Source organism: Lepisma saccharinum, chromosome 2 (assembly GCF_977018435.1).
Source record: "Lepisma saccharinum chromosome 2, izLepSacc3.1, whole genome shotgun sequence".
NCBI classification, from domain to species: domain Eukaryota; kingdom Metazoa; phylum Arthropoda; class Insecta; order Zygentoma; family Lepismatidae; genus Lepisma; species Lepisma saccharinum.
The window spans coordinates 42,626,813-42,915,170 of record NC_139230.1 but is presented as its reverse complement, the minus strand read 5'-3'; the positions used below and the strand labels follow the sequence as shown (position 1 = coordinate 42,915,170).

Below are 288,358 nucleotides of genomic sequence, written 5' to 3'. Positions count from 1 at the left end.
GCGTCTTCGATCCTTGCAGGCTTGGGCTCCAGCTGGTTTTCCTGGTCATCCGTGAACATGGGTTCGAACGCCTGCTGCGACTCAAGCCCGGTAGCGGCGAAAATAATCTTTCCTTATCTCCGTGTTGGTGCAAATATGTCATGTTCTAAGCGGCGGCTGTCACTCAAGAAAAACCCGTCCCCAACTCCCGACGTCTGGCTCGGATACAAGTTTTATTCACAAAATAAAATCAAACCTCACACTTTCATGTTTGTGCATCAAATGAATCAATAAACGAAAAATAATTTACATCGAACTGCGTTTCACATGTCACTAGATACCGTGACAAGGAATTTTCATTTCGAACACTGCAGATCACAAAATCGTAACACATTGGAAAAGAAATCGTGGTTCGACAGAAATGTCCACATAATTTCAATATGTAAGAGAAATGAACTTCACAAAATTACACAAAATAATGGACACATATAACTCATATGCTGTGTACCCTGAGTGGCAGAGGAAAGGATAATGGCCCTCAGGTCAGGGCAAGGTGGTAATTGCCCCTGGGCCCTACCTCCTAGTTGGTTTTTGGGCTCCTTTGAAGTAAAACATAACAAGTGTAGAAAATGTGGGGAAAATAATTCAACTAGTATTTCAATATGAAAAGGCTTGGGGCCCCCTTCAAAATATTTAATGTGAAGTTAAATTTTAAATATCACGTGTATCACTAATATTAGCGGTAAAAGATCATGAATTACCAAGTTTCACGTTTATTGTGTAGCAATAAGGAATCGACTGGTTGAGCAACTGAATATTTCTAGAGGATCCATAACTGTAGACAATTGACACACTATACTACATTTACGACAAAAACTGCGTAGCTATAAAGGTGTGAGATGAGGGATGTTGTCCTATCGATGGCCATCTGCGAGCAAGTACGTTATTTCTGCATTTCGGAGGGGTTCCATACGACAAGTTGCCCGGGCCCCTCTGGCTGAGACAATACTCCAATGCTTATTATGGCAGACGTCATTCATTACATGATGTTATTGGGAAACAGATTACTGTTTCGCAAATAGTTTTTTTTTTTTAAAGCGACACTAACTTTGAAATTTCTGTAATTATATAAATTTTCAGGAGCACATTGCGGCGAGCCTATACCTCGGCGCCCCACCGCATTGCGAGGGTGGCAGCTACGCCACAGATTACATTTTTGCTTACCATGTCATTTGTGTTTTCAATTTATGTTCACTAATCAAGTGGCTTCATTGTGTGAGAACATTCATATACATTTTTTCCAAAGAGAGTGAGAGAGATAATTGTGTGTGTGGTATGTATTTGGAGTGATATTGAACAAATTTCAATATGTGCTCTTTCATATATCAAAATACTGTTAGAAGTCTGGTATTATACTGGTATAGTGGAACCAAATGCAAAGAAACCTGCACAGACCCGCGAGGGGAGGGGGAGAGTGGGCCATGCTTCTTTATGGCCCGAACTGAATGGAAGAAGGGAAAGCTGCACGGGGACTTTTCGTCCAAGGTTATATAGTACATTTCGCATTTGTGTTGAATATTGTACTACAAAGATTTTTAATAACTGCTGCTTTAAAACTTAGTGAAAATTATTTCATTGTATCCTGGCATTATAATATATTGTTCCTGTTATAAACTGGATATGTTTGTTCTGTCCTGTTTGAATTTTACATTTGTCAACGCACCAATAAGGGCAATACATTATTAACAGATTACTTATTGTAGTTTTCCTCTTGTGGTTCCCAATTCCTGTAATGGTCTGTCAATGTTTGAAACTTATTTTTGCAGTTTCAGTGACATAGCTAGCTGTGAGAATTTCTAGCTCAAGTAAAGTGTTAGCTCAGTACCAGTTAGGAGATATCACAACATGATACACTACCTCCATATGGTAATACATCTCTATCCCTTTTAAAAAGATGTGAACAAAATATAAGGGTTATTCAGAAATCAACTTCCAATTGGCTCGTAAAAAGCAATATATCACCGCTGTGCACGGTAGCAAGCTGTAATGTGTAATGGCATTCCACACAACCACAGTTAGTTTCAACAGTGCATGAGTAGGAATCAACAAACACGAATGCTCATATTACTGCTCCCTCCAGTTGGAGGCGTGTGGTGCAATATTTAGTTCCTTCAAGCAGGAATCAACGCAGCCGAAATTCACCACCGATTGTGTTGTGTGTATGGCAATGACTTTGTGAGTGATAGTGCTGTGAGAGACTGGTGCAGGAAATTTAAGCCTGGGCATGCATATGTGCATAATGAGGTAGGTCAAGGTAAACCTTCAATTGTGACAATTAACTTGTCCAACAAATTGAAGAAATTGTGCGACCATTAGCTTCAACAGTGCATGAGTAGGAATCAACGAACATGAATGCTCATATTACTGCTCCCTCCAGTTGTGAGGCGTGTGGTGCGATATTTGATTCCTTCAAGCAGGAATCAACGAAGCCGAAATGCACCACCGATTGTGTTGTGTTTACGGCAATGACGTTATAAGTGATTAGTGCTGTGAGAAACTGGTGCAGGAAAATTAAGCCTGGGCATGCATATGTACATAATGAGGTAGGTCAAGGAAAGCCTTCAATTGTGACCAATTAACTTGTCCAACAAATTGAAGAAATTGTGCGACTAATATGCTGTTTCACAATTTCACAGCTCTTTGAGGAATTTCCTCAAATTTCCAGGATGACTCTCTATGGAATTGTTACAGAGATTAGGTTTCCACATGTTCTGTGTCTGTGCATGGTGGATACCAAAACATGTGAGTGACAATCACATAGCTGAGAGAATGGCTTCGGCCTTGTTCCTTCAGCATTACCAGGAAGATGGAGACGAATTTCTGGCAGATTCATGACTGGAGATGAGACATGGGTTAAGTTCATGAATGCAGAGTTACATGGGTTAAGTTCATGAATACAGAGTTCAAGGAACAGTCAAAACAGTAGATGCACACCCATTTTCCCAACAAGCCCAAAATATTCAACACTGTTGAACCGAAAAATGATGGCAACTGTTTTTTGGGATCGTAAAGGAATGTTGATGAGGGAGTTCACAGAACCTGGGACAACAATCACATTAGATGTGTATTGTCGAATGCTGCAGAAGCTTCGAAGGTTGATCCTAAACAAACACCATGTAGATGCTCAGCAAAGGTGTCATTCTCCTGCACGATAATGCAAAGCACCACACTGCTGCCTGCACACAGACTATTTCAATGGGAAATTTTTTATCATCATCCCTATATCCCAGAATTGTCACCAGGTGATTTCCATCTCTTTCCCAAGATGAAGGTCTGGTTGGCTGCTCAGTGCTTTGAAGACAATAAGGAGCTCATGGATTCCGTGAATACCTGATTGAGGACCGAGGCAGCATCATTCAATGATGATGGACTGCAAAAGCTCATACCACTGTACAACAAGTACTCAAATGCGGGTGGGGACTCTGCAGAAAAAATAGTGTCACTATTCATGTATCTTTTGCATTCAATACATAAATTCTCTCTCATTTTGTGTTTTATTTATAGCCATTCGGAAATTGATTTCTGAATAGCCCTCATAATACTCGTACTGTTTTCATTAGTGGAATTAAATGATTCATGTGTGTTTGGTGGAAATCTTAAAAAGATACAGATGTGAGGTACAGGCTGAAAACAAACACTTGATCAATGTATAAACAAAAAGGCATCACTGAAAGAGATCCATGAAGACATAAACTAGGTTGAAGATGAACCCGTGCTGGGTTACATTGCATCTCAGCATCCAATGAGATGGTGAATATGTTCACGACACAGCGGTAGAAGTTGGTATCAAACTACCAAGCTAATTGCTGAAGCTTTGAAGAAATGATAAGCATGTGTTCAACACATCCTCAGTAGGGTTCTCAGCATGCATAAGATCCCATTATGCTGGGTTCCAAGATTGTTATCAGTTGATCAAAAGTGACAAATTGTGCAACTGCCCAAACCAGGCTGAACCAGGTGGTTTTCTATCATCATTCATCAAATTTGTCACGCGTTTACTGATATTCCTCATCTTTCCTGGGGTTGCCAGTTTTAAAGCCTCGCATTGTTTTATTTATTTATTTCTACCACATTATATTTTTTTCCCCTATGGTAACAACAGTGTTCTTAGACACGCTGACAGCAGCAGCAGTCCTGTTCAGAAATTTATTTACAGAAATGATTGGATCCCCATTGTTTTTCTCTTGCTCAAATTATTTGCCCTCCGAACAAACCATCTACCGTGTTTGGCCTTTGAGAGGAATTCCTTTTTCTTTTAGTATATGGCCTCTTTGGTACATTGTCATCTCGAGTATTGCCTCCTGTGCTTGACATTCTTCACACAAGCACACGACATACTCAAGCAGAACACAGAAAACTATGTACAAAAAATAACACACTAAAACAACACGTTATATACAACAAAGAATACTCTAAATTCAATAAACAATAAACAAACAGACCGGTTAAAATATCACAGCAACGCAATGCAACAAACAAACAACACGTTCTCTCCCAAGAACATGAAAACTGATCTCAGGAAGAATCGCCCGATAAGCGGCAACACCGAGATAAACGTTTTCTGTTGCTAGGTAACCAGGGCTTGAGTGAAGCACTGGGAAGATTTTGATTGGTTCGCATGCCACCAACCCACCCTCCCGCAGTGACGTACACCCAATTTCTCCACGTACTTCACCTACGTCAATACCAAACTAATTTTGCGGCAGGTATAGTAACAAAAGTCACTTTCAGTAATTAATTTTAAATTTATTTGTTGAATTAATGACTACACTTAAGTTGTCATTTTCGGCAAAACGGTAAACATGAATGAAGGGAAATACATTAATTATATTATTAAAGCTCAACAGTTCATTTTAATATCACATAGGCTAATCTCCAGTGTTTATACATTAAAATTGGAATAAAACATTATGTGATTTGGCTGGAAATCGAAAAAGTGGCACACTGATTACCAGGGGTCAATATCTAATCCAACCACATTCCTTCGGGCAGGATATCAAACTTCATGGGAGGAATGTCGTAGGCATAGAATACTAATAAAACAATACTAATGTTTATAAATTGGCTCTTACCTCTAATTTCTGATTAAATTAAGTGTAATTAGGTATAATTAACTGTCATTTTTAGAATGAGATTATGACAACCAATAAAATAATACAGAATGCAATAGCTTACAGCAAACTAACGTGTCAAGGCACTTTTACAGCATATTTGTGCATGACATCATCAATGAAACTTTCTGTGAGTTTATCGATGAGAAGCTAGCGACAGCTTTAGCAACTTTAAGATATATATGCTAACAAAACCTGACCTCTTCTCAAATTTATTTGTGTTATTAGTAGGGCTGAGCCGATACCAGTGGTATCGGTATCAGAAAGTATCAGTTGGAATTTATTTATCGATACCGATCAATACTTTTCGGGCATTTTGGTCTTTCACGTGCTCCGCAAAAATGCCATAGGAGTCTAATTATCCTGGAAATTATTCAAAATTTGAAGTTGCTCTTTACTTCGCACCAGTTTTGCATGAAAAAATAATTTTGTGATAACATAACATGTAATTTGATGTTTGAATGTAATTTTTGTGCATTTTAAAGCAAAAACCTTGGTCAATTGATGCATATAATGAGAATGGAATAATCATACTACTACTAATGAAAATTTTGAATAATTTTTAATAATTACAATTTTCAAGTATCGATATCGGTGGGGATATCGACATTGGTATCGGTTCAAAGTGGTATCAGCTCAGCCCTAGTTATTAGATGCCTATGTGAGTAGGTTAGGCAGGTCAGGTTTGGGGCTGTTAGCATATATCTTCAAGTAGCTGCTTGTTCCTCTCAGTGGGGCTGGTCAATAGAAGCTATTGTAGGAGGCAGCACAATAGTTATGTTCTCATGCTTTAGATGGGCAATTGTTCTGCCATTTAAATACATGAGAAATTTGATGCTGCTATTATATTAAATTGCAAGTTTAAATTCATCTCAATCTCAGAAATCATTTCAGAACACAGGTCAACACGGATTTACCTTTTTTGATGGTGACACTTGTTTTAGACGTAAATTGTGTACCTGAATCCAAAAATGACCCCAGTTTTGTCCTATCACATACCAATTTTTCAAAATTTACATATATATGTCTATTAAATAATAAGATTTAAAAAATACACAATTCCCCAATGAAACAGCAATACAAATATTGATGTGAAAGTCAACAATCACTCATAGCTACTTTTTTATGTGCAAATAAAAGGCTTCAATACAAGAAACAAAAAGGAAATGTATTATTCGGACTTGGATTCTGCCAGAAGGCCTGTACCACATGGCTCTGATGTTCCTGTACCGAACCCTCCGAAATACCTTGAGATTACGCAATCTGTATCAAGTTCTATGCCAGTCAAGTCATCTAAAGATTGCAGACACAAAGGCACACCCCAACCTTTCAGACAAAATGAACTCAATGATTTGGTCAGAGATTTAAATCTCCCAAAGGATGCTTCGGAACTTCTGGCTTCAGGGCTGAAAGAAAAAAAAATCTGCTAGTTCCAGGAACATACAGGGTGTGTATTTTACGTAATGAGAATATTTTTTTCTGCCGCGACTAGACGTCAGAGCGAGTTGGGACCATTTTGATTCGGTAGTGAATGTGTGTGTGTGTGTGGGGAGGGGGGGTGACCATGAAAGCGCTCCAAGCGGCAGTTGCTTGCTGGCGTCCGTTGAGGCATGATCACGCGTGGCGTGGATGTCTGTAAAGTAGTGTGTGCAAGAGCAAAATACAGCAAAGCATGGAACAGCGGTAGGCGATCAATTTTTGTGTGCGCCTTGGAAAATCTGGTGCAGCAACGCTGGAAATGATTCGGCAAGCGTACGACAGTGACAGTTTATCACAAGCGCAAGTGTTTCGGTGGCACAAAATGTTCAAAGATGGCCGGGAGAGCGTGGAGGACGAACCCCTAGCAGGGCGCCCGTCAACCTCAAGAACCAGAGACAACGAACAACGTGTGCGAGATTTGCTGAACGCGGACAAGCGTATCAGTGTGCGGTTTATCGCGGATACGCTAGGACTCGATAGAATGGTTGTTCACAAAATCATCAGCAAGGATCTTGGGATAAAAAATTTGCGCCAAGCACGTCCCAAAAGGTTTGACAAACGAGCAATTGCACAACCACGCGGTCGTGTTGCAAGATCTTTTGGAACGCATTGAAGACAGTCCGCAGTTTTTTTGATAATGTCATTACCGAAGATGAAAGTTGGATCTTCGAGTACGATCCCGAAACAAAAAGGCAGAGCACCGCATGGCACACTCCGCAAGTCGCCTCGACCAAAAAAGGCAAGCATGTCCAAATCCAGAATCAAAGCATTGCTGATTGTGTTTTTCGACAAGAAAGGTGTGGTCCATGCGGAATTTGTGCCTGCAGGACAGACGGTCAATGGCTCCTTCTACATGGGGGTGTTAAAAAGGTTGAAGAGACGGGTCAACAGACTGCGACCAGAAATTGCCGCCGATTGGAAGATCCATCATGACAATGCGCCATGTCATGCGTGCTTCGTGGTTAGCGATTTCCTGACGAAATTTGGCATCGCAACGATTCCTCAGCCTCCCTACAGCCCCGACCTTGCCCCTGCAGATTTTTTCCTCTTTCCCAGAGTGAAAACAGCCCTCAAAGGACACCACCACGGAACCCTGGATGCGGTCAAAGCGGCTTACACGCGTGCTCTGAAGGCTGTCCCAGTTGCTGACTTTCAGGGAGCGTACGACGCGTTAAAAACTCGCCTGCAGAAGTGTGTTGACGCTCAAGGGGCATACTTTGAAGACTACAAAAGTTTGTAGCGATATCTGTAATAAATTTTGTTTTCTGGATATATTCTCATTACTTAAAATACAGTCCCTGTACGTAACAGTTGACAGATATCGTGAGAAAGAAACTAGAATAGTATTTTACTCGTGAAAGTTCTTTAGTATATTGCAAACCTCAAAAATAAGGTAGGAGAAGAGAATAACATAGATCAATGGAGGCTCATCATTGATTCAAGCAAGAGAAGGTTAGAAGGTGTGTTGCTACATAATGGTAACATTCTAGCATCAGTCAAAGTTGCTCATTCTGTCGATCTATATCATGTGAACAGTGTTACAGCTAAGGCCAAGTCAGCTTTACACAATATCTTAAACATGGGTAATACTGCATTTAAGATACCATTCAAGATCGCAATGCTGTATTATAAAGCGATATTTGTTACAACTATATGTTATGCAGCGTCTACTTGGGCTTTCCTTTCTAGGAAGAAAGTTGTCCGGGACCGTCTGAGATCGGCACAGCGCAACGTCTTGTTGAGAATTCTTGAGGCCTTTCGCACAACGTCAACTATGTCAACTATAGTGCTAGCTGGTGTCTTGCCTCTTGATTTTGAGGTTCAAAGACACGCTTCTAGATATTGGTTTCGGAAGGGAGACCAAGCTAAGATATTCATGCTCTTGGGAATTAATGTGAATACCATGCAGGACATTGACCAGGTTCTACAAAGCAAATGGCAACAGGAGTGGAGACAATACTCGGGATCAGTACACACGAAGCTATATATGCCTGACGTTAAATTCTGGACAATGAACTCACTCTTTAAACCAACTAAAGGGTTGATACACCTCATTACAGGGCATGGCCCTTATAAGGCATATTTGAAACGCTTTCGCCTCAGTCTAGATGACCAGTGCCAAGTATGTAAGACTACTGATACTCCAGAACACGCTGTGTTTTATTGCAATAAATTTCAAGACCCCAAAATAAGGGAACTTAGAGCTAAGCTAGAACTAGACCTTGTAAGACAACAACTTACTTGTCAACGAACCTTTCCTACAATTAATGCTTTGGCTGAGCTGATATCTATGCTTGAGGAAATGGAATTCAAACACCATCAACAGCCACGAGCCCGACAATTGGTTCCAATATCATCATTTATTGAAAACATGGAACCCACTGGAACTAAGACTAGATCGAGCATGAGACTTGCTGCCCAATTAATGGGAGAAAGCAGCTCTGCACAAAATAATTGCTTAAATGAAATAAGATACTATGAAGAAGGACCGGCTTCCCTGAATAGAAGAAAACACTACATTACATCCCTCAGAAGAGAACCTGACATACTAGAATTGGATGACTGAAACCACTATATATATTTCCAGTATCCAGATGCTGTCTACCAGTTGAGGACTGCGAGTAGAAGATTGAAGACAGAAGAGGAGGCTTGAGAACTCCCTATTCTTCGGGGATGTCTCTTCAATATAACTCTTATGAATATCTACTTGTCTTCTGATCTAAGGATTCCTCATCTAGTGCCATTATTATTCTCTTATTTATGGGATCTAAGGGTTCCTCTAATATCTTATTCTATATTCTCTTTCTTATATTGTATTCTTATATATTCATTATTTTATTTCTATGTTATATGTATCTTTATATTTCATATCTTGCTTATTGTTTGGAGCTACTCAATTTCACAATATTAATTTTTCAAAAACGTCTTGGTTTAAATCTTAGGTACCAAGACTCAGAGCACTTGCCTCTTCTCTCTTACGTACCTTCTGACCTCTCCACTTACCAAGTTAATCCTTATATCCTATTCCTGGATACGGATACCACACTCAGATAAGATCAAGAAAGAAGATCTGAGTGAGAGGGTACCAAACGTGAGAGTGGCGAGTGGAGGCGGAGGATCGCCGCTCCGTATCCCATCCTTGTCGATCTATAACAATTTTGAGTAGCTACTAGAAAAAGTAAAGTACAACGAAAATGAAAAGGCGGTACGGGGATGCTGGAATACATCAATGGTGGCTGACTGTTCGTTTCCAAAACGTGATGATCCTGTTACAGTACAAAAGAGAACATGCCATACAAGAAGTGTTTCATCCAAGCGACAACGGTTCTATTGACAGATCATGTACGTGACCATTAGTGGTTTTCTTGCTTCTTTTCCTTTTGGACTCTATATGATCCAATAGGCATGTGACATGTGTTTATAAATTCTATGCATTGATCTATACCTGTACTAAAGACACAATATAATGCAATGTGTATTTAATTACTGTTTAGTACATTATGTTGGTTGTATGGTTCACATGTAGGCTATTACAGAATTGTAAGTTCAAGCATGTACCTATTACATGTAATATTTAAGAAACCTGATGTGATGCAACAAAATGGCAGTCTTTTCTGTAATCCATACATCTTGAAGATGCAAAATCAGTTATTGGGTGCAAAAAAGGTCTCAACAATTTTTCTTGGTTAACAGTTTCGTATATCGGAAACACATTTCTTCATTTTTACAGAAGAAACTACTTAGGGAAATGAGTTTGTCTAAGGTTTCAAACATTTGTCGAGGTATTTTCTTTCATCGTGGAATCTATTTGACCGGGAAATCATGTATTTTTCAAGAGAAATATCTCACCGATGCACAATTGCCATTGTTTTCATTTGCCTCCAGTACCTAAACCGGATGCAACGTACGTTTCATGACGTAACCCCCTGTCAGTGTTTCAAACATCTTTTTTTTTCACTATGCTTGCTTAACCTAAACAAACCTAACCTTATCGAAAATGGTTCGCGGGGCTATCCGTCAGCTACCATGCCTAATGGTTCGTGGGGCTATCTGTCAGCTACCCGTGCATAATGTACAATTTCCACCTGTGACGAACATGATAGTAGGTATTTTTCGGTGAAGAAGGTTGGAAACACTGCATACCTACAACGCGAGTCAAGATGTGGCCACAATATTGTGTGTTACGGAAGCGAGGAAGGAATCAAAGAAATCACTCTGTATGTGAAGAAATGTGTTTGTTTTCATGTAAAAAGCATAATGGCACCTTGAACTATGTTCCACAATACACAATTGGTAAGTACGAACAATGCAAAACACAAAATATCTGATTTTAATGTGTTTCTGATATACTAAACTGTTACTTTTTTCTTTTGTTGACATGTGTAATCAATCAGTGCTGCAAAACTAGGATTTTAAAAAAGATGACTGTCAACAACAGAAAAAATGTCGGAACTCAAAAACCTTAAAATTTCCACAGTATTTGTTTACGTTACTTGCAATGTTAATAATTTAAGTGCTTTATTATTGTGAGTACATTAAATACTGGTAATACATAATAATTCTACGCTACTGTACTTTTATTTTTGTAGTTGTTATTAAGAATCGACCATTATAACATATCACTCATCTTGACATGGCTAGAAAAAATGATCAATCCTTTTTTATACATATACACATTTATCGAGAAGTAGAGCTATAACAAAAAAATTATGTCTTGTCTTTAATGTTTAGAATGTTCTTATTTACAGGAATGTAATAGTGTTGTAACCAAAAGAAATAGAACACGAAAGTACAAGAGGGAAAATGTCTGCTAATACAAGGAAAACAAACATTTACATTAAATTACAGGCTAGGGCATAGTGTGTAATAATATATAGTACGTGCATACGTACTTAATATATTTTTTTCTCGACAATTTGGAGAGTTTAACCAATTCCTGCCCCCAACTCCCTCCACAGTGAATAACACATACTTGCAACCAGAAAAATACACAAAGCATAGTGTAGAATATAAATTTTGGTATTATTGACCTATGGACGACCAAAATGACAATGTCAAGTTTAGTGCTCCTTGTGCGTAAACATACTATACTCAGCCTCTTCGAACCGTTGCGCTTACATATAGACGGTGTTAAAGGCGGAGCTACTGCGGAGCATGCGCACTCGTCTGGCTCCTCTGGAACATCCGTTTACGCTTACGGTGCTATGGACGATAATATGAAAGGGCAAAGTGGAGATTCTTTTACAAGGAAATAGCGTGTCAGCTGCATAGCATATGGTTGCACAGTTCGATCGGGAACAAATTTATTGAGTCAAGTATCACTTCGTAGGTTTCCGAAGGACGTAGAGAGACAAAACCTGTTGATACAAGCAGAACGAAAAAAGGATTGGTACCCGGAAGGATTTGTACGACTTGCATTTTATTTCAAGCATGTTGATCGTTTATCTGCGTATTGTGTTAAGGTGAAAAGCACGTCTCTTAGTGAGGTTTCAAACCGAAGCGATACGCAACAGCAGTGGTTCGTACCGAAGTGACAAGCCACACAGGCCCATTTAGTCTATAGGGGCTATCCACCGGAAGGAAGTGCCTTCGCGCGGATGCCATACTTGTAGCACAACAACTTCCGGTTCGTAGGCTCACAACATATCGCTGAAGGGAGCTGAGATTGTGTCATTTATGAAAGGAACGAATGGGTGTGTACGAGGAGGATGTAAACTACGATCAGGGCTAAATAATCTTTCACGGATCTCTCTTCATTCATTTCCTCGAGATCTAGGCGCCAAAATTATTGCATTCAAGCTGTCAGGCGTGAAAATTGGAAGCCCAGGAGTAGACTCCGCAGTAATGTCAACGGAAGTCCCAAGTAGTCGGGATCTGAAAAAAAAGGCCGTCCCGTTCCGATCCAGACTTCGGAAAAAATAATAGAGTTTAAAAGTAGTTTATTCCCTACATCTTTTTTTTGGTACTAAATGTCCGAAATTTATTGAAATTAGCAGTTTTTATTCCAGAAATACAAAATAAATCATCACGCGAGGGTGAAATTGTGTGTATAATTAACATTTTTTTTAGTATCGGGTAATGTTGAATATTTTCAGCTCCTATAATCTCCCAATTTAGTCGGGAAATAACATTATTTTTCCCGTTTTGAACATCAGGACTTTAAAAATGCCCCGTCCTGTTTCCTTCTGAACCAAAAATTTTGCGTCCCGCACACCTTGCACTTCATTAAAGGTAGAAGGGAAATCATTCAAATCTCAATTTTCTCTCTGTTTTAGTGATATGAGCAAAAATATTACTTTTCCTTTCAAAAGATGCTCGGTCATAGTCAGATAGGTTACACGTTACGTTCTTGAAGTACACACGAACTGTATTAAATTTTTGTGTAACCAGATTTTCTTTGTGTGTGTGTGTAACCAGGGGATTTTTTTTTGTGTAGCCAGAAAATTAAGTGCGGGTACTATTTTAATGTTCGTCTTTTGCAATGGAAATCTTTTGAACATTGATAGATAGTGTGCCTCCCCGATGGCGCATGTTGCGTCGTCGCCTTGTAATCAAGGGGTCCCGGGTTCGATTCCCGGTGGAGGCATATAGTGGTTCGGATCCCACTTTAAACTGTAGGTCCAGTCCCGATTAGCCTTATTGTGCACAAAGTGGACTTAAAACACCAACTCAATCATTCAAATCAACATTGATAGAGAAGAGGTCCTAGGTTTGAACACCATGGTCAGGCAATGGTGTGTCATTGTGTTTGTCCCATCATTAATTTTTCCAGTTTATTATTCATCTTCATCCTCATGTTTAACACAAATAGCAGAAAATTGACTTAAAATAATATTGAGCGTTTTGTATTTCTGTGTTCAAACGGGAACGAAACCAGCAAGTGTGCATTACCGCATTACTCTGACTCGCCCTGACTGAAGAAAGAAAAGAAGCTCCTTTTTCAGTTTTTTATATGTCCATACATCTCGCACTTTTTTCACTTAAAACATAAATGTATGCATTTAAGCGCTCTCGCTCTGTAGGAAAAATTGCTTTCTATTAAGTAGGTAGGCTACAAATATCGCCAATGAAACGACGATCAGCAAATGGATCTCATCTTGGAATAATGCCGTATTACTTCTTAGTTGCTCATCCAATTGATATGCAAATGCCTCTACTTTACCCTGATATCTCTTATTCTCCTCGTCGTCAAGTGCTTTTATGTGATCCATTTCATCCGGTATACAAAACGAGAAGAAATGCCACAAGTACGCGCTTGAATTACCCGGCCGCCGTGAACCGGAAGTTGTTGTGTTGCAGTTCCACAATCGATTCTGCCGTTCGATATGTTTTTGTTTACTCGTGGATAGCCCCTATAAATAAGCATTTTCCGCTCATGGGAAATCAGTCTCAGGCGGCACAATACACGCCATTGGGAATCTGAGCGACGCGTGCAGCTTGTCGTGTCGCTTCGGTTAAAAAATGTCATTGATCACTGAGGATTCACTTTTAAGTGGCACGGAGATTACACCCCGAAGCGACAATCAACAGCCCCTTTACTCTAAAGGAAACAATTCAGCTTGCATACGAGTACAACAGACTTAGGCGACACGATGCATGGTACTGAGAAAACAACATTCCAGTCCAAGCGACTGGTTTCCAAGAGACACGTATCGCTATAGTCTGAAAACTTCCTTTTGAACCAATTCACCACGAGAAAATGCCCGTGTCGCTTGGACTGGATCAGTCACGTCGGAACTTATTTCGGAGTGGGTTAGGGGGCGGGGGCAAGTTCTTAAATCCACCAACATTTTTCTAAATCTATTTTCACAAACATATATATATATATAAAATTAATTAATGTAAACTATATTAATAATTATATATTTTATTTTTTATATATTCATGTAATTTATACAACTTTATGAGTTTTCTTGTCACATGTTGAAAACTGTTTGTCATTATCTACGAGGGTGGATCATTAAGTATCGCACAACATTTTTTTAAAAAAGAAGTTTAATAGGTAGGACAACATAAATTATACACATTGAATCCACATATTTTAGCTACATTTCGACATAGAAGGCAAGTCCTTCAACACACTTTTCCCATCGTGGCATTAGTTTCAATATACCCTGTTCATAGAACTCCTTCAATTGAGAATACAGCCATCTGCGCACAACCGATTGCACTTCTTTATCGGAATTGAAGCGTTGGCCACCTAGGAATTTCTTCATTGGGCCAAACAGATGGAAGTCTGAAATGTTGAACCGCACTGGCAAGGTTCTGAGATGGATCCGCCGGTCGTTGAGAATTGCCTGCTCAATGGCTGTAACGTTCCGTTCCGTTGCAGCTGTTACTGGTCTCCCGGAACGTGACGAGTCAACAAGGTTCACAAGGCCTCCTTGATAGAATGTGTACCAAGTGGAGATGTTGCTACGGTCCAAAGAGTCTTGACCATACACGCCCAACATTTCCCTGAGAATTTCACTAGGGTTTTGTCCTTTCGCCCACAAAAAACGAACTACAGCTCTGTGCTTTTCACGCGTTGACGACAATAACATGCGCTCCATCTTTGTTAAGTAGTTCACGTTTCTGCCGCAAGAGTTATACCTGATCGAACAAATGCCGTCTTAACGCGAACTTCAAACTATACATCTGTAAAATTTCAACGTCCCAGCCACAATAATATCGCGGGAAAAATTGTTGTTCGATACTTAATGACCCACCCTCGTAGTATAGTTTTCAAGTTATTCAAGTCTAAAGTTGTAAAGATAATTTTTGGACACCCGTATTACATTTTAGATTAAATTAGAGATGCTGCTCCCATCGTCCTCCCCGCTCTAGGTAATATAATTGCACAAACAAGCGGTGATAAATACCTTAACCAGCCAATCGATGCTCTCTTGACGTATTCAGTTCCATTTATTCTTACTGTTAACTACACTGTGATGGTATGTATACACTGGGGCAATACCAGCTTCATTGAGGCCACATCACGATCTAGAAGAGGTGCTATCAAAGTTCTTCATATTTCAAGACTTTTTTTTTAAAAAAAATCATATCATTTAAATATAGAAAATTACCAATGGCTAGAACAAAGTTAGAAGAACGTAATGACTGAGAATAGAAGCCAACCTTTTGAGTTTGAGTCGTGGGTTTGCGGGGACCTTATAAAATATAATGTTCTGATTTCAACACGTTCATTGGAAGTGAGCTCCCTACCAAGACTAAAACCGATAAATCTTTCTTAGAATCTCCATACCAAGTGTAAAGCTGAAGCTAAGGAGACATTCAGCGTAACACTAGTATATGTACAACGGGGAACAAAAAATCTCGGGGTCGCAGATTCAAACCTAGTAACCAGTCACCCTATCACATTTTCTACAGTTCTCATTCCTGTAAGGTTAGTGATGTTGCACCTTTAATAATTAATAGACAATGAAAACTCCAGTAGCAAATAACCTGGTACTGAACTTTTGTCTGTAAAAGATAAATTTGCATATTATATGTAGGAATATGGGCTACGTAAAATTGGAATCTCCACCCTCAAAGTAGTTTCGCTCGTCTCCTATCACCTCCTCACTCATTGCGTTCAATCTAACTTTATAAATATGTGACGTTAGAGATAACTTTTCATAACTGTCATGAATTTTCAAGAATATTACTTACTATTGTCAATTATAATCAACTTTATATGCTATTTCGAGCGGGATACATAGTTCCGAAGCACTGAGACTGTCCCTTCTCCTTAGGAATCGAACCCTGTCCCTTTAATGATAAGACGACTGCATTAGGCACTACGCTTTCATCGGTAAACAGCCAGTTCTTGAGTAAAAAATGGAAATAAACTTTTAAAAAAAAAGTTAGAAGCTGAAAAAATGTCTTTGTGAGTCCAAAATTTAATAAAAAATGTTGCCTGAATAGTATAAATAGTTTCATTAGAGTAAAAGATAAGCCTAAACTTGTAAATAATAAGTTAATATTTGAAAAATCTCCTTGTAAGTGCAAAATGTAATAAACACTCCTGCCTGAATAGCTTAAATTGTGTTACTTGAGTAAAAAAAAATGGAAATAAACTTTTTAAATAATAAGTTAAAAGTTGAAAAAATGTCTTTGTGAGTCCAAAATTTAATAAAAAATGTACCCTGAATAGATGAAATTGTGATATTAGAGTAAAAAATAAGCCTAAACTTGTAAATAATAAGTTAAAAGTTGAAAAAATCTCTTTGTAAGTGCAAAATGTAATAAACACTCCTGCCTGAATAGTTGAAATTGTGATATTAGAGTAAAAATAAACCTAAACTTCAGCTAAAGTTGAAGAAACACAGTTTGTGTGTCTAAATTGCCATACAAACTCTTGCTTGAATCGTTCAAATAGCGTTTTCTGAGTAAAAATACGCAAAAAATGTGAAATATTGGCCCTAAGAGTCAAAATCTGTGTAGGTTCCCTATTTTCGGTCAAGTTGCAGTACTTAGAATAATCGCTATTGTCTTATTGATCTATGAAGCTCTCCTGAATAATCATTTGCATGATGCCCTATACTCCAGGCTGTACTTTGTTCTGAGTGCTTTCTTTTGAAGCCTTAGTATTCTGGTAGTACAGTATTATTAACGTAGAGGTAAATTAGGTCGTGAAAATATGTATTTTTCTGATTAACCATAGTCGCTTAGTTGTTTTAGCAGGTATAAATAGTTACTGCTGATGTTGTTAATTTCCTATTCGCATGTGCTATGTATGATGTAGCTTATTTGGGTAATTATAATTCTGTACTGTAAATAGCCTTGGATGGCCCTTTTATTCCTATGTTGTTGATTTCTCCATAAGCATGTCCTGTTTTAATCTATTCTATGCCTTGTTGCTGCTTGATGTCTGAGGTATGTTGATGCTTGATATCGGAGTTAGATTGTTTTACTACCTATTATTTTTGCTATGGCTGTAGCTATTGATGTTCCTTTCTGAATTCCATGTTGCTTTCTGTTTTTCCTATGTGCTGCCTGATATCTGAGTTAGCATGTTTGACTACCTATTATTTTTGCTTTGGCTGTGGCTATTGATGGCCCTTTCTGAATTCCATGTTTGTAAGTGCAAAATGAAATAAACGCTCCTGCGCAAATAGCTTAAATTGTGTTACTTGAGTAAAAAATTTAAATAAACTTTTAAAATAATAAGTTAAAAGTTGAAAAAATGTCTTTGTGATTCCAAAATTTAACAAAAAAAATGTTGCTTGAATAGTATAAACAGTGTTATTAGAGTAAAAGATAAGCCTAAACTTGTGAATAATAAGTTAAAAGTTGAAAAATCTCTTTGTAAGTGCAAAATGTTATAAACACTCCTGCCTGAATAGCTTAAATTGTTACTTGAGTAAAAAAATGGAAATAAACTTTTAAAATAATAAGTTAAAAGTTGAAAAAATGTCTGTGAGTCCAAAATTTAATACAAAAATGTTGCCTGAATAGTATAAATAGTGTATGTATGTATGTATGTATGTATGTATGTATGTATATATATACAGGGTGTTTCTAAAGGTCGTTTACAACGCTTGGGAGGTGATTCCTCATACGAAAACAAGCAAAAAGTATGAGTTCCATTTTTACGACTGAGGCTTCGTTACCGAGATAGGAGCCTCGCAAAAGGTGACAAAGTGAACGTCACACCTAACTGGGACGAATACTATCACAGATAGAGAGGCGGTTCGAAGGGAATCTTCAAGGAATCGTATGTGATCAGTACGGAAGTCACTATGAAAAGTTCACTGCACGCATGCGCAATGGAGTCCTGAAAGGAATTGGGGATTTCCAGCAAGAACAATGCATGGAAAGGTTATGTAACGCAGCAAGAAGGACCGTGACAATGAGAAATGCGTTAAAGACAACACATCCCGACCTCAAACATCAAAACATGAGCACGGAACACAAAATCCGAAAAGTTGAGCACGGTTGCATACCCCAGTTACACGCGAGGAATGAACGAATCATGTCATGTGGCATACGAGAGACACATTACTCCACCAGGAGGAGGGAAAGAAAAACACAATATAAGATGATTGCCACAACGTGTATTTTTACACGCGAAAACTACGTAATATCCTCCCCCCCCCACACACGCACACACAACAAACAACAAATGCTACAATGTCTTACGCACAGACAGTGCGTGTCACTGTACACCAACTGAAGATGTCACTTTCACCACACAAAGGGGGTGGGGAGCAATACCAAGAGTGTTCGCAAGCGATCACTGTGACGTAAAAGAGACCAATTTTGGAAGCGCTGCACAGGCAAGTCTGGCCCTCGTAGTCTACGTTTGACCATCATGACTGCTGTACCCGCGAGAGGAGCTCGAAGGGTTGGTTCTCTCCGGCAGTCGTCCCAGTCGTGTTGCAGGTGCTGGGATATGATCAGCAGTTCGCTCTAGGTTGTCATACGCATTGAAGAGTACTAGTATGTTGTATTGAAAGAAGTTGACGTGGTGGAGTGGGCAAGTCAAGTATCGCAACAATTGGTCTGTGGTGTTCGTACGGTGATACGGCCAATTTGTGCAGTGTGCCAGTGTTCAAAACGATACTTTGTAGTTCCAGCTCCCTATTACACAGTTGGCTGCGTATACGACCCAGCAGCTAGCAGACATGCATCTCATGTATGGGGAGGCACGTGTTAATAGCCGTGAGGCAAGGCGTCTTTCCACATAGAAGTTTGCCGTCTCACGCCTTTTTTCAGGTAGTGGACAGTGCAACTGTCCCCGGTGTGGAGCAGTTTGTCGCAATATTTTAAATTAAAAATAACTTTTCAAATGTTACTTAACAAAATTAGTCTATTAACCAAATTTTTACAGTCACTATAGTAACGAATAATAAACAAAATAACATCAAAATTAAACAGAGTAGCACAACAGAATTTTCTTCATTCTTTTCAGATTATGCTCATAACTAAATAACAAAATATAATTGTAAAATGTCTTTGAATTAAAGAACTGTTACAATAGCCTCCTCCTCCGGTTGAAAACCTTGACATCATACTTTGATGTAGAAATACGTATCTTTTTCAAACGTAACATCTTCAATATATCATCTTCACTTCTTCTTCTACTACTTCTTTGGCAGCAATCTCATTCTTTATCACATCTTCTTTACAGCCATCTTCAGTAGATTTCTTCTTTACTGCAATCTCATTACCATTACTATTTCATAACCATCTTATATCCATTTAAAGGGTTATATTCTTCATGAGTGCACTTCTTCCCTTTGAAGATATATGTGCAAATGAAGTCCTTCATTATAATGGTATACCATATTACATTCATTTTATCCTACATTACATATATTCCTTCTTATCGTTCTTCCAGCGAGACACTTTGTATATTTTTTCTTGGCGCTTTCTGCTTTTATTCGCGTCAAACACTTGTCTTTGATACATTGAAATAAGTCAGACAGTTGTGAGAGGAGAAACCAAACATAAGTTCTTCCATAAAAGACAATATTATGATCAGCAGAACATAAATAAACAGAACAAATACAATAAATTCATGCTGTTTTACACACGATAATAAGAAACAATGAACTTTCTTGTAACAGCTATGATCAACTCACTGTTCAAATAAACTCACCTAACCTTTCAGATGAAACAGGATTATCCGTTCTAGCATCCGAGTAATTTATCGAATTACGAGAATTATTACAAACACTGTCACTATTCTGATTAGTATTACAATTAAGTGAATACTGACCACTAATATAAGATGATTGTTCATCAATATTTGCATTTCTTCCAACACCAGCACTTCCATTATTATTAGATCTGGATGGATAATCTTCACGTCTGAAGTTAGAATTATTCACGTTATTATTAGTTCTTTCAGACCTTACAAACTGCCTTCTTGAGGAATTGCGTTCAAATCTTCTGGGAAATGGGCGATTATTTACATTAATTCCTGCATTTTCAGTCTGTGTTGTAGAATCATAAGAATTCCGCTCAACATTTACTTGCCTGACGAAGTATTTTGGTCTGTCGAAACTTCTCTTCTTATTAGCCCTGTCATCAGAATCTGTATTATCACCGGGCAAAGATAAACTTTTATTCTTATCACTCGAATACAAATCAATAGTCCTTAATTTCTGCGTCAGTTGCTTAAGATCTTTAATGTTATGGCAGCCCACATTCTTTGAAATTGACTCAGGTAGCTGTTTCAAAATCATCCGTATTACTTCAACTTTGTTTGGAGTTTCCACAAGGTTACAATAAGCAGAGTACGTTTTTAAAGCGTATGCTTCCAAGGATAAACCTGAAGCTGGGTTGTATTTTCTAGATCGTAACAATGTCAACTGACTTTCTAATAACTCATTAGAAGCAAATTGATCTAGAAATTTATGTACAAAGTCCTCATAAGAAGTGAAATTCTTCTTTTCACTGTTGAACCAGTAAGCGCCTACATTATAAAAACACTTACGAATTATACATAATTTATACTTGGGAGGAACACCAATTATGTTTAACATTGTAGTTAGTTGTTCGATAAATTCTCTAGCAGACTGTTTTGAAACATCTCCTCCAAAACGTGGCAATTGACTGAGCTCACTAACTCGTGAAAATCTATTAGAGCATGTATCAGACTGATTATAAGAATTCCATGTAGAATCATTATTCAGCCACATCGGGTTATAAGTACAGTTTGTTCTAGTACAAGGACTATGATTTACATTTAAGTCATCAGGAAACTGATCATGGATTAAGGAATGACATGTACTTTGACGTTGGCAACCACATACTGAAGTTTCAAGACCTGTGAAATTGTCTTTATTATCACAAGCAACATAAGTTCTAGAAGGTATGGAATTTCTGTTAGATGTAGAACAAATTTGCTTTGATGTGTCTGTAGCACATAAAGAACTAGGTGCATTATTTTCAATATCACAAGTATGTGCGTGCTTATTATCATACAGTAAAGAGTTGTTCAACGAAGAAAGACATGAATGGTTATTGAGTGAACATGTACAATGGATTTTGTCAACAGTAGGATTGCTATTACTAAATTCAGTATTATCTAAAACACAATGCCGCAATGCATATGTATTCTTGCCTTGTGAAGTGGAAGCTTTAGCAAATTTATTTCTACTTTTATTGTGAGCAGATTTGCCCTTGCACAATTTGGTTACATTTTCCTTTACAGAATTCACTTCAGCATCAGATGTATCATAGCCAGAAGAACCTGTATGAAATGTTTCGCATTTATTGTGTTCACTAAAAACAACATGCTTTATTTTAGAATTTAATCTTGTATCAGTTTGGCATGCTATGTGCCTATGTTCATTAATAAGTGCATCATCATTACTTAGTTCTTTATCTGGTTGTAGAACGTCTCTAACCATACTAGTACAAATAACATCGCTTTGCTCTAAGTTAATGCATTTCTCATTTAAATCCTTAAGCATAGAATCAAATTCTTGCAACTTTACCTGAGTAGTATTCATATTTGTTTGTAGTGTACTTATAGAAGTTTCATGTTGGCACAACTGGGTTGATAAGTGTTGTTTTAACTCATCATCATGATGGTCTAGTTTTGATTCAAGATCACTGACTTTCGAATTTAATAAAGTTACTTCATCATTTATACGTTCATTTAGTAACCTATTAGCTGATTGACAAGAATCAGAAACCTCCTGCAACTTATTTTCTACATGTTGGAGTCCTTCGTTCAGTTTTTCAGTACTTCGCTGCAACCTAACCAATTTTGTGCCCCAAACTTCACAGTTTGTTTGTAAACTTTCGCGCAGCGTTTCAGCGTTCTGATCAAGTCTATCTTGTAACCTATTCTCCAAAGCTTCAGTATTCTGGAGCAACTTCTCTTGCAACCTATTCTCCAGAGCTTCAGTATTCTGAAGTAACTTCTCTTGCAACCTATTCTCCAGAGCTTCAGTATTCTGAAGTAACCTATTCTCCAGCGTTTCGGTATTCTTGAGCAACTTGTCTTGCAACCTATTCTCATGTTGGGCCAAACTCAAGTGAAAAGCAGATAAAATTTGGTCAATATTGGGATTTACTGTATCCAAGTATGATTTTAGAGTGAATGGATTGAATTCTGGTTTGCATGCCTTACAGTAATAGTCTTCTTTCATAGAGCTGAATATTACCCAGTGAATAACTGTAAGACCCCTACAATTTACGTGTTCCCATTTCTTGCATGACGTGCATTCAATCATGCGAGTGTCAGAAAATCTGTCCTTACAACAGAGTAAATCCTCCATTTGCTTACCAGAATTGTCCTCTTCGTTGCTTACTTCAGCAACATCACTGAGATCCGGTTGAAGGCACACACTACTTCGAAGCACGTAAGGAACTTCTCTTTTCTTCATTGTAGCATTATCAGTTCAGTTCTTATCAACTTACAATTTTCGAATCCTGGCTCTAGGTCGCCAATTTATTGCAACTGTCCCCGGTGTGGAGCAGTTTGTCGCAATATTTTAAATTAAAAATAACTTTTCAAATGTTACTTAACAAAATTAGTCTATTAACCAAATTTTTACAGTCACTATAGTAACGAATAATAAACAAAATAACATCAAAATTAAACAGAGTAGCACAACAGAATTTTCTTCATTCTTTTCAGATTATGCTCATAACTAAATAACAAAATATAATTGTAAAATGTCTTTGAATTAAAGAACTGTTACAACAGTCGACTGCGTGAAACAGGGTCAGTGTTACCACCGCGGCAAGAAGTTGGAAGACCCCGAAGTGTACGCACACATCAGTTTGCAGAAGATGTGTTAACAGCGGTCGCAGAACATCCTGGCACCAGTACGCGCGTGCTCGCTCGTGTGAATGTGAATGTTTGGCGAGTGTTGTCAGAGGAAGGAATGCATCCTTTTAAACTGCAGAAAGTACAAGAACTGTTACCTCGTGACTTTCGCCCTCGTAAGGAGTTTTGCTAATGGTTGTTGCATCAGCTGGACACAAACTCTCACTTCGGGGCAAAGGTATTGTGGACAGATGAAGCCATTTTCACCAGGATTGATGTCTTCAATAGTAGAAACAGTCATGTCTGGGACTTTGACAACCCACATGCACTTTTTGTGGCCCATCACCAGCACAGGTTTTCAGTGAATGTGTGGTGCGGGATAGTACATGATCTGACCATACATTCTCCCTGTTCGCCTGAATGGTCGCACGTATGATGTATTTCTTAGTGAGGTTCTGCCTCAACTGTTGGAGACCTTACCTTTGGCACTGTGGCAAGAAATGTGGTACCAACACGATGGGGCACCAGCTCATTTCGATCGTAATGTACGACATTTCGTGCATGACGTGTATCGCAATAGGTTCATTGGTAGGGATGAGCCTGTGCCTTGGCCACCGAGGTCGCCAGATCTCAACCCTCTAGATTTTTCTTCTGGGGAGAAATGAAAACGCTCGTATACGACACACCTGTCACATCAGCTGAGAACCTCGTTGCTCGAATCAACGTCGCCACCGCGACGGTAGCATATACACCTGGCTTGTTTGCTCGCACTCGACAATCCTTGATTCGTCGCTGTCATCTCTGCGTAGAAGTGAACGGCAGACATTTTGAAAACCGTCTGTGATTATCGCCCTCGGCAAATCCCAGTGAGAACACTCTTGATATTGCTCCCCACCCCCTTTGTGTGGTGAAAGTGACATCTTCAGTTGGTGTACAGTGACACGCACTGTCTGTGCGTAAGACATTGTAGCATTTGTTGTTTGTTGTGTGTGGGGGGGGGGGGTATTACGTAGTTTTCGCGTGTAAAAATACACGTTATGGCAATCATCTTATATTGTGTTTTTCTTTCCTTCCTCCTGGTGGAGTAATGTGTCTCTCGTATGCCACATGACATGATTCGTTCATTCCTCGCGTGTAACTCGGGTATGCAACCGTGCTCAACCTTTCGGATTTTGTGTTCCGTGCTCATGTTTTGATGTTTGAGGTCGGGATGTGTTGTCTTTAACGCATTTCTCATTGTCACGGTCCTTCTTGCTGCGTTACATACCCTTTCCATGCATTGTTCTTGCTGGAAATCCCCAATTCCTTTCAGGACTCCATTGCGCATGCGTGCAGTGAACTTTTCATAGTGACTTCCGGACTGAGCACATACGATTCCTTGAAGATTCCCTTGGAACCGCATCTCTATCTGTGATAGTATTCGTCCCAGTTAGGTGTGACGTTCACTTTGTCACCTTTTGCGAGGCTCCTATCTCGGAAACGAAGCCTCAGTCGTAAAAATGGAACTCATACTTTTTGCTTGTTTTCGTGTGAGGAATCACCTCCCAAGCGTTGTAAACGACCTTTAGAAACACCCTGTATATATTCTGCGGCGGCTCAAGGGGGAGAGCCGCCGTGCCATGGCAGTACCCTCAGAAGAAACGCATACCTCGAACAAGTAGTGTTAAATTAATACATTGATATATTGACTGCGAGGCAGCAGTCAGTCCGCGACACACAATAGCTGGCCTAACCAAGTTAACAGACGTGCAGAGGATTGAAGAAGTCTCAGCGAGGAACATTTCCACCATGAACCGGGAACAACGTATCAGGGGGTGGGGTTAGCCCATAAGACTCCCGCCGTGCCCGTTTTTGCGTGGCACAGCGATGGAACTTTCGCAGTGTTTGACACAGTTGCCACCTTCAGAGATAAGTCGCTAAATACGACGGATTTGTAAGACCCGTTGGGGAAGCAATTCGTGAGAAAGGTACTATCTACTTTTCTGCCTACTTATGGAGAAACGAACCTAGTATTTTTCTAAAGTTAAATGAACCTTTTGATAATAGATATATGCGCCCAGAGGGCCATCCAGACTTTTTAAAAAAATATAAAAGTAAAAAGGCTATGGTGATGCGAGTTTTCCTTGGCATTTCAACAATTTCATTTTACAACAAATGTCTAGGATATATTCGACATCCAGGCCGTGTCCGAAAGGTGCAAGACCGTACTTGAAGCGAGCATCCTCCGAGTATGGTCTTGGAGTGCGGTCATCGAGTCGTGGACTGGAAGTGAAAGTCTCTCGAATTGTACTTCGACTGCAACGCCAAATACGATCAGTAGATAGAACCGAGGACACGTTGTTTCCCTCGCGTTTTAAATACTTGTTTATAACCATAGAAATCACATAGCATTTTCAAATGATAGTACACATACATTTCCACACATTAGAAGAACTTTAACCAACAACTTGCTGACCCATAACGCATATTTAACCCGTGTTGCTGGCTTTCTATTTCCGCGATTCAAAACAAATGAGCAACGAGTGTGGATATCACGTAACCTAGTCACCAAGCATCTGTGATGAGAGCTGCGTACTTGCGTGCTTCTGTTCTTGGCGCTTTCGAACTGTACTAGGTGACGTCACTTCCGTCGAAATCACACTTCAAGTATGAACTTTGCACCTTTCGGACAGAGCCCCAGTTGGAATACGTGTGCATGGGAGAGGAGAATGTGAGAGGATTTGCTTTCCCCTTCCTCTTGTAATTGTTGTGTTTTTAGGGAAGTGTCCTGTAGTGTATAAAGATAGGTTGTGAAGATGAATCGGATTAGTGCGTTATTACTTAAACACACACTGTTTTCCACGTTATCAAACGAGGATAAACATCTTGGCCAGTGGCGCAACCTCAAGGGGGGAGGGGCTGGGGTGGGCATTGCGGATTTTTTTTTTCGATCTCTTGATCACGTTGGCACTACCCATCATAGTTGCTGCCGACCGCCACTGTATCTAGGTATATATATACACACACACGTATATATAATGCCATTAAATAAGTGTCAATTATTAAATAATAAAGTTAAATTATACAATATACAATATATTATATCGACAGTCCTTCATTCAAAATGTAATTGCAAATTGAAGATTTTAATGTAGCTACTACTGATGCTATGAACAATGATTTGCCTAAGGAGGGAGGGACAAAAATTAAGATACATTAAGAGAAGATAATACAGGGTGATCGAAAAGTCCCCGAACCCAAACTTCAATTTTTTTTCGCCGGTCATTATTATGATAATGTTAAAATTTCTGTGGAAGCTGGTTTGCGAGGGTCTTGGCTGTACACGACACAAGAGATGGTGCTGGGGAGTTGCGCTAGCAGTCGTGGCGAGGAAATGAACTACGAGCAGTGCTGGTAACAAAATAATCACGCCAGTTGCAAGGATGAGTTTGTCGGTGGAGGAGCGTGTGTTTTTGTTAGAGGGTTATTTGAAAACGACATCATACAGTGCTGCGAACGAAAAATTTGAGAGGCGTTTCGGGCGTTCTGTGAGTAAATGAACTCTACATGCATTAATCAAGAGATTTCGTGAACATGGTAGTGTGCACGATAAGCCGCGTAGTGGGCGCCCTTTAGTTGTGACGAATGATGTTTTGGAAGACGTCGCCGCACGATTACAACAATCACCGCAGAAAGGACTGCGGCGGTTATCACAACAGGTGCGCGTATCATATGGCTCAGTACACAAAGCAACGAAACAGTTAAAATTACGGCCATACCACGTGAAAGTGGTTGAGGAACTGCGACCAAGTGACAATGATGATCGAATGAAGTACTGTCGGTGGTTTCAACAATTCACTCGCAACAATATTGCTGTCCTTGATAAGGTATACTTCACGGACGAGGTCTGGTTTCATTTGTCAGGTCATGTTAATGCACAGAACACTCGCTACTGGTCCACAGAAAATCCACAAATCTTACACGAGGTACCCCTCCACTCGCAGAAAATTGGTGTCTGGTGTGCCGTGTCAAGTTCACGAAGTATTGGACCGATTTTTTTCGAAAACCGAGTGAACTCTATTGTGTACGAGGACATTATACAGCAGTTTATCGCGCTTTTGGACGCCGATGAACGAGATGTGTGGTTGCAACAAGACGGGGCAACATACCACACGTCCAATGCCACCATGGCATTTTTGCGTGAATTTTTTGATGACCGCCTGATTTCATCAGGGCTTTGGCCGGCAAGATCACCTGATTTAACTTCACCCGATTATTTCTTGTGGGGTTATTTGAAAGGGAAAGTGTACAAAAATAATCCCCACGATTTAGATACCCTGAAAACCAACATTGACCAGTGCATTACTGCAATTAATGTGCCTATTCTGCAACGCCTAGCACGAAACATGTGCCGTCGCATACGTTTATGCATGCTGCAGCATGGGGGACACTTTCATCAACTTTTGTAATGTGCCTACATCCACCCAGATATCCAATGAGAAAGATCTACACGATCACGCAGGTAAGGTCCACTTGTTCCTTGCCTTTACAGTTTAGGTTAACTGTTGGTTTGGTTTACCTGATTATTTTGTTACCAGCACTGCTCGTAGTTCATTTCCTCGCCACGACTGCTAGCGCCACTATTCAGCGCCATCTCTTGTGTCGTGTACAGCCAAGACCCTCGCAAACCAGCTTCCACAGAAATTTTGACATTATCATAATAACGACCGGCGAAAAATTTTTTGGAAGTTTTTGTTCGGGGACTTTTCGATCACCCTGTAGTTTCCTGCATAAAATCCACATATAAATGCTAACTCGTGTTTTATTAATATATTTATATACTTTGCGGTTCCTAAAGAAAACCGATAAGAAATGCAGAAGAAACAACAAGTCCGTCTTATTTCTGTGTTCTGGGGATAGCTGTGTTTAGTGTCCTTAGAGACAAGGCTCTTTGATGTCCGTTCCTTTTGTACGTTTTCGATATTATTCCAGTCTAATATATTCGAATCCCAAATAAATTGTTTATGTTTCTTGTTAAAACAAAAACTCTCCTCCCCGGAAGAGATTGGTGGGGGGAAATTTCAGGACAAGATCATTAGTGGGGGGGAAATTCCCCCCCTGGATTTCGCACCCTGCGTTTAGAACACTGGGGTTTACACGCCAATTTCTTCAATATAAGAGGTGATATGGTGTGTATATATATATATATATATACATATATATATATATATAAAGAGGTACGCGACGTTGTTAAACTTCCTGCAGTAAACGACAGTTTTCTTCAGTTAATATATATATCGCAAATTTATGTATTTATCCTACTTTAACGTCGCTTTTCCGTCATATTGTTTAATGGTTAGTTATAACACCATTAAGCCTTGTTTCCATGATTATGAAGAACGAAATATGCTGACCAAGGCAGTAATTTATTTTATTAAAAACATAAACTAAACGTAACGTTTCAACCTTCTAGCAAGGTCTTCATCAGACTCTGTATCAAGTACAAGTACAAGTACTAGAAGACCTTGCTAGAAGGTTGAAACGTTACGTTTAGTTTATGTTTTTAATAAAATAAATTACTGCCTTGGTCAGCATATTTAGTTTTTCACAATGGTTAGTATGTATCTTCTCTAATGTCACATTTCTTCCCACTTTTGGGTAATCGCGACAATGACTACGAGCAGTATTCGAAGTCGGGGTGCAGGAGAAACTCCCCCACTGTCACGAACACCAACCAGCACTATCTAAGTATCACCTGTATCACCCAACCTGCTCACAAGACGAGACGAAACTTTGGTCTGTCCCGTCTCATTTCGAAACATTCTCTTTTCCCGTCTCCTTTTATGAGATGAGACGGGAAATGTCTCGTCTCGTGAGCAACACTAACGTTAACAATAGAAGTATCCCCTTAGGCCTACTGTCCCCAAAGGCTCGAGCAACCCCCCCCCCCTTCCTAAACCAAACAACTTCCACTTCAATGAAAGGACATTCACAAAGGAACAGTCATGCCCAGCTCGAGAGTCAAACCTGGAACATGTGAGTTCCTCAGTTAAATTATGAATTTTGTGTACAATAATTCCAACGCCAGTTCATTCGTGGTAATTCTGAATCGGCAGTTTGGTTTGCATATACACGTATAAGTAGGATAATATTCAGTTTTAGAAGGCTCGTAGCGTTGAAACGAGGAGTCAAACAAACAAACAAAAAATAATTAAGAAAAGTTGTTTTGTCTTTATGATCACTAAGCACTGTGAAAGTTTGTACGATAAGCCTTTGCATAAGTTGTCAATTCTATATTTTTCGAGATGTGAGACACGAAAGAGAATTGCCCTCCGAAACCGAGACGAGACTGTCAACGAGGCATTTACAAATAAACACGATCCAGACATTTGCAACTCTCAACGAGAACGAAACCAAGACTGCCATGTCTAGTCTCGATAGGATCCCTAGTGATGAGGTTGTGAACCAATTAATTAATGCGTTCGGGGAAAGAGATGAGGCAGCTTTTTTCGCAGTACAAAATTCAAAATATATTTCAGCATGTGATATAATGTTGTATACATTATTTCCTTGTAATAATTACACATAAACTTAGTTTTGAAACGTACTGTGCAACTGATGTAATCTTCTCAGTGTATTTTCTCTTATCTGCACAAAAATATTTTATCATAATTTGCGTAACAGAAATGAAACACAGACTGAAATTGCTTTATGGAAAAGAAAGTAAAAATAGGAGTTATAAGTAAAGTGAAGAATGTGAAAATTTCTTGTTTTGCACTACATGGTTTATGGTTAAATTTCCATCAAGATAAGTTTAAAATATATTTTTGAAAACTTGGTCAGAAACCAATTTTACATGCAATAGTTTTCTCGTGACTTGAATGAAATACGCACGCAGCAGAACTCTTTCGTTTATCTTTCACGTGAGCAGGAGGAATATTTAATAGACCATTACAATGCATAGCTTTCCCTTCCATTATCGTTCCTTCTTTCATTATTTAACTCTACACAAATTTGCAAAACTTCTGTACACGTTGGCTCTCCGTGGGCTAACCCCAGTAAACTGGACGCTCCAAGCAGACGACAAACGAGCTCTCTCTGAGTAGTGACGTATTAACATGGCGGGGCGTGTTTTTCAGCGCAACGCTAGCCTCGCAACTTTGGAAGTCTGGTTTTCCCCTTAAACTGAACGCAGAGAAACGCGAAAAATTGCAGGGGTCATTTTCTCATGTTGTAGTTTTTAAAATTGCTTTACAAAATGAGTGGAAATGTCCAGTAACCGAAATAATATTATATGTGTGAAATATAGAGTTTTAGGTTGACATTTTTAGAAGGACAGCGGACCCCTTGACCATCCCCATCCCTCTACTCTCCTTCTCGCCCATGATGTCGCCCTTGCGTGGGCTCAGGGCCCTTTCGTCATGTTGCCTCAGGAGGGTACCGGAACAGTCCTCCTCTTCGCTTCTGCAGGTGTCAGAAAAAAATGTCAGTCTGGAATATTTACTTTACGACAATATTACCATTTTATGTATGTAATAATATTTTAATGCAGGTTCTTCAATTCTTTATATTTTGTTGTTACATGCGCTTACTCACTTAATTTATTTTTTCTTTGTAATTTGGCGAGTTTCTCCGATTCCTACTCCCGCCGTTGAATACACATACTCGCAAGTCGCAACGAGAGGAATCATAAAAGCGTAGTGTAAAAATCTAAATTTATGTATTGTAGACCCATGACACCTAGGCACGACCAAAATTACGCCAAGTTGAGTGCTTTTTGTGCATAAAAACACTATATTTAGACAGTCTAAGCTACACTGCCGTTGCGCTTTAATTTATTAATTCTTAGTTCCAGGAGAATGAGTTTTTCGGATACTTATGACTTGCTACATAATCTTAAAGGTTTGCTAAACAAAATTTTGTTATCGATTTACACGAGAAGTTCTTACTTTTGTTGAAAATAACGTTTGAATAACCAACATATCGCGCTCCAATGTAAAGCTTAGGGCAAACAGATGACGAGCGAAATTCTTTAGGGAGACAAGGTTGGTGCCTCTAGCGGAAAAGTTTGGCAATGAACAGCCCCATTGGAGAGTGTTATTCAAACGTTATTTTCAACAAAGGTATGAGCTTATCAATAATAAAATGTGTTTAGCAAAGCTTTAAGATTATGTAGCAAGCCGCGTTTTCGGAAATTACATTCTCCTGAAAATACGAAATAATATATTACAGTGCAATGACAGGGTAGCTCGAACGGGCTAAATATATGAGGGCTATTCACCGGATGTTTACATTTCTGTGCTTCCTTGGCTAGGGCGGGAACTTAAATTCCGGTTTTGATATAAATAACATGGAGTAAATGCAGTGTCTTAAAGAAAATACGACAATCATTGTGTGGCTTCTGGTTGGGAACAAATATATTTTCTTGGGTATCTGTGCACAGTTTTCAGACAGATCCGATACGGAAAAATCAGTGAATTCAGGCAGTAAAGCGAAAAGACTGCACACAAACACCGGAGAATAGGCTCTATAGTCGACACTACATCACCGGAATAAATGAAATGAAAATATCTTACTTGTTTCGAGGATTATAATTGTCTAACCTCACATGTGTGGATTAAATTTAAAAATTGGAACTGTTTATAATCATTCAGAATTCCAAAAATTATAATTTCATGTGAGATCACTAGGGGTGTGCGGGATCTCGAAAAGTCGTAACCGGGATCGGGAAAAAATTTACAGTCCATGAATTCCCGACTTTTCGGGATCCCGAGCAGTCGGGAAATACCGAATGGTCATTTTTAAAAGTCGTTAATTCTCGACGTTTTCTGCATTGTAAATGTCTGGAAATTGTTCGTTTTTGCACCAGAAATGCGAAAACAATCACTTAAAGTGAAAATGACGTGTAGAATTCGAGATTTCCAGAGCTACGGGAAATTTTGAACATTTCCCGTCCCGAACGTTGGGATTTAAAAAAATTTCCGTCCCGACCCAAAAAATTCTGTCCCGCACACCCCTAGAGATCACACAATGTAAACTTCATTAATAAAATTTTTACTAACATCTAAAGTATTTTCTTGAACGACACTAGCAAAAGTTAATAATAAAATACAATAACAGTGCATTTCAGTATTACAACTATAAAATGTAAAAGAATTAATGGAAAATACTTGTACTTGATATTCACTCGGCTTGTGGATCGAATAGCATGAAAAAATAAATAATAATAATAATACATTTCGAATATATAACTTGTTTAGTACTTAGTTATTGTACAATAGCATCTGACCACGCTCTCTCTAAGCCATATGTTAAAATTAAATTGAATTGAATACACAATGTCGAAAATTATACATTTTACTGTAAAATTGAAGTATTTCAATTTACATAATTCATGTAAGCATTGTTTCAACCTGCAGAGGTCCTAACACGAAACTGTTGGTAGAAGATCAAGATTGTGTTGGAAAATATTAGTATTTTGTCCCTTATATCTGCATCTAAAGGATCCGGGAAATTCCCAGTTTTTTCCAGATACTTTCGTTTATCTCTATCGCTTTCAAATTTCAAGCGATCCAGTCGGTATGCGATCTTCTGTAACAAAATAAGCTCAAAGGTAATCTGCATCCCACTTCTTCACATTGGGAATTCGGTCAAACCGGAAGTTCTTTTCCCGCCATCGATAATCGAATTGTCTGCTCTATTATTTTTTGTTTAATAAACTCGACGTAATTTTGGTCGTCACTAGCTGCCATGGGTCGTTAATACAAAAATTTAGATTCTACACTAACTTTTTAATGTTTTTTTTTCTGGTTGCACTAGTGAGAGTTGGAATGGGAGAAACTCAAAAATGATAAAGAAAAATGTATTAAGTGCGTAAGCACATGATACTTATTATTATGCAAACACTGTGCAGTGGCGTGCCCGAAGGGGGTTGGTGGAGTCACAACCCCTTCTAATGGGCCAGTATTCCTAAAAAAGAACGTCAACAGCAGGAAAAGGAGGCAAAATGAGGGCTGACTACCAGAAAAAGTTTACAAACCCCTCCCTTTTGAAAATCCTGAGCACAACACTGACACTATGCCCTATCTGATAAGTTAATATTAACAAGTTTTCCTTGTATGAAGCAGACATTTTCCCCACATACTTCCGTCCTTTTTCTTTGGTTATATCAATTTCAAGATTATAATTCCTGTAAATAAGAAAGCGAGACATGAAACAGATGATAAAATATTTTTTAAATATAAATATAACTATTCTTCTCGATAAATGTGTATACATAAAACAGAGCACCGTATTTACTAGCCATGTTGAAAAGTTGGATATAATGTAAAAAAAAGTCAACTATAAAATAAAAGTAGAGTCGCTTTTGTGTATGTTAGTGTGTGTGTGTGTGTGTGTGTGTGTGTGTGTGATTTTCGTTCAAGATTCCAACGCCGACCTGGGCATTTATTTATGTCTCGTAATTTTCGTGACAAATGTGAATAGTCTAAAAACATGAAAATTCTGAGGACCACAAAACATCATCTGTAGAAAGGGCAATTTTTCTAATAGTGGATCGTCAGTGACAACGCTAATTAACACCGGACCCCGTGGCCGAGTGGTTAACACATCGCGCTGCAACGCTAGGAGTCCCAGGTTCGAATCCCGCTCGGGCATGGTTGTTTGTAAATATTCATTCATCAATTTCATCATTTCATCCCTCATCCCCATCTTTGCAAATTAGCCAAGAGGCACAAAACAGAGGGTGTTTGCGTGGGGATCAACCAATAGCAGGAGTGCAACGTTGTACCGTTAGGAGACTGCGGTGCGGAGGTTAAAAGCCTTGTTCTGTATTTTTCTTGCGCGCAAGAAGTTTTCATAAAACTCGCCACTTTAAGGTTCCACATAAGATGGGGAAAGACATTTTGAACCTGACTGTCCGAATCCCATGAATTTCCGTCGCCTACAGCCAGAGTTATCGTTCCTTGAAGAAACAACGGAAACAACACCTTTCATTTCCTTCAGCCTGTTTTTTTCGTTGCCACCGTGTTGACACAGCTGAGTTGTTGTGTCTCAGGAAAACTGTGGGAGTTAAATTCGCCTCGATATAAACAATGACCCTTCATTGTTCTGGGCGTTCTCGAACATTGAAAGTCTGGGTCAGTTTGAGTTCAGCGTTTTCGTAGCAAGGATGGTGTAAAATTATTCGCTCATCGTTCACTCGTGCGCCACAAAGAACAGTTTGTGAAAAGATTAAATACAGCCCTTTCGTGCTATAGTGTGTGTTCCGTGTGTTCTTTATATTTTAAATAATGTCACTCTCGAAACCTAGCACCAGTAGTCAGGGACGTAGTTAGGAGGGGGGGCACCGGCCCAGGCAAACGTCCAGGTGGCCCCAGGAAACTGTTTTGTATTTGCTGGAAATTTTACTTTGATGACAAATATTGCAAAATAAATAAATCTTCAGTAAATTTTGCTTGCAGTTTGAAACACTTCTTCAATTTTCAGTAGCACGAACCCAAGCAAGGCATTGATTTCTTATTTCCCTGTTTATTGCTTGTTGAACACAAACAGATGTATTGGGAGGGGATGCAGTTAATGGTTTTGTGGTCCGCCCCGGGAAGTCTGAGACCTATTAAATATGCACTTTTCCTCCCTGCTGCATACCAGATCCAGGATCCCCCAAAACCCGCACTTTCCCTTCATCTGGCCCTGCACTGGCACCATGGGCGCCGAAAAGACGACACAAACAGGAAGATTTAGCTGCGGGTGGCTAGAACTTTCTGGGTTAATTATTTTATGGTTCAGAAAAGATATCCCCAGGGGTTTCAAATTCCAAGAACAGAATTCTATTGATTGTCCCTTTTTCGGCGCGGGAATGAATGACATAACGGTTCTTCTCACATTCACTCAACCCTCCTGCTAATGACCTGCCCTGCAAATGAGGGGAAATGCCACTTTCTGAAAATTCGGAGAAACATCGCAGCATTCGGTTCATGTGTTGATTTGGTGGACAATTGATATCTTCCAGATAGCTTGAAGTAGGATTTGTGGTCCGAGCGGTGGTAAACTTCTGTAAACGCGAGAAGATAGAATCGCGAAGTGTTTGAGATCTCGTTTTCCTACATCGCGAGTAAAATGTCGAATGAGAAGCTGCCAGATTGTCTTCCTCTGGAAACAATGGATCAGGATCGACTGATCGACCAAATATCCAACATATTGGCATTCTAAAAGAGAGTCTGACTACCACACAAGATCCTGGGTTCGATTCCCAGGGTGGTTGATCTCATGTATAATGAAGAATAAACCACGTTTCAATTAAGGAAGGACACTAGGTATGTAGCAATTGTTTTTACAGCCGTCTCCATGCTCTATAAGTATTATGTTACAAAATTTGTATATCTTTTTGACTTTCTGTGATTTTTCTTCATTTAGCTTCCACCTGCAAATGCGGAAGCTGCTGCTGCTTAGGTGGCTAGGCTGGCTAGACATAGAAATAAAATTAATCCCTAGTCATACAGCGAATAATACTTATTATATAATCATGAGTTATGCAGAAGCAAATAACTTATCAAGCATTTTCTGTTTTTATTTGTTGTGCAGTGGTTAACAAGGTGCATTACGATGCCAGGGGTCATGGGTTCGAATCCCTGACTGGGCGAGTGTGATCTTTATGATGGTCCTCTCATCAATTTCACACCACTCATTGTCATCTTCATCTTCACAATTAGCCAAAATGTGTCAGGAAAGAGAAGTAAAATAAACTAAATCAATCATTTATATATTTCTATATTACGCCGCTTTTCTACCTCTTGGGTAAAATATGACGATGAGGATGAATGAAGGAATGGCGATGGGACAGACATGATACAGCCATACCTGTCCAATTTCCGAAACTTGTACCTCTGGTTTCGTAGCGTGTTATACTAAGTGGAATTCTTAGGATGAAAAACTGTAAAAGTAGGGTGAAAAGAAGCAAAGTTGTACGATGCATAAAAAGTTATGTTTAGTTCTTCTAAAACCTTCCAATTATCGAGTTCGTGTTTTAAGTCCACTGTATGTACAGTAAGGGTAATCGGGGATCCGAACCACTATGTGCCTCCACCGGGTATCGAACCCGGACCCCTTGATTACCAGGCCGCGACGCTACAACTTTGTCATCGAGGAGGCCGAGAAAACTTACAATTAGTCAGTAAAATTAATTTTGAGGGACAAGTTCTTTCATTCGGTTGCGCGAGGTCATCACATCGAGTCCCATTGTTTCGAGAGCAGAATTTGCTTCCACATCGCTTTCAAGTATACTTCACAAATTGTCCTCACGATGTTGGAACAGCACAGAAATTTTGGAACTAATACAAGCAGGCACATACCCAGGGAAGGGGCTCGGGGCTGTAGTCCTTTCCCGAAATCCTACAAATATCTGATTTGAATAATGTGTAGTAGTAATTAATAAGTAGCGGCCGCGGTGGCTCAGTCACAGTCTCGCGCCTAGCGCGGAACAGGTAGGTCGTGCCGTACGAGCTCTGTGCTTTGAGGAAAAGTGAAAGTTCAGCGCGATATCGGTACGTACGTGTGGAAGAGGGTGTGCTGTTGAACTGTGCTAGTGAAGAATTTGACAAAAGTAAAGTATAGAATGGATCGCGAAAATACGATACAAATCAGTTTTGAAACGGGAACTTTGAAACCTAGTCCTTTGGAAGTGCATGAATTTATTCATGATATATTCAAACTGAGTGTGGATGAAATTGCAGCCATACAGATTCCCACGACGATTAAATGTGTATTTTTTAAATTAGTGCGTCCTGGAAAAATGAGAAAAATATTAGAAGAAAATACTGGCGAATTGAATTTTTATTATAGTAGTGGAGCTGTGACACAAGTGAAACTGAGTGATGCGAATCGAATTGTGAAGCCGGTTCGAGTGTTTAATCTTCCTTTGGAAGTGCCAGAACGACAAATTCGTGAGAAACTGAGTGAATATGGGACAATCGATGAATTGAAAGCAGAAACTTGGAGTGAGAAATTCAGGTACAAAGTGTATAATGGGGTGCGTCAGGTTTTGATGGCAATTAAGAAGCCAATTCCCTAATTTGTGAAAATAGGCCAATATACGGCACATGTAGTATATAATGGTCAAATTCCGACTTGTGAATGGTGTTGTAGTAGTGACCACATGCGGTTTAATTGTAACTTACGGAAACCAACAGTGTTCAAAGTCATGTGTCGTGCAGTTCGGTCCTATAGCGAAGCAATTGCACCGTCTACATCTTCACACGAAGGTATAAATGTGGGTCACCATAATACGACACAGAGTCAAGAATCAGCACAACTGACGGTGATAGAAGGGCGTCAACAGGGAATAAAATACAGGAAGAGAAAAATATTCACAAGAATGATCAACAGATTTTGACCAAGGAACGAACTGAAGAAAATATGCAAGAGCAACCAAAAGAACCTGTGTTAAATGTTCAACTTACGCAACAAAGTGAAGAAATGTCCCTGGATACTATGGAGCAGAAGAAGGGTGGACCACTAAGACGACAAGAAGACATAACTAAAGTGCAAGAGGAATCGAGTGATGAAGTGCTACAGAATCAGACCAAGCAAAAGGACTTCAGACAAGAAGCTGAACAGGAAAAAGATTCGGAAACTGATAGTGAAAGTGGAAGTGTCCAAAGTAGTACGGGTCGTTCGGTTTCCGGCTCACAAAAACGACCGAAGAGTATAAGGAAAGCGTCAGGTAGCAATCAGACGAAAAGACGATCATTGCGACATGTAAAAACAAATGTACAAGACATGGTTATTGATCAGAGTCCGATAGGTCATGAAAGTTTGTGAATACTGGGTACAGGTAAACACTTTAAGATTAGAAAATAGTATTATTTGGAATGAATACTTTTATATGGACTGTTAGTAAGTTAATGATATTGAATTGTGTGGTGGTAGTTATTTATGGCTTAAGATATATAAATGGAAGGGGTATTTCCTCCCCCCCCCATACTAAAATAATATTGTTAGTGTGTTTGTTAATTTTTGGTGTATAACATTAGGGGTATATAAAAATAGTGTAAGAAGTATTACTCTTAGATGGGGCAAAGGTGGAAGTATAAGTATTGGGAATACCCAATCCTAAAAATTTTGATCATAGTATTTATGATGACGACTCTTCGTTTTGCGACGATAAATATAAACAAAATGAAATCCCTCACAAAACAGGCGGCGTTAGAGTACTTTATTATGCAAGCATCATTAGATATTGTATTTCTTTAAGAATGTGGACAAATGAATTTCAATTTTTCCCAAACGATAAGAGTTCATTATAATGCGAATTTTCAATCGACAGGAACAGCTTTGTTAACACGTAATACGGTTCCCCTCACAAATGTGGTATGTCATCCTAATAATAGAATCATATCTGCAAAAGTTGCAAATGTATGGATATATAACATATATGTCCCGTCCGGGTCACAGTGTAGGAAACAAAGGGATAAGTTTCTTGCGCAGGAAGTTGCGGTTGAAATCCAGGGTAGGAGAGAACACATAATTATGTGGGGGAGATTTCAATTGTGTATCCGCAGGATCAAAGACCTGGATTTAACACGTCGAATTCATTGCAAAAATTAGTAACTGGCTTTAACTTCACAGATGTCTGGAGTGACAAAAATTTCGGGCAGAGAGGTTTCACGTATATACGTGACAATTGTGCATCCCGATTGGATAGATTTTATGTAACACCCACATTACGTCAGTACGTAAAGTCCATCAGTATAACACCTACATGTTTTTCAGATCACAGTGCTGTCATTATGATGATAAATGTGGACATTCCAATAGTCCCTAGAGGGTACGGTTGTTGGAAATGAAATGCTTCAATTCTTAATGAGAAAAATTTCCAACAAACATTTAATGACCAATGGTCGAGATGGATAACACACCGTCTGAGGAGGATAGATATAATCCGCTGGTGGGAGGAGATTCTCAAACCGGGTATAAAAAGATTCTGTATCAGTTACTGTAAGGAACGGTCGAGAGATTGGACAAATAAATATAATTTTTACTACAGGGTGTTGCGTGAACAAATTCAGCAAGCAACAGACGGGAAAAAAGTGCAAACTGAAGTCAAACGTATACAAGCTGTACTGTTAAAAATGACTGCAGAAAGGCGTCAAGGGGTTAAAATTCGTAGTAGACTTCCTCATTTTGACAATGATGAGGTCGCCTCTATCAGCCATGTAATTCATGAAAGAAAAAATGCTAAAAGACAATGTATTAGTGAAATATTTGATAATGGGGGAAGAAAGATAAATTCAGCCCCTGAAATACGTAATTGCTTTTATAATTATTTTGAGCAGCAATATTCTCAACCGGCGTCACATAATGGAGCTTTGATGGATGCATTGGCATCCGAATCAGAGGCTTTTACAGATGAAGAAAGTGAAAATTTAAACAAAGAATATACAAGTGAGGAAGTGTTTCGAGCGGTTAAGGCAGGTCAATCATTTTCAGCTCCTGGTTGGGATGGGATACCCAATAAGTTTTATCAAACCTTTTGGAAATTGATGGGGGAAACAATAACGGACTGGATAAATGCAGTGTTTAGCAAGTATCAAATGGGTAAATCTTCCAATACGGGTATTATAATTCTAATCCCAAAATGTCCAAAACCAAGCGTACCTGGTCATTATAGACCCATCACCCTCCTATGTACGGATTACAAAATTTTGGCGCGATGTATGCTTGGCAGACTTATGCCTTATGTCGACAAATTAGTAGGAGAGGAACAATATGTTTTTGGTTTAAAAAAGAAAATCACAAATGTTTTACAAACGATGAAGTAATTACATGTTATAGACTACAGAAAAAGAATTCTGAAAATGCTATATTAGCATTAGACTTTGAACGTGCTTTTGACTCGATAAAACATGAATATCTATTTAACGTCTTGCAGGGCTACGGTATACGTGGACATTTTCTGTCAGTATTTAAAAGTCTTTATAGACATGCAACAGCAAAAGTTCAAATAAATGGTTTTCTGACAAAATAACTCTATATTTATAAAGGAGTAAGACAAGGAGATCCTTTGTCGATGTTACCGTTTTGTATTGCACTGAGACCCTTCCTTTCTGAATTGGGCCGAAAAGTTCAAGGAATTAACATACACTCTACTACCATTAAGGTGTTAGCGTATGCTGACGATATTACTGTATTAAAAAATGAACAGTCTGATATTGATGAAACATGTCAAGTATTACAGAAATTTGGAAAATGGTCGGGATTAAAAATAAACCAAGAAAAATCGTCAATTTTGAATTTAAATTTGGTTCATTCTCACTCGCAGCGAGGTAATTTTAAGGTTGTACAAACGATACGTATACTAGGTATAATATATACGCACTCTATTCAAAGTATGATCCAATTAAATTATGATAGAGTAACAACTGGGGTTAATGCGATATTACAAACAAATAAATTTCGCAGCCTGAGTTTACAGTCAAGGGTGACCTTTGTACAGGTGTATGCACTCTCAAAGGTATGGTACATGGCAAAAATCCTCCCACTACAGAAGTTAGATATAAATAAACTTAAGAGTGCAGTTAATTGGTTTATTTGGAACGGTCAGATATTGAGGGTAAAGCATGTGTTACTTTGTTTGCCCTTTGCCGAGGGAGGAATGAATCTTGTGAATATAGAACTCAAATGCCAGGTTTTACGTATTCAAGCTGACACGCAGACATTCAGCATCCACTCAGCCTCACAAGTAAAGTTTTGAGAAGCGCTTTGGACTATATTTCACTAGAGGCTCCTATTGATATTACTAGACTGGTAGACACTTTATGGTATTTTAAAGCAACAATAGTGGATATTAGTTATGCCCTATTACAATCTCCGATATTAACAATACCCGTGACATCGGAAATATATAGCAGACTATGCAAATTAGAACAACCAAAGTGTAAAATTATTGAGCAAAATCCCAGAATGAATTGGAGAGAAATATGGAATAATATTCAGGCTCATCATCTTACATCACAAATCCGATCAGCATGGTATATAATTGTCCATCAAAAATTAATCACAGGAGAGAGACTCTATGATATTAAATTAATAAATACACCAATGTGTGTTAGATGTAATGTATCTCATAGTTTAGTCCATAGACTGAGTGAATGCCAAATAATACAAACATCATGGCTCTATATAAGGAAACTAGTGAGTACTATTTGTCGAACATCAGTGTAACATTTCTGTAGATATTCTTTTATATCCAGCTTTTGCCTATTACCCAAAAACAAAACGTAAAAGTGTACAATGGCTGTTAGGACACTATGCCTATTTCCTATCGACATATCGGCAACCAGATTTTAAAATACAATTTGTAAATTACCTGCATCAAGAATACCACAGGATACCTCACTGTAAAAGAAATAGATTGTATGCTAATTTTCTTACTGTAATATTCACCTGCTCAAGAGTTGAAATGTAAATTGCAAATATATGTAATAATAATTTTAAAAAAATGGATAAGGCGTCGGACTTCGGATCCGACGATTGCAGGTTGGAGTCCTGTCACAGTCGAAAGAGTAACTTTTTTTCCTAGCATAGATAGTGTTTGTTTTATATAAGGATCACGCTTGCATCATTTCGCTCTTCTGTGTTACGAAAACGATTACAAATGGTAACTTTACAAAGACGTAGATAATTATTTGTTGGGTATTTTACAATACGTTACTGTGCAGTAACTGAATTACTCTTACAGTTCTTAAGTTGAAAAATTAACTGAGTTACTGTTATAGTTTACTTGAATCAAAAAGTAAATGAGTTACAGTTATGGGCGTCGCCAGAAATTTTTGTGGGGGTCAGGCCATTTAAAAAAAAGTGAAAAAAAAGTCGGTAACGCGTCTGACTACCATGCTAAAGGTCCCGGGTTCGATCCCGGGCCGGTTCAAAATCCGGGAACTTTTCTAACGTTAGAAGCGGCCCCGGCGCCCACCCAGCGTCGAATAACATGGGTACCTGTGGAAACCTGAGAGGTAAAGGCGGTCAGGGGCGTGGTGCTGACTACATCACCCCCACTCACGACCGGATCAAGAAAGTGTGGGGCGTTACCCCCCCACCCCCTATACGCCTTTATGGCGTGGTGCTAAGCACAGGGGAACACTTTACTTTTTTTATTTATTAGTAATTAAATTTACATCATTAACAGGATTAAACACATTGTATACGGTTAGTTGCAATATACCAAGAAATTCATCTTCAGTGCATTTACTCCTCCCCCCAAACTTTTCACCTTTAGATGGTGGCTGCCGATAAGGGATAAGCAACTTCCGAAATCAAATTCTGGCTACCGGCCTGACCACCAGGGATCGAACCTTGAACCTTTCAATTGATTGATTAATTGAACCGGTGTTTTAAGTCCACTTTATACACAGTAAGGCAGGCTACAGCGCCTTGAATAACGTAGTGTGGAAAACGACCCAAGAAACTAGTTCCCCAGACGGATGAAAACATAGATGGCAGTGCGATCAGTACGAGTGCTAATTTTCTTAGGAAAGTAATGTGGCTTAGTTAGTTTTTGGAATATATTGTGTAGATTTGTTTTTCTTGAAATGCGGTACGTAAATTGATGGAAACAGTTATATTTGTGGAGTGATTTGCAGTCACGAGACGGCATTAAAATAAAATTAATAAATAAATAGCATGCGTAACCAAGAAGGAACATCGCAAAGTGATTCCGGACGTCAGGTGTTGGATTGCGTACTAGAGTTTTATTTTTCTATGTTATTAGAATATAAATAGTATCCTGAGAGATATTTCATACCGAGGCGACAAATCACAAGTTTCGCTTGGAAGCGAGCAGTCCGTAATCAATGCAGCCTTTCGAACCGTAGGGACACAAGCTCTGACTGCACCGTTTCCTCAAGGAGATTTTACACCAAAGCGACACGCGACAAACGATACAAGGATTTCACACCAAAGTGACACGGGTCCTTCGGTCCAAGGCAACTTTCATACCGAAGCGACACATGTTGCTTGGAAACGAGCCAATCAAGAGCAACATTTTACATCGTAGCGACATGATGGGAAGCGCAGGCCAGCGTTCGGTTGGTGAAATCCTCCAGCGATAAGTGTCGCGGGCCGCCTGTCGCTTTGGTGCGCAATATCCCTATAGCAAGACACTCATTGCATCGCGCATGCGCGAACAACTAACCACGACAACATGTTGCAAGCTATTGAGGAAATGGCCCAGTTTGAGCGACGCACAAGCGACAAAGCGACACGTGTGGCTAGATCTGTTGTTGTAATGTGCGGTTTATCGTGTCGCCTATATGTTGTTAGCACAATTAGAAGCGAACTCTTGCTAATAGACTGAAGGCACCATGTCGCTTGTCACTTAGTTGGGAACTCCCCCTGTAGCGCCTCGCTTTCGGTCTGAGCACCCTTCCTTTAAGGAGCTTTCCGACCGAAGTAACAAATAGCACGCGAATACGCCATATGAACGTATCGTTTGCTGTTTGGACCCTCATGTGCAGTGAATGCTATTTTACAGTCTGGAAGTGTGTGTCACTAGTGTGACAGTGTGAACATCCCGTGTCGCTTGTCTCATTGGTTTGAAAGTTTCCTTACACTCATGCCGATGGCACTAAGAAAGTTTTGTGGGGTTCCCCTTGTCGTTTCATGCAATCATCATTATCATCTTCGCCACGATTAGTTTAAAGCTGAAGAAAAGAGACAGTAAATATCAAAAATACAAATGCTGTTGATTTGTTGTTGATTTGGTGTTTTAAGTCCACTTTATGCACAGTAAGGCTAATGGGGACTGGACCTACAGTTTAAAAAAATACAAATGCTTCAGTGTGTATATCTTTAAAAGAAATGATGATGATGATAATAATAATAATAATAATAATGAACCTAATTCATACAAAAAAATTTAGTTGCCAAGAGCATTCCACGCGAATTTTTATCCCGTATTATTAACGAAAGTATGACGATAACAGGACGTGGTCGACTGTCTAGAATGTTCGTTAATATCTTCGCGACTACTGTACCATACCAAATATCATAGCAATTATCACATTCATAGAAATGCTTCATGTAAAAGAATGAGACGTTGCAGCGAAAACTCTATGTACTTCTATTATAAGCAGACGAATGCCATGGAGCTGTACCGACATCAGCGCCTCTAGCGGTATTCTTTCTGAGTGGAACCTGCCAGAGAGGCCAAAACCGTCCGTTTTCCACACTACATTATTCAAGGCACTGTATTAAGGCTAATCGGGACTTGTTCTACATTGTAAAGTGGGATCCGAACCACTATGAGCATTAATCGGGTATCGAACCCGGAACCCCTTGATTACAAGGCGACGATGCTACCATGCGCCACCGAGGAGGCCCTTGATCCTTTTCTTTCAAGACTATATATATATATATATACGTATATACACACACATACATATATACATACATATATACATACATATATAATGTATGTATACAATGTAGGCCTATATGGTGTATAAATAGTTCGTTAATTTATAATAGTTTGATAGAAAAAATTGCTACGCCCTCCCTTGCCCGGGAAAACAAATGCAACCACTACCTAGATAGAGGCGGCAAAATCTCCCTCGGACAAGCGAAATAGCGTTACGGTCCAGGTTAAGTTCGTGTGTAGGAACCGGTGACCGACAGTGCATAGTGATAAGCCATATCGAATAAACACAAAGACATATGTACTTTCAGATTACCACCTCTTTACCTGTAGCCGGGAAGCGGCTAGCTGCCTACCTGAAAATCACGGGTAGCGACATGCATACGAAAATGATATAGCCCAAAATTAACATGAAAATAAAAAGTATATTCTATTCATAACCAACAAAAAATGGAATCATTACAGGTCCCCACACTTGCACTCTCACATTCTCTCTCAGATTCAATCCTCATGGGGTCATCGACACAAGAAATTATACATGACATGTACAGGTTTTATGGCGACAAGCCCTAATTATTGCATTCTCAATTAATTTTATCTTACTTTTTGTCTAATCAGGTCATTTGTGATTTTTTGCTCCAGTGCTACTTAAATCCTAGCCAGCCCTTACTTAAGTTCACCTTTTGTTTTTAAAAAGAAACTAGTCGGCGCGGTGACAATACATTACTTGACCAGTATAAACAAAGGCGTCTCAACGACAATTACATTCACGTGGGCGGACGTTTTCCTTTTACAAGACCTCACGTGGTTCAAACATAACAAATAACCTCCGTTGAGTGACGCAAACCTATACTCGCTAGCAGGCGGGACTTAAACACTTCGCCGCGACGAGCAATTCACATTACTAGGCAAATACTTTTACTAAATAATCACACGTGCGGCCTGACATAGCTAGCATTGACACATAAAAAATGAACAAACCTCCAGTAGATTAAACAATTAAGTGGGCGGCGCTTTCTCTAATAGTACGCACTTTAAACAAATACAAAGGAGCACAAACAACAATAAATTTAAGACCATTAAAAAAAATATCACAAGGAATAAGAAAAATTGACCTGAGACGAGTAAATTACAAATGACAAGCGCGACGGGAGTTTGATATAAAATTTCGAGTTGAGTGGGCGTTTTCAAAAAGTCGTCGAATTTCAAGGGCGTTCTCTAAATCAATCGGGCCGTCACGTGTTAAGGTTCACACAGATGAATACTTTACCATCTCTCAGCTTCCGGGGTGCATCCTGGCGTCTTTATGGGCGATTGAAAACACATAGTATCCACGCGAAAGGTTTCTTTGGTCGCGACGATGAAGATGCGAAAAGGATTCAAACACCTAGTTCCCCGGCTCCTCTTCCTCTCGGGATCGGTGGATCTCCGTGGTATGGCGCGGTTCGAACGTCGCATCTGAGCGGTCGTTGTAGGCGTCGTCGGGGCGTCAACATCTCTCTCTACATCTCTCTGTCGCGGCTGGTAGGCGTCGTCGGCATCGTCGGGGCGTCAACATCTCTCTCTACGTCTCTCGGTCGCGGCTGGTAGGCGTCGTCGGCATCGTCGGGGCGTCAACGTGGCGGATGGTAGGCGTCGTCGGCGTATCAATAGGGCGGCGTTCGACGTTCTCTCTCTCTCCATGGCGGCGGATAGGCATCATCGGCGTAGTTTCTTCTGACGTCGGGCGAATCGACGTAACGCCCTCATCTCCTTTCTTCCTCTAGCCCGCCATAGTTTCCGGTGTTCCTTGTTTCTCAAAAATTATAAATGGCGTAAGGTAATCACGGAAACACGGTTTCGCTTCAACTTCCCCCAGCGGTTGAGGTAGGCGCACTCGTGTAGACTTACTGCCTATCACACCAAGACCATCTTGACATTCAGGCCACAGCGATCAGTCAAGACGTCATCATCTGGAGGCGATCGTCTTAACGCTGTAAACCCCTTGTCGTATTTTTATCATAGAGAATTAAGCTATATTTCTTTCTTTTATGAAGTTAAATTTTGACATTTACCTTCCCGACGAATATAGTTAGAAGAGAAAAATAGAATATTGAATATTTATACCAAAATTTTCATTCAGGAAGTCACTATGGCCACCACAAAAATTCCTAGCATAGCACAAAGAACGGGTTGAAAACCGTTAGAAACATTGTATATATTTGAAAAATATTATTGGGAATATTTGTCAGCTACAGTAAAACTCGTAACCCCTTTTGTATGAACTGTTGTATGTAAAAATCAATTGATTAAATCAAAACCCCGCATGTTAGGTTGACCGCAAACTTTCCAAGTTACCTAATGAATTAAATTGTCTTTAACTTTACCAAATTAATCAACCAGATAATGCAGATATTCTGTGTAGCTATACAATCTCAATACAAAAACTTAATTTCTATATCCTTGCAGCAAAAGCGAAAGTTATTGGTACAAGAGCAATGTTACATTTCTGTGTATAAAGAATAAACGATAGCCTAATCATTTGTCACATTGTAATTTCGACCCTATTGACTTACTGAACGAAAGATAATAAACAAATTGAATCTTTTCATTGTAGTTAGTAAGATCTGTGACAATAACCAGAGTTTCCAACATTTTCATTGAAAAGAAAAAGCAGATTAATATTTCGATCTTAGCGTTCACTTGGGAAACAAACATTTGGAATATTTCTTCACACTGTCTTTACTCTGTTAATAAAATCGTGAAGAATGTTAAAAAATTATGAAACAATAAACATTATCACTGATTTAATAATCAAAGTTACGAACACCGAAGCTTCACAAATACAAAAAATAAAAAGCAGTTCATATGAAACAGTTTTATTAAATTTAATACATTTGTAGTTCATATTAACATAGCTAGGTAACAAAATGTTTTCTGTGTGAAAACATTTGTGTTTGAAACATAAGTAATATATTCTTAGATAATTTTGCACACGAATATTTCATCGAAGTTCTTGTTACACATCGCACCCTCGTATTTGAATGCACAACATATCTTCCATTAGCCTCCGATTAGCCTAAAGAAGCATAAAGCGAGCTAAAATAAGAATGTAAATGTACACATGTATCAACTTTGCCCTGTCGTATAAATTTCTTTCATTAAGCATATTTCGAAACTGAAAATTTGTGCAAATAATATGAATATGTTATCGAATGCTTGCATAAAAGTTACACTAACAAACTGCTTGTAGACACGAACGTATATTTTAAACGTTGACTAAATCTTGAAATTAATTTGCAATCATAAGCAACAACGCATCTTAACGTCAACCAACGTTTGTAATTCAGGGTAAATTTTAAAAAAAATTGTTGACAAGAGATAAAAAATGAACACATTTAAGAGTATATTGCATGCCTATTCCGGACACATGAAATGTTTACATCATGAACTATTACTCTTATTTATTTATGAGTATAAAACCTCTGTTACTTAACTTGTATATTTTCGTAGGGACCGAATGGCATGGAATTGCCCTAAACATTTCTCATTTTCAGCAACATCTTGAAGAAATGTGAATGTTACTCTTACCTTTTTCATCATAATTGCCTCTGCAATTGAGCACACAACACTTATACACCAAACATCTTGCACATTTAAACATATTTACACGTCATGTGAACTCAATTACAGTCCTTAAATTTCCATTACAATTCCATATTCACTAAAAAGGTTCAACATTGATTCCGAAGAAGCAAATCAAACATGGCGGCTATCTCGCCTCCAGTTGATGACGCTTAGTCATGTGACCGGTGCAAGCCATTAGGCTTTCAGATAGAGAAGGTAATGATCACACACACTGGTGTTCGCACAACACAACAAAGTCCACTGTGCACGAAAGGTAGCGCGAAGGTGCTCTCGTTCCAAGAATCGCGGCAAAACTGTATATGGAGAGTTAGCACGGAGCTGCTCTCACTACAAGGATCGCGGTAAGACTGTGTATCGAAAAACCATGTCCTTCGTTTTATTTGGATTTCGAAAAAGGACGCTAGGCGCACGTTGGAGTGACGCTTCCGGAGAGGTTATTCCACCACGCTCTATTGTCTCCAAACTAGGACGGACCGTGTCCGAAGTTTACTCAGACGGATTAAGCTTCCGCCTGGCTGTCGCCCATAGCTCAATTTCAATCGCTGTCCACAAACTGATCAATTAGAACCGATTTGATCTGGCGTCCGTAATTGTCACTTGATCGTGACGAAACTCCACACATCTGTCCTTGCACATATGACGCTGCGCTGGTATGAGTTTCACATGAATCTGACCGTTGGAAACCGAGATATTTAAATGTTTGTCATTACGGTCGAATTTCCTAAGCTTTAGACGCATAGCGTGACCCTTCAGGTGCTCACCCTTAACACAAACGAATGTCTCGTTCCTCCCGTCGGCTTGGCAAAAATCAAATATGTATTCTTACAACTTAAAACTCTCAACGCTTTGAATCAACACGTCTTTTTACCGCTACATACATGAATAATAATGATAATAATAATGATGACGGTAAATCTGACTGTCACAAAATCTTACGTTTGCCCCCCCCCCCCTACAAACTGATCAACCTAGCTAAGGCCCTGCCAGTAGTACAGGCACCAAGGGTGCAAAATCTAATCATTAACCTCCAGGAGAGTGACTCGGAAATGAGTGAAATCAGTGACACGGACACCGAGGAAGACGACGAGAGCGGTGATGAATAAATAAATACCTTGAAGCTTCTTTCAGGTATGGGTTTCTCGTATATGCTACAGTGATATGATATTATAATCCTGTGTAGAAATATTCACTATATTATTTCACTGTACTCATATATACTGTGCATGCATTATCAAAATAATGGACACATCGCGAATTTTCTGTCCTTCCCTTGCGCTAGCAGTTAGTTTGGCAACAGCGCAGTAGCACTGGCTGGGTATTGGCCGAACTCATGTTCCTTCTAAAAGCGTGCGCCGTATACGTACATGTAAGTTGTTGTGGATGGATCGCGGTATCTGATGATTATAAGTCTGAGGCAATTTCTTGGGACTCTTGAAGCTAATTTCAAAATGTAACGATATTATTGGAAACGTATTGAACTTGGACCTTAAAATGCAAATTATACTCAAATTTGATTCAATACAAATTAATCTACGTAATGTCCACATTTATTTCCGGCAAGATAAGCCAGGAAGTGGAAAGGCGAATGTATTTGCCTATTTGGCAGATGAATCCAAATACATTGCAATGAACGAACAGGTGTCAGTTGTTGTCCGATATTTGTATGGCGGACAGGTAAAATAAAGCTTTTTAGGATTCGCCGCTCTTCAATCATTATGCATGCTCGCTCTAAGAACTTCCTTCCAAGATCTCCATAGGTGCCTATAATTTTGTAGCACAAACATAGTGCTATGAATGGTAGAGTGAGAGGTGTACCAAGCTCAGAATATTTCTTGAATTATGGTATAACTGTACCCTTTTCAAATTTTTATTCCTGTGATATCATTGCCCTGAAAGCTGAAATGCAGATTTTGCCCAACACTTTTCAGCGTTGCGAAGAAATTAGTCCACTTAAAGAAAATTAAACTCTTCGAAACATTTGATTTTTGTTATTTAAAATATTATCTTGTAACTTGAATATTTATATCACTAGTTTCATCTCAAGAGACGATGAATTATGAAATTATATGAATAATATCAACCGATGGCGCGACAGCCGTCAAAGGGCCTTGGTCTATCTCCCGACTGCCAGTATCCCTGCCACAATCCTACCTGGAGGTGTGGAGATCTTCAACTGGTAATGGGGTGACGTGAGGTCAGCACGTCGAACCCTCAGCCGTTATAGGATATATCCGAGACCGGGTTACGCTACTCACTCGTAGCTCTCCAATTTCCTCACGACGGTGGGTTGCCACCGGTCCTATACACAGGCCGAGAACCCAGAGACTGAACCCATGCCGTCCCACAGTCGGAGCCTTAGATCGCACGGCCACTGAGGAGGACGTAAAATTATAATTGGGAAAACTATTTTACATCATTTTCTATCTTCTCTTAATACTGAAACGGGCCAATAGAAATAACGCAACTTAACAGCAGTTCACACGAATAAAAAGCATTAATGCTAATATTAAAACAAATCGTATGAGATAAACTCGTAACGAAGAATTATATTTATAGTAAACGTCCACCCTGCATAAAGAAGGACAAACACAAAACTCCATACATGAATAAATAATGTATGTGTGTGTGTGCGTGTATAGTGTTTTCAAAAGTTTTAATGTAACTGCTCTATTACAGTATTTTCTCGCGGGGACTCCCCGATGGCGGAGCGGTAGCGTCGTCGCCTTGTAAATCAAAGGGTCCCGGGCTCGATACCCGGTGGAGGCACATAGTGGTTCGGATCCCACTTTAAACTGTAGGTCCAATCCCGATTAGCCTTACTGTGCATAAAATGGACTTAGAACACCAACTCAATCAACCAACCAACCAATTCAATATTTCTTCTCACCCCTCCTCCCCCAGTCACTTTTCCCTGGCGCCGCCACTGGTCCCTAGTCGCCATTGATCAAAATACGTGGAAAAAATAAGTTCTTTTTAAATTTTGTTACTTTACGTCGTTTTTCTGTCGATATTAGCTAATCGCGACGAAGAGTGACGATATGCAATTGGTGAAGGAACACTCATATAGGACGCCCAGGCCAGGATCCATTCCAAACCGGAACCACTGATAGCGCGCTGTGCTAACCACTCCGCTAGGCAGGTTGGCAAAATAAGGTAAATAATCATCTTAAACATCTATACATATATGTATATAAACCGGCACTCCGCAAACTAACATTACGTGCCCGTCTGTTACATATGGTGTAATGAAGTACTTAACCCTTCGAGTACCAAGGTAAAAATGTTATGTAAAGTACCAAGACTGGGTCATTTTTACCAAGGCACTATTTTTTAAAAAATACATTTAGTTGGATGCAGTGAGTTATAATTGGGATATACAATAAAATTGACAATGTGCCTGTTTGTATCATGTATTACAATACATGTTATATATACAATAATATGCATTGTCTATATGAAAGTAATTTAGTATGGACACAAGAGTTGCAATCTTTAATGTACTCTATTAATAGCAGTTTTGTTTCAAACAATACTTAAAGTATAATAATTCAAAGTTTAAAATATAAACATACAAATAAGATGTCTCTTTTAGAAGAAACTGACATCACATATTCTATTCTGATTACACTTGAAAGTCCTTGCAGAGCGGTTCGCTGATATAGTGTGCTTTGCATACAAACTTATTTATTAGTATTTTATATACCACCTTTAGTGAAATGACGTGCAAAAGTAAAAACGCATGTTAAATGAGGAATACCTACAATATTATGCCACTACGGCTCTTTAAAATAGTGAAATTCCGGTACTCGAAGGGTTAATATTTAATTGCACGGTTAATGTAATTTGAACTTATATTGCATTAGAACATTTGATCTACTCAAATTGCTCTTTTTTTCACCGGGACATTGTGCATGGCAACGCAGAAACTCGGAAGCTGATTGGACAACAACAATGGAGCCGAGCGCCGGAGATAAGATTGTCTTGAGTATCATACCCATTGTTGAGAAGCGCGTCAGTTGGAAGTCAGTTTGTCTAGTACGCAGTTGTGTTCTTGTATCAGTGAAGATGTAAGTAATGGCTTAGAAAATTAAAATGTTATTATGTAGTTATAATTGTAGTTGCGAATGTATACTAAATCTGGGATATTCGGTAAAAGGTACAAGAGTCACAAACTGTGATTTTCTGTTCCTTTCACTAAGTCAATCTTAATCAATTAGAGAAAATATTATGTTTATAATTTTATATTGGGCATGGGTAACGGTTCTAAACAGTGATGATCCAACATGTATTTCATGTCTGTAATGTTTGCTATTAAAAGGATAAACATAAATAACTGCCTGCTGTAAAATTGCATTAATTTGACTTGGTGCTTTTTCCCGAACAGCCTAGAAACATGCTATTAATATACTATATAATGTCATTAAGGTGTACTTCCATATGTCAGCTACGTGAGGTTCGCATCGCGAAGTGTCTTTAGTTTCTGATCTGGTTTATTTTACTTAGCTTTTCTGCCATTTTTTGTTCATCAAGATGAAGATGAGTGATGATACGATGGAATTGATGAAAACACAAAGAACATCCATGTCCAGGACGAAATTCGAACCGGCTTCGGAGCGTGATGTGCTAAATACTACGCAATGGAGGTCGGCTGTGGTCACTTAAATATTTCGTTAATGTTAGCATGCGTTGTATGTAGAAACATATGCGAAATCATCGTTTCTTATAGGAGAAGGGTGTCACAGTGCATTATATTACAGTATCGTACAGTCATGGACCCTTCTGTGTTGTAATGATTGCATTGAAAGTTAATGGGATTGTTAAAACCCAGAAGTGTCCGTGACTGTACATGTACAAATTGCAATTTTATGTAATATTGAATGACACGTTCTCGTTTCCGGTGTATTTAAATATTGTAAAATGATTTGTAAACAGCTCTGCACGTACAGACTGAGTTTTGATTGTTGCATGTATTAACCGCTCGATCAAGAAACGTTCAGGATGAAAGCGATGTGATCATTAAGTGAAGAGTATAATACCGGAATAAGTAATATGCTGAAACTTGTGTCATAACTAGGCCCTGTCAAATAAGTTATTTTCGTAATTCAGTTTGAGTTTTTTCAAGTCCACTTGATGTAGAGAGAAGCTAATCGGGACTTGACGTGCAGTGGGGTCGGAACCACCGTGCAATGTTCCTCCACTGGGTATCGAGCCGGGAGCCTTATTTTCATATAATATCGGCGTCCATGTTTTCCATACATACAATTCATAACTGCATAAGAATGTATGTATCGGGATCCATACTACTTTATTCGAGAACAATGTTTAAAAACTTTAAACCCATTTTATGCACAAATGGAAGCCGCTCGAGAATGAACGTGCAGTTTGAAGTAAAATCCGCTGGGAATCGAATGCTGCTACCTATTGTTGATTATAAAGTGATATTGTTAGCCATTACATCAACCATTATTGGCAGCCATCGCCGTCAAAATGTTCTTCGTTGTTTATATATCCTAGAATTTTCGCTGATTTTTAGCACTGAATAATGCTTCTATGCTCCTCTATGCTATATGCGTTGTGTTCGGCTAATGTTACTTCTGTGCGCATGTGCAGGTTTTTTTGGTTAAAAATGATAGCAGCTAAAAACATATTTCATTACCCTATTAGTATTATGAAAAATATAGTTATAGGCGTCCTTTGTTCCTTGTTACATAGAAAATTAATGATGGCCAACTCCGGCCCGCGAATAGAATGAAAGGAGTGAACATTTCCAAAAAAAAAAAAAAATGTTTTGTTTTCTACTGTATTTTCTATGCGAATACGAATACGTCTTGCATAAATTACATTTTATGGTTCCAGGTGAAAACTATTGAGATTAATGTATTGTATTAATGTATTAATGTATTGCATTCAATATGACGGAAAATCCTTTGTCACAAAAAAAAAGTATTCACTGAAACTTTTAATGACCTCGTTCATGTTAATGCTAATGTTGCCCAAAAAGTATCACTATCATTTAAAAACTGAATAACGTTTTAGAATATTTATTTATTTTTGAAAGAACCTTTCTGTGAACGGCAATATAATTTCGATTCTTCTAAGTCTAACTGAACTCACATAAATGACCTCCATTTGCATGCTGTTTCAAGTGCATTTTCCTTGACATGGGTTTGCGTATAGGGTTCCGTTTTCCTTCAGCTGCTGTAGATTGGGGACCTGCTAATATACAGGGTGTTCCAAAAGTCCCATTCCCCCCCTTTGAATTGTAGACAAACCTCGAAAGTGTTATTTTAACAGCATGCGTATGATGAGAGGATGGTATACCATTAAATCAGACCAATGACCACCATTTACTCCAATGGATCTGTGTGCACACCGCCATTTTCATGGCACAGTATTATTCGCCTCCAGGTGCAATGTGAAATCCTCCGTAACGTAAGATGTCAGATCTGGATTTTAGGTGGCCTTTTTAAGAGAATACCTCAATGATGTGTTCAGAGACAAATGGATTGGACGAGGATCGCCAAATTTCCCGGCACCTCTAAAATAGCCATCCAAACTCCAAATCTGACATCTTGTGATAATGCGCTATGGGGACACATCAAACAGAAAGTCGCCCATAATTGTTATCAGACAACTGGTGAACTTTAAGAAGCTGTTCACAGTGCGTTTGCTTCCCTCACGCCAGCCATGTTACGGAGGATTTCTCATTGCACCTGGAGGCGAATAATACTGTGCCATGAAAATGGCGGTTTGCACACAGATCCTCTGGAGTAAATGGTGGTCATTGGTCTGATTTAATGGTATAGCATCCTCTCATCATACGCATGCTGTTAAAATAACATTTTGCAGGTTTGTATACAATTCAAAGGGGGGATGGGACTTTTGGTACACCCTATACACACGGGACACCCAGATGGCCTAGTGGTAACGTCGTCGTCTTGTAATAAAGGGGTCCTGGGTTCGATACCAGGAGGCACGTGGTGGTTCGGATCCCACTTTAAATTGTAGGTCCAGTCCCCATTAGCCTATCTGTGCATGAAGTGGACTTAAAACACCAAATCAATCAATCCAATCGATGATCTGTATTTGATTACATTTTTGCTATGATGAAAATGATGAAGGGACACTCAAAGAGAACACCCATGCTCAGGCCGGAATTCGAACCCGGGACTCTTAGTATCGTAGCGGGACGTGAAAATCAACCCTCTCTACCACGAAGGTCGGCAATTTCGATAATCGTTAAAGGGACGTGCAAATGAGCAGTCTTCCTAACGAAAACTCTAGTGTTGTGATATTTGCTTAATTAAAAAAATTAACAATCGTTAGTCTTATCACTATGCTGTCCAATTACTGCAATCCATGGACGTCCGGAGGGGGGCCGCGGCCTCCTCCTGGAAAATGAATGTTCACCTGAAAATTATATTATTTTCCACAATTTCATTTCAGCTACAGTAATTTATGTAACCACTTCTCGTTGGTTACACAATAATCGAGTCTGCACCTCGTTCTTACTCTGGAAAATTAACGCACAGGTACATCAGCCAGGTGCGGATCCACCGGAAGGTCGATAGGGGCAATATCCGCCCCCCAATTGCCAGGATTACTCCTAATATTTTTTAAGACTTAAGCTCACTTTATGCTCATGATACGCTAAAATAGCTGGACCTACAGTTTAAATTTGTATCCGATTCATTGTCCAATGTGCTGCAAAAGGGGATCAAACCCGAAACCCTTTAGAAAATAGCTTTTAGTTTTCTTTGTTTATTCACTTTACTCGTCATATCTGTCCGTTAAGTTTACCGTGCGGAAGAATTATTATAACGACATACAAGAATAATGATCTGGGCCCTATTTAGCAAAATGATACTTTAATTTCTAGATTTTATTGTAATTATGCTTTATTCACACTACAGGAACAATTAATTTTATACATGAATATTTTCTTTACAGGTGTGTGCACGAGACGAGAATGCAAGCTGTAGTTGCCCTAAGGCAGCTACTGTCGGAAGATATTGGCGAGGTATGTTTAGTAAAACATAAACATGTATTTTCTGCATTGTCTACATTTGAGTTATTTTTAACAGCTATAAAAACAAATCTAGATTACTCAAAGATCAGTTTATATATAACTGGAGATATAAAAGTTCTCTAGATTACATGTGTGTTGCATTAAGAAAATAAATTGTGTTAATATCAATCATATTTTAAATACACAATTAATTTACTTGTTATATATATTTCTATAGAGTTTATTTTAATGCTGAAATGAACACTGACAGTAACATATTGAAAGAAATGTTATTTTCGTAATTGTTTCTTACATAAGTTTTAAAGTGGTGTGTTCCTTTGTTTACAGCTGGTCGCGCTCCTGGACCAGGTCGAGACCATTGGACGGCAGGGCAATCTAAACCGCAGCCAGGTAACTAAATGAATGTCTTGTGAGATAGTTATAAAATTAAGAAAAAGTTATATTGCTCGTTATATACAGTTACTCACAATGTTGTTCGTACAGATGAATTGTGAGAAGGAAAAGAAAGCAAAAATTATAATAAGCCTTAGTACATTAGGTATTCTCCCTACATGTAGTTATACTACATATGGTGATTTATTTACAACCATTTGTTCCCCCATAAACTTTATTTAATAACTAAAAAACATACATTTTAGTGTATGCAAACTACTTTTATGTCACATTTCTGTTCCTACACTTGCAATGAAATCAGAAAAAGAAACACAAAAGTGCTACACAATGAGACAGTTTAATAGTCAGATGCATAACCCTTGGCCTTAATAACTGAATAACTGCTTGGCATGTACTGTACATAGAAGCAACCAAGGTATTGCAGATGTCAGGGCTGATTCCCTCCCACTCTAAAGTGACTGCCCTCTTCAGATGTTCTTTTGACTTCCACTCATGATTATGCACAGATTTCTTCAAACATGTCTATAAAAGTTCAATCAGATTGAGATCTGAACTTTCACCTGTCTTGCTACATTCAAAATCAACCAGTCCCTGTTGAGTTGTGCAGTATGTTTGATGTCGTTACCGTGTTGGAACGTGAACACATGTGGCAACACCATTTGCTGGGCACTTTTTTCATGTTATTCTTCAGGATAATATTACAGACATGTTTGTCCATGATTCCACCAATGACTTGCATTTTTTAGTCGACATACAGGCCCAGATCATAATGGATCCTCATGTTTAACCGTAGGCATTCTATTGGCAACATTGTCCTGCGAATTTGCCTTCCTCCACACACTGGTCACACAATCTGATCCGTGCAGCTTTATCTTGGTTTAATCGGACATCACCTTGTACCAAAACTCCTGATCCTTATGTAAATCAGACTCTGACGATACGCTGGCCCTGTACGAACAACATTGTGAGTAACTGTATAACAAAATGTAATGTTTTTTTTTTTCTTATTTTGATTTTTCATATTTGCTTATATTTTTGCATGGATTAAATTGATTTGTTATGAAAGTGATTTATTGACCCACTGGCATAAATTCTCTCCATGAAAAGAAATTCAAACATTCTTATTTTCTAATGCCTTGGGCAAAAACTGCTTCTCTTTTTTGGTTGTCCTGCCAGCGTTACAAATTTTTACTCAAATTTATTCTAGGCATGACAATTATTGAAACAGGTGTTCAAATAATGCTAGGACTGTTAAGGAAAAACATTAGATGCAAATTTATAATGATTGTAGCAAAATGTGTCTCTTTTCATTGCCTCAGCAACTTCTTCAAGTCTTTTGGTATGGTGGTAAAAGAAAGAGCACATATTCATTATCTCATTTAGGATTGCTAAAATTTGTGTAAAAAACAACTTTCACGGCAAAGAAAATAATGTGGAAAAAAATAGGATGTTAAATGCAATTGATGAAAATCGTTCCTGATTAATATTGTATGTACATTATTATAAGTAGTATTCTGCATTCAAAGTTTATGATCCCAATCTAATCTTTGCCTTCCTGTTAATTCAGTGGACAAAAATAACCCTTATTGTACAGTACCACTTTCTTCTAAAATTCATCTCATTTTTAGAAAATGATTTACCCAGGAATTAACATTATTTCCTCTTTCTTCACAGATGAACGTAATGACAGTCATTGTATCCCTCACTACGGAGCTGGTGGCCATGTACCTCGACGTTGTTGATTACCTGGTTGATCTCCGTAAGTATCAATAATGTAAATCCATGACTAGTATTTAACTGCTTGCCTAATTATCCCGAGTGAACTTTTGGCAGGTGCTCTTTTTTTATATATTATCCTGAGTATAATTGGGCCAAACTACCTTTTCTCGTTCACTTTTTTTTATCCCGTACAAACTCGTGAGTCTCCCTCTGCCATGAAGTATCCACTTGGAACCAGCACCTTACTCAGCTTGATGCTTTGAATGTGTAGCAGAGCGAGATATGTCAAAGCAAGAAAATTGGCAGTCAATCACGTTACTACTGTGTAGCTCCATGCTTCAGAATTCAATATGTAATCATTTCAGAATCAGAACTGCAATTTGTAAAATTATAAAAACATATGTACAACATTTAAAGGGAAGATATTATGTTTACATTTATTATGAGTATACTCGGGAGAATAAAATTTGTTCATTGTATATACATATACATAATGTTTATAAGCGAGTGAACTGAATTGTTTAAACTTGTATTGGCTGAAAATATTTTGAAAGCGATATTAATACCACATCACACACGAACGCATGCACAAAAGTAGGTTATTTAGTCTTAACTCTGATCTATTTATGTTTAATGAAATTAATATTATCTAGCTAATATTTATACCCAAATTGTTTAGCAAGAAAATGTTATGGTTCAAATCAAAATTCATTTATTAATAATAAATAAATATTAACAATTAAATTAAATCCATACCATGCTTGAGCTGCAGAGAGTTGGACCCCACCATGTGCAAATCACTCATTTGCAGAAAGGGTGGAATACGCGCTTGTAAAATCGTACTCCGTTAGAGGAAAAAAGTCAAATATACCTCATTGGAAAGCTTCAAGTATCTATTTTTTAATAAAAGTTATCTGAAAATTAATCTTAACATTGTTTTCTTACTAAAATAAAAAAAAAAAAGTGCAGTTTTTCATCCAATTTTCACGAACGGGGAACTTAAACACCATACAGTTCATAATTGACTTTACATATAATTTTGAGATTTTGTGTACTTGCACCACTGTAGAAAAAAATCAAATGCATATTTTTAGTAGATACTTAAAAAATTGGCATTTTAGGGAAACATGCTAACTTGAAATGCATAATCACAAATTCAAAGGAATTGCAAAAAAACTGTTGATATAACATATTTGATCAAATTCCAGATGTTTGGCGTTTGTACCTAAAATATGGTTCTTGATTATTCTTTCGCACTCCTAATATGGTAAACGGCTGAATGATGTATGACCGGGTGCAGCCAATCTCTGACTCCGCAGGATGCAAGCGACTTCTACAGCGTTGCAGTTTCGCTGCACTTCGCTGCGAGAATCGCGCAAGTGCGTTCCGTCGAGCCGATCAAAAGTATTGTCACAGCATAAAATAATCAATGAAATATTTCTCATATTGCAAATGGAGTACTCCTGTACTGCAGTTTTCTTTTTTTTGGGGGGGAGGGGCATTTCTTTAACCTGTTAACTTCATATGAACTTCGTCTCCTTTGATACCCGGTGGAGGTACATAGTGGTTTGGATCCCACTTTAAACTGTAAGTCCAGTCCCGATTAGCCTACATGTGCATAAAGAGGACTAAAGAGAGAAAACAACTCAACTCTGCTTCGTATGAACTTCATTTTCCCAGTATTGTTTTATGTCGCACATTTAAACAGATATATTGAGTGCAAGGATGTTCGATGAGGACGATTTGAATGAAGTCCATGAGAGATCCAGTCTTCTCTGTATACAATAATAACACACCTACTGTGTAAAGCGATTTCATAAGAAATGGAAACAAGAGCAAGGTGCACACTAGCAATAGCAACGCATAAAAATTATATTTAAAAAATTGCATATTTGAAGAATTCACGCCAACTAACATTTTAAAATATATTTCGAGCAAAAACGCATGTAAATTGTGTTTATCTCGCAAAATTCACTTAATCATCGTGTTGAATAGTGGTGGTGGTTTCAGCATTTAACGTGTTGCTATACATTCCACCTGAAATATTGTTTTTATATTTTTGTCTGTTTCACAGCTGCAACTCTTGAAACAAGCTAGGAGTTGTGGGTTTATTAAGAGATTTGATTTATTTTACTTCGCTTCTTGTGCCACTTCTAGCTAATTTCTGAAGATGAGGATGAGTGATGATATGATGAATAGACATCACAAATGTCCATGCCCAAGCCAGGATTTGAACCCGGGACCCCTCTCATCGCAGCACGATGTGCTATCCACTCCGCCACTCCTCAGTTTATTAAGAGAGACAGAAAGACTGAAAACTAATAAATTTTCAATAAATATAATGAGTGAAAAGTAAAAGTATGAAATGCTGTTCATAATGGATTCTGTTGAACTGGATAATGAAAATAAAAGTCGTGTATCTTTCTTCTCACCACATCTTGCAAAAACTAGCCCAATATAATATATTGTTCATGCAATTTTTTTTTGTTCCCTTGTATCCGACTGCCTGGATAGAATTCACGTAAGAATTATCATGGCTATGTGGGAACTCCGGCAATAATTCGTGGCAAGAATGTAAACACAGAAGTGACAAAAGAAAATGTTGGCATCTCTACAATGCTTTCCTTTGTGCAACACATTGTTTCGGCTCATTTCCCGTGTCAAAGCTGCTTGGACGCAGAGTTTAAAGGGCAAGTGGTGACGCTTGGCAACAAAGCTCACTTGTTCTAACAACGATGTGAATTGCGCGGGAACTGGTTGCCAAGAAAAACAATTCTCTCTGTTGTTTTCAATTCGTACAGTGTGAAAGAATGAAATACGGAAATTTGATTTTTATTCTACGGCCATCATTTTGATATACATTTCATAACCATTGGACTGGCCATTTCCAAGATTGCAATATCATAATTAATATTAATTGTGGCTGTTCCACAGCTGATAGTACCATTATATTTGGCTGATATATTTCCACATAAACAAGCTTCAATCACAAAAATTTAAAAAAACAACAAAAAAAAACACTACTTGCGTGGTCAGTTCCACCACTCCAAACAGCGTTGGAGGGAGAATGGTGCCTCTTTCTCTTTCTTCCTGCTTTCTGTGCCATGCTTGGCAGAGTCAGTGTTGCTACATGAAGGGAAATTTCCCTTGGTGCAGTGGAATTCAGTTCCAATTTCAGGTGAAAGGGGATTTTTTTTTAAAAAATATAGAAGTTGCCGGAAAATTTGAAGTGTTCGAGTTCTATTTTTGTTTAACTTGCATGCCTGCATTGGTGTTTTGTTTCTATCATATCTAATTAATCCAGATGGGGGAGGGGTAACTCAGGAACTCACCCGAGGCCTCACACTTCATGGGAACCCACGCCTGATAAAAATAAATGATTTGTGTAGGTTCATTGAGAGTTTAAAGACACTAATGCCTTTCAATTAAGCAATTAATAAGATTTTTCCTGACTTCGTGTATTGTTTTGACAAGCTAAAAAGATAATAATAATAATTACTGAAACTATATTATAAATGAAGTACTATGGGATTGTTGAAAAATAATTATGTACTATTCGTTTAATAATAGAATGAAATCATTAAGTGGTTTTGGAACAATGTAAATTCACTACACCATCAAAATGCAGTGAAAGTATACAAGAGAATTATGATAGATATGATTTGCATATGACTTGCCACATCGAAACGTATAATAATAACTTGATGTTGAACACATCCAGCTTTGTAATTAAATACAAGTAACTTCGCTCCAGTGGTGCATCGGAGTTGAACCTTTAGTAACTTTTATTAGCCTCCTGTTTATTTTTAATCTTCATATTCTGCTCGTTGCTAGTGGGAAATAATACGAAACACACAAAAAATTGTTTATTAATGTAATAATATTTATATAGTAAATATATAGGACATCTATATTTCAGACTAAGGAACAAAAAATATTTGATTTTTTTCAGACCTCTGAAAAAATTACTAGTTATATTTTTAATGAAAAACACCTTCACCTCGAAAACAGTTTCTTGACAATTTACGTTGTGCTGTCATTCTATCAATACTACTGGCGTCCATTCCCATATAGCTCTTAATAATTTGCAACCATCTAATGTCAGGGCTAAACTTTCCTATTTCAAACAATGTGTAAAACCATGGACATCCACAGGATTTTTCAGAGGGGGGGGGGGGGCAAAGGTGCCATATTTTCCGCCTTAATAGTGATGCCCGCTCAAAAAACACTGCTTCAGTCTGAAATTATCATGTTCCTTCAACGCCCTTATAATAAGTAACATAAATTACTGTGACTGAAATGAAAGTATGTGTGAATATACTTTTTGGTTGGACATTAATTTTCTAGGGGGAGGACATGCCCCCCTCCCGGATGCCCATGTGAAGAACCCATGTTTAAACTTCAGGTATGGTGTATGGATAAAGTGGATTTTTATTGTGACTTGCATCGCTTCTCTGTTACTTTTTGCTGATAGCTGTGATGATTGGATTACATGAAATTTATGAAGGGACACTTACAAATAACATCCATGTCCTAACTGGAATTGAACCTGGCAACTTTGGTGGAGAGTCCAAAAGTTGACCACTTGTGCTTTACTACTGAGCCAACTTGTCACGATTTAACCTACTAATTTTCATGAAACGTTGATTTTTTTAAAGGAATTGATTTTTTTTGTTGCTCTAATTTCAGACCTGAGACTGGAGTTGGCTGCTGAGTGAGAAACCAGAGTTCTCTTCTTCCTCTCATGGGTGTTTTTTTTCTTTCCGTAACCATGTTTGAATTGTATTATTTGAAACCCATGCAGAGCGTTTGCCAGTAAATATTTAACAATGGAAGAAGACTTATTGTTGCCAAAGAATTGTGTAAGAGATGTAGAGCTCTTGCGAGTTACAAAATGTGAATAAACATTTGATTTCCTTGCATTTTTGTTTTCCTTTGTAACTCTACAATGAATACAAGATAATCCAATAAAAATGACAAAGAACAATTGAATTTAATGAAGACAAAAGTAGATAAGCTTTACAATGATGTTCACAAAAGTTCTACCAATTCATCACTCAAACAGTACACCCAACAGTACATGGACAAACAGTACACCAACTGCAAAAATAATAATAGGCTAACTGTCCATCACTACTTTCATTCTATCTGTTTTTAATAATGTGGCTATCATGTATCATGAATTGAAATAAAAATACTAATAAGCAGAGGACATCAACAACTCTGTATCAACACAATTCCATTAAAAAAGGAGTAGTATGTAAGGCCCGTGACAGGTTACGTTTGCAGCAGGTTTTATGTATTAATCCACGCGAGAACGGCGCTCAGCATTTCCCGAGCCACTCTTGCCTCAATCGCCGAAATGTTCATGTCACCGACTGTGAGAAAATCGGCAGTATTGCAGCAGAACTACATTCTGCATGCATGTTTGGGTCTATATATGCTAAAAGTTGCTGCAAACTTAACATGTCGCGGGGAGAATGAAAATAGTGGACAATTTGCTTACTATATTCTTTGCCAATGGCTGTACAGGGTAAATTAATTTAGTAATACAGTACATTTTATAGTGTATATTAATACATATTTTTCACTTTGTACACTCCTGTTCACATAAAGTGGCACATTTTTCTGAACAGAAGTGTACACATGGTTAGGAACTTTTTCATCCACATTAATAAGAATGAAAATAATATTCCAGGAAGGTATAGAAAATATGGCTTTATCTCAATCCAATCACATAGGTTGAAATGTACCTGTATAAAGAAACAAACTGCTGTACTACTAAGTGAGGGGAGTGTACAAACAAATGTATGTATGTAAATTTACAATCTCAATTTTTCTCAAATTTTGTGGAAGGTCTGAGTGCTATAACAAACTTTTTCAGACTAAATGTTCATGGGAGATTGTCATTGATGCAGTATTTGCATTATAGCAGAATGCAAATGTGCACACTGCAAAAAAGGGCAGAAACAAGTTTGGTTTGAAAATAGCAAAGTGATTAATAAGACAATAATATATAACAAGCATAAGGAATTAAAACTAACATAGACTTACTGCATTAATTTTTATGAAAACAGATGGATATTCTTGTTCTGTTTATCTAATGATGGTGAACTATGTCTTTAAGTATCAGCTGTACTCTGCGGTTCGAATTTCTTTCAAAATTATCAATAACAGAATCCACACACAATTCATGACACACTTGCTTTTCAATGGCCAGTATTGCAAGTGAGGAAAGTCTGTCTTGGCCCATACTATTACGCAAAAATGTCTTGATTCTCTTCAAACATCTGAAACTCCTCTCACACGATGCTGATGTCACAGGAATTATCACTGCAATTTGCAACATTCTCCATAAGTTCGGGAACATGTGTTTTGGAATGGCGTTCATTAAATGTATTATGGATGTGATGGTGTATGTCAAGTTCTTCAGGTAATTTTTTGTATCTAGAGGTATGTTCCTGCATTAACAATTGTTCAAATATGTTTTCTCGAAATACTGTATGTAAACATAGCTAAAAGTTGGGGGGGGGCATATTGAGAGATTGGGGGCTGAAGCCCCCCCAAAAGGGCCTAGCGACGCCACTGGGCATGGCTCTCTTTTGCACGCAAGCACGTTAGACCCTGTGACATTCATCGGAGACTTGTTGCAGTCTATGGCAAAGGTGTTGTGAACATGGGAAGTGTCTGGAAATGGTGCATAATGTCATCATACAAAAGATGGACCACGTCATTCAAAAGAATAGACATAGCATCGGATTTTTACCTTCCCCCCCCCCCCCCCAAGATGATGAAGCACCTTGCAGGTAAATGCTTTTGCAGGTGACTAGGAACTAAAGGATGCTGTCATGGACTGGTTGAATTGCCAGGTGGCAAAATGGTACAAATAGGGAATAGTTAAACTGATGACGAGGCACAAGTGCTGCAATGTCAAAAGCGACTATGTGGAGAAGTAGGTAAAAGCATGTGGCAAAACATGTATACAGGGTGTTTCAGAGCGACCCAGACACTGCCTTTTTCTCCAGAACGGGATATGGTATCAAGTTGAAACAAAAAAGAAAAAAATCACCACTAGGTTGGGTCCAAAGAATCCGTAGAAAGTACTTGCAACAGCCCGAAAGCCACCCTTTGTGGTTTTAGTGAGGGGCACATGCCCTGTTCGTGCGATTTTCAAATGGGAAGGGTATGTTTGGAATGCAGATTCGGAAAGGCGGGGAAAAAATAAGATTGTCATATGAAACATTTGTCTGTACCACCTACCGTTTTCCGTGTAGGAAATGGTTTTGAAAATAAATGAAGGTGAGCCAAATCGAGTATACCGAACTTAACAATTAAAGTAAGTGCAGCACCATAACAGTTTCGGAAAGCGCAGGACACAAGCTTTCCAACGATATGCCACATGATGACTGCGGGACTAAAAAAGGATGAAACCGCGTGACCCAAGAAAGGGGGTCTAAAGTTATGGAAGAAGACGAAAATTTCAAATAGCAAGGAGGGTCGAGTAATACCTCGCTTTAAAGGTCACAGAAAACGTGAAAAGGATGCGAACATGATTTTGTGATCCACTGACCGGTTTGAAAATGGTGATCAAAACAATTACGACCCCTGAATTTGGTGTTCCAAAGTAAGGAATTACGTACGTAAATAGCAAAACACAAACACTGGACAGAGTACACGAGATCCTGTACAAAGAATACCAGCGGACCAGCTGTTTATTCGTGACAAGGTTTCTAAATGGTTACTGGTTTGCTACCATTGTCAGACCATGCCACCCGTCACATGTAACCTCAGTGTGCTGAACGTCCGGGTGAGAGGTTTGCGGTTTTCTATTAGTACATGCCTCTGTGAGGGTACAACATGCAGTGAGTAGAACTTCAGGTCCATTGTGTACAAGTAGGAATAAGCATAAGCCCACGTGTTGGGTAGGCTGCAGTACACAAAACAGCATGCTGGCCCAGTCGACAAATTACAAAGTACGCCAATTGCCGGTGCGTCCAGTTCCATTTGACTGCACGTACGCTGTTCCCACTGCCCGTTCAACAAAGGCAATCGGAAAGTACCACGGGTCGAGGTGTCACAAGCTCTCCTGCATAGCAGTCGGTTCCAGTGTGCTTCCACTGATAACGCGAATACACCCCTCCAATCTTGGTATCATTCACCGTTGTCTGTTACAAGTGATTGCATCGTCGAAGGCATTGTGTGGTACCTCAGGACGTTCTACAGTGCATTCCTCGCAGGTAGTGTGCATTCCTTTACTTAATTCGCAATGGCAGATTGTTGAATGTGAACTAATAATGCCCTTCACGAACGAGGAAGCATTTGATATGCTCATGGTGTTGAGTGAGTGCCAACGAAATAGTTCTGCTGCTGCTCGTGTGTATGCTGCAAGGTATCCTGATCGGGAACTTCGTTCAAGACATGTTTTTCGCACCCTTGACGATCGTGTACGCAGAAGGGGCAATGTTCAGCCTTCTAGCAGTCACAAACATAAACGCATTGCTCGGCCTGTTCGAGATGAGAGGTCTGCTGTTGTACTTGCAGCCTTCCATCTCAATCCTCACGTGAGAATCAGGCAGGCAAGTTGCTCGTGATTCTGGTGTCAGCACAAGTACAGTGAGAAGGATTTTAAACGATCACAGATTTCATCCGTACCACGTGTCCTTGCATCAAGAGCTACACAGAACTGATTTTCAAAGCAGGCTACAATTTTGCATGTGGTCTGAAGCTCAAGTGAATGCAAATGTTCGATTCTTTGACGAATATATTGTGGTCTGACGAGGCTACATTTAAAAGTGATGATCAGGTAAATCGGCACAACATGCATTACTGCGCTGCCGAAAACCCACGGTGGATGCAAGAGGTTGATCATCAACGTAGATGGTCTGTGAATGTGTGGTGTGGAATCATCGGCGGACGAATAATTGGACCTCATTTTTTTCAAGCGAGGATTACGGGTGTTGTGTATCGCACATTTATTCAAGAACAATTGGTCAGTCTTCTCGAAGACGTCCCCTTACACATCAGAACACACATGTGGCTACAACAAGATGGCTGCACAGCACATTTTGAGCTGACAGCGAGGAATCAGGTGAATGCAATGTTTCGTAGTCGCTGGGTAGGTAGAGGTGGGCCTATGCCCTGGCCTCCTAGGTCACCAGACTTAACGTGTTTAGATTATTACCTCTAGGGACGACTGAAAGAAATTGTTTACCAAAATCGCCCTACAACGAGGGACAACATGATCGAGCGCATAGTTGCTACATGCAGGCAGATTAGTGAGGCAGAAGTTATTGCAGCACAGAATGATTTCAGTGTCCGTGTGAAGAAATGCATTGAGACCGAGGGAAGACATTTCGAACATCTACTGTAAGTTGGTAAGTTTGCATCACACTGGGTGCTTGACCTATTCTTCTCATTTTCGTTGTTCATTGGTTTCTGATTACTCTGTTGTTTTTCTTATCATCATTTCAGTTATTCCTATTTCTCTTATCAAACAATGGTTTGGCAATCAATTGTGAGAAAAGGACCTTTTTCGTTGGCGAATCAGCCATTAAACACGCCAATGAATTCCTTATTGTGCGTGACAGTAAACTATTTGTTGCCAGTCCTAAGCCTGAAGAAAGTGTGAAGGGCGGTAAAAGTTGCAGCTCAAACAAAGCTTACAGTAGCACGGGGTTTTAAGAGCGGACCCATTACCATAATTGTTTCTACAGGATCTTATGTACTTTGTCCAGTGTTTGTGTTTTGCTATTTACGTACGTAATTCCTCACTTTGGAACACCAACTTCAGGGGTCTGAATTGTTTTGGTCGCCATTTTGAAACCGGTCAGTGGATTACAAAATCTTGCTCGCATCCTTTACACGTTTTCTGTGACCTTTAAAACGAGGTATTACTCCCCCCCCCCCCCTGCCATTTGAAATTTTCGAGTCCTTCCCTATATTTAGACCCCCTTTTTTTGGGTCACGCAATTTCATCCTCTTTTAGTCCCGCAGTCATCATGTGGCATATCGTTGGAAAGCTTGTGTATTGCACTATGTGTCTATATACACTATGTCCGAGTGTTCCATCTGGTTTGTGGTGGATTAGGATGTCTAGAAAAGGGAGGCAGCCATCTTCTATATCCATAGTAAACTTGATGTTTCCATGGTGGTTGTTAAGGAATTTCAGGAATTTATCCATATGGCCAATCAATGAATGCGTCATTCACATATCTGTAGAAACAAGATTGTGGATGTGGTGCGTCGTTCAGGGCTTCGTGTTCAAGATTGTGTATGTGCAATTTGCCTCCAAGGCGCCAGTCAGTCATTCAGTGAGGTGAGTCATGGCATTCACAGTGTCAGGTGCCACATCGATCCGTGATACAGTTTTTGATGGCAGAAGGCAACACACCAGGGAACATTTACAAGCGTATGACTGCTGTTTATGGTGGTGAGTGCATATCCCAAACACAAGTCTATGAGTGGGTGGGTTGGTTTCGAGCAGGACACACAACAGTGTCTGATGTGGCGGCACGTAGTGGGTGCCCTTAAGGTGCCATTGCGGATGAGTCCATTTCTGCCATTGATGACCTCATAAGTGAATGTCGGGGGATTAGTCTGAACCAAATTGCAACCGAACTCGGCATTAAGTCATGGTACAGCATACACTATTGTTTATGAACACCTTAAATACCGGAAGGTGTGTGCAGCCTGGGTGCCAAAGACGCTCACAGAGGAGCAAAAGGCTATATGGATGGGGAAGAGTCTCACGCATCTCCTGCGGTACTCGACAGAGGACGAGGGTTTCCTGGAGAGCATTGTGCAAATGATCGAGATCTTGCTCAATCGGTATATGCCAAAGAGTATAAACGCGACAGCAAGGAGTGGAAACACTCCTCGTCCCTGCGACCCAAGAAAAGCAGACAAGTCGACTTTATTCGCAAGGGGATGTTCGTGTTTTTCTTTGATCATCATGGTCCACTTCTCGGTCACTTCCTCCAGCAGGGTGAAAAAATGAACACAGCTCTGAACTCTGACATCTTTTGAAATGCGACCTGCAATCAGGCGCAAGCGGCGTGGCTTCTTGTCATGAGGTGTCATCCTACTGCAATACAATGCACATCCCCACGTTGCTGGACACACTATGGACATTATAGCACAAATGGGTTGGAAATGCTTAGATCATCCCCCTACAGCCCTGACCTATTTCCGTGCGACTTTCATGTGTTTAGCCCACTGAATGGTGGCCTACGTGGAATCCCCTTTGCCTCAGACACAACTGCAGGAGGCGTTCTTCCATTGGTGCTGATAGCAGCCACAGTACTTCTGAGACAGGAGCATCAAAAATCTGGTGAAGTGGTGGGATGCCTGCCTCAATAACGCAGGGGAGTATGCCGACCAGTATTAAAAGGTAAGTCCATACAACATTCATTCCGGTCATATATTGACCATACCAAATAACAGCCAAATGTGCCGGTTACTGGGACCGACGAGTAAAAGAAGCCATAACCATATCACGGGAAAGCACCAATCTCAACAGGGACGTGGGACTCCAGCTCAGTCATGCCTGGAACCTACTCCTCCATAGAAACAAAGCTCCAGCCAATAAGAACATCAGGATCCAGACCGAGTCAATAAGAAGACAAGAGTCAAAACTCTGCCTCATAATAGTCATATATGAGGGGATATCAAAAGTAATTTGAGTATTTTTTACAGTATTTTTTTTTCGTATTCACAAGAACTGAAATATACATATAGAAGGTTAAACATTACTCAGCCTTTCCAAATAACATCCGTTCACATTTATACATTTGTCCCACCATGACACCAATTTTTTATGCCCATGCGGTAGAAATGATTCGGCTGGATGCGTAACCTGATGCACAGCTGGCACAAATTCCATGTCGCAGCTTAAGTATTTGCCGGCAAGGTGTTCCTACAGTGGCCGAACAGGTGAAAGTCTGATGGGGCCAGGTCTGCATGGTATGCTGGATGCTTGAGAATTTCCCAATGCCAGGAATTTACTTTTGCGTCACTGATGCAACCATACATGGAAAATGATGATCTCCTCCAGAGATTTTGTTGGATGTTTACGGTGCAGAGCAGCTCGTAGACGATCCAGTGTAACACAATATGCAGCAGCAGCATTTACAGTTGCTCCTTTTACCCCAAAGGGTGTAATGGAAAACCCACAATTCGTCCTCGGTAACAATGTGGTCGAAGAATGTTTCCAGCCCTATGGTAATGAAGCAAAAGCTCAAGACTGTATCCCATACGGTCCTCTATATGCTGTGGCGTGAGCTGTGCGATACCCAAGTTCTTCATGGATGATGGTGTATGCACTGCCATTAAAATACCAATGCATCATTTTTTGTGAATACATTTCTGCTTGGCTGTAAAAAATGTACTCAATTACTTTTTGATGTCCCCTCATATTTAACCCTACACTGGTCTCCATTTCTATATTCCCTTCTGATGAGAGCAATGTATACACTTGAAACGTTGGAAGCCAACATTGACTTAACCTGGCTGGTAACCTGAGAACATTTATTCTTATTCAAATCACGTCATTACAATTCCTATTGTCAATGCAATTGTACGAGCTTAATTCATTACATAGCTAGCGGTTCCAGTTACGTGGATGTTACATCCAGTTTGCCAGCAGATGCACTCTCAATGACCGACAAGCTAGCTGCCACTCCACGGCCAACTTGTCCGTGGAAGGCAGTCCATTTATTAATAGAAAATACTTTAATGAACATGTAAAAAAACTTATACTTTTCAGATCTGCTTAATCTCGTTTCTTTTCTACTTCTGGGACCTAATCATGACAATATGGGCTGATAAAATTTATGATGGAACACACAGTGACACATTAAAATGTTACCCAGATTTCAAACCTGGGACCCTTGGTTTTTTAACATGCTACACTCGCTATTTCTGGGCAGAGGCTGGCAGCAACATTAAATGTAAATTAATAATTCAAAACCTTAATCCAGACAATTGTCACACATTTTCAGTCACAGGCACTTCTGGCTTGTAAAAACCTCAATGACTCTTAATGGGATTTTTACAATCCAGAAGTGCCCATGACCAGGGCTTGAAAACTCCCGGTCGCCAGGTCGCCATGGCAACTAAAAATTTCAGCCTGGCAACTGTGATCTTATGCTGTGATATGTACAAAATGATGATGATTCTAAGTTCAAATTGCAGTACAGCGTAAAATAGCAAATTTTTTTTTTTCAATCAACGTTGTGAACATTCCAGAGAGTCAGTAATAATTTCTTACTCTTTGTCCCCCAACACCCAATTTCCTGCTTTCCCGAATGATTTAGCGATGTTTTGAATACCGTGATGCTTAGCTTCTTATACAGAGTGTTTCAAAAGTTCCACAACCCAAACTTTGAAAATGTATATCATGAAAACCGTAAGAGATATTTACACCGGGTTTTCTGCATAATAAAGTCTCATCCATTGAGATATTTTTCAATGCTTAAAATTATCATTTTTTCTATACAGAAAATTTAAATATATTAATAACTGGCGGAAGGCAGCATTAAAAAATTTCAATAAATGCACGTTTGAATGAGAAAAATACGTAAGAAATTATCGAAGGGTGATAATTAGATGTCTGATGACTGATGCCATGTCAATCTGTCATTTGCAACCAATATTGGTCATATGCAACATTTGATGGATTCTTTATTGACGATTTTATAGGTTTAGTGAAAAAATGTCATTTTTGGGTCAGCAAAATTGTCAACAGGTGAACGCCACATTTGCCTATTGGCTATACATTTACGTGAAAAATCATAAACTAAGATTTTGTGCCGAAATTGGTCTCTTGAGAGAATCATGTGCAAAAGGTTTTCCAAGAAAGTTCCCCTGTTTCTGCTGTACCTCACAAAGCAACTGTTTTACGACTAGTCAAACACCAACAAATGATCCCACAAATTGTTAAAGAGTTGATATTATTATTGAAGATTAGGCATACACAGGACATGTACTATGTAGAAATTGCGAAAGGAAGCGAAAAATGTATGCTCGATCAGGACTCGAACCTGGGTCTCTGGCATACTGTACGATTTCTCTAACCACTGAGCTACTGAGCCGGCCTGGCCTCGCCTGATTTTTCGCTGTCGCTGTTTTACCTGCGCGGAATCTTCTCTGCCAGTGCTACCGCAACGGGATCTGTTGCCTTTGAAACACAGTAAACTTCGACATTGCCTGATTCCTCCCAGCTAGAGATGTTAATGCATGTTAAATTAATGCATTTTTCGCTGAAAATTTCTACGTAGTACATTTCCTGTGTGTGCTTGATCTTCAATAATTAACACAGCAGCACCTCCAGGAATCTTTTTTGGAGGAAGGAGAACCTTCCCACTGCCAAATAATTTGTTCGTGATCATTTGTTTTTTGTTTTTTTTGCTTGAAACATTTTTTAATGAGGTTACATATAATACACAGATATTTTTAAAAAATACTGTTTTGGGGGAATTGTTATGGGATGGTAAACACTCATTTCATGGAATTTAAGGTTGTTGCGCCTTCAGCCCCTAAGCCATCCCTGGCTGCACCAGGCCGAGATTCAACGTAAGAGTCGCTCATATTAGCCTTCTAATACTAATAGTGACCAATATACTCAAGCAAATTTATCACTGCAGTTATGGGGGTTCAACTGGACCTCTCGATTTCTGGTGGTGACTTAACATCAAACAATTGCTATCTGGTACGAAAAAATGGTCGCGGTCTCCGGTCTTGGGAGATAAAGCTGCGATAGGACCCTATTCACTGGAAATTTGCTGCTTGGAAGGACTGAACCACTCCCCTCCACCAAAAAAGGTTCATCCTTAATATCATTATTCATAATTTTAATGCTGCCACTTCTTTTCAATAGACCATTGATCATATATTTCTTAAAGAAATAACCGTTTTATTAATAGATCGTCAGTGCTGGAATTTGCATAAGCATCCTCCTCCACATACTGCATTGTTTTTCTTCTATCCCCAAACTCTGAACAAGGAAATTCGCAGACAGATATTTTCATTTCGAACACTGCAGATCACAAAATCGTAACACATTGGAAAAGAAAACGTGGTTCGATAGAAATGTCCACATAATTTCAATATGTAAGAGAAATGAACTTCACAAAATTACACAAAATTATGGACACATATAACTCATATGCTGTGTACCCTGAGTGGCAGAGGAAAGGATAATGGCCCTCAGGTCAGGGCAAGGTGGTAATTGCCCCTGGGCCCTACCTCCTACTGGGTTTTTGGGCTCCTTTGAAGTAAAACATAACAAGTGTAGACAATGTAGGAAATACAATTCAACTCGTATTTCAATATGAAAAGGCTTGGGGCCCCCTTCAAAATATTTAATTTTAAATATCACGTGTAACACTAATATTAGCTGTAAAAGGTCATGAATTACCAAGTTTGATGTTTATTGTGTAGCAATAAGGAATCGACTGGTTGAGCAACTGAATATTTCTACAGGATTCATAACTGTAGACAATTGACACACTATACTACGTTTACGACAAACTGCTTAGCTATAAAGGTGTGAGATGAGGGATGTTTTCCTATCGATGGCTATCTGCGAGCAGGTACGTTAATTCTGCATTTCGGAGGGGATCCATACGACAAGTTGCCCGGGCCCCTCTGGCTGAGACAATACTCCACTACTTATTATCGCAGACGTCATTACATGATGTTATTGGCAAACATATTACTGTTTCGGAAATAGGTTTTTTTAAGCGACACTAACTTTGAAATTTCTGCTATTATATAAAATTTCAGGAGCACATTGCGGGGCCCCTATACCTAGGGGCCCCACCGCATTGCGAGGGTCTCAGCTACACCACTGATTACATTTTTGCTTACCATGCCATTTGTGTTTTCAATTTATGTTCACTAATCAAGTTTCTTCATTGTGTGAGAACATTCATATACATTTTTCCAAAGAGAGTGAGAGAGATAATTGTGTGTGTGGTAGGTATTTGGAGTGACATTGAACAAATTTCTATATGAGGTCTTTCATACAAGAAAATACTGTTAGAAGTCTGGTATTATGCTGGTATAGTGGAACCACATGCAAATAAACCTGCACAGACCCGCGACACCTGTGCACCGTACTCCCATGAAGAGGGGAGGGGGAGAGTGTGCCATGCTTCTTTATGTCCCGAACTGTAATTAATACTGTAATAACATAAGAAATGTTCATTTAAATGTAATCGATGACACGGGTTAGGTGGCAGAACAGCCTCAGGCTGTACCTCGCCTACGCAAATAAAGAATTTGAATTTGAACTGAATGGAAGAAGGGAAAGCTGCAAGGGGACTTTTCGTCCAAGTTTTTTTTTCCATGTGGTCGCTCTATAGTACATTTTGCATTTGTGTTGAATATTGTACTACAAAGATTTTTAATAACTCCTGCTTTAAAACTAAGTGAAAATTATTTCATTGTATCCTGGCATTATAATAAATTGTTCCTGTAATAAACTGGATATGTTTGTTCTGTCCTGTTTGAATTTTACATTTGTCAACCCACCATTAAGGGTAATAAATTATTAACAGATTACTTATTGTAGTTTTCCTCTTGTGGTTCCCAATTCCTGCAATGGTATGTCAATGTTTGAAACTTATTTTTACAGTTTCAGTGACATAGCTAGCTGTGAGAATTTCTAGCTCAAGTAAAGTGTTAGCTCAGCACCAGTTAGGAGATATCACAACATGATACACTACCTCCATTTGGTAATACATCTCTATCCCTTTTAAAAAAGATGTGAACAAAATATGAGGGTTATTCAGAAATCAACTTCCAATTGGCTCGTAAAAAGCAATATATCACCGCAGTGCACGGTAGCCAGCTGTAATGTGTAATGGCATTCCACACACAACCACAGTTAGCTTCAACAGTGCATTAGTAGGAATCAACAAACACGAACGCTCATATTACTGCTCCCTCCAGTTGTGAGGCGTGTGGTGCGATATTTGATTCCTTCAAGCAGGAATCAACGCAGCCGAAATGCACCACCGATTGTGTTGTGTTTATGGCAATGACGTTATGAGTGATACTGCTGTGAGAGACTGGTGCAGGAAATTTAAGCCTGGGCATGCATATGTGCATAATGAGGTAGGTCAAGGAAAACCTTCAATTGTGACCAATTAACTTGTCCAACAAATTGAAGAAATTGTGCGACCATTAGCTTCAACAGTGCATGAGTAGGAATCAACGAACACGAATGCTCATATTACTGCTCCCTCCAGTTGTGAGGCGTGTGGTGCGATATTTGATTCCTTCAAGCAGGAATCAACGCAGCCGAAATGCACCACCGATTGTGTTGTGTTTATGGCAATGACGTTATGAGTGATACTGCTGTGAGAGACTGGTGCAGGAAATTTAAGCCTGGGCATGCATATGTGCATAATGAGGTAGGTCAAGGAAAACCTTCAATTGTGACCAATTAACTTGTCCAACAAATTGAAGAAATTGTGCGACCATTAGCTTCAACAGTGCATGAGTAGGAATCAACGAACACTCACTCCAGTTGTGAGGCGTGTGGTGAAATTTGATTCCTTCAAGCAGGAATCAACGCAGCTGAAATTCACCACCGATTGCGTTGTGTTTATGGTTATATCGTTATGAGTGATAGTGCTGTGAGAGACTGGTGCAAGAAATTTAAGCCTGGGTATGCATATGTGCATAATGAGGTAGGTCAAGGAAAACCTTCAATTGTGAACAAATTAACTTGTCCAACAAATTGAAGAAATTGTGCGACTAAAATGCTGTTTCACAATTTCACAGCTCTTTGAGGAATTTCTTCAAATTTCCAGTTTCTGGACATATTCATGAATGGAGATGAGACATGGGTTAAGTTCATGAATGCAGAGTTACATGGGTTAAGTTCATGAATGCAGAGTTCAAGGAACAGTCAAAACAGTAGATGCACACCCATTTTCCCAACAAGCCCAAAAAATTCAACACTGTTGAACCGAAAATGATGGCAACTGTTTTTTGGGATCGTAGAGGAATGTTGATGAGGGAGTTCACAGAACCTGGGACCACAATCACATTAGATGTGTATTGTCGAATGCTGCAGAAGTTTCGAAGGTTGATCCTAAACAAACACCATGTAGATGCTCAGCAAAGGTGTCATTCTCCTGCACGATAATGCAAAGCACCACACTGCTGCCTGCACACAGACTATTATGAAGAAGGTCCACTGAGAAATTTTTTATCATCTTCCCTACATCCCAGAATTGTCACCAGGTGATTTCCATCTCTTTCCCAAGATGAAGTTCTGGTTTGCTGCTCAGTGATTTGAAGACAATAAGGAGCTCATGGATTCCGTGAATACCTGATTGAGGACCCAGGCAGCATCATTCAATGATGATGGACTGCACAAGCTCATACCACTGTACAACAAGTACTCAAATGCGGAAATGTAGAAAAAATAGTGTCACTATTCATGTATCTCTTGCATTCAATACATAAATTCTCTCTCATTTTGTGTTTTATTTATAGCCATTCGGAAGTTGATTTCTGAATAGCCCTCATAATACTCGTACTGTTTTCATTAGTGGAATTAAATGATTCATGTGTGTTTGGTGGAAATCTAAAAAAGATACAGATGTGAGGTACAGGCTGAAGACAAACACTTGATCAAGGTATAAACAAACAGGCATCACTGAAAGAGATCCATGACAACATAAACTAGCTTGAAGATGAGCCCCTGCTGTGTAACATTGCATCTCAGCATCCAATGAGATGGTGAATAAGTTCACAACATAGCGGTAAAAGTTGGTATCAAACTACCAAGCCAATTGCTGAAGCTTTGAAGAAATGATGAGCATGTGTTCAACACATCCTCAATAGCGTTCTCAGCATGCAGAAGATCCCATTATGCTGGGTTCCAAGATTGTGATCAGTTGATCAAAAGTGACAAATTGTGCAACTGCCCAAACCAGGCTGAACCTTGTTGTTTTCTATCATCATTCATAACATGGATGAGACATGGATCCACCACTTTCAGTACAAACAACAAAGTGAGCGGACCTTTTCCCTACTAAGGTAGTCCACATTAAAAAAAAAAAAAATGAAATCTTGCAAAGTCCAGCATCTCCTGAAATTAAGATGGTAGCTCTGCAACCAAGACGAGCTGCAGAAAACTAGATCTGCCAATCAGAGTGATGTTCACTTTGGAGGAGGAGAAAGCATAATTCACAATCTCCTTTACAGCTAGATAAAGCAAAGGTTGATAAACCATCGGTATTGATTAAATATTGTTTCACTAATGACAACTAGAAGAAAGAGTGGATAAAGATTTATATATTCTCAGTTTAATTGCATCTCAATGTTTTCAGATTGCCATTAAGAGTACCAGTTATCTTGACTTGACCAAGTTAAAATATGGCTATTTTTCAAGAGAAATATCTCATCGACACACAATTGCCATTGTTTTAATTTTCTCCCGTACCTAAACCGGATGCAACATAAGTTTAGTGACGTAACCCCCCGTCAGTGTTTCAAACACTATGCTTGCTTAACCTAACCAAACCTAACCTAACCTTATCGGAAATGGTTCGTGGGGCTATCCGTCAGCTACCATGCCTAATGGTTTGTGAGGCTATCCGTGAATGGTTCGTGGGCTATCCGCGACTAGTTCGTGGAACTATCCATCAGCTACCCATGCATAATGTACAATTTCCACCGGTGACGAACACGATAGTAGGTATTTTTCGGTGAAGAAGGTTGGAAACACTGCTTAATCACAACCTGAGACAAGATGTGGCCGCCATATTGTGGGTTACAGAAGCGAGGAAGGAATCAAAGAAATCACTCTGTATGTGAAAAATTGTGTTTGTTTTCGTGTAAAAAGCATAATGGCACCTTGAACTATGTTCCGCAATACACAATTGGTAAGTACGAACCATGCGAAACACAAAATATCTGATTTTAATGTGTTTCTGATATACTAAACTGTTACCAATACTGGTAATACATAATAATTCTACACTACTGTACTTTTATTTTTATTAAGAATCGACCATTATAACATATCACTCATTTTAACATGGCTAGTAAACATGATCGATCCTTTTTTATACATATACACATTTATCGAGAAGTAGAACTATTACAAAAAAAAATGATGTCTTGTCTTTAATGTTCTTATTTACAGGAATGTAACAGTGTTGTAACAAAAAAAATAGAGGACGAAAGAACAAGGGGGAAAATGTCTGCTAATACAAGGAAAACAAACATTAACGGCACCAGTTTCATAGATAGGAGACCCTTAAAAATCGGATATTTTGTGTTTCGCATGGTTCATACTTATCAATTGTGTATTGCGGAACATAGTTCAAGGTGGCATTATGCTTTTTACACGAAAACAAACATTTTTCCTACTAAATAACGCATTTTTCTAAGTGCTACCGAACGCACGTTGATTGATTGATTTAGTTTATTTTACTTCGCGTTTTGTGCGTCTTGGCTAATTTGCGAAGATGGGGATGAGTGATGAAATGATGAAATTGATGAATGGACATTCACAAACAACCAAGCCCGACCGGGATTCGAACCCGGGACACTTGGCGTCGCAGCGCGATGTGCTAACCACTCGGCCACAGGGTCGGGCCCGAACGCACGTAAACCGTGCGATATTGCTTACTTTGCGAATGATATCGCTTCTTTTGTTTTCGAATATCAGTGTTTCCAACCTACTTCACTGAAAAATACCTACTATTGTGTTCGTCACGTTTGCAAATTGTACATTATGCACGACTAGCTGACAGATAGCCCCACAAACCATTCTGATAAGGTTAGGTTAGGCAAGCATAGTAAAAAACAAAAGGGGGGGGGTTCGAAACACTGACATGATTTTTCGGTCAAATAGATACCACGATGAAAGAAAATACCTCGACTAACGTTGGAAACCTTAGAGAAACTCATTTCCGTAAGTAGTTTCTTCTGTAAAAATGAAGAAATGTGTCTCCGATGTATTTATGAAACTGTTACCACATTAACATTAAATTACCGGCTAGGGCATAGTGTGTAATAATAAATATTACGTGCATACGTACTTAATATATTTTTTTCTCGACAATTTGGAGAGTTTATCCAATTCCTACCCCCAACTCCCTCCACAGTGAATAATAACACATACTTGCAACTAGAAAAAAACACAAAGCATAGTGTAGAATATAAATTTTGGTATTATTGACCTATGGCAACTGGGACAACCAAAATGACAATGTCAAGTTTAGTGCTCCTTGTGCTTAAACATACTATACTCAGCCTCTTCGAGCCGTTGCGCTTACATATAGACGGTGTTAAAGGTGGAGCTACTGTGGAGCATGCGCCCTCGTCTGGCTCCCCTGGAACATCCGTTTACGCGTACGGTGCTATGGACGATAATATGAAACGGCAAAGTGGAGATTCTTTTACAAGAAAATAGCATATCAGCTGCTTAGCATATGGTTGCACAGTTCGATCGGGAACAAATTTATTGAGTCAAGTTATCACTTCGTAGGTTTCCGAAGGACGTAGAGAGACGAAACCTGTGGATACAAGCAGAACGAAAAAAGGATTGGTACCCGGAAAGGATTTGTACGCCTTGCATTTTGTTACAATCATGTTAATCGCTTATCTGCATATTGTGTTGTGGTGAAAAGAACGGCCTTTAGTACAGTTTCAAACCGAAGCGACATGCGACAGCAGTGGTTCACACTGAAGTGACAAGCGACAGAGGCTCATGTAGTCTATAAATAAGAATTTACGGTGCATGGCAAATCAAGTCTCAGGCGACACAATACAAGCCATTGGGAATCTGAGCGACATGTGCAGCTTGTCGCGTCCCTTCGGTTCGATACATTTCATTGATCACTGAGGATTCACTTTCAAGTGGCACAGATATTACATACCAAAGCGACAAGTAAGGGTCCCTTATTCTAAAGGAAACAATCCACCTTGCATACGAGTACAACAGACCGAGGCGACACGATGCATAGTACTGAGAAAACAGATCAGTCCATGCGACACCTGCATTTTCTCGTGGTGAATTGGTTCGAAAGGAAGCTTTCAGACTGAAGCGATACTTGTCTCTTGGAAACCAACATTAAAAAATAAGCAACACCTTCCAAGTTAAAGCGACACGACAAATTGCAGGTGTCGCTTGTGGCTTTCATGTCTCTCGGACTGGACCCTTTTATCAATACTGTGCATTGTGTTGCCCCGGCCTGTTATTTGCGCAAGCGTGGTGAATGGTTTGCTTTAGATCGAATGCTTCTGTGCGAAATCTCGACATCGCTTGTCGCTTCAGTCTGAAAACTCCCTTGTTGTTTGAAGTAAATTCATGCAAGTGAAAGTGGCATGCCACATCATAGGTTCTCCCTAAATCCCTCAGGTGGAAAGCAGTGGCGATTTCTCTGGGTGTGTAAGTCGTTTGTCAACGGCCAAAGGAAAATGAAATAAAGAAGAAAGTATCTGTACTTTTATAAATTACGATTTTGAGCGTTTTTCTTCAATTGTCAGTCTCGAGCGCCCGGTAGTTTTCGAACGCGCGTAGTGGTTGTAAGGCAGGCACAGGCAGATCGGTCCCTGACTGCCAGGAAGTTGGAGAGGAAATACAACGTCTTACCATTGCCAAAACATAGGATGATCGCGCATGCGCACCCTGCCACCCACCAGCATGATTACCTTCTCAAGGCGTTGTATTTGTTCCCAACGGTTTGGCTTTCATTCGTCCCGCGTTCCGCGTTGTTTTGCTCGTGATTTTTGTGCATTTTATTCTTTAAACGTGTGGTGTGAAGTGATGTGGAGTTCCACCAACCCCTCTGATTGCAAACTCGTTCTTTAAAAAATAATTGTATGGCGAAGTATTGAATATATTAATTTTCTCCTTACCCTTCAAATATATTAATACTTTAAATGAAGTATTTTCTTCATTTAAAATAATTTATGTAATTTAATGTTTTTCTAAATATTTATAAAATTACACGAAAAAGATACGGAGAAAATTTGTAATATTGGTTCACAGAAATGAGGGGGGAGGGGTTAACATTCTTCTTTGCCAACGCCTGAAGTTCAGGGTCAGGAGACGCCACTGGTGGAAAGGCGAAGTTGAAAGCACACATATTTACTAGCATTTGCATGTGTCATTACTTCTGCAGATTTGTTGGCAAAGATTCACTTAAGCTTACTTTATAATATAATAATATCACTAGTTTTATAGAATTATCTTTCCCCCACTTTTCCATTTACAAAATAATTGAATATATCTAAACTTTCGTACGTTTTGAGTTCGTCGTGCGTGTACATAAGATACGTAGTGGTAGTATGCTATACAACTGGCGGCCACAAAGACACGTCATGTTTTAATAATTTGCTCTGCAGTTGATCATCTCACGGATTCTTGACGTCCACTCCTTCATAGTAGAACTTTAACAAATACCTTTCTTGACTATCGTTGCACAATTTATTACAAGTAAAGCAACGAACTGAACGAAAAGAACACAAGTCAACATTTTTAAGTCCTAACGTCAAGCACAGTTATTTACCATTATTTTCACTAAACGCTTGAATTGTTTTAAAACTCTCAAAACATGCACTTAGTTCGATCATATTCACCAAAGCATCGTCTGCGCTCGCTCACGTCACACCAGGATTTCCAACTCTCAATTTCCGATAACGAATTTCGTTCGTCATTTGGTTGCCCTAAGCTTTACATGGGCTTGGCTACAGGCGCTGTAGCCTGGCCAAGTCAAACTATTGTAAGTGGCAGCACCACGCTTTTGATGGGCAATTGTTCTACCATTTAAATACATGGGGAATTTGATGCTGAACCAGCTGTTATGCAAGTTTAATTTCATATTAACCTCAGAAATTATGTCGGAACATGATAGATAAATAATCAGTGCTGTGAAACTAAGAATTTTAATAAGACGATCGTCAACAACAAAACTCAAAAAAGCCTTAAAGTTTAGCACAGCACTTGTTTACGTTATTTGCAATTTTCACAATTTAAGTGCTTTATTCTTGTGAATCTGGTATAGAATAATACACGCGACTGTACTTTTATTTGTATAGTTGTTATTGTTATTAATAACTGACTCCATTTTTTTTACGTGATATCATACTTTTCCTCATGTATACATACACATTTATCAAGAAGAATAGTTATTACAAAAAATAATTTAGCCCTTTTTTATTTACAGGAATTATAATTTTAAAATTGTTGTAACCCAAAACAAGAAAGGACGAAAATACGGGGAGAAATGTCTGCTTAATACAAAGAAAACATATGTTAATATAAAGTTATCGGACAGGGCATAGTGTATAACAGTGGCGTGGCGTGGGATTTTTAAAAGTGTTACCGTAAGAATTGGGCGCCTCCAATCTCATGTCTTTCAAGTAGTTCGTATAATAGTATTCTGATTGATTGATTTGGTGTTTTAAGTCCACTTTATGCACAGTAAGGCTAATCGGGACTGGACCTACAGTTTAAAGTGGGGTCCGAACCACTTGTGCCTCCACCGGGTATCGAACCCTAATATTATTCTGGTACGACTGGAATTCAATACTAGATTTTGGTAAAGTTATTAATCAGGAAAAAATGTTGGCATAAGCACTGAAGTGAAATCGCAAACATTGGTTGTTGACACAATAAACATTAGCCTAATAAAGAAATACGTAATTTGATACTTACAGAAACATCGAAGTAATTAACACCGTTTGTTAATTAATTGACAATGCCCGAAAACAACACAAAGACGAAATACACCACTCACAAAACTCGCACTTCACAGTCCCTCCCGCCAACCGTTGTTTACTTTTGAAGCACCCTCCTTGTCCCCTCCCCTCTCAGCATCGGCGCTTCCCCAATAGCCAATATTTCCTTCGGAACCTTACACTGCAAGAACTCCATTTCTACTACTGTTGCCATCTTAGTTCTTTTGAAACCAGATTTGCCAAAATCGCGAAACTTTTCGTTTCAAACAAGACGTATGTAGAGCAGATTTAGTCTTCATCTGTTTCCTAACTACTCCCACTCCCATGTTTCGCTAAATCCACAGAAATCGCATTTCTGACACCACTACTATTTCGTATATTTTACGTTCCTTGCTACCTTTAAGGCTTTCGCTTTATAGGATAATCGTAATCGTGACTATGAGGATGCGTGGTGAATTATTGAAATAAAATTATTAATATTTTGTGTATGTAAATCATTACTTTTTATAATTATGTAAGTAAAATAATAACAACAAACATTGAAATAACCATTTCTTGCTGAGGATTCGAACCTGCGACATCTGACACTTCAGAGCATGCTAAGATAACAATCGGGAAATTATGCTTCTAAGTAATGTTTTCACCCAAAAACAGTGCTGCTACTTTCAAAACATTGCTTCAATCCGAAATTATCACATTCCTGCGACAACGTATGTCAATCTCAATAGGCCCTTTCAACAATTATCACAAATTCCTGTAACCGAAATAATATTATATGTGTGAAATATAGAATTTTAGGTTGACATTTTTAGAAGGACAGCGGACCCCTTGACCATCCCCATCCCTCTACTCTCCTTCTCGCCCATGATGTCGAAGAAGGACAAAGAGGACTTTCGTAGTCGTTGATATTTAGTGTAAACAAAATATCACTTGGTAGTTTGCTTTTCCCCAGTGTGAGTGGACACCTTCAGAGTAAGATAGACCCGATTAAGCGACTTAGCTTTTTTCTGTCAATTGAATATGGCAACAATGATCTGTATCCGGTAAGGATCACCGGCAACTGTGGCGGCTAAACAGGCATGGAAATAACCATCCTCCTCCTCCCGCCGTAACAGTCTTTGTCGGGACGCGAAGTCTTCCTTGCGTGGGCTCAGGGCCTTTTCCTCATTTTGCCTCAGGAGGGTACCGGAACAGTCCTCCTCTTCGCTTTTGCCAGTGTCAGAAAAAATGTCAGTCTGGAATATTTACTTATATTGCCAGTTTATGTATGTAATAATATTTTAAGACAGGTTCTTCAATTCTTTATATTTTGTTGTTACATGGTCTTACTCACTTATTTATTTTTTCTTCGTAATTTGGTGAGTTTCTCCGATTCCTACTCCCGCCGTTGAATAAACATACTCGCAAGTCGCAACAAGAGGAATCATACAAGCGTAGTGTAAAAATCTAAATTTTTGTATTACAGCTAGGGACGACCAAAATTACGCCAAGTTGAGTGCTCTTTGTGCATAAACATACTATATTTAGCCCGTCTAAGCTACCCTGCCGTTGCGCTTTAATTTATTAGATCTTAGTTCCAGGAGAATGTGATTTTCAGATACTTATGACTTGCTACATAATCTTAAAGGTTTGCTAAACAAAATTTTGTTATCGATTTACACGAGAAGTTCTTACCTTCGGTGAAAATAACATTTGAATAGCCATCATATCGCGCTCCAATGTAAAGCTTAGGGCAAACAGATGACGAGCGAAATTCTTTAGGGACACAACAGGGTTGGTGCCTCTAGCGGAAAAGTTTGGCAATGAACAGTCCCATTGGAGCGTCTTACTCAAACGTTATTTTCAACAAAAGTATGAGCTTATCACTAATAAAATGTGTTTAGCAAAGCTTTAAGATTATGTAGCAAATCACGTTTTCGGAAATTACGTTCTCCTGAAAATACGAAATAATATAAAAGCGAAATGACAGGATAGCTCGAACGGGCTAATTATATGAGGGCTATTCGTGATTAAAATTACCACCTGAGCGCTAGTGTCGCTTCCAATATGGCCGTTCTAAGCAGCGGCGTAGTGCCTACGTAAGGCTTTAAGTCCACCTTACAAGTTGAAATTATTGAAGAAAACGTATTTCATTTACGTATTTATCGCTTGAACACACATAGCAATATCAGACTGCAAGTAGAACTTTTAACGAAGCAATTGAGGACTTGTTTTGATTCGAGTTGTTTCTCTGTAAGGCTTCTTGAGAGGACTTACGTGCGGGTGAATGGAAGAAATGATTTGGACTTGCCCATGGCGGGTGTATTTGCTTACGTAGTATCTTCTCAACCAATGACAGGGGACCCCGATTCTCAAGCACTGTAAGGCGCATTACGTGTGGGTGCTAACTGGCGAGAATTTCTGTCCCCGCTGCGTCGCCACGGTCCGAAGAAATCCAAGAAAATCTACTCCCGTGTTGTTTCAAAAATGCTTGACGGGAGGTGTAGCTAACAAAACGGGTGTCATTTTAAATGTGTAAACTAACTATTAAGTTCACAAAGAGATGGTTTAATGTTGGATATTACATTCATTAGAAGCAGCGAATTAAAGATAACAGAGGAATATCTGGTAATCCTAGATCCGGCAGAGCTCGCAAAGTTAGGCGCGTGCATCCCAGTTGCCCGTAACGTTAAAAGCATACGCGTAATACTTAGCTACTTAGCGTTATATTTACAGATTTTTTTAACATTTTCCTTTCACTAAGTTGCTTGATATGCTTTTCAAAATGTGCGCAATTATCGTAACCATGATGATGAGTAATATTCTCGAATGCATTTACATTTGCAAATTGTATCCTACGAATTTCCCACAAATGGTTTTTTAGTGAAAGAAAAAGAATAATAACAATAAAAATATGACATGATCTCTCCAGAAGAAGAGTTTGTGTACTTAACTAAGCTGTATGCGAAATTTGTCAATTGCTACCAGCTGAAAGTTGAGCTACAGGTAATTTATTCTGAAGCCGAATATCGAGTAAAGAGTGTGTTTGAACTTCATGAGTACTTGCGTACTACCCATTTGAATGAAGCTGTTGAACAAGTGTACAAACTAACAGAATTGTTCCTCACTGTTCCTGCCTCAAGCTCGTCGGTGGAAAAGTCGTTTTCTGCACTGAAGAGGATTCATACATTTCAACGCAGCACACAGACTCAGGGAAGGAAATCTGACTTGGGAAAAGGAGCTGCTAAAGAAATTGACCAGAAACTCCCGATTCTATGACGACGTGATTGAGGAGTTACAGTATAAATTAGAATTTTCATTAAGTAATACATATGCTATTATTGTTAACATAGAGTGTGTGCATTTTGTGTTTGAAATTGAGTATGACCATACATAACTTAGATTCAAATAGATTCTATTTAGTTAAAATATCTTTGGGTTTTCTTTATCCAATATTCAGGTCAGGTTTATCTAAGGAAGTCTTCGACCTTTCATACAATCACGCTACTACGCCACTGGTTCTAAGTAGGAAAAATGTTTGTTTACATTCAGCAGTAGTACAAAATAGCAGCGTGTTGTCATGACTGGTATGGCAAAAAACGTTTAAATTACGCATTATTTTTAAATATTGCGAATGCGATGTGAATTCCAGGTACTCTAACAAACGTGAAGCTGTTCTGAGAACGAAGCATTTAATTATGATAGGCAAAAATAACACGGAAAATGCAGACGAAACTATGTATACGCACTGGTTGTCCAAAGCAGTGCTGTATCATCTGCACGTCATGTTGTAACTTGGGTTCTCGGAAATTATTTGAAAATAAAGGAATTGAAATTGACCTGTACTTGAAAAGCTAGGTCAGGAGAAATTTGCGAACATATCGTTGCAGTTCTTTCTCGAAAGAGAAAAGCTGGTTTAATAATAATATTCACGAGTTCATGACCAGGCTATACATGGTTATACTCACTGAAAAAGGACATCGTACTGAATGAAACAGTAACATTAGCATGTCCACTTTTTTTTTCTGGTTACATTTGACATTAATTTATTCTCAAACTATTTTCATCTTCTCTCTTAATCGACTTGCACCTGTTTTCACACATACGTAATACCTGTAATACATGGACGCATTGGGTAAGACGCTTCATGATTTTTCGAAAAAAAGCTTTATTTATAAATTACAATTTAAAACTTTACTTTCATGGTAATATATATTTATCTCTCGAAAAATAAAGTAAGCAGACTCGTGCATTCTTCGTGATTTCCTTGCCGAATTACAGTGTTATATCCCCCATACAATCTTCTGTCAATTACGTTTTCCCTGATTTATTAACAAATTTCATTTTGTTGATTCCACGGGGTGGAAACACATGAAAACTTTTAATTTGTTCTGACACATAAAACGATTTAGAGCAAAAAAAAAAAAAAACCTGAACAGTACACCTTAGTCTGTCGCATATTCCCCATGCTTTAAACGATTTCAACACAACGTATCCTACTTTGAGTACTTCCTGAAATACCCACCAGATGGCATATCGGTTAATTTTAATCGCGAATTCACCGGATGTTTACATTTCTGTGCTTCCTTGGCGCGGGCGGGAACTTAACTTCCGGTTTTGATATAAATAACATGGAGTAAATGCAGTGTCTTAAAGAAAATACGACAATCATTGTGTGGCTTCTGGTTACAACATGATGTTGGGAACAAATATTTTTTTCTTGGGTATCTGTGCACAGTTTTCAGACAGATCCGATACGGAAAAATCAGTGAATTCAGGCAGTAAAACGAAAAGACTGGACACAAACACCGGAGAATAAGCTCTATAGTCGACACTACATCACCGGAATAAATGAAATGAAAATATCTTACGTGTTTCGAGGATTATAATTGTCTAACCTCACATGTGTGGATTAAATTTAAAAATTGGAACTGTTTATAATCATTCAGAATTCCTAAAATTATAATTTTATGTGAGATCACTAGAGGGGTGCGGGATCCCGAAAAGTCGTGACCGGGATCGGGAAAAAATTTCCCGTCCCGATGCCGACTTCGGGAAATGAATTCTCGACTTTTCGGGATCCCGAGCAGTCGGGAAATACCGAATGGTCATTTTTAAAAGTCGTTAATTCTCGACGTTTTCTGCATTGTAAATGTCTGGAAATTGTTCGTTTTTTCACCAGAAATGCAAAAACAATCACTTAAAGTGAAAATGACGTGTAGAATTCGAGATTTCCAGAGCTACGGGAAATTTGGAACATTTCCCGTCCCGAATGTCGGGATTTAAAAAAATTCCCGTCCCGACCCAAAAAATTCTGTCCCGCACACCCCTAGAGATCAGACAATGTAAACTTCATTAATAAAATTTTTACTAACACCTAAAGTATTTTCTTGAACGACACATGCAAAAGTTAATAATAAAATACAATAACTGTGCATTTTATTATTACAACTATAAAATGTAAAAGAATTAATGGAAAATACTTGTACTGGATATTCACTCGGCTTGTGGATCGAATAGCATGAAAAAATAAATAATAATAATACTTTTCGAATATATATATACTTTTTGAATTTAAAATTTTGGGTGCGTCAGCACTAAATCTATTTTGCACCGTCACATTATACGGGGTCCAGCCCCTTATCATAAAATAATAAAAAGTTCTGACTTTCGTTAAAAGCTGAGGCTGTAAAGGGGCACTCAGCACACATAAGGACAAAACAACAGGACAATACAAACAAAATTATACTGGCCATGGGGCCAGTCTTCAGTCCAGGGTGTACTAACGTGGAAGTGAGGTTGACATTTGGGTGTACTACGTGGAAGGTCACCCCTTACACCCCTCGAATATATAATTAGTTTAGTAATTAGTTATTGTATAATAGCATCTCACCACGTTCTCTCTAAACCATATGATAAAATTAAATTGAATTGAATACACAATGTCGAAAATTATACATTTTACTGTAAAAAGTAAAAAAAAATATTTCAATTTACATAATTAATCTAAGCATTATTTCAACCTGCAGAAGTCTTAACACGAAACTGTTGGTAGAAGATCAAGATTGTGTTGGAAAATATTAGTATTTTGTCCCTTATATCTGCATCTAAAGGATCCGGGAAATTCCCAATTTGTTTCCAGATACTTTAGTTTATCTCTATCGCTTTCAAATTTCAAGCGATCCAGTCGGTATGCGATCTTTTGTAACAAAATAAGCTCAAAGATAATCGGTATCTCACTTCTTTACATCGGGAATTTGGTCAAACCGGAAGTTCTTTTCCCGCCATCGATAATCGAGTTGTCTGATCTATTATTTTTTGTTTAATAAACTCTACGTAATTTGGGTCGTCACTAGCTGCCATGGGTCGTTAATACAAAAATTTAGATTCTACACTAACTTTTTAACGTTTTTTTTCTGGTTGCACTGGTGAGATTTGGAATGTGAGAAACTCAAAAATTATAAAGAAAAATGTATTAAGTGCGTAAGCGCATGATATTTATTGTTATGCAAACACCGTGCAGTGGCTTGTCCAAGGAGGATTGGTGGAGTCATAAACCCCTCCATTGGCCCAGTTTTCCTAAAAAAAAAGAATGTCAACAGCAGGAAAAGGAGGCAAAATGAGGGCTGACTACCAGAAAAAGTTTACAAACACCTCCCTTTTGAAAATCTAACACTGACACTATGCCCTATCTGATAAGTTAATATTAACATGTTTTCCTTGTATGAAGCAGACATTTTCCCCACATACTTCCGTCCTTTTTCTTTGGTTACATCAATTTCAAAATTATAATTCCTGTAAATAAGAAAGCGAGACATGAAACAGATGATAAAATATTTTTTTAAATATCTTCTCGATAAATGTGTATACATAAAACAGAGCACCGTATATATTAGCCATGTTGAAAATTTGGATATAATGTAAAAAAAAAAAAGTCAACTATAAAAATAAAAGTAGAGTCGCCTTTGTGTGTGTGTGTGTGACTTTCGTTCAAGATTCCAACACCGACCTGGGCATTTAACATAAGTTTTAATCAGTTTTAAGAAATTTTAAAAAAAAGTGACAAATGTGAATAGTATTAAAACATGAAAATTCTGAGGACCACAAAACATCATCTGTAGAACGGGCAATTTATCTAATAGTGGATCGTCAGTGGCAACGCTAATTAACGCCGGACCCCGTGGCCGAGTGGTTAGCACATCATCAATTTCATCATTTCATCCCTCATCCCCATCTTCGCAAATTAGCCAAGAGGCACAAAACGCGAAGTAAAATAAAACAAATCAATCAAGCAAGCAAGCAACGCTAATTAACGAACGACTTTCAAAGGTGGCTCAAGAAAACCGACACTACGTACATGTAAGTCGTTGTGGATGGATCGCGCGCGGTATCTGATCATGATGAGTCTGAGGCATGCCTTAACAGATGAAATTTCTTGGTACTGTTGAAGCTAATTTCAAACTGTGACGATATTATTGGAAACGTATTGAACTTGGACCTTAAAATGCAAATTGTACTCAAATTTGATTCAATACAAATTAATCTACGTAATGTCCACATTTATTTCCGGCAAGATAAGCCAGGAAGTGAAAAGGCGAAATATTTGCCTATTTGGCAGATGAATCCAAATACATTGCAATGAACGAACAGGTGTCAGTTGTTGTCCAATATTTGTAGAAGAACGCTTTTAGGATTCGCCGCTCTTCAATCATTATTCAGGTTCGTTCTAAGAACATCTTTCCAAGATCTCCATAGGTGCCTATAATTGTGTAGCACAAACATAGTGCTATGAATGGTAGAGTGAGAGGTGTACCAAGCTCAGAATATTTCTTGAATTATGGTATAACTGTACCCTTTTCAAATTTTATTCCTGTGATATCATTGCCCTGAAAGCTCAATTGCAGATTTTGCCCAAAACTCTTCAGCGTTGCGAAGAAATTAGTCCACTTAAAGAAAATTAAACTCTTCGAAACATTTGATTTTTGTTATTTAAAATATTATCTTGTAACTTGAATATTTATATCACTAGTTTCATCTCAAGAGACGATGAATTATGAAATTATATGAATAATAACAACCGATGGTGCGACAGCCCTAGAAACTTGGCCTATCTCCCGACTGCCAGTCTCCCTCCCACAATCCTACCTGGAGGTGTGGAGATCTTTAACCGGTAATGGGGTGACGTGAGGTCAGCACGTCGAACCCTCAGCTGTTATAGGAGATATCCGAGACCGGGTTACGCTACTCATTCGTAGCTCCCCAATTTCCTCATGTTGGTGGGTTGCCACCGCTCCTATACACAGGCCGAGAACCCAGAGACTTAACCCATGCTGTCCCGCAGTCGGAGCCTTAGATCGCACGGCCACTGAGGAGGAAGTAAAATTATACGAAAACTATTTTACATCATTTTCTATCTTCTCTTAATACTGAAACGGGTAACGGTAGTATAAGCCGGAGACGGATTTCTTAAAATTTACAGGAGAAAAGACGAGAAAGTACTTACGGAATTGCGTTCTTGGGGACTTTCTGAAGCCGGGGAAATTGTTTTTTAGAATCGTGCAACGTATTTTGCCTGTAAATAAGGTATTTTTCGTCAATCATGCATCTCCGTTGTACGATAGTTCGTGCCGCCATTACCGTCGACTACGTGAATCAAATGTTCCGTGCCTTCGGTTATGTAACCCCCTCACAGTGTAGCAACCACGCGGTAGTTTGACAAGATGACGTGTGAGCGAGGTTTTTTTTTCCAATGTAAGGTAAGATTAGTTTACGTCCTTTTCCTAAGGAATACGTGTCATATATCGTTGGAAAGCTTATTTTATAAGGAATTCAACAACGTAAATCCCAAAGCGAGCAAAAATTTCCTGAAGGAGTAAATCGAGAAAAACCGATGTTGTCCGGATATGCGCAATTGAACGTACTGAAAATTTTTTTATATGGTGAAGCACATATTTAGGGGTGAAATGAGTGCTAATGGAACCTAACCTAACAGGCCTAACCTAACCTCATAGGCATACCTCGACCCCGTGAATGGATAGTGGGGCTATCGTGAACAGAAAGTGTAAAAAGAAAAAGGTACTTACCCGAAGAGATGCCGGGTGCCGCACAACGATCGCGCACCGCGAACGCAAAGAAGCAATCACCATGCAGATAAGGACGTAAAGTAGAGTCTAGCCTCAATTTTCGCTTAAAACCCTTTTGTGAATAGTTTGTGCGGCATTTATCGGTTCATAAGTTTGGAAACACTGCACATCAGCTGACGATACTGCATATCAGCTGACGATAGACAACGTGAGTCAAAATTTGCGCGCCGAATTAGCAACGACCAATAAATGATTATAATGTTAAAAATAACGCTTTTTTCATTGGAAAAAAAGTGATCTCCAGCTTGAAAAATCTTCCGCTATGCATATGAGGTAAATAGCAATGATTTTTATTTGAAAACAAACTAGTTTAATGTGTCTCCGGCTTATACTACTGGTACCCTGAAACGGGCCAATAGAAATAACGCAACTTAACAGCAGTTCCCACGAATAAAAAGCATTAATGCCTATATTAAAACAAATCATATGAGATAAACTCGTAACCAAGAATTATATTTATAGTAAACGCCCACCCTGCATAAAGAAGGACAAACACAAAACTCCATACATGAATAAATAATGTATGTATGTGTGCGTGTATAGTGTTTTCAAACGTTTTAATGTAACTGCTCTATTACAGAATTTCCTGCGGGGACTCCCCGATGGCGCAGCGGTTGCGTCGTCGCCTTGTAAATCAAGGGGTCGCGGGTTCGATACCCGGTGGAGGCACATAGTGGTTCGGATCAAACTTTAAACTGTAGGTCCAATCCCGATTAGCCTTACTGTGCATAAAATGGACTTAGAACACCAACTCAATCAACCAACCAACCAATTCAATATTTCTTCTCACCCCTCCAACCCCAGTCACTTTCCCCTGGCGCCGTCACTGGTCCCTAATCGCCATTGATCAAAATACGTGGAAAAAATAAGTTCTTTTTAAATTTTGTTACTTTACGTCGTTTTTCTGTCGATATTAGCTAATCGCGACGAAGAGTGACGATATGAAATTGATGAAGGAACACTCATATAGGACGCCCAGGCCAGGATCCATTCCAAACCGGAACCACTGATAGCGCGCTGTGCTAACCACTCCGCTAGGCAGGTTGGCAAAATAAGGTAAATAATCATCTTAAACATCTATACATATATGTATAAAAACCGGCACTCCGCAAACTAACATTCCGTGCCCGTCTGTTACATATGGTGTAATGAAGTACTTAACCCTTCGAGTACCAAGGTAAAAATGTTACGTAAAGTACCAAGACTGGGCCATTTTGACCCAGGCACTATTTTTTAAAAAATACATTTAGTTGGCTGCAGTAAGTTATAATTGGGATATACAATAAACAGGACAATGTGCCTGTTTGTATCATGTATTACAATACATGTTATATATACAATAATATGCATTGTCTATATGAAAGTAATTTAGTATGGACACAAGAGATGCAATTTTTAATGTACTGTATTAATAGCAGTTTTCTTTCAAACAATACTTGAAGTATAATAATTCAAAATTTAAAATATAAACATAGAAATAAGATGTCTCTTTTAGAAGAAACTGACATCACATATTCCATTCTGATTACACTTGACAGTCCTTGCAGAGCGGTTCGCTGATATAGTGTGCTTTGCATACAAACTTATTTATTAGTATTTTATATACCAACTTTAGTGAAATGACGTGCAAAAGTAAAAACGCATGTTAAATGAGGAATACCTATAATATTATGCCACTACGGCTCTTTAAAACAGTGAAATTCCGGTACTCGAAGGGTTAATATTTAATTGTACGGTTAATGTAATTTGAACTTATATTGCATTAGAATATTTGATCTAGTCATTCATTCATTCATTCATTCATTCATTCCTTTATTTGGAACCTAACAGCTTTTATGCCGTTTTTTGTCCATAACAATACACACACAATTGTTTTACAATAAAAGTATCAGTCCATCCCCCCTATTTTACAGATTTTAGATTTTTTTTAAAGAACATTTTGCCATTTACAATTGTATGTTACACTTCCTTAAAAATGATAACAAACTATAACCAATTCTTACATCTGGATTAACAACTAAACTTAACAAATTTGTTGGAAACTGAACCTTTAGATTATTTAAAGTTTTATACAAGATATTTCTCTCTCTATTATATTTTGAGCATTCCAGTATTATATGTTGCGCATCTGCACTTTCCCAGCCACATTCACATTTCTTATTGTTCGTTATTCCAATTTTGGATAAATGTTGCCTAGTACACAAATGGCCCGTTCTCAGTTTATTAATTAATACAATTACATTTCTTGTAACACTTACATGATGAAACCATGGTTTTTGTGTTTGAATACAATTGCTCATTTTTTTACCGAGACATTGTGCATGGCAACGCAGAAACTTGGAAGCTGATTGGACAACAACAATGGAGCCGAGCGCCGGAGATAAGATTGTTTTGAGTATCATACCCATTGTTGAGAAGCGCGTCAGTTGGAAGTTAGTTTGTCTAGTACGCAGTTGTGTTCTTGTATCAGTGAAGATGTAAGTAATGGCTTAGGAAATTAAAATGTTATTATGTAGTTATAGTTGTAGTTGCGAATGTATACTAAATCTGGGATGTTCGGTAAAAGGTACAAGAGTCACAAACTGTGATTTTCTGTTCCTTTCACTAAGTCAATCTTAATCAATTAGAGAAAATATTATGTTTATAATTTTATATTGGGCATGGGTAACGGTTCTAAACGGTGATGATCCAACATGTATTTCATGTCTGTAATGTTTGCTATTAAAAGAATAAACATAAATAACTGCCTGCTGTAAAATTGCATTAATTTGACTTGGTGCTTTTTCCCGAACAGCCTAGAAACATGCTATTAATATACTATATAATGTCATTAAGGTGTACTTCCATATGTCAGCTACGTGAGGTTCGCATCGCGAAGTGTCTTTAGTTTCTGATCTGGTTTATTTTACTTAGCTTTTCTGCCATTTTTTGTTCATCAAGATGAAGATGAGTGATGATACGATGGAATTGATGAAAACACAAAGAACATCCATGTCCAGGACGAAATTCGAACCGGCTTCGGAGCGTGATGTGCTAAATACTACGCAATGGAGGTCGGCTGTGGTCACATAAATATTTCGTTAATGTTAGCATGTGTTGTATGTAGAAACATATGCGAAATCATCGTTGGTTATAGGGGAAGGGGGTCACAGTGCATTATATTACAGTATCGTACATGTACAAATTGCAATTTTATTTAATATTGAATGACACGTTCTCGTTTCCGGTGTATTTAAATATTGTAAAATGATTCGTACACAGCTCTGCACGTACAGACTGAGTTTTGATTGTTGCATGTATTAACCGCTCGATCAAGAAACGTTGAGGGTGAAAGCGACGTGATCATTAAGTGAAGAGTATAATACCGGAATAAGTAATATACTGAAAATTGTGTCATAACTAGGCCCTGTAAAATTTGTTATTTTCGTAATTCAGTTTGAGTTTTTTCAAGTCCACTTTATGTAGAGATAGGCTAATCGGGACTTGACGTGCAGTGGGGTCGGAACCACCGTGCAATGTTCCTCCACTGGGTATCGAGCCGGGAACCTTATTTTCATATAATATCGGCGTCCATGTTTTCCATACATACAATTCATAACTGCATAAGAATGTATGTATCGGGATCCATACTACTTTATTCGAGAACAATGTTTAAAACTTTAAACCCATTTTATGCACAAATGGAAGCCGCTCGAGAATGAACGTGCAGTTTGAAGTGAAATTCGCCGGGAATCGAATGCTGCTACCTATTGTTGATTATAAAGTGATATTGTTAGCCATTACATCAACCATTATTGGCAGCCATCACCGTCAAAGTGTTGTTCGTTGTTTATATATCCTAGAATTTTCGCTGATTTTTAGCACTGAATAATGCTTCTATGCTATATGCGTTGTGTTCGGCTAATGTTACTTCTGTGCGCATGTGCAGATTTTTTTGGTTAAAAATGATAGCAGCTAAAAACATATTTCATTACCCTATTAGTATTATGAAAAATATAGTTATAGGCGTCCTTTGGTCCTTGTTACATAGAAAATTAATGATGGCCAACTCCGGCCCGCGAATAGAATGAAAGGAGTGAACATTTCCAAAAAAAAAAAAAAAAAATGTTTAGTTTTCTACTGTTTTTTCTATGCGAATACGAATACGTCTTGCATAAATTACATTTTATGGTTCTAGGTGAAAACTATTGAGATTAATGTATTGCATTCAATATGACGGAAAATCCTTTGTCACAAAAAAAAAAGTATTCACTGAAACTTTAATGACCTCGTTCATGTTAATGCTAATGTTGCCCCAAAAGTATCACTATCATTTAAAAACTGAATAACGTTTTAGAATATTTATTTATTTTTGAAAGAACCTTTCTGTGAACGGCAATATAATTTCGATTCTTCTAAGTCTAACTGAACTCACATAAATGACCTCCATTTGCATGCTGTTTCAAGTGCATTTTCCTTGACATGGGTTTGCGTATAGGGTTCCGTTTTCCTTCAGCTGCTGTAGATTGGGGACCTGCTAGTATACAGGGTGTACCAAAAGTCCCTTCCCCCCCCCCCCTTTGAATTGTAGACAAACCTCGAAAGTGTTATTTTAACAGCATGCGTATGATGAGAGGATGGTATACCATTAAATCAGACCAATGACCACCATTTACTCCAATGGATCTGTCTGCACACCGCCATTTTCATGGCACAGTATTATTCGCCTCCAGGTGCGATGTGAAATCCTCCGTAACGTAAGATGTCAGATCTGGATTTCAGGTGGCCTTTTTAAGAGAATACCTCAATGATGTGTTCAGAGACAAATGGATTGGACGAGGATCGCCAAATTTCCCGGCACCTCTAAAATGGCCACCCCAAACTCCAAATCTGACATCTTGTGATAATGCGCTACGGGGACACATCGAACAGAAAGTCGCCCATAATTGTTATCAGACAACTGGTGAACTTTAAGAAGCTGTTCGCAGTGCGTTTGCTTCCCTCACGCCAGCCATGTTACGGAGGATTTCACATTGCACCTGGAGGCGAATAATACTGTGCCATGAAAATGGCGGTTTGCACACAGACCCTCTGGAGTAAATGGTGGTCATTGGTCTGATTTAATGGTATAGCATCCTCTCATCATACGCATGCTGTTAAAATAACATTTTGCAGGTTTGTATACAATTCAAAGGGGAGATGGGACTTTTGGTACACCCTGTACACACGGGACCCCAGATGGCCTAGTGGTAACGTCGTCGTCTTGTAATAAAGGGGTCCTGGGTACGATACCAGGAGGCACGTGGTGGTTCGGATCCCACTTTAAATTGTAGGTCCAGTCCCCATTAGCCTATCTGTGCATCAAGTGGTTTATACTATATACTACGCCCAGGAACATGTGAAGCAACGCCGCGCATAACGGTGCAGAAAGCGAGTGGACGAAGCAAGCATTGCGCGCTACTGCGAACGGCTGGTAGCTGCAGTTGCGTTTTACCCTCCATGCACTCGCTCCCCTCTCATGCGTTTATTGGCCGAGTCTTCTCGAGTCACAACTTACGCAGATGATTTGTTTTCATTTGTTTGTGTCCACAGACTCCTTGGGCAGATTACATGTTAAATTCGGTGATCTGAAGGGCCTCCCCGATGGCGCAGTGGTAGCGTCGTCGCTTTGTAATCAAGGGGTCTTGGGTTCGATTTCCGGTGGAGGCACATAGTGATTCGGATCCCACTTTAAACTGTAGGTCCAGTCCCGATTAGCCTTACTGTGCATAAAGTGGACTTAAAACACCAAATCAATCAATCCAATCGATGATCTGGATTCGATTTGATTTTTGCTATGATAACATGATGAAAATGATGAAGGGACACTCAAAGAGAACACCCATGCTCAGGCCAGTATTCGAACCCGGGACTCTTAGTATCGTAGCGGGACGTGAAAACCAAACCACTCTACCACGAAGGTCGGCAATTTCGATAATCGTTAAAGGGACGTGTAAATGAGCAGTCTTCCTAACGAAAACTCTAGTGTTGTGATATTTGCTTAATTAAAAAAATTAACAATCGTTAGCCTTATCACTATGCTGTCCAATTTCTGCAATCCATGGACGTCCGGAGGGGGGCCGCGGCCTCCTCCTGGAAAATGAATGTCCACCTGAAAATTATATTATTTTACACAATTTCATTTCAGCTACAGTAATTTATGTTAATTATTATACATAAAAAATCCTGCGGACGCCCACGTGCAATACCACTTCTTGTTGGTTACACAATAATCGAGTCTGCACCTCGTTCTTACTCTGGAAAATTAATTGCCAGGATTACTCCTAATATTTTTTAAGACTTAATAAAGTTCGGTTTGAGATCACTTTATGCTCATGATAAGCTAAAATAGCTGGACCTACAGTTTAAATTTGTATCCGATTCATTGTCCAATGTGCTGCAAAAGGGGATCAAACCCGAAACCCTTTAGAAAATAGCTTTTAGTTTTCTTTGTTTATTCACTTTACTCGTCATATCTGTCCGTTAAGTTTACCGTGCGGAAGAATTATTATAACGACATACAAGAATAATGATCTGGGCCCTATTTAGCAAAATGATACTTTAATTCCTAGATTTTATTGTAATTATGCTTTATTCACACTACAGGAACAATTAATTTTATACATGAATATTTTCTTTACAGGTGTGTGCACGAGACGAGAATGCAAGCTGTAGTTGCCCTAAGGCAGCTACTGTCGGAAGATATTGGCGAGGTATGTTTAGTAAAACATAGACATGTATTTTCTGCACTGTCTACATTTGAGTTATTTTTAACAGCTATAAAAAACAAATGTAGATTATTCAAAGATGAGTTTATCTATAACTGGAGGTATAAAAGTTCTCTAGATTACATGTGTGTTGCATTAAGAAAATAAATTGTGTTAATATTTTAAATACACAATTAATTTACTTGTTATATATATTTCTATAGAGTTTACTTTAATGCTGAAATGAACACTGAAAGTAACATATTGTCGTAATTGTTTTTTTACATAAGTTTTAAAGTGATGTGTTCCTTTGTTTACAGCTGGTCGCGCTCCTGGACCAGGTCGAGACCATTGGACGGCAGGGAAATCTGAATCGCAGCCAGGTAACTAAATGAATGTCTTGTGAGATAGTTATAAAATTAAGAAAAAGTTATATTGCTCGTTATATACAGTTACTCACAATGTTGTTCGTACAGATGAATTGTGAGAAGGAAAAGAAAGCAAAAATTATAATAAGCCTTAGTACATTAGGTATTCTCCCTACATGTAGTTATACTACATATGGTGATTTATTTACAACCATTTGTTCCCCCATAAACTTTATTTAATAACTAAAAAACATACATTTTAGTGTATGCAAACTACTTTTATGTCACATTTCTGTTCCTACACTTGCAATGAAATCAGAAAAAGAAACACAAAAGTGCTACACAATGAGACAGTTTAATAGTCAGATGCATAACCCTTGGCCTTAATAACTGCTTGGCATGTACTGTACATAGAAGCAACCAAGGTCTTGCAGATGTCAGGGCTGATTCCCTCCCACTCTAAAGTGACTGCCCTCTTCAGATGTTCTTTCGATTTCCATTCATGATTATGCACAGATTTCTTCAAACATGTCTATAAAAGTTCAATCAGATTGAGATCTGAACTTTCACCTGTCTTGCTACTTTCAAAATCAACCAGTCCCTGTTGAGTTGTGCAGTATGTTTGATGTCGTTACAGTGTTGGAACGTGAACGCATGTGGCAACACCATTTGCTGGGCACTTTTTTCATGTTATTCTTCAGGATAATATTACAGACATGTTTGTCCATGATTCCACCAATGACTTGCATTTTTTAGTCGACATACAGGCCCAGATCATAATGGATCCTCATGTTTTACCGTAGGCATTCTATTGGCAACATTGTCCTGCGAATTTGCCTTCCTCCACACACTGGTCACACAATCTGATCCATGCAGCTTTATCTTGGTTTAATCGGACATCACCTTGTACCAAAACTCCTGATCCTTATGTAAATCAGACTCTGTCGATACGTTGGCCCTGTACGAACAACATTGTGAGTAACTGTATAACAAAATGTAATGTTTTTTTCTTATTTTGATTTTTCATATTTGCTCATATTTTTGCATGGATTAAATTGATTTGTTATCAAAGTGATTTATTGACCCACTGGCATAAATTCTCTCCATGAAAAGAAATTCAAACATTCTAATTTTCTAATGCCTTGGGCAAAAACTGCTTCTCTTTTTTGGTTCTCCTGCCAGCGTTACAAACTTTTACTCAAATTTATTCTAGGCATGACAATTATTGAAACAGGTGTTCAAATAATGCTAGGACTGTTAAGGAAAAACATTAGATGCAAATTTATAATGATTGTAGCAAAATGTGTCTCTTTTCATCGCCTCAGCAACTTCTTCAAGTCTTGTGGGTCGAGACTTTTTTTCTTGTCCGAAATGATAATGACAAAATTCAACAAAATGTGCAATAATATGATACAAATGGCAGGCATGCATCTAGAAGTAAAGTTCAGTAGTAGTCTGAAGCAAGTGTCTCAGAAATAATAATAGTATTATTGTTTGTAACCAATATGTTGATAGATCTATTCATAATATGTAAATTAATTAATATTGTCATTGTTGTTATTGCATAAAAAGGTGGTAAAAGAAAGAGCACATATTCATTATCTCATTTAGGTGTAATTAGGATTGCTAAAATTTGTGTAAAAAACAACTGTCACGGCAAAGAAATGAATGTGGAAAAGAATAGGATGTTAAATGCAATTGATTAAAATAGTTCCTGATTAATATTGTATGTACATTATTATAAGTAGTATTATGCATTCAAAGTTTATGATCCCAATCTAATCTTTGCCTTCCTGTTAATTCAGTGGACAAAAATAACCCTTATTGTACAGTACCACTTTCTTCTAAATTCATCTCATTTTTAGAAAATGATTTACTCAGGAATTAACATTATTTCCTCTTTCTTCACAGATGAACGTAATGACAGTGATTGTCTCCCTCACCACGGAGCTGGTGGCCTTGTACCTCGACGTGGTGGATTACCTGGTTGATCTCCGTAAGTATCAATAATGTAAATCCATGACTAGTATTTAACTGCTTGCCTAATTATCCCGAGTGAACTCTAGGCAGGTGCACTTTTTTTATATACCTAGGTATTATCCTGAGTATAATTGGGCCAAACTACCTTTTCTCGTTCCATTTTTTTATCCCGTACAAACTCGTGAGTCTCCCTCTGCCATGAAGTATCCACTTGGAACCAGCACCTTACTCAGCTTGATGCTTGGAATGTGTAGCAGAGCGAGAGATGTCAAAGCAAGAAAATTGGCAGTCAATCACGTTACTACTGTGTAGCTCCATGCTTCGGAATTCAATATCTAATCATTTCAGATTCAGAACTGCAATTTGTAAGATTATAAAACATATGTACAACATTTAAAGAGAAGATATTATGTTTACATTTATTATGAGTATACTCGGGAGAATAAAATTTGTTCATTGTATATACATATACATAATGTTTATAAGCGAGTGAACTGAATTGTTTAAACTTGTATTGGCTGAAAATATTTTGAAAGTGATATTAATACCACATCACACACGAACGCATGCACAAAAGTAGGTTATTTAGTCTTAACTCTGATCTATTTATGTTTAATGAAATTAATATTATCTAGCTAATATTTATACCCAAATTGTTTAGCAAGAAAATGTTATGGTTAAAATCAAAATTCATTTATTAATAATAAATAAATATTAACAATTAAATTAAATCCATACCATGCTTGAGCTGCAGAGAGTTGGACCCCACCATGTGCAAATCACTCATTTGCAGAAAGGGTGGAATACGCGCTTGTAAAATCGTACTCCGTGGGAGGAAAAAAGTCAAATATACCTCATTGGAAAGCTTCAAGTATCTATTTTTTAATAAGAGTTATCTGAAAATTAATCTTAACATTGTTTTCTTACTAAAATAAAAAAAAAAAAGTGCAGTTTTTCATCCAATTTTCACGAACGGGGAACTTAAACACCATACAGTTCATAATTGACTTTACATATAATTTTGAGATTTTGTGTACTTGCACCACTGTAGAAAAAAATCAAATGCATATTTTTAGTAGATACTTAAAAAATTGGCATTTTAGGGAAACATGCTAACTTGAAATGCATAATCACAAATTCAAAGGAATTGCAAAAAAACTGTTGATATAACATATTTGATCAAATTCCAGATGTTTGGCGTTTGTACCTAAAATATGGTTCTTGATTATTCTTTCGCACTCCTAATATGGTAAACGGCTGAATGATGTATGACCGGGTGCAGCCAATCTCTGACTCCGCAGGATGCAAGCGACTTCTACAGCGTTGCAGTTTCGCTGCACTTCGCTGCGAGAATCGCGCAAGTGCGTTCCGTCGAGCCGATCAAAAGTATTGTCACAGCATAAAATAATCAATGAAATATTTCTCATATTGCAAATGGAGTACTCCTGTACTGCAGTTTTCTTTTTTTTGGGGGGGGGGAGGGGCATTTCTTTAACCTGTTAACTTCATATGAACGTCGTCTCCTTTGATACCCGGTGGAGGTACATAGTGGTTTGGATCCCACTTTAAACTGTAAGTCCAGTCCCGATTAGCCTACCTGTGCATAAAGTGGACTTAAAGAGAGAAAACAACTCAACTCTGATTTATATGAACTTCATTTTCCCAGTATTGTTTTATGTCGCACATTTAAACAGATATATTGAGTGCAAGGTTGTTCGATGAGGACGATTTGAATGAAGTCCATGAGAGATCCAGTCTTCTCTGTATACAATAATAACACACCTGCTGTGTAAAGCGATTTCATAAGAAATGGAAACAAGAGCAAGGTGCATACTAGCAATAGCAACGCATAAAAATTACTATATTTAAAAAATTGCATATTTGAAGCCTTCACGCAAACTAACATTTTAAAATATATTTCGAGCAAAAACGCATGTAAATTGTGTTTATCTCGCAAAATTCACTTAATCATCGTGTTGAATAGTGGTGGTGGTTTCAGCATTTAACGTGTTGCTATACATTCCACCCGAAATATTGTTTTTATATTTTTGTCTGTTTCACAGCTGCAACTCTTGAAATAAGCAAGGAGTTGTGGGTTTATTAAGAGATTTGATTTATTTTACTTCGCTTCTTGTGCCACTTTTGGCTAATTTGTGAAGATGGGGATGAGTGATGATATGATGAATAGACATCACAAATGTCATGCCCAAGCTAGGATTTGAACCCGGGACCCCTGGCATCGCAGCACGATGTGTTAACCACTCCGCCACTCCTCAGTTCATTAAGAGAGACAGAAGGACTAAAAACTAATACATTTTCAATAAATATAATGAGTGAAAAGTAAAAGTATAAAATGCTGTTCATAATGGATTTTGTTGAACTGGATAATTAAAATAAAAGTCGTGTATCTTTCTTCTCACCACATCTTGCAAAAACTAGCCCAATATAATATATTGTTGATGCAAATTTTTGTTGTTCCCTTGTATCCGACCGCGTGGATAGAATTCACGTAAGAATTATCATGGCTACGTGGGAACTCCGGCAATAATTCGTGGCAGGAATGTAAACACAGAAGTGACAAAAGAAAATGTTGGCATCTCTACAATGGTTTCCTTTGTGCAACACATTGTTTCGGCTCATTTCCCGTGTCAAAGCTGCTTGGACGCAGAGTTTAAAGGGCAAGTGGTGACGCTTGGCAACAAAGCTTACTTGTTCTTAGCAACAATGTGAATTGCGCGGAAACTGGTTGCCAAGAAAAACAATTCTCTCTGTTGTTTTCAATTCGTACAGTGTGAAAGAATGAAATACGGAAATTTGATTTTTATTCTACAGCCATCATTTTGATATGCATTTCATAACCATTGGACTGGCCATTTCCAAGATTGCAACATCATAATTAATATTAATTGTGGCTGTTCCACAGCTGATAGTACCATTATATTTGGCTGATATATTTCCACATAAACAAACTTCAATCACAAAAAATCATATTTTTATGATGGTTTTACACAAAGCTACACACAATTGAATTTGACTTAAGTAAAAAACATCCGAAAAAATACACTTTTACAAACATTTTTGTCTGAATAGAAAACAGACAGAGTTAGAATCACTTTGTATTGCTTTTGTCTAAAAGCAGACACTTGTAGCTCTCCTATTGGGTATATTTGACTTTTTTCCTCCCATGGAGTACAATTTTACAAGCACGCAAACCAAGGGCTCAATATTTTTGTCACGGATAGTAGTTGGATTGGATTGGATGATGTTTCAGTGATGAATTCTCCATGTTACCGCATTTAATGCAGATAAACCAGCTTTTATCGTGTAGATTTAATATACGAGTCATTGCTCATTATGTATTACACAAACTTTTAAACTAGATTTAAGTCAATTATTTAAAGAACTCAAACACTGCTTTACATACAACACTGATTGTTCTCCATGGCTCAATTCTGACAACCAGGTTTCCTCCCGACTGTATGTAGGGAGGGCAAGGGAGTGATTGGAAATTTCTTTAAAAAAAACAACAAAAAAAACCACTACTTGCGTGGTCAGTTCCACCACTCCAAACAGCGTTGGAGGGCGAATGATGCCTCTTTCTCTTTCTTCCTGCTTTCTGTGCCATGCTTGGCAGAGTCCGTGTTGCTACATGAAGGGAAATTTACCTTGGTGCAGTGGAATTCAGTTCAAATTTCAGGTAAAAGGGGATTTTTTTTTAAAAAAAAAATATAGAAATTGCCGGAAAATTTGAAGTGTTCGAGTTCTGTTTTTGTTTAACTTGCATGCCTGCATTGGTGTTTTGTTTCTATCATATCTAATTAATCCAGATGGGGGAGGGGTAACTCAGGAACTCACCCGAGGCCTCACACTTCATGGGAACCCACGCCTGATAAAAATAAATGATTTGTGTAGGTTCATTGAGAGTTTAAAGACACTAATGCCTTTCAATTAAGCAATTAATTTGATTTTTCCTGACTTCATGTATTGTTTTGACAAACTAAAAAGATAATAATAATAATTACTGAAACTATATTATAAATGAAGTACTATGGGATTGCTCAAAAATAATTATGTACTATTCGTTTAATAATAGAATGAAATCATTAAGTGGTTTTGGAACAATGTAAATTCACTACACCATCAAAATGCAGTGAAAGTATACAAGAGAATTATGATAGTTATGATTTGCATATGACCTGCCACATCGATACGTATAATAATAACTTGATGTTGAACACATCCAGCTTTGTAATTAAATACAACTAACTTCGCTCCAGTGGTGCATCGGAGTTGAACCTTTAGTAACTTTTATTATCCTCCCGTTTATTTTTAATCTTCATATTCTGCTCATTGCTAGTGGGAAATAATACGAAACACACAAAAAATTGTTTATTAATGTAATAATATTTATATAGTAAATATATAGGACATCTATATTTCAGACTAAGGAACAAAAAATATTTGATTTTTTTCAGACCTCTGAAAAAATTACTAGTTATATTTCTAATGAAAAACACCTTCACCCCGAAAACAGTTTCTTGACAATTTACGTGTTCTGTCATTCTATCAATACTACTGGCGTCCATTCCCAGATAGCTCTTAATAACTTGCAACCATCTAATGTCAGGGCTAAACTTTCCTATTTCAAACAATGTGTAAAAAAACCATGGACGTCGACAGGATTTTTCAGAGGGATGGGGGGGCAAAGGTGCCATATTTTCCGCCTTAATAGTGATGCCCGCTCAAAAAACACTGCTTCAGTCTGAAATTATCATGTTCCTTCAACGTCCTTATAATAAGTAACATAAATTACTGTGACTGAAATGAAAGTATGTGTGAATATACTTTTTGGGTGGACATTAATTTTCTAGGGGGGAGGACACGCCCCCCTCCCGGATGCCCATGTGAAGAACCCATGTTTAAACTTCAGATACGATGTATGGATAAAGTGGATTTTTATTGTGACTTGCATCGCTTCTCTGTTACTTTTGGCTGATAGCTGCGATGATTGGATTACATGAAATTGATGAAGGGACACTTACAAATAACATCCATGTCCTAACTGGAATTGAACCTGGCAACTTTGGTGGAGAGTCCAAAAGTAGACCACTTGTGCTTTGCTACTGAGCCAACTTGTCAAGATTTAACCTACTAATTTTCATGAAATGTTGATTTTTTGAAAAGAATTGATTTTTTTTGTTGCTCTAATTTCAGACCTGAGACTGGAGTTGGCTGCTGAGTGAAAAACCAGAGTTCTCTTCTTCCTCTCATGGGTGTTTTTTTTTTTCGTAACTGTTTGAATTGTAACATTTGAAACCCGTGCAGAGTGTTTGCCAGTAAACATTTAACAAGGGTAAAAGACTTATTGTTGCCAAAAAATTGTGTAAGAGATGTAGAGCTGTTGCGATTCACAAAATGTGAATAAACATTTGATTTCCTTGCATTTCTGTTTTCCTTTGTAACTCTACAATGAATACAAGATGATCCAATAAAAATGTCAAAGAACAATTGAATTTAATGAAGACAAAAGTAGAAAAGCGTTACAATGATGTTCACAAAAGTTCTACCAATTCATCACTCAAACAGTACACCCAACAGTACATGGACAAACAGTACACCAACTGCAAAAATAATAATAGGCTAACTGTCCATCACCACTTTCATTCGATCTGTTTTTAATAATGTGGCTATCACGTATCATGAATTGAAATAAAAATACCAATAAGCAGAGGACATCAACAACTCTATCAACACAATTCCATTAAAAAAAAGGAATAGTATGTAAGTCCCATGACAGGTTAAGTTTGCACGCGAGAATGGCGCTCAGCATTTCCCGAGCCACTCTTGCCTCAATCACCGAAATGTTCATGTCACCAACTGAGAAAATCAGCAGTATTGCAGCAGAACTACATTCTGCATGCATGTTTGGGTCTATATATGCTAAAAGTTGCTGCAAACTTAACCTGTCGCGGGGAGAATGAAAATAGTGGACAATTTGCTTACTATATTCTTTGCCAATGGCTGTACAGGGTAAATTAATTTAGTAATACAGTACATTTTATAGTGTATATTGATACACATTTTTCACTTTGTACACTCCTGTTCACATAAAGTGGCACATTTTTCTCAACAGGAGTGTACACATGGTTAGGAACTTTTTCATCCACATTAATAAGAATGAAAATAATATTCCAGGAAGGTATAGAAAATATGGCTTTATCTCAATCCAATCACATAGGTTGAAATGTGCCTGTATAAAGAAACAAACTGCTGTACTACTAAGTGAGGGCAGGGTACAAACAAATGTATGTATATACATTTACAATCTCAATTTTTCTCAAATTTTGTGGAAGGTCTGAATGCTATGACAAACTTTTTCAGACAAAATGTTCACGGGAGATTGTAATTGATGCAGTATTTGCATTATAGCAGAATGCAAATGTGCACACTGCAAAAAAGGGCAGAAACAAGTTGGGTATCACATTTTGTATCACGTTTATTGTTACAGGTAGTGAACATGTTGAATTCTTAAAAAATATTCTGTGTGCAGAAACTAACACAAACAATAATTTGAAAAATATAGGTTTCTATTGCTCTCTAAAATGAACATGAGGAATATCTAAACACATGGCCATGAATAATTAGGTGGGTGGCACGTGTTCGCACTGTTGCAACATCAGAACACAACCCCGTGTGTTCGGAGGTTTAAGAGCAGTCTGATGTGTAGATATGGGACTCCATTTCTGGTAAATGTTTGTGTACACAGCCTGCACAACTGTTTCATTGAAGCCAGTCATGTTCAGCATGGTGTAGGTTGGTGCTGCTGACCTGTTCATGTGGTGAGTGTAAGAAGCTGTAACAATGAATGTGACAATTGCAAATCCCGGTGACCGTTAAGTTGAATGGCATGGCTCTTTTTTGCATGCAAGAACGTTAGACCCTGTGACATTCATCAGAGACTTGTTGCAATCTATGGCAAAGGTGTTGTGAGCATGGCAAGTGTCTGGAAATAGTGCGTAATGTCATCGTGTATGCACTGAAACAAAAGGTCATTCAAAAGAATAGAGCATCAGATTTTTAACTTTTTTTCCCAAGATGATGAAGCACCTTGCAGGTAAATCCTTTTGCACGTGACTAGGAACTACAGGATGCTGTCATGGACTGGTTGAATTGTCAGGTGGCAATATGGTACAAAGAGGGAATAGTTAAACTGATGCCGAGGCACAAGTGCTGCAATGTCAAAAGCGACTATGTTTAGAAGTAGGTAAATGCATGTGGAAAGACATATATACAGGGTGTTTCAGAGCGACCCAGACACTACCTTTTTCTCAAGAACGGGAGATCGTATCAACTTGAAACAAAAAAAATGCACCACTAAATTGGGCCCAAAGAATCCGTAGAAAGTATTTGCAACAGCCCAAAAGCCACCCTTTGTGGTTTTAGTGGGGGACACATGCCCCGTTCGTGCGATTTTCAAATGGGAAGGTTATGTTTGGAATGCAGATTCGGAAAGGCGGGGAAAAAATAAGATTGTCATATGAAACATTTGTCTGTACCACCTACCGTTTTCCGTGTAGGGAATGGTTTTGAAAAAAAAGGAAGGTGAGCCAAATCGAGTATACTGAACTTAACAATTAAAGTAAGTGCAGCACCATAACAGTTTCGGAAAGTGCAGGACACAAGCTTTCCAACGATATGCCATATGATGACTGCGGGACTAAAAAAGGATGAAACTGCGTGACCCAAAAAGGGGGTCTAAAGTTAGGGAAGAACTCGAAAAATTTCAAATGGCGAGGGGGGTCGAGTAATACCTCGTTTTAAAGGTCACAGAAAACGTGAAAAGGATGCGAACATGATTTTGTGATCCACTGACCGGTTTCAAAATGGTGACCAAAACAATTCCAACCCATGAATTTGGTGTTCCAAAGTAAGGAATTACGTACGTAAATAGCAAAACACAAACACTGGACAGAGTACATGAGATACTGTACAAAGAATGCCTGCGGAACAGCTGTTTATTCGTGACAAGGTTTCTAAATCATTACTGGTTTGCTACCATTGTCAGACCATGCCACCCGTCACATGTAACCTCAGTGTACTGAACGTCCGGGTGAGAGGTTTGCAGTTCTGTGAGTGTACAACATGCAGTGAGTAGAACTTCAGGTCCATTCGTACAAGTAGGAATAAGCATAAGCCCACGTGTTGGGTAGGCTGCAGTACACAACACAGCATGCTGGCCCAGTCAACATATTACAAAGTACGCCAATTGCTGGTGCGTCCAGTTCCATTTGACTGCATGTGCGCTGTTCCCACTGCCCGTTCAACCAAGGCAATTGGAAAGTACCAAAGGTCGAGGTGTGACAAGCTCTCCTGCATAACAGTCAGTTCCAGTGTGCTTCCAATGATAACGTGAATACGCCCCTCCAATCTTGGTCTCATTCACCATTGTCTGTTACAAGTGGTTGCATCGTCGTAGGCATTGTGTGGTACCTCAGGACGTTCTACAGTGCATTCCTGTACTTAATTCGCAGTGGCAACTTGTTGAATGTGAACTAATAATGCCTTTCACGAATGAAGAAGTGTTGGGTGAGTGCCAATGAAATAGTTCTGCTGCTGCTCGTGTGTATGCTGCAAGGTATCCTGATTGGGAACATTGTTCAAGACATGTTTTTCGCACCCTTGCCGATCGTGTACGCAGAAGGGGCAATGTTCAGCCTTCTAGCAGTCACAAACATAAACGCATTGATTGGCCTGTTCGAGATGAGAGGTCTGCTGGTGTACTTGCAGCCTTCCATCTCAATTCTCACGTGAGAATCAGGCAAGCAAGTTGCTCGTGATTCTGGTGTCAGCGCAAGTACAGTGAGAAGGATTTTAAAGGATCACAGATTTTATCCGTACCACGTGTCCTTGCATCAAGAGCTACACGGAACTGATTTTCAAAGCAGGCTACACTTTTGCATGTGGTCTGAAGCTCAAGTGAATGTAAATGTTTGATTCTTCGACAAAATGTTGTGGTCTGATGAGGCTACATTTAAAAGTGATGATCAGGTAAATCGGCACAATATGCATTACTGGGCTGCCGAAAACCCACGGTGGATGCAAGAGGTTGATCATCAACGTAGATGGTCTTTGAATGTGTGGTGTGGAATCATCGGCGGACAAATAATTGGACCTCATTTTTTTCAAGCGAGGCTTACGGGTGTTGTGTACCGCACATTTCTTCAAGAACAATTGCCCAGTCTTCTCGAAGATGTCCCCTTACACATCAGAACACACATGTGGCTACAACAAGATGGCTGACCAGCACATTTTGAGCTGACAGCGAGGAATCAGGTGAATGCAATGTTTCGTGGTCGCTGGGTAGGTAGAGGTGGGCCTGTGCCCTGGCCTCCTAGGTCACCAGACTTAACATGTTTAGATTATTACCTCTGGGGACGACTGAAAGAAATTGTTTACCAAAATCACCCTAAAATAAGGGACGACATGATCGAGCGCATAGTTGCTGCATGCAGGCAGAAGTTATTGCAGCACAGAATGATTTCAGTGTCCGTGTGAAGAAATGCATTGAGACCGAGGGAAGACATTTCAAACATCTACTGTAAGTTGGTAAATGTGCACCACACTGGGTGCTTTACCTATTCTTCTCATTTTCGTTGTTCATTGGTTTCTGATTACTCTTTAGTTTTTCTTATCATCATTTCAGTTAGGTCTATTTCTCTTGTCAAACAATGGTTTGGCAAATCAATTGTGAGAAAAGTACCTTTTTCATTGGCGAAACAGCCATTGAACACGCCAACGAATTCCTTATTGTCCGTGACAGTAAACCATTCGTTGCCAGTCCTAAGCCTGGAGAAAGTGTGAAGGGCGGTCAAAGTTGCAGCTCAAACAAAGCTTACAGTAGTATGGTGTTTCAAAGCAGACTCATTACCATAATTGTTTGTACAGGATCTTATGTACTCTGTCCAGTGTTTGTGTTTTGCTATTTACGTACATAATTCCTCACTTTGGAACACCAACATCAGGGGTTGGAATTGTTTTGGTCGCCACTTTGAAACCGATCACTGGATTACAAAATCATGTTCGCATCCTTTTCACGTTTTCTGTGACCTTTAAAACAAGGTATTACTCGACATCCTTGGCCATTTGAAATTTACGAGTTCTTCCCTAACTTCAGACCCCTTTTTTTGGGTCACGCAATTTCATCCTCTTTTGGTCCCACAGTCATCATGTGGGATATCGTTGGAAAGCTTGTGTCCTGCACTTTCCGAAACTGTTATCGTGCTGCACTTATCTTAATTGTTAAGTTCGGTATACTCGATTTGGCTCACCTTACGCTTTTCTACACGGAAAACTGTAGGTGGTACAGACAAATGTTTCATATGACAATCTTATTTTTTCCCCACCTTTCCGAATCTGCATTCCAAACATACCCTTCCCATTTGAAAATCGCATGAACAGGGCATGTGCCCCCCACTAAAACCACAAAGGGTGGCTTTCGGGCTGTTGCAAATACTTTCTACGGATTCTTTGGGCCCAACTTAGTGGTGCATTTTTTTGTTTCAACTTGATAAAATCTCCCATTCTCGAGAAAGAGGTAGTGTCTGGGTCACTCTGAAACACACTGTATATTCTGTTCCTGCATTAATATCAATAAATATCTGTGTGTGGTGGAATGTTCTTTACTTTCTGAATGACCTTCGTATATAAATACAGTAGAGCATAGATTATCCGAAACAATTCGGGACTGGCGGTGTTCAGATAACTGATTTTTCGGATAACCTATCATTTACGAAAAAAGTTGTACTAGTGTCATAGGAGCAATATAAAACAAAGAAACAGTAACATTAAACACAAAACTGTATATATTTTGTATCACCCATCTTACAAATACATACCTTACATAAAGTAGTACAGTAAAGTAGGCCTACAGTTTAAGAAAAGAAATCCAAAATTGTCTTTTGATTCAGAGCCGAGACTCAAGGCAGTGAAAAGCTGCTTCTTCTTTGCTGACTGGAACGCTTTTGGTGGATTGGTATTCGGATAATTGATGCTCTACTGTAAAACAAATTGAATACACACTTGCTTTTTCCCAAGCATATAACTAAATAGGCAACGTTGCTTTCAAGCATTCCCCTTCCCACCCACACAATATGCCTTTTCACTCCCTTACAACATACACAAAATTCTCAGCTCAATTACTTTTAACTCCTGGGTCATTGCATGCCAAATCAACAAGGTGCTCAACCTTACATTTTTTTATTCATTTGGAATTTGGCATACTGAAAGGGTTACCTGAGACAGGAAACTGTGCAAAGTTACAGATCATTATCTTTTGTATTTCTAAAATTACAGGGGTGAAAACTGTGTGACCTTGACAATTTTTTCATCTTAACTTTAAACTGCAATATTTCGGCAATCAGGGGCACCTACAGAAGTGATTCAGATGGCACTGGAAAGGTTTTGAAGGGCTCTTTCACATGAGATATTACAGGTCTAAGTCAAGGTAAAAAACAAATTGTTGGTGTAAAGAAAATTTTGGTAGCAATTTCTTCAGAAACGAGACTTTCAATTTTTTTGAAACAATATATGTAGGGGCATGCATATTTCGTTTTTGACGAAAAAACGAAATTTGAAAAAACACATTGTACTGTTAATTTTTCATGTTTTTGAAAGGTGTGAGGTGCATTTTGTGACCATATTTTGTCACGAAATAATGCGAAATGAACTGCAAAAAGCGAAATTAACTCTTAAACACAAAATTCAGGGTTTATTCACCGACGCGACACCTTCCGAGGTCTGAATTATCCTGAGAGTTATGCAATTCCCGGAAAATTGATTAATTCTGCTGTTAATATTGGAGAAGCAAAAATGGACTCTTTTACACAGAAATAAACTTAATACTCTGATAACTACATAAATGTGCTATTAGAAGTGAAATGTTAATTCTGTGGAATAAGTGTAGTTTTTAAATCAAATTTAGGATTATTTTCACAATTTTAAAACCAATATGTCTTTTTATATACCACTTTTCATTCATTTTTTCACCGCTATAACACCGATATTTTATTTTACTTACCGCTTTTGAACCCGAAATTGACTCAGTTTTTGTACCGAAATTTTGCCTTTTTATTTACCAAAAATATGTGCCTCTAAATATATGTCATGCACACATTATTACTAAAATAACTACAAATTTTAAAATGGGATCTGGAGTTATGTTAGATTTAGGTTAGGTTAGGTAATGCATGATACCCAGAGGCATGCATACTTAGTTTTTGACGAAAACACAAAATGTGAAATAACAAATTGTAATGTTAATTTTTCATGTTTCTGAAAGGTGGGAGGTGCATTTTTACAGGTTGGCTACTCTAGGTCCAAGATAAAACTTAAGTATAATTCCCGGTTTTCAAGGTGAACTTTCCAAAAATTCAAGGCCACAAACACACATATTTAAAATGCATAATTTAAGGTGCAGAGTTTACATTTTCCATTTCACATCCTCAGATTTGAAATACAAAAAAATCGTACAAATACAGTCACAAACGTTAAAGGATAAACTACTCTTTATTAGTTTTATTTTTATTTTACAAGGATATCAAACTCAAATTTACCTAATCAACTTCAAGATATCTTAGTTTGCAATAATTTTCAGTCTGTTGATAGATTGCTCTGCAAAGGACACTAACAGAGAATTCTGTTTCAGTTTTAACACAGTTTTATATTCTTTTTCTTCCTCGTTAACAATAATGGCTAAACTGTGAACAACTTGCATCAGTTGCATATGTATAAATTCAATGGGACTTGGAATAATAAAAATTCCAAGCTTTCACGTCAATGGAGAAAATTTCATGCATAATTCCCGGTAAGTAGCCACCCTGATTTTACTACCATGTTTTGTCACGAAATGAACTGCAAAATGCAAAATAGACTCTTAAACACGAAATTTAGAGTTTGTTTACCGACGGTACATTTTCTGAAGGTTGAATTATCCTGTAAGTTATGCAATTCACAGAAAATTGATTAATTCTGAGAAGCAAAAATGGACACCTTGTACAGGAATAAACTTAATACTCTGGTAACTATGTACATAAATGTGCTATTAGAAGGGATACGTTTAGTTTGTGTAATTAGTGCAGTTCTAAAATTAAATTTAGGTTTATGTTCACAATTTTAAAATCAAAATGTCATTTTATGTATCGCTTTTGAACCTGAAATTGACTTGTTTTTGTACCGAAATTTCACTTTTTTATTTTCCAAAAATATGTGACTATAATGGTAACGTATTTTGATGGATAAATTACTATAATTTAAAAGTAAAAGTATAACGGAAATAAAAATTAAATATAAACTTTGAATTAACACACGTGAAACTGATATTTACATTCAAATACAGGTTGATTCAATAGTCTGGTCCCATAGGTAACTCCGTTATTAGTGCACACAGTAAAAAAAAAAGTTTTTGGAAATAGACTAGTTTCAATTTAAAGTGCACCATTCAGGCTGTACACTGGTATGAGCCTCATTGGTAGCTGAAAATGCCACCAGCTTAGCCTGGAATGCTGTTTCAGGGTGCCTACTATTTTGTGAAAACAAAATTCCCCGACTTTTCCAGACCAAGTTATTAGGGCAATTAATGTACATGAACATGTATGAACAGTAGCAGCGATGTGTGTGTGGGGGGGGGGGGGAATTGTCCCCCTACTTTTTGCCCCACCAGCACGGTCTCCTAATGCTATCCCTTATCTACAAAGAAAAAAATAACTGTCCTTACCCCAACCCTCAAGTTTTGGCACCCAGTCACTTACATGAAAATTCACACTCAAGTTTAAAACCGTAAACTGTAGATCAGATTAATCTTTTCACCACAAAGCATACTTTATCCTCTTGTACCTGTATATGTTATGGGAATTTACCAATATACTAGCAAGCTTTCATTATCTCATTATGTGAAATTATAAATGGCCTCCCTTCACCCCTTATAGCCATCCAATCCACCCACACATTATAAAATAATTGTTTTACCAATTTTTTGGAGCTCATTTGTTTCCATAACAATTCAGAAGTCACAAAAAAAGTAATATGCATGTTTATAAACAATGTAATTTTGCACAATAGTTTTCTTCCTTTAAAATAAATGCACAATTTGAATACTTGATATGTTTTACTAACATGTATGTAGAATTGGCATTCATTAACATGTGAAAGTTTCAAAAGAACACACTGCTCGAAAAAACACAACTACACTATTTTCTTCTTTAATGCTTTCATCTTTTCATCAACTTCTTTGATTTCCTTTACAGATCTCTCGAGGATTTTAGCTTTCTTTGTACTCAGTTCTTTCAGTTCTGCCATACTTCTTTTCCTGTCGTCTGAGTTTCTGTTGTATCATGCTTCCTTCCACTTTCCATTTCTTGCTGCATAGATTGAAGATTTTGTTATAGGGACTTTCTCAGCTCCTAAATAACTTACAATGCATCATGTATACATCGTTGAGCAATAAGTGAGTCCTCATCAAGATTATCCACAAGGCATTGCTTATTTACAGAGAAACTATGCTCAACAGAAGCATTTCCATGTGAAAGCATTAAAATCTTCTAGACAAACAGTATAAAGGCACTGTTGTTACAGTCTTCAAGAACTGTTATCCTCATTTGATCCAGCTGATCAATAACAATGTCAAAATTTTTCATTCTTGCAATCACACTGTCATTACTACACAAGTCAGTATAGAACCGTTTTATATCATCTGAAGCAAGACCAGAAAAACGGCACTCTTCAACTAGGACTTGTAATGCCACATTTACTTAGTCCTCACCTACTTTTCCATCCAAAACAGATGCTGGAGAGAGACATGCTGCACCATATGTGAGCCTATATTTCAATGGTGATCTCATACATATCTTCTTACACAAACATTGTAATATTTTCAGACAATCTTCACGAAAATGTAACACCTGAACATCAGATAGTTTCACAGATCTAAATGCTGCTCAGGTTGCAAATCCAATGTCAACTTCTTTTGCAGAACACACACATTCTGGATAAGTTCGATTTAGTTTCAAAAGATCTTCAGAACTTACAGCTTCAAGCAGAATGGATTTCTTTATAAACCTGGACATAAGGGATTTCAGTAGCTTGAGCAAATGTTCATAAAGGAAAGTCACCATTGGTGAATCAGACTGAAACCTCACAAGAAAGGGTTCTATATCCACCGCAATAGTCTGCAAGAAAGCTAGCCTGACTGGTAACAGAGGATTGCTCAGTTGTGACTTTAATAGTCTTAAAGCTTTCACACCTTGGTTGTTCCTTGGTACCAGAAACTCTGTCAGCAAAGATTTTCAGAATGGTAAATGGTAGTGCTTTTTCCACCAGACTTCAGTTGTCTAACCACCGAATTGGACAAAACTTTTTTGGAAAAACTTTTGATCCTGTAATTCTTGTGAAATCTGCTCTCCAAGCTGGAACATTTTTAAATAAATTATACACTGCTCTTAAGAATACCACTACGTTCCAACCAGAACTCTAAAAAGATGCTTTGAAAACACCATGAAGTCTGCAGCTTCCTACTTCCAGCAATGTTGTACTTTCTGGCTCATTAATAGCCATGTTTTCCTTGAAAAAGGTGAGAAATTTCCAGAACTGATGGTCCATCCATGGATATTTGCACTATATTTTTCAAATTGATACCTTTTACACCTTCTTGAAATACCAGTAGCAAGTCACTAGCTTTGGTATGGCCCAGAAACAAAAATACAATTTTTTCCAGAAAAATAGTACATTTCCCTGACTTTTCCAGGTTCTCCAGACTGGTAGACACCTTGTGGATGCCATTGCAATATCATACAGTACTGGGTAAATTAAGAATGGATGATGATAATTACAGGCAAAGTAAACAATATTTTCCTACCTCAGGTGGACCTTTCAGTATGCCAAATTTGAAATGAATCAAAATATGTGAAGTTGAAGTGCCCCTGCATTGGTTCTTAGTCTTCACTTTTCATTTGAAACTTCTACAGGCAATTGGGTATGCAACCATGCCAGACAAAAAGACTTGTGATGTTTTTCTGCGATTGTATGCATGGTCGGATAGTGGGTGTGTGGTCAAATACTTGCAAGATACAGTGTAGTGAGCTATCAATAGCTTCAAACATCACTTATATCTTACTTTCTCCAGAGAAATTTGTTGAGCATAATGTGCTATACAATCTACAAGATCACCTTAAACTATTATGTACAACACACTGCTAACCTCTACCGTTTATAGTAAGTTATGGAGCCTACCTGCACATCCCTATGTGACTACATGGCAGTTATCTGCATGAAGCTAAACTCTAGTACTCTACTCTCTGGGTGCATCTCAGCCTGGGCATTCCATCAGGTTGATCCTCTCATTATTTTCATATAATCACCATTCATCCTAATTATTACATAAAAAAAGTAACATAAGTAAGCAAATCAATTTGATTGCTCATCATCGACAGATGTAATCAGTTATCCCTACAACACTAATATATCATGAATTTTATGATGCCAATGAATACATTGGAATTTCAATCCATTCCGTGCATTCATGGTAGCTGGTCAGTAGCAAGCACTACATTGGTCACATATTGGCTAAGAATAATTATTCTAATTGCCTGTGTTCCTAATTTTGTGAATTAGTAAATATGTACCAAGAAAAAGAGGTTGTTACTTAAGGCAGTCAAATTTACATTTACAAACATTCACAATGTTTAGTGATAAAAACATATTAGTGTTTTAGGGTTAAACAAGAGATTTCAAATGTTTACTATCTCAGAGCATACAGGGCTATTTCTAAGTTTAAGCCATTAAATTTGGAGGAGCATCAATAAAATAGTTCTGATATTAGCGAAACTGATTTATGTAACTCTTTACGCAAAATTTTATACTTAGTACAAATATCAACATTTTACAGTGAAAAAATTATAAACTATATTAAAAAGTATTTGGTCCCACAGGATGAGGTACATACAAAAAGAATCATAAAAACATTCTTTCCCACACTCTAACTTATCATTTGCCAATGACAAATTCATACATAAGTATATTTCCTTAAGCAATAACTAGAAAGAAACTTCTAACCTTGAACAAATGGTTAAACCTACGAGGCAACCATGATAAAATTCACATAACCTTACCAGAATGTAAATTTTTCTTTTCTTTTGTATGTCCTCCCATATGAATAAATGGCATACTCTTTTTCAGTCAGTGTGGTGTCAAATTAGGATTGTACACCATCTAATGAAATAGATTAAATGTTTATCCTTCCTTGGGACCTTTTAAGTTATTTTTGAATCTTCAGTAGAATTACATACATATTAGACAGGAAAAAAACTCAAGAACACTAAATACACTGATAGAAGAAATTAAAGCATGAAATTATTGAAAAAATCAATAAACCCGAAAAATTAAAGAAAATAATTTAAATACACAAAGCCTTTTATTTCTTATTATTTCTTAAGCTGGAAGTAATTCACAGAGTATGATGAAATTCTGAACTAATTTTGAAATTATCTTACCATCAACCCAAATTAGCTAATTCCTCCCATGTATCTTTCGTGAGGTATAAAATGTTTTAAGATACAATATTTGCATGAATGTGCATACATATATATATGCTTCTTTAAATGAAGGATTCTTTGGACTCTTATTATTGGGTTTATATTTATATAAAAATATCTATGTCTATTGATACAATAATGCCCTACCTTTAAAAAATCCTTTTCAATGAACAAATATACATTAAAACATTCTTTTGAAGTAATTGTAGCACAAGAAACTTACAAAAATCTTACACAGCCTACTATAAATTTATACACAATGTTGCAAAACTCTTCTTTTCACTAACAAAAAATCATACTGCAAATCCTTCATTCCATATATATTACTCCTGACTGCCTGCAGTATTCCTTACTGGTAGCGATATACACAGATTTACAGTTTGGTATGTAGTCAATACTAAAATAGAAAAACTGGTTTCTGTCACAACAAATGCTTGCGCAAGGACTGAGTTATCAAATTTTAGTGGTAATTTATCAAAATAATAATAATAAAAAATGAAACAAGAACAGTAAAAAAATGTAAGGACAAGCATATCATTTATATGGCATCAACATTCCGTATTTGACAGCTGATGGTGTTCTATTTGTGTGTATTATGTGAATACTTTGTACTCGTGTTAGGAACATACATTCTGGTTGGAAGTGTTTTGCATGGAATGTCATATATAAATGCAGATTGCTTTATTCAAAACACCACATAAAATGTGGTGCATAATACTGCAGTGTTAAAGTTTTCTTACATTTGGCATACCTCAAACACTTGCTTAGCAGGCAGTACGAGATATTTAGTTTTGCAAATCTTCAGTTGTGATAAAACAGAGTAATTTTGTAGATATTGCACAGTTTCTTACATCCAACTAGTAAATTAAATTATATTTTACCACACCCCCTCAGTTTGCAGATTTGCAGGAGGCTGAACATTTTTAGCACTCTCTTTATATCAAAATTTTCTTTTTCACCTTCAAATTAAATACTATCATAAAAGTAACATTATAAAACAACAAATCTACAATCTTGGAAATGAAATAAACAACTATAACTCTTTTTTCCCCCCCTTTCACATGGATTCTTCTTACTTTAACACAAGAAGTTAATTATGGAATGTCACTTGACGATGGTATGCTAACATATATATGATACTGTAATCACAGATGATTTCTTAAAATAGACAATATTCGTAACATTCAAACAATGGAAGTGCACGCTCTTCTAAGACTGCTTTACATCCATGTTTGGGATATAATCCATGGCCATCAAGCAAGCAAATACAGTCATCACCATCTTTGGCTTCACTTCCGTAATATCCTCTGGTAGGGCATACACTCTGGCTCCAAGCTTTCGAGCCATAGAAATTGCATATTTGGCATTGGCGATATTGTCCTGAAAAAGAATAGCAATACTGTGAATTTCAAATATAAACCACCCCAAATCCAAACAACATTTCTACCAAAGAGAATGTACCTGACACTATCTTGAGGTTAATCATGGTGATAAGGATGAATGATGACACAGATGAAGGTACAAACACTAGGTTTGATTATCTTACTATAATTTTCTGCCACTTTTGGCTAATCGCAAAGATGAGGATGAGTAGTGAAATTGATGAAGGGACATTCACAAAGAACACCCATGCCCAGGTGGCTGGGATTTGAACCTGGGACCCCTTGCATCATAGTATGCTGTGCTAACCACTCTGCCACAGAGGTCAGCCCACATTACTAGGATTTGAACAAAGGACCCCATGGCACAGTACCATGATATGCTAACTATTTCACCACTGATGCTGACAAAATATCAGTTAAATTGAGTTGGATATACACTACTATTCAGTCGGGAAAACTTCCATACTCAACCAAACTTACTAAGATTGAAAAGAATTGAGTGTGAAACACAGGAAACATATTAAGTGTTCACATTCTACTATTTAACCCAAAGCATAAATAGTTATACAGTTTTGACAATTCCAAATACAGTTTTATGTGTCTAATTGTTTCCTAAACAGTTGTGCTAGATACAGGGTTTGTCCGGAAAGTAATAGGACTGAGTCGATTTAAAAAAAATTATTGAGCCAATCGTTACAATTCTTTAAAAACTTTCAAAGTAGTCTCCTTCTGCGTCGATACAGCGCTGCCAGCGCGATTTCCAATCATTGAAGGCGTCACGGAAGGCATTCTCCGGAATAGCCTTTAGAGCCGCGGTGCAAGATGCTTGGATCCCCTCTGTCGTCTCAAAAGATTGCCTCTTTGTCTCGGGATCATACTCAAAGATCCATGACTTGTCACCTGTGATAACGTTATCCAAAAATTGGGGGTCACTTTCACACATGTTCAAATTTTCTTGGCACACTTCAACTCGCCGCAACTTCGTCGTCAGTAAGCACTTTTGGGACCATCTTCGCGCACACCTTGCGCATGTTCAAATGCTCCGTCACAATGTCATGAACCACAGATTTAGGTAAATTTAACATCTGGGCAATTAAGCGAATACTCAGTAGACGGTCTCAGTTCAAAACTTCGCGCACACGAGTCACATTGTCGGTGTTTGTCGAAGTCGAAGGTCTTCCAGCACGGTCTTCATCGGCGACCTCTTCCCGGCCTCTTCCCGACCACTTCTTGCTAAAGTATCATCTGGGTAAGCCTGCTTGATCATATCAAACGTCTCTGTCGCAGATTTACCGAGTTTCACACAGAATTTAATCGCGTACCTCTGCTCTAACGAACGCTGCATTTTCGGCTTGCACCACTCACAGAAACACGTCGCGCGAAAAAGCCTGTCCTGACTCTCCAGGTGCTCGGAGACAACTGACTAGCCGCTTGTAGGTTAGGTAGGAACCCCCTCTACCGAATACAGTCAGTGCGCGCGCGCTCCGAAGTACAGTCGCGGCGAAAAAAAATCAGTCCTATTACTTTCCGGACAAACCCTGTATTTACTCATCTGGTGGATTGAGAAGTGTCTCTTAAGTATATAATAAATTTGGAATAAAATTGGTTTATATACATACATGAGGTGCATTCAAGTTCTAAGGTCTCCTATTTTTTCTTCATTAATAGAAGCAGTTATAAACGTAAGAGTTGTTTGAGAAGAAGCATCCATTCTTGAAGGTTGATGAGGCCAGATGACAGCGCTATCTAACGATGGACATGTTTTTGATACTGGGAATGACATCATTTACATCGAAAGAACAGGGGGGTTTTCTTCACCTGCGTGGAGTAACACCCATCGATACTCATCTTAAATTGACTGAGACATGCTGTGGTGGTGTCATGGACATGAACAATGTGCGTTTGTGGGTCTGATAGTTCAAGGAATGTCGAACGTCGTATGAAATCAAATCAAAGGAGCGTCGTCCACGAACCAGCCGCCAGTTACTCCATTGCTGATAAAAGTTATGTTTTGGGACAGTGAAGGCGTTATACTCGCACATTGCTATATACTCGCGCATTGCTATCCTAAGGGTACCACAATGATGGATACATGCTATGAAACTGATTTGAGGACCAAGTTGCTTCCAGCATTGCAAAAGAAATGGCCAGAAATGGCTGCAGATGTGTTCTTTCATCAGGACAACACACCTCCTTATCAGGTGGGCATTGCTCAGACGCTTTTCATAGCAAACAAATTTGAAGTTATCACATGCTCCGTCCATACTCACCTGACCTCGCACCTAGCAATTTTTGGCTCTTTTCAACACTCAAGGACAGTCTCCATGGTCGCACATTTTCCAGCCGTTCCTCTCTTGTATCAGTGATTATTCAGTATACAAAACAGACTCCTAAAAAAGCGATTGCAGAGGCCATGCTATTGTGATGTCAGTATTGTGAAAAATATGAATGTCTAGATGGTGATTATGTTGAGAAGTGACGGTAGTTTCAGCTTTCTGAGGTGAGTATATTTTTCAAAATAATTTAGGAGACCTTAGAACTTGAATGCACCTCGTATATAAAGTTTATAATAGGTATTATTGTATAATAACAATCATAACTATGACAATCATTATTATTGTTCCAAAAAAAAATCTGTCAAACACCCATGGATGCAAAGGCTCTTCAGGGGATGTTAAGTAAGAAATGAGCATAAAAATCTTAAGGGTATTGTGGACCAAGGAAAAAATATCATGCACAACTGAAAATAGGGATATTATTGATAAAATTTATGAACTCCTATTTCCCTGTAACAATTGTAAAAATTACAAGCCCTTATTTGTTACTAAATAGTGTGTCTAATCATCTAGTCAATCAACAGGATCAATGCAAGTAAACATAATGTGTATTGTTATAGTTTTTTACCATAAGTAATTATAATTGCATAAACATAACATCTTAGCATGAAATAATGTACACCATTCTTTTTTTTCTGAGATGCACTCTAAAGCAAATTTTTATCACTTAGAAAGAGTGAGGGTAGAATATATAAAGGTAATTCCTTGAGCTCTTCACATGGAATTAGAATATTTAATTACAGTTGTGAAAATGTAACTTGGTTACATACTATATGCTTTATAATTATTATTCGTAGCTTTAGGTTAGCACAAGTTTTACTGAAACCAGCCAATATTTATACACATAATTTTATTCCCTTTAAATAATAAAGCCATAACAACATACCTCTTCTGATCCTCCATTTCTCACCAAATCATAGTTAATTGTTCCAGGTTTAATGGCATCAATTAGATCAATCACAACAGTTCCATCACCAAGGGATGAATCCTGAAAAAGCAGTACATGTGATATTTACATATAAAAAAACAAAAAAACAAGCAGAATTAAAAGAAAGTCTCAAAGTGTGAAAATCATAGTATCATATGCACTTGAATTTACTCAAATATAGACAACAGATGATGATGATGATGAATTAAAATTTAAGGCTATTTGCACCTTCAAAATATTCAGGGAGATCCCCTTAACTAAAAGCCATACTGTTGAAGAAAGTGTAAATTACCATACACATGACAAGGGTATGGCAGTTGTCTTCGAAGTCTGTGTAAAAGATCTACCCTTCTCAAAGAGCTAAAAATGCTGTTTAAAATATCATCTACTGACATGGAAGACAGAGAGTGTGGTAGAATGAATTGAAGTCAGAAGACATTAAGATTGGCACATATGACAAGAATGTGCTGTACAGTTAAAATGATATTGCACGAGGAACAGAATGAAGAACCAGCACTGAGTGAAAGTGAAAAAATGGATGCAATAAAGTTAATACACTTATCAAGCAAAATCTTGTTTGGAATTAACAACTATAATTTCACATTATTCTAAATCATTGGTTCCTGATTAGCTAAGAACTGTGGAGATTTCCTGCTTTCCAAAACCAAGCCATAGACCCCTATACATTCATTTTATTAATAAAAATTCAAAACAAAATTCCAAAAACATCTTTTATATTTTTTTAAAATTAAAAAAAATATATATCTTATACTGTCATGGTGTCAGGGGTTCAGGATGGGAGCCACAGATCACCAATTAAGAACCACTGTTGCTGACTAGATCTTGTGATGTGGTAAAATACTGAATATTTTTAGCCTAACTGTAGATAGATTAGTTTGTTCATAAGATCTAATATGAAACAATAGTTTAGGTTTGTATTAGGTAAGATAAAATTCCCTGTGCATGTAGCACCATGCCATGAAGGCACATTTAGGGGATGTGGGGGTAGAGCTCCACGCATGCTCGATCTCTGCCATTTTGGAGGTGATGTGATCAGCACCACACTCTGGTCACCTTTACCACCTAGGGTTGCCCCCACGTGCCCATTGATTTGAAGCTGGGTGAGCCCCGGAGCCACTTTATGCAGGGACAAGGCAAGAGAAATTCCGACCTTAGATCATCCACTCTGGGAAATGAACCTGGGTCACCCACATGGTAGTCAGATGCTCTATTGACTAGATCACCGTGACATTTATAACTTTAATCTTTCATTTTTATTCCATTCAACAGAACAATAAATATAACATGGCTAAGGATTCCATAACTCAAATTATGTTTTTGACAGTAATGCATGTGACTAAAGTACATTTTAAACATTAGCAAAGACTTAATACACAATAATATTTACCTGGAAGCTCCTGAGGACACTCTTCTTATTGGCACTACTTAGTTTGTTGTTAACCCATGTGACTATTTCCTTTTCCACCATTGGACTTCCGGTGTTTGCTAATTGGGTTAATACGGATAAGGTGTATGCTCTCATCAACTGCCATATCAGGGCTGGAAAAGGGAATTGAAAATAAATTTGTTATTAAATAAGCTATTTGTTTCCATCTTCCTTCAGAATGTCTGACAAAATTCCATAGGATGACATCCGACAACTATCTCCTCCATCTGTAACAGTTCTGTCCCCTTACTACACCCATACAAACAAGAACAAATGCTAATTCAATGAATTTTCCATGTAATATTTAGAGGCTTATCAATTTTTTTTGCCCCTCCAGAAATTTCTCTCCCCCTCCTCTTCTGTCACCACTGGTTTCTGGCGCTGTGGTTGTGTTGTGCATAAAAGGTGCCTAAAAGTTGAGGTCAAGACTTGGCAATAAGCAAATGCCTGGCACATTTATAAGCATAAAATCAAAATTTGTTATTTACTTACGTACAGTGAGTATATACTTATGAAAGACAACGTTTCGGTGGCAACTGTCCCCTACTTCAGGTCAAGAAGTCGGCTTTACGGAAATCCACAAAGCTTAGTCATTTAGAAAGGATATAGGTTTTTACGTGGACAGGTTGAATGCTAGGATAACAAATGACTAAAACAGGACTATTCCCAAATTTTAAAATCCCTTAAAACTCATATAAAAACTGTTAAAACCCGTGTTACTGTCCGATCACAATTCACATGTTGACTGGAACTGGTATGTACTCAAATGCGCGAGGTTGCGAGTGAGTCAATTTTCCTCCTTCCCCTAACTTCCCCTTCCATTACGTCATTTCAAAGGAGAAGTCGTGTATGATGCTTGCCTCCTGTTCAATGTCTGGGTTAACCTTGAATCAGATTTCTTTATATTCACGTTTTCCCCATTTTGTTCTTTCCATCCAACATGATAAGGATATTAAAGATGGAAACCCCCGTACAGGATTATCCGAGCATGTATTGGAAGAGGAACATGAGATAGTCACACGGGAAGTTATACGCGAGGAAGACAAATTATAGGAATGTTTATGAGGCCTCATTTATATGTAAAAATAGAGAGAACAAGCTGAATATAGAAGATGGGAATATTGATGAAATATGGCTAGGAATGTTGAAAAAATGGGGAAAATGTGAATATAAAAGAAATAGGAAGGAGGAAAATTGACTCACTCGCAACCTTGCACATTTGAGTACATACCAGTTCCAGTCAACATGTGAATTGTGATTGGATAGTAACACGGGTTTTAACAGTTTTTATATGAGTTTTAAGGGATTTTAAAATTTGAGAATAGTCCTGTTTTAGTCATTTGTTATCCTAGTATTCAACCTGTCCATGCAAAAAACTATATCCTTTCTAAATGACTAAGCTTTGTGGATTTCCGTAAAGCAGACTTCTTGACCTGAAGAAGGGGGCAGTTGCCACCGAAACATTGTCTATACTCACTGTATGTAAGTAAATAACAAATTTTGATTTTATGCTTATATATGATAGTGAGTAAGTCCCACACATCCAAAATATGAATTCTGGCACATTTATTAAAAAAATAAAGGCCAATCAAGACAAAATTCTGTGACATTTCCCAGACATTTTTTGACCTCTCGAATTCCCTTTTTTTTTCTCCTGGTTTTCCAGGTCTGTCGCCACTCTGTAGATGTTTTTCGGGATGATAGTTTACTATCAAAATGCATACAGAAATGTCTTCTTTCCACCATTGTGATCGAATCAGTCTTCACTAGCACAAATACACAATATACCTTCTGCTGCTCACTCGCTATTTTGCCACACTAGCGATCCTGGCAGAGCAATGGTAAAACTGCATAATTGTGCCAAGTGTAAATAAAACTTCCAGAGTTTTTCTTTATATTGATGTCTTGTTTGATTTTCTATCATAAATAGTTATGTCATAATAACTGTGTAAAGTTGTTTCATTCTTTTTACTTACCCCTTTATTATCTTGTGACTCCACAACTATGATTCTGTGCAGCATGGCTGCAAACATACAGTGTAGAAAATGCAGTTGTTCCAAGTCCTCAACAAGGAAATTGTTAATAATGAATGCTGTTCACCTTGATATCCTCTATATGCTGCGAAAGCTGGTCTGTGTTGTACGGCAACACACGGCCACATAAAAGTAAGTCCATTTCAACACTTAGAATAAGGTTAGTTGACACACAATGATGTGTAATTAATGCAACCAAGATATGTAACAACCTTTTTCTCAATGTTCTTAAATAACTTTAAAATGAGACAGACTATGCGACTTCTTGTCCAACTATTTTCTTGTTCACTATAACATTAATAGAAACAAAAAATACTGTCACATAGATCCACCAACTTATTCCAAACCCTGGCCAGAAACAAGTGGCGCTAGTGTCGAATGATTAGGAGGGGAGCTCGGAAACTCTGGGGCAAGGGCAGGGATGCCAGAAACACGTGTTTTCCTCCCTGTGTTGTCAAATCTAGAAGTGGGCGTGTGCCGTGAAAGGTTTCCAAGTAAACAAATATGCAGGCCGAATATTAAGTTTTGTTTCTAGATGTGGTAATTCAAATAACATAGCATAAGAGAGAGGAGGGAGGGGGATACTAAAGTTAAAAGTGCCCGCTGTCTCGCAGAAGGATATCAACAATTTAAACACATAAGATTAATATTCTAAATTATGTAAACTATATATTAAAAAAAAGGCAACTTCCTTTTGGGTTCTTGCCTCCGGTTGGCCTGGAGGCATATTATAAGGTGTCTATGCCGGAGAGGTCCGAATTCGAACTTTCGCTGTCACTGTCGCTATTTACGTCGCTACTTTCGGAACCCCATTCCAGGTTTATAATCAACGTTAGAACTTCATCTTCGAGAATTCCATCATTCCTCTGATATTCTTTTTCCAAACGAATGGCATGTTGGCACATACATTCCCATTCCTGCATTGTGACACTGTCAATTGCACTTTCGGTAAAAGCCCTTATTTCTCTCAAATTTGAACTTTTTTACAATTTTTCGTGAGGCAACTCAACGCTTTATGGTGCTCCATACGTACTCGATCGGGTTCAAGTTGCAGTGATCTGGTGGAAGTCGAAGGACGTGGTGGCCGTGGGTTTTCAATATTGTATCAGCCCGATATACTGGATCGAGAAGATTATTTTTTACTTTCAGCACCAATTCTGGCTTTGTTCGATATCGAAAGTGATGTTATTTTTTAATAGCCATTCTTGAATCTCTAGTTTCTTACTTTTTTTGTTCGGGGCTTTATTGGTTTGAATTGAGTGGTAGGAGGCATTATCCATAACAATGACAGATCTAGGTGGGAGATTCGGAATAAGTTTCTGTTCCAACCACTTCTCGAAGTTCTCTGAATTCATTTCGTTATGGTAATCGCCAGAAGTTGTTTTGGCCTGAAATATATTAAGTGCGTTTGAAACAAACCCCATGGAACCCCCGGCGTAACTTATGATAAGTCTTTGCTCCGGACTGTCGTTTGTGAAAACACCTGACACATCTTCACTCTGCCAACATTTTTTTACTTTTTAATTAGGATGAATCCAAGTTTCATCAATGTAAACAACAGGCCTCCCTTCGTTGCAGAATCTGTTGATCGCACGAAGATATCTTGCTCTCCAAACCACAATGTTGCTTCGTTCAACCAGAGCTAAGCGAGAGTTTCTACATTTTTTAAATTTAAAGCCTATTTGTTTCAAAATTTTCCATAATGTTTCTCCCCCTCCCCCCCCCCCACCTGATAATTAATTTCTTCCTTAGCAATAGCTAAAAGTATCAATATTATAGGAACTTCTCTTTTCACTACGTACATTTCATGGATTTTCCTTCGCAGTATACACTTATCCATGTCGTCAATGACAATCTTATTGTGTCTAGTATGTCTCCGTTTACCAGGAGTTGACAATTTCTGGTCAGGGGTTTGTAAATCTTTTTTCTCTCTCTTTTCAGTTTTTTAAGCAATGACTCCGACCGTACCATTAGATATACTGCTCCTTTAGGGGTTGATCACGAGGATAATTCCACCAGTCTCTTTTCTCTTCTTCACACTTCTCGATGATTCGTAGTAGCAAATTTCGCTCACTGCTGTGCACAACTTTCGACATTCTACACTTACTCAAAAACACGTCTACGTACATCAACAAGACTCCTCGAATTCTTGAAGAATGTAAAATTAGCAACACTGTGTCAGCAAAAGTGGGAAGGTCCTTGCCCGACCAGCGCCAGAGCGAAACACGGGGGTGAAAGGATGGGGTGGGGGAGGCCGGTTAGTTCGCATATTTTCCGAGGTTTCAGAAAGCTTGGTGGATCTATAGCATACTATACTATATGATATATGTTCAAAATAAATAATAATAATAATAATAAAAAAAGAATCAACTCTTTGCCATACATCTCCACCAGCAGCATGCTACACTTACACGTACACTTCACAATATGAAACTTGGTAAAAATTACAGTCCTTATCACTGTTTTGGAATAATAAATATGAAATTTCGAATTCCAAGGAACATAGGAATAGAAGGAAAAAATACAAGTGCAATGTGCTCTTGTTGATTATTAAGTAAGCAGTAATGAATGTAACAGTATGCAAGGTTATGCCTTATACAAATCATAACTTAATTCATATTATTTGTTTAAAGTTAACAATGATTGTGATAAAGGCCTAATATAATACGTACCTAATGTCAGAGTTGGGTTGCCATCATTTATATCCTGGCCAGCGATGCCAACCAGTGAGAATTTGAGTTCTTTTCCCAACTCGACAGCATAATTGCAATTCTCAAGCTTCTCCATAAATTTCCTGAGCTTGGAAAACTTCCTGAAATTGTAATTAATTCAAGTTATATATTTATTGCAATAGTGAAAATACTACAGGTATTGCTTTCACTTAAATTAACCCCTTCCCTGTGTTCGGCGTAATATTATGCCCTTCGTCACTATAGCTTATTCTGTTGGGCGTAATATTACGCCTGCAAACATCTCTGACTGAAGTAACCTGGGTTGAACGGAATAATACGTTTTTTGGTTGGTGAAACATATGTTTTGCTATTGAAGAAACAATGACCTTTTATTTAGTCACGATTTTCAGTGCTGACAAAGAAGAAAAAGAAGTAGTTCAGAGGAAAGTAAACTGTTTTTGTGTTATGCTCACAAAGTGCAATCCTGACTTAGTTTGTGTGCCTCGTTTAGTCAGTTGCTTTATATACATTTATTTTGGTGTTGTGTTATTTGAACTGTTGGTGATTTATTTTAGGTTTTTGAGTTTCTAATAGTATCTAATAGTATTGTCAAACAGGATTGCGAAATATTTCTTCCCCTCATACCTATTGAAGATATTACAATAGTGAAGATATTGCAATGAAACTTGGCGGACGCATTACGTATAGACCATACTATTTTTAAAGGTAGATTATAATCGGGTACTTATATCCAGGACCGGTCCAGAGGGCCCCAAAGTTCCCAAAAGGGATTTCTCGGAGGGAAATTTCCCGAATTATCCCCGATTAGTATCTATAAGTGTTGTCAAACATGATTGCGAAATATTTTTTCTCCTCATACCTATTTGAAGATATTACAAATGCAGATATATTTGTTACTCCTCATTTGGCCAGACTTTGAATATACCCTGCTGTCCATTATTCTCTGTTATTTGCAATAAAAACAAGTCACTGCAGTGTCTGTATTGGCCAGCAGTCACACAGAAGGCTAGAGCACAAGAAGAAAATCCACAACCCTCCCTCCCACAGTGACATTCATTTCCCAAGAACTCCGGAATGAGCCCAGCATGATGATAATGCTGGTTTTAAAAACATCCACATTCTTACCCCATGAGTTTGCAAGCAAAAATTGGCAATGAAGGGTTTCTTTTATTTCCACATAGCGTTGACAACCAGGCAGTTACATGCCTTCAATGTCACATTTTTGGAGCAGCCCTTTCACTTTAGTCCTGCCTTTGACCTTGTCATCCACTTCCCAGGAGGGTACAGTATTTTTCGGAAATATACATGGTACTTCCTATGATGGACCTCCAAATCACAAGACAGGGTAACAAAACTTTTGAAAAGGACAAATCTTGACAAATGAGTTATTTCTCTTGGCTGCTCTTCTAGTAACTGAAGATAATTGCTATTGACAAAGAAAATTCAACCGATATACTTACAGATACCGATACCACTGGTATCGGCCAATACCAATGTATCAGTATCAGCTCAGCCCTAGTAATATTCTCGAACACATTTGCATTTGCAAATTCCATCCTACACATTCCCTACAAATGATTTTTTTAGTGAAAGAAAAACAATAATAAGAACAAGAATATGACATTTGGCACACTAAAATCAACAACTTATTGCAAAGTATGATTGAATGTAGTGGCGCAACCACAGTGGAGTCAGGGGGGCATTGTTCCCTTAACCTTAGACAGAGATAAATTGGCAAGGGGAGAAGTAGGACTAACAAAATTTAAGAGTAGCCTGACGAAAAAGGATATTCAAGATGGAATTAGTTTTAGGCAAAACTGACACCAAACGTAGACTGTTGTCTTGAAATCATACAACTGTCTCTTTCATAGGACTATGTGCTATGTGATTTGCACCAGTCACTGAACAAAGACAAACTCATACAGGAACAAGATTCCAATTTTATGTAAGCATTTTTATCTTTATCTTCATCGATTTTAATTATGTATGATATCTATTATTTCATATACTATAATTTCTACATGTGTGGTAGTAGTCACAGACACTGCTGGGTTGTAAAGGCCTAATTTACTTTCAATGGAATCACTACAATGCAGAAGTGTCCGTGATTGTATATGATTGCACTTATATGCAAAGACTTCATATTTGCGTATTTCATTTTCTGGTAGGCAATTCTTGAATTTTCATTACAATCTTTTGCCTTTAAATATAAATTGTGTATGCATCCTTACTGATATTTATCTGCCATTACAAATACTGGCACTTGTCTCCCCAAGGGCATCGGCAGGGAGGGCAAGAAAGTGCAAATTCCCCCTGTGAAATTCAAAATTTATACTAATAAAAATTATCAATATTTACCTAAAATTTAGTAATTTGTTTTTGCTCACTATGCTCGTCCCTTTCATGTTTGTATGAGTCACTAGTATTGGCACAATGTTACAAGTTAATAATATAATAATCAATTTTGTTAAATTGATATTGTTTTTGATTTGAAAAAATATAAAGTAACAATTTTGTAGCTTATTTTGACCACAGCAGAATTTATACATATTACAATGAAAATATTGATTCTTATTAAATTAATAATCTTTACCATTTTCAAAAAATAGATTTAAAAATTTCCTTACTTGATCCGCTCATAATGCAGATGCTTTTGTGAACTAGTTTTTCCTAATAATGGTAATAAAAACACTAAATGCAATGTAAATAATGTACGTGCATATAGCACCATGACATGAAGACAGGATTCTACACGTTCTCGATCTTGGTCATTTTGGAGGTGATGTGATCAGCACCATGCTCAGGCTGCCTTTACCCCAAAGGGTTAACCCAGATACCCATTGATTTGAGGATGCCCAGCGCTGCTATATGTGGGGACAAGGCCAGAAAAATTCCGACCTTAGATCACTCACCCCGAGAATTGAATCTGGGTACTCCTGCACGGCAGTCAGACACCCTACCGACTAGACCATCGTGGCCGACATCAACTTAAATTAGTACTGACAAGTGATTATGGCCACAAATTTATCATTGGAATAAAAAAATTCATGAGAAATTTCCAAATGTAAATGTAAATAAAACAAGTCTATTAATTTCTTGATGACATTATATGACAGTCACAAACAAGTAATGGAAAATTATTTAAAAAATGCCACAGTGGATGGATCTTTGTAATGTTAAAAAAGTGAGGATATTTCTATCAGTTTCCATGTTATTGACGATCAAAATTAAGCATTGTGAGACTTTCAGAACATGCAGTTCAGTGCATGAATATACAAAGGAAACACCTTTCTGGTTCTTTTGGGAAGCGGAAGAAACTACGCGTTTACCTTGTTGCAATTTATTGCAAAACACCAAGTCCACCCTCCTCTTCTCAGCATTCTGCAGCTTCAAACAACACTTTTACTGCAGCCACTTACAACAGTGAATGTGTCAAACATTCAAGAAACCTGTTTCTGCTAGGCCAACCAATCACGTTGCCCTCCATGCAAGGAGATCAAAGGAACAGATGCTTCCCTATCCCCTTCTATGCTCTCCGACGTTACCACTATGCCACTGGGGAGGCCCACATACCATTCCCAGAATCAACCCGAACACCATGACCTTGCAAAAAAATTATGCAAGTCAGATGGTTTAGATTTGAACATTGCAAGACAAAATGAATTCCAACCTGTATTTACCAAGCAATCTTTGATCATTTTTCCATAATGGGTGGGGTGGAAGAGGAACAAACTCAACATATTATAGCCCAAGCTATTATGGTTATGATGTTCACTGCTATCCACATATATCTGATCAGTGATCACTATCTGAATATACAGGGTAATTCAAAATGAATGGTGCAACTTTACACAGTTATTAAGATGTTACTATATATGATAGAAAATCAGACAACGCATCAATATAAAGAAAAACTCTGTTTTATTCCCACTTAGCAGGCTTATTCTGCTTAGCCGATGCTCCACCAGGATCGCCAGTGTCACAAAATGGCTAATGACCAGTAGAAGGTGTATTGTGTGTTGGAGCTATCGAGAACCGATTCAATCACAATGGTGCAAAGACATTTCCGCATGAGTTTCGGTAGTAATGCATATGTTTCACCCTTCCGAAAGATTTGCCAAAGTTACAACTATGAATCATTAGTGCCTTCGAAACCATTGACAATGACTTGTCTTGTGCATAGCAAGTACTTGTTTATCGTTTGGAACTTTTCCACGCTACACGTGGTTCCCATGTTGAATCTTTATAATGCAAGTCATATGAGTAAAACTTCCAGAGTTCTTCTTTATATTGATGTCTTGTCTGTTTTTCTATCATAAATAGTAACGTCATAATAACTGTGCAAAGTTGCACCATTCATTTTGAATTACCCTGTATAAATTGCAGGATTCCTTTTCTCATTTTCTAGTTATAAAACAAAACAATGTTAACATTACGATAGAAAACAATTTCAAGAAAGTAAACTTAACATACCTATGTACTCTATTCCAGTTAACTATTCCTGGTTTGATTATATCATACAATTGGAAGATGACAAGGCCATCAGCAAGATCCGAATACAGCCAGTTAACATATGGTGTAACTCCCATTGAGTTCATCCAGTTTCTGTATGCTACAAAATATAAATAAATAAACATGTTAGCAAAGCAGATCTATTGTTCATAAAATATTTCTAGCAAACATGTAAGTGATATATTTTAAAACTATTTAAAAGTGATTGATTTTTACCTAATTAGTACACGTTTCATATGTACTGCATTTAATTCACATTCAGTCATTCTACATGAGTCATTCTTCAGACAAAATGGAATTTTGAGATCCACCTGTTTCGAACCTACAAGTTTTCAATCTACACAAACAAACTTATTCTGTAGATATGAAGAGGCCAGGCCAGTATCCTGGTACCTGACAAGTTACACACACGACCTGCACCACTGCAGTTAACCGGGGTGTATTGTGTGGAAATGAGGTTGACTTTTGGGTGCCTTCAGCAAAGAGCACATCTCACATTCCAACACTTTTTGTTACTAATTACTAGACCTCGGATTTTAGGTTTTTAACCTATTTTTTTCCTTTGTAGGTAAATAAGAAATTACAAGTTGCATTAACGTTTAATTAAAAAACGCAACTGGTGAGGTTTTATAGTGCCTAAAATAACATGTTTTGCTTGTTAGAACCTATTTTAGATTTATGCACCTAAATCAAACCTTTTCTTAGGTTTTTCAGGATTTTTATATCACACAGAGGTATTTGCTCGGTTTGGTACTGAAAAAATTCATTGACTAACGTGTTTGGAACATATTTGGTCTAGGAATTAATTCGTGTGCCTGGATAAGAGATGGTGTAATGAGCATATCGTCCCACAGTTCCGTGTAGCCACACATGCATTGAAAACTCCTGTCAGCGCGCATCGTTCATAGTATAGGGCAGTTGATTGACGCGTCAACATCAGCATTTTGTAGTCAACTAAACATGGCGCAGTTCGTGCCAGATAAAGTGTTTTTGCGGGGTGTTCTGCTTCATTACTTTAACATGCATAAAAGTGCTACCGAAAGTCATCGTATTTTGGTGGAAGTGTATGGTGACCATGCGCTAGCTGAGTGAACATGTCAGAAGTGGTTTGCATGGTTTAGAAGTGGTGATTTCGGCCTGGAAGACCAAGAGCGACCTGGACAGCCAAAAAAATTTGAAGACGAAGAATTGAGAGCATTGCTCGATCAGGATTCGTGTCAAACGCAGGAAGAACTTGCAGAAGCATTAGGCCGTTGATCAAACAACAGTTTCCAAACGCCTCAAAGCCATGGGAATGATTCAAAAGATGTCACATTGGGTTCCACATGAATTGAAAGACAGACGTTGAAAGACGAAAAACAATTTGCGAATTGCTGCTTCAAAGACAGAAAAGAAAGGGGTTTTTGCATCGCACTGTTACTGGCGATGAGAAGTGGATCCATTACGAGAACCTGAAATGAAAAAGGCCTGAGTGAAGCCAGGTGAACCAGGTCCATCACAACCGAAATGAGATATTCACTGTGCAAAGGTTATGCTGTGATTATGGTGGGATATGAAAGGTGTGGTGTACTATGAGCTGCTGCAACTGGGTGAATCTATTAATGGAGAACGTTATCGACAACAATTAATGCGTTTGAAGCAAGCTCTGGCCAGGAAATGACCAGAATGGGAGAACAGACATGATAAACTTATTTTTCAACATGATAACACTCGCCCACATGTCGCAAAACCGGTCAAAACCTATTTAGAAAATGTCGGATGGGAAGTTTTACCCCACCCGCCGTATTCACCAGACGTTGCTCCTTCGGACTACTACTTGTTCGATTGCATGAATAACGATTTGATTGGACAGCGGTTCACTTCTTCAGAAGATATCGAAAAATGGGTCTCTGACTGGATCGCTTCAAAGGATGAGGACTTCTTTCGCCACGGAATCCGTAACTTGCCTGACAGATGGGCGAAAGTGGTGGCTTGCGATGGACAGTATTTTTCTTAAGGTATTTACGTATTTTGTGTTTGAACTACAGCTTCAATTTGTGTGTAACAACCGCACGAATTAATTCCTAGACCAAATACTTTCAGTCGATTTCCCTCCCTCCTAAATCCATAATGTTTCTTAAAACTCTAAACAAAGTAAATTGTCTGGTGCCATTGTTAGCCTACTTGCACAGTTCAAAGTACAAACTTGTGATCCATGTGGTCTTGCTCACTTTAGCGTCAGTTTGGTACTTTCTGGCATTCACGCCTTGCAAAGTAACATTTCAGGATTCGAATTTGCCTCACTGACTATGTTTGTGTTGAAAGATCATTTTCAGCATTTAAGATGATCCACACAGACAAAAGGCAGAGTTTGACTGTGGATAACATGAAAGAGATTGTTATGTATTCAGGGTGGTCACTCTAGGATAAAATTCAACTATAATTCCCAGTTTTCAAGGCGAACTTTCAAAAAATTCAAGAGTACAAGCAGATGTTTTTCAATCTTTCATATTACTGCCTCTCACCAACCACACACATACAAATATATTAACAATATAAAGGGTCTGTGCAATTCCTATGTATTCAATAATTCTAATTCAATTATACAGTATACACATTTAAAATATTTAATATTTCATTTATGGTGCAGAGTTTACATTTGCCATTTCACATACTCAGACTAAAAATTAGGGATGGGACCGATTAATCATACTCTATTGGTATCAGCCAATATAGGCATATCGGTGAAATTACAGATTATTTTACCGACCCGATATATCTATAAATATCTTATAATTTAGTGCAAAATTTTGCCACTTTGTTGTAATTTTTGTGGATAATCTTCATGCCCTACTTTCTAAAGAAAAGTAAATGTCTAAATATGCAACTTCTCTTGCACTGCAGTCACCTCAAAACACACATTTATTAAGGAGATCAATAAACATTTCAGGTTGTTCAAGGACCATTTCTAATTTTATATAGGATCGGTAGAATATCGGTTATCGGTATCAGTAAATTTTATATCTGTATCGACCAACATTTCATATCGGCCCATACCTACTAAAATACATCTATAAACACAAGTCACAAATGTGAAAAACTTGCCTCAGGGCATTAATAAATATGTATAAATTCAATGGGATCTGGATTAATGAAAGTGGAATTTTCACGTAATGGGAGAAAAATTCATGCAGAATTCCCTGAATTCAAAAGAATTCCCAGTGAGTTGCCACCCAGGTATTGTGCAGCAAATTATTCATGCGTAATTGATTCTTCATATCAACAAAGTAACTTTTGCTAACAACACAAGTATAGTATTACAATAATTTGTAAATAATTTTGAAAATGATGTATGCAAATGAAAATCTGGTTAGAAAATTAATAATTGGTTGTTAATATAGGCCTACCTATTAATATTTCTTACAGTTCTCTTTAACGATTATACCTAATCAGTATTTTTCAGAAATGTTGAACCCTTTTTTTTTTAGCTACTTCAAGATTTTTAGAGCCTAATTTAAGATTTTTAGAACATTTTAGAATTTTTAGAACCTACTTTAGGAACCTAAAAGCACACTATTTAGGACCTAAAAATCTGAGGTCTACTAATTACACAGACGACCAGACTCATGGTGTCACACATTAATTTAACATCATTTTGGCAAAATAAATTTCCTAACTTTTGCAAAACAACATTCTATTCAAGATTGCAAATAATAAATAAATAAACAAACAAAAATATTAATAAACTATTGTTACATCTCTGAAAACTCTTCCTACACCCAGGGCTTGCTGGGTTTAATTAACCTTTACCTCCCTGACTAGAAATTTCAACTGCCACATGTATGTATACTTTTTAATGCCAGATGGTCGATATTTCGACCAGCACAATTAAAGTGCCATTTCTTGAAAACTATACACTATATCAGTTCTGTCTTTTTTTATCTTTAGTATATATATGAAGGTATGATATACTCAAATATATACAAAATAATATATCCATTTTTACTACTATTAACAAGCGAAGTTTAAAAAAGTCCATTGTTTCCCTTTGTTGCCACCGTATTATTATGGGATAAATTTCTAAAGGTGGCTGTATATTCAAAACTACTGCATCTTTTTTAAAAAATAAATTCTACAAGCAAGAATGAGTAAAAAGCAACATTTTAAGTAATGTCCAACATTTAAGGATTCAGGGGGACGTGAGGGCAAAGGCCCAATTATTGAAATTTGCCCTGACCATGTGTTAACACACGGCAGCAATTGACAAGAGATTTCTTGAAATCTATAAAATATATTTAAGTTCTGTCTTTTTGGCTCATTAGTCTACGCCTAAAGGTATTATATACTTGAATTACAAAACAATACATCCATTGTTACTATTATTAACAAACATCGTTTGGAAAAGCCCTTTGTTTCCCTTTTGTTACTATGGGATAAATTGAAGATAAAGGACTGTAACTCCTCAACCACTGCATCTTTTTGAGCAATTTAAGTTCTAAATGTAAGAATGAGTAAAAATCAACATATTAAGTAAGTAAAAATCAACATATTAAGTAAGTAAAAATCAACATTTTAAGTAACATCCGACAATAAAGGGTCCAGGAGGGAAGTGGAGGCAAAGTTCAAAGTTCGAAATTTTCCATAATTATGCAAACTTTTCAGACCCCGTAATTGCCGGTATTATTAAAAGTTGTGGCACGTGCATTACATATCAGAGTGGTCTTTTGTCATGTTTCCCTCGAAATTCGATTTATCCATAGGGCTGACACAAAAAGTGAAATTCCAGATATTGTCACGAAGCTGGCTACACTGCTGCATAATGTTTCTATTTTTTCCTCAAGAAGTATCTGTCTGATTTCAACGAAACTTTGCACAATTGTAGAAATTTACCACTGCTACATGCCACATTCTTTTCATTCACTTTGGTCTATTGAGGGGAGCACAGGGATGTGTTGCTATGTCATTTTTTTAAAAAGAATCAACTTTCTTCTTCTTCATTTAACACTAATTATTGGGAGGCACAATGTATAAATTTTACCTCCGCTAAAATTGCTATCTTTTCGAAAGAAAACAAAACCAATTTCATCTGTCTATGTCAATTAGTTACAATATTTTTTGTACTTTGCAGCAAGTTTGAAAAGCCTGCACTTGAAATGGCTCCAACATAAATGAAAATACAGGCACATGAGAGATCCAGCAGATAAAGGTTAATAGTCTCAGTTCCTATATTTAACACTTTATTAACTGTAATTCACTCAACTAGAAACTAGTTAGCACTCGTGACTCAACACGTTTAAAGGACACTTCCACTACGAATCTTACAATGCACATGCCTTGCAGAGTCAAATCCCTCATTTAAATTCCAGCTGCTATTTTCAGCAGATTAGAAAACGGTAAATAATCACAAGATTACCCAACAATAAGTCTTGTGAAAAACACAAACTTAGACTTATGTCATCTTTCTATCTTGTTACCGATAATATCCTATCTTCCTCATTCTTAATAACCCATTTATTTTAGTGGAGTTGCCAACCTCGCACAGAAAATTATACAATGAATGAATAACATTGGGCCAAACGAACATGTACATATATTAAACAAGGAAATAATAAATCTTTTGCTATGACATAATTTGGGATCATTGCACTATACACACATTTTATATAGAATATCTCCCATTAAGAAGTCTGTTCAAGGAAAAAGGCATCTATTTTGATTCCCAAATCCTGGCAAGTACAAAAATATTTGATTGCATTTTTTGGAGGATTGTAAGTCCCGGTCGAACTTGCATTTTGTGCTTACAATTTCTACATAGAACGTCTGAGTGTGCCAGCTATAAGGTAATGGTAGAATCCCGATTTTACAATTTCCCACAATTATATCTTGATGGTTCCAACATAGCAAAATGTTATAAAATTTTCCTTGATTTTACATTTTTCAGCTTTGTCACTGTATACAGCTTTACGTTGTGAGACACTAGTTTTAGGACTGGTACTATAAAAATAATTTATGTGAAAGAAATGACACTTTAGCCTTTGACATACATTCCTTCTAACTGTACACACTGATTTGCACTTCTATGTGCCAAATTATAAGGTAGCTCTTTCCTTGTTTATCAACAACACATGCTGCCAAAATAAACTTCTACACAAACCTTCACTAACACATTCAGATTCTTCATCATGATTCAAAAATCTCTTTCTGACCTGTGTGTGTGAAGTACATCATCCATATCTATTTTGAAATTGATCTTATTTTATGCTTTGAAGACTCAAGTATCATCTCATGAATCTTTCAGGCAGTTTAAATTTTTTGGTAGAACAATTGCAAAATATCAAAATATATGGTAATATGTAACATTTATACTAACTCTTTTCCTCCCTAGTTTCTTCTATATTCTCCAAGCCTTCTAGTCCTTCCTCAGGCTGGTCTAAACCAGGATGATTGTTAAAAAGATTAGCCACAAAAGCTAAGTTCAATTTATATATGCCATTAATAACATCGCTTGGAGTTATGAAACTTCGGCAACCCAATTTGCTAGCTTGTTGCAGCATAACTTCTGCTCTCTGTAATAAGTTTTGCTCCTGAAATGAAAATTATGCAACAATAACATTACTTCTGAAGGATGCACACACAATAAAATATTAACAAAATCTGCAAAGGTCCAAACATTTCCAATCATAATGCAAACTGCAACCTTTTGAAAACTGTATGCAAATATCCCAAAGTGTGTTTAAAATTAAATTAATTAATATAAAAAAGTGCTCCCCTGTGCATAGCACCATGCCATGAAGGCATATAGGGGTTGTGGGGGATGATTACGCTTTTTACGCAGTAACTGAACCAACCACTCTAGTTTCACTTAAATAAGCACCAGCTTCTTGTTATTATATGCTCGCAAATTCAGTGTCTCAGCTAGAGATGGTTGGAAAATGTAAATTTTAAAAATAGAAAATGTACTGCCTCTATTTCAGTGACAGTTGGCAACATGAACACAGCACAGCAAATTAGTCTGATTCTGGGGAAACTTCACATCAAATCAAAAAGAGCATCAGATGAATATTCGAAATTATAATCCTGCCAGCATCAATAAATATTGCATGTTAGTTGGAATGGTGTGTGAATTCTCCTGTGAACATCCGTAAATTAAAAATTTATGATGGGAGTGGAACTAGTCTCCAAGAGTTGGAGTTGATAGAACACTTTGTCAATTAGGTTCAATGTTAATTTTTGGAGTTAAGTCATTTTTACAAATGTGAGAGCTTTCAACATACCCTTCACCTTCACCTTTCCCCCCCCCCCCACCACTCACAGTTTTCGACAAGCCTGGCGATAGAACCACATACATAAATTTATTTTGTGGCACTGTCAACACTTATTTTTCTGGACCTGGCAACACTGCAAGCCCCACGCTATCGCTTTGTTGTTGTCACCAAGTTCTACACCTTTTCTCTACTCCTGAACATGTGACATGCCGTCACGAAAGTTTGAAGTTTTTCTGCATCTGGTGAGTGTTTCCTCTCTCCTCTTTAACTTTTTATTTAGCCCTTGTGGCCCTCCATCTTTATATTATATAACGGGTGTCCCACTAGCTTTCGAACCCGAAAAAAACATTATAATTTCCGAAAATTTCAGAATTTTCGCTAACTTTGTAGCATCTTCGGTGTGAGAAGAAAGAGTTTACTTTCTCAATCTTTGATTTGTGTGTGTGTGTGTGTGTGTGTATACATACATACATACACACACACACACACACACACATATATATATATATATATATATATATATATATATATTGGATAAAAGCAAGGAGGGCCAAAAGGGCTAAGTAAAAATCAAAGAAGGTAAAAGGAAACACTCACCGGACAGTAGAAAAATTCAAAATTTTCGCTAATTTCATAGCATCATCGGTGTGAGGAGAAATAGATGGAACCGGAAGTTGGGGCCCTGCAGAGTTGCCAGGTCCCCATTGAAGAAGAAGCGGTGCGTAGAACGAAAAAAACACTGTTTCGTCACCAGGCTCGTCGTAAACTGTGAGTGTGTAGGATGACTTGGGAGGGGGGGCGGGAGGGTGGGTGAGGGTTGGGCATTAAGGCTCGTCGTAAACTGTGTGTGTAGGATGAGTTGGGAGGATGGGTGAGGGTTGGGCATTACTGGGTGGCCTTGTTCAGGCCAGGTGGAGTGGTTGCACTCATGGCCGATATATAGGCCCTCTCCCATCTTTTGCGAACAGAGGTGTTGGCTGGTTGAGTTAGGAGATGGATGATCGCTACCCGGAAGCAGTCGTTGAAACTGATGTTGTGGTGTGGACGGCGACAGTGAAGTCCAGGTTGTGGGTGGAGGAGCGGTGGTTATTGATGCGGAGGTTGAGGGCCGTTGATGTTTCCCCCAGGTAAAAATCACCACAGATGTTGCAGGTGAGGATGTAGATAAGGTTTGAGGCATGGCAGGTCCCTTTGGGATGGAGGGTAAATTTGCCAGTGGCTGTGTGCACCTGGAGGGTATGAGAAGTGATGAGGATGGGGCAGGTCTTGCACCTGGGGCGGTTGCATTTATGGGCAGGGGGGTGTTGGATGTGTGGTGAAGGAGTGTTGTGGACCAGGATGTTTTGGAGGTTGGGGGGGCATTTGAAAACTACTCTGGGTTTGTCGGGAAATATGTTTTTGGTTTCGGGATCACTGTGGAGAATTGGGAGAAGAGAGTGCAGTGTGTGCCTGATTTTGTTGAGGTGGGGATGGTATTGGGTGATGAGTGCAGGTGGGTTGGTGGCAGCAGGTTTCTTGGTGGTGGTGGTATGTGAGGCAGCTCGCGATATTTGCTTGGTGACCAGGATGGAGGGATATCCACGGTTAACCAGGGCCTGGTGTAGGCGGAGGTTATAATTCTGGCGGGAGGTGGGTGAAGTGTTCAGGCGCTGTCCCCTGAGGGCCAGAGAGAATGGAATGGCTTTTTTGGTGTGGAACGGGTGGGAGCTGGAGAAGTGTAGGTATTGCATGTGGTTGGTGGGTTTTATGTGGATGGAGGTAGTCAGGTGTCCTCCCTCGATGTGCACGTCCACATCCAGGAAGGTGATCTGGTTGGGGGAGTGCGTCCAGGTGAATTTGAGGGAATGGAAGTGGTTAAGTTGGTCCAGGAAAGCTGACAAGGATGGTTCTCCATGTGTCCAGAGCATGAAGATGTCGTCGATGAAGTGGAGCCAGAGGAGGGGTTGGAGGGGTTGGGTAACCAAAAACTCTTGCTCAAGTTTGCCCATGAAGAGGTTTGCATAGGATGGGGCCATTCTGGTACCCATGGCTGTACCTCGGATCTGTAGGAAATTTTGGTTTTCAAAGGTGAAGTTGTTACAAGTGAGGACAAGGTGGGCTAGGTGGGTCAGGAAGTTGGTGCTGGGGTTGTGAGGTTTGGGTCTGCTATTGAGATAGATTATATTATATTATATTATATGTCTATGTTTATGTATATGTGTGTGTAAAGGAGACAGGAGGGAGAGATGTTGAGAAAAGGTGTGTATGCGCGTAAATGTAATATTATGATACTACCTTCTGTAATTGGAAACTTGTCTCTGTGGAAGGTACATAAATAAAAATAAAATTAGAGAGAACTGTGTGTTGGTGTGGCATTCAGATTTAATTACTTTACAAAGCTTTTTTAACTCTCTAGGATAATTATCAGGAGGATGCTATGTTGAACTGATGAAATAGGTGGTGGAACAAATCCATGTTTTACCTAGGAATCAAACCTAGGACCCCTGGCATTGTGGCACAAATTGCTGACCCCTCTGCCAGAATACAGCATGCAAGGCACCAAGTAGAGGACTGACATGCAACTATGGCTCCTCATGCTCACAAATTCGAATACCAAAATGAGAAACCCACATACACAAACTTTTCTGTATTTTGTCAGTTTATTGTAGTTTTCTACCAGATTATGCATGAAAGATCAAACAGGCACATTTTTCAGTCATACATACCATCAATGCTTCTGTTGTTACATTGGCATCTGTGGGTGCAATCTGCTTGAGTAGATGAGAATATATTTCAGAATCCTGAATATCAGTAGTGAAATTGCCACAGCGCCTGTAATTTTAGATGGAATAACAATATCTTATAATTATACAATTAAACAATGTTAGTACAATCTTTAATATTGTAGTTTCTTGAAACCTTAAACAATTTCTTACTTTAACAATTTACAGTGATACAAATTCTGATGAATTTGCAGATAAATTTTTTTTGAGCAATTCACATGTTAATATTTAACAGATATTCCATCATGATTATTTAACAGCTAAATGCTGTAAAAATTCTGCTCATGCATTATGCAAGGATCATTCAAGGTTCACTAGGCATTTTATTTCTAGAGAGGAAATGGAGTGTCCAGCAAGCACCGGACTATGTCGGTTTTTAAAATAATTTCCCACGTGCATCCAGACACCACTGAAATCATTATGGAAGCTCGTTGGGCTGCTGCCAAACCCACTGCAAGACATCTGTCTTGAATTTCTTCCCTCCCAGATGCTCTTTCAACCTCCATCATCCGCATCCTCATAGTAGCACAAATGTCTCTTGTGTGGCATTCTGTGCCACCCTATCAAAACCAATGTTATTTACATAAGTTTTGATGCAAATCAATGTTGAATTAAACTAGTACTTACTGGAAATCAGGCGAAATATACAGGGTTACCTCAAATTCTACCTATTCCTTTGAAGGCATGATAATACAGCAAATTTGCAACAAAGTTAACACTAAAGTGCCTTATACCAAGGGCATCCATTTTCGAGATATTCCACATTTATTGATTATGTTGAAAAACTCCCGATTTCCAGGTTCAAAATTAAAATAAGAAAAAAGTTATGATCGAATTCAGCTTGTTTTAATCTGTATGTCATGACAACACGTTGACAATGTTTTATGAACAGTAAAACAATCAAAAGCGCCAAAAACATTTTCAAAGAGCAGGTCAAAACTTACTCGATGTTTAAACTTTCAATTAAGTTGCTTACCAAAAAACAGCAAATATCTCAAAATATCAATAAGACACCAAGTGTACAAACTACTAGAAAAACTTGCTTGTTTTATCAGCTGTCCGATGACATATTATAATGTTCAACGAAAATTTAAAAAAACTGGAAAAAAGTTCAATAACAACGGAACAGGTAGAGTGCAACTATGAAGTGGAAATTGTAAGAACAATTAAATAAAAGAAAGTTTGTATGTAATAATGGATTTAGTTCACAAGTCTTTCTCAAGATGTTCTCCTCTATGTCGAATACACGCCCTAACCAGTTTCCTTACTTCTGTTTTAGTTACTCTTTAAGTGAAAGAGCGTCGCATTTCTTCAGTCGCATTAACGATTCTTTGTTTGCAATTTTCCACAAAAAGCACTGGTGTTGCGTAAACTAAGGCCTACAATGTGCACCCACACATCAAAATCGACAGGAAACAGGTCTGGACACCTTGCAGGCCACCGGATTAGCCCTACCCTACAGATCCAACTCCTTGGAAAAGTTGGTTCCAGCCACTGCCGTACGGTAACTCGATAGTGCGCTGGACAGCCGTAGTTCTGGAATATCATTTGTAGTCTTGTTGCGAGAGGGATGTAATTCTTCCGAAATTCTAAATGTTTAAAGTTCTAGGTAGAAAGTAGGGCTCAATCAAATAGTTGTCAATTTGATTTTGATTTGAAATTAAAATTTTGGGAGCGTCAGCACTTAGGCTATTTTACTCCCGTCACATGATACGGGGGCCAGCCCCTATCATTACAAATAACAACTCTAACGTTGCATAATTAAAATCATAAAATGTTAAAATATTAAAATGTTCTGACTTTCGTTAAAAGCCGAGGCTGCAAAGAACACTCAGCACAAATAAGGACAAAACACAGGACAACACAAACAAAATTATACTGGCCATGGGGCCAGTCGCCAGAGCCTTGTTAGTCTTCAGTCCAGGGTGTACTAACGTGGAAGTGAGGTTGACATTTGGGTGTACTATGTGGAAGGTCACCCCTTACACCCCAATAGTTGTCAATTACTCCCATCCATAAATTCAGAGAAAAAAGTCTTTCTGAACCTGATGGTTTCACTTTCTGCTTTTGGTGCATGAAAATGGAGATTGTAGTAGTTGATAATACTATGGAGTCACCGTACGGCAGTGTCTGGATGCAACTTTTCCAAGGAGTTGGATCAGTAGAGCAGGGCCAACCCCGTGGCCTGCAAGGTGTCCAGACTTGTTTGCTGTCGATTTTGATGTGTGGGGGCATATGAAGGCCTTAGTTTACGCAACACCAGTGCTTTCCATGGAAAATCTCAAATAAAAAATCGTCGATGCGACTGAGAAATTCAATGCTCTTTCACTTCATTTTGAACAACATACAATCATTTTATTGTTCATTTCTCTTTCACATTCACGGCTGGCGTGCTACAATTTAGGGTAGGAAACATTCCCGCATGAGGTACGGAGTGCCGCCTAACACTTCAGAGGTGTGCAAGCAAATTAAAGGATGCCAGAAAAAAGGCACAAATGCATCTACGTTTTAATGAGAATAGTGTAGATAGTAGTGCTTTTCCTTCCATTATTGAGCAGGTAAGCGAAATAATTCAAAATTTTAAAAGAGGTGGCACTGTGCCGCGTGAGTTACGGAGGTTTAAGGAGGGTTATGGGTCCAAACAATGATAATCAGTGGGGACTAAATCCAGACTATGAGAGGAATGGGGCAAAACCTCCCAGTGAATTTCAGTCAAGATTTGTTGCTGTTAAATTGGCTGTGTGGAGGCTGGGCATTGTCATGGAGAAGAATGACATTTCCAAGTAACATCCCAGGTCTTTTAATTGTGAATGAAATTTCGTTAGGCATGCGTCATCAATGTGCAGTAATACTGGGCTTTAAGTGTGACCCTTTCTTTAAAAGTGATGCTGTACTACAAAAATTCACCACCTTAGGCTCAAAATTGATTTAGGAGATCTTCATACATTGTCATGCATGTTCACTTCTGATCAAATGTCAGCTGTCAGGGAATCCATCTTGCACAGGCTTTGCGGAAGATATAATGCTTGTGGATGATGTCTCTACATTGAAGACACTGATATTACCATTGGCCGCAATGTCCTGTACTGTTACTGGTTCTCAAGGATCACTTGATTAACATGTGTGATATTGACTGGTGTGACTGCAATCAGACATATGTGTCAATAAGATTCATCTCGAATCAACTCCCATCCTTCACTGAACTGTTGACACCATTTGTACACTTGCCCACGATACCATTTGTTTCATGTACTGTGCTTGCAATCTTTTCAAAATCTCAGCAAGTTTAATGTTCTCTTTGGCTTGATGGCATGCTTACTGCATCTGGAGAATATGCACCAAATACATCATGCACTGGATACTCATGAAGGATTACATTATGTCCTCTGCATGTTTAATAATGCTTCAGTTATTCATCAATTTCTTATGTCTCCAAAGTCTGTCAACCTTGAACAAGCTTTGCATCTTTAGATATTTTACATTGGCACAGAAACAGTTTTCACACACTTACAACAAGAATAACATTGTGGGATTTGGAATCATTACAAGAAAACAAAATCTTAAAAGCACACTTGTAAGTTTTGTACAGAGAGCTGTACAACACTCTACTGGATTAAACTTGCCAAAACTATATCACTATGTATTCTAAAATCAAAATTTTGAAAGTAAGACATTGAATATTGGAATTGGTTTATATGTTGGGAATTTTACTGATTCCAATACTCATACATTGCCACATTTCAAGACAAAATAGGACATTAATAAAAACAAAGTTTTGAAAAATTATCGTAGGGTTTCAGTTGACAGATTGCAGCATGGCCAACCACTGATACAAAAATAAATATTTCTCTAGAATATTCATTTAATATTAATATCCACAAAATGTTTGATCTGCAAACAAGCTTGATATGAAAATAGTAATAAAAAAAAGGTAAATAAAGATGCCTTTAGCTTACATATTCAGTTAATTCTTTGAGCTTTTAAATGTTTCAGATTTATTGACGAGAAAAATGTAAATCTGGTGAACATGCACAAGCCTAATATGTGTAACGAATAGATGTAACACACACACATTGGTGAAAGTTACAATGAATCCAAATTTTTGGCTTTGTTGAAATACAAGAGTCTGATTGATACTTTTTAAAAAACAAACAAAACAAATCTGCTTTCTAATTGAATGATCTGAAAGTCAATAGAGGATGCTAATATTACATATTGTTTCAGAAACCATGGTAAAAAAGCTCTTGTGAAGAATATTTTTTTTAAAGTTTTTAGATTATAGAAATGCATTAGATGATAGAAGGGTTGGAATTAAAGATTCTGAAAAAACACTTCCAAGCTTCAATATAGTACTCATATAGTGAAATCTTGATTTAAAATTTTTCAGTAAAATGCAGTAAAATTTTACAATGTTTTGCTCTATTGTGATCATGAAGATAAAATGTAGGGATGGTATGTAAAATCCAGAACATAAAATCTGGGTTCTACTGTATACACATACGTGGGTTAAGTCATAAGTCATGGGAACTATTTTTTTTCTCGCGAACAAGGGAAACACAAAAATCTAAGATATATGTTTGAAAGTGTATGGAATGTACTTTCGAAAGAAGCCACCAAATGGTGTATGTGAACAACGGTGGGGTAGTAAGCACGCACCCAAGTTTAGTCGGTGAGTGACAGCGTTCGAAAATGGAGGTCATGAAGCAGCGAGCAACGTTTGTATGTTAAAATAGCAGTTCTCTGCAGCAGAAATGCCATACAGAGCTACGGAAAGCACTGGGTGTGCATGCCATGCCCTATCGAACAGTGGTGAGGGGGGTGGAGACCTTCAAATGGAGCAGAGTGTCAACTGCTGATCTGCCTTGCAGTGGGCATCTGGTGTCCAAGGACAAAGACGTACGGGTGATGGTGATTGAACAGGGTTTACATGAGGACAGGCACTGGACCGTGGCAGAATTACACTGCATACAGGAATACCAACATCGACAGTTCGTCGCATTTTACACAAGGACCTACAGATGCAGCAACTTGGTGCAAAGTGGGTGCCACATCACTTAACGGACGTACAGAAGTGGACTCGCTACGAAACATGTCGCATCAATCTGGTCAGGTTTCAGAATGAAGGACATGCCATGTTGAATCACATCATTGCAGTCGATGAAACATTGCATATGAACCCAAACTCAAGAGACTGTCAAGTGAATGGCATCATCCTGGGTCACCACAGAAACGTAAGTTTCGACAAAATCAGTTGCTCACAAAAGTTATGGTCATTCTGGCATAGAACTGTCAAGGTGTTCTTGTGTGCCATCCAGTGCATGAGGGGCACACTGTGAATGCAGCATAATACGCTTCATTTTTGGTTGTCACAATTGCACCGTGCACTACGGACCAAACGTCCAGAAGTTTTGGACAATGCCATTATCCTACATGATAACATGACAGCTCACACGGCGGACATTGTTAGGTGTCGCTTACAGCAGTGGGGATGGGAGGTTCTTCCACACCCACCTTATTCTCCTGATCTAAGCCCATGTGACTATGATCTCATCCCCAAAGTGAGAAGAAGCCATTGCATGGGAAACTGTTTGCCAACAAAGAAGAGATTGTAACAGTATTACGGTGAGAGGTGGCACACGTTAGCTCTGCACATGCAACGGATGGTATTCAGTGCCTGCCCCATCGCTCGCAACAAACAGTGGATAACCTGGGTGAATAATTTGAAGGTTGTTAAACAGTGTAGTCTTGTGTACTTGTTGTTCATGCCATAATAAAACACTGTTGTCCAATGTCCTGTGTTCTGCCTCTTCCCTACGAGAGTCTCCAGCATCCAGACTTCATCTGGTGGCTTCACTCGAAGGTACATTCCATACACTTTCAAACGTATATCTTAGATTTTTCGTGTTGTCTCCTGTTCGCGAGAAAAAAAAAATAGTTGCCATGACTTATGACTTTACCCTCATACATATATTATTGGTTGGTGGTGGTGTATGAAACGTCTTCCTAAATACCTGTATCTACAACTACAGACTTTCTCTAATAAAATGTTTTGACTTGTAGCAGAGTCCTATCTGAAGGAATCCTAATAATGAAAACATTTTTATCTTGAGGTTAAAAACAGTTAAATCTGAACAGGCACATTTCTTTTAACAATATGCCCAGAAGATGAAACCTTAGAAGCAAATGCACATACATATCTTTTCACTGGACATGCTCTAAACTTTCTGTACAAGCCTTCTGATTATGCTTAAAAGTTGTTGGTATTTGAGTATGGTAAATAAAATCTGTTTTACGTTAACCACAATGTGATAACAATTCTTATTGTGGATTCCACTTTCTATATCAGGGAGTGCCTTTACAACCTCATGGAATAAAGCTAATTTTACAGGGTGATATTTCTCAGTTTTCAAAATTAACAGATGACAAACAAAAGGCACTACAAATGTGCTGAACACTGTCAAACTTCACCCGTGCTCTAATGCACCTCACCATGAATGGTTGCTAACTTTAGTCAACCGTAAACAAAAAAGAAAAACATGGAACAGTTAAAAACCTGACCCAAGAAATTTGTATTTCTGACCCCATAGGTGTGACAATTTTCGTTGGTGGATATAGGTTGTCCCGAAATATACTTAAGAACAGGGCTCGAAAAATCCCAGTTGCCAGGTCACCATGGCGACTAAAAATTTCAGCCTGGCGACTGTGATCTTTTGCTGTAATATGTATGAAATTTTGATGATTCTAAGTTCAACTTGCAGTTAGCAAGTCATTATTTTTTTTTTTTATCAACGTTGTGAACATTCCATAGAGTCAGTAACAATTTGTTACCCTTTGTCTTCTATTTCCTGCTTTCTCAAATAATTTAGCGATGTTTTGAATACCATGATGCTCAGCATCTTATACAGTGTGTTTCAAAAGTTGCACAACCCAAACTTTGGAAATGTATATCATGAAAACCGTAAGAGATATTTACACCAGGTTTTCTGCATTATAAAGCCTCATCGATTGAGATATTTTTCAATGCTTAAAATTATCAGTTCAATCTATACAGAATATTATATAAATTAATAACTGACAGAAAGCAGCATTCAATTTTTTCCAGAAATGAACTTCTGAGTAAGAAAAATATGTAAGAAATTATTGAAGGGTCATAATTAGACATTTGATGACTGATACCATGTCAGTCTGTCATTTGCGACCAATATTGGTCATCAGCAACATTTGATGAATTTTTGACTGGCGATTTTATGGGTTGAGTGAAAAGTGCCATTTTTTTGACATATCTCCGTATATGGCAACACTAACAGGTCGAAATATTGCCAAGAGTCCCATGCAGCAATTGTCTATACATTTACGTGAAAAATTGTAAATCAAGATTTTGTGCCGAAATTGGACTCTTGAGAGAATCCTAGGCTGCTCATGGTTACATTGAATTCTCTTCACTCACTTTTGCCGCTACTGTGCCTGTGTTAAAAATTGATTCAGCATGGCATATTCATTGGAGCAGTGCGTGTGCATTGCTGAAGAGTATTTTACTACTCATTCTTACACTCATGTGCAAGATGTTTTCCAATAAAAATGCCCTGCTCCTGCTGTACCTCACAAAGCAACTGTTTTACAACCAGTCAAACACCAACAAATGATCCCCTCAAATTTTTCAAGAGTTGGTATTTATTGTTGAAAATCAGTTCTCAGATGTTTTCAGCAAATTAACAATGTTTTTTTAAAAAAAATAATGTAATTGCTTTTATGTAGATAAATGCTAGCATAAATTTATGAACCCAGTTATACCCTACAGGATTAGTTTAGTGCAGAAAACCCGGTAAAAATATATCTTAACAATTTCTGATATAGATTTTCAAAGTTTGGATTGCGCGACTTTTGAAACATACTGTAGTATGCACAATTGCTAGTAGGTGGTTTCCTGGCGCCTGATTTTCAGAGCTAGCTTTGAGGTCAATTTTTCAAGCACTGCTTAAGAATAACACAAAATATTTAAGCCCACTTGATGCACTGACAGGCTAATTGGGTTGACTTACACTTCAAACCTGGATCTGAACCACTATGTAACGTGACTCCATTGGGGATCGAACAAGGTGACAGTATTCCATTATGCCAACAGGGAAGCTCTAAGAATAACGAAGTATGACCAAGTAATTAAGACAAATAGAAATTGTATTCAGAACATGTCTGAATCATCATTGCCAGGAATTTGCAGGTCAACATGTTCAACATGTTGGCACAAGGTGTGGATAACGTACAGATGTAGGTTTTCAATCCTTCCAAAATAACAATTCTGTTTCTTCACTAAGCCACTAAGGTGAAAATGTCTCTGCAAATGCCAACCTTCAACACATATTCTTTTCTGTTAGGGCTGGATGGGTCTGGTTCACATTTGGTTCAAACTTGGATCTGGTTTAAACTTGGTAGGTACACTGTGTAGTATTCATCTCACAAGCCACCAGTGGTAAGCATGGTCAATATGACATGCAATAAACAAAATCAATTTTCCTACCTGGCGACTCCAGCTCTTTGCAAATGATGGTTGACCCATCTCAGCAGTATGGCTTCAGGTGACATTTTCATCAAGTCCTCAATTCTTTCATTATCCAGTAACAAGGTTGCCAAACCAGGGCAATTCTCAAGTGTAATTTGATTGAAGAGACCAATCTATAGCAGAAAGAAAAATTCTCATTTTTTAAAAAAGTAAAAGCATCTAGTTACACATTACTTATGATCCATACAGACAGTAAATTAATTTGCATAATGAATTTAGGCATAACAAACATGCACAATTATAGTAATAACCTGTGGCTCTACAGCCCTGGAAGGGCCTTGGCCTATCTCCCAACTGCCAGTCTCCCTCTCCTTGGCCTATCTCCAGACTGCCAGCCCCTTGGCCTATCTCCAGACTGCCAGCTCCCTCCCCTTGGCCTATCTCCTGACTCAGAACATTGAACCCTCAGCCATTATAGATTTCCCAGACTGGGTTACGCTCCTCACTCGTAGCTCCCCAATTGCCTCACGATGGTGGGTTGCCACTGGTCCTATGCACAGGCCAACACAATTATAGTATTGAGTCCTAATATTATCCTTATCCTAACATGGATACATAAAAGTTGGAACGAAATCACTGTAATGTGCAAAACAAAATCCAACTTTGAATACAAGGTGACAAAGTTATTCAATTTTATTTACAAACACACACACACACCCATTATGTATCAAACTTTAACACGATGAAGTATAATGTTAAGTTCTATCTTCTTTATTACAGAGCCATTGCTATGGTATATACATGTTCAACATGCTCACTCCTTTCAAACTTATTTTATTACTGGCAGAGGGCAGGAACACTCTATAGTGAACCACAGGCAAAATGACTAACATTAATATGTAATATTATGTCATATTGAGAGCACCGAATCATAGGTACTGAAGTAAGACCGATATTATTGTATGCAACAGGCAACACTGAAAGAGGTGCCGATACTTTTCTGTACTGGCGGCAGCCTCTGTAAAGATCAGCGGCAGTTTTTTTTTCTTTCGCCAGCATTGTTGTTATGAATTTTTTCTTCTTTTGTTTCTTCAAGTGGTCTGTTTGTGGTTTTTGATAATTGCCTATAGCTTAATGAGTTATGTTTTTTCATTGTTGATAAACTATTTTCCATACTTGTTCTTCCTTACACTGGAGCAAAAATTTCAGCTGCTTTTAAGGTATCACCAGATCTTGCTTGGGAAATTATTTAATGCGAGTTGTAACATGAAGGGTAGTTTTCTTCTTAATACATTCTATGTATTTGTTTCACGTAACATGTCTATTAAACATACCATTTCAATCTTTTTCAAAACCTGTTAGGTAGAGGCCCAATGTTTACGAAGAAATTTTACAGTTCGTTGTTGGGGATAGTGTGACAGATTTTAAAGATGACACAGTTGCTGTGCTCTTCGCGGTTTGTCTTGGGGCAGACAGGAGGTATAATGTACTAATACTATCTATTTTGTACCTCCATTGGTTACATTGAAAAGGTTCAAAAATTGTGTTTTTAAGGGCAGGATGATTTTATTTTGTTTCAATAAGACTGCAATGGGTATCTGAATGTTTGCACTGTATGACCACTTTCTTGGAGTAGAAGACATATCATCATGGGGGGAGGGCAAGGGGTGGAAGGCAGCATCCCTATAAAATGAATGTCAATCTAAAGTTATATATTTCACATATATATTTTAATTTCAGTCAGTAATTTATGTTAATCAGTGGTGGTGATTAGGGATGCAGTTTACCCCCGCTTTTTGCTATTTTTGTCCCCGCACTATGGTAAACCTTACCTACCAAGGGAAAGTAGTCCTTGCTCCCCAGTTTTGAAAGGTTGCATGAGTGTCATTTTTTCCTTATTTTCAGAATTGCACCCCTAAATTTCTTCCTGCACCCCCTCAGCACCCCTAGATGAATAATCCTGGTGCCGCCACTGGATACAATAATATTTCATTTATCACTATGGAGCCACTGCAATAGGATGTTCACTTGCTACATTATAAGATGTATTTTGACATGCTCAAATATACTTCACAATTGATACAGAATGTCACAGATCAAATGACAATATAATCACTTCCTTACAGATTGTATGTGTATTTGGGCATACCATATACAGTGGAACCACGATTATATGTTTTTCAGACAAAGTCAAGTGGCAAAATGTATAATCCAGCAAAATGCAGTAGCGTTTTTCTTGATTTGGACCAGAAAAGTAAAATGAACAGGGTGATTCAAAAGTCTGTTAACACCCCCTACAAAATATAAAGGTTGAAATAATCATCATTGCATTTCTCATGAAATTCTAGCCTGATTTGATATATCACATCACCCCCTTCACATTTAAAAATTTTGAGTTGAATTCAATATGGCGGCCACCAATATGGCAGGCTTGTTTCTGTCATGATCATTTGTACCCAGACTAACTCATTTACATTTTATAGGGGGTGTTAAGGGACTTCTGAATCACCCTGCATAAAGCAGGGAATATAAAATCATGGTTGCACTGTATATATAACAGACATTACATACCCGGATAATCTGCCACAGCAATCCAAGTACCAGGTGCGGTTTCCCTTTTGCCAGGTCATGTGCATCTATGTTGACTACGTTACAGCCGATGGATTGTGCAGAATTCAGAGCCAAAGTCAAATTTTCATGTTTGGTGTAGAGAGTTAGATTCTTCTTATTGATGGCCCTCTCATCAATAGTATCAGGGCAAGAATGGTTGATTATTTTACTGGAAATAGACAAGCAGAGAGGTTACAATTACAGTCAGATGCACATATTTATGAATGGGGGAGGGGGGCTCAAATTGCACTTCTGCAAAGGTTCGATACCACTTGACTTCCACTCAGCTGATGATGCTAGGAACTATTCATGGAAAAGATTAATCAGTACTCTATTGGTAAAACTAGCGATAATTATTACCGATATGGTATGTGTATGAATAGCCTGTAATTTAGTGCAAAATTCTGCCATTTTGTTGTTACTTTTATGAATACAGACACATAACTCCTATGGCCTAGTTTTGTCTAAATACAAGAGTTTCTTTTTAAAAGGCAAAATAATTGCCATAACTGATCTGATATAAAATTCCAAGTGGTCCTTCAAGAACCTGAATAGTTCATTCACCTCCACAATATATGTGTGTTATCAGGTAATTGCAATGCAGAAGGAGAGGAATATGGATAGAAATTTACTTTAAAAAAATATAGATTAGATATATATATCCATAAAAATAACAAAATGGCAGAATATTGCACTAAAATATAAGACTGTTAAGCATTGTTTCCATACTTAATAACACACTAAAAATGCTGACCAATGCAGAAATTTATTAAAAAAACACAATATACACGTGACGTTTCAACCTCCTAGGAAGTTCTTCTTCAGACTCAAAACAAACTTTGAATCTGTTTGAATTGATTCAAAGTCCGTTTTAAGTCTGATGAAGACCTTCCTAGGAGATTGAAACGTCACGTGTATAGTTTTTTTTTTTTTTTTTTTTAATAAATTTCTGTCTTGGTCAGCATTTTTAGTGTGTTATTAAATTATAAGATATTTTCAGATCCATCACTAATTTTATTATTTCTTATTTAGAGGTCTACAATATTGAGTAATATTTGTGAATGATACCCTTGCAGCAAACTGTTCCATTAGTATGTCCAAGTTAACACCAAATAATAGGATGAATATAACTCCATAGAGCGCAAATTTCTTACAGCCTATCCTCACTGTATAATTTCACATTCCCAGGTATGGCACTTCAAAGCCTACTCCTGAGTTATCTCCATCTTCATCTTGCCATGCCAAAATTCAACAACCGTTCCTGATTTGCTATTTTTAAAATTTAGTAGAACCGTAGTTCCAAAAGGTGCAAGGTACATTAAAGTGATATTATAAAATCTTGTTCTCAATGCTAAATCCTTCTCATCGCTTGTTTTATAAAGTTTTTCCATGGAACATTCAATTCATTCTACATATTCTCTCTCTTTTTAAAAGAAGTTGATCTTTCTGGAAAATATCACAACTTAGAATTGCAAAACTTTCTTCATGTAAAAGTTTCAACACAAAAGTTCACTGTGTAACATTTCAATTTCCATTACTGTTTCTGCAGCAAATGTTTATTCAGTACCATAATAAAAATACACAATGTTTTTTTGGCAAGCATATCAAGGGCAAATTTTATTTTGACTTCATCATTCATCCTTTAATCACAGTAAAATCAACATGAATCACAGTGCCATTTCAGCATTTGGAACAATCATAGGGCATTACTTAAATTCTACAGTGCCCTTCACGATCAAGTTTGTCATGGAGCAACGGCTAGCATGCTGGGCAATGAAAGTGCATCTGCTGGCATTTAGACCCACAGCTGTATGCTGACCTTGGCACTGGATGCGTCAGTGCACCAGTATCCAGATAGGATCCAGTTTGCATGTGTTTGTGAAGTGTTAATGTGTTAACAAATGTTCCGCAACACTCCACCCGTACCGGGTCGCTTCTGGTAGGAAGAAAGAACCAAATAAACAACTAAATAGGCTAGTTCATAGCCCTGGGTTCCCATCCTGTTCCTCACCAGAACAAAGAATCAATCACAATCAATCAAAACCAAAGAATCAATCACAGGCAAGAACTTACTGAATTAATGTTGCAGGGTGATTGATGAAACTCACAGAAATGAGCTTTATACATTTATTTACAATTCAACAAACAAGGCTTGGATTCTTCCATTAGTTCGCTAATTTACATTATTTACATTTCTCTAATATGAGCCCCACGGCAGAACCGTGGCATGGGCGTGGCGGAACAACCTTGGGATGCTTTATCTGATGGGAGGCCACTGAACACCGAAAGATCAAGTGATCCCTTCTGCTATCCGTTTCACACACACTGTCCTGTCCTCTGTCAGAGGCGCCATATTTATACTTCCTCCCTCGTCCCATGGGGGAGGGCTGAAAGTTCAAATCTTATTGGCTCTTTTAAACTACACTGAACCATGGAAGAAACCCAAGCATACAGAATTATACACAAAACACACACACACAAAAAAATAGTTTGTAACACAATGGGTTAGTTTTGTTTTACTTTATGTATTACTGGTGCTTTTCTGTAGTCTAATAATGCCATGCTATACATACAATTCAAAACAACAAATTTTTATGTATGAGTCTTACGTCATTATGGATTCTTGTAGAGAAGTTAGAAGGCATTTTGAGACAGTGTTCAAAAACTTGTGAAAAAATTTAGGGAAACAGCGACTGTTCTTGATAAGAAGAAAAGGGTGAAATGGTGTGTGATTACAGAGGAGAAACTAGAGGACGTTGGAACATACTTTTCAAAAATCCCTCTGGCACCTTGCACAAGAAACAGACATTTTTATGATGTCTCTGTGGCAAGCTACCAAACATATAAACCTGAAGCCATAAATTAGAAGCATCGAAAGAAAACATCAGGAGAGAAATTGAAGTAATTTCAGAAGAGGAACTGATACGTGTTTGTAAAAATTTCCTTAAAAAAATGCTGTAAATGTGTGGAAGCAGGAGGACAACATTTCCAACACATCTTGTAACAAGGTACATGCTCATATTAATTGTAACTGTCAATGTAATTGTACGAGCTTATTTCAATTCAAAGCTAGTGATTCCAGTTACATGGATGTTGCTTCCAGTTTGCCGGCAGATGGGCTCTTACTGTCGCTCACGGCCAACTCGGCCGTGAAAGGCACTGTATGTTACCAGCAAATAAAGTGAGATTTTAATCAGATTATTTCAATCCCAATTTTATGCACATACACAGTTCGATCCAGTCAATATTCCCTGTTCGAAACAAAAACACCTTCCAACAGGTAACAACCATGCATAGACAATTTATCCAATATTGCCATTCATTTACTTTTCTTGCATGCAGTATGAGATTTATGAAATTAACCCATTAACTGCAGTGGAGTTTTATATATATATATATATACTCTCAAAAAATGGGCCTTTCTTGCAGAGTGTCTATATATAGATGGTATTTCAAAATTAAAGGTTCTTGTATTGCGGCAAGTCATTTTTATAGACACAAATTCTTAGTAGTCTATGTGGACTACCAAACAATCCATTGTTGATGCTTTGTCAGTTCCTGAAAAATATTTTTTTGCAATATGGACAGAGCCGTGGTGGTCTAGTTGGTAGGGTGACTGACTGCCATTCGGGAGACCCAGGTTTGATTCTCAGGGTGGGTGTTCTAAGGTCTGAAATTTTCCTGGCCTTGTCCATGCATAAAGTGGCTCTGAAGTTTAGTCAGCCTCAAACAAATGGATACTTGGGGGCAAGCCTGGAGGGTAAAGGTGGCTGGAGCATGGTGCTGGTATCACCACCTCCAAATTGGCCAAGATCGAGAATATATTGTGGGGCTCTACCCCCAAATTCCATAAATGTGCATTCATGGTATGGTGCTGTATACTGGGGGAACTTGGTCTTTTACTTTATCTAGTATGGAATGTTCATTTGCAGCCAAGTCTATATATAGATTGTTTATCTTAGCTTCATTTTGCTTTTTATAGTTATTTGTTTGCATTATTTACAATGACACGAATTTGCAGATGCATCTATGAATAGATGATTTCTTTTTGGATGCATTTCCCTTCAAGATCACCACAGGGAAAAACACACAGAAAAACAGGAAGTCTTTCACAGTGTGCTTATAGTTGGGGAAAAATTGCAACATACACCCATTTGTATTGCTCCATATACAAGAGATGACAATATTAAACCATGAATGCATGTAGGTTGTGGAAACAGGTCTTCACATATCTCTACTTAAGCCATATAAAAAAAGCAATGTGATCGGGGTGCATTGGTTTTAACTAGGCAACCACGCTGCCTGAGATTCAAACCTGGTTTCCCTTGTTGCAGGTTTCTCTCTTTCCTTTTACTTTTTATAACCAATTTCCCATGTGGCCTTTCTTACTACACTTAGCAAAAGGTGACTTCTCAAAGAGTTAGTTCTCTTTTCATTTTATACCTTCCCTGAAAAATCTGATATTACTGAGTCTCACTGAATGTACATGCCATATTTTTTGTCTCACCACTATGAAAGGTTTGTGGATTGCACCTAATATAGTAAGTACACAAGACATGTTCTTTAAAACTGATTTTTTAAAAATTCCAGAATATTTCTGATGTTCATTTATCTGTCCAAATTATGACTTTTCCCAGATCATCAGGCCTGCAGCGGCCTAAACTTAACATGAACAACTTGTATGAGTAATTCTGGAGAAGGGCCACACAAACCCTAAAATCAATACTCCAAATGAATTCCTAGAGGCATGCAAATTTAGTTTTTGACGAAATATGAAATAACATGCTGTAATGTTCATTTTTCATGTTTCTGAAAGGTGTGAGGTGCATTTTTTTACCCTGTAAAATAATGCGAAATGAACTGAAAAATGCGAAATATACTCTTAAACACGAAACTTATAGTTTATATACAGACGCGACACTTTCTGAAGTCGAAGTATCCTGCGAGTTATGCAATTCACGGAAAATTGATTAATTCTGCTGTAAATATTTGAGAAGCAAAAACGGATCACTTTACACAGGAATAAACTTAATACTCTGGTAACTACATAAATGTGCTATTAGAAGGTTTAAGTTTATTTTGTGTAATAACTGAAGTTTTTAAATCAAATTTAGGATTATATTCACAATTTCAAAACCAAAATGTAATTTTATATAGCACTTTTGATGTGATTATTCACTGCTATAACACCGAAATTTTATTTTATTTACCACTTTTGAACCCAAAATGGACTCTGTTTTTGTACAGACATTTTGCTTTTTTATTTACTAAAAATATGTGCCTGTATGAATTCCAAATATATTTTACCAAAGTATTAACAAAAGCTTACTGTAATTAAGACTACTAACCAGAGCAATATGCCATCCTTGACTTTATCATACAGAGCCTTGCCTTCAGCATCAATAGGCAAAAGATGCCTAAGATCAATATCATGCTGTAGATTGCTATTAATCCAATCCGAGAAGGCCAACTGTTCCTCCAATCGAACAGAGTGAGTGGTTCCTTCACTCGATGCATCTGACATTCCGCCCAGTGTCTCTAAGTTTTCTTTCTTTGATACAACTTGCTTGAAGGTGCTGCCAACCTCTTTGGCTTTCAAGTCGGTGCACAACTGTTGGAATAGGAGAAAGTAAGATATTAATATCAAAAGGTTCACACAGTTCACATTAGTATAACATTTCATGAATTGCCCAAAATGACACTAACATGTTAAGTCCAGATGACCAGCACAGGTTTCAATCTCTACAAACTGTTTACATGCTTGGTCAAAACAACTAATTAGAATTGCAGTACTTTCTAATCAAATGAATTCTTTGAAGGTCAAAATTTGAATTAAAGATCTTTCATAAGAGTAAAAATATACTCATATTTATGAAGTAAAAGCCAATCTCGCTTGCAACCAAATTCATGGCTCTGATTATATTTTGGGAATTCTCTCAAATTGGGGTACCCAGTATTCAAGAGAAAATTACATTATTTCAGATACAAATTTTGTTTAATTTTTCATTCTTGTCCTTACCACCCCCTGCATGTGTCTGAAAATAAGTGTGTGTTCACATTTAATGTGAATGAAATTTTGAATTCAACAAGTGGTAGAATTCTTTAACACAAATATTGACATCTTGTTTCTTGTGTAAAATAACGAGATTCATAATATTCTCTTCAGAGAATTTCAATCCTTTGAAAACCCTAATATCCATGTCTATAATTACAAAAAGAAAGTCAAGTATGTGACCTTTGGTCACCAAAGTTGTAAACTTTGTCGCTCATTTATATCTCAGTGTATGAAAGACTTAAAATCTAAACTAAACTGATGGCCCCCAAGATACCCCACCCTTACAAGCATGGATTTTTTCCTGTGGAGTTTACTGAAGGACATGGTGTAAGCAAATGAACCGTGTATGTTACAAGCTTTAAAGGACAACATTTCAGCTGAAATCAGGAACATCACCACAGAGACACTGTGGCAAGTCACTGCGAATATGCAAACACAGGTGGAGGTGTGCCTTCTTGAAAACAGCGGACACTTTCAACACATGCTCTGATCACAATGAACAATCAATGGTACACTATCCAAGGTAAGTCATGTACAAATTACGTTAATATCTGTGTGGTATATTTCATATTACAGCTCATTTTGTTGGGCCGGTTCTATAAGAATCACCCTGTATAAGGAATCCAAGTTATTGAAGTGTATAATTTTCTCCACAAACAATATCTCCCATTTTGAGAGAATAACCCATTTATAGTACAAACACTTTTACTAACGGATGAAGAGGTTTTCTTGGAATATCAACCAAGTGATTTCCAGATAGGCTTCAAAGCTTTCAAGAGCTAACGTCACTCTCAGGTCGGAAGCTTATCCGGAAATCACCAGGTTGATATCCCAAGAAAACCTTTTCATCATTCATTGCCAGGAAAGCTTCAAGAATAATTTCACTTTTACTAACTGCCCATGTAACATGGCAAACATGTTACAATATATAACAACTGCATGTACACTTCGCAACATCTTATTTGACCGCCCCGAAAGAATTCTAAGTCCCGAATTCGTAAACTTAGCAACATTGCACTTCAGATGAAAAACGATGCGGTGAGAGGTTTTCAATTTCGCACTTTCCACTGTAAACCGCTATTATAATACACAATCAAACAGAAATAATAAATTGGAAAAAGAACCTTGAGGAATATTTACGATTCTGCTTGCTCAACTTGAAATTTGAGGGGTTTGAAACACTGAATAGAGTTTTTCTCCACCTGGAGGAAATCGCCAACAAGTTTGTGCAGAAAGAAGCAAACTTCTGAGAAGTATATGCGACATTTTATTTACAATATCTTGCATAATATCGAACAGTTCTCAAAAAGTTATATTTTTCACGACTTGTTGAGAAAATGTCCTTGGAACACAGGAAGATGGGAGTCTTCATAAAGGTAAAGGGATATTCAACTTATGAAATATAAAATATGTGTGAAATTAAAACAATGGAAACCTTGAAAGATAATACTAATGAACTTCAAAATATGAAAAACATATTTTCATGGTGGAAAACTCCAAGCCATTTTCGAAATATGAACTTGATTTTTTTCTGTATTATAAAGTGGAGATATGGGACGATACGATCCCTCAGAAAGAAAAATTTAAGTAAGCCGCCTCCTACCTCCAACTTTTTCAATGGTCATAATTACTAATTGGGGTCCGGAAGTTGATGAAAAATCAACTTTTTTCTGACCCTTAAAAACAATGCTAAACCTGATATCATGTCTGTTTCACTGCAGTTAGAGCCAGAAAATAACTTTCTATTTTACATTTTTTTCCCATTTTTCGGCCTTTTTTGTCTTTTAGTTTATTTGTCAGTATTTTTAACAGTTTTTGTTGCATTTTTACTTATTTTTGAGGTTTATGTTTCTCCTCCCCTGTTGTTTCGTGCATTTTAAATGCATTTACTAGTAAAACTTACATATTTAGATTTCTTGGCATGGTCCTTTTAGCAAATTCACCATGAATCGAAAATATGGTCAATGGAAAAGCATAATATTATTCCTAACTGAAATGTTTGGCAATGGATTAAAATACTTTGTATGAAGATCTACTTTGAGGTTCTTTTCGTGGACACTATCATCGCTTTAGTCTGTAGTTTTAAAGTAAAATTAGTCAGAATATTAAATGAAATTATACTCTGGTGTATGCGAAGCAGAACTGTATTTTCGGATGATGGCCGACTACAGTATCATAGAAGGCCCACTCTGAAAGGAGATGAATTGGTTGATTTGGTGTTTTAAGTCAACTTTATACATAGTAAGGCTAATCAGGACTGCACCTACAGTTTAAAGTGAGACCCGAACCGAGTGCATAAAACAACGTGAACCGTGTGGTGAAGGGGGATCGTGTTTGCTTGCAGAATGGAAGGTCATGGGTTCTAACCTACTTCTTTGCAAAATCTTTTTCGAGAAGAAAACAGCTTTGGACGAGAATGCTTATCTACGTTTCTTGGATATTTCCGTTGATATTATGCGATTTATGTCCAGCATTTCCGGATGCAGAAAGATGTGATGTAAAGTCTGAGGTGGGTAGTTTCAAACGTTGAATATAGCATAATATTTGTGGTTGTATCATTTGAAAATCAGACTCATATTTTAGGTCCGCAGTGAAGAGCACAAACAAAGAATATCGTATTTGTGTGTATGTGTGTATGGTGGTATGTGTGTGTGTGTGGTTGTCATTGTTTTAAGTCTACCTTATGCACAGATAGGATAACCGGGACCTTACCTACAGTTTAAACAGGAATCTGAACCACTGTGCAATGAGCCTCCACCTGATATTAAAACGGGGACACGTTGATTACAACATGCTGTTTAAGAATATGTATTTATGATATATCAATTCTTATTGTGTGTTACCATAGCTTTTCACAGCTGAATGAAAAGAAGGGTCTTGCCAAAAAACCTGCCAATCACTGAAAAATCAAGAAGATGAGCAGAAACATTCCCGAGGTATGCATTGCATAAATATTTACAGTGATTTAATATAATCTTGTATTACATTATTACAACACTTCGTACTCGGTAAATTACAATAAAAAAAATTAGGAGTGGGTATGAGATAACAACCTATGATGTTTCGTTCTTGACGAAAAAGTCAAACGAGACGACCGTCTAACCAACTGCTCCAGAAGATTACTAACGTGAAACACTGTAAAACAAGTTGGTCTCAGTTGAAATAACATTTTGCCGGAGTTCCGAACCATTTTTCGCCACAGATCAGGGAAAAGATGCACACTGTAGAATCATCCGGTATTGTGCAATTTATCTTTACTGTAATTTTGCCTAAAATCAAGAGAAATTTGCTTCATTGCATTGAAATGTGATTTCAATTCTCTCCAGGTGGTGGAGAATGAGTTCAGTGTTTCCAACTGCACATAAATTCCCCTATTTTCTATTTCAGAACGAATATTCTTAAAGAAAAATCAACATTTGTATCTACAATTTACGATTTTGTTTAATTGTGTATTATATTACTGGTTTAGGGTTTTTAACTTCATGGAATGTGAAAGAATGAAAGAAATTCACAAGAACGTTTCCATTTAGAAAGAAAAGCTGTTGCTAAGTTGGATACTATTTGTGGACTCTGAAGTGCTATGTTGCCAAATTTACGAATTCAGGACTTTGAATTTCTTTCACGGCAGTCAAATAAGATGTTGCGAAGAGTACAGTTTACTATGATCAATATATTATCATCATTAGGTTCACTGACGTAGAACTTTCTCTGCATACAAAGTTCAATTATATTTTTGAAAACAACTTCTAGTTGTCATATTTTGTAAATTACAAATCATCTTTCAGCACCCTAAGGTCCAAGATTGAATTGAAATATCAATGACACTAGAGGAACACAGAAAAAAGAATTTCAAACACCCAGAGTGCACATACCAGAAGATTTGTTTTAATATATTAATAATTAGTCACCTTATTATAGTATACATGTAAGCATTCTCACTAGCACTACTCTAATCAAAGCAAGCTAATAATCAATCTATTTGCACAAAAGCACAACTTGCAGATCAGCAAATGTACTTTTTCCTCATATCTGACTGTATTGTTGATAACAGCACTGCCCTTATCACATCTACAGTAATTACCATCACTGCAACTATAGGCACCAAAGCACTGAGGCTGATGATTCAATGCAAATTTCAGAACTCTCATATGAGTGAACTCCAGTATACTGAACATTTAGATTTAAATTAAACTGATAACAAAAAATGTCCTTGTATTTAGCCAAGTTATAGAAAACATTTAAGAATTTATATGATCTGAATTAATCTTGACTACCAACTGAAAATTGCTTCATCAGCACGTGCACCGTAACGAAAAACTTGGAAATTTGGGGAGAGGGGGGAAGGGAGCTTCAGTTGCGATGAATAGTTATTTTTACAAAAATTTTCATTGTAGACTTGATTTTGATATTACGCTCTCACACATGCATGCATGTGCACGCATGTTCACAAAAACACACACCTCATTTCTCTACAAACTAACAAAATATAATATATATTTTTTTGGTATCACTCCATTTTTTAATAGTACAAGATTATTAGCTACAAAACCTCAATTAAGTGATTAACAAATAGATGCACTTGCACAATAAGTAAATAAAATGCAAAACTTAAAAAAATATGATAAGAATTGATATGTTCTCAGAAATGTCAACTGTGTGTATGGAATATAATCTGACAACTGCTAATCTGCAACAGACAATAGTTTCTTCAGTACTGGTGGTCAAAATTAACCACACATTGACAGGCATAGATTTAATCAGTTACAATCAATGAACAGATAAAACTGGAATCTTAAGTGTTCAACACACATGGTATTACCATTCTTTTTACTTCATTCCATGGAAAATCCACCTTAAATTTAAATTCAACAGTGATGTGCTGTCACACACTTTGCGTAGAATGTGTGTAACAATGCTCGCATGCATGTGTGTGCAAGAAATATGAACACCCAAAATCCTTACCATATCATTATCACACAATGAAATTAAAGAAATTGTTTTTTAAGTTTGAATCAACACACATACACTTTGCAAAACACAAAAGGGCTTCAAATGGTGACATTACTTGTCTGGTAGTGGTGTAATTTAGCTGTCTACAAATCTGAGACAAGGAAAGAACATCCAGTAGAAGTTAAATATTGACACTTTTTTTGAACTGAAGTGACAACTGGGTGTGCAGATTGCAGACAAATTTATAGATTACAGGAGAATGTGTTTATGAAAGATTTGTTTGGAAGAATCCTTAGCATCTTTCATTTTGAAAAGAAAAGAGTAATCATAAGAGCTCTGTCTCATATTCACTAACAATATACATCAAAGTGTTCTAGTCTTCAAAACATTCTCCTCTACAGCAACAGCCTTTTGAGGGCCAAATGACCTTTCCTTAGGTAATGTATGGTCAGTGTAGTCTCATAAACACCAGACTGGAACTGTCTCAGCTGGATAAACACTGAAACTTCTGGGTTTCCACCAAAGATGGAGTACTAACAATTCAGCCACAGGGAAGTCCACCAAAAAGGTTTCTTTTTTTAAACATAATTTCAATTATCACTCATATAAACATCCTCACAGATGTTCTAGTTTCATAAATGACACTATTTGAACTATTTGAAATGCATACATTTTGTCAAGGTAGGTTAAGAACTTTCTGGTACTATTTACATAAACATTGATTTTATTCAAACTTAGCTTCAATATTCGACATCACAAAACTATTTTTTGGACAATCAAACTTGTTATAGACTTGCATGATCAGTGACAACCTAATATAATGGACTCTCTAATATATAATCTGGTTTATAATATGTAACGGTGATGTTCATATATTTTCGAGTACACTACATAAAAAAAAATATTTGGTAAAAACTGACACGTTAAATGATCTCTCAAATTTTGCTCTAGGCAAAGTGGTACGTAGACTTTGCAATCTTTCTAGTTCTATGCTATCCTGCAAATGTCCACTGTCTAAAATCTAGAACATGGAAGTTCCGACATGGGCAACATAGATGCAGGGCAGACAATCAGGAAACATGCCATCACTTGGTAAAATTTATCTTTTAAGCAAGGAGTGAGCACAAAAAAGGTAACTTTTGGAAGCATGCACAGCTCGTGATATGTTCTTGAAAACTGAACTCCAAAGTAGTTGAACAGTCATAAAATCACTTGCAGCTCAATGCAAATGTCTAAAGTAGTGGATCATAATATCTTGAGTTAATTTCACTTCAACATAAATATCAACTGAGCATATCTGCTATTCAAAGGTAATGCTAATTTTCAAACAGGAACACTACTGAAGCAAAAGCATTTTGAGACAATGATTCATGACTTGTGAAAGCACAATAATAATGACAGAAGTTACCTTACGGGAAAAGGAAAGGGGCAGCTATTTCATTTGTTACACATCACACACATTAAGAAGAGACATGCAAGGCAAAAACAGACTGATAATAAAAACTTATTTTCACCAGGCATTTCTGCTGGACTGTTGTGATGTGAAAAGCATTATGCAAAGATTGGCATCCAGTGAATAGCTTTCACTTGTTTTCACCAACATCCATGTGGCAAAATTATGGAATGGCATGAATCCATCCAGCTATGAATCAAGGAATAAAGGAGTAAAGTAGAATAAGTACCACTACAGCTTATGGAAAAATATTCTTCAGTATAAGTATTCTGCTTAAAGAAACTCCAGACATCCAAAACTGCAAATACAATATTATTGTTGTAGATCAAGTCAAACCACTACATGGGTTAGTTCCTAACAAACAATATTTCCACACTGAAAAACCTGAATACCCGTGACCCATAAAGCATGTCTGATTCACTAGCAGCTATGTACAAAAACATGCAATTGAATTTAAGTTTCCCTTCAAACAAGGAGCTCGTCTAGTGCACTATTTCGAGTCCCTCATTATACAACATATAGCCTGATCCAATAGTGTCTTTCAGGCTAACATTTGCTTACATGAAAAACTGTTTATCCTTCTGAACCCAAACCAGAGTAAATTAATATTTTGATTGAAAATTCAAAATAATATATATTTTGACTATCATATTCTACATGAGTACACATAAAAAAAAGCACCTGCAACTTACAGATGTATGCTATTGAATTTTTTCCCCCATTTTTGAGTGGCAACTGTTCCCATTAAAGAAGCTGAATACATCTGGACAAGCTTAATGTAAAATTAATGTAATTTCTGTTACACAATTGTTATTTTTCATGTATTTATTCCATTAGAACAGCCAATGCACATTAAAAATTTGATAATTTATGAAATCTTACTGAAGCTACTTAATTTAAATTCAAATGCAACTCCAACGCTAATGTTTTCAGTAGAAGGTAATCAAGAAAATGTACACATTTTGTTTCCAACTAAAATAGATTAAATGGTGTTGGAGAAATTAAACATTCCTCAGATGGCAAAAATATGATCTCACGAACCTACTTAACAATTGTCCCATACAGTACCCAGACATGATAAATTAATTAGTAACCCTTGTTGGTGAAAATTGTATTGTGCATGTCTAAGTTCAGGATTATTGCTTTCAAACTTTACAATGGAATTTGAAAGTCTATAATGCTTTTTTAAATAGTTAAGTCTCTTCATCATTCCTACTTATTCCATGATGATGACAGATGACAAGCCAATGAAATGGATGATGAGATACAATGACAGATCCATGCCTTATCCAGGATGGAAGCCTAGGATACCAGGCTTCATAGCATATTAGCTCTAACCACCTTGTCACGAAGGTTGGCCAAACAAATAGCACAGTCAACATGGAGCGATGTTATCGCCACCTTGCTATTATTTTATAGTGTGTATATCCAAATGAACGAGTGTCTGTAAGTGATGACTGTTTATTCTGCTGTGGCAGAATGGGCACATATGGGCAATTTAAGATAATTTTTTTAAGCATGAAAATATGTTATCGCTGGAAAGATGCTCCCTAGGAGTTGTTACCTTATCTCTGCTTTGGAGAATTTTATCTCTTTCAAACACAAAATTATGAACAAACAGCTTTTGATAGAGCACAACACATGTCAATATTTCTGCATGCTTAATGGTCAGTTTTGGCACGCACCTATATTTTCTGCTAGCTTTCACTACATCATGTGGCTTCATCAGGATATTGAACAAAATATGAATTTAAACATGGTACTGAGGTAAAGAAAGTTTGAAAAGGTAATCCGAGGTAAGTCAAGCACAAGAAAACAGATGCTGGCCACACACTTGGCAGTGTAAACACCATGACAGAGCAACTGCTTCCTCGCTTTTAACTTATCCGGAATTTCATTTTTAAACATTTTATCAAATTTTAAACTCAAATTCTGTCCAGGCTCCTGATAAATTCAAATGTGGTGAAAGCTAGAGAAAAATGTAGAATACTGTTCACAAACCATTTAAAATGTCTCAAGGTTATACTTGTTCTTCGCCACCTACAAATTCCCCAGAAGAGTTTACTGCTTCAAAATGTTGTTGTGATCAATACATTATGATGGATTTAAGAAGAGTAGTTCTTGTGTGTTTTCACACATTTTGGGTTCACTTTCTAATGTACCACTGAAAGGCACCTCTACATGCAACTGAAAATGGTGCGTGACTCAGAAATCCAATTTACATTTGTTTTCTTTAATGTCCACTACTAACAACAGTGTCTATTCAAGTATGGTGTATAATTAATGTTCTTCCCAAGAATGTCACGAATATCTGAACTTCAACACAATTTAGTTGGGTTATTCTATGTAGTAACCTTAGTGATATAGACAATGTATGTGCTGGTGCTAGGTGTGATGATGCATAAGTTAAAAAAGGTTAATATAGAATAAAATTCAAGAAGCCAGACCATTTTTGAAATTAGATAAATTACTGGCTAGACTCAATATCCCTGTATTGTCTTATGAAGAATCCTAATAGACCTATGACAAATGTGATCCTATTTTCTTGAGTTATCTGCAAGTTATGGAACTATTCTATTAAGGGTGTCATCTCCCTTCTGGAAATTAACATGTAAATATACTTAAAAGTACAGTTTTCCAAATGAATGCTGCTTACTCCTAAATAAAACAGCCTCCTTACAGATAATGTAGGACAAAGAAAATTAATATGACAAGTAAGTTATTGACTGACAGTGACCTGTCATACATAAGAACACAATGGAATGTAATTTGTAGAATATTGTGTTAAGCTGCCAAAAATATAATGGAATTACACTTGTACACAAATTATTACTATTGCTTGACCAATTGGATAAAAATTGCAGTGGATTAGAAGATGGTTTATAACATACTTTACATTAACTTCTTGCCATTAAGTAAAGTTAGTGATTGGAATAGGATATAAACAAAAAATCCATGTTCTCTCTCCCCTTAGTTATTAAAATTGACTTTCAAAAATGGTACATATATATACATACTCATATGTATGTATGTGTGAATACACATTGTACATACCTTCTCAAATTCTTCAAACGAAAGTCTACCACGATGCCCAGCTTGAGACTTGTCATCATATTCTTCAATCATCTGTCGCACCTTCCATCCAGGTAATTTAAACCCACATACATCTAGGGCACTTTTTAGTTCTGACAAGTCTATGAATCCATCGCCATTCTTGTCTATCTGTAATGAAAAACATAAATACAATTAGAAGTTTGTAATCATAAAACTACACACATCTTCTAAATTATGAACATATCATTATATCCCTACTGCAAGTATTTTGACCTGAGACTCAATATTTTCATGGTGGCAAAATCTTCCAATCATGTTAAAAGGAATGTAGTTGTAGTGTTATTTCTTATATTACATATTACAGTAATTGAATAATTGAACAATGTATGCACAGTCAGCATTGTTAATGTAGGTCCCAACAATTTATTTCAAATCATCATTTTTTTATTCAATCAATGTGCTATGAACTGCCAATCATCAGAATGGAAAAATTTAAATAAAAATGTGCTAAATCATTATTTCTTGAAAGGGGCAAAGGGTTTAGCATGTATTTTAGAAAGACAATATTTCACAATGAAGACAAAATAATTCAGATAATAAATATGGGAAAAGAAATAATTTGGTAAGTACAGTACTAGAGCACCTCAGTTCTTCTCAACACCTCTCTTCCAGAATTTGGAGCATGATATATTGCATTAGAATGTTAAGTAACACAATAATTTACTTTTCTGATTTCTCTCGTTCACTTTCCTAAAATGTCATTGCTTTTCTACCTACATTATCATGAATACATGAATCTGTTATTACACCACATACTTATAGCAATAAAAAGAGCTGTAATAAAGCTTAACATGGAGGGGGATGAAGAGAGTTAAAATTCCCCATTCCTACAACCCTATAAGCACAACATTGTTAGGTATACATCAAACATCTTCCAAGGAAATTTTTGGTGATGCTACTAATGCTAAGATTGAATCACACATTTTATACCTTTTGGTAGTAAGTTTCTGATCGCAATTCTCCTAGGAATTCATCAAGCACATCCCACCGCTGAAGTTGCATAATCTCCATTGTGACGCACTATAATACTGTGAACATCATTTCTTGTTTTTAATACATTGTCCATACCAGATTTTTCTACTAACACAAAATTCTCATACATTGAACACACATTCCATGCATGAATATAAATTCTAAGAGGTTACATTAACAATAGTATTACCCAAAATATAGAAATGGGATGTAATTGTAAAGAATTTGCTGTTTGTTATCTTAAATGAAGACCTAATAAATGCAGTAGAAATAAATCACACGTGAATGCATACATATACTGCACTTTGAACAGAATATCTTCTGTATATGTATACTCTGGACAAGCTCTGTTATCACTTAGGTTTTGTGTCTGGATTAGGAATGCTCCACTATTCCTTTGAGTTTTTGTTTTATGCCACTTTATGCACAGATAGGCTAATTGGGTCTGGACCTACAGTTTTAAGTGAGGTCTGAACCACTATGTGCCTCCAGCAGGTATCAAACCTGGAACCCCTTGATTACAAGATGAAAGTTAACAGTAGAAAATCCAAGTAGGATATATTTTGATACATTATGATACATTTTGTATCCAAACTTAAATAAATTGTTTTACTTGATTATATAAAGCCAGCAATGAATCACCTATACCCATAAGTCTTTATGTTAGTTACTTTTAAAGAAAATGAGGCTGAGGGATGAATTCAACTACACTTTGGCCTAGAAAGGTTGAAAGATTGAATCTGAGATCTGATATATTAAAACTACCATTTGTTCAATGAAACTAGAAATATGTAAATATAGTCATTTGTAAATCTAAAAGTTTTAATTTCCTACGTAATTCAATTCATTTTCTTTACTTTTTAATGACAGACATACTAATGTTTGAAATTTTCAACAACTGGTGTCATTGCCTGCTGCTTCTGACACTCCTACATGCAAATGTATTTGCAAATTTCAAGTTATGAAAGTTGTTGCATAATATTCTAGTGGATGTAAATAGCATTTAGATATGAAATATTCAAGGGGGGGGGGATATGCTTTTCTCTCATTACTAGCATAGAATATCCACGATCTATAGCACTTCCACAGAAAACAAGAGTGAGAAGGGTTGCATTTCAAAATCCAGTATTTACCATATATCAATCATATGACAGTGATTTTTTACAATATTCCTTTCATCGTTTGGTATAACAACTATATGCTTGCCACATAAGCAATCAAATTTGCACATATACTTCACATATATTTGCATAAAGGCCTACTGTAAGTGAGACATGAGGAATACAAATTTAGGAGAATTTGTAAGAAAGAAGAAAAATATCTAAATGAGGCCACATGCATTTTTTAGACAAATGTAACAGATAAAAAATATGGTCAGCAAAATAAAATCAGTGAACCTGACAGATATATTTGCTCTACTTGTTTCACTGTTACTACTATCTCTCCCCATGCACTGTTAAGTTTAATTACAAACAATTTTAACCCTACATGTATTCTAATTCACCGGCATGATTTACACCCCTTATTCACACAATTCCTCTCAATAGTATTTCTCTACAAAACTACATTTTCAGGAATCATGCTAGTAAACTTGCCTTTTCCCTGCATTCACACACACACACAAACACAACACAGTGTACTCAGCTAAAGAAGCAGGTTAAATGAAAATGTGTGTGGTGAAGATTAAGTTTATTTTTCTTTAAACTTGCTTGTTTTAGGTATTTCTGTTGATAGGGACAGGATTATCTCAAGTACTTCAAATATTTATTTTTCTCTTAAATGGGGATGCTTTGAAGTTAAATGCACTTGGTGCATATATAAGATAGTTGGAACTGAACCAATGTTTTTAAGTGGGATTCGAACCATTCAACTGGGTATCAAATCCGAGAACCCTTGATTACAAGCTGACAATGTTACTACCACCTTGCTATCGGGGAGGCACATGGGGATGTTGTGATACTTGAATTGTAAAATAATTTGCGAGTCAATAACATTAGTACTTATTTCTATTGATTTTGTAGGAATTTATGATATGCACAAAACATCTGTGCATTTTTTTTTTACAACATGACCAGCTTGAGTTCAATAAAGGGACTATTTAAAGCCACAGGTTTTACTGATCTCTTAATGCAATATCTTTTTGTTATTACTATTTTTTTTTAAAAAATTAACTATAATTTGTTGAAATAAGTTACTATGACACATTACGTTATTGTCTGTAGAGGCAGTTTCAGAATGGAATCACAAGAGGATGGTTATGAATTTGTTTTGCTTATTGCATAATATATTTTCACATCACAAAAACATCGATTTTAGGTCATCTGAAAAAAATATTATATGAATTTTAGCGTGTTGTTCAAATGACTCAATACGAATGACCTTTTTCTGGTGACTGTATGGCAATAAATAAAATTTTCAATTTGATAAAATTATATCCCCTACAGCTACATTTAAATTTCAGTATTTGTGAAAAGCGAGGGTAAAAATGAAATTGTTAAATGTGCAATGTCAAAAGAAACGGGCGAACAATTATTTCAGGAGTCAAAAGTAGTGTATAGGTATAGTGATAATGTCAGCGAACATTGTGTGTTTGTAACGTGAGCACACGCGAATCCTGTGTCAGTGTGATTGAACATCCTGCCTAGTAATCTGTCCCAAATAAAGCAATACATTCAGTGCTAAGTAGTTGTGGACATGTGAAATTTACATCCTTAGTTACAAACAAGATTGTTTTTGTTAAGTCACTTTTAAGCATGAATCTGTTCTAAAGTGCTCAATTTCATCTAAGGAACCTCTGATTTCTGTCTAAAAACTTGTCCACTGATTTTTCCTGTACTTTTATAAGTTAGCTACAACACGTATTATATGTAACAACCACAGCTGGAGAAAACAATCAGTTTGTTAAATGGGTGCTAGGAACAACTACTGTATCTTCTTTTTGGTATAAATGTGCAGCCTGTGTAAAAAGTGAAGTAAGTAGCTCAGTAACATAAAAGCATTTCACAATTCTCTCAGCATCACTATTGGCTCTCAAGCAAGTTACATCCTAGATGTTATGCAACCTAGCATAGTTTAGTTTTGAGTTTTTGCGAAGTTCACTACAGCAGAGATCAATCAGGACGGTAGCTAGAGTCTAAACTGGAATTTCAACCACTATGCGCCTCCACCAGAAATCAAACCAACTTGAAATCATTGTTAACCATTGTTAAGGCATCATTGTTAACCATTGTGCTTTCAGGGAGACCATGGAGAAAATTTGGTCCATCTACAAGAGTTTGAGATGAGATACATTTTTACACCATCTGAACAAACATTTAAAATCCTGAATACCAATACTGCACGCAGATTGGTGTCTACATGGTGGACAAGAAAAGGTGTTAAAAGTCACGTGCTCTCCTCCGTATACTTGCAGAGTTTTAAATTGAAAAATCGCCCCCTCCCACTTCCTGCAAACGCCTATTCAAAGTGTAAGTACCTTGGCACAGATCAGCGACTATTTCTAGTGCAAAAATATGGATCTGGACGCAAGAGTGCCATAGTTTGATGCAAGTTCAACAAAGAATATGGTCCAGTTCTATCCATCAGATATGACAGTGAAACTGTTTTGTTTGGAGATGTCCATTTTCGGTATTTTTACTATCTGTTTTGTGATGAAGTTACTTGAGAAGTTCGGACACACAGCAAGATGTCATCAGATGGTCAACACCTACTGAGACAAGCATCCAGATCAAGTTGCTCATGGTTTGGTTTGATTTGGTGTTTTAAGTCCACTTTATGCACAGTAAGGCTAATCGGGACTGGACCTACAGTTTAAAGTGGGATCCGAACAACTATGTGCCTCCACCGGGTATCGAACCCGGGACCCCTTGATTACAAGGCAACGACGCTACCACTGCGCCATCGGGGAGGCCCCTCAAGCATCAAGTTGCTCATGTATTTCCCTTTGTAGGACACGTTTTCTGGACGGCATTGTTGCTTTGAACACCAAATGGCCAACTCGACGTGAACCTGTTCCGATTTTTTTTTTAGTTCCTTCAAAGACTGAGTTTTCTGGACAGCCTGCAAGATCACCAGGTATCAATTCAGGCCATCGAATGGGACGTGCTGGGTTCTCGGCGGTTTACAGGCATATGTCTGTATTGTGATTTAGATTGGTTGATTGATTTAGTTTATTTTACTTCGCGTTTTGTGCCTCTTGGCTAATTTGCGAAGATTGGGATGAGTGATGAAATTGATGAATGGACATTCACAAACAACCAAGCCCGAGTGGGATTCGACCCTTGGCGTCGCAGCGCGATGTGCTAACCACTCGGCCACAGGGTCCGGCTATTGTGATTTATGGCCATTTTAACAAATAACTTTATTAATTTCAGCTATTGTTTGCTTGCAAGTTTCGATAGATTTTGTCCAGTAATAAAAATTCGAGTCACCTAACTTTTTAACGCCTTTCCTTGGTCACCCTGTGTGTGTGTGTGTATATATATATATATATATCATGGCAAAAACAGCATGCGACATCACGATTAGCCTCGCGTTCATCTGAATAAAGGATGAACCTCCCATGGGCCACCTAAAATTTTCCTAGCGCACCAACATTGGGGTGTAACACACTGATGCAATTCTACTGACTACCAAAGCAGGATTCCTTGTACCCAAATCACTGAACCAAAAGCACACGCGCACACACACGAGCAGTCCAACACAATCCACAGCAGTAAACCACAAGCGAGCCGTACGTAAGCACACACTAATGTCTCGTTTCAAATCTGGTATGGACAATCGGGAATGAACCTCACCACAGGAACCTGCGAAGTTCACCTCACAAAGAACTAGAACAAAAAACCGACGTTACTACAATCCGGCCTCTTTTATCTCATCCCCTGCTCCAATTTCCTCAAAGCAGGTAAAGTGGTTGGGAGAATCAGCGTCTACGATATACTACAAGATTCACACTTCCCGCGCTTCCTTTCTCACGCTGACAATTTTGTCGTTTCCCGTCCCACTAAAAACTGGATCAGATGAAAGTGTCGTTCTCACTCTCAACCATTGTCTAAACGGCACCCACTACTTTCCACCGGCCTGATTTGCAGCTCCTCGTATTATCTCGAAGCTTGTCACTAGAAATATCTTCTGTTATCTTCCACGTCTCCCCCTCTCTCATTTCTTTCTTCCTGGCTTGATATGGTTGATTGCTACCGCTAATCAAGTCAGCTAAAGCGTGACAGACAGCTACAAAGTCGATGGTCAATGTTCAATCATAATCAGATAATTAAAATCCATGTTTCCAAACAAGTTTCCTCCCTCGTGTAATTTAGCAGATAACTGCAAGGGGATTTACAGTGACTCGATTTAATTTATCACCTTAACTATCACGCGGGAGACCCGGAGTGTGTGATCTAGGGTCGGAGTTTTTCCGGCCTTATCCCTCGCATAAATCAGCTCTGGGGTTCACTCAGCCTAAAACAAATTGGTACATAAGCGGCAGTGCAAGTCCCGCATCGTGGCCGTGCGGTTTAAGGCGCAAGCTTTGGGATCCGGCTAAAAGGACGCGCGCAGGTTCGATAGATTTCGGCGTGTACGGGACAGCTGGTCACCCACCATCGTGAGGAAATTGGGGAGCTACGAATGAGTAGCGTAACCCGGTCATAGAAAACCTACGACTGAAGGTTTGTCGTGCTGACCGTACATCACCCCGTAACGAGTAGGATAATATCCCACCTCTGATAGGATTGAGGCTGGCAGTCGGTAGGTAGGCACTGACCCTCACGGGCTGTTACGCCACGAGTTATTATTATTATTATTATTATTAAGGGTGGTGATGAGAACACCACCTATCAAAAATGGCCGAGATCACGAACGTGCGGAGCCCTATACACATCCTCCTATATGTGCCATCATGGTTTGTGCAATGTGCACAGGGAACTTCACTTACTTTATTTTAGTACATTGTATTATGTTGGGTACGTCAGTATGTACACGCTATTCGCAGTCAGTTAATAAGAGCGGACGTGTTGGACAGATCTCGCGAGTTAACAATCTTACAGAGATGAAAGGCGTGAATATTGGATTGTTCTTCAGCCAATTAATTCCTATCAGCACTGAACTCCGTCTCGTTACGGTATAAAAAGAGATGTAAAACAGACAACAATGAAACATTACACATACATTTTAATCTCCCGTTTGCATGAAGAACGTGATTTCATCACGGCCGCTCGCGAACAGATTTGAGAGTCTACAAGAAGAAACTAAAAGTGATAAGCATGTCCACCGCCAACCATCACTACTACTGAGCAGGAACAGTTAATATACTTCTCCACAGACTCCACACTGAAAATGACATCTTGAGTGGATGTGCGACAGCTCTAGAACTGTGTGGCAAATATTACAAGTGATTCTCTCTACCCACATCCTACCTTTACGAGACCGCATTTTCAACTCTGGCGGCATTAAAATCCGGACACAGGAGCACAGTTAAAGTTGAGGAGGATATCCCAGAGATATCAAACAAGACATCGAACATTCCGTTCGATGCCTTGTGTGAGGAGAAACAAGTTCCTTCATCCCATTAAGAACCATTGCAAACATCCCAACGAAAACTGTCGTGAAAGTTATTCTTGCATTTGTTGTGTTGTGTGAAATCACATCTCACACATACCAATGTCTATCTCATACCCAGGGCTGGCGCTAGTCATTTTGCCGCCCTGGGCGGTGGCAGCTCCCTTTCGAACGCCCCCCCCCCTGCCCCGTCACTACCCAGCAACGGGAAATTGAAAATCAAACTATAAAATAAATAATGAAACTTGTTATGCTATTTCAATACTATTAAGCACAAAAGGATATCTCGCTCGACCACAGTTAAACTTTAAAAAATGCGACACTAATTTTATATTATTATTATATTTTATGAAAACACTCTCTCTCTCTCTTAAACGTATCTTAAATGTAACAAGTATTAGGAAAGAAATGAAGGCTTGACTTCATATGCTTACCGTTGTAGGTCTGTGATATATGATTGGATTTTTAAAAGATTACATGTAATATTCCTGGATCTTCTGCGTGGGTGGTCTAAGGTCTGAATTCTTTCCTGCATTGTCTTCGCATAAATCGGCTCTGGGGTTCACCCAGCCTCAAATTAATTGGTACCTGGGGGCAACCCTGCGAGGTAAAGGCGGCCGGAGAGTGGTGCTGATCACATCACCTCCAAAATGTCCGACATCGAGAATGTGTGTGGCCTTTCCCCCACCTTCCCTAAATGTGCCTTCATGACATGGTGCTGCTATATGTACAGGGAACTTTACCTTCGCATGTAATATTCTTTTGCGTATAAAGCTATCTAGCATAAAATGGAAACAAGCGTGTTTCAGACATGATTGACCGAAGATAGTATTTTTATTAGCCTTAATTTCCAAAAAGAAACTTTGTTCGCCACTTGCACGGTTACCGACAAAGTTAATAAATTCGAAGTTCTACACTCACATTAGGTGCAAAATCATGACCCTTTATCAGTTTAAGGCCTCCTTTGGTGTAATTGTTTTATTATAGCCGAAAGCACTTTTAGTTCATCTTTTAATTCAATAGCCTTCTTGTGTTAACATTCCGGAAAGTTTTCTACACTTTTCAGACAAAAGATCAGATGGTATGTGCTTACTAATATCATAAAATAAATTGAAAATTAACTATGATGTTTAAGCTGCTCAAATCTTTCTCTTAAAATCGTCTAGGACCTGGTAATAAAAATCAACTTTGTACAGTTTTTGTGGATCTTCAACAGTTTCATAATTCTGAAACTGCTTTTTCTTTCGATATCGGCCCTGTACAGTGTTGCCTATCTTTGGATCATATAGGAACATCTAAATTCGATGCCAATTCTTTCTTATCAACTGGGGAATCACAGGTCTCCGCCCCCCGACGCCTCCTCCACGAGTGGAGAGAGGAAGGCCCTACCAGGCTGCCATGCCAAGTGGCGTCTAAGAAACTTTGAAAATCTTCATCACTCCTGCTTTTTTCAATGTGCTGATATGTTTGCAAGAAATCATCTAACAGCATCTAATCCATCGTAGATTAATGTTTTGAAGACATTTGCTCATTACATTACGTGGAGTAAAAAGTCATACTAGTTAACTAGTGAGCAAAGGAATGTAAAGCAACACAACTGGCTTTCAATGCACTGAGCCTCATGTGCGACCATTCAGACAATTTTATTGTCGCCAATAATATGAAGGAGCGCATCATATACCTCTCCCACTTGATATCTCAACAGAGTTAAGGCATCGAATCTGATTTCCCCCTTGTGGCACTCAGTGGTTTTAAAGTGAGACTACTATGTTTCTTCAAAACGGTGGGTTGGCATATATTAACTTCCAAGTTATATAATATAATATTACAACTTTCAAGTTTTCAATAGGCTTTTTCTTCTCTTCAAATTTTGCCGCCCTAAAAATTTGCCGCTCTGGGCGGTGGCACGGTTCGCCCCCCTTCCTCCGCCGGCCCTGCTCATATCACTTTTTTCAAGCAGAGTTTTGTAATTCTACTCTCATTTTGTATTTTTAAATTTAAAAGATTCAAGCTAAAGCCCGACCGGCCAAAGCACAAACTTCAGAAAACCCAGACTTTTCGCCTCCAGTTGTGGGAGTTTCAAAGGGGGAAAAGCGGTGTTGCTACATACCAGTCCTACACAATACCTTTCGAGTTTCAGGGAGAGGCAGGGAATCGGAGACCCATTCGTTTGCTACGCGGAGGCAACCAAGGCTTCGCCGTGCTTGACTTTGACCTGTTTCGAAAATAATGCGAAACGAAAAATTTGACAGCGCAGAATACCACGAGAATTTCCCCTCGCCACAGCAACTGGACCAAGCCGATTGTTTCAGCGGTTCATGTGACCCTCCCCGGCTTTCGACGGGAAAGACAAAAATATAATTTTGAAGTTTATTTTTTTGCCGAACAGGCTTTAGTAATGCAAATGACTATTTTAATACACCATCAAATCGAATTTGGGCAGTTTTCTTAACTGTTTGGCACAGGGGTGTCGACATGCGAAGGAAGGAACGGGTTCAAAATGTTTAGGAACTCCTCGATCAGCATGTAAATATTTGAGAGTCGGCGAGGGATGTGTCTGACAACACATGAAGGTAATAAGCTATAAGCCATCAAAAATTTTAAAAAAATGAACAAATAATGATATGAAGTTTTTACAGAGATTTTGAACATGGGTTGGACTAGGTATTTCAGAAAAGAGAGGGCGGGATTAATTCTACTTCATATTTTGCAGCAATACCCCAATGAAAAGATAGTTCATATTTTTAGTTCGTGTTAAAAGTACGTATCTCAATTATTACATCTATTAGATAAAAACAAATCTTCGGTTTAACTTGTATTAACAATTCGTTAACTTTCTATAATATTATAATCACACATTTTAAAATTTGTCATCTTGTGAAGTGTGTGCAATATTTTCAACCTATAAGATTCGAATATCGAGAGGTTATGGAGGAAACAAGGCAAGAGCAAACTGTATTTCAAAAGGCATTTCAAAACTTACAAAGAACATGTAGAAAAATGGAATATTAATAAACAACTGACAGCATATCAGACAACTCGAGTTTTGACACCATGTTTATATAATATGATCTAGTGTTTATTAATGTCACAACTGCAAGACAGAACGATTAAAGTTATGGCATGCAAGGGTTTTGGGGCTTTAAGAAGTGAGCATAATAACCAATAAAATCTAAATGCACTTTACGGGTTAAAAGTAATTCACAATAACCTTCAATGAGTTTAGTACCAAAAAGTTGCATAGACCAGCCATGTCAAATTCAATTCGTTAGCAGGGCCGCATAACGTTAATGTCAAAACTCTCCGGGCCGCACATCTCGAACCCCAACCCCTTCAATTCCAAAGCTATAGGGTCGCCCTTGATACAGGGATTCCAGTGATTGCTATTGCAGCATCGGTATATTATAAAAAAATATACACCAAGTGCTATAAATTATAAGCTAAGTGCCATAAATTAGCAACCGCAGGATGATGCAAAACCCAGACAGAGGAATTCCCCTCACCCCCCCTTTCACACACCATCCTGCTTAGAACTGAATTATTACACGATTGTGTAATTGTAGTAAAATAATTTCATTACAATCCTTGCGGTTTTATTGAAATAAAATTAAATTGAAATATTTGTTCGTAGTCTGTGATACTATTTTATATTTATAAATTCATTACAATTGAGCAAACATTTTGGCAAGAATGGATTATTCCAGTTTCCTTTCCCAGAGATTGGACAGCTTATTTTAGAAACCACACCTACACACTAATGGAATGCAAGAATGTATCTGCGCAGGAAAAATAGGTGAATCTTGGGAAGTTCGGTTGAGTTGGGGCTTATTTTTCGAGATAAGAAAATGCGGGATAACTACAAATGTATAATAAATATTGCATGCATTAATTGTACGCAGGGCCGCATTAAGGGATGGTAGGGGCCGCGAGTTAGACCAAATTTTTCTGAAAGCTTAAAAGGTACACTACCGATCTGCGTCCCAAAAGGCATCATGTAATGATAATGAATAACCAATATTTCTAATTGCTGAAAAATAAGAATATTTCTCATTGTTACCGATGATATGTCGTAAGTAATTACCGTTACTGCAAAAAGTGACTGGTGCCCAAGAAAGTGAACAATATTGCTGTTCTCAGATTTTCAAGGTTTATGTGGGACTGCATAAATCGCATGCTACCTCTCTTCTATTGTCGAGGAAAGTTGCACATGCATCTCAAAGACGACCTGATATTTTCAGCTTCTTGTGAAAACTCCGAGATACACTCGTTGATTACAGCAGGGTCGCCCAAACTACGACCATCGGGCCACATCAGGCCCACAATGGTTTCTTAAATGTCCCTCCTGCCTTAATACTTATAAAAATTTAATTTTGTTTTCTGATAGAAATGTAAGGTAATAACAGGCCCTGTACACACACACACACACACAGGCATTTTATATAAACTTATAACTTTAGGCATCCCTGTAATATAGCATAGTAAAAAGTCGCGCACACACACAGTGCCAAAAGGCTAACTGAGTCTTAACTGAAATATACAGAACGAAAAAAAACTGTAAACGAGCTTACTACTTCTGATGTACAGTTACAAATTACAATTGTCCAGAGCAATGCACGTACTTATTTATGAACAAAATCCCAAACGGGAAAGAGAATACAATGGTGAGGCTGCTTGGAATCATGGCTATATAGATGCTTTCGTCTGTCTCATTTTAAAGCAGAAAATTATTAATCTTAAAATATGTTCCTTCCATATATTTCGCATTATAATGTATTTGTAGCGCACATCTTTAACGAAAACTCCGTACGTTTCATGCACCCTCTTCGTACTTGTCCCGTGATGTCCAACGGCTCTGCAATTAGTTCCATGCCACATTACAAACAACCACCATATTCTCTCCATTCATTTATGTTACACGACACTGAGTACACGTTAATTGTCAGTACTCCTTGTCCCATAGCAACACGTTTATTTAATAGGAACGCTTTTTCTGCGTAACGATTAGTATTTTTTTTTTTTTTACAAACTCATTCCACGTTCGAAGGGCCTGATCTAGTGTTCAAGATAAATAAAATAAAATAAAACAATAAAAGTGCATTTAAAGACTCGTGCTATACAATTTAAATTTAATATATTTCATTTCTGGCCTCCAACACTGGAATAGATAAAACCTACAACCTATGATTGACTGAGTTGGTGTTTTAAGTCCACTTTATGCACAGTAAGGATAATCGGGACTGGACCTACAGTGTAAAGTGGGAACCGAACCACTATGTGCCTCCACCGGTTATCGAACCCGGGACCCCTTGATTACAAGGCGACGACGCTACCACTGCGCCATCGGGAAGGTCTACAACCTATGAGGTTGCCACTTTTGTGATATGGAAACTTGATTAGTTCGTTTCAGCGACTTCAAATGCTTTTCAAGACGAACCATACTTTGAATTACTATCTTCAATTCGCCCAGGATAAAGTATTCATGTTTGCTTTTGTAACTTTCCTTTAGATTTGTCTTAACATGCTGGCTATAAAACTTTAAATGCCACCAAAGCACCGATAACTAATCTAGAGAAATTATCTTATTCGATAAAATGGGAGGAATGACATTGGTACATAAAAAAAAGTGGAAAATACTTGCTTGCGCATTGCACGTTTCGAATGAAACTGACTAATGGGATTATATTTATCGTCTCCGGAAATCATATTTCTCAATCAATTGCCCCTCTCTCGCTGGTTTTGAAATGTGAAAACTTTTTCACACAGAAACACAGTTTTGTAAAGAGAATGATACTCTAGTTCTGTTGCCAGTACAGTTACTGAACAACATCAGTTGCATATGTATTAATTTTAGGAAACGTCACAACCAATAATATCTGCACATGAAAACAGGCTTATCTACATTATCTACAAGTGGCAAAAAAACTGATGATGCAAATCATTCGCTTTAATAGTTCCCAATAATATGAGCACATTCAACTTCCAATCCTATCGCCACTTGACGTTACACTGAATGATAAAGCACTCGGGTCGCCAAACTAATCTTTACTGCTATGAGAAAAAAATATATATTACCCCACTCAATAAAAGCTTCGAAACTTCAATATCATTCGTGCATTGCATGAAACTCGCCAATTTTAAGGGCATTGCCCAACATGTTTCGTGATGATAAAATCAGCCAAGGAGGTCTAGAAAATTGAGTATTTGCAATTTTCCCCCACACCGCCAAGCTTTTCAACACAGTTGTAATATCAATAATGTCACGCGGGACACTGGTTTCCTGAAACGCTGACTCAATGGCTCTTCACCACGCCCACACAACTCATTCCATGTACTCAAAATGACGCATGTCCGCCTAGTTGAGATAATCAACATATTCCTGGCAGATAATTCTGGGTATCATGGTATCACATATGATTGTCCTACCATGCATGATGTCAAGGGACGCTTCAAAGGCCAAGAGCGCTACGTGGTTGACTTTTCCATTTCGCCACCGAAGACCACAGATTCGAATCCCAAACCTGGCGTGTTTTTTGTTGAGTGTCCATTCATCAATTTCATCCAATCTTCATGATTAGGCAAAAGTGGCAGAAAATCGACGTAAATCGTGACACAATACGATGTTCAAGGATCCACTCGAAGCTGGAAGTGGAAATTTGAAGAATCCTAGTCATTCATACTATTCTGGATCGAAGATTCAATGAAACGATTGAGAACAAATGTAGGAACTCTAGCTACATTCGTATGTGAATCTCAACAAACTTATACAGTGCGGATATGTTTCTGTTAAGGCGAGGAGATACAATTACGCACATATTGTGCATTTATTTCAGTATCGCCCGAATGGGCACTACTACTAAAACAAACCCTGGGTGTATCCAAGAATATGAATTTCTCTCCATGTTGAAAGTGCAAACATTTTGTTATGTTGATTATTAAGCTGGACACGATGTTTGAAAATATGATGAATAATAATTTTCGGAATCCCATGTATTCCTTATGGGGAATCAACTTCAACATCAAGTTACGGCTAATCAAATGGAAGTTTCGACTTTTCCTCTGGTGAAATTCATCTTCAAACTGCCCTCTTCCTGTTGACATTTCTTTCTATTCCATTGGAAGTTTTATATTCACAAGAGAATGAATCAAATCATACTCCCATATGATCAATGCTTTCCTCCCCTGCCTCCTGGCAGTGTTGCCAAACCTGATGGGCATAGAAGAACTAAATTTCACCTTAAATGGAGTTAAAACCGACTCTCATGGAGCTAGATTTATGATGGCTGGATAAAGTGCCTTCTAGGTTAATGTTAGTTGTCAAAGGGGTGGGGCACTGCTATTATCGTTAACTCTAAATTGATGACAACTTATTCTTAGTTTTCAACATCTAGATCCGGCGGTATCTCAATAATCCACCGATGGTGGTATGAAATCGAAAGTAAAGAATTCCCTGACGGCAATATTATGTCAATTTCACGTCTAACATTGCGCTATAAAGAAGTAGCTGGGGAGATAAGAGAGAGTGGGGCGACGCAGCCAATATAACAATATCACGTCACGTGCAAAATGTATAATTATGACGAAAGGTGGTCTATGTGGGTCGGAACCAGAAATGGCATCATAGTGGGGCACGGGGGGTGGGCATCCCGGTTCACAGCCGAACGAGTGCACGAAAGACTGATTGATTTAGTTTATTTTACTTCGCGTTTTGTGCCTCTTGGCTAATTTGCGAAGATGGGGATGAGTGATGAAAGTGATGAATGGACATTCGCCAACAACCAAGACCGAGCGGGATTCGAACCCGGGACCCTTGTCGTCGCAGCGCAATGTGCTAACCACTCGGCCACAGGGTCCGGCTAGAGTGCACGAAAGAGCCAGATCTGGCTCCAAGAGAGCTAAGTTGGCACACTGCCATGGACGGAAGGGCTTGGGAAGACTCCCGTGGAAATTGTATCGCATGCCCTTAAGAAGGGAGAAAGGGTGTTGCAGGATGTGCACTCTTAATACACAAGTGACATACATACATACATATATATATATATATATATACACACACACACACACATACCCAGTTTTACCATAAATACTGTCACAAAGTTTTAAGTAAATTGACACAAAATGCTGAGAGATATTTTAATATTCTAATAACATTGCTGAAATGGATGCATGACAAATCAAAATCACAATTCAATATTCATAATGGCCGCCCTTAGCACGCACACATTTCGTAAGTCTTTGTGGCCACGCATCAATTGAATTACGCAACACATCGACTGGAAAATGAGCAACAGCCTTCAGAAGAGACCGACCGCTTTAAACTTTCAATATTGGGATGTCTCTTCTTACAAGAAATCTCCTGAAGCTTGGACCACAATTTGTAGTCCAAAGGGTATAGGTCCGGATTTGCAGAAGGCCAATCTGAAGTGGAAATGAAGTCTGGAACATTTGCTATGAGGGCACGCTCCATTTCTGTGAAAAAGGGGTAAAAACATCAGCCAAAGTGTACCAGCAGACAGTGATTGAGAGACTAGTCAAGAATCTCAACAACACTCTCTTCCATTGTCAGAACTGGAGCTTCCAGCAGGATTCAGCCCCAACATATGGGGCCGAACAACACAGCAGTGGCTGGAGGCAAATGTACCAGACTTAATTTCCACTTCGGATTGGCCTTCTGCAAGTCCGGACCTATACCCTTTGCACCACAAATTGTCCTATACCCTTTGCACCACAAATTGTAGTCCAAGCGTCACAAGGTGGCTTGCAAGAAAAGACATCCCAATATTGAAAGTTTAAAGCGGTCTCTTCTGAAGGCAGTTGCTCAATTTCCAGTCGATGTGTTGCGTAATTCAATTGATGCGTGGCCACAAAGACTTACGGAATGTGTGCGTGCTAAGCGTGACCATTTTAAATGACGATTTGTGATTTTGATTTGTCATGCGTCCATTTCAGTAATGTTATTAGGATATTACAATTTCTCTCAGCATTTTGTGTCAATTTACTTAAAACTTTGTGACAGTATTTATGATAAGACTAGGTGTATATATATAGCATTTGTTGTGTGTGTGTGTGTGTGTGAAGGTGGGGGGGGGGGGTATTACGTAGTTGTCGCGTGTAAAAATACACGTTGTCGCAATCATCTAATATTGTGTTTTTCTTTCCCTCCTCCTGGTGGAGTAATGTGTCTCTCGTATGCCACATGACATGATTCGTTCATTCCTCGCGTGTAACTGGGGTATGCAACCGTGCTCAACTTTTCGGATTTTGTGTTCCGTGCTCATGTTTTGATGTTTGAGATCGGGATGTGTTGCCTTTAACGCATTCCTCATTGTCACGGTCCTTCTTGCTGCGTTACATACCCTTTCCATGCATTGTTCTTGCTGGAAATCCCCAATTCCTTTGAGGACTCCATTGCGCATGCGTGCAGTGAACTTTTCATGGTGACTTCCGGATTGAGCACATACGATTCCTTGATGATTCCCTTGGAACCACCTCTCTATCTGTGATAGTATTCGTCCCAGTTAGGTGTGACGTTCACTTTGTCACCTTTTGCGAGGCTGCTATCTCGGAAACGAAGCCTCAGTCGTAAAAATGGAACTCGCACTTTTTGCTTATTTTCGTGTGAGGAATCACCTCCCAAGCGTCGTAAACGACCTTTAGAAACACCTTGTATATATATATACACAAGACAAATCTCGAAGATTATGCAGAGATAACATGTGTGATTTTCTCCGCATAAACTAACTTTAAAAAAGTATTTTTAACTCTTATAGATATAGGCAAAATACCGGTGATTTATCTACCCAGCCATTAGCCCCCCCCCCCCCCCACAAGCGTACTTAACACCTCCATATTGAATGCTCTACACGAAACAGCGAAGCGTGCTTTAGCATTTACGTACGCACCCAAAAGTAGTTGATGTATTGTGCCCAGAACTTGATTAACACTAAGTATGTACGTTAGTTCAGGCACACATTCAATAGACTTAATTGTAGGAGAAACAATAAAATCCGCCAATATATTATTCTACACTGCAAAAAATTACGTCTGTAATGTGTGTGTGGGTAAATTGAACCCTGTAAGTAAAACTTATTTTCTTGCACGTAGCGTTTTTTTTTGTTATTATTTGTAACAAATTTTAAAAATTTCCCTTGTATAACAACTTTCACGTAATAATATTTACTCTTTTAAATTTAATTCTTCACTACACACAAACACATACCCATACACACTGTATTTGTAAGCATGGTTAAATGGTAGAAAAGGCTCCACAGGTTTAAAATCGCTATGAAAAACAATACGAAATAAATTACCATGGAGCTTTTATTTCTTAAAATAATTTCACGAACTGTAATCAGAAGAAACTTTTATTGCATGTCCAAGAGCGGTGATTAATAAGTCGTTAGGATGATCCGAAGAAAATCACAAACTATCGACATTTCGAACCGGCACGTGATGAGAAATTCCATAATGGGTCAAGTTAATGTATTGCTTACTTGCAGTAGCTGCGTGCCAAGAACTCCATAGGAGACATTGGATACGAATATCTTGCGCGAAACAAACCAACCACAGGAACCCCTCTGTCTGAAATGCTTTAATACAAAATTGGAATACACTACCTTTAAAATACGGCTCCTTAAGATGCAAGAAGCAATTTCAGATATTCTTGCAATTGTTTTGGAAGATATTTTAATTATTAGTTCCACGACACTTGTTGCTTCAATCCAAAGAAAACACAATCACACACTTTCATTTTACAGCAATAAAAATAATCGAGTGATTCCCCAGGAAGGGGCACCAAATACCAAACCCCTTCACACATAACCACAACTAAATTAACAACTACCTACTACGCAATGATTAATATATCTGTAATAAACACGAAAATAATATGAATCCATTGCCTCTTTGGAGTTATCTGCTAGCAATTCAAAAGTGTTTGACATGTTCAAGAAATGCCAGAGCAGAAAAGGGGGGGATTTGTTTCAGGTGTTCACAAATATCAAACTTTACTATTGCCCTGTGAACACGTGTATGGAATCAGAACAGGATGAGATGTCGGGGGGGGGGGGTAATGGAATGAAGCTTCAGGCACGCGGCAGAAGGTCCACAAAAAATACAGTTGAACTGGAAGAAAAATCTGGCATGGCTTGAAGAGTTGATTAGCATGGGTCATCTCTAAGGATACAAGAAGGAGAGGAAATATTTACTTCTGAAGAGAGGACGGAAAAAGCTGTTCACCTGCTCGCAGAACAGGTTTCTGTTACACTAATATGTAGAGGTTCGATGGTACATTTCTCTCGTTTCATTATTTCCAATTATCGGACAAGAATTTCTTTCAGAATTGGCTGCAAGTCCACTTTACGTCCAGATGGGCTAATCGGGACTTGACCTGCAGTTTAAATTGGGGTCGGACCACAGTGCAATGCGCTTAAATCAAGAATCAAATTCAGAGGTCATTCATTGTTTACAGGGGTACAGCGTTCGTTACCCACTTCGCCATCGGTGAGATGCCAGTATTTATGCAAGACAGCTTCAGATTACGTATCGTACAAGAAGGTCAAACTCTGTATAGCATGGTTTACTAATAATAATGCCAATTAATAAATATTACAAGTAGAAAGCATGTGAGCAAATTAAGTATAGAAGTAAAATTCATTATTCACATTCTCTCTCCGTAGTTGCTACAAAGCACTACAATCTAGGAACTGGTGTTGACTACTACAAGTCTCACAAATTATACGAATGGAGAAAACTGCCGAAATATTAACCATAAAACTTCTCTGGGATTGATTGATTTGATATGCTTCATTTTACTTAGCTTTTGTGCCACTTTTTGGCTAATTTGCGAAGATGAGTGATGATATGATGAAACTGATGAATTGACACTCGCAAACATCCATGTCCAGGCCAGGATTCCAACCCGGGACCCCTGGCGTCGCAGCGTGATGTGCTAACCACTCCGCCACGAGGGCCCGCAAAACTTGTATGGGAATTGAAAAAGTATTCTCTGAATTCAGATCTTGACTGTTTGGAGCATTAACGTCTTATTTTCGTAGTGATTAATTTTGACACGGATTTTTTTATTAAAAAATATGCACAAATACGCCCTTTTCTTTATATTTAAAATATAAAATTTGAATTGGGAAACATTACTGCAGGTTTAGTTTTGTATCACTTGGATTGTGATATGTTTGTTGGCATGGGTGTAATCTTTGCAATATCAAATATATTCAATTAATAAGTATGAGGACTTTTACATACAGAGAGACAATATATTTGACAATTTGTTAACTAAGGTGAAAATAATACTGAAAAATTAAGAATTCGAACATTCACGTCAAGATTTTCCTCTCATACGTATAGGGAAAACTGGGCTACTAATTAATTTACGAGGAGTTCCTCAAGAGTTATTAATGCTATAAGTTTGAACCACTTAGAAAGCCCATTTTTCGATGATGTCGCACAAGCAAAAACAAGTGCTTACTTAGAGCAACTATGATCGAACCATTTATTGAAGTTATTATACCTTCATATATGAAGCAGTTAATACCAATTATGAAAAAAAAAAAAAAATGACTATTCCATCTTCTGATGCAAGCTCTACCTTGCTCAATACCACCTGGTTATAGGTTGAAAATCACTACTGAAGCTTTCAGATTGCATTCTCGGAGCTTTCTCGTTATCAGACCACTTGTTTACTGTTACGTAGTGGAATTTACAGGTGTAACTGAGCACGACAAAGGAGAGTTCTGGTGAAAAGATTTATTCTGCTTTCCCTGCAGAACCATACAAAGCATGCACCACCAGTAGAAATACATGTACCTTGAGAGTTTACCACAGGCAGCAATTATGCAGGGGTGATGTTACGATTATCCATGATACAATTTATTTCCCTTCGAGGTTGCTTGATAACAGCGGATAGGTAATTTAAGACATAAATGTGCTCTTCGACCATTTACGACAAAACATCGCCCTGAGAGCATAGTGATAGGGCAATTAAGACTACATGGGTCCAAAATGTACGAAGGGGATCTCGAAGAGCTTGTCTTAGCCCGTTAGCAAAGCATACGATTCGACAGGAATTCTAAAACGCACCACATTCGTGTTTGTCCGCCGTCGATTTCCATAACTGTAGTTAAGGGAAGAAAAACGTATCGCAAACTACACTTCAACCAATTATCGCAGAAACCCGTTCGAAAGTACATTGTGTGTATCTTGGATTCACTTTACTGCCGAACCACAACACCGATAGAAAGAAAAGCAAAAATAACATATTTACACATGACTAAACATTAAAATATTGCTGCTTTCATGATTTCCAGTTCCGTTCCATTCTTGGACTTAATAACAGTACGAAATAACTTAGAGTGGGTAAGACAGACAAGTTCATTTGAGTTACAAGCAAGCTCAAAGCTCGTACTTCCACTTCACATTTTGTGATAGACTGTCCACAATAGTAGATTCCAAGCGACCGACTGGAATATAGCACATCCTTTCAAGAGAAAATGCAACCTAATACAATCTTAAGTGCATTAGAAACACTTCATATATATATATATATATATATATATATATATATATATATATATATATATATATTAAAACAAATCCATTTATTTTCTTGTAGTTGCTGAGGTTCTCAAGAAACTGTTTGATAGACTGAATGGTGTCCAGATTTGTTTTAAGCCAACTTTATGCTCAAACAGGCTAATCGAAATCAGACCTACAGTTAAAAGTGGAATCCGAACCACTGCAATGTCGCCCCACAGGGGATCGAACCAACGATCTCTCAATTTGGGCCGAATGGAGTCTGTCAATTTATACGAGAGAGATCAGCTAAAAATACAATATGGTCTTATTCTTCGTGAACACGGTATACCGACCAGGGTTTAATGGTTTTGGAAACTTTCTGTTGGTCCAACTTCACTTCCCCAAGATACCTCCAAAGCACAAACAACAATTAGCATGATCCTACTTCAAGTTACATTCAAGATTTATACTTTAAAATTACCAACAGAAAAGTAAATGTGTTAAATAACCTAAGCAGAGCACAAAATCTGTAGCCTCAAACAAACGTTCAAATGAATCACATATTGAATATGCACTAAAAAGCATTTTTTTCTTAACAAATTAAATAACTTATAATGCTTAAAATATACCCCCTAATATTTGGAACAATGTTCTCTTTTTTCTGGAATTAGCAAGAGTTGTTAGCACACCGTGCTACGACGCCAGACTGGATTCATTGTTAGAATCCCTTCAATTTCATCACCTCAATTAACCAAAAAAAAGTGGCAGAAATAGTAATGTAATTTTTTTACGTCCATATAACAAATTGGAACTGCAAAGCGTGGGTAAACTTTACAACACGATTGCTAAAATTACTGAAAAGCTTCCACATGTGGAATATATTTTGCATTCTTTAAATTTAAAGTATGGCAGTCACTAACTTGATGAACGTTTGTTTTCAGCTTTAAAAAAAATTAAAATTACTTGCGATTTAGTTTAAAACAAGAATAGTTCAGTGTTCTTTCCGCATTATACAGTCACTGGCAATAAAAATTGGACACTAAGATCCTGAAATACTGTCTTCCCTGCAAGGTGGTGTGTGTGTTGCTTACCTCTACGGCGATAAGTGGATTTTAATATGACATTTTTAATTAGAACTTCTACCACTGCCGTAGAGTTAGGCAACACACATAACGCCTTACAGGGAAGCGAGTATTTCAGGATCTAGGTGACCATGGACGTCCGCATGATTTTTTTCCAGGGAGGGGCAAGCAAGGTATTTTTTTCCACGGGGGGGGCAAAGGACACATATTTTCCTCCACAATAGTGATGCCCTCTCAAAAAACATTATTTCAGTCTGAAATTATCATGTTTCTTCAACGAATTTATAATAATTAACATAAATTACTGTGATTGAAATGAAATTATGTGTGAAATATATAATTTTAAGTACACATTCATTTTCAAGGGGAGGGCCGTGGCCCCCCCTTCTGGACGCCCATGTAAGGTTACCCATTTATATTGCCGGTGACCAGGTGGCAAACAAGTCAACAGACCTTGGCCGGTGACTACTTACAGCATACTGAAAGTGATCTAATGAACACTGCTGAACATTGTTTTCACTCCACATCATTAGCTCATTTTATGACGCTCCTCGATGAAGCTGATGGAGCAAACACATGGACAGGAAGAGACAATATACAACCCCACAGTGGCTTGTCCTGACTCTGGTTATACCCGCTCATGGTCACCCCCTAACACCCCTCCCCATCATAGCTATATACCCGCTCATGTGTCTAAATAAATTTATGCTGGGGCTATACACACCAATGTTGATTTCTGTTGCTACCCTCAGTTACAGGAAAATACTGAAACGCACTTGGACCATGGGCATCGGGAGGAGCGAGGGGTTGAGCAGAAAGATCACATGAGAGAGTTAATACCGAAAATACATTTCAGTTCTAAAATTCCATCAGAATAACTTAAGGTAGTCAGGAGAAATTGCTATTGTTATGGAATCACTAATACAAGCTAAAATTCCTGTAATTGATTAAGCTGACAAACTAGATAATGGTAAAAATCAAGAGGCAATACACTTTACAAGGCTGTTTTACAAGATAGGATGTAACTTGTAGGGATTTCAGCTTGTTCTTCAGTAAGTTCATAACGGCTGCACCACTTAATGCAAAGAACAAATTATCACATTTTCCAAATTTTCAAACTACGGTTTTTATGCAAGACTTAAAACGTGAAGGATGGTTACGCATTTCATAATTATATATGTATTAATGGATTGAGATCTCAAGGAAGGAAAAAAAAAGTCGTGTCAGATATTCACTTGCTCGGTATATGGAGTAGAAGTGCCTAGCCAAGTATTGGTTACAACAATGATAATATTGTCATACAAATTTTTACTTCATCAATTTTATTTAAATGGCCTGACCCTATTAAAGAAGGCGACGCCCACGACTTGGGCAAACCATATTCTGAAATGACCGGTTTTTACTGTCCCTTAGTGGTACACCAGGAAAATCCGAAGCAAGTAAAGATAACATTACAATCCCACATATTTCTTCAAGTGTTCCCTTAATGGGAATTATCTAATCTCGTGCGTATCTACCATACCTAAATCCACGATGATAGTCACTGGTAATTTCATTAGCTTATAAGGTTAATCCTGACAAAAGAATCGATAACATTTTTACATGAGCTGATAAGCATGAAATTTGACGATTATCTATTAGTTTTATCGCCTGTGTCAAATATAAATAAGTCATTATGGTACCATTGTTTAATCTTTCTACGGCACGAAATCTATTAAGTGAATTTGGATACAATGATTTTACAGTATATTTAAATATACTATTATTTAATCGCGAAGGAATCTATATTATTTTTCTAGTTTTACTGATTGAATGATTGATTTATTTGATTTTACTTCGCTTTCCTGCCACTTTTGGCTAATCGCGAAGATGAGGAGGGTGGATGGGAGATGGACATCAGACAAGAGAGGATTATACTGGCCGCAAGTCCAGACGTTACAGCCCCGCTAGTCTGCAAAATGCAGTCCAGGGTGTACTACGTGGAAGGAAGACTGGCCTTTGGATGTTTTCGGAAAGGGTCTCCCCTTACATCCCTTCTAGTTTTATTGGCTAAGCTATATTCTGTACAGATTTTTGACACACGCGTACACACTTAATCTCAAAGCAATTTGATCCAAAAGGCCACGCAAAGTAAAAACGAGGAAAAGTTGGAACTAGAAGTAATTCTGTTCCACATTTGGGTCGGTAACCTATTATATGTATTGAAATTTCAGACAAACAATAATTACTAATCCTTGATGATTGTGACAGCGGTATGTTCAAAGGAGTAGACGAAGACGACCCAGCTCCGAAAGCTCGTATGCTGCATATTGCTGGCTGATATTGGAACATGTATAACGGGATGTTTCCTTTAATTAATTGAATTCGGGCACTCGCCCGAGGCCCCATGTCAGATATAAATTAATTGTTCATTACGTTTTTAAAGGCATCGCTGCTTCAGATTATCATGCTGGCTCATGACAAGATTGAGAAACTAGGATCTCTAATTTATTTTGCAGATATCATAAATTCATGTGAATAATTTTGTTGGTTAAAGGCCCCCTCAGCCACGATATGCTCAAAATCGAAATGGTTCTTGCCTTATACAAATTCGAGGTTTCTGAAGGCATAAAGTATCCGAAGATTTATTTCTAGAAGCATAAAAATGTATGCCTCCACATGTCTGCTACTGAAATAATCCCAAATCGACTACCGTGTAAATGGCTCTTTTAGCATGGTGTTCGTGATAACTGTTCAACATCCAAATAGGAACAACCTCTTGCTTGCAAGAATGTCATCCACAGCTCAGTAGCCTGGAGAAGCGAAAGAATCTCTTGCTATGCAATCGTCTGCAACAGGCAGGAAAGCGCAAATCAGTGGGACGGGCAGAGGGGACATTATAAACTAAAGAATCAACTTTCCTTCGCACCCATTCCCGTGAGCCATTGTTAACCCGTTTCTCCTTTCTCATTCTCACGAGCATTCATTCTTGGGTACATCCCAAAGTAAAACTTTTCAACGCCACTATGATTTACAGAACTTTATGCGACACTGCCGGATAAGATTATTAATATCGCTGTTTCACCAAACCACAGCCGTGGTGGTCCAATCGGTAGAACGTCTTGACGGCCACACGGATACTAGAGTTCGATTCCAGAGATCGGTGATCTCAGGCAGGAATTTTCAAGTCAATGTCCCTGCAGCTCTGGGGCTCATCCAGCCTCTCGTCTATGCGCACTTTGGGGTATAGGTGGTCGAAAGGAGGTGCTGATCACACCATCTCTACCTCCTGGAGTCCCTTGCAGGTACGGCAATGCACAAGGAAGAACTTAACCTAATATTTTATTGTTAATTCTCCTTTCGTATTCTTGCGTTATTTTGACGTCGGTCTTCAGCCATTCTAGTCAATCGCGACGATGAGGATGAGTAGTAGAGTAAGTGAGAAAAATACTCTGAATTCGAATTTGGAACCTCACGCTTCGCAAAGCGGTAGATTAGTCACTTCAGTACAGATACGAGATGTACTTTTCACATGAAGCAAGCCTGTTTAGCACATATAATTTAAGACCTGAACTACTCGAAATGAAAATTTGTAAGTAAGGAAAAATTACTGTAAGTAAGAATTGAATTTTGATGATTTAACGTCATATTTCTATTCGGGTTACTTGCGAAGATGAGATAAAGGAACACTTTTCCTGGCCCTGGATCCTTGGAGGTGGGATCGCTATTCGTTTATCACAGATGCGGTTGTAAATTAAAAGTTAACCACTTAGAACACATTAATATGTGTGTGTGTGTGTGTGTGTGTGAGAGAGAGAGAGAGAGAGAGAGAGAGAGAGAGAGAGAGAGAGAGAGAGAGAGAGAGAGAGAGAGAGAGAGAGGGGGGGGGGGACCATGATAAAATTCAAGTATAATTCCCGGTTTTCAAGGCGAAGTTTCCAGAATTTCAAGGATACAAGCAGATGTTTTCTCTATTTCAACCTTATGTATTACCGCCCCTTACCACCCACACACAAATATATTAAAAATATAAAGGACACATTTTTTGTCTGTTCGATTCTAATGTATTAAAAAATTCTAATTCAATTAAACGGTATATATATATATATATTATATATATTTATATTTGATTAAAGATGCGTAGTTTACATTTCGCATACTCAGACTAGAAATGCATTTGCAAACACAATTCACAAATGTTACGGGATAAAGTAATCTACGAAAAATTGTTATCTGTATAACAATTTCAATTTTACCTAATCAACTTCAAGATATATTGCAATAATCTTCCATCTGTCAGATAGATTGGTCTGCAAAGGACACTAACAAAGCAATCTGATTGAGAGAATTCCGTTTAATTTTCCACGTCTTTTATTTTCCTTCCTCGGTAAAAATAAAAGCTCAACCGTGAAAAACTTGCCTCAGGGCATTACTAAATATGTATAAATTGAATGCGTTATGAAAAGTTGCAATTTTTCACGTCTACGGAGACAATTCAAGCAGATTTTAGCCACCCTGAGAGAGAGTATAGAGTAAAAATAAAATAGTACTCGATAAGAAAAAATGCCTTCATTAAACACTCGTCGAACACGATTTGTTTGATTTTAGGTCATTCATATAATGAATAAATTCCTGTAAAAGTGAAAGCATACCCAAACATTTCAGTAGACAGCACCGTTTATTGAAAGTAAATGCTGAAGACTATTCAAGTACTGGTGCAAAATTCCGAATGGGTGCATTGGAACACGACGAAATAGTGTCAAGCCATAATACTTTATTGTACATTAGGCACACGCAGGAAATGTACTGTGTAGAAATTTTTCAGCGAAAAATGCAGGCTCGACCAGGACTCGAACCCGAGTCTCTGGTATACCGTGCCATTTCTCTAAACACTGAGCTACCGAGCCGGCACGGTATACCAGAGACTCGGGTTCGAGTCCTGGTCGAGCCTGCATTTTTCGCTGAAAAATTTCTACATGATACTTTATAGTTCTATCTTCTTGTCTCGGAAAGCTGATTCGTGATTATTTCCTATCTTTATTTACTCAATGAAAAATGAGGGAGGTTCTAAATTGCATCTAAAATTTACATTCGACACCAGTGCGATGTCTTCAAAAGGAACGTTGGTTTACGTCATTCATCAAAGCCTAACCAAAACAGGTAAACGAAAAACTATGAAATTTGCAAAATTAGATTTACGAAAGATTTGCATCGAGAACAATCAGATTACACTAAGCTCCGGAAAAAGATTAAAGCATTCACTGTAGCCAAGTTAGACGTTACTTCTGTTAATTCGGAAGTTTCAACAGAAAATTATATATTGACATCATTCACTAAAAATAATGTCAATTAAATTATTTTGTGATTCCTGCTGGCTGGCAGAATTCATTTCAAATTTGTGTGTGCATGCATCTGCACTTCGGCTATTCACCATAACTCGGTTTGCGGTTTTAATATATCTTCGCTTAATTGTAGAGTCGGAAAAAAATACCGTTGTTATAGAATAATTTAAACACCCCCTAAAATGCATATAATCTATATTCCTTTTAGGCAGAAAGCCAGGTAATGATAATCAAAAGGCAATACCCGCTGCAAAGTTGCTTTACAGGATGAGATGCAAGTTTTTGGGAATTTTAGTGTGCATCTCTAGAATCGGCAATCTACCTAATGGCGGCATGGCGAGGGGGCCATGGAATGGAAGTGACTAAGTGGGAAGAAGCGTCCGTAGCCTTCAGTGGGGGCACACTCAAGAGAAATGTACTTTTATGGACTCATTAAAGGTATAGCCTTTCCTGAACATTGCAACATGCCATTACAGAAACGTCTGGAGGGGAGGGGGGATTACGAAGGTAGGTTTGCCACACATTTAAAATTTCGGCCGCTGTGGAGGTTACTAAGCACCACGCTCACACCTGTTTTACCCGAGTTGCTCTTATGCAGATATGTTAGGAAAAATCCAACCTGACATCACTCGGCGTCCTGTTGTCGGAGCCAAACCATTACTTCGTGCTTGACATCATCATCATCCGAGTGAAATTGGAGTCCTCCGAGATGCTTCTTCAAAGGAGCAAAGATATGGTAATCGCTCGGAGCAAGCTCCGGGTAGTATGCTGGATGATGGAGCACATGCCATTCAAAACCCGCCAAGCCACGACGTAAGGGTTGGGTTCTAACAACAGGACCCAGAGTTCTACGAGACAGGCATCATGAACCTGGTGCAGCGCCTGGATAAAAGCCTAAATCGAGGAGGGACTACGTTGAGAAGTAGTGTATGAAGTGTCGTGAGTCCGTTTGTATTCGTCTAATACCTACTGGAATTTGTAGGCGTTGTATTCTTTTTTTCCCCCGATCATCCCTCGTATAACAGCGACATGGCCCACAGCGGTAGGATCTTGCCAAAAATTCAAATTACTCTGGCTACGCTATTAGTCACCTGAGCCTCGTTAGCTTGCAATATTTCCTGAATATTCCAGGGCAAAAATCAAGGAAGCGAAGTTGGCAGTTGAGGGCAATTTCCACAATGAAATTTTATACCTGGATTTGTAAGAAATAATGTGTCTCTGGAAACAAATCATGAAACTTATTATGCGTGAGATTTTTTTATTCTATTTTTCTTATTGTACGTCGCTTTTCTGCCTTTCGAGGCTTGTCACGACGATGTGGACATGAGTTGATAAAAAAATATGAAGGCACTCACACAGGAACACGCATACCCAGATCAGACTACAACCCGGAACATTCGGTGGCGAGACAGTAACTTAGTATGTGTTTGTACAAATCCCGAAACAAATCTCTTGCATTAGGGATCTAGTTCAATTAAAATCTGGTTAAATTATAAAAATAATTACGCCAAAACTTATACTCAAGTATTATCATGAAATTTCTGCACCTAAGTTTTTCTTCAGTGCTGAAATGAATGCTTAACGAAACGTTTTTCTCACTACACTATCAACTATCTAAATTCGTAAACCGCGCGACTGCAATGCCCCTGTGCAACGCAGTCATAACTGCTAACTAAAACCAAACAATCCTTTCGTGCACGGCTTTTTATGCTTCTGTACAAAGCTAGGTGGGGCGGATAATAAAGCTATAGAAATTTGTGGGAAAGACACTGACCTGAATGCAATGACCGTGACACATTCCTTGATCTTCAGCCAACGCTAAGCGTTCACTTTCTACTTGCTTTCGTGAACAATGTAGTTCAAAAGCGAAAACCTCCGCACTTCTCACAAATAAAACTCATGGCTCAACCTCTGATAACTGAAACATCACTGTACACTTTGGTAACTACGCACGCAATCAAAATTATCGTCGGTAGCATAAAAGCAGTGACCTGTCGTTATTTGGAGGCATACTTCATTCCCTACCATTCTCCCCAGGTAGGTGAAGTTCACTGTGCATGTTGCACTGTGCCACGAAGACGCAGAGGGGAATTTGAAGGTAGCACATTCTCGATCTAGACCATTTTTGTGTGATGTGATCAGCGCTACGCTCCGGCTGCCTTTACATCCCAAGGTACCCATTTATATGAGGCTTTGTGAACCTCAGAGCCCCTTTAGGCAGGGAAAATGCCGAAAAACTCGGGTCTCCCGCATGGTAGCCAGACGCCATACCGTCTGGACCACCGCTTCTCTCATCCCCAGGCCAACTAGGGAAATTGCCAATTCCATCTCGCCTTGTTTCATACTTCAATTGAACATCTTCATTTTTTTACAGACGAAGGCAAAGAGCATTTTCCTCCTACAATGGAACAAAATGGGGTGTTGTGGTTAGCGTATCATGCTGCTATGTCAAAGGGTCGAATCACAATGTTTATCTGTGGTTGAAAATCCTCCTTTCATCCAGGGTTCTTTTCTCTCACCTCATCACTGGAAAGGTGCAGCAGCCACATCGATCACATCAAATGAAGGATGATGAAAGCAAAAATGATCCTGGGGATCGAATCACGGTTTGATTTTGGAGCGTCTCACAGTAACAGTGTCAACTAACAAGATCGCACCACAGATCCGCTTACCAAATGTGCAACTATACGTGCGGTTTCTCTACAAGTTACATGGGACTTTCCTGGCAGGATTTTGGAAAAAAAAAAAAAAAGATCTCGCCACTTTCTGGTATTTTGCACTTCCTTGTTACAAAATCTCCCACATTAAAGAAAAAATAAAAAAAACATAAGAAAAACTTACGGGTGATATTTCAAAATCACAATATTACAAACTTTATTTTGTATTTAAATACAATGTATTCTGCACCTCCATTGACTCGATTTTAAAAAAAAATGTAATAATGTGATTTTGAACTATCATATTACCCACACCCGTAAGTATATCTCCGTTTTTTTTATATATTTTTAACATAAGGTTTCATAATATTTACGATATATATGATCTGGAATCATGCCAGTTGTAGTATTGAATACATCATTATCAAAATTACTACAACTGGCATGATTCCAGATAAAACACATCGTAAATATTATGAAATTTTATGTCGAGCAGAACGATGTTTAATAGATGTTTTGGACTTTTATGTAATATCTAAGAACGAATCCGTTTACCTTATTCAAGTAAATATAGCCTAATAGTGAACTGATAATTCACAAATGCACGCGCGCAAAAAAAAAAACAAAAAAAAACAGTCTGACCTCTTATCCGGAAAACAGTAGAAAGAGGGCGTGCGGAATTGTGGGAGAGACCATCCTAACAATGAGTCACTCGCTCAAAGATGAGTCATGTGAAGAGACTGTTGTGCTTGCCTCGTACCATCAGTAACTTGCTTCAGCAGTTTACGTGTACGCTACGCACACACTGAGTCACAAGCTTGGATCCTGCTAACGTGATTACCCTCTGCTGCGTAAGCGACACGAATTAGCTTAACCCGTATTACCGCTACAACTTGCATTTACAGTCACTAATTATACACACACCTTGAAATTCTCGGGACATACTGAGGTATCTCCGTATGAGTAGGACAGACATAGAATGTCTTTTTAATTTGTATGTTGTTATTTAGCTCCACTTTTCCGTTACTTTTGGCTAGTAGCGACGATGGAGGTGGGTGATGATAGATGAAATTTGATGACGAGAAACTCTCAAAGAATACCCATACCAGGCCGGGAATAGAACCCGGAAACTCTGGTGGCGAGATAGAAAGTCGATCACTTAGGCGAAGAGTGACACTGTAGTACCAGGTATGCATTGATTTCATTACCGTCGGAATGGACACTGATACTGAAAAGTCAAAACATAGGACAAGAGAGTATGAATTTCTCCCCATGTTGCAAGTGAAAGCAGTTTTTTAAGTTATTAAGCTAGACATCCGTAAAAAAATTATGAATAATTATTTATCGACTCCCATAGTTTTCTTATGGACAAACAACTTCCAAGTTTCCACTTTCCCTAACATAAGCAAAATCTTCAACTTGTTCCGTTACGGCTGATGTGTTTTTCTACACCATCGGAAGTTTGATATTTCCAAGATAACAAGTGAAATAATTCTCCCATAAGCACAATGCTAAGATTTCTCCCCTTCCTACAACCACCCACCGCACAGACCTCTCTTTCCCCAGTCCGCCGCGGGGAAAGGAAGGTGGGGGAGGTGCAGTTTCGGGGTCTCGCGACTGGCTGGTCGTGGAAACTGTTCCTCGTACCCTTAACACGCTCAACCACCAAGCAGGATTTAAACCTTTTGTTTCCCCACTAAACACAGAATAGCCTACCTACATAACACAATGCGCGCGCTCTGAAGGTCCTTTTGGGGAAACTGCGAGTAAACGCTCTCGGTAAAGAATCTGCACTCCCACGATATTATCTGCAATGTAGTTCTCCTACAGGGGAAGGGGCATTAGGGGCTCGAATTTTTCTCTAACAGTCCTACAACAGATCTTTTATAAATTGAAAAAAGGCATATACTACTGCCAGATTAGTTTTAATTCCTGTTTCCAAAGTCATCCCAAAATGAAGCTTACACCAAACAGAGGCTGCATTTAACTGTGTTAACATACATTATTCCCCACAAAATTTAACATACATAATATGTTCATATATGCAAGGTCAAAGGTTACATCATTGGACCTTGAAGTGAAAATTTAAATATATTTTCATACAAAATATTTTTTTCCTTTAGATTCAAAACAAGCCCAAGATGAAAGTTTAGATTCAAAACAAGCCCAAGATGAAAGTTATACCATAATTGTAAGCAAAGTTATGAATTGTTTTATTGTAAGCACATGAATTTTACATCTGTTGTAATGTTGGTAACCCTGCTTTATGAATACCGTGTATGTAAGTTACATATGTAAGCTACTTCATGTCTTCTACCATCCTAACAAATTTCATGAAAAGCCAAAATGGTCGGGTTGAAAAGTTCATTTTTATGTGCTGATTCCACATGCATGTACATAACATTTGTTTTAATGAAGATTTATTAATAGAAGTAGTGAAAATGTCACTAACTTTATTTTATAGCCTTTTAGAATATACTTTAAGCTTCAACTTGAAAAAAAAATGGCATTATAACCGAAGTGAATTTTAATAATAATGCAATTTTAGTAACGTCAGACGTTGACACAAAAAATCAACAATATTTACAACACAACACAAAAAATCAACAATATTTACAACACAATAAATTTTTCTGACCCTCAATGCACAGGAATCTTGGAGAAAACCTTTTAAATGGAATATACGTATATCTACGAGGTAACCAAAAAAGTTCTTGCCGTTTTTGACGTCCTATTAATCATGCGCTCACAGAGAGGAAACGAAATGATGCACGTGCCTGACAAGCGATCGGGAGTTAGTCGGACCATCGACAGTCAGTAATACAGGCACATTGCGCACACACAGCAGTCATAGCTCGTCCAGTAACGAAGACAAATGGAAGTATCGAAGCAGCTTGTTCGTGTGTGTTTGTTGTATGACTTTAAAGTGGGTCTGTCAGCTGCCGCATCAAGTCGCCGCATTTGCCGGGCATTTGGGGAGAATGCCGTGAACGAACGCACTGCCAGGAATTGGTTCAAGAAATTCCGTTCGGGAGATGTGAGCCATTCGGATGAACCTCGCAGTGGACGACCACATGTGTTAGATGACGAGGCGCTGAAAGCAGCCATCGAGGAGGACAGTGGTCTAACGTGTGATGAACTTGCAGAAAGGTTCCATGTTTCCGCTGAAACAGTCAGACTGCACCTGCATGGGATAGGGAAGTCATAAGGTTAAGCAAGTGGGTACCCCATGTCGGCAGCCAATAAGGAACAACGAGTGACAGCCTGTTTGTCCTTGCTCACTCCGCACCTGAACACATCCATATTTGATCGCTTGCTCGCTGGTGACGAAAAATGGGTCCTCTATGACACTCCCAAGCGTACCAGACATTGGTTGTCGCCACGTGATCCTGTTCCTCACACCTCAAGACCACCTCTGCACCCACGAAAGGTTATGCTCACTGTATGGTGGAACTGTCGGCAAGTGGTGCATTACTAGCTTCTACCACCTGGTCAGACCATCACTGCTGACCGCTACTCTCAATAGTTGCAAAGGGTGCACAGTGCATTGCGGCAGGAGGAGCCGGCATTGGTGAATCGCAAGGGTGTGCTGTTCCTGCACGACAATGCCAAGCCAGATGTGGCAAAGAGCACCCGGGAGACCCTTCAGCAACTTGGCTGGGAGACCCTGTGCCATCCACCATATTCACCGGACCTTGCACCAACAGATTACCACCTGTTTCATTCCCTCGACAACCACCTCCGTGGGAGATTATTCGCAAATGAGGGAGACCTGCGGAACGCACTCACGGACTTCTTTGCATCCAAGCCCGCCGAGTTTTATCACCATGGTATTGTGTAGCTGCAGGAACGTTGGCAAAATGTGTTTGATGCTGATGGAAATTACTTCGAAACATAAAGGTACGTACCGTCCACTGTATTGCTCTTTGTTTATCACTGCTCTAGAACGGCAAGAACTTTTTTGGTTATCTTGTATGAACAAAAAAAAATCGAAGTGATATGTGGATTTGACTCTTGTGATATAACTTTTTTCTGTTACGTACAGCATTATTCCACCATAGCCTCGGCAATGACCGATCCGTGCAATCCGATCACTTTAGCCTCCTGTTTCTTAGTATCTATGAGGTCTACAGAAGAAAAAAATTGCATGTGTTCATACCTTGGCAGTATTAACAAATACACCAAGTTTCGTTAAAATCTGAATCGGTGGGTGTCACTTTGAATTTTCTCTGGGTGATTTGATGTGGAATCAGCCATGTAAGAAATATACCCTTCATGCTTCCAATGGGGGATGGGGTCCTAAAGGCCACAAAGGAACACGATTTTTCTAACATATATTTACCTTAGTTTGATTTTTCTTAAAAATATGGAGCATTTCATTAAGAACAAATACAAAGCGTCAACGCAAGTCACTTTTCAAGGAAAACAGAACCTGTATGACGGAGGAGCCCTCCCCCCCCCCTCCCCCCCGAGTTCTAAAGATAAAGACATGGGGATAACATAAATACCAGATTTCCGAATATCACCATCCCCGTGAACTTATGAGGAATGGCATAGCGAAAAGTTAACAAACTTTATGTGCTGGAACAGTAACTACTTGATTGCCTAGCGCGGGCGGTTTACATTTTACTTCTATTAAACAATACAAAGTAAAATGTAAAATTAGAGGTTTTCTAAATGCTAAGAGGGGCGACACAAAATACCTTGGCAGGCTGAATGACGTCCGCGAGTCAAATTTTGAGCGGCTCTTGTCTACGGTTTTTGAAAATTTTGCACACAAAATTATAGTTGTGAAGTACATATGGATCTTGTTATTATACCTATTCACTTGACAAGAAGTTCTGAGTGTTTACTCGCAGAATGCACTTTCTTTCTTTGACAAGTAGGAACAAATTTGTTCTTAGATAAAGAAGTCGCAGAAGAAAAACAACGGTATGTCCTAAACCGATGTTCCCACTTATTGATATTAGCTCGACACTCCGGAATTAAAAAGGGCGACAATTACAATATTAGCAGGAAAATACGCATACTATGTTGTAGCACATTTTCATTATGTATTATCTATAGGAGCAGTATTTGCTATTATAGCAGGACTAGTACATTGATTTCCACTATTTAATAATACAGATTTATATTTTACATCGCTATTCTTCTTCTAGGCTGATAGCGACGACGAGATATATATATGAAACAGATAAAAGGGGACATTTTCCCACGACATGAATATTTTCTTCCAAAGAAATTGCCCAAAAGGGACTAGAACTGGAACCTTTCATGGCGAGCTCGTGAGTAATTACTAAACAGCTCGACAACCGAGGTGGCTGTATAAAGTTTAAAAAAGCGTATAATTTGACAATTGTATTGCATTTGCAACAATTAACAGACCCAATTCTCTTCTGTACTATGTATCTAATTTAATATTTCATCTTTTGCAGATCCAAATAGAAGAAAGGAACAAGCAATGCACAAACCTTATTTGAACAAATATAATTTTAAAGCTCGCATGGCTGATTTTAAACAACTAGACTTCGTTCAAAAGCAAGAGTAAATTTATTTTTTTGCTGACCCTAGAAGTCAATAAATGGAATGGTGCTACACAACGTCAGACTCCGTCGAACTTCTCAAAGAACGTCTCGGCACTGGTGTTCCCCTGAATTTTACAGAGTGAGATTATTCAATCAATCTTCATTGTAGCCGTCGAACTTCCAAGACACGTTTTCCTAACAGTGACAGCAAACTGACCGTGTCTTATGCCTGAATCACACGAGGCTATATTTCCTGTTGGATGTTCCAGTTGGACTCTTGACTAATTGAGTGGTACTTGTTCATCTGCTAGTTTTCTCCTGGCACGATACTCGTTACCATACTTGTTGGTAGGGTTTTAAAATTCATACAATTCACACACACCATCCTCAAAAACATTGCATCATGTATTGCCTCTTGGCTTTACCATAACCTGACTTGTCTATTAAAAAGGAATATAAAGTACGGGAATTTTAGAGAAATGTTTTAATGATTATATATTAACAGCAATTTCATCTTCAGTGTACATATACATACGCATGAACAGAAGAACTGCGTATGGCGTGACGAGCCAATTGTAAAATAGAATAGCTACTGCTATTTTCCTACAATTGCAAACATTAAAAGAAAAGAACGGGTTAGAAATTGGCTCGAAAGAAAATATGGTAGTCAAGATGTACTCGACATGCTTTTAATAAACTCGGGTATGTAGGTATTCATGCATGAGATTAGCAGGATTCATTGGGGGGGGGGGGGATTCTTCCACTAAATATGTCAAACCTTTAATACAGTGGTAATAATAAAGAAATAAACACGAATGCACCTCAAATTTTTTTATATATTTTTTATCAAACAGCGACAAAAAAATGCACAACCAACGCTTAAAAACCATAGACAAAAACCGTTCCCGATTTTCCTCGCCAAACTAACACAAGTGGTGTTCACGTGCCCGAACGTTTGCTCTGATTGGCTGTTACCACAGTACCACAGCATCTAGCAGCCATCCCGGCAGCCATCATTTCCAACCAGGAAGCCAGTCCAGCGCCAACGAGGGCATATCAACTGGAAATCCAGTTCCGTGTGATTCGGCCTTTATACGGAACGCCAACTAAGAAAGCGGTTGGGCATGGAACGATCGAGCAGATGCCAAACCAAACGTCACGGAAAGTAATAGATTCTGTCGTCTGGGATGCTGGAGTGTACATCACAAACGACAAACTGAACCAAGAACTGTGGAGAGTTCATTTTTCTGCTCACTCGCAATAAACATGGACGAGGCTCGACCGCTATTCGTTGAGTTTTTCGCGCGCATACCCATAATCTCTTTTGCTAATCTCTAGTGGAGCAGTTTGCAATGCTATTTTTATCCTGTAGTGCAATACTGTAAACACGTTAGCTTCCTTCACGCTTTCACTTTCATTATTTCCGCTGGCTCTCGTATAAATCCACAAGGTTCTCACCCACTTCACACGTCCACATGATGCGGGATGGCAAGAAATCGCACATGTACAGTCAGGAGTATGCCGTTGTTACGCACTTATTGAAAAAACGCATTAAAATCCATACAATTCACACACACCATGCTCAAAAACATTGCATCATATATTGACTCTTGACTTTACAATTACCTGACTTGTTTACCAAAAGGAATATAAAGTACGGGAATTTAGAGGTGTTTTTTAATGATTATATATTAACAGCAATTTCATCTTCAGTGTACATATCCATACGCATGACCAGAAGAACTGCGTATGGCGTGATCTTTTTCACACTTCGTACTTTAGTCTCGTTAGAAATTTCACTTTACGTACTTTGGTTATTTGATGCTATGTAACAAATTTAGTCAGTACAATTCTCAATTAACACTTAATTGTTCTTGCGTTGCATTACTACAACACACACACACACACACACACAAGAGCACCCATGGCTCCCCTCACTTTCCTCAAAGAAGGAAATTTACCCTGCCAAAGCCTCGGATTTCCCTACTTCTATTGAAGTTTCTTTTTATTTGTTTCATTTATTCATAAAATTCGCTGAATCTACATTGAACGTGACTGTTCGCCTAACAAATACCCTTATTGCCCATTTCTTGCTTATTGATATTGCTCATGTGTGTTAAATACTACAGACAAGAAAACATAAGCAAAAAATTTAGTACGCTACGCAGTGAAGCGAAGCGATTATGATTTTCCTTTACAAATAACGAGTAATTCTATGGGATTTTCACCTGGAAATCGGTTGATGTATGCAAACATCACAGTGTATATTTGTGAAGAGTAAAACCATGACCGCATTTCCTTTGCAGCAACTTTCCATTTTAGGTCTACCGCAATTTCTGTGATTTATTGCCATTCTTCCCAATATAACATTCTTGTGTCCCAAGTACAAGCGTCAGACAGTTCATGCAGTGGCATCAAGCTGTGCAATATTTTTCAGTTACTTCCATTGACGTGCGAGATTTCTCCTTCGCGCTGCATGCGTGCAACAGCTGAGGAACCACCCAGGATCCTATCAATTGACATGCACTGCTAAAATGTACCATTAATCCTTCGCGAATAAAATATTATCCACGCTTCTGCAGCTGCTATTTTACTTGCCGTGAAAATTCGAAGCAGGAAGTTACTTGAGATGAGAATCGACCACTAGGGGAATTATACGATTGAACCCAACATACACTGAACCATAATGTGCGGAAAGTGTGTCGTGTGTGGATATTTCACGTATAGTGAATTACTGGAATGTACAGGGTGTCCGAAACGCAACCGAGAAAGACTAACTTCATTTACCCCTACGTCTTCTCTTCTCGTTCTCCTGGCCCTATCAACCGTATGTTGATTTTAGCTAACGTTACTGAATTATGTATGGCGTATGAGTACAAGTGGACGGAAGGAATGCATCAGACAAAATCGGATAACATCCCAGAATAATCGAAACCTTCCTCCTATTTACTAGTATAAATAGGTCCTTCGCACATAGATACACAAAAGACAATCACAAAAATCTTCCTCCTATTCACAGTTTGGTGCAAATAGGTATTTCGCGTTACGAATTTTCTAAAGCTAATTGGGACAACACAAACACATACATCGGCCCCACACGGAGGCACGAGGCGGACCCATCCACCCCTACGTCTCTTTGCAAGATAAATTTCAACGTCTTTTGTTTCATCTGGGCATTGATTGAATAGCATAGGCATATGTCACTGCTCTCTGACACGACCAATGTTGCCAGTACAACTCGTAATTACGAAATTACTTACGTTCTTATGAATGTCTTAATTGTAAATAATTCGTCTGTAATGCATAAACTGAGTGAAAATTTATCTTTCTTTAATTAATTCGATAAATAGCTACAGGGATCATCGATACACAAAGAAAATTATGGCAAGCGACTCCATAGCTGTTTTTTATCCATGTACGTACACATTAGTAACGTTTCCCACCACACAACGTTCAGGTAGAGATTCATTTTTCTATTTTATTTAATGCTTTAAAAATATCCACATAGACCAAGTTAATACCCGCCAAATAAATGTTTAATGGCATCATTTATATATTTAATTTAATTCATACTTTTCTGTGCCTGCACGGTTCATGTCTTTAAAGCCTTTGTATAAAAGTTACATACGTTCAAAGTCTCGGTTGAGTGACATTTCAGACACCCTGTATATAGCATTAAATATGCAAGATATTAATTTTTGATCGTCTGTCCTTCCCAGGGTCCATACTTAGTGGTAATAAACAGAAGTTCGCATTAATTTCGATGTTCACTCTAGAAAACGCAATGAAAAATGATTCAATTATATCCCTATGCTTCCCTTTGGTTTCCTTAATCACATGCAGCATATGCAAGATATCATATCGGTAATTTATATAGTCATATATATTAGCAACGAGTGCAATCGACTTCGCCTATTTGGAGCCACACCAAGTGAAGCAAAAAAGGAAATGGTTGATGTAACTGCGTGGGCTGATGTATGGCCTCGTGATGTAACTGGTCCGTGTTTTCTTGGCGGTCCTAATCGTTTAAAGATGTCGAACGAACATCCGGGATGACTCGAAGTTCAGAACCATACTGAACATCCATATGTATATACCACGAATTCCACGTTAAAAAATGAATATCTAAACTACACAACTTATTTCCCACTTAGACCAATCGCCAACGATATTTTCTCATTTCAAATAACAATACGTTACATGCACCGCATTGCATACCATAGACTTTGGTGCACGATCACCCTTAGCAATATTCGTAGATTCGCTCAGAACGCAATTTCAATACATAGTTTAAAAAAAATTATTTCCAAATGATTTCGATAAAAATTCATTTTCCCATAAAATTCAGAATCTTGCGTATCTCCTAAAAATACTTGCACAATAAGGCTACCCACACAGATGAAAAAATCTAGCACGCTATATACAAATCAAATTTACGCACGTTCCTGGTGTATGCAATTCCTATTAGTATTTTTCATTCTCTAGGAGTTAATACTTAGAATTCGGTACCAAAATAGTTATTTAACACCCTGCATTACTTTCTTTAACTCTGCGATACGTGCATAAAAGGACGAAGGATATATATTTACTACATTACACATGGTCGAGAAGTTCTTTGTTTTCTGCATCAGAGATCTCCACTTTCGACTTTCACAGCTGTAGTGGGGTATGCATCTCACGATAAAGTCTGAAATTAATTATCTATGATGAATTGTCACTGCACCTAGGCACGAGACCATCCTAGAATTGAACTTGGGAGCAAGTGATTGCAAGGTGATATTGTTAACCCCCAAGTTTGCAGGGAAAGCGTAACCATAAACCCAACTTAATTTGTTTAATTGATTGATTTGGTTTATTTTACTTCGCTTTCATGCCACCTTTGGATAATCGCGAAGATGAGGATGAGTGAGGATACAAAACACATATGCCCAGACCAAGATTCCAACCCGGGATCCCTGGCGTCGTAGCAAGGTTTGATAAACCACTCCGCCACAGAGGCCGGCCAAGTCCAACTTAAGACAATGACAATAACAGACAGATAAAACTCAATTCATAATCAAAATGTTTATTCGGATAAAACTAGGCTTAGCAGCATTTCCACAACTATATTCGCCTAGGTATTGAGAAATTGAATAAACCTTGTTCTCTACCGAACCTACTTCAAGTGTACTGTACCCCAGCAATTACCCCCTCCCCCAACGAGTGTTTACATTCGAAATATTGTTCTAAGTCCACTTTACGCTCCGATAGGCTAATCGGGACTGGACTTTCAGTTTAAAGTGGGACCTGAAGCACTGTGCTATGTGCCTCCACCGGAGATCGAATCCTGAACCTCTTGGCGAAAGTGTTGCCACTACACCAAAATGGAGGCTCGACTTTACATTCGAGAAATTCCTTGGGGAAAGAGAAGAAAAAATGTCAGTGGCAATGTCACTGTAATAAAGATCACCACGGTAAAAAAAATAATCATGGCTGTTTTTCTTAAGTCAACTGGTGGTCAAGTAATGCGTGGACACGCACTCAAGGAAACACCGAGCCACTCTCTAATTTCCCACACAGGTTAACTTACTTTATATGGGCATGGCTCAATTGCCCCTGTGACCAACTTCCAAAATTTTATTGACGAAGTATTCAACTTTCACCTCTCAACAGCATTCTTCGTGGACAAATCAGACTCGCTGGCAACAAAAACGAAGGCAGACAAGAAATACTCAGGGGGGGGATCCATCTCTCTTAAAAACCTGCTTCCCACGCACTACTACTATGGAAAAAGTAACAAAAAGTTCTAGTGAACATGTTCAAATGTAATTATTTCATGATAAATTTTGCGAAATTATCTCGGTACCAGTTCCATTAACTCGCCCTTTTTTCTAACCTGTCCAACAAAACACAACATAACTGGCATGATCTTTGACGTGAAGGTGTTCCTCACAAGAATCTCAATTAGTCCGTACGAACACGTGATATCACTGTCACTTAATTATGCAAAAGACAGAAATGGCTTCCTTCGAAGGTTACAAGTTTAAATGTGGTCGATTACCCTGAAATTTACCTGAATTTATTTGGTGCGGCATCTCGTCATATGATTGGATTGTACAACCAGATGCAAAGTTTCTTTCCCTCCAATGGAAAGTAAGCGAAGGTGTCGGAGGCGTTGTTTGTGAGATACTGAAAGCCTGAACGGCAAGTAAGTGCAAATGAGTGGGTACTTGTTTATGCCGGGGAGTAGCAACTCTCAGTACTTTTCCCTGGGGCTGGTGAAAGATATTTTTGTTCGCGGTGTATAGGGTGTGCCAGACGGAAAGTACCGCTGACGCAACTATCCCGCGAGTTGATTTTTTTCTCTTCTGATGCTTAGGAAGCTTATTTCTCGAAGTAACCCGACTTTCGCGGTTTACAGCGTCCTGAGAAACTTAGGTTTATGAATTCGTATCTCGTGCAAGACACAGATGTTTGTGAATTTAATCATCCCTCCTTATTGTAAATTTATTAACTATGGAGTAAAATCAATTTTAAAAAGTCTGAAAGTACATATTACAAAGTATATATTAATTCACAGCCACGTTTAACTCGAATCCTGTTTCGAAAATTCACCTAAATTATTATTTCAGGCCAACTTAAGCGAACAACAGCAACTTACGATTTTTAGACATATTCGGACATAATAATTGGTTAATTTTAAGATTTCAAAGGAGCGATCACCTCTCTATGTCATTACTCTTACGGTTATTTATTTATTTTTTATTCCTGAATTGTTAACTGTAATGTTCATTGGTGAGCTGTCCTTAATTTTATTATGTCTCAGGGGGCAATAGCTCCCTTAGACCACTCATGGTGAGTTTTATATTGAGTTAATATAAATTAACATGCAACACCCAATTATTGACACCCACCCATCTCACCATAGCCTATTTCTGTTTCCAAAAACTCTTCAAGTTCTGACATAAGTTTTTTGTTACACTAAGTTTGCACAAAATGTACCATTATCCTCATCCTCACGTGATTCTTTATGACCAGTACGGTGAATCAATTCAGATGGTATAAAGCCGTGTCTGTAGCAAAATTTGTTGACTAAAGAAGCAACGTACAAATTAGCTAATTATTATAAATAATTGTGATGGCACCAGCCCATTCACATAGTTCAAGCTGCCATTAGAGCCATTACCCATTGTTAAAACAATTTATATTGATTTGTGGCCCGATCAGTTTATGATCAAGCCACAAATTGTTACATAATTCTTTGTTACCTTATTCTTCAGAACATATTGAATTCCTTGAAAACTGCAATGTAAATCGTAAACTTCGATCATCAGACCCATACCACTGCTACCTACTAATTTTTCAGGAAATTGTAAAGTTTAGAATGGACGCCCACTGGGGCCGGAGTGGACCAGCAGACAAGTCCAAGCTAATCCTTCGAGCCGCTTACATAGCCTAGTATATGTATTTTCTATTTTAAGATTCGTTGAGTTTTTGCATTTTCGTTTTAAGTTCTCTTTATACATAGATAGGCTAATCGGGACCGAGCCTACAGTTTAAAGTAGGATCCGAAACACTATGTGCCTCCACCGGGAATCAAACCCGGACACCATTGATCAAGGTGCGACGAGGTGTCTTACATACAAGAAAAATATGTGACCAATCAACAATAAAATCTAACGAATTGGCAGAGGGTACGGGGATAAGCTATGACCTCTTACTGATTCCTCCAATTCCCCAACTTTTCCAGGTTTGTCGCCACCGCGCCCAACAGCACGGGAGGGATTTACTTCCTCTGCAAATAAACTGACAAAATGAGGGAATTTTCCCTCTCCCGTTCGAATATACGCAGAATGAAGCACAGTTATGTACACTGCACATGAGCACCCACAAAGGTAGACCTATGAGAACGTAAATTTTCCATATCTCTATTCATATACTTTTGTTTACATCATGTGTGCACGCGCATAGAATGGAATTGTACTGAAGCTGTCAATATTTACATTTTGGTGGGTGGCACACCTTAAATAACACATTGTGAAAATTATGATCTACAATATCAACACACGATTCTGTTGAGAAACAATATCAACAAACGATTCTGTTGAGAACTTTCATGTGAGAGCGTGACCCCTCCGTTTTCCTGTTGAAATGTCAACTCAAACTAATATTTTTTTTTCTATTTTGGTATTTTACGTCGCTTTTGTACCTCTTGGGCTAACTGCGACATGAGAATGAATGAATGAACTCATAAAATGGATGATGGAATAAGATGCGAACAGCACCACTCCACCACGTAAGTGGACGAAGAGATTCTTTGACGCTGACAATCAAGAGTTAATCACAAAAGAAGTTCATAAGTTCAAGGTAGACAGTGGCATCTTTAGAAATCGGCATCATTATTATTATTAACACACCATGTAATTAATATGGCTTACATTTCACAAATAAACAAGAACTTGTAGTTTATACTTGAGAGCAATATACACTAGTCTAAATATAACAATTAGCAAAGTTCAGAACGAAGAGAAACACGTCACACATGCGGGTGAATTTCAATCTAACATATGTGGTTTGCTACGCCGATTAAGATAACATAAAGAACCTTTGAATTCGCTGTCGGCAGGGAGATCATTCGCATGCGAAATGCTCCTTGTTCACAACGCCTCGGCTCCCAAGCTTTCCGTATCTTTCAAATTGCGTACGTAGATCATATTGCAAAATAAAAACCACACCTCCATCTACAAAAGAGAACATATCATAAATCACGCACGACTGCAAATTGTGAGAAATTACTACACCATAAATTTAAATCTCGCATTATGCAAATTCGATCCGTTTACGCCCATTTAAATAGATGGACCATTATGTTCACTTTGATGAAACGAGACACGTAAACATTCATGTCTTGCGCAGGTGTCGAAACGAAGATATGTGGCTTTGGAGCAACCATACCAACAGATCAGACTACAGAGTTATGTTTGGTTGCCTAAGTGAATGAATGATTTAATTTATTCCACTTCGCATTTCTGCCACTTTTGGCTAACTGCGAAAATTAAATAGACGAAGGGACAAACACATGGACAGCACACAAGTACAAAAGAGGATTATATTGGCCATGGGTCCAGCCGCCAGAGTCTCGTTAGTCTGCAAAATGCAGTCCAGCGTGTACTACGTGGAGGTGAGGTTGACATTTGGGTGTCTTGAGAAAGGGTCAACCCTTACACCCCTAGTGGCATAAGTCTGTATTTGTATTTTTGTTATTTTACTTCTTTTCTCCGTCCCCCCTTTTTTTTTTTGGTAATCGAGACGATTAGATAACATTTATGAATGGGTACTCACAAAAAACAATCACGCTAAGGTCTACGTAATAAATAATATAATAGAAAATCACAAAACACCAAAGACACGATGGCATCTTTCTCAACACTTCCAAGAATGGGAGGCATGACGAAAAAATGCATCAACGCGAAGCATTAAGGCTAATCTGGCTGTATACGATCGGACTCGCAACCGAAGTTCCAGGGTTCGAATCCCGACCTGGACATGGGTGTTTTTCGTCAAATAACTCATCTTCATCGTCGCCATTAGTCAAAACTGGCAGAAGAGCGGCGCTAAACAATAAAAATATAAAGATTGTAGACGATGGTGGAGGGATTATGATTATTTTCACAATATTTTAACAATCTAAAGGAACCTTCAGCTAACATGTTCTGAAAACTGGGCAGCGTTATGTTTGTTCTCTGAATATTTACCAAGAAAGTGAAAAGATAAGGAAATCTTGGCAGGAAGCTCCTCCAAACAGCGGAAGGAAGTTATCAGGGGTTTTCCAAAGAATATACACCGCGAAACGCAAACGCTAGCCAAATGTCCGAAGTGTGTCTAGTGTAGAATGGGAAATGACTTTTCCCCTTTCTTTCTACTACGAGTAGAACTATATATAAGCAAGCATGGGATTCATATGAAAATTTTTACAGTGATCGAGTGTGTTCGAACAGTTACTTTTATATATGGCGCATTATATACCTATAGTACGGAACAAATTTATGATAATTGTGTATATTTTAAAGGTTCACTGAGTTTCCCGATGATGTATCGGTAAGGCGGTCGCCTAGTAATCGAATCAAAGGATCCAAAGTTCGATGCCCGGATCCCACTTTAAACTGTACGCTTAGTCCTAATTATCCTGCATAAGAATACAGTGGACTTAAATGAAACTGAGAATTTAAAAGGTTTGCATTTTGATGCTTTAGGGGGAGAAAACATCTAATCTAAACACTCTGCTCAAGGAACAAGCAATAATATTGGGGAATGATCTTCAGAACATAGATAAAAATTGCAAGATAGGCGAATAATGAATACCTTTTTGTATTCTGTCCAAACAATGAAGTGCTACCAATTCAATAGGCTTGGCGCCATTCAGATATACAACTGACACGTTCAAGAAACACACCATACTCGAGAATGTGTCAAGTTGAAAAGTTGCTACGAGAAAGAAGCGCAGTAGAGTAAGAAACAAAATAAGCTGTCAACAAAGAAAGCCCTTCTTCTTAAAACACAAGTTTTCATACCTTCATACAATTATCAGCTTCCACAGTTAAGTGACAGCACGTCGCTGATAAATACATATTTCAATTGACAACCTTGTTTAGTCAATCAACGTTTGCAGACTTTTTATTATGGTTATAAAATAATGAGTCCACGTCTCTGGAAAGGATACAACGACATTTCTATCACCCCCTCGTATATACAAAAGTTTATATTTTATTTATATATATATATATATATATATATATATATATATATATATACACATACACATATATTACATACACCATATAAAGAGGCTATGCGGAGTAAAAGGCCCATCTCTCGAAACGTGTTGTCACTGGGATTCAAACCCGAGACTATATGCAGTAGGTATTAGAATTAAAGGTAAGGAGATCCCAAAAAATAAAAACTTCTAAAATCCATATATCTTACGTCACATCTTTGACCTCCTTAGGATAATCGAGACGAACTCGTGTAGTTGATGTGAAAATACAAATGAACATTCAAGGATTGATTCACATTCGAACCCAAGACCATTGACAGAGAAGCGCGTTGCTCTGGCCACAACGAAGCACGCCAGATTTATGAATCAAAAGTCGTCACTTGAAATTAAAAACTCAATTATGTTTGGTGAAGATTTTGGATAAAACAGTAGGCCGCTACTCAGTCCGAGAAACAACCGACTCTTGTTTCTTCAAACACAAGCGCGTGTGCAGCACTGGCAACGCTGTGCGTATCATCCGAAGTTATCTTGTTTTTCACAGCCTCTTGTGCACGTCCATAGGAGTTGTAACCCTTGTTTCTTACTCAGATGCTGCGCTGTGTTGAATATTCAGAAACAGATGCACGTCAGCCTGAATTTTCTAGCATGTGCAAGCGGTTATGCAACTGAGTAACATTTGGACGGCTCAAAAACTCCATAATTCATCACAATACGCAATGAAGAAAATATCACTTGGCTCGAGTAAATCATCATTTGTATAAAAATGAAAATCATCGCAAGCGCAAATTATGGTTTACACTAATGCCGCAAAAGGAATTATATCGTGAAACGCGAAGAACTTATTTTGGATTTAATACTAGTTGGTCTCATAAACAGCAATGTCAGAAAAATCATGCAATAATTAAAAACCTCGATATTATTACTGTTGAGTGCAGACATTTAATATGGCAGTTCTTGTGGAGACGAATTATTCTTACCTCCTTAAAAAAAATACTAAACTTTTAAACTTTGCGTGGTCATATTTTGGGCAAAATTACGTGAGCTTGTCCATTCCATATTGGCATCATAAAGCGAAACAGACTTAAAATAAACTACGACTATACATCTTTGTATGGGGTTTGAACCTCCAAATACCGCTGCGCTTCGAACCCCGGTCAGCAGGCGATTGGCCTGCCTGTAAGAGACGAACCAACCGCCCCCTGGGGAAAAGATAAGGGCAATGCTTAGGGGCCCCGATAGGTAATCTCTGCGTCATTGGTTTTTTATGTGACCTACAAATATAAGTGATGTTGCATGCATGCAAAATTCGGTTTGTGTATAATATATGTATGTGCGTCAGTTATATCCTCGACCAAATTAAAAACTCAATCGGGCAAAGAACACTGACTGCCCACATAAAAGCCAATACTGTCGCAATTCGAGTCGCAAAGCCATCGCCTTGACAGAATGAAAACCGCCACTGTTGTTGTTTACTGCCGAGGAACTCTATCAACAACGGGGATCAACTCTATCTTATGCCTTCGAAGTCTACATCCGTATGTGTCATACATTACTCATATCACCCAGTGGTTATTAACCCGTAACTGGTGACGTGAGAAAGGTGTGGTACCTACAAAAAAGCAAAAGGTGTGTCGTTTGTTGCTTATAGCCAGTACGATTTTGGGGTTTGTAGTACATTCTAACATTGACCTAATCATTTTAGCCTCGCAAGTTCAGTGCGCACTCCTGGGCGCGAGTTCATATTTCCAGGTCACAAACCTCACGCTACGAGTTGTGTAAGTTTTTAAAACTGAGTTTGCATTGCAATAGTAATACTATGTCCAGCTTAGTGAATTCGTAACTTATTTGAGACCGGAAGATCCTAGATTTGAAGCGGAAACATGAGAGGTGCTAGAAGAGGAATTTGATTTTTTCTTTTGTTATTTAGCGTCACTTTTCTACCACTTTCGGCCAATCGCAACGATGAGAATGAGTATGATGAAACTCAAGAAGGGGCACTCACAAATAACATCCATGCTCAGACCATGATTCGAACCCAGGAACTTCGGTGGCGAAATCGAAAGTCGACCATTAAACGTGCTCGCCGCCGGGCCGGGTCACCTGGTTATAGCAGGAGCCCAACACGGAGTACCCACAGATGGCTGACAAATACATGCAAGATAGATGGCCTTGTTTGTTTGTATTTGGTTAATTATCGTGGCTTTTCTAAGACTCTATGTTAATCGCGATAAGATTAATAAGTGGGTAAAAGAACAATGAAAAACTCAGAACCCAGCATCTCAGAAGACAAGTTGGTGAGAAGTTCCGCCAACTCGGTCGGCTGACAAGACAGCTCTAATCCTGCTGACAAACACAAAAACTTAAATTATTTACGCTCATAAGATTGTTGCAGAATCACGATGATTTATTTTGTACTTGTATGTCCGAGATTTTCGAAATAGCACAATAAAATGAGGGAGGTTTCATTCAATGTATTCTAAAGAGTGTGCTGCTACGACGTGCCATAGGTCTTCGGTGGAAATGAACTTTCTTTGAAGGAGGCTTTCCTCCTCTTCCTGGAATCAGGGAAGCGAGTCGGAAACGTTTCGAGGAACTAAAAGGCAGCAATCAGGGAAAGCGAGTGCTCGGACATTTTAAATCGGAAAAAGTTCGAAGTGGGCAATTTGGCACATTCCACGTGTATAGCAATTGCATAGCGGACAGCCTTTGTCAACAACAGATAGCGAAGTGAATGATAGGTATAAGTGTACCGAGACGTGACGGCAACCATCCTGGTCAATTTCCATGGTCAGAACAGCTTACGGAACTTTTGGTATTGAATTTATTCGACATCAACTCGGATTGATCGCGACGTTAACAACTGATGACTGAAATGTGTGATAAAACAAACAACGAAATTCCCATACTCGGGAATAAAACCCAAAACTTCCAGCTTCATTGCGGATCAAAACACTTTTCAGCCATCTGATTGGCTCAAGTCACGAATGAGCGAGCACCGAGGGCCCCCCGTGTTCGGCCTCTCACAAAGTTAATATCTACTTTATTACGCCATTGCTTTATGGTGCTACCCAGCCTCTCATAAAATAGAACCAGGGAGGCAACCTAGGAAGATAAAGGCGTTTGGAGTGTGGTGCTGAGAACATCACTTCCACTACGACCGACGCAGACAATGTATGAAGTCCCTCATCCATACTACTGTTCGCCTTCATGGCACGGTGTGATACAGACCTTTGAAATAAGTCGTGGTGATAAGGTTAGGCGTCCAGATTTCGTTCTCTCCAAAAATAAATATTTTACAGTGTTATTCGAACACCTGAAATTTATGACACTACTCCTAGGCAAGGGTTAGGCCACGAAAGCCAGAGCAAAGAAGTTTAATTTCCTTATATTTTCACCCAGTGGCGCGAAATTAGGTGCATCATCTTTATATTGGTAACATTGGAAGTAAAAAACACATCCTCAGTGAAGCGAAACCTGCACAATACAGACTCCGTAAAACGTGCCTTTAAAACAAGAACGTGACAAAAAGCAGGGTAACCTTAAGCAATTAACCAGAAAAATGCAATTTTCCGATAGCAGTTCCTGTAATGCGTTGCCTTCTGGGGTTATTACTCATAATTTTGAGCAAAACAAACGAAGATCAGCACATGCACCGTACAGCTTACTGCGCTGGTGCAATGTGCATTTAGAGGTAATTGGCAGCTAGCCGTGACACATCGGGATAATTCTGTTATCCTTCTGGTCAGAGATTGGATGGTACGATTAGTGGTAAGTACGTTCCTTCTTCTAACAGAAATCGGACAAACATTTTGGGGGGGAGGGTGAACTTGAGAGCACCCTTGAATATTACAATCAAGTTTATTAAATTCTCTGTGCAATATATATGTAATCAATGAGAACTTACGATGAATGGAGATGTATATCGGTCACGCTCACGTAAGATTGCATGTGCATGAAGAGTAAACAAGGAAAAAGATAAAGACGGTCAAAAAGGATCCACTCTGACATACATTTTTAAAATGGTTGCAAACTCTTTCCAATTTGGGTTTTACAGATTCAGATAATGAAGTATACAACAACAAAAAAGTGTCAACAGCTTCAGAGTTATGAGCCAAACTGATAGCCATGGTCTTGAATTTTGTAACTCGAAACCCACATAAACACTCTCATACTACGTAAGTAGCGAATTATTGAAACTATACGTGTTCTTTCACAGGAAATTGTTTGCTCACAAACCATGATTTGTCTGTTATTATTATTTTTTTTAATTATGACCATGCGCTTGCTAATCGTATGGCTCTGGGATAATAAGACTTTTTATAGCTCTCCTCCATGCCATTTTATGCTGCAGTGAGCACACGTAGGAATTCTGATCGAATGGTTGCTGGCTTTAGTTCCCTCGAGTTTTACTTAACATGCAGTTGACTCCTTTATTGAAAGAGATGGATTAAGTTGAGAGCCAGTTGACCCATACCCTTTCACAAACAACTCCAAATTGAATATCGCCACGCCCCTTTCCCATGCACCAAAGTTTACCCTGACAATTTCTACGGATTATTTTGTCACAGGAATTTTGCTGTGCAAGGAAAACTTACGATAAAATTGTTACTGCAATTTCAATACCAAGGGAAAATGGTCTGTTCGACGATCTGGACTTTTCGTCAACGTGTCTCGAGTACGGCAGTTTACTTTCAACTTTACTTTCAAGATACGGTACCCAAGTTCGAAAGAGAAAATGGGCAAGAGGCGGACGATGAATACCTTCACGGCTTGCTCACTACCGCTGCGCCTTCCACTGCGAGCGAGACGCATTTAAATGTTCGGACATGCTTGTATTAAAGTCACCCGACCTTGACTCGAGTGCTGACAATATCCAAGAAAGGTGAGGACGCCTTGGAACCTACGCTTAAGGTACACGATGACGTCACGGAATACCGCAAGTTGCATGCACCTTTACTACCGGTCTTTCGGGAAGTTTGGGTGTGAGTTATGTGTTCGAACTTTTATCTTTAAGAGGCGTACAAGTATTTACTCTAGTGTTTCCAATAAGCAACAAACAGCGTGAAGTTTATCAAAAATGAAATTGGCACTCAGCATTTAGAGCTATACACGCCCATCTGTTCAATGATGTAGGGATGTCATGTGCCGCGTGTCACTTGACTTGATTTTTATTTAGAGTCGCCTTTCTGTTAATTTAGCTAATCGCGACGACGAGGATGAATATATTGATGAAGGGCCACTCACAAAGAAAACCCATGCCATGGGACCGTGTTACTTGAAATGCGACCAATCGAATGTAGGCTTATACAGCGTGTAATGTCACTGCAGTATGAAACGCTGCTAATTATATTGGTTCGTTCTCAAGCTACATGCGTCGCGTGTCACTTCGGTGTGAAATTCACCGTAGTGAGGCTCTTTTAAACTCGCAGCTCGGTGAGGTGATTTTATTTACATCGCTTATTTGTATGCTGATTAACCACAAATGACGTAGGATGGCACTTGGGAGAAAAGGATTGTAAGAGGGCGCCCACAGCCTTCATTGTTGAATTCGCCCGGAGTGAACTAGTATGAAGAAAAACTCCGGCCACCAGATCTGAACTTATACTTGGGTTTGGAGAATACCAATTTCTGAACGCTCTCATGAGTAGGTTCTTCCTGTTTCAAGTTCGTTGTCAGCATTTATAAGATCCGAATAGGTTAATCGCGGCTTACAGTTTAAAGTGTGATCCGAACCACTGTGTGCCTCCATCGAGTAATGAACCCGGGACCCCTTGATTACAAGCCGACTGTTTGCCTTCGTAATTCCACACTTTCCTTCTCCTGCATGCATACAGAACGCTCACACACTGTTCCTAAGCTGCAAAAAAATTACGAGCATAATTTCCAAAAGCTACCAATCAGAAGCAAATATCTTCGAAAGTAATAATTGCCCTACCATGAACAAGTATATATTTAATAAATGCACAAAATCTTTTTAAACTTCATAATTCATTTCAGTGCATTTGGTTCACTTTGGCAAATTCTGCACTTTTCATCTCTCCATGAAAATCATTTCACTACATATTTGTTGACGTTTCTTAATGCCATACACACGGTTCGAACCTGGAATATCTGGCATAGTAGTGCCAGAAAAAACATATAGTATCCTCCCCAGCTACCACACTTATCCACTTTGTAGAACCAATATGGAATCTGATACTTCAATACAGAATGCAGCATCCACCGCATTTATTTATTTCTAACTGACCAGAGATAAACTGTCCTGCTCCACAGATGCAAATTGGCAACTAATGCAGGGTGCCAAAACATAAATGAATACCACAATTAATTCGAGCAATACCCTGCTTAAGTGTACACTCACCTCACTTGGTACTCGAGCAGTTTGTATATCCTTATCTGTGATACAATTAAACCTACAAGTGTATCAATATACACTGTGTAAAAGACACATTGTCCCTACATTCTGTTTATATTATTCCCATGCAACAATTCTGCTTAGGAACCTGAGGAGTGGATCATCAGTGGATGATAGAAATCAATGTTTAAATAAGGCATAAGATTTTGCAATGCTTTTTTGTTCGACATTACTCAAATGTTTTTGATGCAAATCTTTAAAAAAATAATGCAGTATATTCTTTTAGAACAAACTCTTAGTATGGCTACATGTTAGCCTACATTAATTTATATATCACACTGTGAGTGTTTTATGGGTTCCGTTGCTTGCAAACCAAAGTTAACATATTGAACTACCTATGGAAATTTGAACTAACACTCAAGTGATATTTATGGCATATTTATTTTCACCAGATTGGGGAAAAAATAAACTTTAGTCACAATTAACTAATATTTACATGTTTTTATAACATCAGACCTGCGAAGTACAAAATTGAAGAAAAAATGATGAGGTTCTCTCTCTATGTTGTGCAAATAAAATGTTAATTTTTTGGTAATTGTGCTGGTATCAAATTACCAAGATGTAAGAACTAGTTCTAACAACCACATGATATGTTTCAAAAGTAATGATAATCACTTGGTGTGTTTATGTTGCAAAATTCAGAACTAGACAGATTATTTGCTAGAACAAAACCATACTGTTTTACAAATTAAGAATGGTAGCTTTATATTTCTACAAACATTGAGAGTGATAAAGATGTGAACATGCATGTGTTGAAAATGTATATACAGTGTGTCCAGCTTAAAAGTATAATTAAAGAAAAATTTAATAACTTGTAAGTTTATTAAAATATTTGCATAGTTTTCTTCTACCTATAGAGCAACTCAAAAAGTTTTCAACATACCTAATACACTTTTATATGTGCACTATTATTTGCATGACAGATGTCCAACTTATATTTAAGCTTTGCCCATGTGTTGTACAGCATGACTGGCGTCACATTCTGGATTGAAGCACAAATGTGACATCATAGATCAGGAAGGTCAGAACTTGTGTTTGGTACACTTGAGACTTCACAAAACCTCTCAGAAAAAAAATATCAAAGGGAGTAATATCCCGGAATCTACGGGGCTAAGTGATAGGAGCACCATGCCATCACGAGCAAGAAGTGATGGATTTCCTGGATGCTGGATTGGGAGCTTGAATATAGGTTGGACATCTGTCATGCAAATAGTAGTGCACATACAGTAGCATAAGCAGGATTTCATCAAGGCGGAGGTTTCTAAAACTTTATCCAAATTCACATTACCATTGTTTTATTATACTTTAATTAAATAACAATAATCATAATTAATTAATAACTTATAATTTATTAATTAGTTGAATTACTACTAATACCGCTACTACTATTAAGTAGTAGAGATCTACATAAATATAGTATTTATGAGAGCAATAGAACGAAATTACTTCATAGTTGTTAGATTTTGACAAATTCTGGGAGCATTTCTTTTGTTTCTTTGTTACGAAATAATTGTCTAGTCAACGAGGCGAGTCATTTTAAGTGTGAAGAAAATCCATAAAAACAAGAGAATATATTTAAATAATCAAAGTATAGAACTCATCCAAGGAGCTGCGGTGGTTTGGTCGGTAGGGCGTCAGACAACCACGCTGGAGATCAGGGCTCGATTCCTGGAATTGGTTGGAATTTTTCAGCTCTTGTCCCTGCATAAATGTCCCCGATAATTCACATCTGGAATGTGTTGCTGTTCTTACCAACAAAACATTTTACAATAGTTAATGTTATTGTCGTTTAAATTCTGGTGTAACGGGAGAGCGATGTTACTCCTGCAGCTTTTACGTAGCAACTGAGGTTGTTGACACACATCGAAGCACCCCCCGAAGACAATTGGTGGACAGATGGAGCTTTGTGAACAATGGGAAGGTGGACTGGTGGCTGTGTATTCTTGTCTGCCTAGCTTTTGATTGATTGAATTGTTGTTTTAAGTCCACTTTATGCACAGAAAGGCTAATCGGGACTGGACCTACAGTTTAAAATGAGATCCGGACCACTATGTGACTCCACCGGGTATCGAACCCAGGACCCCTTGATTACAAGGCAAGGACGCTACTACCACTGTCCCAACAGGGAGGCCCTCCACCTAGCTTTTGTCTATGCATTGTCCGCTTACAACGAACCAAGAATTTGCTTTAGTTAATGCTCATTGTTCACACACACAAAACATTGATGCAGCTGAGATACAAAACAACTGTGCCTTCATATTTTATTTTCAAGAATTCGTGTTTATTTTTAAGGCATTCACTCTGAAAGGCGCGTGTTTGGAATGCTGTGCTTTTCTCCATGCTGCATGGAAATATTATTAGTAGTAGTAGTAGTATTGTCGCAGATCTTTGGCTGATAAATTGGCCATTTTTAATTTTCTCCACAGCATTATTCATAATATTCATAAGCTCAAGGGGAGGGTTTAAACCCCGTACCCCCCCCCCCTTCTGTATGCCACTGTGCACATATGTATGTAAAAAACATTTTGAGTTACTCTATAGGTGGAAGAAAACTGTATGAAAAAATCATAATAAACCACAAATTATCCTTTTATTATACTTTTAAGCTGGACACACTATATACAGTGGATAACAAAATTGAACACCAAACTCATTGCAAAAAGCAAAGAAACCATGAAGCAGTAAAAGCATATATTTTACCTAACACAAACATTATAGAACAGGGTTTTGTGAACTAAGGAAAGAATTTAGTTAATGATAAGATGAAGTAATCACAGTAATACATGACAAAATTGAATGTATAGTCAAGTATTACTTTTGGAAGGAAAAATAACTTTTTTATAATTTAAGGAATTTTCCCAATGCAATAACAAGGAAAAAAATGTATAGGTCGATCCAATACTAAGCTTTCAGTTACAAAGAAAATCAATAAATATATCTTTGCTGCATTTTGATAGCATAGTTTTGCAGTGAACAATGAGTGAATGTTTTTTAAGTACACTTTATGCACAGTAAGGCTAATCAGGACTGAACCTACAGTTTAAAGTGGGATCCAAACCACTATGTGCCTCTGCCTCGAACCCAGGACCCCTTGTTTACAAGGTGACAGCGTTACTACTACACCATCAGGGAGGCCCATAACAGTAAACAAACTGGCATGGGAATATCTGCTCTTGTTTCTGCACCTGTGTGTTATGCACTTATTGCTTGTTCTACACAAAATTTCTGCTGATAGCATTCTTCAATTGAAGAAATAACTTGAGCCAATGAAAAATTCAATCACATAGTACATTTTCACATCAGACCATGTCTCCAGGTATTGTCACTAGTAAACTGCTACATACATTTGTGCACATAGTGAGGCTGCACACACTGCACCTTTTGATCTTACTGTCTGATAATGCTGTATCTTAACTATTCAGGCTAATATTTTATTTGGGTTTACGAAGTGAGAATAGTTCAACATTAAGACCTAGACATTACTAATATGGTATATCCAAGCTTGTGCCAAGGTGGACTAGCTTAAATTTTTATACAGCCAGTTTCACTGGTTGTATAAGCTGTTATTAAAAGTCTCAGTAGAGAGGGGGAATTTAATTTTAATCAATTCAGTTTTAAAATATTCACAAGTCTACATAACCATGTGGTTGTAAGAATAGTTTACAAATGTGAATCTGCTTGATAATCATATAGAATGACACATGCAAATCAAGGGCAGAATAATATAATATGCAGCTTCTGATGATAGTGAGTGAAGTTTGGGTCATGGTCCTTCCTAATTGTGTAGTGATTATCGTTAAGTTTTATAGAAGGATTAGGAAATATTTTAGAATAACAGAAAGGAACATTGAAATAGGTTTGAAGTTTGTATAAAATAACAAGCACATTTTAAAGTGACAAAATGGAACATTCCATGCAAAGTTAATTTGTGCAAGCCTTTTAAGTATTCCTTTTGCATGAAAAATGATCTGTTCACATAAAGGAAAATGTATAAAACACCAAGGCAATTAAATCTAACAATCCTAATTGACTTAAAAAATGTAATATTAATGATGCATTTGGCATAATATAGTCACATAAGCATCTAACGGCAAGGGTTGAGAGAAAGCTTTCTCTTATTTGCAATTGAATTGAATATTTATTCAATCATATATATATATATATATATATATATATATATATATACAACGAACCATATATACACACACACACAACCTCAATTTCAGTGTATGAAAAATAAACATTATCAACTTGGGAGTTATAGAACACTATAAAAAATAAAATAATAGCATTTGTTGTATATTACAAACCCCTAACTAGCACTAAGTATATATAGTAATGAGCAATGAAACTTCATTTTGGTGTAAGAACGGGATATTTGTTACAAATTAAATTTTTCATATTTCAATCACTAGTTAATTGCATTCATAAGTAAGATTTGTCTCGCAACAATGAATAGAACATGAATGGGGATTTACGTCAAATATTACCCTTTTGAAAAATTATTAGAGCCATTTTAGATTTTTTGCATACTTTGAGGCATATTAATGTATTTCAAAAGATAAGGATACAAAAAGTTTGGGTCCTAATGGGCCTATCTAATGTCTCTACTTGAAAACTTTACATGAGTGTAAAACCAAAATTCTAGATGCAGTTTCAACTTGTGACCAATAATTCTAAACACTGATGTGGAGGTAGATAATAATATTTTCATGCATTTGAAGAGGCTGCACTTTAAAATTTTTAACCAATAAAAAAAGAGGCCTGTTTTTGACAAACTCTCCATACTCTTATCGAAACCAGCCTCGGAAAATGTCCAATGGTATTAAGCCTCGTTTCCATATTAAATACATTAAAGTTGTTGACCAAGGCAGTTCATTAAAAATTAAAAGCACTTTACACATTAAGTTTCTACCCATATCAGGGTATTCCTTAGACGAAGAACTGTATAAGGACAAAACACACAGCCCTACAGATAATTATACTGGTCCAGATACCAGAGCCTCACTGGCCTGCAGCATTGCAGTTAGCGGGGTGTACTACATGGAATGTTTCTTTCAGTCCATTTCTCAGTCTGAGGAAGACCCTGATATAGGGTAGGAACATAACATGTAAAGTGCTTTTACTTTTTAATAAACTGAATTGATCAGCAACTTTAATGTATTAGTTTTGAAATTTGACTACATAAATAAATGAACAAAATGTAGAACTTTCGAGGAATGATGCATTAAATGTTGCCAAGTGACAACTCTGGTCCTAGACATAGAGGGTTTAAGGAAAAACTGCCTAAACATGTAACCTATTTTAAGATACTAGTATTTAAAAAAAGCCTGAGTTGAGGTTGTTGCCCTTGACTAAATTATACCACTAAGAACTAAAATTATAAATATGATTGATGTGGCAAAATGCCAGCAAGATAAAAATGAAGTGTAAATTTTGGGATTTATATGTTTAAAATTTCGTGAACAATATAAAATCGCACTACTAGAAATGAACTGTGGCGTGGATAGATTCATTTGGACACATGGGCATATTACATTTACACAGCCCTGACTTAATGATGGTCAAAATCAGTCAACAGTGCTTTAAGCCACATCAGAATTGGCATCCAATAATTGTTTATCAAGAAAAAACTAATTGCATAAAAAAGTCCATACTATTACTAATTAACCAAGATCACATCATTCCCAAACTTCAAGAGTTGCTAGCCAACTTAAGGTGACAATAATCACAGGTAGTTTTAAACAGAACAGACATTTTCTTTTCCTCAAATCATGAGACTACCTACCTCACAACTGCGAGTTTTGTGCTTTTGACCAGATTTTCTGCTCACTTGGATTGACTGAAATCAATATTGTGGGTACATCAGCACATACACTACTTTGCACCCGTCACAGCCACTTAAAAGCTGAGGCTGTAAAGGGACACTCGGCACATTTAAGGGGAAAAAAAAAAACACACAACAAACACAGTCCTACAGATGATTATACTGACTGTAGGTCCAGCTGCCAGAGCCTCGAACTGCAACATTGCAGTTACCGGGGTGTACTATGTGGAATGTTCACTTGGACTACTGTGCAATATAATAAATGGTTCACTAAAACTTGCAATTGCATTCATTATTCTTGCACACCAAAATGAGAGTACCTGTTATATTTATTGAAGTATGGTGCAGTGGTTTGCATGGCATGCAATGTAAGCAAGGTCTCGGGTTCAAATTTTGGGTATGGTACAGCAATTTCTTTGCATTTGTTTAATTTCCATTCATCATTTTCGTGATTAACCTAGATGGGTAGAAAAGTGACAAGAAATAACCAAAATGCATTGTAGAAAGTAGTTCAAGATCACAAATCCAACTTGCAGTACATATATGGGAAAGTGCTAAGAACTGTGTAGCATAACCCATTATTGTAGAATGCTCCACAATGTTAGCCAGTTCCATGCTCTAAGAAGTGGAGACTGTAACTTGCTGCACTGTTACAGAAATAACATTACATTACTTCAATCACCAAAATCATGATATGCTATAAAATGTGTAAAAAAGTATCATTACAATTTGTGGTAATCATTAATTGTCAAGGCATTTTCCCCTGTAGTTAAGTCCTTCAAGGCCCACATACTTTGACTATCACATGCAAAATGGCATGTGAAAATGTATGAAAAAAAAATTATGAAAATGCTGAAGAATCTCAGCCTAGCTGGCATAACCTCCTCTGAAAGAATTTTTCATACTACCATAAAATATTATATGTATATTATGGATGGGTTGATGAAAGTTTTTGCTTATACTGATACATACCGATCTTCTACCAATCCAATATAAAATTGCAATATTACACAAACAACACAAATGGTTTATTAACCTCACTGATTAATATTTGTAATTAGGTGGCCAAAAGGAGCTTTACCTCTGAAAAGGATACTGAACATTTAGACTTTTACTTAACAATACCAGGCCATGTTACACATTTATATTAAAAAATAATAGCAAAATAGCAGAATTTTGCTCAGAAAGACAGGCTATTCATAGATACACTGCACTGGTCAGTTTGTCGGTAATACACCAACAAATGAACATGCCTATATCTGCTGATACTGTTAAGAGAACTGATTTAAGTCATATCACTCAAGTGTGCGCAGGGGCACGGGGGAGGGGTTTGGATTGGGTAATTCTGATACCGAACACACATCTTTTCTACATGATTTTATATTTCTTAATCTCTACATGCACATATGGAAATCAATCATTATTTACTGCGTCATTTGTGGAGAATGATTTTCCTGTCCCATATATATATTACCAGCACAGTCAATAATTTACTGTCATCTTGGATACATCTGACATCTATGGAGCTTTTCAAGTGTGTTTCTATAATTGTATGTATGCAAAGCAGGTCAAATTAATGATTCTTAGCATTTCAATTATGATCCTAAATGTTTATTTGACTATGTTACAACAAACATTGAGGTTTTAATCCCTATTTTATAATGTTGTAAGGTTAGGCACATGGTGAAAAGATTGTGTGTGTGTAGTATGGTTCTGAAAACTTTTCCTTTTGGTGCATCATGTTATCTAAGTTGAAGAAGCAGGCTACAACATATTCATTTCCTCTGCAGGTTGGGGAGCAGAAAAGCGTTTTTCGTGAAACAAAACATTTTATGACTTGTAAAAAAATTATGGGAATAATTAAGAAAGTATCAAATATAATCCTCTGTGAGGGTTGTATGTTGTTCTGTACATGCCTTTAGTGTCTCAGCTTTTAACTAGGGTATGGAGATTTTGGACAAAGCATAACATTGTAGTATAGGGGTGACGGATTTCTTCAAATTTACAGGAGAAAGTAATTACGGAAATCATTTTCTGTAGCGTTGTGGAAGTTCGTGAATGTGGTTTTGATCCATTTTAATGCGAATACATGTTGTTTTCTGCGAAAATCTCTGTCCGACATGCTGTTTCTGCTGCTGCCATTTGCTTTCTGCACAAGAGCACAATGTTCCGTGTGTTAGATGACGTAAGCCCATAGTCAGTGTCTCAAACTTGCCATGTTTTCACTAGAACATGACATGTCTAGTATTTTTAATTTTTTTATTTAACTATGCTTGCCTAACCTAACCTTATGGAAAATGGTTTTTGGGGCTAACGTGAATGGTTTGTGAGGTATTAGCATAATTTCAAATCCGGGCACGAAAGTAGGTATTTTCCGGTGAACGAGGTTGCAACACTGCATAAATTGATAAAACACTCTCACAACGCGCCCTGAACCAGTACACTATCGCCCGCCATAATGTGTTATAGAATCGAAATATCAAGTAACAGTAAGTACTCGTAAATGTAAGAAATAGACATTATCTTAGTTAGAAATGCATTATTTCACCTTAGGAAATGCTCCGCATTCCAAAATAGTATGTTAGCAATGTAAAAAAGTGCGAAATATATGATTTATAGGTGTCACCCCCGGACAAAGTTGTAATTACAGTACATGTCTTGGTAGAAGTTTTAGATAATGGCCCAGTTTTAAAATGAAGTTCTATTCTTCCCTAAAGTAGCTTATATAAGCATCCGTGCACCCCAACAATCAGGCATTCCTTGTTGACTGCTGTCTTGAACAAAAAGACTAATGCCATATTTTAATGCGAGGCTCAAATGGGTGCCACGCTCGAAGTGAGCTTGACCATGCAGTCAGCTTACAAAAGCATTTAGAGACATTCAAGACTACAGTAAATGAATGGCTGCTTGCTAACGAATATGCATGTAGGAGTAAATGGAGGGGAAAAAATCATTCACCAGAAAACATGCAGTAATCACTAAGTCTATGAGTCATGTATCCACATACATATTGAGAAATTGAACAATATTAAAAATTCACGTGTGCTATGATTAGTTCAGAATTAAACAATAAGCTCTTGGCCCTCTCAGCATTACGATTCTGTGTCTGCAGTAGCACCCCTCCCCCCAAATAAATGGTTAACTAATTACACTTGTTTGTTGAGTAGGATATGTTTTATTGCCTCTTTTATTATTTTAATTGGGGGTCATAATTCACTTTTGTTTAATATTTTATAATATAATGGCCTTTAAATCAACCTGACTAAGACAAACAACACTAATTATTCAAATATTGTACTTCTACATTTTCCATATGTACATGTTCTATGAAAAATTACACTTCAGAAATGGGACCTTACAAGTTCTCTTAAAATGGTACATTGTGCACACTTTCAACTTAAAAACTTAACTTTCACTAATTTTCAGTATTCTAAAGAATGTAAAAAAAAATTAAACTTCCAAAAATCATTACATAATCAGGACCTTGACAATGGGCGGGCATCAAGATAATCTAACGCAATCTAAAGAACTTGAAAATTTTCAGTAACGAACCAACTCTCCTTCTAGTCACAAAAATGTATCAATAACTTTACTGTAGGTAACTTATATTTTTTTAAAAAAATGAAAAACATGCATGTAAATTGATAGTTACATTTCAGTTACAACATGAACATAAGCAGCAGCCATGATGACTGGGTGCATATCTACCATTAAACAGTGCAACTATATGAAAATTTTTATATATTACATGCACAGACTGGGATGCTCCATGGCAGTGGCAAATACACAAAACACCATTACACAGGATGCATTCTGTAGATCAAAATGAAATGCATGATTCAAATGAAAAAACCTCTCCACCAACGTAGTGAAACTAGATATTTTAAGGCTTTGATAATGCACTAGGTAAAGGCAAAAGTTGCAGGAACTTATTTACAGAACGTTTACACATGGCAATTAGAGTGTGACTTGCTGTTCTAGCAAAATTAATACAAACTTTATTGCTCATTTTACTTATGTTTTAATAGCAGTTACAGAATATATATTTTCTTCTTAAAGGTTTGCATAACCACTTTTTGTAGATGCAAAATAATCTAACACAGTTATTTTTAGTGGTTCTTATTTTATTTTATCTGCGACGTTTCGTTCTGGTTTCCCAGAACTTTTTCAAGCTACACCAAAATATACATACAACACAACCTCACATGGCTTCATTCCTTAGAAGTGTAGAGTGACTAGTCATGTGAGGTTGTATTGCTGTATGTATATTTTGGTGTAGCTTGAAAAAGTTCTGGGAAACCAGAACGAAACGTCGCAGATAAAATAAAATAAAAAATACTAAAAATAACTGTGTTAGATTCTCTTGGGTACTTGTTTACTATCCTTCGGACACATTTATTTATTTTCACAGAAGAAACTACTTACCGTAATAAGTTCCTGTAGCATTGTCGAACATCGGGAAGGTGTTTTGTGTGATGTGGGAATGTTTCATAGCTGAAATTCATGTTGTTCGTTGAAAATTAATTCTCCGACGGAGAATAGCTAGCCCCACGAACCATTGGCACGTGGATAGGTTAGTTCTGTTAGGTTAGGAAACATAGTTAAAATTTGGTGTCGTGTTAGTATCAGGATCTAGAAATTGGAAATAATTGCGAACAATTGGCGCTAGCCCCACGAACCATTGGCGCGTGGTTAGGTTAGGAAACATAGTTAAAATTTGGTGTCGTGTTAGTAACAACAACGTTGATACACCATCAGGAATGTTCCACGAAGCAGATACGTAAGTACGAATGCCAAAAATTGACGAAACGAAAAAATTAGAGGTGTCCGAAGGATAGCAAATTTTTACCTTATCTTGCATCTAGCAGTTACAGATATAGTGATTTTATGAACATAATTCTCTAAAATGATGTATTTTTCAATCTAGTGCAGTTTGAAACAATCACAATCATGAATGTGTGTGCCATTAGAAGATCATTTTTATGAATCAAACCTGCTTCCTAATGCATTTAATGTGAGTACCTTTGATACCCGGTGCAGGTATATAGTGGTTCGGATCCCACTTTATACTGTAGGACCAGTCCCAGTTAACATATCTTGGCATAAGGTGAAATAAAAAATAATTTTTTTCTTTTTTTTTTAAAAAAAATGTGAGAACAAACTTCAGTCACAGTTCCGATAAGCATGTTTGAAGTTTGGAGAAATTCATTTACATATGTGACGTTACAAACTATAATCTTGTGTGAAATTATATTGAGAAAAATAACTTGTGCAAATTGCAAATTCATATTTATATATATTCATATTTATTTTGCATAACAGTCTTATGGGGAAGAAAGCAAATGCTGGAATGCTAGCACAAACACACCTAACCTGCTCAACACATGTAGAAAGTAACTCTTAAGCATGAATGCTAACAGCACCAAATCTACTCGTGCAATCATAACAATGACATGAAAAAAATTGTTCCCCACCAAAAAAGATGCAGTTTAGTAATCAGAAAACCTGTACATGTATAGGAATTGACGGAACGACTAAAGATGACCGGACCTATCTCAAATTTTCTTCATATTTGGCATACTCACTAATTGAGGCCTCCTAATCACGAATCTGAAGTTAAAAATTGTCGGAAACTTCTAGAAATTGCAAAATAAGAGAAAATAAGGCGTTAGTTTTTGGAATGGAAACCGTTGATTTGTGAATTTTTTTGTTTCACAAGGAAATATATATATTTCTAATACTACCACGGCACCAAATTTTAACTATGTTTGCTTAACCTAACCACACGTCAATTGTTCATGGGGCTAGCGTCATTGGTTCGCAATTATTTTGCAATTTCTAGATCCTGATACTACCATGACAACAAATTTTAACTATGTTTGCCTAATCTAACCGAAACTAACCTAACCACACGTCATTGGTTCGTGGTGCTAGCGCCAATGGTTCGCAATTATTTTGCAATTTCTAGACGTTTCCGACAAATTTTAACTTCAGATTCGTCATTAGCAGGCCTCAATTAGTAAGTATGTCAAATATGAAGAAAATCGGAGAGGGGTCCGGTCATCTTAAGTCATACCAAATTGACTCATGTTGAAAATGCATGTGAATAATAATGGTGATACCAAAATAACAGAAGCAGATCTTTGCTTATAAAAACCAAACATGTGTGATTATTGCATGCAAATTCCTTTTCGTTAACTTTTTGTTGTCCATACATTAGAAGATCAACATGAACATGTATCGAAGTATTTTTAAAGAAACACCACTGATATTCTCAGTTTCAAATAACCGCATAATGTGCATGAATGATTAATATAAGAAAGCCCTGGCACAATATGGTGTTTGAAGGTAAACAACATTAAATTAACAATCTTGCGCTAAAGAGGGACAAACCTATTATGAATGGCACTGGAACTGCATCATATATTGAACATGATCTGTTAGGAATAAACCATGTAATAAATTTAATGTATATGATGGTGATACTGTGTACTGCTTACATAAGGCACTCTTTTCAACATTCATGAATCCCATTAAACCCAGAGTAAGCCTAGGCATATCATGGACACCCGCAATACAGGACTTCAGCCTTGTACATCAAAATATGACTTCTTCGAAGCACTTGACCATGAACTACAAATTACAATGAATATGTTCGAAACAAAATATAACGCACAATATACAAAATTCCACCCACTCTAAAAAAAAAAAAAACTTACATGTGATAATACATTCTCCAATAAATTAATATTTTGAGATGAGGTAAAATAATTTAGAGATTATGTATTGCAAGTGAAGGTTACGTTATTTCATTAGATCCCAGTAAATATAGTCATTCGCAATCGATAGCTCATACCTTACTAGTTTTTAAATAATATATATACTTTAACTTCCAGTTTGCACTTCTACAGAACGGTGGTGCTGCAACATTCTTCATTAGAATCAATACACTATATTATACAGTTAAGTGCAAGAGGATATATTCGTAACCTTTGCACATAAGAAATATCAACTATACAGGCATTTCTTACACGTTATAATAACTAATATTTTCTCCCTCTTAAATTCCATCAAACACCGTAGATTCAAACAGTCGAAAAAGCCTGAATTTATAAATATGTTCGATTGAATTTATGTACCATTAAAAACGAGTTCGGTGCAGAATATTTGTGCTCTTTTATATCATTCACGTCATTTAATACTGAACATTCTGTGCTGTGTATTTTTCCCACGTGTTTCACTATTTTTTATTAGGAACCGTTGAGAACTTCGATTCGCAACATTACCAGGAAGAGGGAACAATCAGTTTGACATTCCCAACACAGGAAAATTTGGCAGTAAATTTTAAAAATATACAATGGAATTAAGAAGAGACAATTAACACTTACAGCATCAAACTGTTCCTTTAATTCTGTCTTGTCCTCTAATGTCATTACTCCAAATCCCGCCATATTTTCTCACACATAAGCCTTCTGCCGCTTCTATAGTAGTCACTGTAACCACGCTCGAAGGCGAAATGACTTCAGTTGTAAGTCACGTGACCTTTCTACGCTGGTCTGAACGGAAGAATTATGTCACATACATAGTCAAGAGTCACACCCGAAGGTAAAGAATTCGCGATGTCTGTACGCAACTGCCTGTGGGTAATGGTTTCACCAATCGTGATGCTTCGTGCGTCATATATCTTACGCATATTACTTTTTACGATATAATACAAGCGTGCAAATGAAAACAAAAAAGAGCCTCCCCCTCCTGCCGTTTCATGTAATTTCGAAATGAATTTTCTGCTCTCTGGATTTATTATCTATAATTATTAATTATGTATTTTTTATATTTTTACAAACATGGATTGTATACATTACAATATTTTTTTTATTTTAGTGGGCGTGCAAAGGTGTTATTTACTGTACCCTGTAATAAAACATCGTTAGTAGAACAAAATGTGTACTGTGAATTCAGAATGTAGCACTTTACTCTTCTTGTAATGATTATGATCCCTATTTTATTGACTAGAATTTTAAGCCTAAATCACAATTTAGTTTTATAACTGTGGCGCAGAGTTAGTGTTTTTCTTTAAGAATTCGTGGCCTTCACTAAATGTACCACCCAGTTTTAGCTTGTCAAAGTTGAATTTTTCAACATTCCACATGTTCAACATTTATCTTTAACCTGAAGTACATACGACGGAAAAGTCAAATCCTGTATGGTAAAAAAAGAGACGTAAAATAAGCTAAAAATAAAAATAATATAAATTAAACACAATAAATAATTACCATGGAGACAGAGTAGATAATTACTTCTAAAAATGCACGTGTGAATTGTTTAGTAGCCTAAATGAAATAATAACTCGCCATAGCCATGCGCACGGAAAGGGGGGGGGGGGGGGCAACGTGGCAAGTAACCCTTCCTAATACTCTTACTTAGAAATTTTGTGTATACAACTTATTACCGTTTTTAAACAAAACTATTCTCTTTAAAAAAAAAACAATAAAGTAATTTCAATGCGACGAAAGTTACAAGTAGCTACGGCGGGCTTATTTCCTATGTAATTGGACTATCTCACTTCGTTCTCCTGCAAATTACCTATTATTAAAACTCACGCATCTTATTCGTTAGCCTAGTTGTGTTTGTCTGTGGTTATACCTATGTGGTCGCAGAATAAATTGCTCACACATTGGAAATGAATAAATTATGTTTAGTTGTTTTTAATCTACTATATGTTTGAATCATGTTAATTTGTAAATTAGTCTGAACCACAGAGAAGGAAAAGAAAGGGGAAGGCGAACAGAGAACTCTTATGCCACGGAAGCTGGAATTCTTCTAATAGAGTGATTTTCGGTGGGTTCAGACACACACTATACAGGGTGAGTCACCTAAAATTACCACCGGAAATATTTCGTGAGCAACAAAAAATATTGATTGATTGAATTGGTGTTTTAAGTCCACTTTGTGCACAGTAAGGCTAATCGGGACTGGACCTACAGTTTAAAGTGGGATCCGAACCACTATGTGCTTCCTCCGGGTATCGTACCCGGGACCCCTTGATTGCAAAACGATGACGCTACCACTGCGCCATCGGGGAGGCACCAAAAATAAAAATATTGAAAAACAAGTTTCGCTGCCACGTGCCTAATCTTTACAGGGGACATTTACGTTATCACAAGACCGTACTGTACTTGGCAATGAAGAATTGGTGACGATTATGAGAGAGCGTTTCTGCCTAGTACAGTACGGTTTTGCGCGATAACGTAAATGCTCCTTTAAGGACGAAGCGTGTGGCAAAAAGGCATTATCTGTTCTCATTGAGGTTCCACTAGTGCACAACTTAAGCGATGTATTATACGTTGAAAATTCGAACACATTAGATTCAAAACCACATATTTGCAACAACTTTCTCGTTTTTTTCCCTTTCTTGTTAACTGCGCTAATAACCGAGTTGTCCTCTGGTGGCGGACTTTTGAATCACCCTGCATTTAGTCATAATTTATTTTACTCTTTCGTGGAGGAGTAGCCAGGATTTAAAATGAAGTGTGTTGGGAAATTGTTAGGGGAAAATAGTACTGAAGTAACAACCTATATTTCACCTGTCGTCGTCGCATTGTAATCAAGGAGTCCCGGGTTCGATACTCGGTGGAGGTAGACAGTGGTTCAGATCCCACTTTGAACTGTAGGTCCAGTCCCGATTAGCCTATGTGTGCATAAAGTGGATTTGAAACAACAATTCAATGAATCACCTGTGATTCTGTATTCATTTATTTTTTATTTTTAGCGTCGCTTTTCTGCAGATTTTGCAAAATCGCGACGATGACGATGACTATGAGCGATGATATCATATAATTGATGAAGGGGGACTCACAAAGAACTTTCACACCAAGGCCAGGATTCGAACCCTGGACCCTGCCGTCGTAGAACGCTGTGCGAATATACTCCGCCACGGAGGCCGGCAATTCTGTATTCATAAAATACTACATTTACTAGAATGTTACCGAGCGCATTGAACTCAAAGAGCAAAAATGTATTATTTTATTGTTTTTTTTCTTTATGAATATGCGTGAATAAAAATCATGCAAAATACTAAATTTTGATTGTTTCGCCACATAGTATGCATGAGAAATGTGTTTAGCATGTTATTTTATTGTCATTTGTGTTACCGCGATTGTGCAAATTAAGGTCTCTACGTGGTGCTGGTCGCATCACCTCCGCAATGGTCGAGAGAGGAAATATGTGAAGCCCATCACCAAAGGTAAACGCCATTTTTTCTATTCAGCACCTAAAAAACTATTAAGAAAACGGCTATTTCTACTTGAAGAAAAAAATCACTGTTGAACAGTCTAATTTTGTCAAATTTCGGGAGGGTCTTGGGCCCCGGATGCCCATGTCTGTTATACCAATGCTTTCATGACGTTTATCTTTCATTCTTCTTAATGAAGGTGCAGTATTTTCTAATCTAGTTAACCAAAAATGAGAAATGATTATGTTGATATTACACTGTGTAGAAGTCATTGTAACTAAATTAGTTGATCCTGTACCTAATATGTAGGTATACAGCAGACACCAAAGAAAATTAGTGGTGTGCGGGACTGAAATATTTTGGTCGGGAAGGGAATTTTTTTTAAATCTCGATGTTTAGGAGAGAACCTGTTCAAATATTTCATAAATATCAGCAAATAACTTGGAGCAGAGAGAAGTTTATAACAGTTTCATGAGAGAACACGAGGGTTTAGGACACACGAGGACGTTAGAATATGATGCAGAAGCAGTCCAGAGTACTACGTTAGAATCTGATGCAGAAGCAGTCAAGAGTACTACGAAAATCTCAATGGATCACCCATTGCCAAATTAAGGGCCACATCCCATCAAATTCGCAGTACTTTTTCCATCAGGTACCCTGAACAAGCACGTAAATTGTTTTGCGAGAAAAACCCATCCGTTCTCGAGTTACAGCATTCACACTCGGTCTGGGCTCTATACTCTGTCCCCTCTATATCTGGAGCAAGGCCGCGCATAGCGGCAGAGAAGAGGAGGAAATCGAGTGGGCAGAGCGAAGCAGTACACGCTGCTGGGAAGGCTAGTAACTGCAGTCGCTTTTCCCCTTCATGCAATCCCATTCCCTCTCACGTGTTCATTGGTGGAGCCGTCTCGCGTCACTACTTGCGCAGGGACTTGTTTTCGTTCGCTTGCTCCAGAGACAGTTGGGACAGAGTATAGAGCTTGGGTCAGTTGTCTCCGTCTTCTTGTCTCTGATGCAGTGGAAAAAAGAAAGTAGAGACTCAGGCATGTGCAGTTTGAGGTGAAGTAAGTGTCCCTTGTCAGCCGAGTGTAAAACCTTTGTGTCGCGTGTCACCAGTCATTTATCTATACTAGGGGTGGCCAGATCCGGATCCTGGCGGATCCGATTTGCAATCCCACTTGAGCGCTTTTTTGGAAAGTAAGAAAGTGTTTATAACATATTGCTACCTGCTAAAATACATATATATATAATATCCATACATACATACATATATAATGTGTGCGCGCGTGCGCGATTTGTAATTAATACACTTACAAGGGAGGTCTAAGTCTCCCCCTCGGATTTCCATTAAACTTGGCAGGTGTATAGAGGGGCCCAAAAGAAGAAGTACGTGTTTTTGTGTTTCAGCTAAAAAAAACTGTTTTAGGGAGCAAGCCACCCCCTCAAATGTCAAGATGAGAAATTGAAGTGGGGATCTGACCCCAAAACTACGTAAATATTGCATAGGAAGAAACAGGGGGCATAGGGCCCCTCTATACACCTGCCAAATTTCATGGATATCGGAGGGGGACACAGGGGTCAGATCCCCACGTCAATTTGTCCTCATCTTGACATTTGAGGCGGTTTTGCCCCCTAAAACAGTTTTTTTAGCCGAAACAAACAAGCATGTATTTCTTCCTTTGGGCCCCTCTATACACCTGCGAACTTTCATGAAAATCGGAGGGGGACACAGGGGTCAAATGACCACTTAAATTTGTCCTCATTTTGACATTTGAGGGGGTTTGTCCCCTAAAACAGTTTTTTTAGCCGAAACAAAAAAAACACGTATTTCTTCCTTTGGGTCCCTTTATACATCTGCCAAGTTTCATGCAAATCGGAGGGGGACACAGGGGTCAGATCCTTACTTCAATTTGTCCTCATCTTGACATTTGAGGGGGGGTTTTGCCCCCTAAAACAGTTTTTTAGCTGAAAAAAAACACGTATTTCTGCCTTTGGGCCCCTCTATACACCTGCCAAGTTTCATGGAAATCGGAGGGGGACACTTAGATAACCTCCCTTGTTAGTCTTACACTTTGGAATTATGTAACACTGCATATAGTATAATGTTTTATTTTAATTTGTAAAACTGTAACTGTAGAACAATTGTATAATTTTTGTATAACATTTCTATCTTGTTAAATGTGTTAAAGGTTTCATCCTGGAATTGAATGTCTCACATTTATGTGTGTTTCCATTTCCAATACATTCGAATAAATACATGTTCGTTTCAATGGCATTTACAAAATCACCTCTGACATTTTATGTTAAACAAGCAAGATTTTTTTGGTGCACGAGTGTTAGGCGATGAATAGCAAAGTATTTTAGGAACAACACTTGAAAAAAATCTTGAAGGACTAACTAATGAAAAATTTCTTTGTAATCGAAGATCATAATACCTTTTAAGGTGTGGTAATATTATAATGGGATTGAAATACGAAACTCTCGGATCCGGATTTTTGGATCCGGAACTTTCGGATCCGGATCCAGATTCGAAACTTTCGGACCCGGATCCGTAACTTTTGGATCCATTTGGCCATCCCTAATCTATACACCGCCAAAATTTCCTCAACACCACCCCTAATTTTTTTAGAAGCACCCAATTTGTGATCATGTTGGTTCTAAATTTACCATTACACACCCTAAATACGAACTTACACCACAGATCATTGGTCACTCGTTGCTTGCCACGTAGAAGTTACGTCCGAACAAATAACTTTTCATTTGCATTAAACGACCGAAGAGTTAAATGGTAGTTAAGAAAATATCAAAGTTCTTCTAGAATATTTATAAATTCACCTATCCTATAGTTGTTCTTCGTCGCTATTAGCCAAAAGTGTAAGAAATGCGACGTTAAATAAACTAAATGAATCAAACAATTAGTTGTTTTATGATCAGTTTCCTATAAAGATTGGTGTTTTCACGCTACTCTTTCTATATAACTCTGAGTTTATATTCTGATTATATACATATTTGCAAATAAAATATTAATGAAGCTTTAAGCACAGAAATATCAGGTATTCCAGGAAGACATTATACTTTCTTCAAGTACATCTTAATTGTACATTCTGTCGAAATTCTTTACATTGCTGTGTCTTGAACAAAGTACCACAGACTTCCTGAACAACTTTCTTTGAATGTAGACATATGCGGAGCTTCCCAAGGACTAAATGAAAGGAAATTAGCGCCACAGATTCTGGTGCCCTTGCGTTTTGCAGTTCACGGTGTACGCCTTTGCCTTACAAACTCAAGTTCTTACTGCAACCATTTTTAGCCGCGTCGGTGAAATGAAAAGTAATAGCCTAGTAAAACCAAGCAGGAAGTAGACACAGTTATTATAGAAAGCTTGTTAGTGGGTCATTGGCGCAATTGTCTGAGGAAAGTAAAAACAAAAAGACTCGCTGCATCCATAATTTATACCTATCTTCTTACAGTCTCCATGAAAGGATTGTTCATGTCTTGTGTTTTTGCATTTATTTGCCAAGATTTCCTGCCAATGTAACGATTGGAACATTAAAAGTTAAAAAGGAAAGTATAACTATAACCGGTGCATTGCACCGTGCCATGAAGACGGGGTGTAGAGATAGTGCCCCACACATTCTCGATCTTGGCCATAGTGGAAGTGATATGATCAACACCACGTTCCAGACAACCTTAACCCCTCAGATATACATTGAATAGAGTCTGAGCGAACCCCAGAACCGCTATATTCAGTGATATCATCAGAAAACTTCCCCGGAAATCGAACTCGGGTCTCCCGTGTGTCAGTAAGATGCTTTATTTCGGCTGCAGATCCTATCTACTTGAAAAAAAAAAATGATTATTTTAAAGATGGCCTGTTACACAATCGTTCATAATCTTACAATATATGTGTAATGTAAGTTACAAAAACATGTTGTAAAATTCTGCTACTAAGAACATAGGGCAGGGAGGTTCAATTCTCTGATTTATCAAACATTTCTGAGATAACCAGCACTATAATAAAAACAAAGTAGCCATTTGAATGAAGAGTGAGTTAACTCCTGCATCAAGAACCGAGAAAAGAACCAAGAGTGTAGTTGAAGCACTAATCACGCATTACCCCAAACTAAAACCGTCTGACAGCATCTCATAGATTATGGCAAGCACCAAGAGAACTCAAATTAAAGAGGAATTACATGCGATCGTAATCAATCAAACTTTTTGACTCACTTTGAGAACGAGAACAAATCGTGGAAATTCAATTACAAGTTTGAAAGAATAGGATTTCGTGAACACAATGAGTTACTTTAATTTTACCTTTGAAGTTTGTTTTTAAACTTTTTTTTCCGAAACAATAGAAATAACTTTATAAATCCTACACACGAATGTACACTGTTTATAAATTAGTCAAAAGATTTAGTTTTCATAAGATGTATTAAAACACCTTAAGTGTTTTAAAACACCCCTCCAAGCAGGCACGTATTTAGAAATATGTTTCGGGGGATCCGAACCAAGTGTCTCAATAATAATAATAATAATAATAATAATAGTTTATTTTAAGTGTTGAGCACAGTATGAAACCTTATACAGCACTAAGTCAAATACAAAAGTACAAAGTTACACAAATAAAATACGTAAGCTGTAGAATAACATAACATAACAAGTTAGCATATTTACACTTCAAGTTACAGTTTTCAACGAGATCTATTATATCTCTGATACTAATAATTGTTTATTGTTATATAATATTATGCAATTAACTGTGTATTGTTCTAATAATAATAATAATAATAATAATATTTATTTAAGTGATGATAAATATTAAACAACCAGGTATATCACTATGTCAAAATTGGTTATTCAAAATTGAAAAAAATTAATACATAATTATAAAATAAAACAGTGGATCCTACAATCTTATGCAACCACATAAATTCAAATTGTAGGTTTCAACAAGATCAGATACTAAACCATTGGCCTTGTTTAGGCATGTGAGAATTGAGATATACCTATGGGAATATCTGGGAATTTTATAAGCTATATTATTCAAAAAGTATTCACTGTCAACTTGGAAAGTTAATATCTTCTCTACAAAATTTATCCTTTTCATTTTTCTTCTTTCTTCTAAGGAAAACATATTCAACTGTGTTAACCATTCAGAGTAATGGTGGTCATAGTATTTTTTATTAAACTTTGTGCATAATAACCTGATAAAAAGTTTTTGAACTGATTCAACTTTTTGAAGTTGACTGGTTGCAGTCAGAAACCATAATTCATTTGCATATTCAAGAATAGGACGAACTATCGTTTTGTACAGGAATAATAAGGTATCTTCTTTATAAAAAAACTTTCCATGAGAAATATATATAACCAAGCATTCTTTTCGCTCTTTTGCAAATTTCTGAAATGTGCTCATCAAATATGAGAGAGGAGTCTATTAATATTCCTAAGTCTTTATGACTGTAGCACACTTGGATTTTATTTTCATAAATAAAATAGTTGGATACTATATAATGAACTTTCTTAGTACATCTTAAAACTTTACACTTTTTCAAGTTAATTTCCATTTCATTAATCTTGCACCAATATGTCATTCTATCGAGATCTGCCTGAAGTTGAGCGACATCATTATTTGTTAAAATACTCTTAAAATTTTTTATATCATCTGCATATAGTAAACATGTGCTAGATTTAAAACATAATGTAACATCATTGATAAAAGCAGCGAACAGAATTGGGCCAAGTGGCGACCCTTGAGGTACTCCACAAAGTATTTCTTTTTTAAAAGAAGTTGTTTCACCAATTTTAACAGAGAAACTTCTATTTACTTAAAAGTTGGAAAACCATTTCAGAAATCGTGGTGATAATCCCATTTGGTCGAGTTTGTAAATTAGCTGATGATAATAATAATAATAATAATAATAATAATAATAATAATAAATAATCCGGGAACTTTTCTAACGATGGAAGAGGCCCCGTCGCCCACCCAGCGTCAAATAACATGGGTACCTGGGGGAAAACCTGGGGGGTAAAGGCAGTCATGGGCGTGATGCTGATCACATCACCCCCACTCGCGACCGGATCAAGAAAGTGTGGGGCGTTACCCCCACACCCCTATACGCCTTCATGGCGTGGTGCTATGCACAGGGGGGCACCTTACCTTTTTTAATAATAAATAATTTAAATAATTATATTAAAATCAAATTAATACTAATTACAATATAGAAATTAATATTTTATTAATATTACATTACTACATAAAAAGACGGTATAAGAATCGAGATATAACAGCGCATATTCATTATGTAGCTTACCTTTAGTTAATCATTTATATATAAAAACAAGTGGCTTAGCAATGAAATTAATGTCAAATAGATAAAGAATTGAATATTTATTGAATAACAAAAATTATATTAGATGCACTTGGAGAAAAGTAAAGTTTCTGATTAATATTTTACGCATATTATTACGAGTAGTAGTCTTTCGGGTGTGTGTTTGTGTAGGGGGGAGGGGTGTTCAGACCCCCTAAATACGTCATTGCTGTCATTCAAAGCCGTATGATCTCAATATAATCCTTGACTTCCAATAAGTTCAGAGGAAATTAATAAGCATCGATTAAAAACAAATGCTAAACGAGTATATTTTCATTATTTAATTTTAGTACTTGATAAGTCTTTTGGGATGGGGGGAGGGTCCATACCCCTTAAATACTTTCTTGCTGTATGATTCAACTATACTCAGTCGTGCCATAAGTACTGATACAAAGTGATCGCCTGTCTGCTGGCACTGCAAACCCAGCACGATCTAGTGGCAAGATGGTAAAACACATGTAGAAACATAGGTTCATGCTTGGTGTAGTCAGTAAGAGCTACGAAAATGTGTAAAATGGACATCGAACAGAAGCGTGCAGCAGTGGTTGCCTTGTACGTACAAGGCAAAGAAGACGCCCGCTGAGATTTTCAAGGAGCTAAAACATCTGGGCATTAACAGATTATTTGTTTATCGCACGATCAAAAGGTTTGCTGAGACCAATGGAATTGAAGCATTCCACTGAATAACGCTGTATGGCACTTTTGGGAATGTGCTGAGTTACCAGGGAAATCATGCTGCGGCCCTGCTTCTACAGTCTACAATCTGGCCAGTCATAAGGTCGGATGTTGCCCAAAGATTACTACTGTGTTTGCATAAGGTTTTTTGTTGTTTCTACTGTAGTCCAGTAACATACAACAGGTTCTATCCGTTGTTCTCGCATTCACTGAAATGTGCCATACAGCGTTATTCGGTGCAATGCTTCGATTGCTGACCGTGTTAGAAGCGGTCAGTCCGAATACCAGCTCTCGTCAAAGCCGTCAGGGAGCGAATTGGACGGAATCCCTGTTGTAAGAAGTCTCTCCTTGCGAAGCAGATGAATGTGTCGACAAGAACAATGTGCCGCATCATTAACGAAGACCTTAGACTCAAAGGTTATCGACGAAGAACTGGGCATTTCCTCACATCAGACCTACAGCGTAAGCGACAGTGGAAATCAAAGGCACTCTTGTGCCGGCAATGTCGAAACGGCCACGAAAGAATTACATTTTTGAGGTAGAGGAATCCTATAATCGCCAGAATGATGGTGTGTATGCTCGGAGTGCTCAAGAAGCTCAGCAGCAGAAGAAATGTGTGCAGCGTTCCCATCATCCTGCATCCATCATGGTGTGGTGGGGCGTTAGCTTTGATGGCGTCACACAGCTGCACTTTTGCGAGAAAGGCGTTAAAACCACTGCAAAAGTGTATCAATAACATACCTTCTTAGAGCCTGTGGTGAAGCTCCTGAACGAAACCTTGTTCCATGGAGAGGATTGAACGTTTCAACAACGCTCGGCCCCGGCACACAAAGAGAAGACCACCCGGCGGTGGCTCAGGAACAATGTGCCCCACTTCATAGCAGCTTATGATGATTGGCCCTCGAGCAGTCCTGATTTGAACCCACTGGATTACTAACTCTGGTCTGTGTTGGAAGGCAAGTGGGGTACCCCCCTAATTTAGAAAGTCTGAAACGGACCTTGACGAAAGCAGCCGCTGAAATTCCGATGGAGGTGATCCGTGCTGCAATAGATGCATGGCGGACAGACAGACTTCGGGCTTGTGTCAAGGCAAAACGTGGCCATTTCGAGTGAATGTTGTATTACTGTACATCTGAGAGGCACAATAAAGCTCCTTGACTTTCAGTTGGCAACCTACGTATACTGTGTTTTATTTCTACTCCCTGGCATGTGTATCAGAACTTATGGCACAACTAGGTAATCTTTGGCTTCCAATAACTTAAGAGGAAATAAATAACCATCGATTATACAACAAGTGCTAAACAAGTATATTTTCATTTTTTAATTTTATTATTTGGTAAGTCTTTCGGGAGGGGTCCGGACCCCCTGGACCCTCCCCTTAAATACGTCCTTGAATTCGGTAATATTCCAGGCTTTCTTCATTCAAACAGAATAAGGAATCGATGCACCGACTTCGAATTAATTTGGGACCTAAAGAAGTGGAAAATCTGCTTAAAATAACCTTTTGACACATAATTTCAACCTAATATCCTTTGTCGTAGTATGTCATAGTACATAAAATTGCATTTTTGGTTGTTGTTTCTCCTGTGTGTCTCTTTCTCTGTGTGTGTCTCATCTGGTAACATTGAAGCCCAATGCAACCTTAATGTATAAGAGTCCAAAGTAAGATAAGAGTGCTTGAATGAAATTTTGAATTAATTTTGTGATGTTAACTAGAAGATGCATTAAAGCAGAACTTGGAAAAGAGAGCTCAGCATGCATGAATAATATAAAAGCATGTTGATAATATTTGTGAGGGAATTAATTAGACCCCCCCCCCTTAAGTAGGTACATCATAAAATCTCGCAAATATACACTTTTCGAGCTTCTTCTTGAAAGCAATCTCCCTTTGAAATTTCCTCCTTTTGATTACGCTTTAGAAATGAAACAAATATCCTGATTACAAGATTTCCATATTTTCTGTGCTATTGTTCTAGCGTAATTTTCTTTATCACTAACGCATACACGAACCCTTAAGGGTTGTTGTAAATTAAAGATTTTCATGCGGTGAAGCTTCCACACTGAAATATCCTCTGCATTGTCCGTGTTCAGTTTTCCACATCAAGAGAACCATCTTCTTGAATGAATAATTTTGAAAAGTAGATCTTTTAATTCTTTTCAATAGGAAGATAATGTAGACAAAGGCACTTTTTGTGGTTACTAAAACGAGATTTTTCTGCCAAAATATTTAAAGAAGTACAAGGGTTGATTCCCCACTTTGGCCTTGCATTTCTAAAAAAAAAAAAAAAAAAAAAAAAAAAACGTCAAATGCAGAAAGAGTCGAAATATATGACTAACTATTAAACATATATTCATTCATTCATTGTTTTCTGCCTAATTGGCAAATTTTTCACTGCAATCTCCAGCTTTCCCTATTCTCTGCCTTACGCTTCGTAATAGCATACGACCCAGTTAATTTAATATCACCCATAAGCTGATATCTCTTTCTTCCACGGACTTTTCCTCCTTCAACCAATCCCTCCAAGGCATCCCTTAGCAGGCAGTTCCTTCTTAGACAGTGTCCTAACCAGTTTCTTTTCATTTTCGTGTATGTGTTTTGTACGTACATTGTACGTTACAAACGCATTACTTTAATTATAACATTTAAATAATAAACATGTTCTATCTATAGATACATATATACAGTGCTTTTTATCTGACCGTACGCAACGGTAAGCCGTACCGGCACCTCTTTATAGGTGAAAAGAAAACTAATGATATTTTATTGTAGCGAATAAAATTTGTGTATAACTACATAGATGCACGATTATTAACAAACTTAAATAGCACAATATTTTGAGTAATTCGTGTAATGAAGGGAGTAAAAATAATAAACGAAATTGAAGAGTACAGAAAACTTTCTTCCAAGGAAAAAATAACTGTATATACATATTATGTATGTGTGTATGATTTTCCAAAACTTTTGGAAGTACACCCCACTTTCCTGTGCCACTGGATACGCATTACAAGTAAGGAAAGGAATAAATACTACAAGTTGAACTTCAAGTTGGATGTTCGTGTAAAGTTTTCCATAATAAATTTGAACCTGAGCACAATCGAAGAAATTCTTTCTTAACAATGGCTTAGAATTTTAGTTTGAGTGTAAGTATTACTAAGGTAAAATTGAAGTGTAAAAGGAATTGAAGCATTCCACCGAATAACGCTGTATGGCACATTTCAGTGAATGCGAGAAAAACGGATAAAACCTGTAGTATGTTACTGGACCACAAGAGAAGAAAAGAGAAAACATTATGCAAGAACAGTATCAATCTTTGAGCAACATCCGACCTTATGACTGGCCAGCTTGTAGCCTGTAGCCGCAGCATGATTTCACTGGTAACTCAACACATTCCCAAAAGTGCCATACAGCGTTATTCGGTGGGCTGCTTTGATTCTTAGTTGGCATAGAAAATACAATGGTTACTGCTAAAACAGAATACCAAAATAATAAATCACGCCACTGTTCATCTTCATTCTTCACAGTCAAACGTCTGCAAGAATCGGCAACATTTTAAAGTCACGTATTTTTTCACTTTTAGAATATTTTGGATTTCAGTTTTTATTATTTTACGTCCATTTTCTACTCCTTTGAGCTATCGTGATGATAAGTTTATTCTACATCGATTTTCGGACACTTTTTGCTAATGGCGTCGTGATGATAAGAATAAATGATGATTTGGTCAATAGATGGTATCTGCCATGGAAACAACATGCTCAGGATATATTGTGCACGTGAACAGTAAACCAGTTCCGACGGGATATTCTCTTCCTTGCATACCTATAGCTTTGAAGTGTGTCTGAAGCAATGCTTAGACTAATTGGACTTTACCTGGTATCATACCAGTGGAGTCAGTCACTTCTGATAAATATATAAGGTTCGCCCATAAAAAAAAACAGAAACATTTTTTTTAGGAAAGAAAACAAGTAATTAAATACCTTCAAAACTTTATCATCTTCAAAAAAATCACCAGAGGAGGCAATACACTTTGACCAGCGTTTGTACAGGTCTTGGAAACACTGTTGATAGTCATTGACAGTAAGTGTTCGCAAAATACGGGTAACATTTAATTTAATGTTCGCGACGTCGTCAAATCTTCGCCCTTTCATAGCCATCTTAAGCTTGGAAAATAGGAAAAAATCAGCAGGCGATAAGTCCGGAGAATATGGAGGGTGATTGGTCACTGTCACTGAATGCTTAGCAAGGTATTGTTGTACAGACAATGCGGTATGAGGCCGAGCATTATTGTGTAACAGAAACCATTGGCCAGAATCACAGAGGTCCTTCCTAACCCGCTTCATCCTGTTTCGAAGTCGACCAAGTACTTGCTTGTAATACCACTGATTGATTGTTTGGTTTTCAGGGATCAGACCTTGGGAATCAATAAATGAGATCAGCAGCATTTTTGTCTTCGATTTCGACATCCGTGTTTTTTTTTTACGGGCAGTGTCACCACTGCGCACTCTCAGGGGTTTATCCAGGATTTTTCCCTAGGGGGGGGGGGGGTAAGTTTTAAAGCCGTTTTAAAAATGTTCGTCTAATTCAATTTGTTCATAGATGTTTTCAGAGATTAACCCCCCTCCCATCCCTTCACGTAACATTTCAGAAGAAAAAAGATGGAAAATAGATTTTGTTGATAATGTTAACATTTCAGTTTAGCATTTTGAGTATCGCTTTCCGATAATGTTCAGTACTTGATTTAATCAATCGTTAGACAAAACACAAGGGACGACATTAAAAGCCACAAAATTTTATTACCAGGAATCATTTCATGTAATTCTTAAGCTAGTTATAAATAAATTACAAACACTTGTGCATTTCTTTTAACTGTATTTGTATCGTTCTTTACCGTAGGTGTGACTCGGAGTCCATCTTGGGGGTACCCAATTGAAGTATCAGTGAGAATGCATTGCATGGGTGTGCGCGCACTTGCCTGTCTGAGATAGCAGTAGTACAGATAAATTATTACTCTTAAATAAATTGCCACACTGCGAGCGAAGCGAGGAAGAAAATTTTTAGAACTATTTATTTGCAAACTGATTAAGAATATTATTAATTAAACATAGCAACAGTATCCCACGATGTTTACTCTTTACAATCTTGCTTTGCTCGTTCGGCCTCCTCTTTACCTCAGCACATGCTCTCTGCCCCCTCCTGTTCTAGCTTCAGTTAGAAAATATGGATATAGCCTATATAAGTTTAATAGCTCTATGTTGCGAGTGAGTTCAAATTCTGCTGGTGTTTTCAAATCTCTGTTTAAACAATGATTCACATACTGAAATAAAGTAATGAAACTCTATATATTTAGAGCATGGCCATGAAGAAAATATAATGTGAAGTTGGGATGCACATTTGATAGATACCTGGTATTGCTTTTTAACGAAATCGGTCAAGGAATTTCATATTGAAGTCCTATATCCTTACAAAACTTTGGAAAATACGCTTGGTGCTGTTGAGAGTCTACCTTTCAAATACTAAATGAGAGACTCTAGGGAATTAGGAGTCACGTACCTCTTTGCCTTAAAAGAAAACGAAATAACATGTGCAAATAAACGCATGGCATGTTAGCTACAAAGGGCCAAGGAATTTTGACTTCTAAATTGAGGTAATGCTTTATTTTCAATTATTTAAACATTGAATAGCATTTATTTTACTTTCCAACACATAGAGCACAATGAACCAAACATTTTTTTTCTCTCCACGTTTCTCAGCAGGCAGTGGCAAGCGCCGTCGTGCCCCCACTGGTGCGCCTATGGTCAGATATAAATTTGGGACTTAATGTGAATTAAATTTATTTTATGTTTAATTCCTTACACTTCCTTTGCTTCCTCTGAAAAGTTGGATGAAATTAAATATGTCATTATGTCAGGGAATCGACTAGATAAAAAGAGGAAGATAATTATTACTAAAGCTATATCTTTGTAAACTGACAATAACTTTAATTTAATAGGGTGCCAGTAATTTCACAGGGCACCAAGACGTTAATGCTTTTCTATTTTTATCTGTTTTGCTACACTGAGACTGTCCTAAGATCTAAAGCATTTGACTGTTCTCTTCCAAAATCATTCATCTCACCCAAATTACAGAAAATAGTGTTGTTAACCATAGTAACAGAATTCACTACAAGGAGTCAAACCTGTATCTTTTAATTTCTTCCCTTACTTTTATCGTACATTCTTCACATGAAAGAATCGAAAGGAAAATGCAACAAAATGTAAATTTCATTGACTCAGGGGTTGAATAATTGAATTTACAAATCTGTAACGTATTTAAGAAATTCAGGGTGTCTCATAAGTGATAGCGCAAACTGGCCCAGGTGAAAGTACACGATAATAGAAGCAAAAAAGTCTCAGTAAACATGGGTCTGCAAACGAGCCGTTTCGAGATAATCGCGAATGTGTGATTACAAGCCGCCACTGACTTCATTGTTTGTAAACGTCGTCCTAGTTGGTAAAATGCTAATAATGTGTGCGAATGTGTGGTTACAAGCCGTTGATTGCATTCTGTAAACACCGAGTTCTCTACTCTTTGCGCGGTCCGAGGTTTGCTCTTTGTTTACAAAACGTAATATTTCCGAGAGGTGGCGTTGCAATCAAACAGAACATTTCCAAGAGGTGGTACGGCTTGTACCCACACATTCGCACACATTATTAGCATTTTACCAACTAGGACGACGTTTACAAACAATGAAGTCAGTGGCGGCTTGTAATCACACATTTGCGATTATCTCGAAAACGGCTGGTTTGCAGACTCATGTTTACTGAGACTTTTCTGCTTCTATTATCGTGTACTTTCACCTGGGCCAGTTTGAGCTATTACTTTTGAGACACTCTGTATATATCTAGGTATTAAAACGCTGAACTCTCAACGCTGTGTGCGGAATATGCTCCCTGGAAGGAGGGCGAGAGGTCAGTTTGACATTTCCCAGATGGCAGTCCAGTGGCGCAGGAACGTTTTTCATTTGGGGAGGTACAAAATTCAGCCTCCCATATATATAAAAGCACATACTACTGCACCTAGAAATACATTTTGGGGGTCCAACCAAGTGTTGCAATAATAATAATAATAATAATAATAATAATAATAATAATAATAATAATAATTATAATAATTATATTTAATTAAATTAAAATATTAATTAAATATGTAAGTTAATTAATATTGTATTGTTGTAATTACATGAATAGGTAAAATATAGTAAAATAATAGAGATATAAAAGCATATATTCATTATCTAGCTTACGTGTAGTTAAGATCGCCAAGATCTGCATAAAAACAACTGCCCTGTCAAGGAATTTAATGTCAAATAGAAAAATAATTGAATATTTATTGAATAACAAACAAGGAGTTAGATCCAATTAACGAAAAGTAAAGTTTCTGATTAATATTTTATGGATATTATCATTAGTTGTGTGCATAAATCTTTTGGAACCCTTCAAAGCCGTATGAGCCAAATTCCTTGCCTTCCAATAAGTTCAGCGGAAGTAACCATCGATTATATAACAAATGCTAAACAATTATATTTTGATTATTTACTTTTACTTCTTGGTAAGTCTTTCGGGGGATTGTCCGGACCCCCTCCTAAATACGTCCTTCATACTTAGGTATAATGTGAAGGCATGGGAAATATTCTATTTTAGAACAGCACACACGAATTTCCTGTTATTTAATGCAAAATTTGCATAACTATTTTTTCTTTGTTTCTCTTAGAATTTATGTTGTTTTTTTAAAACAGATTTTAAAACCAGATAACAATTCTGAAACATATAAAGCTCTGGACTTCGTTCTGGCCTTATTTGAATTTAACGGAACGGAAAATCAGGAGTTCGAAATGTGAAAATTGCGAACAAAAATACATCTATTCATTTTATTGCAGGTTGAGATTAAAGGGGTGAGGAGGATCTTGAGCCACCCCAACCAGGAATAATCATCTCCCACCCACTGAATATACAACCACATTATGAATATATCATACTTATAGAGTTCCACTTCAGTTCAGTTCATTCTAATTTTAAATTCCCATAGCTACGCATAAAAATATCTTTAAACAATTTATGGCAGATGTGTACCACATCCAATGTCTTTTAGAAGCCATTATGTATTTGGTATTTACTCAGACATCTGTAGGGCTTTGTATTAAAAAAAAGAAAAAAAAACTGAGTTGAAATGGTTCCCGATCAACTCGTAAGAAGTCTAACTTTGGAATATTTGTGAAACATTTGATAAAGCATTTATTTGTTATATAATTAGCTGTACCTAATGACACTCTTCAAGCACTCTATCATTACATATACAAAACCGAAATCCTTCAGATGTCAAAGGAAGGAAGGAAAAGCATACGCTCAAAAGTTGTTTTTTCTTTTCAATCTTTGGTAGACAATATGAAGAGCCGGCCAAGGTTTCTTTTCGTATGTAGTAGTATTAAATGCAGATACATGCCTGTGTTTTAGGGTGTCATGTCAATTTCTCGTTTATGTGAAAAGGTAAACTTTAATGTAAGCAAAAGCATGTGCGCGTCACAGTTAAAGATTTTTGCATCTACAAAGAAAATCCAAAACACATTCCCACCTCGCCGGCTGGCATAGCTCGCTTTGACGCCAGAAGTTCCAGGTTGGGCATGTGAGTGTTCATCAATTTCATGATATAATCGCCCATCCTCATCTTTGCGATTAGCCAAAAGTGGCAGAAATGCGAAGTAAAATAAACCAAATAAATCAATCAAACATTCTCATCTCAATCAAAGACCTTGCGAATCCAATCCAAAATCTACCAATAGAACCTGCAGTGAATTTCATTTATCACCTTGTTTAAATGTCTAGGAAAAATTTCATTTCACCTAGGAATGATATCGGGATGCGATGAGTCGAAAATTGTCACAACCGCATCTCGTCTCCTGTGTGGCGAGGTACTTCTCGTTCTTGTTTGTGTTAATTTTTGTTTCGGTTTCCACTCGGAAGTCATTAAAACTTATTCTACATTCACTTCATGCTCAGATAGGCTAATTGGGACTTATTTTCAAAATCTCTTAATATATAGGTTTAAGTATAGTTTTCCGAACACCCCCTTACAAAGTTATGAAAAATATGGGTGAGGTACAGCAGTTCATTGTACCCCCCCCAAATTGGTCTGTAGTGTCTAGTCTCGTTCGTGTAAGTATTTCGTTTTGGAAAATTCCATTTTAAATATTCATAAGACAATGGGATCAGTCATATAAACTTCTGATGAAGATTTGTATCTTATCTTCGAATCGACGCGACCATTTCTTTAGAAAAGTGTACGCACCCCCCCCCCCCCCCCACTTACGCAAAGGAGCATTCGTCTGCAGCGTGATTTTCTGAGAGAAAATCTGATTCCATCGTTCAACACACATTTTAAACAATTTTCATCTCCTTAAAGAGGTATCAAGAACTTAGGTCAATGAACTAACTAGTAACAACCACAATGTATAATGGAACCACAAGCAAAACAACCTGCGCACACCCGCGACTGCTGTGCACCATACTCCCGCGAGGAGGGGAGGGGGAGAGTGTACCATGCTTCCTTATGGCTCGAGCTGAACGGAAGAAGGGAAAGCTGCGCGGGGACTTTTCTTCCAAGGTTTTTTCCTTGTGGTCGCTCAATAGTAGATTAAGTTTAGAATGGTTTGAATTTCTGTGGTAAAGAAGATAATGTTTATAAGTTATAAACAATATACACTTTTTTATTGGGCGAACTGAAAATAGGTTCTTTTAACAGTAGCACCTTGCGTCTGCTGTCAAATTACCAAGGGGTAGGGGTACAGGGGGTACAACTCGATTTACGGATTTAGGGGGTACAGTACCCCCATTCAAAAATTTAGGGGGTACAATGTACCCCTTTTTCTCCCCTCCCCGTTCCTGCGTCACTGGCAGTGTCCCTTCCCTAGAGCTGTCCGAAGCCTTGTCAAGGGAGCTGGTGTTTCCAGAAAAGACCATGCTGCACATTCCACCCTCCTTCCTTGTCACTTTGGTTTCAGTTGATCGAAAGGTCCATTGGTAGGGTTAGCAGATCGCTATAAGGGAAAAGTAGGACATAATGTCCCCAAATGTAGGACTTAAGTGAAAATGTAGGACATAAAGCATTCGCAATAAATAATATGTATTTCTAGAACATGTTAAAAAGTAATTTAAATTGACACTTTTCAGTTGAAAAAAATAATTCCAAACTTGTAATCATACTAAACAATGCACCTCTTACTACAAGTTTTACTGGTACTTCTCAGATGAGCAATTTTTCTCAAAATTTCAATTTTAATCAAAATATATTTATGAGAGACTGGACAGTCACATTCATTGAAATTATAGGGACCAGTACGAAACTTTTTTACATAATTTATGAAAAATATATGAATCTAATGATTCCTTTTTGCTGATGGTAATGAAAACACTCTCTCAACATTTGCATTATGACCTGTAATGACAAACAGATATTGAGCAATTACTGTAATTTGAAATGGTTCCAGAAGTTTCATCTCCGGTAGCTTTTATATCATTAACTGTGTTCTCTATATCACCTGCTCTACAATAAAAATATTGAATAAGAATGGGAAACACTTTGTTCCATCAGTATAAACCCTAAGACAAGAAATTCCACTAAGGAACTGAACAGTGACATAATCAGAATGTGGCCCCAAAACTTTGTTCATTAATTGCTTTGCTCTTCTAGCAGAAACTTTTCTCTTCTTTTGGGCAATGATTGAATGAAAATAAATGTCACTATTGAATTTGGGAGCGTAGTGCATAGACTTGTAGCTTGCATGATTTATCTTTGTTCAACTGAAACACGTATTATCCTAATTAATATTACGTGACGCTGAAAATGTAGGACATCTATGATATTTTTCAAATTCCTCCCGGACGCCGGACATAAGGCTAAAATGTAGGACATGTCCAGGAAAACCGGAAGTCTAGTAACCCTATACATTGGATTACGCTTCTTGAGCTACAAATGGTTCCTTTCTGTTAATGTTGAAGTATTGTCATTCTATTGTTGATATAAAAATTCATATTTACACCCCCCTATAGTGGCTGCTTGGGGGGGGGGGGTGTTCGTCAAAATTTGGGAGGGTGTTGGGGGGTGTTAGGGGTATGTGGATAAATCACTGCGCACTCTGTCTTTGGTTTCGTTTTTGAAACGATTGTACAGTGGCTCTCAAAAGTTTTAGGACAACGACATTTTAAACTAGGCAACCCAACTTACCCAAGGCGTTGTTGGGTTGCGTGTAGAGTTAGGCTAAATTTCAGGGTTGCCACATTCACAATAGATATTTATAAAATACGCGAAAGAAAGAAATCCGAGTATTATTGTATAAAACTAGAAAAAAAATATCAGTATTACATTTGTTGCAAATGAGAAATACTTTCTGATAGAAAGAAAATCGATTTTCTAGTATTTCATAGCTGATGAGTCTACGCAAAGGAAAAGATGAGAGATGAAACAGAAGGGGACAACAGAGAGGAGAAGAGGGAAAGCAAAAGGGGAAAAGGAAAAGCAAATGAGGGAAGAAAATGAAGGACAGAAGTGGATAGGAGAAGTAATGAGGAGAAAGGCAAAAGATGCGAGAAGAGATGAGAAAACTGGAGCAAAGAGGAGAGAAGAGAAGAAGGCAAACAGAATGAGAGAAGAGGAGAAGAGGAGTTTGGAGAGGAGAGAAGGTGACGAGAAGAGGGGAGTGGAGAATAGAGTGAAAGAGAGAAGAACGAAAAGAAGAGGAGAAGAGTCCATTGGAGTCGGAAATATAAGACAGGAGAGGAGATAAGAGGATTGGAGAAGAGTGGGATGGAGACAAGAGGAGATAAATGGAGGGAGAGCGATATGAGATAAAGCAGAGGAGAAGGAGGGGAGAGAAGAAGGAGAAGGAGAAGAGAAGAACAGAAAAGACTGGAGACAAATATTAATGAAATAACTATTTATGTTTGTGGCAATTCAGGACATACTAATTTTACCCCTTTTCCCACTCGAGTTCAATGCAGGGATACCTCCGTAAATATCGAATGAACAATTTTCATCATTTGCAATACTCCATTCAATGTTTTCGCCGATTAGTAGTACCATCGTTTTCTTTGTTACAAACAAGTATTCTTTGCACATTACATGTAGGAGGAGAGTTTGATCTACATTTTACATTCGTCAGCTGCTTCTACCTGCTTTCAGGAGCGCAAGCTTGTAGGGTAGTGGATACCGTTAAGGGTCGTGAGATTCAGTTTGGAATTAACGATTGGAGGGAGGGAAAATAACAAAATCTCCATTCCAACGAACCGAGAAGTGGGAAAAAATTGGATAATTCTTATAAATATTAAAATTACATCCATGTTTTTAGTGGTATAATCGCAGGTAAAATCAAATATCTTGCGTGGAAGATTTTATCTTGCTCTGACCCAACCAAAAGGCATTTTGCACACATCTAATACATTCTCCAATACATTTCAAAATTTTATTTAATGTTTCATGTCGATAATTTGATCAATGCATCAATTCTTTACGCCGAGACGATATTTTCTGCAACTACATCTTCCCTCCTCTCGTCTCCAGTCTTTTCTGTTCTTCTCTTCTCCTTCTCCTTCTTCTCTTCCCTCCTTCTCCTCTGCTTTATCTCATATCGCCCTCCCTCCATTTATCCCCTCTTGTCTCCATCCCACTCTTCTCCAATCCTCTTATCTCCTCTCCTGTCTTATATTTCCGACTCCAATGGACTTTTCTCCTCTTCTTTTCGTTCTTCTCCCTTTCACTCTATTCTCCACTCCCCTCTTCTCGTCACCTTCTCTCCTCTCCAAACTCCTCTTCTCCTCTTCTCTCATTCTGTTTGCCTTCTTCTCTTCTCTCCTCTTTGCTCCAGTTTTCTCATCTCTTCTCGCATCTTTTGCCTTTCTCCTCATTACTTCTCCTATCCACTTCTGTCCTTCATTTTCTTCCCTCATTTGCTTTTCCTTTTCCCCTTTTGCTTTCCCTCTTCTCCTCTCTGTTGTCCCCTTCTGTTTCATCTCTCATCTTTTCCTTTGCGTAGACTCATCAGCTATGAAATACTAGAAAATCGATTTTCTTTCTTTCAGAAAGTATTTCTCATTTGCAACAAATGTAATACTGATATTTTTTTCTAGTTTTATACAATAATACTCGGATTTCTTTCTTTCGCGTATTTTATAAATATCTATTGTGCATGTGGCAACCCTGAAATTTAGCCTAACTCTACACGCAACCCAACAACGCCTTGGGTAAGTTGGGTTGCCTAGTTTAAAATGTCGTTGTCCTAAAACTTTTGAGAACCACTGTACAAGTCATACACCTGAGTTCTTGATAATACTGCATCACCATACACTGCCCGTATCATCTGCAACGTTTCGGTAAACGACTTACCAAATTTGTAACAAAACTTTATGTTGTAACGTTGTTACATCTTGGTGCTCGTATTTTGTACGCCGCCTGCACAAGACCTGCATCTGACGCACACTTGCCCCGTTACCGACTGCCTGTAACAGGTTGAAACATGACGGGAAGTTTACATATAGCTCTTTGCGGTGTTGCCAGAATACGGTACCTTTTTATTTAGTTTGGTTCTTTTTTTTACAGTTCAGTTTTTTTTATGGGCGGACCTTGTACATAAGAGATGACCAAATGCCAACCTGTCTTCCACCTAATACACCTTGTACTGCATTTTAGCAGTCTAACGAAGGTCTGGCGTCTGAACTCGCAGCCATTACAATCCTCTGTGGGGCTTGTGTTGTGTGCTCTCCATTTTTGTTTGTGATTGTCCTTTCACCAATTTCAACTTATCACCATTCATCCTCATCTTCACGATTTCACGATTAGCCAAAACTGGCAGAAAAGCGAAGTAAAATAAACCAAATAAATCAATCACCAAGGAGGGATTCATCTGAATGCAATCAAAATTCCTTCTTCGATATAATAACAAATAGATTTTTCATTTTCCTTCCTTATACAGTCACGGACACTTCTGCACTGGGAGACAATGGATTGTTTCAACCCAGAAGTGTCCGTGCAGTACCCCGTATTACTATCATCTTCTCTATGTCTCGTCGAAATGGCACTATATATTCCTTGATCCTCCATTCCGCTCTCTTTCTCTCTCATCTCTCTCGACCTCATCTTTCCTTCTCTCTCGCTCACATGCCAAATTTGCACCTATCCGAGCTACTGGGATGTCACTCTGATAAGATGCGACACATCCGAGTGCTCGATTTCCATCCGAATTGACTTTCAGCTGAGTAGACAGCGAGATACTTTTTCTTTAGTTTGTGAGCCATGTTTTCCGTGCTAGCTCCCGTGTGTTCGCAAAAATGCGAAAAAAGAGGACTGATAATGCAGTTGTTATAGTCACAACTTTTGAGGGGCAAAAATCTGAATCAAAATGCCTTGGAAGAAATATATACCGGTATATATTTTGAAGACATCTTTAATACATGATGAATTCATTTTATATAAAGATATCAACAATGAAATAACAAAAAAAAAACGTATTAGGATACACATATAACAATGATAGTAATAATACTAACAAGAACGACAATACAACTAGTATAATCTGCTTGATGCACGTCGTTGTGAAAATTTATTTGGAGAGATGGATGCATGGAAGATCGTGTAATAAATTGTAGAGTTTGACTCATATTAACAAATGTTCTCTTTCTAAGAATGAATTGAAGTTTCTGTGTAAAAGAAGGTTTAACACTTGCTGTTGGTCAATGAAGTAACCTCGGTGGCCGAGTGTAGTTGACCTCCGTGGAGGAGTAGTGAGCACAGCACGCTCCGGGTATAAGACATAGATGTTTGTGTTCGTCTGTCCTGAATGAAATACAAGAGATTTAAGTTTAATTGATACGATATTGTTGTCTGTGGAAAACTTCCGCTTAGGAGTTTTCCTTTTTAAAAGAGTGCATTGAGGGCTGGAGTCATGATCAAGCCACCGATGGCCCCAGGCTCGAGTCCCTGCGACGGTATGGATGTTCTTTGTGAAGGTTCTTTATCAATTAATCCTCATCGTCGCGAGCAGGCAAACGTAGCAAAAAAGGTCGCACGTGATCCACAGAGATACTTCTTCTAACTTGGTGAGTGTATTTATATTAATATTCGTACAGTCTTTCCATGACTGTACAATTTCATGTGAATCAAAATGTAAGACAGTTTTCTTAAAAAGTTTGAAAATTATCTGTTTGTAACAGAAAATTTTCATGTCACTTGCTCACTATTTAAAATGCAATTTTTGAAGAGTTATTTCAAGTTGATAGAAAAATACCTAATGAAGCCTTATTTTTCCTCCAACTCTTCGATGCGTTAGAGTCGTTTGCAAGATTCATATGTCAGAATGCCAAAAAAGTACAGGAAATTATGGTATCACTTAAACTTGGGGCATTTTGGCAGCGAACACGCGGAAATTTTCATACTCCTATTTCAAACGTTAATGTTGGGTTCTTTATTTTTTAGCTGACCAAACCTTTTTATTTTTTGTGAGACAGGTGCAGCATTATGAACATACTATGATATCATTCTCTAGCTAGTAAGCAAGAAAACGTGCTAAAAGATTAAACTCGTAACAAAACATCTGTCAGACTGGAATCTACCCCCCCCCCCCCCCGGAGCCACGTGGTGCAAGGAGGAAGAAGTTGCTTCTGTTCGAGATCTTTGCCTTCTCACACCCACGAAAGGGTTTGCTCTGCAGGATCTTTCTTGTTCCCTTTACCACGTGTCGTTCTGGCATTGGGGACTTTTTCTCATTGTGTTATTTTACACCTTCAGATTTCGTGAAATTATTTCATTCTGTGTGAGTGTAGCTGGTTTCATGCTCTTTTATACCTTGCATAAACATTGGTGTGCCAAAGAATTTCGTAAAGGGGGATATTAGTGTAAAGGGGACTATGGCTTGTTTTTACCATTTAACAATCCTCGCATGGATCTTATGTCAGCAACATTCCCCTCCCCCCTCGAGTATGGTTCTGTATGTGTTGAAATATTTAGTTCCGACTCATGTCTCCAAAGCACCAAATTCCATTCTTCTTCCTACCTATTTTTACATTCATTTCCACTATCTTTGCTGTCAATTTTCAACAAATTATGTCCCTATAATTTCACTAGCACTACGCTCCTCCATGTTTACGCAAGAGTCACTCGGGCCGGTACGAATACACCTTTTTTTAGTTATGATTAGGGACATCGATTTTTCGCCTCCCCGATGGCGTAGCGGAGTCGACCTCCGTGGCGGAGTGGTTAGCAGAGCGCGCTACAACGTCAGGGGTTCCGGGTTCGAGTCCCGGTTAAGGCAGGGGTATTTGTGTTTGTCCAGATGATACGAAACTGAGAAACTGTAACAATTGAAAAGTGCAAAAGTGAGAAAAAGTGTAAATGGTGGGGATACCTCCGTGTAGGGGGTATTTCCTTTTAAAGAAAAAAAAGAGTGGCTAGCACAGCGCGATACAAAGCCAGTGGTCTCGGGTTCGAATCCCGGCTAGGACTTGGATGTTTGTGTTTGTCCGAAAATGAGTAAAAGCGAGAATACAGTGAAAATTGGCATGTGTGAAAGTTGTAAAAAGAGAGAGAGAGAGAGAGGGGTAAACTATTTCTTTCCTTCTTTCTTTCGCGAAGGGGAGAGAGAGAGAGACAAACGAGAGAGAGAGAGAGAGAGAGAGAGAGAGAGATAGAGAGAGAGAAATGTGTCTCTCTCTCTCATTTCCCCCCTTCTCTCTCCTTGGAGGGGGGTGCTGGTAGTGTAAAGGATAAGGAAAGAAGTGATTTGAAAGAGAAAGCAACCCCCTCCCTAGTCTTCTCTTTCTTCCTCTCTCTCTCTCTCTATTTCTTTCCTTCTCGGGTGTAGGGGGCGGAGAGAAGGAGAGAAAGTAGGGGAGGGTCAAGGGGATCCGGACGACATTTCTCTCTCTCTCTCTCTCTCCTCGCCTCTTGTCTCCATCCCACTCTTCTCCACTCCTAAAGTGAGGTCTGCCTCTCACTCTCTGTCTCTCTCTGCAAGAGAGAGAGGGGGAGGAGAGAGAATGAAAGAGAGAGAGAACATATTCTCTCTCTATCTCTCTCTCTCTCTCTTTCTTCCTTTCTCTTTTTTCTCTCTCGACCCCCTATTCCGCCCCTCTTTCTTTCTCTCTCTCTTCTCATTCTTATCTACCCTCCTCCGTTCTTTCCTTCCTTTTTCTTTGTTTACATCTTATAGAGAGAGAGAGAGAGAGAGAGAAACGCTGCCGAATATGGATATTCATTAAAAAAGAAAAATAGCGGTAGCGTCGCCGCCTTGCAATTAAGGGTTCCTGGGTTCGATACCCGGTGAAGGCACACAGTGGTTCGGATCTCACTTTAAACTTTAGGTCCAGTCACGATTAGCCTATCCGTGCATAAAGTGTACTTAGAACACCAACTCAAATCAATTTTCGGTGTTTTTTTTCTTCTTCAAATTGGTGTTTTTAAAAACGTTTCGATGTTGTTTTCCCCAAAATTCTGGTCTCCAAAGTTTTAGGGCTCGAATCCTGGTGAAACCACTGATTTCCATTGTGCTGTTTGTTTCACCTCCTTCGGTCCGTTTCGATTAGCATAAGGAGGTAAAAACGACATTTAGTAACCAAAATATAATAAATAAAATGCACTAATAAGTTAAGATATACGTGAGGCAAGAGAACGGCATAAATCTGATTGTAATTCTTTCGTGGTGTTGGAAACAACAGCAAGAGAAAGCAGGATAGACGCGATATTCAGCAAAAAACTGTGGCCAAGATAAGAACATTCTTTTCAATCAAGTCCCTGTTTGAGCTATTCCGTTATTTCAGATGATAAGGTGCAGAAGAATAAAATGCGAACCATTTGCAGATGATAACTCCTTCATAGACACTTTATTTTCATTGTACTCTGAGTCAATGTTAAATACAACGCCTCAGGTAATGCTGATCCAAGGCAAATGGATATACAGCGTATTGAAGTGTAAGCTCACTTTATGCACAGGTAGGCTAATCGGATTGAACCTACAGTTTAAAATGGATGTGAACCACTAAGTGCCTTCAACGGATATTGAATCCGAGTCCCGTTGATTACAACGCGACGATGTTAACACTATTTTTTATAAAAAGGAAAACCCCTTTAAGGCAGTTTTCCCTGTCATTCTCACCTTTTCACGTCAACGTAACTTGATTCTCTGCATGTTCAATGATCAGTCAGGACACACAAACATCCATGTTTTACTCAGGATTCGAACACGAGACACTGACGTCGTATCACGCTGCGCTGATCACTCAGGGGACATTATGGGAACAAGCTCGAATATCGGATACTTTTTATATGGCACGGTATGCCAGAGACCCGGGTTCGAGTCCTGGTCGAGCCTGCATTTTTCGCTGAAAATTTCTACGGATACTTTTTGTTTATGCAAGCTTATGATATCTTAATTACAAGTAAATATAATGTGATTTTTGCAGGACACCTTTATTCCTTTACTACAAAGTATCAAGCTTGTTTTATTGAAAAGTTTATTTTTCATAGAGAACTCAATTGAAGAAAAAACGAAAAAAATTGACATCCAAAAAATGTGCCGTAATATCGGATATGGAGGGTACTTAATATCGTACAAGCAAATGACATTGTAATGTGAAGAGAAAATCAAATAAAAAAGAAAGCAATAAATATTTATCTTGCAATACAATGTGTGAAGTCTAAAGTTATATATGGTCAGGAATATAACACAAAGTGAACAGAAAATATTTAATTTTTCTTTGTGTATTTTTAGTGTGATTGATCTGATTGTACTTGGTCCCTGAGAAATAGACACTTTATCAGAATTCAGAAAAGATCAAGCTATAGAAGCAAGGACGTCTCAGTGTTGCTTGGCATCTAGAAGAAAAAAACAGGAAAGAGATGTTCAATTATCAAAATCCGAAATATGGCAACCCTGTGTATCTGATATTAGGTAATTGCCTATTCACATATATGGCAGGCCATGGGACACAAACAAAACTCCATAGAACTCATAAACCAAGAAAACCCTAAATTAGGAATTTCATACTTTGCATTGCGCATTTAAAATACTAAACTCTTACTACATTTATTAGTCAGAAATGCAGGGGAAAATGAGACTGCATTAGGAAATCCAATATTTTCCGAAAAAACAGCACCTAGTCGCCTCACACAAAGACTGATAGTAAGGTGATGTAACACATATTGTTTACACTTACTGCCGCTCGAGTGAAACACTTGGTTGGCGAGAAACAGTCGTGCGCGATATTGGAGCACTATCCGATAATAATCGAACCCGTTACCCTACCATTTCGCCATCGGGGAGTCCCAAAACGATAGGTAGACTAATTAGCAAGCAAAAATTGATGGTGATATTCCTCGTTTATATTGCGGACGAATACACTGCAGTTTGTATGCGTTCAGTGTAAGGTAATTTATTCGGAATGAGACGATGTAATATTTGTTAAACTAATAAGAACTCTTGTAAGAAGTTCGTTCGAAGTCCACTTTATGCATAAATAGACTGGACCGTATAAATTTGGATCCAAACTGCTGATATATTAATCCATCGAGAAATGAGCCTGTTGAGTGTGTTACTTGCTAGCTTGTTTTTGCAGTTAAAATCACTTATTTATGCTGTTTGTTAAATTAATTGTCACGATTGCTGATGATTCGTGATCATGGAACGGACGAAAGGACAAGCACAAGAAGTCCTTGCCAAACCCTGATTCGGTGTTGTTAGCGTAGTGAGTTATAAGGTCAGGGATCCTAGGTTTGAATCCTGGGTAAGGAATGGTGTCGATTCATCTGTTTCATCAATTCATCGTTCACCCTTATAATTTTGATTAGGCTAGAGTTAAGAAAGTAACGTCAAGTATCCATAAATAGAAACAGAATAACGACCACTTCCAAAACAGGCAGGCCGAAAGGGAGAGCGAGAAATTAATATTCAAAAAGGTAGTAAAATTACATGGGGTGGAGCAAAGGAGATAGACGCCTCCATGTTTTTTCAGTCCGGCTCTCCCCCCAGCCAACAAGAAAAATTAGAAAAATTATTGTTCTTTTAGCACACGTATGCACATTTTGTATGGCGTTGAGGGGTACGTTAAATGTATCTATCCTCCAGAAAATATCCCTTTCGCCTCTGCCTCTCCACGATTTTTTCTGTCTCCGTCAATGATGGGATCCTTGATTGCAAGACTACTTGCCAAATGCCAAGTGGGGAAATATTTATTGTTAGTACAGAGAGATGAAAAGCAATAAAGATTAATAATTATACATATTTAGTACTGTATACATACATTTCTTTAAAATATTTAAAAAAATTGCCGGGCTTCGTGGCGGAGCGGTTATGAAAACGCGCTACGACGTCATGGGTTTCCGGGTTCGAATCCCGGTCTGGGTATGGGTGTTCTTTGTGAGTGCCAATTCATCACACATCCTCATCGTTGCGATTAGCTAAAAGTGAAAGAAAAGCGAAGATAATATAAAAATCTAATATTTAAAATTGATATTTTTTCCCTTGAAATGAACATATAATGAAGGTGACACTAAACAACCTTGAATTTTTATTAATTTGTTCTATGTAATTCGAGAGCCGCAATTCTCAAAAGAATAATGGACAATAAGAAACTTTAGCTTAAATTAAAGTAAACGAGAGATCTTATCATTAGCATTATCTAACTTTAGAAACCTTCATATAGGCTTTCATTTTTTATAATGCCATTTTTATTTTGAGCGTCTATTTGTTTATGACTACAGTTCATGAACAAGTGATAAGATTTTTAAAGAAATGCTGTTGTATGAAAGTAAAACTTGTAATTCTTATAGTCATTAAAGGATTAATAAAATGCAGGCGTAATTATGGGATTGACTTATCCTATTTAAGTTCAAACGCCTGTTTTGCATCATCAGAGTTATGTTTTAGATCCCCGATATGATTGTAAGGATTATTGACAGCGTGTAGATAATCATGAGTGTTTTGTAAGAAGAAATAAAGGGGAAATTGTCTTTCCAAGTATAAGATGCTCGATTACAGCTCGTCTTACGTAATTTACTGAAGTGTTAAGGAGCAGAGACCAAACACACACACACACACACACAGAGAAAGAGGGCTAGAGATATACTGTATGCTATCACTGTGGTTTATCTCTTAAAATTCTCTTATCAAGGCCGTACTTACTAACATACCAGACTGTCTGATTGACCGAGAATGGTCGGATTGATTGATTTTACTTCGCTTTTTCGGTACTTTTGACAAATCGCGAAGATGAGGACGAGGGATGGTGAAATTGATGACGGACATTCACAAAGAACATCCATCCATGGCCGGACAGGGATTCAAGCCAGGAACCCTGGAGGAGAGATAATGGTCTAAGTCGCGTGATTTAAAGACTGACCATTCTGACTGCGGCATAAAATTTGTCTTAACAACACAAAAGCATATTTAGTTCCTTGACGGGGAATCGAACATAGAAGTTTTTGATGACATGGGATAGCCTGTATGGTTATCAAATTCACAAAGAATGGAATTCATTCTCCAGAATATTTTCACGGCTGCGTTATGTGAGACAAAATGTCAAGCAAGAGAGTGCAGTGTTTCACTGCAGAATATTGTGATTTTTACAGTAGCTTTTAACAGTGTTGTAAACAAGGGATCTAGGGTTGAATGTAAGGTGGGGCATCGTATTTCAGAACTATACACCACAAGTCAATTCAAATTCTTTCATTACAATACGAATAGCAACGAAGTGAAACATTTGAGCTATATGTATTGAAGTCTGTAGTAGTTTAAAAAATACCTAACATATAAATATAGATATATAAATAAATATATATATCTGTACACACACACACACACACACACACACACACACATATATATATATATATATATATAAATAAACATACAGTTTCAGGAATATTTTTTTTTCTAACATGTGAAATGCAAATAGTATAGTTACAGCTTTTCCTCCTTGAAATTAGGCGTGTATTCCAGTTCCCCTAAACTTGTTTCGCCTAACGGCTTTCTGGGACATGATATGGTGGCAGCTATTTTGTGCGAACCGGGAATTCACGTTCCACCTAATCCAGTTTGAAGAGAAATGTTATTAAACGAGGAACATTCTGGTCAGTACCAGGGAATATATATAATATGCTTTTTAATGATAGCATCATATCGTAGCTAATCTTTTTAGTTTTTTTTTAGTTCAATATAAATGTTAAATTTATGTCTGACACACACAAGATAAGATCTTCCATCTTCTGTTGGAATATATATATACTACTTAATAGTACAACAACATGTTCATACTCAAGGGCGTTCCTATTGGGTATTTAGGCATTCAAGACCTTCCGAAATGTTTTCGAAATATAGTACTAAAACTAACACACGGGAAAATAGTTTTCTTTTCCAACTTATTAATATATAGTATGTTTAAATCGAAAGTCTTTCAATTTCTTGCCTGTTCTTGTGTAAACAACTGTGTGTAATATGTTGGAATGAATACGAAGGAATAAGAATACAACTCGGAATAAGAACACATCTCGGAATGTTAACCAGCTCTCATGCGAAGCAAGTAAAAACTAATTTGATTTTAGCTTGCAAGCGTTGGAGAAAGTGTCATCACATATTCCAAGGTTGTGCAAATTGCTAAGGACGTGCAGGAAAATATCCACCATTCTAATACCGATTTCGCGAAATCATTTTTCCTTTATTCGGGAACCCAAACAGTCGGACAATTTTTAATGATCTAGCATTGAAAGTGCTCAGGTGTCGAAAAGTTGTTGGACATGGCATTTTCATTCCAGAACTACGAAAACAATAACTTCAGAAGGGGAATGTATACGACTGAAATAATCATAATAACAACAGCTCTGTGTGTATAAGCACTGCAAAACTCCCGAATTATTTTCTGGGTACGCCCCTGATTATAGTACTTATAAGCAGAGCCTAGCTAGAGACGATAAAATATAACGCTAAAGCTAAGCATCGATCTGTACCATGAAGGCGCATTGATTGTGTGGAGGTGATGTGATCAGTCGTGACTGGATGTTAGGCAAAATGCATATTCTTCATTACTTACAGATATCATAAAAATGGCTTAATATAAGTCAGAGTATTAGGAGTTCGTAAACAAATGTTTATTTTCCCTAGTTTTGCATATTTTCGTATGTAATGTCTATTAATGCGTATTCACTTGATTTTCAGAATTAACTTGCACTGTTCTAAAACAATTTAATTATATAGTAACCAATCTTTTCTGAATGCATTATAATTTCACTCCGTATCGTATAAAACAAACAAAAAAAGAACACTCCAGGTGTTATAGGCCGAACTGTACGAGAAAAATATGAGCAGGTTCTTGCTGATAGTAGGGACTTTCAGGGGATAAAACTCATAGGGATGATTCTTAAGATATGAAAACAATGTTTCAACTGATATTGATCCAAGCAATAGGCCATTAAAAAACTGCACCAATAACGCCACGCGGAGACACCGTTTCCGGTAGTGAAAAATGTGTCGTCGGGTATACGACACAACTGTTAAGTGGGAAATATGAAGAAGCATCTTGTCATGTGCAATATCTTAAGGACTGCCAAGGACTATTGTGTGCTGACAGTGATGCTCTAATTAGAATGCTCTAATCTATTATTTTATTTGGATTCAGTTCCGTTATATGAAGTGTAAATTCACATGCCTACTTAGGTATGTTGTCCTAATTAAATAGAGTATGATAACAAGTATTTAGTGCCTATTTTGTGGATTTTAGTGCGTATTTAAGTGCTTATTTTCAAGATTTTAGTGCCTTTTGCCTACTTATTTTGATTTTCTTTAAAATAGTGCCTAACATCTGGTCTCTAGTGATCAGTACCACACACCGTCTGTCTTCATCCCTCCTTCCAGGGTGCTTTCTCGTTAACGTCTCGCGTCCCCCCCTTCAACATACACACTCTACCAACAAAGCCCATGGTGCCCGGGAAAATTCAGAGAGGGAGGAAGTCCTAGCACCCTCATCAATTCCATCACCGACTTAGTTTTGTGTATATGTCGATTATAATGAACTTCAATAATACGAATTATATTATGTTACCTTAAAGGGAAAAGAACTGTTTTTTTTTATTTCTGCTTATATCAGTGGCATTTCTACACAAACTGTCGATCTTGATTGCAGATAGAGGTTATGTGATCCACTTCATACTACAGCTGGAAGCTTGGGAAAGTCTTCTTTAGTAAACCATCAAGTAACAACTGCTTTACGCGAAAGTCTTTCTGTATACACTACAATGCTAGCTTTTTACAACATCAATTCAAGAATTAATGACTCTGAACAAAATGCATACAGCTGCCTCCCCGGCCGACCTTGTCATTTGGTTGACTCACAATCTCGCTACCTAAGGTTCAAGGCTCGAGTCCTGGCCAGTTTATTGATTGTCCTTTTGAGCGTCCCTTCCTCAATTTCATCAAATCATCCTCATCGTCACGATGAGACTAAAGAAGCTGAAAAGTGACATAAAATAAAGAAAATAGAAATAGACAAAAATATACTTCTATTTTTCTTGAAGCTCGTGGCTCAAAGATTTCATCTTCATCTATGAGCCTAGTTCAAATTGCAATCGTCAGTCAGACAGTTCGAATTCCATCTGACCTCCAGAATCTTCCAAGTTATCGCCTACAAAGCAATTGATACCGGATTCAAATTCTGGTGGTTCTATCACCGTACACTGTAGCTGTTTCCCCGATTGCTGTCTGCGCATAATGAACCATACCTAATAGGAAAATAAAAATGCACATTGGAGTTCTCGTAAAATCTTCAGACATTCCAGTGGTTGGATGGTTTTTGAGAAATCAGCTTACGGCACGAGAAAAACTATATTATTGTCTTCGTAACACCGGCCATCGTGAAGCGAATGTGAAAGAGCCAATTAACTAGCAATAAGGATGTGGTGTCTATAATTTGAGGGGTTTTTCATGCCCATATTATGTCGGAATGCAGGAAGTGTTTTTCTTCTTCTTGGCAGAATAATTCCAGTTCTGTCAAGTATATAGTAAGGAATTCATTTTTGCCATTCTGTACACTTTATAAATAAGAACATACTGAAATTAAATAAACAAAATTTATTTACTGCGCAATTAATCAAACTTCATAGTTATGCCAAGTACAAAATAGAACATTAAGTAACACTGTGTTCTTTGTGAACATTAAGTAAATCGACCAAAGTAGGTATGAGCAGAATAACTATTAAATCGAAACCTTGTAGTAACAACTGTGAAATTTCTTTTTGATATGAATATTCAGAAAGCATTTAAAATCTTCAGTTTCATCAATTGGATGTGTGTCAACATCTAAGGTTGGCATTGAAAGCAATAGTCCAATACGAAGTAAACATAATGCTACTCAATGATAAATAATTGGAAATAGTCTCAAATGGTACTTGACATTTTTTGGGAAGATGGACACAAATTAAACAAATTTATGTAAAGGTTAACAAAATTGATTTTCGTTGACAGAAACAGTTGTGCCAGTTCGTGTGCTTAGCGTGATTTCTATCAGAATAAATCTACAACTACTGCCTTGGAGTATTTGGTTAGAGCATCGCATCTGTCTTAGGTTCGATCCCCACCACCGGCAAAAAAAATTTCACCAGAAGACTGTAGAAGAGGTGATCTATTGAGTTAGTTTGGTTTGAGTTGATGTTTGAAGTCCACTTTATGCACAGTAAGGCTAATCGGGACTGGACCTACGGTTTAAAGTGGGACCATGTGCCATGTGCCTCCACCGGGTATCGAACCCGGAACCCCTTGGTTACAAGGCAACGACGGTACCACTGCGCCATCAGGGAGGCCCAGGTGACCTATTGAAGCGTAGTGTTAGAATAAGTATAGTTAAAAGCATTGGGAAATTGACAATGTCCAAATAACATTGCATGCTAATGTAGAACCATTGTCACTAACATTCATAGAATTATTAAACAAATAACAAACGAGAAACTAAATGAACGAAAACAAGCAGAAGACAACAAAAATCATGTGCTCCATGTTTCAAATCGGAGGTACACACTATTTTATAACTTTAATGTTGCTTGTAGGGATATTCGAACGGAAAGGAGGAATTGTTATGACGAAAATCGGCGATTGATTGATTTGCTATATTTTACCTCGCTTTTGTGCCACTTTTGGCTAATTGCGAAGATGGAGATGAGTGATGATATGATGAAATTGATGAATGGACACTCACGAACATCTATGCCCTTGCCGGGATTCGAACCTGGAACCCCTGGCGTCGTAGCGCTATGTGCTAACCACTCCGCCACGGGGGCCGGCTAGGATATTCTTACCTATTTTATATACATGAATGAATATTTGAAACGATTTCACCTTTATGTTTCAAACTTTCCTAAACAATAATGTATATAAGAAATAAGATTGTTGTTTAGTTCGGATGTTCGTTTGTTCATAGCTATGTCCTTTTCTTTTCTTTTCCCACAAATAATTTGGCAACTCATGCGTGGAGTATTTCATTGCAAAAATACATATTTATGAGCCGAGCATTTATGGTAAACGCAGAAAGCCTTTGTTTAAATTTAATACATGAATATATCTGTTAAGGATCCTTGTTCACTCAATCCTCAATATACACTTTCACTTTATTTGAATACAAGAAGATGGTACATGTATTTTGTCATTTAAAAATTTAGCCGTGTAATAGCCAGTGGCAGTGGTGATTAATAGGTTGTAAGATACTGACTGACTCACTGCTTTCTTGGTACTTACTGTAAACTGCAACAAGCACAATATAATCCCATTGCAATGGGCTTTTGTATCACATGCAGTCAGATATTTATGCGTTTTTTAATTGTATACTGTTCATTATGTTAATCAACCATGCGGAAGTGCTTAGACAATAAGTTAGCAATATCGGACAATAATTTCAGAAGCATCCTCCACTACTGAAGAAGCAATTAGAGTAATATACCTCCGAAAGAATACAAAAGAATCTACGTTTTTCTTGCTTTGAACTACGTAACTAATGAACCCCATCGATCGAGTTTAACGCTTTACATTAATTGGGTTGAGGATATATATGAAATTTGTAAGGCACCACCAGCACCTGCCATTCTGGGAAAGGTAGAAAATTAATAATTTAGTGGCCGGACAGTCATATTACAGAAATAATTATTTTGATTTTGTCTGTCCGCACACGACATTGATCGATATCACGTGACTTACCGATAAACATGTTACTCATTAATCACAGTGCAAATTAGAACTATCTAAAAGTTTCACACAGAACTACATAGAATGTTCAAATAAGCTCGTCTGTCTGTATTTGTGTATCAATAATTGTTACTGTGTGGTTACTGGGATAATATCGGGACGAGACTTGAGTGAAGAAATCTATGCCATTTTCCCATTGTTGGTCTCGTCTCGATTTGCAAATTCTTGTCGCAAATGTCTCTCCAGAACAATTTTTCAATATCTTATGCATCGTTTGGTCCAGGGTCGATTTTAGTAGCTTCTTCCAGATTCCAGGGAGCGGAATATTTGCCTATTTCCTTTTTTTTTACTCATTTGCGGTAAACAATAGGCTATAATGTTTCACATTTTATTTCGTGGCGTTTGCTGTCCAATGGACCATTTTTATGGTGCTTCTAAATGCCTTTTTTAAGGTTTAGTATGTATTTTTGTATAATATTGACTAAAATGTCTCTTTTGATATTTTTACATATTCTTACTTTCTTTCGCTACTTTGCCTTTCTCCAAAATATATTGCTGAAGGAATTTTTCTTTCAGATTGAAATGAAAACTTGTAATTATTGTATTTCAAATCGCAAGAGATACCACACTTCGATGACATCCTTCTTCTTTTCAGCTGCAACCGTGCACAAGTCGCACCTTTTTACTATGCGTGTATTTTTAAAGTGTATTTTTAAAATGACTCAAGATATCGTTTCATATCTGAGACTGTAAGTTACCAGATGCTTAAGGACGAGACGTATAGACAACTAATGTATGATGTGTAAGGGCAGTTGTCAAGGCATTTGAGTAAGCTCCCGGTACAGCCGGCCGATCAGCGACGGCGTAAGAAGAGGTTCCAGGCTTCAGTATGTCCCGTTCACCACCCCCAGCAAATAATGCCCAATTTTTTGTATGGTACTGAGATATATAATAAATTTGACCACCACCATTGCCAGAAAATATCCCTCCCCCATTTATTGTATCCGAGGTCGTTACTGTGGTCAAGTGGTCGCTCCCGAAGTCCAACATTCACGGACACTTCTAGGTTGTAACGATCCTATTGGCTTTCAATGATATCGTTACAACCCAGATGTATCCGTAACTGTACTATCGCACAACCCTGGATGATATTCTATATTTCAGCTCACCAGTATCTTGAAAGAGGAATTCAACACTCTTGAAAGTAACGTTATGGTTGCAGTGAACTTATCACATTCAAGCTCTGACCATATAGGCTGAATTAGCCAGGGGTATTTTTAATTTTGAAGTTTTGGAATTTCATCTTCACTGCCCATCTTCGTACCATTTTTATTTTATGTGCCTTTTTAAGTGACTATTTTCGTCATACTTTGTGCATAACAATCAATCAACTTGGACCCGGCAACAATAAACCATAGTTACGCCTATGGTAGTGGTCGACTCACGATTTCTTTACTGAAGAAACCAGATTCAAGAGCGTGTCGTGACACTTCTTTGTAAGTGTTTCTTCGTACATTTTGTCTATTCCTGATCATCGTCGTTGCCATTAACCAAAAGTAACAGAAAGGCGACGTAAAAATTTTAAAAATATAATATAATACAGTATAATATAATCGATAAGTTTAAAATTGACAAAGGGAATGAGCAAGAATTTTTTGTTCACTGCCTATTTTCTGTGTCTTTTAAGTGCCTATTTTAGTAATTTTTGGTTCCTATTTGGCTGTCTATTTTACAGGACTGCAAAATTCTTTCCCTACTTCTAATATAACTATGTGTCTCCCCGCAAATATGGACTCTTTGACTTGCAAGTTTACTAGGAAGTTCTTTTGGTTTTTAATTTCAGTTTTTGGCAGATCGTTATAATATAACGAGAGTTGATTTAATTTTTTGCATTAATTTTCATGTAATATTATATACATGTTCTTACTAGATAAAAATGCAAATACAGAATATATAGACCAAAGAAATCTTCACAAATCTTGCTCGAATCCTTGGTATGACATGAATGTTTCTTCCTCATCCAATTAGTACCATTCGAATCGTTATAATTAACTAAGTTTAAAAACGACATAAATAAACCAAATACAATACAATGGAAGTCTGTTTCTTGTCAACGACTTTCACGGAAAATATACCCTACAGGCTATGGAGATTTCAGTAAACAGTAATTAAACGCAAAATTATCTACGAATAGGCTCAGCTCGTACGAATAATAGCAAGAGAACAGCGTCAAGGCCGAAGCCAACACGGAGTGACCCGGACATTGTCGATTGTCATCTTTCAGCTCAGAAGGAGGGCATACCAACGCTATGGTTCTTGCGACATGCTGTCCCATGCACGACTAAAGCAAGAGCATCACACACACACACACAGGAAAAAATGAGAAAAGAATAAAAAAAGGGAAAGCTTAGGGAGTACACGTGAGGAATACAACATACTTAAAATTAGTTGAGAGTTCTGAGATCCGCCTCCTGTCACCTTCGTTGGTATATTCAGATCCGATCCTACGTGAACCAAAAATTGAAGCTGTCACACGAACAATGTTGTAATCATCAAACATTACAATCAGCCATTGGCGGATTTAGTGTGGGGGGAGGGGAGGACGTGCCTTCCCAAAGGTCGTTGTTGAAAATTAATGCTATCGTTATGTCCCAATACAATCTTATATTTGAAGCTTCAATCCAATGCACTTTTCTGCCACTCTAAAAAGTTATTAACATAGGTAGATCTGAATAACTATACTCTGATGGCAGGGAGGCTTGTATCTTTTAATTGATAAGGTTCGTTGCGTCAGAATTATTGATGGTCATGCCCTGGACTGAACCAATGAAAAAACTTAGAGAAACACAAGTAAGACAAGAATCTTTCAATAATATTATTTTCCAGCCTGTCAAATAATACAAAGAAACAAGTTTAACACAAATTGGTAATGGCGGGTACTGGAACTACTTGGTACTGAAATGTGACGCCACCGAAAATAGAACCCAGGACATTCTCATTACAGGCCTATAACGTACATTCACACCAGCAGAAACAGTGGGGGCGATTTCGATTTTAGGGGCCACTGCAGAACTGAATAAAGTGGCCCTGAATAAAATCGAGCTTCATAATATTTCCCTGCAGTTTCGAGTATGCTAGAGTTTTACTTTTTACAAATCTTACGAGAATTCAACTACCATTGGTTGATATGCAAGAAAAAGCGAATAAATGAAATAATAATATGGTTACATTTTACCTACACCGCGATGAATACTATAAAAATCATTAGGTAGATTTTTTTTTACATACGCTGAAACGTAGGTCTCGGAGTTTGCCTCGGACGCACATCACTATGCAACATATTGTGTTTTTTGAATTTTGTATTTTTTTATTCGTGAAAATCACATTTGTGTGACACTTGACAACAAGTAGGATCCCCTTGATTAGTGAATAATTTCTTGGATTACAGTGTCATTAATGTTTAATATTAACTTTCATAATAAGTTTCATGGAGGGAAATTTTGTATGCTCTTTACATTATGGAAAAAAATGTTCCTTAATTACTGTGGTACCGCGAGGTTTTCGGGGACCTTGTCGCCACTACTGAACGGAAGACTACAAAACCTTGTCTTCTTTTTCAAACATTGGAGGTTTACTGCAACTGATGACGATTCTACCAGTCACAGAATGGCTTATGGTTAGTAAATATAAATAGGAGAATCCATTTCTTTCCAAAGAGTAGTAGTCTTAACAGACGTCGTTTTTCCAAACACAGAGTGCAATATGAACGTAAGAAAATAAGTATAAGGTAACCAAAAAAGTTCTTGCCGTTTCAGAGCAGTGTTAAACAAAGAGCAATACAGTAGGTTTTGAAGTAATCTCCATCAGCATCCAACACTTTGTACCAATGTTCCTGCAGCTGCACAATACCCTGGTGATAAAACTCGGCGGACTTGGATGCAAAGAAGTCCGTGAGTGCCTTCCGCAGGTCTCCCTCATTTGCAAGGGATCTCCCACGAAGGTGGTTGTCGAGGGAATGAAACAGGTGGTGATCTGTTGGTGCAAGGTCCGGTGAATATGGTGGATGGCACAGGGTCTCCAAGCCAAGTTGCTGAAGGGTCTCCCGGGTCCTCTTTGCCACATGTGGTTTGGCATTGTCGTGCAGGAACAGCACACCCTTGCGATTCACCAATGTCGGCTCCTTCTGCCGCAATGCACGGTGCACCCTTTGCAACTGCTGAGAGTAGAGGTCAACAGTGATGGTCTGACCAGGTGGAAGGAGCTCGTAATGCACCACTTGCCGACAATTCCACCATACAGAGAGCATAACCTTTCGTGGGTGCAGAGGTGGTCTTGAGGTGTGAGGAACAGGGTCACGTGGCGACAACCAATGTCTGGTACGCTTGGGGGTGTCATAGAGGACCCACTTTTCGTCACCAGTGAGCAAGCGATCAAATATGGGTGTGTTCAGGTGCCGAGTGAGCAAGGACAAACAGGCTGTCACTCGTTGTTCCTTGTTGGCTGCCGACAATGTGTGGGGTACCCACTTGCTTAACTTGTATGACTTCCGTATCCCATGTAAGTGCAGTCTGACTGTTTCAGGGGAAACATGGAACCTTTCTGCAAGTTCATCACACGTTAGACCACTGTCCTCCTCGATGGCTGCTTTCAGGGCCTCGTCATCCAACACATGTGGTCGTCCACTGCGAGGTTCGTCCGAAAGGATCACATCTCCCGAACGGAATTTCTTGAACCAATGCCTGGCAGTGCGTTCGTTCACGACATTCTCCCCAAATGCCTGGCAAATGCGGCGACTTGATGCGGCAGCTGACAGGCCCACTTTAAAGTCATACAACAAACACACGCGAACAAGCTGCTTCGATACCTCCATTTCTCTTCGACACTGGACGAGCTATGATTGTTGTGTGTGGGCAACGTGCCTGTATTACTGACAGTCGATGGTCAGACTAACTCCCGATCGCTTGGCAGGCACGTGCGTCATTTTTATTTATTTATTTATTTTTTATTTATTTGAGAAATCCTGAATACAGAGAGAATCCATTTTATATCAGGATATCAACAGCGAGAAAAATAGAAATTAACAAATGAGAAGCACGCACACATATGTAACAAGAATAATACAATAAAAATAATAAAAATTAAACAATAATAATAAAACAATAACAAGGGTATAAAAAATATTAATTACTCTTCAGCTGCTTGATGCACGCATTTCTGAAAGCCTGCTTAGATAGATGGAAGCCTGGAGGATCAACTAGTGTATTGTATCTTGTTTGTAGCCTATAGAGCAATGACCTTTGTTCTAGGGATAGCCTTGAGGTTTTTGTATAAAAGAAGTTGTTGCATTTGCTGTTGGTACGTGGGATCCGGATGTGAAGATGTGGCAAGAGTTCGTTAGTGAAAAGTTGTCCATTCATGATTTTGAAAAGAAATGTTAGATCTGAAACTTGACGGCGAAGGGAAGGATCGTGAATTTGAAGAGTGGATAGAATTTCATGTTTGGAAAAGTTTGCAAGGGTTGGGCATCTATGTTTTACTATTCTGATAAAGAAATTTACCACTTTGTTTGTTCTCTTTATATTGCTATCACAGGCCATTGACCAAATACAGGAACCATATTCAAGAATAGGTACGACGCACGATGTAAAGTAGGTTTTGAGGGCAGAAACATGTGTGATATCTGTGAATCTGTAAATTAGCCCAAGGGTTTTCATGGCTCTAGAAGTTATGTAATCTATGTGGTGGCTGAAAGTGAGTTTGCTGTCGAAAATGACTCCAAGATCTTTGTGCTGTTGTACGAACGGGATGATTTTGTTGCATAATCTATAGGATGGTGCTGTAAAATTGGATTTGAGGGTAAACCTCATAAAAACAGATTTCTCGGGATTTATTTTTAGATTCCAGTCTTGGCACCACCGTTCAATGTGTGTGAGATTGTCTTGCATGGAACAAGTGTCGTCAACTGAAGCGATGTTTCTAAATAACTTACAGTCATCAGCATACAATAAAATTGAGCATTCTGGAGAAATATATTCATGAATATCGTCCATGAAAAGAGTGAAACACAGGGGCCCTAGAGAACTTCCTTGAGGCACACCGGAAACTACAGGGAGCCATGACGAAGAGCAACCAGATATGATAACCTTTTGCTTTCTATTGTGCAAATAAGATGATAGTAATTTAAGAACAGGTCCGTGAATGTTGAATCTGTTTGAAAGTTTATGGATGAGTTTTGTATGAGGGACAGAGTCAAACGCTTTAGAAAAATCTAAGTAAACGACATCCATGTCTTGCTTGGCACTCAGGCAGTTAACCGCGTTGGTGAGCAAACAAGCAAGGTTTGTGTCACATGAAGCATGAGGAAGAAAACCGTGTTGAGTGGGAGAGAGGAACGGAGTAGCATGCGCAAGGATACGATTGGAAATTATTTTTTCGGCTAGTAGTGCAAGTGCAGGAAGTAAGGAAATCGGACGATAAGAAGTAACGTGAGTTTTGTTTCCGTGTTTGAGTATAGGAACTATATTTGCTTGCTTCCATGCAAGAGGAAATACACCCTCGGAAAAACATTTGTTAAAGATTATGCTGATTGGTTTGGATAGAATATGGGCTAATCGTTGTAGAAATATGCCAGGGATATCATTAGGAGCGTTAGCTTTAGAACATGAAAGAGATTTTAATAATTCGTGGACTTCATTGCAGTTAGTTGAGATTTGGGAGAGTGTGTAAGGAGTGATGGGCTTAACTTCAGGCAGTGCGATAGGGGTATTATTTGTAAAGTTGCTGTGAAAATACGAGTTAAAAAGTGATGTGCGCTCCTTCTTTGTAGCAGACTTACCGTTCCAGGAGACTTGAACGGGAATACGGTCGTGTTGTCGGCGTGAGTTAATTAGCGTCCAGAACATTTTGGGGTTTTTAGCAGCACTTTCCGTCACAGTTTGAATGTAAATATTATAGTCTCTTTGCATTAAGTTTTTGCTATGTTTTCTTAATTGAGTAAAAGTGTTCCGTGTATGAACGTTTGGGACTTGTTTCCACAGGATCCACGCATTCTTTTTGTTCTTTAGCGTAAGTTTCGTCTCTTCACTATACCACGATGGGAATCGGGATGTTTTTGTTTTCCTTAGGGGCACGTGATCTTTAATTATGGCTTGCACACAGTCCACAAGGAAATCCACTGCTTCTTCAGCTGGGAGGGGGTCCATCATTGTCCACGGTACAAGGCTGGTGACAAGAGAAAGCTGCTCCCAGTTGACTCTTTTCCAGTTGTAAACTGGTCTGGAGGAGGGGGAGGGCCTGGGGGCTTTTCCAGGAACTCGGATTTCGGCATGGACGGGGGTGTGGTCCGAGGCGATGAATTGCTCACCGGGAGTGGCCTTGACCTTTGTGTACGAAGACAGCAACAGGTCGAGAGTTTCTGTGCGTCTTGTGGGGAAGTCTACAAACTGATGAAGTCCAATCGCTTTGATATAATGATCAAAAAACCATCTGTCATCATTGTCTGTGCATAGGCCAGAGTTCGACGATGACCATTTTATGTGAAGGTTGAAATCGCCCATAAGAATGATGTCAGTTTCCTTCATAGCATTCAGCACAGAATCTAATAATGCTGACAAGGTTGCAGTGCCAGATTTTGGGGGTCTATAAAAACAGCCGATTAAAAGTTTTTGTGAGCCTATATTTACCTGAGTCCATATTAATTCGCATGACGTTTCCAGATCCAGACGTCTGATGCAGGGCCACTTGTTGTTTAGCAGTAACATTACTCCGCCTCCACGTGAACCTCTATCGTTGCGGAATACCTGAAAGTCCTTCAGGGGTATTTCACTATCGCCGATCGTTTCATTAAACCACACTTCACTGAAACCAATCACGTCGTATTCGTGAAATTCACTACAGAACATCTCCAGAGTCGATAACTTTTTGGTTAGACTTTGCACATTTTGGTAATATATACGGAAACCACATTGTTCACGGGAAACCGCCTGGGGACCCGGGTTCACATGAATGTCGCCTGCCAGCAGGAGGGAGAACGCCGCAACCAAGAGGCAGTGCTGGGTCGAGCCACGCGGCTGGCGGGAACGGGAAGCGTTGTTCTTGCGGCTTCCAGAAGCTGTCCACACGAGACTTCGATCCGAGCTCATGGCTGAGAAAGAAAATCGCCTGTAACTAAGCGACCAGTCCTCCACACACTTGCAGTTGTCCAGCACTCCCTCTCTTGCAATACTTCGAGTCCACATCACAAGCAAAACAAGCACAACAGCACCCAAGCAACCGGAAAACAGTTGAAATTTCGGAGCACCAAATGCGCGTGCATCAGGCTTCGGCGCCATCTTGGTAAGAATTCGTATATTTCTTTGACGAGTGAACCAGATGCTTAATTATTGCTTTTTTTCGACAATGGATTGTGTGTTATTTGTTGTTGCCATGGAAAAAAATCATTATGTAGATTAATATGAAGTAATATGGACAGTTTTCCAAGTGTTTACCTCAACTGTGGAAATTGCTTAACGCCATGGATCAAGGAAACGACTTTGCCACCCTTACGTCTGAGACATCTGGTGGTGAAACTGCTCTGTGAGCGCATGATTAATGGGACGTCAAAGACGGCAAGAACTTTTTTGGTTACCTTGTATATACATATGGTGTTCCAAAAATGATCATTACACATCTGACACTCCATCAAACAAACGAAATAAAATAGCAAAGTTCCTTCTTTTGTTCCAGAAAAGACGGCACACACGCGTACTGAGAACTTTGTGTTTGTGCGTTTCTTGATGAAAACTTTCCTGATAGATAGATTGGACGGGATGGTCCAATTTGTTGGCCTCCTTGTTCACCCGATATTAACCCCTTGCCTTCTTTTCCTTGTGAGACTGTGGTAAGGATATTTTACTGCACAAAGATTAGGGATTTGAATGAGCTAAAGTACCGGATTAAAGCTACCATCACAACAATTCCCGACATGTTGGTGAAAACATGGCAGGAAATCCAACACTGTGTCGACGATATTCGTGCATCCAAAGGTGCTCATGCGGAGCTCTGTCGACATCACAGAAAACTTTGGAACTTGCTGTTCAACGTGCAAAATAAATTATTCCGTTTCTGTTTTACTGTGGGTAAAAGTTGTAAAAATAATTTTAGAACACCCTGTGATTTAAGAAATTGGAACTTATTTTACTGCAACATTTTACTCCTCGTAATTGGTTTGAACATAAATGCACATGATGTCGCTTTACGACTCCGACAAATTTCACATCAAGACGGACAATATCTCTCAGTAACAGTTTGCTCACAAAAGCATCGTTTCTTGCTACGAGCCGTCAAAAAGTATGTTTGGAACAGCTTCATGGTTGCCACTGGCATTTATTCTTAGAGTAGAATAAGATTCTAAAAGTGATAGTACACTTTGGAAACAATATCATACCAACAGAGACACTGTTAAGGTGAAGTGATTTTACCCTCCTCCTTTAGATAACATTTTCATCACGGAGCACACACATGTTGATTATTGCATTTGATTCATATGTTTTGTAAGAGACTTTCGCACTCGAGAAGCCAGGCCTTGCTTGCCAAGTCTATCTGTATCGCGAAGAAATAATAAATGCCAGTCGCAACCGTGAATCTATGCTACGTGTTTGCATACATAAAAAGGAGTTTTTCATTCGAAACTGAGCAAGTAATTCCTTACAATAGGTCTTCTAAGTTTTTTCGATTATGATTATTTTGATTTTGCATTAAGTGAGCGAAATACACGAGATGTTTTGCTTCTGGAAGTGAATATAACACTTAGTCCAGATTGGTTTCATCAAGATCGCTTGTTAGTGATGAGCACGCTTATCATTTCTTAGGGAGATATCACACCGAAGTGAAAAGCAAGATGCCGGCCTCCGTGGCTAGCACATCCCGCTACGACGCCAGGGGTCACGGGTTCGAATCCCGGCATGAATGTTTCATCATGTCATCACTAGACTTCGGATTTTTAGGTTCTAAAAAATGTGCTTTTTAGGTTCCTAAAATAGGCTCTAAAAATCCTAAAATAGGTTCTAAAAACTTCAAATTGTGCTCGAAAAATCCTGAAATAGGTTGCAAAAAGACTTAATTTGGTACAAAATTTCTGAAAAATACTGATTAGATAAATCGTTAAAAACAAAATTTCACAAGAACCGTAATAACCAAATATTAATTTTCTAAACAAATTTTCATTTCTTTATATCATTTTTAAAATTATCTACGAATTATTATGTTACTGCACTTCTGCTGTTAGAAAAAGTTACTTGTTGATATAAAAAATGAATTACCTACGTATAATTTGCTGCACAATATCAGGATGGCTACTCACTTGGAATTCCTTGAATTCCGGGTATTCGTGAGTTATTGGCTCCGGAAATTATGTGTGAATTATTGACTCTGGAAATTATTCATGAATTTTGGCACAACATGAAAAAAGGTAAAACCGGATATCTTTTTCAATGTTTTCTCCGTAGACGTGAAAAACTGCAACTTTTATTAAATTTAAACATGTTTATAAATGCCCTGAGGCAAGTTTCTCTCAGTTTATCTTTTATCTTTTTTAGGAATAAAAAGAAAGCTACATGGAAAATAAAACAAAATTTTCTCAATCCGTTAACTTTGTTAGTGTCTTTTGCAGAACAATCTATCTGACTGACGGAAGATTATTACAAAATAATATATCTTGATGTTGATTAGGTAAATTTTTTTGTACATTGGAATCATACAAACACTTTACATTGTGTGGAAGGATGGGTGAGAGTCGGTAATACGTAAGGTTGGAATAGAGAAAACATCTGCTCTATCCTTTAATTTTTGGGAAGTTCGTCTTGAAAACACTTGAATTTTATCATGGTTCTAGTGCCCACCACGAATACTTTTGCGTTATCCACACTCAAACGCCACCTTTTGTCTGTGAGGATCATTTCATGTGCTGAAAATTATCTTTCAACGGAAACATAGTACTGCAATTGTAATCAAGGGGCTCCGGGTTCGATACCCGGTGGAGGCACATAGTGGTTCGGATCCCACTTTAAAATGTAGGTCCAGTCCCGATTGACCTTACTGTGCATAAAGTGGACTTAAAACACCAAATCAGTCAATCAATCAAAGCAATTTTGAATGCTAGAACATTACTTTGCAAAGCGTGAATGCCAAAAAGGACAAAACTGACGCGAAAGTGAGCAAGGCCACACAGATTAGAAGTTTGCACTTGGGACTGTGTATTCAGTAGAGACGATTGGGTGCCAAAACTGAGAATGGAGAGGAGGGGTGTGTGTGGTAAGGACAGTTTACTTTATCTTAGAAGGTAAGGCTTAGCATTAAAAGTCTATAGCGCAGAAGTAAAAAGTAGAGAGGAACTGTCCCCTTTCGCCGCCACTGTCTGCAGGTAACAGTAACGTCAGACTTTTTTGTTTTGTTCAAAGTTTTGATAAACATCATATACTTGGAGGGAGAGAAATCGACAGAAAACACGTTTCAAACACGCCAGTCATTGAATTATTTCGCCACCAAACCTAGTAAATACCTCTGTGAGATATAAAAATCCTGTAAAACCTTTAAAAAAATATAAAAACCTAAAAAGAGGTTTAATTTAGGCACATAAACCTAAAATAGGTTCTAACAAGCAAAATAGGTTATTTTAGGCACTATAAAACTTCGTCAGTTGTTTCGTTTTTAATGAAACGCTGACATATCTTGTTATTTCTTATTTACCTGCAAAGGAAAAATATAGGTTAAAAACGTAAAATCCGAGGTCTAGTCATCAGTCATCCGCATCTTCGCAAATTAACCAAAAGTGGTGTAAAATGCGAAGTAAACTTAATGCAAATCAATCAATCAATGAAATGCAATACGAAACACATGCTGCTTGTGAATGAACCAATCAATAGCAACGTTTCACACTGCAAAGACGTGACACGCTGCCTAAGCCTTCATTGAATTGGATGATCTTTAAGTTAAACGGGCCTCCCCGATGGCGTAATGGTAACGTCGTCGCCTTGTAATCAAGGGTTCCCGAGTTCGATACCTGGTGGAGGAACATAGTGGTTCGGATCCCACCTTAAACTATAGGCCCAGTCCCGATTAGCCTATCTGTGCATAAAGTGGACTTAAAACACAAACACAATCATTCAAGTGAAACGTTTCACGTATCGCTTCAGTGTTCAATCTGCCTTTGTCGAAATACATTGTTTGTAACGTAAATCTTTTCTCTCAGTCAAACATACAAAGTAAGAAAGGAACAATAAGAAAGGTCTCAGCGAAATGATACTTCTTCCACTTTCCACGTCAGTATTCTTTATCGGATTTAGGTCCTGCTAAAATTGGTAAGACAGTCCTTTTCAGTCAATCGAATAACAACTTCCACCTTCAACCGGTTTGAAGCAAGTCGGTCCGACGTGGCTGATAGGATCTCCATCTCTGACTGACTGAAGACTCACCTACCTCACACTCACTAACTGATCAAGCAAGGAAATCTACCTGTCTACCTCCCATATTCATATATGGAGCTGAGAACATATGTTCTTTCAACTCTTCGCAACAGCATAAGAAGAAGAAAAAGTGGAACCATGAAAGTATTAAGAATAGATCGATTTGATTTTAGATTTGGAAATTAAACTTTGGGAGAAATGACTTTTTGTATTTCTCTTTTTCCATTACTCATAATTTACTAGCTTCTAAATTGGCTGACCTAAAGTTATATTTTCTGTTTAAAATTCCAAGTTGTGATTTGTAAAAAAATTCAAAAGGTAGGATATTGTAGCTTTCAGAAACTGAAATTTCCCCCTCATTATCTCACAATTCATATACATACATTTTCTAAATAGTTTTAGGTGACCACAGAAACTATGTGTAAACTAATTAACATTTTTTCCTTAGTTACCATTTGGTAATTTTTTCATTGGAAACATTTTCAAAGCATCGTTTATTCAACGCAGAGAAGCTACAAATTTTCTGTGCATATATTCTGCCCTGTTCTTTCTGTTGGAATATGGAATGGGATTGTTTATATAAAATCATTCAGACACACCAACTGCTACTTTGAATATATGTGTTGTAAGGACTGCATGTAAAAAGTTATTCTGTTGATTGATTGATTTTATTTTACTTCGCTTTTTTGCCAGTTTTGGCTAATCGCGAAGATGAGGATGAATGGTGATAAGATAATATTGATGAAAGGGCAACCATAAAAAGCATATGAAGAGCACACGACACAGACCATACAGAGGATTGTACTGGCCGTGAGTCCAGTCGCCAGAGCCTCGCTAGTCTGCAACAATGCAGTGCAAGGGATACTATGTGGAAGGAAGTTAACATTTGAGTGTCTTCAGAAAGGAACACCCCTTACATCCCTTATTCTGTTGAAGAATGAATATCTGACTTGTTATGTGTAACTTGTTAAATTGTTCTACGATCAACAACAGAAAAACAATAATTTTTACTCCAAAACACAAATGTGCATGGCGAAGGTGGCCTTCATTTTCTTAGAGAAAATTGGTCAGTATTATTATTTGCTCCATTTTACTATTCATAATTGTACTCAAAAAGTGTTCTATCCCCGTTTAAAAAATTCTGGTTTTGCCTGCGCGTGCTCGTGCGTGTGTGATGGTGTGTGTGTTTCACTTTCAATGGCAAATATGACGCAAGTGTTTTTTTCGGGGAGAAATAAGGTGTTGGCGCATATTATGAAAAACAATCCTCCATGGAAGCAAGATAATACTGTGGAATTTAAAATTACATATTCACTGAATACATACATATGAATATTTAGATCCAAAGTTCCGCGCGGCTCAATTGTGGTTCTCGCTTTTTTATTGTGTTTTCACAATTGATGTAAGCGAAATCAGCATTTGTCTATGATCCTCACACCGAAACCAGAGCAAAATACTCGTAATTGACGCCAATTACCCTTATATGACATACTCCATGATCCCGAGATGCAATTTTGCTTATCCATGTTGAAAAAGTACTTAAGACAACTTATTGGTATGATCAATACACGCGTAATATGATAGTATCACATTATTGAATCTAAACGTTAAAATTCTTTTGTTATCACCCGTTAATGCGGGCAATTTCTTCAGGATATCTGAGACGCATTCTTACGAGATAAATTGTCATTTCGAGCTTGTATCCGTTTTGACCTGAAAAGCTAATCTTAATCTCGATCGGCGAAACATTTGTAACTCCTGGAGATAACTAGGATTA

At 37.9% G+C, this 288,358-nt stretch overlaps 1 protein-coding gene across 2 annotated transcripts; it reads right to left on the bottom strand.

Moving 5' to 3' along the window:
- Positions 1-118,278: 118,278 nt before the first annotated feature.
- On the bottom strand, positions 118,279-237,208 carry Fim (plastin-2 fimbrin). 2 transcript variants are annotated; one of them, XM_083117323.1, is made up of 13 exons: positions 176,775-177,047; positions 171,937-172,034; positions 170,947-171,114; positions 160,783-161,045; positions 155,396-155,603; positions 152,843-152,997; positions 144,271-144,376; positions 140,671-140,884; positions 134,283-134,421; positions 129,789-129,928; positions 125,045-125,196; positions 123,595-123,696; positions 118,279-120,370 (listed from the first exon to the last, which is right to left on the bottom strand). In XM_083117323.1, exons 2-13 carry the CDS (start codon positions 172,015-172,017, stop codon positions 120,200-120,202), a joined length of 1,899 nt encoding a protein of 632 aa, XP_082973449.1. In that variant the 5' UTR covers positions 172,018-172,034; positions 176,775-177,047; the 3' UTR covers positions 118,279-120,199. The 2 variants fall into 2 exon arrangements, with proteins under 2 accessions (XP_082973449.1, XP_082973450.1); XM_083117324.1 differs by lacking the exons at positions 171,937-172,034; positions 176,775-177,047 and adding an exon at positions 237,029-237,208.
- Between the last annotated feature and the right edge of the window lie 51,150 nt (positions 237,209-288,358).

What these genes read in the sequence shown, in the direction of transcription:
- Fim (XM_083117323.1), bottom strand. Translation starts at nt 172,017, where the DNA reads ATGGAGATTATGCAACTTCAGCGGTGGGATGTGCTTGATGAATTCCTA. An exon ending in TAACAACAGAAGCATTGATG is followed by an intron (nt 140,885 to 144,270) that starts GTATGTATGACT and finishes TTTTCATTTCAG; the next exon opens with GAGCAAAACTTATTACAGAG. An exon ending in AGAAACTAGGGAGGAAAAGA is followed by an intron (nt 134,422 to 140,670) that starts GTTAGTATAAAT and finishes TATATTTTGTAG; the next exon opens with CATACAGAAACTGGATGAAC.